Consider the following 288,358-nt stretch of genomic DNA (forward strand, 5'->3'; position numbering starts at 1 on the left):
AGAGCAGGCTGTCTACAGGGTGGGTGTGTGTGGGGAGTGGAGAGATTGAGCAAAAAGAAAAAGACCTGATGAACAAGGACAACAGTGTGGTGATTTGGGGGTGAGGGGTGTGGGTGGAGGTGGAAGAGGGTATAAGGAGGATAAATGGTATGAGAAAATATAGCCTTTTAAAAAATGAATATTATGTTACATTGGTAAATAATATTATTTAGGATTTCTATATTCTTAATGACTTTCTGTTCAGTCATTTACTAAGAATATAAGAAAATTTAACTTAAATCATTGATTTTATCTATTTTTCCTTAATGTTTTGTTTTTTTCTTCCTGTATTTTAAAGCTATTTTGGATACATTCACATTTAGGATATTGTGCATTCTTGGGAATTGACTATTTTATCATTAGGTAATATTTCCTTATTACTGTAAATATTTACTATTTTGAAATCTTTATTGTCCTGTGTTAATAGGTTAGCTTTCTCCCTTTGGTTCCTTTTATCCTGTGTGCTTATATTTAAAATTGGGTGTATTATAGACATCATATAATTGCTATGTTTACCATTAACTTATTATCTTGGCATTATGATATTTTAGTGTCTTCCCCAGGGCTTAAAATAACAAATTTTTAATTAATCAACATTAATATTTAAATAATATTATGGTACTTGAGTTACAGTGTAAAAAACTTAACTCTTTCCTCAAATCCTTTCTGCTATATATGTTATACATTTTAATTTTACATATGTTTTAAAAACGTGTTACTACTCTTTTGACTATAAATATGATGTTATATTTTGGAGCAATTAAAATCAAGAAACTAAAGTTTGTTTCTAGTGTCCTTCTAATTTTATGGAAATACAATATTCTGCTTGATATCATATTTATCTTATCTGAAAAATCAGAATTATTATTTCTTACAGTGTAGTTCAGTTGGTAATAATTTCTGTGTTTTCTTCTATAACAAAAAGTTTATTTTTTCTTTATTTTTAAAGATATATTTACTGATTTTGGAATTACTTGTTGATGGATATTTTATACCGGCACTTAAAAGCTATCAATCTGTTTTCTTTGTTTGTGAATGATGTCTGGCAAGAAGAAGGCTGTGATTATTTATTTCATTTCTTTGTATAAAATTCATGTCTTTTTATCTGTCTGTCTTCAAGATTTCCTTTGTCTGCTGTTTCCTATCTTTAGGAGAATGTGCATGTGTGTGTTTATCATGCTGGATGTCCTCTAAGTTCTTTGTTCTGTGCTTTGGTGACTGTCATTAATTTTGAAAAATTCTTGACTACAATTTCCTTAATGTGTATTAGAATGTTAGATATTATTTCTCAGCTCTTGAACTCTCATTCCATTTTTTCCCTTATATTTTGGTTTGGGAAAAGAAAAAAATATTTCTCTCCTAAAGTTTATTATTTTTTTTTGTATCTTAGTACATTCTATCTACCCCATGAAACTAAAATTCCTTCTTCCTATCCTTTCTCTCTCTACCTAGAGTTTACATTGTAGTTTCCATTTCTAGGCTGAAATTGCTTATCTTATCTTGTATATTGACTACCTATTCTGCTAGAGCTTTAAAATAGTAATCAATTTTAAATTCTCTGTTATATCTGAGTCTGTGTCTTCTGATCATTGTATCCTTTGGCATGTTTTCATTCCTTGATCTTTTGTGCACATTGTGTTTTGTTTTTAAAAAGGAAAGATTGTATAGGATAATAAAAACTGAAGAAAATGTCTGTGCTTTGAAATGAGCATAATTTCATATATTCATATATTCCTTCTAGACTTTTCATGTCAGTTTTAGATCAATTTATTGTCCAGATATTAATGTTATCAAGGTTATCCTTATGCTCACAGGCTTCAAATGCTGTTATAGGAATTTTGCATCAGCTTCCTCCCATCGTAAGCATGACATTTTTTTTTCTTTTCCCTGTATAATTCAGGCTTTTTTCTCTCTGTAATGCAGTAGTTAAGGAATTATTTCATATGTTTCCCGAGATAGTTGTAGTTGTTCTTCCCTTGGCTTTTGCTGCAGGGACGCTTTCTCAAAGTTTTCATATTTTTTTTTGATGCACTCCCAGTGAAGTTCATAGAGAAGAACATGCAAATGGTGCATTTACACCCTCCATGCTAGACCAGTTCTTTAACAATTTCCACTTTGCTAATAATTCTCATCGGTGTCAAGCTGCTTCTGCCCAGATAATCATGTCCTTTCTCTCCTTCAAGGTGTGCATTGAGTTCATAGATTTCAGTTTGCATCGATTTCAGGTTTGTTTTAGCCCTGCAAATTCAGGTCTCTGATGGGTTCAAGAAAAGTGATAAATCTTGCACTTTGTCCACCTATTTTGTTCATTTCTATAAAGGTGAAAATAATGCTCTTTCCAATTTTATTTACCTCAAGCAGAAATTAGAAGTCAGCCACTTGCCTGCATTTCTAAAAGATACTTTTTTGAATGTAGAGCTCCATATTAATAGTTTTTTGGTTTTTGTTCTTACATTATTTTTGGCATGCTGTTATCATTTGGCTTAGATAGTTCCTGACAAAAATTCTGCAGTAACTCTTTAATTTGTTCCTATGTAGGTAGTAAACCATTTTTCTCTTGCTGCTTTTCTCTCCAGCAGTTGTAGTAGAAAACTTAGTTATGCAGTCTTGTTATTCCTGAGTCTGATAATAGTTTTTTAAATTTGTAAGTCTGTAAGCTTGTAATTTTCATCTAATAAAAAAGTCATTATAATTTAAAATATTTTTGTCTGTCTATATCTGGAACTGTAATTACATGTATATTAGATTCCTTAATATTTTGCACACATTAAAACTGCTGTTTATTTTTTTCAGTTATTTTTTTCAATGTCCATCCTTTTCAATTTTCATCCTAATTATATTTATGCTTTCCTTTACATTTGTGTACATGTTGAGTATTTTTGTACTGTACAGATTTATATCCTTATATACTAAATCTGTCATCTCTGCCATGCTTTAATTTGCTTCTGTTGGCTTATTTTTCTTAGTTATTAGTTAAATGTTTCTATATCTTTGCATATATGATAATATTTCATTGCATGCCAGATTTTTCAAATTTACATTGTTGAATATTGATATTTTTTACTCTATTAAACAGCCTTACTCTTTTTTTTTCTGGCAGGCAGTTGAGTGACTTATGAATGAGTTTAATCATTTTGAAGTTTGTTATGATTTAATGGGGCACATGTAGAGTAACTTTAACCTAGGAATAGTTTAGACCCACTCCTAAGGTATAACCCCTCTGGCATATTCATTAAGATATTTAAGAATGAATTCAATTAGTGTGTCTCTACTATAGCTTTTTAGATTTCACATGACTTCCAACTCCATGTGATTTCTGAGAACTGACTTTCACATTATAAATATGCAGTTGGTATTTCACTAAAAATGCAATAGGAGCTATATGCATTTTTGTGAACATATTTCTGTTCATTGATCCGTCCTCTGTGAAATTCTTTCTTTTAAATAGCAAGCTGACTTGTTCAATCCAAATACAGTTTATGTATTTTTGACACCAATCATTGGGCTCTATTGGAATACTTCCTCTTTCTCATAGTCTGGAAAGTGAGCCCAAACAGAAAGCCAGGACTTCAGATGACTGCAGAGCTTATTTTATTTGTTTCTCTTCTTTTTCAGGATCACAGAACCTCACTGACTGTTTCATGATTGCCTGAAAACTATTGTGATATATATAATGAAAACTATTGATATATATGTGTGTGTGTGTGTGTGTGTGTGTGTGTGTGTGTATACGTGACATTTCCCTTTCACCACCAAGCTTGTCATTAATCCAAACACTAGAGTATTTTTGTGCTCCCATTTGGCTATTTGCAATGAGAGGCTAAACCCCAAGTTAAGGCGGATTTTCAAATACTGAAAATCTAAAAATCATAGGTGACCATGACAATGTTAACACCTATTTACTTTGTATCAGACAATGTATACACTGATATTATGCTATTAGTAATTTTAGGTGTCTGCAATCAAGTGGGGGATTAAAGATTACTTACTTTTATTACAGTTACATCACTACTACTTCTAATCCTTCTGCTGCTGGTCTTGTTTTTAGAGAAACACTCATATTTATATTTATAGATGTATAACCAGTACAATCTTTAGTTGGTACTTACTTTAAGAAATTATTTTCTATCATCTTTCCTCAAGTGTATAATTATTTCTTCTGTTAAGCTTCATCCACACACTTTCTATGACTAACATATTTTTTTACTTAAAAATAGGAAAGATGGTGCCTATTGAGATAATCTTTGAGATTAAAAAAGTATAGAATCTGCCCTGGCTGGTGTGGCTCAGTAGATTGAGTGCTTACCTATGAACCAAAGGGTCGTTGGTTCAATTCCCAGTCAGGGCATATGCCTGGGAGGTGGAGGATCATACTGCAGGCCAGGTCCCCAGTGGGGGGCGTGTGAGAGGCAACCACACATTGATGCTTCTCTTCCTCTCTTCCTCTCTCTAAAAAAATAAATAAATATTTTTTAAAAAGTATACAATCTAGTATTCTGTTCAAAGATATAAGAATCCCATATGTTAAAAATAAATTTAGATTATACAGATTTATTATACTTAAGATACTTTAAAAATATGGATTATAAAGTTTCCTATGGAATCTAGCAGTTCTAAAAGTTGTTTTTATTATATTACCAGCTGGCTGCATTCTACCTGGTTTAATAAGTTCAAATGAAATTAACTTTGTATAAGTAACAATCATGTCCTCTTTATTTTTAATTATTATTGCATAATTCTATTAGAAAGCATGGCACATAATTTTTCCATGTTTAAGAAATTAAGATCAAGTTATATAACCTTAAAGAATACCAACATTGTAATGAGTCTAGAGAAAATTTATTGTATTTTTCCTTTTATATTTCTTTTGTACATACTCTTTGCCCTATCCTATGTACCAAGTAAAATGTAGAATGTAGGCTCCATGAAGACAGGGGTCTACTTCTTTTGATTTGATGTATCACAACAGGCTAAAAAAATATCTTTGCTTACAATAGGTTCTTTTTGCTTTTTATTTCTCTTCTAATTATGCCAATGCTTTTCTTTACATTTGTGCACATATTGAGTATTTTCATTGTGTTATTATAGTGGTGATGGTGGAGGTTTTGTTTTATATGGTTTGCTTTTATTCAATTCTGAATATATTTTGTCTCATAATATATAGCAGAATCAAATATTATCACTTTAATTAGTAAATACCATTATTTGAGAAGATATGTAAAAAAGTCACTTTTTAGGTTTGGGGCAAATAAACAACAGTGATCATCTATATAAAAACCTTTTATTTCTTGGTGAAATAGGTGTTGACTAGAAAACATTTACAAATACAACTATTACTAATAATGATGATGAAGAGGAGGTGGAGGACCATATTGCAGTGTTTTGGGCAGCCCCTGTTTAGTTCTAGTGTGGGATTTCTTAGGAACTTGGGCAGAAAACCAGTGGCAAATCCTCTTCCTCCCATAGCTTGTCCTTTAAATTTGTACAATCTAGATAATGACACTGAATCCTAGGCAAAGTAGCTGAGGAAACTTTATAATTGTGAATGCTAAATAATGTATTTAAAAGTGAGGTTTATTTGAGGTTTATTCAAATTTTCATCTTGTAGAAACAGTCACAGTCTACTTTGCTTTTTGCCAACTAGAAAAGTCTACCCATGTTAAATAGCACATTAAGAAAATAAAATACTAACTTCAAATGGTAAAATTACAATTCATATATGCAGAAATTTAGTGCAGGAGAATAAACAGTTGAATTTCTTTATTATATAAGGACAGCTAAAGGTATGCAAGCTGGACCAACTCTCCAGGTCATCTAAACAATGAGTTTTGGATATAAACTTGTGTGTGGATTCCCCACTGCTTAAAACACTATGAGTGTGTCTTGTCAGCTGCTCTTTTCAATCTAAAGGAGCAATTTTCAACCTTTAAAAATATCAAGTGACTCTACTTGTATATAAGGATTTATATGACTATATATTTGTGGTTCAAGACAGGACATTCACACCAGATGGCTATTGTTGTGTTGGCTGTTGTCATTATTTATTTGACAATCTAAGGGAATAAAGGGCAGTGCCCCTGACTGAATAGTCAAGTACCGTGTGCTAAAATTTCTTGTGGCACACCTGTGTGCCATGGAATACCAGATGGAAAGCACTGATTTGAAACATAATTTTCAAATGTTATCATTTTTCTTGGCTATAACAATTTTTAAGAAATTCTGGAGACATGGAATCCTCTCCTTGTGATGAAGTTGTTTCTTATTGAAAATATATAATGATAGCTAATTGCCAAGCAAGTGAAATTCACTGATGTGTATTTTAGTTTATACCCAGATCATAATTCTTGGCCTGTGCTGTATCTTTTAATTCTGGAAATTTTGTGAATCACCAAAATAAGTGGATTTTGAGACATGGTCAACACTTCTTTTCTTTTCCTTGTATTAGACCAAGAAAGTCTGTAATTTGGAAACATTAAATATTTTTAATGATAAATCTTTGTGTCTTGAAAGAATTTAAAATATTTTTCTGTTTGACCATATTGGTGGGACCCAACAAATGGTATATAACAAAGAAAGCAGTTTTCAGAAAATAAATTATTTGATATTTAAAAAAATATTTTTAATGATAAAGATGATGATAAAGGACTGGAGATGGGACTAGAGATATGGCTTCATAAGACTTTGCATTAAAGTGAAGTATTCATAAGTACTTAATACTGTACTACAGACTACCAAAAAATGAAACCATATAGTATTTATGACTTAACAATATAAAATTAGATTTTATTCCCAACAAGGAGAACTGATTGCCCCTCTGACACACCTAATTTTTTCATAATGGAATTTTTCTAACATTGTTAATATGTTTCCAATTTTGTGTCACTGAGAAATATGTGATATAATACACTTTCCAAAGGGAGGGGAAAGAAGGTATGGAATGTTCAAGTGAAACAAAAGGAGGTCCAATTTTAAATACATTTATTTAGAAACTATGATGATTTACCAATTTTGAAAGTGTCTTTGAAGGTATAATTTAAAACTTACAAGAAGTGAGTGCTCAGCCAACCCAAAAATAATGCTCCAAGCTTCATTACATGGTCCTAGACAAGGGAAGATTATTTCTCCTATGCACGGAAACCATGAATTCCCTAGGCTATTTATCAACAAGGCATAAGTGAGATAAAACCCTTCAGCTACTGTATGCTCTAACTTGCTGACTACTGAAGTTGTACTAATAATGATTCTCCAGAAGCAGAGAACTGCCTAATGTTTTGACCAGCTAGTTAAGTTCTATATACCCAGAAAGAGGTCATAACAACAGAACTAATTACTAGTGATGTAATCAGGAGAAACAAAAAGGCCAATCCAAATACTCTATTCTCTAACATTTATATTATTTTTCTCTTCCTAAATACCTCTCAAGCCTCTAAATATTTCTCCCTTTCATGCATGATGATCTATATTGTTAGTTTAGAAATTAATCTGATGACTTTTAATTGTAATTTAAAAAAAAATTAAGTTAAGCCCTGATCCATATGACTCAATTGGTTGGACATAGCCCTGCAGGACAAAAGGTCGCTGGTTCAACTCTCATTTGGGGTGCATGCCTGGGTTTTAGGTTTGGTCCTCAGTTGGAGTGAGTGGGAGAGGCAACTAATCCATATTTCTTTCCATCCTTTTCCCCTTCCATTCCCTGTCTCTAAAAAATAAATAAAGTTTTAATAATTTAAGTTAAAATATGGTATTTAAGTTATTTATTTTTCATTTACTTTTGACTATGTCTAGCTAGATTAAAATCTCTTTCATTTATATATTAATATATTAAATGCCTCTGTACTTCCAAATGCAACCGAAAATTTTATCATAGATATTACATCATAATAGATAAATCATTACATAATTCAGTTATTATAATGCAATATGGAATATGAGATATACTCAGAGAAATATAAAAACAATGAAAATTTCAGCTCTCTCAATTACATTTCTCACTTTTCTAAATAACTCCCACATAGAGAGTTTTCTGAGCTTGAGACATCACTATTCTCTCTGTATTCTTTACTTGAGTGATGTATTTACTTTTGCTTTCTAATATTCACCCACAAAAAAAATTTGTTGCCATGACAATTTTGAGCTCCATTCTTGCTTTATAGATAATCTTTTTGTATATTTCATAGGTACATTGAAATACTCTGTGAAAGCTGAGTACAGATGGAGAGATGCTAGAGAATTAGCTGTAGCTGGAAAAATATATATATACACACACATGTGTATATATATACACACACACACATATAAATAGTGTTGAGGGAAACAAAAGGCAACTAATATATGCCTTAGATTTCTGTTAATTTTAAGTTCAGAAGTAGATAAAAAATCAATAGTATTCAAAGTTAGGAAGGTAGTTACCTCTGGCAAGGGGAATATAGTAAATGACAATGTGTATAAAGAGTCTTCTGAGATGCTAGTGATATTTATTCTTGACCTAGATAGGAGTTATGTAGATATGGTCAGTTTATGATAATTTATTAAGCTCTACACTCTATACTTTTCTCTATTAAATGTGAAGAAAAAGTTTCTTTGAAATGGAAGTTAATTGTATACATGGGTTATAGTTACTCAAATGCTTAGGACATAGTTAATCTCCAGAACTAAAAGTTTTTCAATGGTTACATAAAGTTTGGTTGATTGGGTAAGCTCCTGTAATCCTACAATGGCTATTGAGCTACTCCTCTACCCTCACGTAATTCCTTGCCATCAGAAGGAAGGTTCTGGAGCAGATTCAGTTCAGTGGGGCTGAAGGAAGAAGGACCAGACAAAACAGAAACATACTAGTTTTAATTGCTTTAGTCATGTTTTTCTTCCTTATTTAAAAAAAACAACTTCAATGAACTTATTGGGGTGACACTGGTTAATAAAATTATATAGGTTTCAAGTATATAATTCTATAATACATCATCTGTATAATGTATTGTGTGTTCACTTCCCAAAGTCAAGTCTCCTTCTGTCACCATTTATTCTTCCTTTATGCTCTTCTCCCTCCCCTGACCCCCTTTCCCTCTAGTAATCACACACCAATGATTATGTAGCCATTAAATGCATTTTTATGAAGAGTTTTTAATTGAGAAAATAAAGGCTTATGTGAAATTGATGACTACAAGATATTTTGTAATCTTCATTATGTTCTTTAAATGTTGTTTTAAAATGGTCTTTAACAAATATGTATTCATTTATGAGTGTAAGAAAATAGAAAATAAAAAAACAAATACAAATTCTCAGTGTTTAAAAAATATATTTTTCTGACTGGTGGTACTCAAATGTCCTATCATTTAGATAATATAATCTTTATTTTTACACTCTCCTCACTCACACATATACATTGGAGATATTCTTTTGGAAAATAGATCAGTTGTTACCACATTTCAAAGTGATTTGTTGAAATAGTTGATATTTCATGTTTCCATAAAAGGCAGGATTTTAATATTGTCCAGCTCTGAGAACACTTAATCTTTATGTACTATCAAGCAAGAAATGATTTGTTCACCTCCTAAATTATCTATTCAAAAAATGAAATGAAATGAAAACCAAAATCCCTGTCTCCTCATTTGATGGAAGTTAGTTCTGATATTACAGAAATATTTCAATGTTCATGTTTATTTGTGCAAAATGCTTGACATTATAAAATGCAGTCATTTTAAATTATTTTCACATTTAAGATTATATTCTAATTATAGAAACAGTATTTTACTACATTACACATTATATATAGGTCATAAGAAATTTTTTAAACAATGCAATGTTTCAGTATAATAAGGACAATTATATGACCAATATAAACATAACTGAATTAAAATAATTTTATTAAATGAATTTAAAATTTTGATCACTAATTTGATAAGACACAATTACATTTAAAAACATATTGTAAATAACTACAGAAATCTTAACAGTAAATACATGTATACAGTTAATTTTTTGTGCAGTGGATTATAAAATTCTATGACCAAATCATTTATTTATTTGTTTGTTTATGTATTTATTTATTGTTGTTGTTTGAGTGCAGTTGTCTCCATTTTCTGGCCACCACTCACCCCTGCCCCACCCACCCCCACCTCCCACCCTCAATCCTACCCTGCTTTGGCTTTGTCTGTGCATCCTTTATACATGTTCCTTGAGGACCCTTCTCCCTTTCCTCCATTATTCTCATCCCCTATCCCCTCTGGTTACTGTCAATTTCTTTATTTCAATGTCTCTGGTTATATTTTGCTTGCTTGTTTGTTTTGTTGATTAAGTTTCACTTGTAGGTGAGATCATATGGTATTTGTCTTTCACTGTGTGGCTTATTTCACTTAGCATAATGTTCTCCATATCCACCTATACTGTCACAAAGGGTAGGGGTTCCTTCTCTATTTATGCTGCATAGTATTCCATTATGTAGATGTACCATAGTTTTTTGATCCACTCATTTACTGATGGGCACTTAACTTGCTTCCAGTACTTTGCTATTATAAATTGTGCTGCTATGAACATTGGGGTACATGGTTCTTTTGAATTGGTGTTTCAGGATTTTTAGGATATAATCCCAGGAGTGGAATTGCTGGGTCAAAAGGCAGTTCAATTTTTAGTTTTCTGAGGAAATTTCATATTGTTTTCCCCAGTGGTTGTACCAGTTTGCATACCCACCAACAGTGCACTAGGTTTTCCTTCTCTCCACAACCTGGCCAGCACTTACTGTTTGTTGATTTGTTTATGATGGTGATTCTGACCAGTATGAAGTGGTATCTCATTGTGATTTTAATTTGCATCTTTCTGATGGCTATAACCAAATTATTTAGGTCAAGGCAGTATAGCCTTATGTATGTATGTATGCATGTTTGTATTTATTTATTTATAATTATGTATTATTTATTTACTCTCAATTGTACCTACTATTTGAACTATTTTCAAAGATCAATATAAGATATTGGCCTATTAAAAACAACTTTAAATTTTAAAAATATCCCCATTTCATAAAGAATGTTTTATGTCAGAATGTCAAAAATTATAATTGTTCTTATGATTATACTGGTACATGTTACCTTTTATTTCTCTGACTCTTAATTATGAATGAAATATTTCTCAATTAATAATGTGAAACATTTGTGAAATATTTTAATATTTCTGTTTGTAGAGGTTGTCTGTTAGTTTTAAGTTCATATATCTGTGCTTTTACAAAAACATATATGGAAAAAAACAGGTAACATCTTATGTTAGATTTTGTGCTCTATTTTTGGAAGTTAACAGAACTTAAAGTTTAGTTTTTATCTTATATGATCATGTAGAGAAAATATAATTCTATCACTTTTTCTCCATTTCCCTGGATTCTTACACTTTTTGCAACAATTCAATACCTATTTTAAAAATTCAGTGAACCATTTTTTGCTATCTCACTGAACGATCAATATTCTTTTTCTGTTTCAAGATCCATTTCTTTAATAAGCACATTCCAGCAAGTGTTTCCAAGATATAAATATTATTATTGTAGCACACTATTTGAATGTAGCCTATGGGAAGTATTTTCATGCTTCAACACAGTATAATATTCAAATTGGAAATAAAACCTTTAAAGCTTGAAAGCGACTAAGGAAACTTGGTTGGGTTGTGACTACCATCTTGAATTAGATATTTTAACCGAGTGCCCATTTCTTATTTTCAAGCTTCATTTTCCATTAAAACATATTCTGAACAATTTGAATGTGAACTGACTCAAACTTTCCAGAAATCCAGGGTTCCATTTGCTTCAAAGACTGAAACATATAAAGAGACACTGTCTGTATGGTTAGTATAGTAAGAACTTCAGAACAAGACAATATGTGAAATAGATAACTAAAGCAAAGTTTGATTATACTTCTTCAGTTATGTTCACCAAGCCAGTAGAATTGTTATTGCCAAGTGCTCTATTAAGATTACTTATGTTCTATATCTTGATGATGAAAGTAAATACAGTAATTGTTAAAGTAAGGATGTACAGGTGCAAAAAAATGTGGTGTATTGCTGCATTGTCGCTAGCGTTTCAATTTCTTAATTTACTATATTATGCATTTCCTTCATAATCAAAATTAACATAAGGATAGTAAAAATGATATTAAATAAAAGCAAAATCAACATATTTATTATGAACAACATAAAATATTTAATATGATTGTCATCTTTCTTTTCGTTTCATTAGTATTGCTTTTATATTTTTCAAAGTCCATGGAGCTGTTGAGAAATTCATAGATATTCATTTTTCCACAAACAACCCAGTGTTCAATTTGACTTGAATGAACACTCTCAGAACAAATTATTTTTGGTTTAAAATAAATTAGTATTTTGTTTATGCTCCTTAATTTATCTATTTATTTTTGCCCATGGATAAGCCAATGACTTTCTTAAGATGTACTGAAATCCCTCAAATATCTCCAGAGAAAGACAGGACAGTTAATGACATCCTAATTATGCTAACAATAATGAGATTAACCATGCCATATGTAGACTCATCTAGATGAGACCCCGTATATGCCATCATTTTACTCTCTGGTGTGACAGAATTCAATTATAGAGTATTAAAAGAGATTTAAAACAAAACTTTTCATGAAATATTTTCTTGGGATAGTCACTTTGCTCTCTAACATACTATATCCCTGCCTGGGTATATCCCACAATTTGGGGAATGTTTTGAGTGGGGGATGTTCATCTGTGAAATTGTATCTTAAGGAGCATGGTAGAAGAAAAGCTGTATATTAATTGCAATATGAATGGACTCTACTTATGGAGAAGAAAAGAAGATTGGTATGTCATAATGCTCTGTGATACAGGTACAGGGAGATAGATCTTTATGGTTAGAAGAGTACGCATTTTTTTCCCTAGATGATCACTGAGTTTGCAAATAACTATCTACTGAAAATAAGCTGTACAAAGCTTTAGATGTGCCATTTAAGCCATATATGTAGTGTTTACTACAGGCTAATTACAAATACAATTTAGGTTGAAACAATAAAACAAAATTTAACTACAAGGCAAATTAGAATGCATATTTAAATAGTGTTTTACATTTGCAAAATATATTTACTAGCCCTTATTTGTGATTATGCTATTACCTGCCATTTTCTTTTTTTAATTCTATTTTAATATGGAATTGAATTATGAAAAGATACTCCTATAAACCTCTGATTTTAAAAACAATATTAAATTTATTGTTTGTACCACATAGTCAGTAATGTTTTACTGAGGTTGAGAAATGAAGTTGTTCTATGTATTGTTATTTTGGATTGGTAGAAAGAGTATTTAGTAACCAAAACATTTTAAAGGTGACTTGTCTGTATTCAGGACATTATGTGTTCCTGAAAGTTTAACTTATATCTAAGATAATTTATAATGAAATTGTTAGAATTTGTGAAACATACAGTATAGGACACTTTAAAGACCATTCTTCTAGTTTGACAATAAAATGTCCTTAATAGACATGTATGGTTCTTTAACACTGATTCATTCAATGTTTTGCTTTATTATTTTGCCAAAAAACAATCTCCCTCCTGAGTGTAGCCAACCAGTCATCACTAAATTAAAATGGTAATCAGTATCAATATTTTGATTATCGCTTTAGGTCCGTTGGCTAAATGATTCAATGATTATTCGGCACCTAAAATATTTTTATGTATCATGTAGGCACTTGTCATCATTCCTCTCATATAACAAACAATCGAATACTGAGACAATACTGCCTATATATACAAAGCTGCAGTCTTAGAGATTATGTAGTTCTCTGATTTTACTGAGAGTGTATGACTGGCCTAAGGTTGTACTACCAAGAACCACTGAAGCCAGGACCAGTAGGAATTACCAAGTACAGTGTTCATTCCACTGTATCTCATTCTGCCCAATTCATAAGATAATATATTACATTAAAGTTCTACCAGTTATAGAGTAAACATATATCCCAGGATGATTAAAGCAGTCCTAGTTTATTTCTATTGCCATGGCTTAATTAATAACACCCTCTGTACTCTAAAAAGTGTCCATGTTTGGATAATAAATTATATACTTGCACTAATTAATACCATAATTAATACCATAATGTTGAATTCATGCTAATATTTACATATAAATATATACTAGGAGGAACTAGAATATAAATGAACAAAAGTATCCCTTTGTAAGGAGCACCTAATAGTAGGTGCATTTTGGAATCTCACCAAATTCAGTAGGCACATAGCACACATGGTGTCTGGGGTGAGATAACCTCTCGGTGACTCATTTTTATATCAATAAAATGTGTTTTGTAACACCTGCACTAATAGGTTACCATGAAGGTTATGTCAAGAAACATATCAATAAATATACAGTGACAACCAATAAATATTTCAACTTTTAATAACTATTATTATAAAAGAAATCTCTAGCATAATATTTTCAACTGTTTACAGCACTGCATAACTAACTGTTCAGCAGCTTAAATGAAAACACTACCTACAACTTTGGTAGAATCCATTTTGAGCTGAAATTAACAATTGCTCCTCTTATTCCAGTAAGGAATCCATTTCACTCAAAACAACAGAGAGGCATGCCATATTTCAAAACGTATATTGGTTCACTTGAAGTGTCTGCAATGGAAGAGTTGGTTAATTTCCTTCTTTCATTTCATCATAGGCCATTGTTTTCTCTTAAGGATTTTTAACCAAAGCCTTAGAGTTTCTTTACGAATACATTATCATTCTTGATAAAACATTCCACTGAGTCCCCATCAATTATTTTATAAAGAAAAACAAAATGAAAATATTTTACATAAAATATTTAATGTATTTTTAAGATTAAGATGCTTAACGATTTTATTTAGAGGATAATATAAATGCTATACATAAAAACAAATTCTAACAAAATGATATTTAATCTCAAAATTATTATATAACTAGTAAATATATTGAGATTATTATAAATTATTTTCATAACACATTGAAGTATTTAATCATGACTTTACTGCAAATCATCTTCCATTCTTTCAATAAATATTTATAGAAGTTGGCTATTTTTAGGGTGCGAACATCGACTAACAACATGCCTCCAGGGACAGTGACTCTATGCATGCCCTATTTTTGATACAAATGTTATTCTTATCTCTTCTTAAATTTCAAATTCTACAGATGTTCAACAGGTAATTGTATAACCACCTTTCCCCCACTCCCCACCCACACACAATGTGCGGGTTTGTGTATAAAGAACACAGGAGGTTCCTGAGTGTGTGAGTCTGGGGGTAAGTGGAGATTTCAAGATTTAGTGTACAAATTTTGAAATCATAGACATTTAAATTGTATTAAAGCCACACATTTGTAAGATTTTATTTAATCATTGACTATGGATTGACAAGAAAGAAAAAAATGTTAACTTTAGAACTTAACAGGGCAGTCTATTATGTATTTCCAGAAAAGGAAGAGCGCCAGAAAGGTGAATAAAAAGGCTTAGACTGTGCTTCCAATTTTAGTCATGATATGTAAAGAACTTAGGAATTCTTACTTCCATCCCTAAAGTAAGAAAAAATACATGGGCAAACTGAAAATAGTGCCTTATAGGCCCCATTTGAAATGAAGGTTGCGTGGCAAAGCATTACCCCTAAATTTAGAAACATAGGCTCATCCACAGAGCCACAGCCAAAGTCTACCTGTCTGAAGCAGAAGCCTCTGGATATATCAATAGAAACTTAAATGGAAGAAACAACCAGTGGTAATATTGATGAATAGCTGGAGGCAAAGTGCAGAATAGCATGAGAGAAGAAGCTGGAGATTGTAGACTTAGGGCAGCCCACTCTTCCATGGGCTTTGCTTCCAGGAACTCCAGTAGGTTTTCATGGTGGAGATATGAGAACTATTTCTCCTGGATCTGGCAAGGGAAAAAGAAGATCAATCTTGTAAAAATTTCCCAGAAGATACATCACAACAAAAGACAGAGGGAAAGACTCTTCTAAAAACTGACCCCATTTAGGGGCAGTGTTTTCCTTCACTCCAGCCTCCTATAATCTTTCTGTCTCATGTGGGCCAGGAACAAAGTAAGCAAGACTCAGGACTTCAGTGAAATCATGTGGGGATACTGCAGCCAGAGAAAGGATTAAGTGACAGAGAGAAAAAAGGCTGGACCACTGAGCAAACACTGGTGACGTGGCCTTAAGACATGCATCCACCAAAAGAAAAAAAAAAAAACGAAACAGCCAACAAACAAAAACCACAGTATGAAGACCAGACTTAGATATGACACAGGTATTAGAATTGTTAGGAGGGAAGCTAAAGATACTTATAATTAATATCTTAAGGGCTCCAAAGTACAAAATCAACAGTGTATAAAAAGAGATACAAGCAAAGCAATACCAACTCTAAGAATGAAAGGAACATCTAGAAACCAAAAGCACTGTAAATGAAATGAACAATGCCTTTGATGACTTCTTCAGTAGAACAGGTTAATGGAAACTACCAAACCTAAAACAGGAAGAAGAAAAGAAGGAAGGAAGGAAGGAAGGAAGGAAGGAAGGAAGGAAGGAAGGAAGGAAGGAAGGAAGGAAGGAAGGAAGGGAGGGTTTAAAATGATGTAACATATGAATGATTGGAATATCAGAAAGATAGAATGGAGCAAATGAAATATTTGAAGTAATAATAGCTGAAAACTTTCTAAAAGTAGTGAAAACATTAAGTAGATTTTAGTAGGAACATCAAGTTAACATACAAAAAGTAAATGACAAAAATTACATAGGCATATCATATTTGTATTGGACAAAAGGAAAACTGTCTTGATAGAATATACATTAGTCAAAGGTTACTATCTATACAAGATTTTAAAATATATAAAGCATAGCTAGTTCATCTGTAGTCATCAAATTCAACAAATATACATTCAATGCTAATAAATAAGACACTTTTCATGGTGCTAGATACATAGCATTAAAAAAAAAGTAACACAAAACTCTGCTTTCACATTACTAAACATTTACCCTAATAATCTGCCTGAGGCTAAATTACCAGAGTTGAGGAACAAGGAAAGAATCAAATAGACATTGACAAATTTGGTTGATACATTTGCAGAAACATTTATTTAAATTATCATATAAAAGCAGCCTTAAACAGTTATCACCATATTCCCCTAAGGCAGCCTTCATCATTTCTTTATTTGCTTCCTATATTATCAGTTAGGTGTGAATGGAAGTTGGATATATATTTAAGTTAATTAAGCAAAAATTACTTTGCTTTCTGGTTTTCTGCTCTGACATAGATAGATCTCATCAACTATTTAATATAGAAGTGCTTTAGCATTATCTCATATTGCTCTTAAAATCAACAGGGTTTATACGGGCAAGAAGGACATTTTCTACATACTTAAATATACAATTATCTATAATAACTGACTTCTTTATATTAATCCAAATCAGTAAAGAAGAAATATTCAGCAACTCCCCAGTAGACTCTTTAGTGTGATCTCAAGCAGAAAGATACACAGCTATTCTTCAGTATCCAGTTATTCTAAAGACTTTAGGAAAATGTTTTAACTCATTCAGCATCTTGTTTAAGCCTTTTCTACAATATGTGGTTTATTTTACCTTTCTGTATCTTACTGACCTTTTGTCCATTTTCACCATTTTCTTAAGTCCATTCTACTCCTGACTCTTGCAACATTCTCCATATGGCACCCCACATTTGTGTGTGGTATCCCACATTTCCCACCCTAACAAGAGCAATCCAGTGACAAACACTGCATTGCTCCCCTAAGGAAATCTCAGAGTTTTTGGTTTGTGTTACTACTCTACTCCCATTCCACTTTCATCTTAGAGGTGTAACTCACCCACTCAGGATTTTATTCTACATGTAAATGGAGACAATAAGGAAAGTAATTAGGCCATGTACAGTGGTACTACGAAAAGTATTCCCCAAAAGTTCTGAAATTCACTAGTTTTTATGAGTCAGATATATTTGACAAGAAAATAATTCTGATTTTCCAAATAATTATAATATATCATCACTTTAAGTAATTAAAAAACGAAATTAATTTATAATAGTTTGCATCAAGTTGTGTTTTATATTCCCTTTGATTTACAGTAAGGTGCCTATCTTTCAAACATGAGGTGTTCATCTCCAGTCTTGAAAAAAATGGGTTATAAAAAAGTACACTCAAATAGGATTGTGTAGCCATATGCTGTAGTAGGTTGAATGATATCCACCTGGAACTTCAGAATGTGACAGTATTTGGAAGCAGGATCTTTGAACATATAATTAGTTAAATTAAGATGCAGTCATACTGGATTAGTACGAATTAAATCCAGTGACTGGTGTCCTTAAAAGAAAAGAGGACATACAGTGGCCCTTCACAAAAAGAAGTCCTGTGAAGACAAAGGCAGAAATGGAGTTTTGCTGCCACAAACCAGAGAATGCCTGGGGCTTTCAGAAGCTACAATGGGCAGAGAAGGATTCTTCTCTAATCTTTGGGAGCGTGACCCTGACAATTTCTTGATTTTGGATTTCTATTCTCCAGAACTGTGAGAATAAATATTTGTTGTTGTTTTTTATTTTAATTGTTCAAGTACAGTTTTCTGCCTTTTGTTGTTTTAAGCCACTGAATTTGTTTTATTCATTTGTTATAGCAGCCCTAAGAAAGTAATAAACACCTTAAAGAGCCAAATAAATAAAAAGAAATGCAAAAGAGAGATATGTTTAGAAAGAGTTATTTATCAGTGACCTAGGTGATATATTTGGGAAGTAATGTTAAGACAGAGAAAGGTGACAATTTAGATAGGGATAATATTTGAAAGAAAGAAAAAGAATATGAATATAGTCTGAGGAATACCGATGCGAACCCTGGCTCGTGGGGTCCGCCACATTGTGGATGAGACATGAGACATGCACATGGACTACTGAGTCCTGTGGAGGAAAAGGGCGAGCTTGGCTTTTCTCTCAAGGGGACCAAAAGCTGTGGTCCTCACCATAATGGGTCTTTATTTCTTTTCTGGGCACATTACATAATGGTCCCCATTTACTATGCACAGGTTTGCTTTAGGTGGTTACTTTTTACAGAAAACAAAGGAGATGATGCTGCTAATCACATCACAGAAGAAGAATATTTGCAAATGCAAAGGGAAGAGTGGTTGAACCGGTTACACTCATCCTTGGAAGGTTTAGCATGGATTTTAGGAAGTTACTTTGCAGTAAATATTTGCTGCCTCAAATCAGGGTGAGGGAGTTTTAGAAAAAGTGAGTGTCAAAGTGACCTAGGTACATTGGAGGCCCGATTCCCCATGGGAGAACCTATCCATGGGCGTGGGTCCTGTGCATCTTTGAGTGGGAGATGGGCCCAAACCACGCAGAATGGTCTCCTACAGAATACAAGGTGAATTTGATTAGGAATAAGTACAGAATAATATTTCTTAATTTCTCTAAATTCTTAATCCAATTATTCAGTTAAATATCTTAATATATTTTATATATTTATAGTCTTTAGGAGACAGTGTTTTTCTCTGGATTTTAGATTTTTAAATTATTCCTATTATGATCTTAAGGTTTGATTGTTTAGTGGTATTACTATAATGTTCCAAAGTATAGTTTATTTGCTTTAATCTAGCTGGGGATTCTTAAGAGTATTGAACCCATTTATTGATATAATTTGTTACTATTGAAAATTCCTCACCAATATGTCTTCAAATATTTTCCTTCCTCTTCATCTTTTTTCTGATACTTCAGTTAAATACAAATTATACGAACTTTATTATGTCCCACATAAGCTTTCCACATTCCTCTTATGTCTTTTTTTTTTCTCTCTTCATACTTTGGTCTAGATAATTTCTACTGATCTGTCTTTCAGTTCACTTATTGTTTTTCATGTTTTTGCTAATGTAATGTTTATTTCAGATGTAGATTTATATTAGGGAATAAAAAGTTTGACAATTAATGAGCTAAATGTTGTATTAAGCAGTTTGAAAAACAAAAAATCATTAAACACAAAATTGGTGATTAAGTGACAAAATATTGAGAGTGAAATATGAATGGAATATAAACAAAGACAGCATTGTTTTTTTAATATATTTTGAAGATGTATATAAAATATATATATTTTGAAGATGGAAAACATATAGCCACCTCTGCTCTTGGTATGAATGAAATGTACTCTCTAATAGAGGATCTGAAGAGGAGTTGCTGCTGTAGAACCTACTCATTACTTCTATGATGAAAATTGTTTTCAATCATTAGAAACTGTAATTGAAGGAAAACCTAGTTTAACTCACAGTTTTTTTTAATATTAAAATAAAAGCTTATTTTGTTGCCTTGCTTTGTATTTGTATATTGGCCTTGAATTTGGTAGTCTAATTTTTACAAGACATTTGATTTCTTGTTCTGAAAGTCTTAAAGATTTTATTCTACCTTTGGAATTAAGTAGTTTTGTTATGATAGGCCTCAGCATTGATTTTGGGGGCTTAATTTTTGAAAGAACCTAATGAGATTTTTTAATGTATCTATTTAGACTTTTTCTATTTCTGGAGAACTGCCTCACATTATAGATTTACATATTATTCTGTTGCATTGTTTGTTTTTTGTTTGTTTATCAAGGATTCTGAAATAACAGAAATATTTGTGCTAGTCTTCTATTTCTACTACTTTTCTGACTTTTTAAAACATTTTCCTGTATTATTATAGTTATCTAGATTTACTTTCATTTGTTTCTATTAATATCTGTTTGATTGTAGGTTTTGATTTCTTTTTTTAAATTATTTTATTCTTGTTTGATTACAGTTGTTTGCATTTTGCCTCCAGCACTCCTCCCCAACCGCAACCAAACCCACCTCCCTCCCTTGGTTTTGTCCATGTGTCCTTTATTGTAGTTCCTGAAACACTTTCCCCCATGGTCCCCTCTCACCTCCCCTCTGGCTATTATTAGATTGTTGTTAACTTCAATGTCTCTGGTTATATTTTGTTTGCTTTTCTCTTTTGTGGATTATGTTCCAGTTAAAGGTGAGATCGTATGGTATTTTTTTCCCACTGCCTGACTTATTTCACTTAGCATAATGCTCTCCAGTTCCATCCATGCTGTCACAAAGGATATAAGCTCCTTCTTTCTCTCTGCTGTGTAGAATTCCATTGTGTAAATGTACCACAGCTTTTTGATACATTCATTTACTGATGGGCATCTAGGTTGCTTCCAACACTTGGCTATTGTAAATTGTGCTGTTACGAACATTGGGGTGCATAGGTTCTTTTGGATTGGTGTTTCAGAGTTCTTAGGGTATAATCCCAGCAGTGGAATTGCTGGGTCAAAAGGCAGTTCCATTTTTAGTTTTCTGAGGAAATTCCATATTTGTTTTCCACAGTGGCTGCATCAGTCTGCATTCTCACCAGTAGTGCACTAGGGTTCCCTTCTCTCCACATCCTCTCCAGCACTTGTTTGTTGATTTGTTTGTGATGGCCATTCTGACCAGTGTGAAGTGGTATCTCATTGTAGTCTTAATTTGCATCTCTCTGATGGCTAGTGATGCTGAGCATCCTTTCATATGTCTCTGGGCCCTCAGTATGTCCTCCTTGGAGAAGTCTGTTCAAGTCGTTTGCCCATTTTTTAATTTTTTTTTGTCTTCCTGGAGTGGAATCATGTGAGTTCTTTATATAGTTTGGAGATCAAACCCTTGTCCAAGGTATCATTGGAAAATATGTTTTCCCATATAGTTGGTTCTTTTTTCATTTTGATGCTGTTTTCTTTAGCCCTGCAGAAGCTTTTCAATTTGATGAGGTTCCATTTTTTCTGATCTAAAGTGGATTTCAAGTTTGTTGAAATATATTTAATTTTATTTGACATGTAGAATTACAGTTATCTCCTGCTTTCTACTTTTGTAATGGATGTTGAGTATATATAGATTTCAATTGATTTATGAATTTTAATTTCTCAATTTTCTGCAGTGGTCTTTATATTCTTATTGTTTATTTCTTTAAGGAGTTATTTCACCAGATTCCTAGCTTAACACCAGTTAGTTTTCATTGCTACTTCACTATTTACTCAACAGAAAACATTTCTTCCTTTATTTTGCCCTTTTTCTCCCTCAAAAGCTATATTTTGAAGAATATTCCTTTAAACCACACTTGCCTCTTTCAAGTGTATTTTACCTTTAAGTCAGACTGGTGCCTTATATAAAGTCTTTTAAATAACAAAATAGGCCATTTATATGAGGGTTTTGACCCTTTGAAAAAAATCCCCTATATACCATGTTCTGATTATCTTATCACATTTTAGAATTTTCAAGTTTAGGAAGGATTTAATCTTTATGTTGGTTCCTCCAATTGCTCCTCAAGTGCATTTGCTAGCATCCCTACCCTCTTCCCTTTAATTTTTTTTCCTCTGTTTTTGCTCACAAAATTAATTGAGGCAGTGTCAATGTGAAGCAGAAGAGTTTGGGACAACATCATTGTCATTTGGTGATCCTTCTCTTTACACTAATTTATTTTGCAGCTTTGGAAATTATAGGGGATTTGTTACTATATATCTACCATTGTCTACACATATCCAGAAACTCAAAAGTTGCTTTTGTAAAACTTATTATTGTAATTTTAACCTTTTAATTAAAGTGCTTATTATCAATATTAATGTAATTATTGATATGGTTGGATTTAAGTATAATATCTTATTAGTGGTTTTCTATTTATTTTTGCTCCATTGTACTTTCTATTCTGTATTCCTTTATATATTTTACATTTTAATAATTTTATTTTAATTTATCTATTTTATTTTAGCTGTGCCACTTTGCATTATTTTTCATTGATTGTTATAGGGATTATAGTATATATCCTTCAATTTTACTTTATGTTCATGGTCAAAATTATACCATTTCACATAATATGCCAAAACTTTGCAAACATATAGGTTTGATGAGTAACTCTATTATCTTTTATACAATTGTATTACATAGCATTCTAAATTTTGCTTTGAACAGCCACATGTGTTTTAAAATATAAGGAAGAAAATTATACATGCATAATTTTGGAAGTGTTCATATATTATGTCTTTAAATTATTTTTACATTCTATCTTTTCTCTAGGGCTTTGATAACTCATAAGCTAAATCCATTTATGTTGTCCCAGTGATTACCAAATTTAAGTATAGTTGGTATATAATATGATATATTAGTTTCAGGTATACAATATAGAGTCCCAATATTTTTATACCTTACAATGTGACCTCTCCACTAATTCTAGTATTCTGTCACCTTGCAAACTTATCACAATATTATTGACTGCATTCCTCCCCTTCGCCTTTTTCATTAACTCTGCCCACTTCCCTTTCCTCTGGCAGCCATCCCTTTGTTCTCTGTTTCTGAGTTTGTTTTTGTTTTTCTTCTGAAACCTTTGGTTTCTGTTTTCCTTCTGAAGCACTTTGGTTTCTGTTTCTGAGTTTGTTTTTGTTTCTGAGTTTGTGTTTCTCTTTGGTCTCTGTTTCTGAGTTTGTTTGTTTTTTTTATTTGTTTGTGGGTGTTTTTTTGTTTTATTATTTTTTTTAGATTTCACATGTAAGGGGAACCATGTGGTATTTGTCTGTCCAACTTATTTCATTTAGCATAAAACCCTCTAGGTATGTCAATGTTGTTTGCGATGACAAGATTCCATTTCTTTTCATTGATGAGTACTATTCCATTATGTGCATATACATCACACATTTTCATCCATCTCTTGGTGGACACCTGGGTTGTTTCTATATCTTGGCTATTGTAAATAATGCTGTGCCAAGGATTTGAATTTTTCTTTTCATATTGTTCTGTGGTTTATAATTTCCTATTTAGTATAATTTTAATCTGATTTACTTCTTTTTTTTTGCAATTCCTATTCTGCTATTAAATAAAATTTTTCATATACCTGATTTTATGGTTTTAAAATATTTATTTTATTTCTTTTGTAATTTATTTTTCTTATGTTACCTCTTTCTTCATTTATTATAAATACACTGTACTTTACTTCATTGATTATAGTTATAACATGTGCATTAAGGCTCTTTCTGACAATTCCATGATTAACTTATTCTCATGGTTAACACATGTTGGTTGGTTTTCTTTTCCCTTGAGAGGGGATGATATTTTCCTGGTTCTATATGTGTTCTGTAATTTTAGACTGTATCTGGACATTGCAGAAACTGTGAATTCTAATATGTTCTTCTGAAAAGTATCATTTTTCCTTTACGGGGAGAGAGGGTGAGAGAGATAGATCATAAATGATTGATAGATACATAGATGACAGGTGATTGATAGATAGATAGATATAGGGGAGAGAGAGAGATAGAGAAAGGGGAGAAGCATTGATTTTGCTGTTTCACATATTTATGAATTTATTAGCTGATTCTTGTATATACCCTGACTGGGGATTAAACCTTCAACTTGGTGTATTGGGAAAACACTCTAACTAACCTAGCTGTCCTAGCTATACAGTGCCCCCCCACCACCATTTTTTGTAAAAATTTGCTGGCATATTCTCAGACAGCAAACTCTGTTCTGCCTGCATTGAGTGTTGGTTCATATTGTTTTATTCTTCCTTTTGATGCCTGGATTTGGAGTCATTCAGATACCTGAATGATACCTGATTTGGCTTACTTTTCCCTAACTTTCTACTTTCCAAGTCATTCTTTGAGATGTCCAGATTTTGTTTTCCAGAAAGATACTGGTATCTCTACTAGGAATTTTAGCTACCCCCAATACCCATCTTGATTGTTGCTATCAGTAGAAAGACAGGAAAGAAGGGAGGAAGGAAGGAAGGAAGGAAGGAAGGAAGGAAGGAAGGAAGGAAGGAAGGAAGGAAAGAAGGAAGGAGGGAAGGAAGGAAGGAAGGAAGGAAGGAGGGAAGGAAGGAAGGAAGGAAGGAGGGAAGGAAGGGAAGAAATCTGGAATACTACTGCACACCTGGTTGCTTCCTTCAAGTTATCAACTTTCCTTTAAATCCTTTATGCTTTTTTTCATCCTCAAATATGTACTTTTTTCAAATCAGATTTACAGTTGATATCCTCAAGAGTATTTGTTAGTTGCTTTCTTTCTCTTCAATCATGGAAACAGTGTCTCTTCAGTTATTTTTTTACAGATTTTTTTTCCTCTTTTCTGAGTGGATAAGTTGTATTGATTATCTGCAAATTCACTGACATCTTGTAATTTTAATCTTTATGATTATTACATCTAATGGTTTTCATCTTAGATATTATATTTTTGGTTTTAAAAATTCTATTTGATTTTTTAGTCATTTTTCAAAGTATGACTAATGAAGTATGTCCCATCTATTCATTTATTAGGTGTTTTCTTTAAGTGCTTGACATATTTATTTGATTGTGTTAAGCCACTTTCCTACTACTAACAATGGGCCAAACTGAATTGTTATTATTTCTTTATAGATTGCTTATTTCTCTTCTTTTTTTTAGATCTATTTATTTTCCTGTTTATTTGCATGTCAAGCAACTTTTGATTAAGCACTAGAAATTATGGATGGCATATTTTAGATAATCCAAATACATTCTTTTCTGAAGTATGTCAGATTATTTTCACAACATGAAATTAAATAATAGCTGGTCATCTGGAATTTGAAGACTCTCTGTTATCTCTTTTGCTATTGAAAGTATACTCAGTTTTACCCATAGTATTAGGGAAAATGGTTTTGAACATGGACTTTACTCCAAAAGTCAATAAGTAAATAAAGGCTAAGTTGTTCACCAATTGCTTATGACTAGACAAGTCTCAAACTCTAATTTCAGTCTTTCTTGCACTATCAGCTTAAATCTCTGCTCAGCAATTCAGCTTTGCAGCTGATGCATTCTTTAGTCCTTGTAAGTTTCCTTAACACACACACACACACACACACACACACACACAGAGTCAAAGCCTCAATGAAGAATTGAAGAGTGCATTATATGCCAATTTTAGAGTTGCCAATATGTGCCATCTTCTTTTCTGGGACTTTTCCACTGAGTTTCAGCTAATTTGACAACTTTTAAATTCTTCCTCTATTCTTCAATAAAATAACACGAGGTCTTATTTGAGTTCTGCTTGCCTTGTACAACATTACACATGGAGTTCCCTCAGGAGAAATACCAGTGAACAAGAATATCATTCAGGGCAGTTTCCCTTCTCACATGTCTAGTTTTTCTGCATTTCATTTTTGGTCACTCTCCAGTGGCTTCAAGCAATACTTCATTTTTTTTTTCACAGAGTTTCAAATTTTCATTTGTAAGAGAGTTAATATAACACAAACTGCTTCACCATTTCTGGATTAAGAACTTTTAATTTTCTATTTAGTAATGTGTATCTGCAAAATTAATTAATATAAACTTAAGAAGCATAAACATTTGAGAATGTATTGCAATAAGGAATAATTAAAGTGGTAGAAAATATTGGAAAATTTTGTCATTATAAGTCTAAGTCCAAAGAAGTTTGTCAGTTAACTAAGTAAAATTTGTGTGTCAGTTTTATATCCTGTCATCTAGTAGAAATACTGAGCTCTTTCTTTAGATCCTTTTCTGAACTGGTGTTCAACAGAATAATCTCAAAATCTGATACCCTTTTGAAATGGCTCTACTTTGATATAGTTTGTTTTTTTCTTGCTAATAAGTAGTTCCTGCAATTGTAGAACATTTTTCTTTTTGGAAAATATTTTATTTATTTATTTTTTAGAGAAGGAAGGGAGGGAGAAAGAGAGAGAGAGAAACATCCATGTGCGGTTGCTGGGGATCATGGCCTGCAACACAGGCATGTACCCTGACTGGGAATCAAACCTACGACACTTTGGTTCACAGCCCGTGCTCAATCCACTGAGCTACACCAGCCAGGGCTAGAACTTTTTAAAATATGTTTTTTTTTTATTTTTCAGTTACAGTTAATGTACAATATTTTATTAGTTGCAGGTATACAACCCAGTGATTTGACCTTTTTATAACTTAAGTAATCACCTTGATAAATCTAGTACCCATCTAACATTATGCACAGTAATTACAACATTATTGACTACATTCCCTATGCTATACTTTATATCCTTTTTATTTATATTACTATTCTGTAGTTATCAATTTGTACTTCTTAATCCCTTCACCTTTTCCACCCATCACTCAACAGCCCTCTCATCAGAATGTTTTCTGTATGTATCTATGATCCTGTTTCTGGTCTGCATGTTTGTTTATTTTGTTTTTTAGACTCCACTTACAAGCAAAATCATCTGACATTTACATTGTCTGTCTTATTTCATTCAGCACAATAGCCTCCAGGTCTACCTATGTTGTTGCAAATGGCAAAATTCCATTTTTTTTTACAGCTGAGTCATATTTCATTATATTGGGCTAGCCAAAAAGTTCATTTTTTTTCTATAAGATAGCTCTAGTAGCACTTAGTTGTCTTTAACTTCATGTGAAACAAATTTGTTAGATTGTATTTTGATAGCTGTCATATCAGCATGCATTTATAAACTTATCAAAATTGCTTGATCTGCCTCTTGACCAGCAATTCCACTGCTAGGATTATATCCTAAGAACCTTGAAACACCAATCCAAAAGAACCTATGCACCCCAATGTTCATAGCAACACAATTTATAATAGCCAAGTGTTGGAAGCAACATAGGTGTTGAGCAGTAAATGAATGGATCAAAAAACTATGGTACATTTACACAATGGAATTCTATGTAGCAGAAAGAAAGAAGGAGCTCCTACCCTTTGTGACAGCATGGATGGAACTCGAAAGCATTATGCTAAGCGAAATAAGCCAGGAAGTGAAAGACAAATAACATATGATCTCACCTTTAACAGGAACCTAAATAACAAAACAAACAAACAAGCAAAATATAACCAAAGACACTGAAATAGGGAACAGGCTAACAGTGACCAGAGGGGAGAGGGGAGGGAATTTCAGGGGAAAAGGGAAAGGGTTTACAGGAACAAGTATAAAGGACTCATGGACAAAAACTAGTGGGGAAGTGGAAATGGGAAGGAGGTGGGGAGGACTGGGGGGTGGGCTGGGATGGGAGTAAAAACAGAAAAATCTACTGGAACAACAATTAAAATAAAAAAATTAAATAAATTATCATTAAAAATAAAAACATCAAAATTGGCGAATTTTTGTGTAGCCACTTTGATACTGAAGATGGAAGAAAATAGACAATCATTTTGGCATATTATGCTTTATTATTTGGATAAAGGCAAGACACAACTGAAATGCAAAAAAAAAAAAGATTTGTGCAGTGTGTTGAGAAGGTGCTATGACTGATGGCATGTGTCAAAAGGGGTTTGCAAAGTTTCGTACTGCAAATTTCTCACTGGGCATTGCTCCCCAGTCAGGTAGACCAGATGAGGTTAATAGCAATCAAATCAAAACATTAACTGAGAACAATCAATGGCACACCCTGTGGGAGATAGCTGACATACTAAAATATCCAAACCAATAGTTATTGGTGAAAATGAAAAAAAAATGTGTCTTTTGTTTTACAGAAAAAAACTAAGTGAATTTTTTGGTCAACCAAATGTATATGCACCACTTCTTGAAATTAGGAGGAACCACTGTATCACCTATAATTCAGCCTCCTATCCAGAGCAGGAATTCCTTCTCAATCTTAACAAATGATCGTGCAAATTCAGCTTGAACACTATCAGCAATTGGATGTTCATTGTTCTGCTTTCAGAAACAGATGTAAACTCCATGTTTTACTGTGAAGGACACACAAAAGAATTGATTCTTTATTATCCAAAATCCCACAGAATTAAAAAGACTGGTAACTTACTTTCATTTCCTGGCTAATCAGAGATCATCTAAAAAGCCCATGACTGATGCTGGCCTTGCCCTAAAAACTCTGAGAAAACAAGCTTGAGAGAAGGTTTGGGATAAAATAAATCCCATTATTAATCTATTCATAGTGAAATTTATATCTAAAACAGACCAAACAAAATAGAAAGTTTGCTTTCTAAGCCAACATTTTTCCTCTCAGAGACTTGTAGCAAATAAAACTGCATCTACTACTTCTCAAAGTATCTCTCTATAACAACATCCTGGTTCTGCCTCAGGTTGTAAGGCACAGTGGTATAATGTCACTGAAGAGTTTAGGTTTCTACAACTAACAGAGACAGAATCAAAACATGCTTCCACTAGAAATTGATGACACTAGCTTTGAACCTTGGAAAACGTGTTACTCTTTAAATAAGCTAACATGGGTGGAATAGGTACGCATTTATTCTATTACTTAGAAGTAGGCTTATATATAAATTTATTTTCACACATTGACTATGTGGGTATATATATATGTATATATGTATACGTGTGTGTATAAATGCTAAAAAAATAACAGTTGAGTGAGCTTTAAATACATCCTTCAGTGGTATAAGTTATTGATGACTGTCTCACCCGAGGTTTTGCTGTCAAGAGACACATAAACCTTTGAGATGACTAGTTAAATGTGAGGTTCAACTTTTTGCCACAGTTTCACATGTCCATGAATGCATGACATAACATAATTGCAAATGCTATTATTAATATGCTGACTAAAGACATGCATATTAAGGTCAAATAATAAAAGCAAATTTCTGTTCAGGATCCCCTAAAGTTAGCCCTTTGTCTGTAATTAAATCAAATCAGAGGACCATTGACAATTCACAGGTTAAAACATCAAAAGAAAGAGAGCTATTTAAGGATCCCTAAATTTTTGGTTCTAAGTGTTCACTTTTAAAAAATCTACAATTTTGTTTATGTAGTGTATTACATTTACTGATTTGTGAATATTATACCATCCTTGTATCCCTGGAATGAATCCCAGCTGATTGTGGTGTATGATCTTTTTAATGTATTTCTAGATGTGGTTTGCCAATATTTTGTTGAGGATTTTAGTATCAATGTTCATCAGTGATATTAGCCTGAAGTTTTCTTTCTTTGTTGTGTCTTTCCCTGGTTTGGGGATTAGGGTAATATTGGCCTCATAAAAAGAGTTTGGGAGTCTTCCCTCTTCTTGAATTTTTTGGAATAGTTTGAGAAGGACAAGAGTTAGCTCTTCCCTAAATGTCTGGTAAAATTCACCTGTGAAGCTGCTAGGATTATAGCCTACGAATCCTGAAACACCAATCCGAAGAACCTATGCATCCCAATGTTGATAGCAGCACAATTTACAATAGCCAAGTGCTGGAAGCAACCTAGGTGCCCATCAACAAATGAGTGGATCAAAAAACTATGGTACATTTATACAATGGAATACTACATAGCAGAAAGAAAGAAGGAACTCCTACCATTTGTGACAGAATGGACAGAACTGGATAGTATTATGCTAAGTGAAATAAGCCAGGCAGCAAAAGACAAATACCATATGACCTTCACCGTAAGAGGAACCTAATGAACAAAACAAACAAACAAGCAAATTAGAACCAGAGACACGTAAACAAGGAACAGATCGACAGTGGGCAGAGGGGTGGGAGGAGGAGGATGGCAGGGAAAAAAAGGGTAAGGGTCTAGTTAAGGAACAGGTATAAATGATCCATAGTCATGGACAACAGGAACAACAGGATTGACTGAAGGGGTGAGAGGAGAGCAATGGGGGAAAATTGGAACAACTGTGAAAGAACAATGATAAAAAAAAATTTAAAAAATGAATTAAATTAAAATATGCCAAAGCTCAGAGGTCTATTCTTTATTTGGGACATGTATTGTAACCTGTGGGATATTGGTAAAAAATATTCTATTGCTATTTAGAGGCAATTCTTTGACAATAGACAAAAACTTCTACTTTTATGGTATAACAAAATAGGAAATTGTGTGGTGATTAAATGGCTAAAAAAAATTCTTTTGATTTGATTCAATAGTGAATAGTAAATAGGGAAGCTATCAGTTTGGCAGCAATTTGCTAAGACACAGGTGGCAAACACAAGGCCCGAGGGCCAAATCCAGCCCTCCACCTTGTTTCTACCCTGTGGCAATGCCAAGCTCCTTGCCTCTAGTTAAGGAGTAGTTACATTTATACAGTCTGAAAATTACATTTGGCCCTTTGAAGGCAACTGCAAGGCTGATGTGGCCCCCAGTGAAAATGAGTTTGACAGCCCTGTGCTAAGAGAATTAGTTGAAATTATTTTAAGAGGAAGTCATAAAGAACTGTACTTTTATGTGACATTTCAAACTTAACCAAGAGACACTGAAGCTGGGAAACTGTTTATTGCTTTTAATTATGTTTTTGTTTTTTAAGTATAGTAGGTATATAATCTTATCTTGATTATATTAATTTTAGGTGGACAATATAGGGAGTCAATAATTTTATACTTTATGATGTGATCACCCTTCTAATTATAGTAAACATATGTCATCATGTCAACTTATCACAGTATTATTGGCTATATTCCCCCTTCTCTTTCCTCCATCCCTCTCCCTTCTGGTAATCATCCCTTCTGTGTTCAGTTTTTCATAACTGGCTTCTTAGAATTCTTGCTCTGAGAAGCTTTCTTAAATTAATTCCCTTACCCAATCTCCCTCACTACTTTGTTAGTTCCCTTTGCAGAACTTAGTACTATTTTTATGTAATTGTCTGTAATTTGTATAATCACTCACTGGAAAGCCAGGAATTATAACAGAAATCATATGTCTTTGTTTCACCACTGCTAATCACACAAGTACCAGTCCCTAATAAATGAGAATTATTTATTGAGTAAAGGAAAAATAATGCTGCTAGTTCTGCCTAGTAAGTAGAAAAAAATATAATTGACATGGCTCACATGTCTATTTGCTACTTAAAAAATACAGTAATAAAGAAAATAGTCTTTACCTCATAACCTTCCCTCCACCCCTGATTAGATTTGGTCAGTGGTATCTGCAGAAATCGGAGTTCAGGAGAAGATATCTGTCACATTTAGCAACCCCCAACATGTCTTGTTTCAGTTTGGATAACAGCAGTGCTCTATGAATGGAATTCTCGTTGGGCATTCTGCTTCTGTTGCTTCAAACACTGTGAGGATTCAGTAACATCATTCACCTTTAACTAGAAGGTCTGTCTCTAGTGCCGCAGTATATAACCATACCTTGCTGTGTCCCTTAATCCAGGTCACACCTATGTAAAGAATTTCCTCATAAAATCTTGTTAAATGCTGAGTGTCCTGACAGTACCCTACGGTGTGCAAATCAATGGCCCTAGCATTGTTAATCATCAAAACATTCAATGACAAAATAATTCAGCCTTGTTCTAGCGTCATGTAAAACTTTTCATTTGTTGTGTACAGATGTGTTCTCAATGATTCAGCTTAGTCAGTGTCACAGTTTTATAAAGCAGCTAGAAACAGGAAGCAATTTACTTTGCCATTACAATGTTCCATTGCCACTCAGAAAAGAAAAATGTGCTAAACACAGAATGCTGTATTTCATTGTTCCTTTCTGAAAGAATGTTTCCATAATTCTTCTGAAATCAAAATATATCTCTTTTGAGTTAATGTCAGAGATTGAATGTTAAGAATTCACTTCCTCCTACACAATTTTGGAAAAGATGAATAAAAAGAAAGAAAAAGTTGCTTTCATATAAGTACATTTGACTTAAAGCACACAGGTCAGGCTGGAAATGTTATAAAATATTTTTATAAGAAATAAGTAGACTTTAGAATGTGACTATGCATTTCCACTTAAACTAGCCCTGGATTTTAGTGGATACAAAGGGCAACATTATTCAATTAAACATAAAGATCTATGCATATATATATATAATGATAGAGAAAATGTATACACATAAAAACACACATATAAATATATTATCTTATTTTGTATATATTTTATGAATTTTATAAAAATATCTTCTATTACCAATACTTGGAGAATACACACTGGCATTCTTTTGAAAAACATGAGTAGCAGGAAATAGCACATATTATTTCAAAAATCTAGATTATTTAAAAAAATTAAATATATTAAAACACCGATCACAATAATAAGGTTCATAAGGCAAAAATAAATAAACACTTTTTTGAGATTAAGTAGAACAGATATTTCATGGAACTTCATTTCTATAGAATGAATGGAATAAAATGATTTTATCTTGACTTAACTCTTTCTGAATGACTCTACTTCTTCCTTAAGCCTTTTTGAGAATTTTATGCTGCCTTTTTGGTATTAATATCATGAAGTTTCATTTATTTATCATATGCGGTAGAGCCTTGGTTCTTGAACTTAATTTGTTCTGGAAAACTGAGGAGTGATTTGCTCAAAATCGAGTCTCCTTTGCTTGTCCCTTGAGAGGTGCGTGACTGATCATACAAGTGTCAGCATGAAAGGGTTTCTGGGTCAAGAATTGAGAATCAAAGTTTTGTTACACTGCCAAGATATTTTTTTTTCTTGAACAACTTGGTCAAGAACTGAATTATTTGAGAACCAAGATGTTCAAGAGTTGAGGTTTGATTGTACTTATCAAAAGCCTACAGTGCACTCGTAGAGTCTGAAATCAACTGCGAGAAAATTACTGCATAGGCGTTTGTCCCCAAGGAACATTCACACTGATAGGGAATGTATCAATACAGGTTATCCAGAGGAACAGAACCTATAGAAGATAGAAAATAGATAGATAGGTAGATAGATAGATAGATAGATAGATAGATAGATAGATAGATAGATAGAGGTATTTTGCCATGTGTAATGTGCTCCCATGCATAATGCACACCCACATTTTTGGCCCAAACTTACAAGAAAAAATATTTTAATTCAATTTTTATTTATTATATTTATAAATATAACCAATTATCATATTCCAGGGTATTATTTTGCATAGAGGTATCACTATTGCTCTCCATAGTTACACTTTTTATACATAAGCATAAATAAAAGAATTAAAACCATTTATATAGATATGGAATTAGTATTACCCATGTATAATGCGCATCCTTCTTTTCTTTCAAAAATTCGGGCAAAAAAAAATTGCACATTATACACAGCAAAATATGGTAGCTATACTGATTTCAAGGAATTGGCTTATTCACTTTTAAGGACTAGAAAGTCTAAAATCCATAGGGCAGGCTTGGAGGCGTAGCAGTTGGGCAGGAGCTCAAGCTGTAGTCCTGAAGCAGTATTTCTTCTTGAAAAATCTAAGTTTTGTTCTTAAGGACTCTCAAATGATTAGATGATGTCCAACCCTGTTATCAACTAAAATCCTCCTCTACTAAGCTCCTACCCTTTGCGACAGCACGGATGGACCTGGAGAGCATTATGCTAAGTGAAATAAGCCTGGCGGTGAAACACAGATACCGCGTGATCTCGCCTATAAGTGAGACCTAATCAACAAAACAAACAAGCAAGTAAAATATAACCAGAGACACTGAAATAAAGAACAAGCTGACAGTAACCAGAGGGGAGGGGGAAGAGAGATAAAATGGGAAAGAAGGGAAAAGGTCATTGTGTTGCAGCCAATCAAACCTGATAGGTCTACTGTAGCTTCAGGAGATGTAAGAAAATGTGTGGAGCCTTGGGGATGCTTGACATACCTTTACTCACCAGTGGGCGAGCCACACATGCTGCAAGCTGCATGTCTCTAGTGAAAAGGCCCTACTTGTTTAAGAAGTAAAGATGAACAAAGCCAGCAAAATGCCAGAAAATTACATAACAGAACAGAATTCTGTGCATATGAGCCCACTTCGTGTTATGGGAACAATTTATCGGACCCAGTCTCAAGGCTATGAGAACACTACTTATTAGGACCCTCCAAGGCTATGGGAACACTGCTTCCCTTAGTTACACAGACACCTGGGTGAGGAAGCCAGACTGCCTCCACTTATCCTACAGTCATCGGGGAATAAAAAAAAGAAAAACAAAGAAACACAAAGCCTCCTTTACTAAAAGTCAACTGACTATAGATGTTAACCATATGTGCATAGTACCCTTACCAAGCATCAAGATTCATGTTTTATTGAATACAGTCAAGTTGACACGTAACACTGATAAAAGCTCTGGTGTGATAACAAATGATACTTTGCATCAGTTTGTGTCAAAGGTGTTAATGTTAACAGCCATATATACTATGTATAATATATGTTATATTATACATAATATATATATAATGTTAACAGCCAAATATATATATATGTGGCTGTTAATATTTACATATATATGGTTATATATGTTTGTGTGTGTGTTTGTGTATTATGTGAGGCATATGGAGTCAAAATAGTAAGTGCAGACCAAGTAGAATGAAGACAGTCTGGGGTAGGGAGAGGTTTAAAGATTATAAATGTCTCAGGGAAACCCTTAAAGAGAAAAGACACTACAAAAATATTTTAAATTATAGCAACTTATTTGCAAATATTTTAAAGAAGTCAGTCAGGTTGAAAACATTGGTTCTCAGGTCAGAAAGAGGTATTTATTTATTTATTCATTCATTCTTTTCTCTATTCACTTTATTTGGCTTTTCATATCTCAATTTTCTTATCTATAAAATGCATATAAATGTAGAACTACCTCTTAGGGGTGTTTAGAAGAATAATTAGGCAACCCCATGTAACATGCTGAATGCAGAACTGGATAGATGTTAAGCATTCATTATTTGTTAATTATGGTTACCTTTATGGAAATAATCTATAAGCCAAACTCTTGACTAGGTCAGTCCCTTCTATACAGAGAGAATTGTGTATAAAAATACTGTTAGACTCTTCTCAAAAAGCTGGATATAGCAGTTTTAACTTATGGTTAGGCAGTACCCCTTCCTGCCTTGGAAGTTTTCCATGGCATGATATTAAGCATCAGTGATTTGGTTGTAGTTTTACTTCTGAGTTCCAAATGAATAAATGATTAGGAGGATTATTAGCAAGAATTTGTTAAGGGAAATGTACCTGTCCTGTTCCAGAATTGATCCATTTCCTTTTGCTGCATTAAATAATCCTCTTGTTCTGATGTAGACAATTTAGAAGTCTCATTGTTTGACTGTAAGGGTCAGTTCCTTAGTTCATATATTTTACCATCAGTCGCAGAAATTCATGACTCTTCATCACTGGTATTTTTTAGCAATAACTATTTAATATACTTATGCAATGTTGAAGTATAAAATGAATTGAATTTATTTTAATTCATTCCTAAGTGCTTTAGCTATTTATTGTTCCAAAAACAACATGTCTCTGAAATATTTCATGCTCTTTCTACACTCCTCACTTAATCTGAAAAGAATCTAGAGTTCATGCTCAATTATTATCTGTGGTCAAGGTTTAAAACAGACCTTATGAAAACTTACATTAACCTTTGGAACTGAGTAAAACACAAATGGTAAAATTGGTTATTTTTTCCTTGACCCTTCTTTGGCGTCTTGCTATGGAGTAAAAATATAACCCTTTAAAAATATAACTAAGATTATGTTCCTGAAGTACATTAAAAGGACAAGAAAAAAGGCTTAAGGCATAAAATAAAATTTAGAGAAAATGTTCTTAGAGTTAAGAATATAAAAGCTGATGCATCACTTATATTTTTAGCATTGATAAAATAAAAATTGACATAAACTGACAACCAATGAGAGAAAACCTTCTAAAATAATTTGGCAAACAATATAAACATTTTTCACAGGAAAATTATCAATATATAATAATAAACATAAAAATGTTTAAAATCACTGGCAGTAAAAATTGGAAATTAAATAATATTAAAATACTATGCCCTTCCCATTAAAATGGAGGATTTGGCCCTATTTTTGGATCTGTCCCTTTATCTGCCAGCGTAATAGGCACATAAAGACCTGAGATAACACTGCTGGGAGGAGTTTAAAATGGTACAAGCATCTGGAAATGAAGTGAAAATGGGAATGAAAAACTCTAAAAATAATGTATATCCTTTAAAACAGAAAATCCTCATGTAGAAATTTATAGCTGTAAAAAGAATAGAAAAATTCAAACTATTTATAAAGATATGCATCACGATATGAATTACAACAATACAAAATTAGATACTAAGTTTCTTTAAATATGATATTGCATATGTAAATTACATTCTTTGAAATTATTCAAAGTCAGGTTGTAGAATACTATTTCTGACTAGAGAGCACAAGTTTAGAAAGCAAACCCAAAAGCAGAATGTGTGGTAATTACAGCATGTATGTTTATGCAAAAGAGATAAAAGTATTTTATTCAAGGACATGGAATTGTAATCAGAAAGACCAAGTCAGAGAGATCCCTGCCTCTCCTCAGTTCTTGTTTTGCTTGCAAGAAATTAATTCAAGCAAGAGGCAACACAAATAATGGAAATGAGAGAGCAAGTTTATTTATGAGACACACCAGCACAAAATTATAGGCAGGTGCCCAGATAGTCTAAGCATCCCATGTACAGAGGAAAAAATTTCTCAGTAAATTCATTCTATACACTTCAGCCAAAACTACAAGTGGTCACTCAGGTAATCTGAGTGCACCAACTATTGGGTTCAGGGGTTAGATACTTTAGTCAGCTTCTAGGTACCCCTCCTTTCCCTTCTAAACCTTGGGAATAATGTACAGCTACAAAGCCTTTCTTTCTCAGCTAGTAAAGGCTCTTTTGTCTTAGTTAATAAAATTGCTACAGAAGATGCCTTTCCCAGTACACAATCAATAGACAAAGTTCAAGGATTCCCTTCCTCCTACATTATCTTTACTTGTGATGTTCAGAATGCCTGACAATCTTATCTGACTAGGCTCAGGACTGCTGAATCAATGGGTGAGACTGGTCTTCCTCCTTTTTAGTTTACTAACTATCCTACCTAACAGAATTAGGAGTGAAATAGTTTCATGTCAACCAATTTCTTTTGAATGAATATGAACTAGTTTTCTATTCAATGATAACAAATTATGACAATGAATAAAAATATACCAAACTTTGTTGGAGGAAGTACATTGTCAAGCCTCAAAAACAAATTATTTACATCTAGTAAATGACAATCAAAATCAGAAATGAATAAATATATTTGTTCACTTCCTCTAGTAACCTTAAAATAGAGAGAAAATCTGAAACAAACTGATTTCTAATTAGGTTTAATTTTGAGGCTTGATGTAGGTCTTCATTAAGCTTTTTTGAAAGGCACAGAAAAATTGCATAATAAATAACATTTATTTAATTATGACAGGAAGTAGAAGGAAAAATAACCATCTGATTATGGAAACAGAAGATGGACTTCATGCAATAACATCAGTTTATTGAGAATTGTATATAAATAAGCCCATGGTTTCTTTCGGAATTGTAACCGTTCACCCATAACTTCTAATGAAGTCTATTGAACTGTACACTAGGGATAATGTATCTGTTTAAAAATGAACTTCTGAGCTTCAAGTTTTTTTGATCTAAAGAAATTGCAGATTCAAATTCAGTATGCATGTTTGACCTCTGTCACACACAACTGCGTTTTCTCCTGTCAAATGAAATAAAACTGTCATTCTGAACATTAATAAGAACTTTGTCTATTGATTTATTCTTTAGCTAAGTGTTATAGATTTCCCCTTTTGTTTTTGTCACTTGGCTGTAAAAATTTTCGACATTTTATTGATTAGGGAATGAAATTTCAATGGTTTTATTCACTATGGCCAACATGAGAATTTAATGTATCTTCATAATCAGACATATAAAAGCAAGATGAGCCTAAACATTACTTTATAAGTTTATTATTAGAATTATTATGAAAAATACTTTTAATAGAGAAATATATGCATATAAGCATACAAAGATAATTTGCATTTATTGCTCAGATTAATGAGCTCATGAAAATCCTAGTTAGCATAGTGTAATGATGTATTTTGTACCCATAAATTGACATTTGATTTGCTATATATAATATCTTATTACAGTTTTTTTGAATATAAGAAAAAAAATGTAAACTGGTCTAACACCACAAAAAGAGACTATAAAATACTGTAAGAAAGAGAGAGGAAGGAAGGAAGGAAGGAAGGAAGGAAGGGAGGGAGGGAGGAAAGAAGGAGCAGCTGCAAACTGAAATACTTGTAGAAGTGAAAATTTTCAACCTTTTCCATTTTACCTTAGCTTTTTACTCTATCATGCTATTTAATCTTCAATCTGGATCAGTGCTTACAAGTCCATTTTGAAGGTCTCTTTGCCATACTAGATGCTCTTTGATTTAAAGGCATTCTTAGGTCATTAGCTACATAAGTAACAATTTTTTTAGGTCACTAAGTTCTTAGAGTTCCTTTTTTATGATACATTTTACTTGATATTTCTGTACATGGTCTTCTGATAGGCTCCTCTGAGTAAAAGAGCAAATAAGAATAAAGGGCAAACTATGAAGGCAGTAACCCAAATATCAGTTTCAAGATGTATTAAACTATTTGAGTAAAGTACATAGGTCAGTTCAATTGTGGTGAGGGGGAAGTTTTTACATGTGTGTACCTGTGCATTTGTGTGAGTATGCATGTTTTTTATTAATTTAAAATATCTCTTTACTTTAACCTGAGTCATAGTTATGAAGAAGCAAAAATTATTGAAAAACACAATGAAGGTATAATTTCATATCCTTAACTATTGGATGTGTACCCTGAACTTTGAATGTATAAATGAAAAGAAAATATACTACCCTGTGTTATAGCACATGTTGATATAAATATATACAGGAATATGAACAACATTTATACTGTCTTTTCTAGAGAACATGAAATAAAGCAATAAATTGTTGAGAAAAGACTTGTATCCTCAATTTGCTTAAATACATATGGACATATAGAAACCAGTATTTGTTTCCCACCTTCTTTAACCCCAGGGATTGGTAAGAATCCCTGTGATTCTGAGGGAACAGATCGGCACTCTGGGAATTTAGGAACAGCAGTTAGTGTGAAAAGAGAAAGCAGTTGGTAGGAGAAAGCTAAAGTGATGGAAGTAACAAAAATCATTTTGGAAGTGTGAAGAACCAAGTGGCAGGAACAACCTAGCAATGGAGGAGAAATCCAGAGATTGTGAGATAAGAGCTGATGGAAAAGAGACAGAGTTCAGAGTTGTCCAGAAAGAGGGTCCGAGTGGGTACATGTAAAACCAGTGGTGAAGGTCCAGGACAATGGCTGAAGGGGGTTGTAATCAGGTTCCCAGTGTGGTGATGACACATTGTGTTTGTATGGCTCAAGCGTCAGAGACGGGATAAAATTGGTGTTCTACCCAAAGTGTGGATAATAAAAATATCAAGTAAATAAAAATTAGTTGATGTATGGGAATTTTCTGGGTGAGTTAAACCCTTTCATATTTACCTGTTGTATATGCATAACATTGCAAAATTTAGGGGTTCCACAATATTTAAGTATAACTAGTAGTACACAGTATTTAAGTATAACTATTAAAATTGTCCATTGATGAAATAAATTGTAATGTTTTTGAAGTATTTGTTTAGGTTGTTTTTAGTATAGACTAAAAACAACTATTGTGTGTACCCTTAACTAAGGAAATAACTGGAATAGCCTAGTGGTTTCTTTCAATGCTGAATTTTATTTTATTTTTTTTACTGCAGACCAACTATTTAGTGAAAGTTAATATATGGTGGGTAGACCTATTATCTTAAAATTTCAAAACCTAAACAGTAATCTGCCTGAAACAAAAATTGAACCATCTTTGTCCTAAGTTGGAGTTGCTGTAAGCAAGAGTAGAGGAATTCTGACTCTGTTCCAACATATAAGTGCATATTTATATTAGCTGTTTACTTGATTATTCAACATTTTACTTATACTCACTTCAAGAGTGGTACACACAGTCAGGAGCCTGAACACATCACCTTTGTACTTCTCATGAATTTCTCATGAATTCATGTACATTACATGAATTTCTTCTGCAATATCTGAAATTCCCTTCATAAGAGATGCTAGGGAGTTAATACCCCAGGTTTAACTTACAACCAGTAACAAGTAGGGATCAATGAATAAAATAACACGTTTTCCTTGTTGTGGGGCTGGAAAAGTCTGATAAGGTTTTTTATGACTTCCAAGAGGTCCATTGATTTAGTCCCAGCTGCCCAAAGTACAAACTTTCAGAGCAATGTTTACTCCATTTATTCTCCTTTTAATCATATTTCACTTTTCTGTCTTTTCTAGTCTTTAATAGAAATATCTCCCACAAGAACCAAACCTAAGGTAACCTCTATTTTTTCACAAACACTTTGATAGTTATAAGTAAACAAATAATGTAATGAAATAGAGAGTAAAATATTAATTTCTTAATGTTACAATACATACAATATAACTGAACTTGAAATTTTAAAGCAGGTATTAAAATTACTTATTATATAGAAAAAAAGTAAGGTTAAAATTTTATTAACATATTAAAATCATAATATGAGAGGGACCCCCAAAATGGAATTTATTTATTAAAAAATGTGTATTTATTCTTACATGTTTAAACTTCAGTCACCTTCAAAGTACTCTCCATTTGATGCAAAACACCCAAGACACTTTTTTTCCACTGCTCAAAACAGGTTTTGAACTTGTCGATTTTGCTACCTTTTAGCACTTCTGCCATTTTTTGTTTCACCTCTTCTACATTGGCAATACGTTTCCTTTGAGGACATTTTTCACCCAGGGACACACAAAAAAAGTTGTCTGGGGCTAGATCGGGTGAGTAGGAATGGTGAGCCATGGGGATCACGCCATTTTTGGTCAAAAACTGCTGAACACTCAGCACAGCGTGGGCAAGTATGCATTTAAGTCACCCATCATGAAATGGACAAACACACTGAAAGAGTTTTCAAGAAAAATTCACTAAAGCAAAATGCAGCTGCTCACAACAATGCCAGCTGGCACACTCATGCAGATGGGTTCCTAGAAGACTCACCTGGTGGGGAAAGCCTGTACTATAAGAGCCTGCCCTCCAAAAGATATTCTGGGGCTGTTTTGATACCTTTTGTAATATATGTTTTGAAAATTATTACCTTGAGAATGATCTTCTGAATATCACTTTTGAATATGATCCATTTAAATATTGATTTCATAGATAAAGTAGTTTAGAATTGTATATACAGCAATGTTTCTGGTAAGGTAAAACATTTGTTCAAACAAAACTATGTAATCTATATTTAAGAGGGCCTTGTCTTTTCATATATTATGGAAAATGGGACATAAGTCACATAATCAAAAAATCTGTAGTTTACATGTAAGTTATATAAAAGGATATAAATATATAGAAATTACATCTTTTGTGTATATGTGAAGAAATTATTTATGTAGTCTTTGATTCTCAAAATAGTTTTAAAAGTCAATATTTTCAACAAGATGGAATAGATGCACTTTTCCCTATTTCTCCTATCATGTAAATCAAAAACAGTGCCCATAGATGATCGTATACAACAAGCATAAGAATATTCTGAAATATGGAGAAAAGACTGCAGACAGTCTAGCATCTTCAGTTCAAGGAATTACATGCAGTGTGTTCCCTGGGCTTTCGTCGTTGCTGTCATAGTTGTTCTCTTCTATCATTAATTCAGTGGTAGAGAAGCAGGAGACCCAAAACACTAAGAGGTAAAGACAAGAAATGCCTCAACAAAAACTTGTTTTCTCTAATCAAAGAATCAGGAAAAGACAGCTCACTAAGACAGAAAACATTAGGTAATAACTGACCTAATCTGACTCCAAATCACAGAATAAGCAGGGGCTCCTGCTCTCATGCTCAAAGTTCCCGAGAGGGCCAAGCCTTCCATGCTCAGCTGGTGGTGATGAGGCACCCCTGCCCTGCTGCCATGGTTGTACTACAGAAGGCTGAATGAAGAACTGGGGCTGTCATCACCACTGGACAATAATAATAACCTCTGTCTCCTTCCCCACCCCATGTTGTCCATGGACACCATATAAGAATTTAGATTACATCCGTATGTAACAAGGATCTCTTTCCCTAAGATCTGCTAGAATAGTATCAGCAATGGCTTTGTGGAAAGTCAGGGCCTTCACCATTGCCTACAGTTAGTGAGCCATGCCTCTCACCTATGGGAGGAGGGGGTCATGTGGCACATTAATGAACACTCCTGACATTCCCTGTCTGTGAAAACCTAGTGGGGAGCCTCTCTACACCCTGCACAGTGATAGGGAGATCCTGCCAATTCCTGTGGTGTGCGTGGAGGGAGAGTGGGGCATCTGGACTTTTACCCTGTCTGGGAGTAAAAAGATGCTGCTCCCCTTGCCTTGCTGGCATAGTGTCAGAAAAGTCCTTTTAACACAGATAATTTAAATAAAATTTAGTTTTATTACTAATAACTAAAATGTTCAGGGCTTAATAAAAATCACTTATCACACTAAGAACCTTGAAAACCTGAACTTGAATTACAAAAAGGAATCAACAAATGGCAATACCAAGAATTATATGATAAGGATATTAAAGCAGCAATCATCAAAATAAACATACTTGACACAAATGAAAAAATAGACCTTCTCAGCAAAGAAACAGAAGATATGAAGAACCAAATGGAAATTTTAGAGTTGATCAATGCAGTGAACGAATGAAGAGAGAGAAAGGAATGAATGAACTTGAAGGTAGAACAATAGATGCATCCAATCTGAATAATAGATAGAAAATAGATTTAAAAAATGAATAGAGCTTTAGAACCTGTGAGATTATAACAAAAGACTTGATATTTATGTCATCAGAGTCCCAGAAGGAGAGGAGAAAGAGGGTAGATCTGAAAAAAATATTTGAAGAAATAACGGCTGAAAATTTCCCAAATTTGCCATCATCTACAGATTCCAGAAGCTGAGTAAAGTCTAACAAGACATTTACTCTACTCAGCTATAATGGGGGGAAATAAAGACTTTCTCAAATGAAGTAAAATTAAGAGAAACTGTTGCTAGGAGACCTCATTTTTAAGGGACTAAAGGAAGATTTAGAAACAGAAAATGAGTTTTAAAAGTAGTATGAGAGAAAATACCCAATTATAAAAGCAAGTGAAAAAGTAGAGCACCTCTCTCCTACTCTAGGGCAACAAGGCCAACTCCTTCTTCCCTCTCTGGCTCCGGCTTCTGTCATCTTCCCCTTGCCTGCTATGCTCAGGGCTCACTGGCCCTTTTCACATCCTCAAAACTGCCAAGCTCTTTGCTGACTCCAGCCTTTCTAAGCAAGCTGTCCTTTCCATCTTAATTGTTCCTCCAGTTTTGCTCCTCCTCCTCAGCCATCCATGCTCATGCTCAGAGACTAACTTTCCAACCTCAAAGGTAAGTAGCACCTGCAAATTCTTTTCATTGAATTCTGTGCTTTTGTCTTCTAGTACTTATCAAAAGTTGTAATTACATGTCTGTGTTTTATGTTTATTGGCCTTGTAGACCACGTCCTTCATTGACATTGCAACACTCTCACTGCTTCACCACTGTAGACCTGAGACACAATACATGGTAAACATTCAGTAGACACTCCACTATTTAAAAAAAAAATGTTAATGGCTGTATTTAAGAGTTTGGGTGTATGGGTGTTCAATACAAGTTTTTTTCTATAAACTTGTAACTGCTCAAAATAAAATGAAAAAGAGCAAATTAAATATTTAAGTGAGCATTAATAACAGAGTCAGTAGTATATTCATTTTAATAGAGAATTAAATGTTTCAAAGAATAGATTCAAAGAATAGATTCAAAACTTTCTGTTTTGCTGACAGAATATTCTTCAAGACAATAGAGTATCACAGTGGTTGATAATGGAATCATTTGCCTGCATCCTTGTTTCCTTTCATATTTTGTAGGCTAAACAAGAGAGAACTTAGCTGGCAATTTATTAGAAGCTCTAACAGATAGTTATAGGTTGGGCTATCTAACCATATAATAGAATGTGGACAATAGAAATGTAAGTCAAATTATAAGTTAAAATGTATAATTTTATATATTCCAGTAGCCACATTCAAAAGAATAAAGAGAAGCAGGTTAAATAGATGTTTTTATAGCAGGTTAATATTCTTTGAAGCAGGTTAATATTTTTATTTAATAAAATATACCAATATAATAATTTCAACCTATGATAAGGCTTCAAAAGTACATTATGTGTTTTACATTTGCAAGATATCTTAATTCAGGCCTTCTACATTTCAAGTACACAAAAGCCATATGAGGCTAGTGGCTACTCTACTGGACAGTGTAGGTATAGATAAAATGTTCAGTGCATTTAAACTAAAACACGAAATATTCATAGAATGGCTAGTAATCATAAATATATTCAGAGTTGTCCCATTTGAATAGACTTTCAATAGTTATAATAGCTAAAGCATTCACTGAGTGTTGTTAAACCAAGAGTAGACTCATGAGACACTAGGCACCAGGAAACCAGAGGCTTTATTCCAAATGCTATAAACTCTAAAGGTAAGCATCCTGAACAATATCTGATGTCATTGTTTATCTACACCCTTTTGAGTGCCAAAACTTAAAAATCTATGCTCATAATCCACATTTATTGTCAGTTCTAAAAGTTAGACCTGGGGCTCACCAAAATGATTTGATTTATTAGGCTTATGCTTTTGTGGTGCAATAAGACATTTATAGTAAGTTTAACATTTTATAGGATCCTAAAAAGCTTCTTCAGCATTTGATTTCATATCCTGCTAGGTCAACCTTGCCAAAGGCTCATGTTTTCTGTCTTTTTTTTTTTTCCTCACCATATAGTCTGTCAAAGTCGAAACTAAGAGGATGAGACCTGCATTCCCAATTATTGACCAAGAGGAATTCTCAATTTCACTTACTATAGCTTGTCTTTGATCCTCAGTTGCATAATCTAAACAAGGAAAGAGTACTATTATTAATTTCTCAAAATCATTATTCACATAAGGGGAGTTTATATGCTGAATACAAAAATTATTGTTGGGGACATGAAAGGCTAGCACAAATCTAGAAAACAAATTGCAATTTAACATAGCATATCTGTATTCTTACCAAGATTGGACACACCTGCAGAGAGAAATTTCTCTCGGGCTAACTCTTTCAGTTTGAGCTGAGCTCTGATCATGCTGTTGGTGGAAAATACAAAAGTCAAAGCAAAGAATTTGTGTTTTGTTTGTTTGTTTTTTAGAAATGACAAGAATATAGCCCTAGCTGGCATAGCTCAGTGGATTGAGTGCGGGCTACGAACCAAAGTGCCGCAGGTTCAATTCCCAGTCAGGGTACATGCCTGGGTTGCAGGCCATGACCCCCAGCAACCACACATTGATGTTTCTCTCTCTCTCTCTATCTCCCTCTCTTCCCTCTCTAAAAATAAATAAATAAAATCTTAAAAAAAAAGAAATGACAAGAATATGAGAGGGGTATGTAATTTGTTATTTAAGTAGACTGGTGCCAGATCCCTGACAATCTTACAGGCTATGCAGAGTGTTGGAGTCCAAGTCCCTCAATACACAGACCCTGATGTGAAATTAGAAGTGCAAGTGGTTTTGGGGGGATAATACCTGTGAAGATAATGAGGAATAAAGTAGGAATGAGTGTGAAATAAAGTAGAATGAAAGGAGTAATAGATAATTCCCTAGATTTTAACAAGAGCTACTGGATTAATGACCATGCCATTTGATAAGAGGAGGAACACTGAGAAAGCAGCAGGTTTCAGAGAAAGAAGAAAAAATTAGCATTGTCATGTAGAGTGAGGTGCCACTTCTGTATCCAAGGAGACCTTGAATTGGCAATTAGGTACAGATGTTTGAATCTCAAAGTGCTCTAAACTGGATATATTTATTTTGGAAGTCATAGCTTATCAATTCCATTTAAAGCCACATGGTACATAATCAATCAATTAATTAAGCATAGTTGAAGAGTTAACTTTTGGGATAATTTAATATTCAGAGTCTTGAAAGGACAGAACAACACAGAGAAAAAAGTTAAAAAGAATTAATCAGTAATGTAAGAAGGAAAACAGTGTCATGTGCTGTTTAAGAAATGGAGACAGAGATAGAGATAGAGGAAAAGGTATATAAGAGGACCCCCAAAGTCTCAGAGCAGGACAAATGGCTATGTCTCAGCCCAAGAAGAGAGAGAGAATTTGCTCTTCCTACACCTTTATGCTCTAGTTGGGCCCTCATGGGATTGGATAATGCCTGCCAACATTGTTGAGGTTAGATATTCTTTATTTGGTTTACTGAGTCAAATATTAATCTCTTCCAGAAAGACTCTCACAGACATACCCAGAAACAATGTTTTATTTATTTTTTAAAATATTTTATTTATTTTTACATTTAGAGAAAGGGGAGAGGAAGAAGAAAGAGAGGGGGAAAAACATAAGTGTGTGGTTGCCTCATGCACACCTCCAAATGGGGACCTGGCTCGCAGTCCAGGCATGTGCTCTGACTGGGAATCGAACCTGTGACCCTTTGGTTTGCAGGTTGGCACTCAATCCACTGAGCCACACCATCCAGGGCACAATATTTTCTTTTTTTCTGGGAATCCCTTAGCCCAATGAAATTGACACATAATATTAGCCATCATACCAAGTGAAAAGTATAGTTTTAAAGGAAGAAGTAATCAGTGATGACAAATGTTGTTAGAGGCTTTTGTTGTTGTTTTATTTTAATGTTTTTACAATTTGATAATATGTAATCTGTGTATTGTATAGTGTGTTCACCACCCCAAGTCAAGTCTCCTTCCTTCATTATTTCCCCTCCTTTTACCCATTTCTACCTCTCCTCAATCCCCTTTTCCCCTTTTCCTTTGATAATCACCATACTATTGTTTGTGTCTATTAATTTTGTTTTGCTTTGTTTTTCTTAATCCCTTCACCTTTTTCAGGCCCCAACCTCCTCCCCTCTGACAGCTGTCAGTCTATTCTCTTGTGTGCATGAGTGTGTTTCTATTTTGTTTGCTGTTTTGTTCATTTGATTCTACATATAAGTGAAATCATATATTTATCTTTCTCTGACTTGCTTATTTCAGTAAAAATAATACTCTCCACATAATTCCATGCTGTCACAGATGGTAAGATTGCCTTCTTTTTTATGGTTGGGTATATTTCATTGTGTAAAAGTATTACCACTCTTTTATCTATTCATTTATTGATGGACACTTGGGCTGCTTCCAGATTGTGGCTTTTGTAAATAATGCTGCAATGAACATAGAGGTGTATATGACAAGGACTGTGCATAAGATATCCAGCCATGTAATATGAAAAAGATATATTTATTGAAGAAGATAAAAAATACAAGAAACATTGTACATGGGACAATGATGCCTCAGTCACCTTCAAAGAAGGTATCTTGGGATCTCACACAGTTCTCCTAGTCACCATGAGCTGCCCTGTATTATTTTCCTGAATCTTATTGACAATCTGAAAACTCTTCCCTTTTAAAGGTGATTTTAGTTTTGGGAAAAGCCAAAAGTTGCAGGGCACCAAATCTTGGCTACAAGACAGTACCTCCTACAGTATTGAGTCACCTGGTGATTTGATGTTTCATCAAAAATCTCTGCAAAGGATGTGATGCATGAGCGGGCACATTGTCATGATGAAGCTGCCAATCACCAGTTGCCTGTATCTGTGGCCTTCTGAGTCATCTGAATAGATTCTGTGCAGCAATGATCAAGCTTAATGCAACATTTTATATAGATTTGTTGCTCTGTATGTTCAGTCATTTTGAATGCAATGCCCACTCAGTACACATGCTCACTCAACAACATCTACCACCCGCACTGACTAATAGAGTGAAGTTATCATTGTTCATGCATGTGCATTCCAGCCCACTCTCCTTGCCTGCCAGGTTACATTGATGTTGTTCAAACAATCCCTGTTATATTCAAAATGGCTGGCTTTTTCTGTACAGACCTTGTATATACTTTCAAGTTAGTGTTTCGGGTTTCTTCAGATATATTCTTAGAAGTGGAATTGCTGTCATAAGAGTTCCATTTTTATTTTCGTCTCATCCAATTTATTGGGATGACAATGGTTAACAAAATAATACAGATTTCAGATGCTCAGTTGTATCATACCTCATCTGTACACTGCATTGTTTGTTTATCACCATAAGTCAGGTCTCTGTCCATCACTATTTATGCCTCCTATATTTCCTTCCACCATCCCCCAGTAGTCACCACACAGTTGTCCGTGTCTATGTCTTCTTTATACCACCATCCCCCAGTAGTCACCACACAGTTGTCTGTGTCTATGAGTTTTTTCCTCTTGTTTTCTATTTTTTGCTCCATTCCTCCATCCCTGCCCCATGCACCTCATGATAGCTGCCATCCTGCTCTCTCTGAGTCTGTCACTATTTTGCTTGTTAGTTCATTTTGTTCATTTTATTTTACACATGAGTGAAATCATGTGGTACTTGTCTTTTTCTAACTGGCTTATTTCATTTAGCATATTACTCTCCAAGTCCATCCATGCTGTCACAAAAAGTAAGATTTCCTTCTTTAATATGGCTGAGTAGTATTTTGTTGTGTAAATGTACCACAGCTTTTTTATCTACTCATCTATGGATGAACACTTGAGCTGCTTCCAAATCTTGTCTATGGCGAATAATGTTGCAGTAAACATAGGGGTGCATATTTTTTTCAAATAAGTGCTTTGGGTTTCTTTGGATAAATTTCCAGAAATAGAATCACTGGGTTATAAGTTCCATTTTAAATATTTTGAAGTAATGCCTTACTGCTTTGCACAGTGGCTATACCATCTGCATTCTAACCTATAGTGCATGAGGGTTCTTCTCCATGTCTTCCCCAACACTTGCTGTGTGTTGATTTATTGATGATAGCCATTCTGACAGCTGTGTGGTGATATGTCATTGGGTTTTAATTTGCATTTCTCTGATGATTAGTGACACTGAACCCATTGCTCATTTTTTCATATGTCCATTGGCCATCTGTATGTCCTGTTTGGAGAAGACTCTATTCAGCTCTTTGCCCATTTTTTAATTGGATGTTTTTGTTGTTGTTGTTGTTGTTGAGACTTGTAAGTTCTTTATAAATTTTGGATATTAATTCTTTATTAGGTGTATCAGCAAACATGTTTTACCATTCAGTGCATTGCTTTTCATTTTGTTGATGCTATCCTTTGATGTGCAAAATCTTGTTAGTTGGATGCAGTTCCATTTATTAATTCTTCTTTTCCTTCTCTCACCCAAGGAAATATATTTTAAGAAACACTGCTATGAGAAATGTTCAAAATTTTACTTCCTCTGATTTTTTTTCTAGAATTTTTATGGTTTTTGAATTAAGGCTTTGAGGCTAAAATTTAAGTTTTTACTCTATTTTTAGTTTATTCTTGTGTTTTGGTATAGGAACATGATCTATCTCATTTTTTGCACATATCTGTCCAGTATTTCTAACACCTATTTATTGAATAGACTATCTTTACTACATTGCATGATTTTGCCTTCCTTGTCAATTTTTTAAAAGATTTTATTTATTTACTTTTTAGAGAGGGAAGGGAGGGTGGGGGAGAGAGAGAGAGAGAGAGAGAGAGAGAGAGAGAGAGAGAGAGAGAGAGAGATCAATGTGTGGTTGCTGGGGGCTGTGGCCTGCAACCCAGGCATGTGCTCTGGCTGGGAATCGAACCTGCGATGCTTTGGTTCACAGCCCACACTTAATCCACTGAGCTATGCCAGCCAGGGCTCTTGTCAAATATTAATTGACTATAAAGTCATGACTTTATTTCTAGACTCTCTCTCCTGTTCCACTGATTTCTTTGTCTTTTTTTCCTCCCAGTAAGAGGCTGTTTTGATTAGTATGGCTTTGTAGTATATTTTGATATTAGGTATATCGGGTAGTGTGGTTCCTCCAACATAGTTCTTCTTTTTCAAGATCACAGTTGCTTTTTGGGGTATTTTGTGGTTCCATATGAATTTTTGGAATATTAGCTAATGTTCTGTGAAACATTATAGGAATTTGGTTGAATGTGTAGGTCACTTTGGGTAATATGGACATTTTAATGTTAATTCTTCATATTCATGAACATAGTATATGCTTCTACTTATTTGTATCCTCTTCAATTCTTTCTTTAGTGTCATACATTTACATGTTCAGGTCTTTTATATCCTTGGTTAAATTTATTCCTAGGTATTTATTCTGTTTTAATCAATTATGAATAAGATTGTTTTATTTGTTTCCCTTCTTGACAGTTCATTATTGGTGTATAAAAATGCAACTGATTTCTGGAGATTTATTTTGCACCATGCTACTTTACTGAATTCATGTAGAAGTTTTAGTAATATTTTTGGTAGAATCTTCAGGGTTCTCTCTGTATAATATCATGTCTTCTGCAAAAAAATTGTAGTTTTATATCTTCCTTTGCAATTTGTAAGCCTTTTATTTCTTGTTCTTGATTGATTCTTATGAGTTGGACTTTGAGTACTATGTTGAATAAGTGTGGTGAAAGTGAACATCCCTGTCTTTTTTCTGATCTTAAGGGAAACACTTGTAATTTTCCCCATTGAGTATGATGTGAGCTGTGGGTTTGTTAAATATAGACTTCATTATATCGAGATATTTTCCCTGTATTCCCACCTTGCTGAGAGTTTTTATCATAAACCTGTGCTGGATTGCATAAAAAGCTTTTTCTGCACCTACTGATATAATTATGTGTTTTTATCCTTTATTTTCTAAGTGTGTTATGTTTATTAATTTGCAGTTATTATAAACCTTGCATTCCAAGATAGATCATACTTGAACACAGTGCATGATATTTTTAATGTATTGCTTTATTTGGTTTGCTAATATTTTGTTAAGGTTTTTAGCACCTTTGTTCATCAGAGATATTGAACTATAATTTTCTTTTTTTGTAGTGTGTTTATCAGGTATTTGAATTAAGATAATGCTGGTCTCAGAAAGTGAGCTTGTGTGTCTTCCATCCTCTTGAATTTTTTATGATATTTTAAGGAATGAATCTGACAGTAACCGGAAGGGAGGTAGGAGGGGATAATGGGGGTGGGGAAGGGTTTTCAGGAACAACTATAAAGGACACATGGACAAAACCAAGGTGGAGTGAAATCAGGGGAGGGACATGGAGATGGCTGGAGGGGGAATGGTGGGGGGTAAATGCAGACAACTGTACTTGAACAACAATAAAATATATTTTTAAAAGAATATTTTGAGGAGTGATGCTAGTTCTTCCTTGAATGTTTGGTAAAATTTATCTGTGAAACAAACTGATCCAGAACTATGGTTTGTTGGGAGTTTATTATTTTTTTATTAGTGCTTCAATTTCACTAGATTTAATCTGTCTATTCGTTCTCTTATTCTTGACTCAATTTTGGAAGATAGATTCCTATTTTTAGGAATTTATCTATTACAATATAGTATTACATTGTAATATTTTCTTACAATCTTTCATATTTGTTTTGTATCAGTTGCTTTTCTTTCATTTCTGATTTCATTTACTTGGATTCTCTTTCTTTTTTACTTGATGCATTCAGTAAAAAGCTTAAGAAATTTGTCTCTTTTAAAATAACTAGCTCTTATATTTGTTGATCTTTTATATTGTTTTTATAGACTCTACTTTGCTTATTTCTGGTATGATCTTTATTATTTCTTTACTTTGACTCACTTTGGGCTTTGTTCTTTTTCATGTTCCTTTAAGTGTAAAGTTAGATTATTTATTTATTTCTCTTGGTTCTTGACATAGGCTTGTAATGCTATGAATTTCCCTCTTCAGACTGTTTTTGCTGTGTTCAGTAGATTTTGTGTTGTTGTGTTCTCATTTTCGTTTGATTTATTCCTTGATCTCATTGTTATGTCATTCACTGTTTAGTAACATGTTATTTAACTACTTTATGTGTTTTTCATTTTTCTTGTGATTGATTTCTATTTTTTATACCATTATAATCAGAGCACATGCTTGACATGATTTCAGTCTTATTAAATTTCCTGAGACTTGTTTTGTGCTCTAACTTGTGGTCTATCCTAGAAAATCTTCCTTGTATATATGAAAAGTTGTGTATTATACTGCTTTGGGGTGAAATGCTCAGAAGATATCAATTAAATCCATATGATATAGAGTGTCATTTAAGGCCACTCTGTTCTTGTTGATTTTTTGTCTGGAAGATCTATCCATTGATGTCATTGGGTGCTTAAATCTCCTACTATGACATTAATACTGTTAATTTTTCCCTTTATATCCATCAAGATTTATGTTACATCTTTAGGTGCTACTATGTTTGGTGCATAAATGTTTACTAGGGTTATATCCTCTTGTTGGATTGCTCCCTTTATCATTATGTAGTGTCTTTTTTTTCCCCCTCTTACTATAGGTTTTATTTTAAAAACTGTTTTGTGAGATATACGAGTAAGTATTGCTACCACGCGTTTTTTTCTCATTTTCCTTCACATAAAATAACTTTTTCCTTCCCTTTACTTTTAGTCTATGCATATCTTTCATTCTGAGGTAGGTCTTTCATAAGCTGATTTTGTATATACGTGTATATGTATATATACACACACGCATAACATGTATATATTGCTATTATTTTTTTAAATATCTTATTTATTCATTTTTAGAGAAAGTGAAGAGTAGGAGAAAGAAAGGGAGGAAACATCAATCTGTGGTTGCCTCTTGTGAACCCCATACTGGGGACGTAGCCTACAACCCACACATGTGCCCTGACTAGGAATTGAACTGGTGACCCTTTGCTTCACGGCCTGCACTCAATCCACTGAGCTACACCAGGCAGGGCTATTTTCTTATTCATTTAACTATCCTGACATGGCTGGAGTATTTAAGCCATTTCACTTAAAATGACTATTGATAAGACATATATATATTACCATTTTATTTTTTAACAGTGTTCCTCTGTTGTCATCGCCGTGTTCTCCCTCTCCTTCTCCCTCTCCCTCTCTTTCTCCTCCTCCCCCTCCTTCTTCTTTCCTCCTCCTCCTCCATCACCCCTCCTCATTCTTCTTCTCTGTCTTCACCTGTCTCTTCTTCTTCTAAAAGGAGGACATTTAACATTTATTTTTTTGTAATGCTGGTTTAGTGGTGACTCCTTTAACTGTGTCTTGTCTGGAAAGCTCATTATTTCTCCTTCAATATTTGTTTGTTTGTTTGTTTTATTTTAGAGAGAGAGAAAGGAAGTGAGGGGTCAGAGAGTAAAAGAATGAGAGAGAGGAAGAGAGAGAGAGAGAGAGAGAGAGAGAAACAGAGAAACAGAGAGAGAGAGAGAGGGAGAGGGAGAGAGAGAGGGGAAATCATTGACTTGTTGTTCCACTTTTTCATTCAATCATTAGTTGATTCTTATATATGCCCTGACCAGGGATCAGACCCATAACCTTGGTATTTTGGGGCAATACTCTAACCAACTAAGCTATGCAGCCAAGGCCTTTTCTTCAATTTAATAGCCTCACTGGGTTAAGTAGTGTTGGGTATAGGTCTTTGCTTTTCCTTACTTTTCTTTCTGAACCTCCTGCCCTTAAATGTTTCTGTTATGAAATCAGTTGACAATCTTGTGGGAACTCCTTTTTAGGTAAGTAGCTGTCTTTCTCCTGCAGCTTTTAAAATTCACTCTTTGTCTTTAACCTTTGCCATTTTAATTATGATGTGTCTTGGTGTAGGCCTTTTGGGTCCATCTTCTTTTGGACTCTGTACTTAGACTGATATATTTTTCCTTTACTAGGTTAGGGAAATTTTAAGGTAATTATTTCTTCAAATAGGTTCTTGATACCTTGCTCTCCCTCCCCTCTTTTTTGTACCCTTACCATGTGGAAATTGTTATACTTCATATTGTTCCAAATGTCCCTTACATTATTCTCACTTTTGTCTTTTTTCTTTTCCTGCTCTGATTGGGAGTTTTTTCTACCTTGTCTTCAGAATTGCTGGTTTGATCCTCTGCTTTATTGAACATATTGTTTATTCTTCATTTCTGATATTGTATTCTTCTTTTCTGATTGGTCTTTTTTATAGTTTCTACGCCCTTTTTCATGCTGTTGAGCATCCTTATAACCATTTTTGAACTCTATATTTAGTAAATTGCTTGTCTCCATTTCATTTAACTCTCCTTCCAGAGATTTCTCCTTTTCTTTCATTTGGGACAATTTCTTTGTCTCCTCATTTTAGATGCCCCTTTTGTTTGTTTCTACATATTATGTAGATCTGCTATGACTCCTATTCTTGGTAAATTTGCTTTATATAGTAGGTGTCCTGTGGAGTCCAGTGGCCCAATGGTGTAGTTTCCTTGATTACCTGAGCTGGGTGCTCCAGAAATGTTCCTTGTGTGAGTTATGTGGGCTCTCCTGTTATAATTGAGTCTTGGCCACTATTGGTCTATTCGTGTGTGGGATTAACCCTCAGTTTGACTGTCTATGAGGTTCCATCCTGACCATGGCATGCAAACTACTGTTCAGGTACTGACCACATGAAGTGGAATTCATCTCATCAAGATTAGGTGCCTGCTTAGATTGCTCTCTGTATATACTGCTTGTGAAATTTATTGGATTCAGCTCTGATGCTGTCTGAAGCTGGCCAGTAGGTGTATTGGTTCTGGGCCTCTTGGTTGGGACTCTGATATTAACTAATATCAGTCACTGCCTGTGACTGGCTCTGGACAACCTGTTTATAGCTACAAGTGATCTACAGTGTTTGGCTGCCTCTGGTGGGCCTTACTGTGTGAAGGAAGGACCAAGATGCACACTAACTAAGCCTGGCTTTTACCATCGCTGGGCCCAGGGGTAGATCAGCAAAAGTTCCAAGGAATCCCAATGAGATCTGCCTACTCCTGTCTCCGCCTGCTGGCTGCCTGTTAGACTCAGTCACTGAAATAGCCTTTGGCTGTACTCCTCAGCTTGGTTAAGCTCCACAGCTTGGGGCAATAAGGAGTCCAGAGCATGGAGCTATTGCTTTCCTCCAGGATGATGCCACATGGAGGAGAGTGCTGTACCCAAGAAAGATGACTTCTGCAGTATAGGAGAAATACTCAGCATAGGGATTCTGATGGTGGTCCTGTCACCTCCATTCCAGAGCCACAAACCCCTGACTCTCCTCACATGATGCTATTTTGCTCCACAAAAGCCCAGAGTGAGTTGCTGTGAATGAAATCTGTATGTTGGCACTTTAAGAGGATGCCTATGTCTCCAACAGACTCCTGAATCTTTGTGGCAGAGAGAAATACTGCTGCATTTCACAGTCACATGTTATATGGTCACCTTTTCCTGGCTCTGGTTTCCTGGGCTTGTGAGCCCAGCTTGGGGTTTAGACCCCATGCTTCTTAGGTAACCCTCTCCTACTGCCAGAGCTGAGATAGCCCTTTGGAACCTCAGCTGCCATCTTAGTTAAGTACAGGGCAGGCCTTTTCACATCTCTGTCCTTCCTACCAGTCTCCATGTGGCTTTTCTATATATTCTAGTTATGAGACTTCTCTTCAGCTAGTCTTTAGTTGGTAATTCAGGATAGATATTCCATAATTTAGTTATAATTCCATAATTTAGTTATAATTCCATAATTTAGTTGTGGTCCTGAGAGGAGAAGGTGTTAGCTTCCACCTACTCAGTTGCCATCTTAGACCTCCCATTTTTAATTTTTCGAGGTAAATCTGTACTGCTTTCCACTGTGACTTTACCAATCTAGTGTTTGAAAAGGCTCTGTTTCTCTCTCTCTTTTTTTTAGGACTGCCTTCAAAACTCAATTTTTCTCAGAGGTTCAGGAAATAAATTTGGATTTTCACCTTTGAAACTGCATTGTTTCAGACAAAAAAAAACGCACATTAAGTTACTCTGAATAGGAGTTTATTTATAAGGTTATCAATCTTTAAGACCACAAAAACAAACCTTTAGTCTCGTATAATTTTATCCTCCCCTTTCTCTCCACTGAACTTTGGGATCATGAAGGAGTTATAAAAATTTATGTTTTTGAGGAAGAAATATACCATTTAGAAGATAGGAAATGTTACAATGAAATGTGTTTTTACTATGTAAAGCAACATTTTTTTACTCTTCTTGCGTTTTTTGAGGACAAAATGATATTGTAATGCATGTGAGACTGAGTGCAGACATGTCTCCTGGTTGTGCAGTGGTTTAAAAGTATCCAGGTTACACTGATAGTCCTGCTTTCCCCTAAGCCTTGCTCAAGTGGAGTCTAGGCTTTAAAGTTGATGAGTGCACCATTTCCCATGACAACAAGTTTCTATTGTTTCATTTTTCTTTGTCTCAGTTATGACCGAACCACAATAAATGCAATTCTAACTTTATAACCCCAGAATTTCTCCAAACCAAAGGATCTTAGCTTTTGATATTAGCAAACATGTTGTTTTTTTTTAATATTTGTCAGCTTTATAATTTCTTTGACACAATTTAAACACCTAAAACTGAGATCCCTACCTGGGAGCATGTGAAAATCAGAGCCATTTTTTCTTGTCACTGCCATCTCCCCCTTCCCTTTGTCCTGATCTCTTTATCTTCATTTATATTGCTTAAGAAGCCCTTTGTTTAGGCAAACTCTGCTACTTCTGGTGTCAAGCTATATGTGAGTGACAAGGTGCTAATAAATAAACATGGCATATGTTTATTTATTAGCACTTTACTTTAATGTAACAATTATTCACTAGCTCAAACCCAATTTCATTAAGGCAATAGCATCTTGTCTTCTTAAGGTAAAGTAACGCTCCAAAATTTCAAGACACTCAGTTTTGTCTGGGGAAGAAATAGTGATTTTTACTCTGTGATTACATATGTTAGAGCAGTATGAAGTTGGAGTGTGTGTGTATGTGTGTGTTACTGGTTCTTAATTTCCCACAGGGCCCTATAATCCAGAGAAATGCAAAAATCAAGTGCTCAAGGGGAGTGAAGTTGGGATTGATTGTGAAAGACAGGACTCCTTCCAAGTGTATGCTCACTTCAACAAAATTGAGAGATAGGGAGCAGTTAAAAAATTTTTATAATATATTTTCCAATGACATAAAGAGAGTTCATTCAATGATTTGTTTAATATGCAATGCAACTTCTCAGATTCTAATGTTTAAAAATTTTCTATGGCTCTTCACTTTGTTCTTAAGGAAACCTAATTTAACCATTGAACATAAAGTGTATAAAAATTTAATATATTACCAAAGAGTATCTTGCAAACTGTTACAAATATATTTTCAACTCTGATCATGTTGCTCATCAGTTGCATAGTTAGAGGTGCCTGCAGCCAGCTGAAGGGCATAGGATATTGGGCTTCGGAGACATGTCCCACAGGGGATGTCAAAGAAAACTGTGAGGCAAGGATGCGTGCAGGATACACTGCAAAACCCACACATTTACCCAAGAGGACCAGCATTTGTACTCAGCCTACAAAAAATCTCTGTTCTTCAGTGTTGTGCAGAGAAACTTTTAAAAAGTTATAACTACACTCCAGCACATGTCTCTCTGAGCATTCTTCACTGCTCAATAAATAAGAGGGGCTGGATCTTGAAGATAAAGAGATAACTATCTCAGAACCAGACTAGGCTGTATTTTTATTCCTTGTAGTCCAGAATCCCCACTTCAGTCAGCCCTGAGGGTGCCAGAGGTGATGAAGTTTTATGTAAACTACAAAAGTGAAGCTTTATATTGCTGTTGATAATAGAAATAAAATCTAAGAAAATTATTAAAGAAAAAGAAATGTATGACAATTTTTATAATACAAATGATGAGACATTTTGAAAAAACTAGATACTTAACCAATCATTAGTCTGAAATTACAAAGGTAGACTACACACAACACACACACAGAAACACACAGATAGAATCTGTCTGGAAAAAGTCCACGCATTGTTAACATAAGGAGAATGGTTTGCATATCAATGTAATCTGGTAGCCAAGGAGAGTAGACTGGAATATGCATGCATGAACCATGATGACTTTACTGTACTAGTCAGTGGGGGTGGTAGATGCCATCAAGGGAGCATGTGTACTGTGTGGCTGTTGCATTCAAAATAACTAAGTAGAGCAATGAACCTGCATCAAATTTTTCATTAAGCTTGAGCATTCCTTTGTAGAAACTATTTGGATGATTCAGAAGGCTGTTGCATGGGTCCCCGGCCAGCAGTGACCACAGAACGCTGTGGATGGCTCGACGAAAAACATGCGAGAAAAAACAACATGCACAAAGACAAACTAGTTTCTGTGGGGAAGTAGGGACGAAATGGCCACCCCCCCTAGTGGGAAGAGTGCTGATTTACTGTCTATACCTGCTTTTATTAGGCTCATTTTGCATAATAATTCAGGTAAAGTACAGTACTCATTAGGGGGAAGTAAGGAACTATAGAAAACAAGGAACTCTGCCAGTGTATTGAGTCGGGGTCAAAGAGCTGTTAGACTGAGGAACAAACTAACTTCCTCCTTGGACCCCTCTCATTCAACTGAGAGCACTCTAAACAAAGAAGGTTTTACAGTAATTTACATATTCTTTCTTAGGCCTGATCACCCGGGGAACCTGCCCTTTTCAGCAGAGAGCTGCACCACCCTGTCATTGTTTCAGGCTTAGATGGAGCACGGGAACCAAGGCAACCAAGAGCTAAGGAGATTTTCTCCCAGACGACAAGAACTCAGGCTATGTCAAAGCCGAGGAGCGAGGGTCCATCACCCCCTTTTGCTGCAGCCCCCAAAGTCCTTCTTTTGGGGGGCCTCCCAAAGTGATCGTGCCTGTCTTAGGTCATTCCCCCCTTGGGGAATCTTACCCATCTTTGGCTAACCGACCAAGCTTTGGGGGGTTCAGTTATGAATAAAGCAGCAGAAGCAGCATTCCTGCCAGGGAGATAAGCTTTTGTCTCCTTGCTGGCTTATGGTTCCAAGGGCATTCCCTTAGCCTTAGCCTAGGTGGGGGTTTCAGCTTCTGATACCAATCAGGGCGGTTCCCAACAGAAGGCTATAGCTATGGGCACCTGGTGATTGGCAGCTTCATCACAGCAACATGCCCACTGATGCATCATGTCTCATGCAGAGTTTTTTGGTGAAACATCAAATCATCCAGGTGACTCAGTGCCCATACAGCACAGATTTGGTGCCCTGTGACTTCTGGCTTTTCCCAAAACTAAAATCACCTGTGAAAGAGAAGACATGTCAGCTCTCCAATGAGTTTTAGGAAAATAGGACAGGGTAGGGGAAGGTGTTTAGAACTGTGTGAGGTCCCAATGTGCCTACTTTGAAGGGAACAGAGAGGTATCATTGTCCTTTATGTAATGTTTCTTGTGTCCTGTATTTTCTCCAATACATGTCTTTATTTTTCATATTGCATTGCTGAATACCTTCTGGACAGACATTTATATCACACACACACACATGGATAAGTTACAAAAAACATACATTCTTATTATGTGTTTTTTAATGTAGTATATATTGTTTATGTAAAATGGATAACAGCATTAAGATTTTTTCTTTAAAACATTTCATTTTTTAATTATTCTAAGTTCTATAAATTTTTGAAAGTACTGAAAAATAGAAGCATCGTTACCTTTTAAAAACTTCTATTTTTCACAAATATTAAGGTATTTTAAAGTTTATGGATTTTTATAACAAGCAAGAAATACCTTTTTCTTTTATTGGCCAGCATGACTCATGTAGAGAAACATGGCCCCACTTGTACAGAGCTTATAAACTCTTTACAATGCTCATTAAACCCTGTAGACCTCCAATCACTGATACATGGATTTCAGCTCTTTTTCTGGTTAATGTCATTACATTTATTGTGTTGCCCAAATGTCCTTTTAGAGTAATAGATAATTCTTCTCCCACTCTCTGACCCTTGTTTTCAATATGGTGCATGTAACAGATAAAGTGAGATAAATGAGATCTTTATTTGCCTCTTAACTTTGTATGGTGTATTACATTTGGCATTACGTCCTGGGAAACCATTAGCTATTCAATTCAGAGATGAAGTCAGAAACCTCTTCAAGTTAAATCTGTGGGAATTGCTGTAATCAAATTTTACCAGTACTTTTTATTTAGAATTACAGTTTTATAGAACATTTCATATAAGAGAAGTACCTCAATGAATGCTATAGGAAAACTTTAAAGCAGTTAGTTTGAGATAAAAGTGACTTTTTAATTAGGGTGTGTTTGTAAAGCTAGTTATACCTTTTAAAATTGCAGATATCTTCATAAGAAGCCAAAATTAGTATTACCATTTTAGGTAACCCTTTGTTATATATCTCCTTTATATGTATTAAAATATACTCAGGTATATATTTATTTTCAAAAGTAACTATATATACTTCATCACATAAAACTTCATCACATAAAATTTCCTAAATAATATGAAAGTTATAACTATAAGGTATAGTTTAAGTTTTGAAAACCAAAATTTTAGAGATTTTAAATAGCCACACCTTCTACTCTATTTAAGTGTATCTCCAATAAAGCAGGGTGACTTCATCTTTATTGTCAATTAAATGTATAATTTTTTCCTGCTTTATTTTTAATGAATGGTCTTTCAAGTGTGTAATACATTCTTGACTAAATGGACTTATTAAATTTAAATATATTAGTTAATGAAAAGTACACACAATCTTGCACTATAAGATTACAGAAAGAATGTTACAGAGGTTTATTATATAGTATTATCAGTTTAGGAAAAACAGTGTGGTGGCAATAAAGAAGTAATGGATTTTATTATGGTAAGAGGATTAATTTGAAGTGAAAAAAAAGCAAGAATGTAAACTGGATATTCAGAGCTGGAGTTTAAGCATGATCCATTTCATTTTATAATATGGACTCTTTAGTCTAAGTTTTCTGAAAGTCTTCATGAAAGAGTTGAGATGACAATCATATGTTTCTTGGCTTACCTTTTCATAAACCCTTCTTTCAAACATTGAATATCAGTTGTCTCTAAAAATTTGCCTACCCATTTGGTAACCACTTTCTTTTCAAAAATTATTACTAGAATGTTCAATTATCAGCTGTTAAATATCTGAACAATATCCTTTGTCTGGCCAGCTGCTAAAATGTCCAGTGTATGGGCTTATTTCATCTCAAATACATAGGCAGCCTGCCAATACCATGGCATCTCAGCACCCTTCCACCGGTCCTGATACAGTCCTTTCACTGGCCAGCTGTTGCATTTATAGTTAAATGGCTGCCAAACCAAAGGCCACACACACAACAAATGCCCTGTTTCTTTGGGGGGAAACTTTTAACTTGCACAAGCTTCATCATCAATGTCATATTGCTCTGAGCTATTGCCAGCATCCTACAGATATTCAGAAATGTTTTACAACTTATTCTGTATTCATCATAGATGGCAAATAATTGAGGCAATCCACCTGCTCTGGGACTTTTCTGTCAACTTTGATCTCATTGCAGCATCAGTGACATTGCCTATTTTTGTAAATTTGGACACTGGATTCTCCGACAATGCAAGAAATATATGTTTTATGATAGATCTCTGCAGTTCCTTTTGCTCTTGAAAAGTACATCTGTTAACAGTTTTTACTACTCATAACTATTACTATTTTACCCATAAATACTTATTTTTAAAATAAAAATAGGTTCTATTTATAAAACAAATGATAGCTAAGTGTATAAAAATATTTATTAGAGAAAAATGTATAAAGGAGTAAATTATCTATATCCTAGACAACATAACTATTTTAAATATTAGGTTTTGTTTCTAATTTTTCCTCTGGAAATTACATATAGATGTGTATGGACATATATATGAATTAAAATTTGGGAGGGTGCTATCTTTTACTTCAAACACAAATTAGGAATGCAACTATTATTCTATGTTTTAAAAGCAATATATAATTATTAGGGAATTGACAACAACATTAGAAAGGAAAAAACTAATCAATAATTTATATTCTTGGAAAACTATGTTTTTTCTATTTATGTATATTTGTGTGTATATTTATTACAGTTTTAAAAATTGGGAGAATTTTATTCATACTTTCCTTAAAACATGCTTTTAAAATATAACAATATAAATAGATATATCATGAAAATTATTATACCTTCTCTTTAATATACCATTTGTGGTAAAAATAACTTTCTGTTACCCTTTCACACTGTGTCTATGTTTCTACAAACATACAAGAATGTGTATAGAATGAGATAAATACTATTCAGGAATCTATTCTTATAATACTATGTTGTGCACATTATTCTATAATGGGCAGGTGACATTTAACTAACATGTGTATTATTTTGTTCAGAGTTATTGTCTCATATATGATGTTAAAAAATCTGCCCATGTGAGTAAATATATTTGAAAACAATTCTAATGAAATATAAGGTGCTATTTTCTTCATTATCTTCTTTGATTGATAAACACTTTGAAATATAGGTTATTTATATTTTTAATAAACACAGATATGGTGTACAAGTGTTCGTAGTTGGTTTTGATTATTTATTAGGATAGGTCTCTGGAACTAATATTAATGATATAAAAGCATACAGTTTGAAAAATATCTTGATTTACATTGTCTCTTGGTTAACAGAAAGAGAATTTATACACAATCAGTATTGAATAAAACTACACTTCCATTTTGATATAACTTAATGGCTTATACTACTATTTTATGTTAAGTTTAAATTTTTATTTCCTTTAAGAAATAATCATTCCTTTTATAACTATTATTTTAAAGTACCTATATAGAATAACCTTTAAAAATAATTTCTGAGAATAGTTTCATATATTTCTTGCCATTTGTATGTCCTCTTAGGAAAAGTGTTCAGGTCTTCTGCTCATTCTTTAATTGGATTGTTTGTTTGGTGTTGGGTTTTATGAGTTCTTTATATATTTTAATATTAACCCCTTATAAGAGTTATTATTTGAAAGTATCTTCTTCCATTACATTGATTGCCTTTTAATTTGGTTGCAGTTTCTTTTGCTGTTTAGCAGCTTTGTAGTTTGATACTGTCCCACGCATTTATTTTTGCATTCCCTTGTCTTTGGGGTAAAATCCATAAAATCTGCTCTAAGGCCAAGGTCCATGAGTTTAGTACCTGTGTTTTCTTCTTTGCAATTTATTCTTTTAGGTTTTATAGTTATTTCTTTGATCCACTCCGAGTAAATTTTTGTATATGGAAACAAACCATAGTCTCATTTCATTCTTCTGCATGTGGCTTTCCAATTTTGTCATCACCATTTATTGAAGAGGCTTTCCTTTCCCTGTTGTATGTTTTTGGCTCTTTCATCAAAAGTGATTGGCCAAATACATGTGGGTTTGTTTCTGGACTGTCAATTCTGTTTCACTTTACTATCTATTAGGGAAATGCAAGTCAAGACTACAATGAGATACCACCTCACAGCTGTTAGAATGGCCATTACCAACAAGATGAGTAATAGCCAGTGTTGATAAGGTTGCAGAACCCACATTCACTATTCTTAGGAATATAAACTGGTACAGCCACTATGGGAAGCAGTATGGAAATTCCCCCCAAAAATTAAGAATAGTGCTACTATGTAACCCAGCAACCCCTCTTCTGGATATCTACTCCTCCAAATTGAAAACATTTACTCATAAAGATATATGCATCCCTGGGTTCATTGCAGCATGATTCACAGGGGGTCAGATATGGAAACAACTTAAGCTATATGAGAATTGAAATGAAGTTTTATTCAATACTGGTTGTATATAAATTTTCTTTCTGTTAACCAAGAGATAATATCAATCAATGTATTATTCATACTGTAAGCTTTTATAACATTAATTTTAGTTCTAGAGACCTATCCTAATAATTTTTGGATGATTGGATAAAGGAAATGTGGCATGCATATTCAGTGACATGCTACTCAGCCATAAGAAAACATGAAATACTATCATTTGAAATGATGTGGATAGATCTTGAAAATATTATACCAAGCACAATAAGTTAGAAAGAAAAAGTCAAGCACCATATGATTTCACTCATATGTGGGGTATAAAACTGAAAGCAACAAATGAACAAACAAGAGAAACAAACAAAAACTCATAGGCACAGACAACAGTATGATGGTTACCACAGAGAAAGGAATCAGAGGAGTAGTACAGGGTAAATAGGGTCAAATATGGTGACAGAGGAAGATTTGACTTTGGGTAGTGGGCACACAATGAGCTATACAGGTGATGTATCATAGCATTATACTCTTAAAACCTATATAATATTTTTAATCTATGTCACCTCAATAAATTTAATTAAAATTAATATAAAGTAAAATATTAAAAAGGTAAATGAAAAGCAAAAAAGGAAAAAGAGAAAAAAACTCATGGACAAGAACAACATTGTAGTGAGAGCCAGCAGTTTGGGCTCTGGTGGGAGGAGGTGGACGAGGTGATGGGAGGAGACTTGATTCAGGTGTGGAACACACAACACAATGTACAGATGATGTGTTGTGGAATTGTGTACCTGAAACCTAAATAAACTTGTTAACTAGTATCACTCCCATAAACTTAATAAAAAGGAAAGGTAAAAAGAAATAGTAATGTGTGCAGCTACAGTAAAATTTAAAATTTAGATTTGATTAAAAATTCCACTTGAAATTATGAAATGAGTTGCTGGAAAGGTTATCAAAAACTGCATATTTATTCATTGCTATGGGAGTACAAATTACTGTAACCAATTTGGAATACAACTAAACAGTACCTAGTACAATTTATCAGACACATACTCTAAGACCTGCTTAGGAATTCTGTTAATTCTAAGAATTGCACTTTTAATATCTGTTAGGGAATTACCCACAGTACACGTAGGGAGTAATATAAAACATGACAAGCATTTTGTGTGAAAATAGTAAAAGTCAGTAAGATGAAAAACATGAATCATGGGATGAAGTAGTACAGCAATTTCATTTTCATCTCCCTGTGGCCCTCTGTCTTTTATTTTGAAAATTGTTGTAGGTCTTATTACTCTCTTCTGAATATTCTGATACAAAATATATTATTAGTTTAAAAAATAAACAGTAGCAATAGAAAGCCCTGTCTTATATGATTAAAAACATCCTCTAGCCCTGGCTGGCGTAGCTCAGTGGATTGAGCGTGGGCTGCGAACCAAAGCATCGCAGGTTCGATTCCCAATCAGGGCACATGCCTGGGTTGCAGGCCATGGCCCCCAGCAACCTCACATTGATGTTTCTCTCTCTCTTTTTTTCCCTCCCTGCCCTCTCTAAAAATAAATAAATAAAATCTTAAAAAAAAGATTGATAAACCTTAAAAAAAATCCTCTAGTTGCATTCTTTTCCAAACCCAAGTTATACCCTACAACACTAGAGTAAGTGGGGAGCCTCTACCCTGGGAATAAAAATATAGTCAGATTATTATTTTTCCTTCTCTTTTCCTCATTATTGCTCATGTTTACACTTTCTTATCCCCTTTTTCTCCAAAGCTGGATGACTAAGGATGGATGAAAGGTGGGGAATCGAAGGGCAACAGGCATAAGTCTCCATTGTCTGGGAATACATTTTAAGAAAACATTTTCTTTTCCTAGATTACATATTAAAAGCAGATCTCATTGGGCTGCTTTTGTGGTTCATCAGAATAACTAACTCCCTCACCACTGGGGACACCTCACAGCAATGCTCTCTCTGAGGGTCATGCTCTTTTCCTCTCTGACTGGCCACATTGAGTGATTTGTTACCTGCTTTATGCTGCTGAACTTTATTTTCATTGTCAGATTCATTTTATGGAAAGGCATAGCATTAACATCCTCTTCTTGCCTCTCAGCCACCTACCAATCTATGAAAAACACTGATATTTTTATCCTTTACCCTAATAAAATCTAGTTCAAGTAGATCCCACTGAAGCAAAAAGACCTACTTTGGCTTGTCCCTCAGCAGCTAGCTAGCCCATCTCAAGACCCGGTAGAGCTGTCAAGCAGGAATTTGACACCAGTCCCTTGTATCATCTGGCCACAGGAAATGCATACTGAAACTTTCCACATGGATTTCATGAGTCCTTTTCATAGATTGCAAATATGAAACAAGTACCCTTTACCTTGTGAACTAATTGAAAACCAACAGCAAGTCTCCAAAAATCCTTTTCTAAACCTACCCCTGTATAAATCTTCGAAGATGCATTCATTGTTAGTGTAGGGTTAAGGTATCAAAGAGAATGGCTAGAAATAAAATATAGTGTATTTGTTCATTACCTGTTAATGAAATAGAATTACTTAATTTAAAAGAATCAATAAAACTAGCTTCCAAAACCCAATTTTCAATGAAAACAAATACATTTTAAAATATTTTTGCAATGCTAAAATGAATGATTAAAAATAATCATAGATACAGAGAGATATAACTATATGAAATTATAAAATAAATTTGAGGAATGAACTAAAATGACTACATTTTAGTAACTACCACAGGGTAATAAATGAAAGGATTTAAGATAGTAATGCAATAAATGACTAATATAAGCATATATTGATTCTCACTTTTCTGCTTTTCCTCAAAAGTAAACTTTAAAAAATTTGTTACATATATGAATGCTTTTTATAAAATATGTTTGCAAAATTATGCTTTCCATATAAAATTTCAATTTTTATTTTTGCATTCTTGTTATATTTTAAAGATGTGTATTGAAAAAGAGCAAGTAAGCCCTGGCTGGCGTAGCTCAGTGGATTGAGCATGGGCTGGGAACCAAAGTGTCCCAGGTTCGATTCCCAGACAGGGTACATTCCTGGGTTGCAGGCCAGAATCCCCAGCAACCACACATTGATGTTTCTCTCTCTCTCTCTCTCTCTCTCTTTCTCCCTCCCTTCCCTCTCTAAAAATAAATAAATAAAATCTTTTAAAAAAATACCTGTTGTACACAACATTTAAAGAAAAAAGAAAAAGAGCAAGTAAAGAGCGGCTTAGTTATACTGAAGGGAAAGAATAAAGGAAGCAGAAAAAAATGTGAAAATAAGGAAGAGAATGCAATTCACATCAAAAGCATGGAAGTGGTTTTTTTTCTTTGTCAAGAGCAGGGACTTCTCTGCCTCCATCTCTTATGTGGGTCACACCAAGGAAAGTTGCATGTAAATATTATTTATTGTAAACATGCAATTAATAGAGATGTTATTTAATTAAATGATTCTTGCTTTTTAATTTTTAATGCATTTTTCTACAATTCTCATTGCATTATATCTGTTTCAGATCACTGGGGAAGAATGAGTTAAGTAGTAGCAGACCATCTTTGTGAAAAATAATAATCATTTTTTGCCTATGGAACAAAATTAAATGTATATAATTTTTAGGGTAGTTGCATTATTCATAATTTAAAATGCACTTTTGTGTATACATTGGAGAAAAAAGGAAAAATTTTTTGAAATGGTCATTTTTTTGGCCAGTGTTTTTCCAAGTTAATGGGGTAAATAGTGATTGCCACAATCCTAATAAACTGTAATTCTCAAAGATTGTACAATAATATTTTGCCCATTCATTTTGTTCATTTGCATAAAAACTACATGTTCCTTTCACATATTTTTATGCTTTCTTTTCACCTAAGTATAAAAATAATATGTTTTATTTCAAAAACCAATGAGTCTTTTCCTTGTTCATTCAGAAACTCCCAAAAAACTGGTTTGGAGAAAGAATTATATGCAAATATTTTAATGTAATTTATTTATTACCTATCATACATTGACAAACTTTCAAAATGTTCTTATTTGTAATTTCAGTTTATGCATATCGTATTTATTTTTCTATTTATTATTTACTGTACTTTGTAAACTTAAACTCTTTATGCATTTTAAAATGTATTTTATTGATTATGCTATTACAGCTGTCCCATTATTTTTTTCCTTTTATTCCCCTGTGCCTTGCAACCCCTCTCACCAACATTCCTCCCCCTTAGTTTATGTCCATGAGTCGTACATATAAGTTCTTTGGCTTCTCCATTTTCTATACTGTTCTTAACTTCCCCTTGTCTATTTTGTACCTACCATTTATGCTTCCTATTCCCTGTACCTTTTCCCCCATTCTACCTCCTCCCCCTACTGCTGATAACTCACCATGTGATCTCCATTTCTGTGATTCTGTTCCTGTTCTATTCATTTGCTTAGTGTGTTTTCATTTTTGTCTTTGAGGTTCACTTGATAGTTGTGTTTGTTGTTATTTTACTGTTCATAGTTTTTTATCTTCTTTTCCTTAGATAAGTCCTTTAATATTTTATATAATAAGGGCTTGATAATGCTGAACTCCTTTAACTTGACCTTATCTGGGAAGCACTTTATCTGTCCTTCCATTCTAAATGATAGCTTTGCTGGGTGGAATATTCTTGGATATAGGTCCTTGACTTTCATGACTTTGAATACTTCTTTCCAGCCCCTTCTTGCCTGCAAGGTTTCTTTTGAGAAATCAGCTGATAGTCTTATGGGAACTCCTTTATAGGTAACTGTCCTCTTTTCTCTTGCTGCTTTTAAGATTCTCTCCTTATCTTTAAACTTGGGTAATGTAATTATGATGTGCCTTGGTATATCTTCCTTGGGTCCAACTTCTTTGGGACTCTATGAGCGTCCTGGACTTCCTGGAAGTCTATTTCTTTTGCCAGATTGGGGAAGTTCTCCTTCATTATTTTTTCAAATAAATTTTCAATTTCTTGCTTTTCCCCTTCTCCTTCTGGCACCCCTATGATTCAGATGTTGGGATGTTTAAAGTTGTCTTGGAGGTTCTTAAGCCTCTCCTTGTTTGTTTGTTTGTTTGTTTTTTTTTTGAATTCTTATTTCTTCATTCTGTTCCAGTTGGATGATTATTTCTTCCTTCTGCTCCAAATCATTGATTTGAGTCCTGGTTTTGTTCCCTTTACTGTTGGTTTCCTGTATATTTTTCTTCATTTCACTTTGCATAGCCTTCACATTTTCCTCTATTTTGTGACCATATTCAACCAATTCTGTGAGCATCCTGATTACCAGTATTTTGAACTCTATATGTGATAGGTTGGCTATCTCTTCATTGCTTAGTTCTATTTTTGGAGCTTTGATTTGTTCTTTCATTTGGGCAATATTTCTTTGTGTCAACACACCTGTTACATTATTAGGGGTGGAGCCTTAGGTATTCACCAGGGTGGGGCCACCTAGGTTGCTGTGTTGTGATGCTATATGTGGTGGAGGGGTCTGAGAGGGAACAATGTTTCTTTCCCAACTGCCAGCTAGATGGCTTTCAGTTACTTCCTCTGCAACCCTCAAGCAAATTGGTCTCTTCTGGCAGTGATTCCCAGGTGGGTGGGCTTGTGTATGTTCTAGGACTCTGTGGGTCTCTCCAAGGAACTCCCCTGTGAGGCTGGGAGTTTCTCTTGCCACCATAACCACCACAAGTTTTTACAGCCAGAGGTACTGAGGCTTTATTTTCCTGCACCCGAACCCTGGGTTGTGAGGTCTTTCTTGCTCTCCACTAGTTCCTTCTGGTTCATCTGCATGCAAATGTGAGACCACCCGGTCCTCCAGCTGCTGCCTTGCTGAACATCCTCTCCATCCTGGCTGTCTGTCTCTGCTCCTCCTACCTGAAAGACTGTTTCTTCTTTAACTCCTTAGTTGTCAGACTTCCATACAGTTTGATTTTCTGGCAGTTCTGGTTATTTTTTTGTTTTCAAATTTGTTATCGTCCATCTGTTGGTTGTGTGAGGAGGCAAATCTATCTACCAACACCTCCATCTTGGCTAGAAACCTCCTTATGCATTTAAGAGGATGAAATAAATGTTATCAACCTTTTTAATCTTATTTCTTTAGAATAAGAAATATGGATCTTAGGATCCATATATTTCTATGGCTTATGGATGATTGTACAAGAGCTTTGTCAATATTGGAAAAGCTTTTTGGATTCCCTCTATAAACAGTATTTTGATAACAATAAAATCTAAATCAGATATTGATTTTAAGCAACTGACTTTATTTGTAGACCTATTGAATGACCTTAGATAATCTATTTATTTTTTCTGACCATAAAATAATTCTAATAACCTCAAAAATGCAGTAATTTATAACCAAAATGTAATGATGACACTAATTGCAAAGACCCTACAAATATCCATAAGGCTAAGAACAAAGAAAAAGAGGTGGTACTGAGAATAGGAAGAAGAGAAGAAGGGGTTCAGAAAGAGAAAGAGAGAGAGTGAAGGGAATAAACTTTTTTGTAATCAGCCAAGAATTGAAGACACTATATATGAAAGTTTTCTTTTATAGCATGGCTGATATAATATGCAGTACTTGGAATCTGACACTGTCCTAAAGCAAGTGAAAGCTTCATGATATTTTTGGAGTTCATATTAAAAAGTAGGAAACATCATCTGGGTCTACCTCTCAAAATACCAAGTTACAGTGCTCTACAGGCCCTTGGCATATTCTTATTGACTTATAGACCATGAAATTATGACAAAAAGAAAAAGAGTCTGCATGAGATTTGATATTTATTGTGGATCTTGACAGTTGTCTCATGATTTGACTATCAAACTGAGCTTTGGAGTCTGTTTGTAGTGAAGCTGTGGGTGGGGGAGAAGCAAAACCACTGGGTTTTAAGCCACTGGAAACTTTAGTAGCATTGAACTTCTAGTGCATTAAGTCATCTCTACCCAAAATTTTCAGTTTACTAAACAAGATGATAGTGTGGATTCAAGTAAGATCAAAATAATAAATCCAAGTGATTCCTTTCTATTTCTAGAGGATTCTTGATAGTTCTTTGCACAGAATAGAATTTCTAAAAAGCTGCAAATGTAATAAGGCTTCCGTATAAAACTGAGTTCATAGTCATCTAATACTGAATATTAAGTAAATTTGTCTGTAAAATACCAAGGACAAATGTTCCATGTCACATAGTAATAATAATGATATAAATAGTAATCATAATAATTCTCACATTTATGGGGTCATCGTATAAATATTGTACACAATGCTTTATAAAAATTTTATCATATTTTCCATACAACAACTGTTAGCTAGATTTAGTGATTACCCTCCTTCATAGATTATAAAACTTAGCCACAAAAAGATTAAGTATCTTGAAGAACAGACTCAGTAAACATTGCATCTGGCATTTGAATCCAGAAATTTTAACTATTAGAGCCCATTTCTTTGAAATAGTACTCTTATTCAAATTAAATAAGCCACAGATTCATTTAGAAATATTACATTGGACATTATCACAAAGGAGTATTTCATTTTGGAAATGTTCTTTGTGACTTTCCATCCATGCTTTCTAATTCACTGCCTTTTTCCTGTCTTTTACAACTTTAACTTTTGCCTCATCAATGGTAACTGTTATTCTGCTAGTTCTCAAGCCAATTCTGGACATGTAAATAGTTTACTCTGTAATATTCAGGTTAACTAGATAACCAAGACAATGGAGTAGAAAATACTCATATTGCATGATACAGTATTCAATATAAATAGAGTGTAAAACAGCCCCTAATAAATTATTATTTTAAAAGAAACATTAGTATCAAAGGACAGGCATGATGCCACACATTCTATTTTTTTTCTAGACATTGTTGTCAGTCCAAACAATTAACAATATATTGGCTATCCAAGTGGAGCTTCAGTGGAAAGATAGGGGAAACAGGGATATGGAGAAGGAAATATAACTGTTATTACTGCTTGGTAATGAAAGATTTACTTGGATTGATGGTGGCCGCAGTGGCTTGTTCAGACTTTGCCCATTAATAAGGGTCTTTTCTATCCACAGACACTGGTGGAGCTAAAAGCATAGAGGACTTGTGCCCAGTACAGGGCAGGGCCATCCCTTTGAGCTCACTGCATGTCTCTGGTCACATGGCACTCAGACTTGGAAAAAAGAGAGAGCAAAAGAAGTCAAGAAGGGTGAGGGACTGAGGAAAACTTCATATATAGCCTGTTCTCCAAAAGTACCAATCAAATGATTTACTATTTCCTTGGGAGAATGAGGAGTGGGTATAATTTGGCATAGAGGGTCAATGGAGTAGGACAAAAGCCAACTACTGCCACTCTGATCTGACAAGGAGAATTAAGAAATTATATTCCTCTGTATCATTATTTGTGTGTTTTTTACTTTAGAAAGCTGCTAAATATAATCATACAAAAACTCTCATCTTAAAATAATTAAAACATATGCCCTAGCAGGTGCAGCTCAGTGGATTGAGCATAGACTGCAAACCAAAGGGCCAGAGGTTCGATTACCAGTCAAGGCACATGCATGGGTTGGAGGCCAGGCTCCCAGTAGGGGGTGCTTGAGCGGCAACCACACATTGATGTTTCTCTCTCTCTCCTTCCCTTTCCCTCTCTCTAAAAATAAATAAATAAAATATTTTAAAAATTTAAACATATGTGCAAAAAATAAAGTATCTCTGTTTTACTTCTATGATATCTATTTTTATTATTTTAACAGAAAAAATAACTTTTTAATATTATCTTGTATTTTCTATTATTTTTTAAATGTCAAATCATTATGTGTATTATTCTTATTCATCTTTTTTACTTCATTTCTCTCTCAGTCTCTGTCTCTCACACAGTCACATGTCATGACAAATGTTTTAATGATATTATACTTAAGCTCCAGGGCTTTCTTCATTGATGCATTCATAAACCATTACATGGGTCTTGCTTAAACTCTTTTGTGAGGACATTTGATTCCTTCCTAGTTTTCACTCCCATCCTCACCACTTGGAACTGTAAATACTATTACATTTTAAAGATCCTGCTGAGTATCACCTTACAGTTAAATTGCTTTCAATAATTACATGGCCATTTGGATATCCTTCTTGCACAGTGCCTGTTTAAATCCCTTGCTCATTTTCCTTTTGACTTGTCTGCAATTTCTTATTATATGTAGTTCTTTATATAATTTTATGTAAAATAGAATTATGTAATCATGTAATCTTTTTTCTGTTAATATGGAAATTATATTGATTGGTTTTTCAAAAATGTTAAACCAACCTGATAATTTTGGGAAAATCTAATTTGATAATAATATATTATCCTTTTTATAGACCTTATCAGTTTGCTAATATGTTTTGAATCTGTGTTTGCATGTACGGGTTCAAATTTTTGATAACCTTACTAATTCTTTGTTGTTTCATCAGTTCCTACAAAAACAGTGCTAGTATTTACCATTATGGTTTTGAATTTTCTCTCTCTTATATTTGTCCAGTTTTGCTTTAAATTTTGAGGCTATATTATTAAAAATATACAAAATTATTATAGTTATACCTCCCTTGTAAGATTCATTTTTTAATCATTATATATTTTTTCTCTCTAGTAATATTTTGTGATAGTATTATACTCCCAAACAGCAAATATTGTTGGTTCTATTATTTGCTAAAACACTTCAATATGCATACATGGTTAAGACTGCAGGATCTTTCTAATTTTAAGGCAAAAATATTTTTAAAATCTCTGTGAAATTATGGATAAATTCCATGACATGGCATTCCAAAACCTTTCATTGCCTTTCACAAAACTAGCACTCTAACCTCATCTTTTCATCGTGCCCCTCTGACATTGTATGGCAAGTCATTCTGAATCAATAGTATGTTATGACTATTGAAGAGTTCAGTTATTAGCTAAAAATTTACCTGCAAATTTTCAAGCCCAGCCATAGGTGATTACTAAGGATTTACTTGATAGGTCTTATAGAGGAAAGCTGCCTTTTCCACACCAGACTGGAGCAGAACCAACATGTTGCAGGCTCTGAAGTGCGTTTCAATCAAGACCTCAGGTCCCCTGACAGTCATACTGATACCCATATCTCCATTTGTAGCCTAGATGCCATCATTTGCTCCTTTCTTTTGCTGTTAAAATGACCAGAATGTCCATCTCCTAAATTACTTAGTCTACATATTTTATCTTTTAAGACTCAGCTCAAATACCAAATCACCTATAAAGACATTGTTGTTTGCAATCGACTACACCTATTCCCTATATAGAAATAGTATATAATAATACAATATTATAAAGTAAATTTATAATATATATATAGCATTCTAATTTACATAGGCAATTACATAGTGGCAAATATAGTGTCTAATACAATGTAGAAACTTCTTAAAAGCGTGAAGAAATTATGAATGAAATATGTTCAAATGAATTAAAAGTAAAAGGCATCCATTAGAGTATATTTTAAAGTATTTTTGTGGAATATTAAATGTCAACTTAAAAGAAAAAGCACCTCATTATATACCATAAATGTAGAGAATTTAAAATGAATAAACAAAGATAATTTGTTTTGGTCAAATCTATTTTATAGCTAATTGGGTTATTCTTTGAAACAAAGGTTTTAAGTAAAAGTTGTAATGCATTTGGAAATAACACCTTTAAAAGACAGAATTACTCTACAATCAGAAAAGAGTTGAAAAAACAAGAGGATTTTTAAATCCTCTTTCTAAAATAAGTACAACAGTTCCTTTTTAGGATGGATGATGAAATTTCCAGTAAACTGTGGCCAATGTATTTTTTACCTTCAGAAGTTACACATACATGAACATATATTACACACACATTGTTATATTTTACATTTTAACTTTAGCCAACTTGATACTAAGAAGAAAATTATGACAGAAATACATTTTTCTCCATTTCAGAAAAATGCCAATAAAATAGATGATTCTTCTTTCCATGTCGATGTGTCTGCATATATTCCACTGACCAAAAACATAGTTTGAAGAAAGTGGAACACACTTCAGGACCAAAGCATAAGTAATCGTTCTTCCAGATTTCTCATTTTGTGTGATAACATTCATATTATGTAAAGTACATTTGTTTCAAGATTCTGTAATTTATATACAAAATCATCTTGTCAGGCAGATTATCTACTGAATTTCTTTAGTAGAATTTTTTTAAGAAAAAAATTCTGAATTTAGTACAGAAGCCAATACTGCTGTCACAAATCCTATTTGTGTGAGGATTTTAGTGGGTAAGCAAAATAGTTGGTATGGTTGATTTTTATTTCCCATATAACTAGTGATGTTGAGCATCTTTTTATGTATCTACTGGCCATCTGTATATCATCTTTGGAAAAGTTTCTATTCAAACCTCCCTTTTTAAATTAGTTTTTGTTGTTATTGTTACTGTTGTTGTTGTTGCTTTTAAGTTGTCTGACTTCTTTATATATTTTGGATGTTAACCTCTTATGAGAGGTGTATTTGTAAGTATCTTCTCCCATTCGATTGGTTGTGGTTTTGTTCTGTTGAAAGTTTATTTTGCTATGCAAAACATTTGTAGTTTCATGTAGTTTCACTTATTCATTTATTTATGCTTTTTATACTTTAATTACCTTTGAGGTCAAGTTCACAAAAACTCCTTTGAGGCCAAGGAGGTACATAACTTTAATGCCTATGTTTTCTTCTATGTATTTTATTGCTTTGGATCTTATACTCAGGTTTTAATCCATTTTTAGTTAATTTTTGTGTATAATGTCAGATAGAAATTGAAAACACAAAGAGATGGAAAGATAGTTCATATTTATGGATTGGAAGAATAGGCAACTTTAAAATGTTCATGTTATCTAAAGCAACCTGCAGATTCAATGCAATTTATGTCAAAATCTCAATGATATTTTTCACCAAAATAGAACAAAAAATTCTCAAATTTGTATGGAACTACAAAGGATGCCAAATAGGCAAAGCAATCCTGAGAAAAAAGAACAAAGGCAGAGGTTTTGTACTCCCTGACCTCAAACTATATGGTAAGGTTCCAATAATCCAACACTATGGTACTGGCATAAAACAGAATCACAAACTGATGGAACAGAATTGAGAGTCCATAGTTAAACCCACACACAAATGGGCAACTAATTTTTGTCAAAGATGCCAAAACCATGCAATGGGGAAAGTAAAGTCTCTTCCCCATGCAATGGGGAAAGTAAAGTCCAGTTTTAGAAAACTGGAAAGCCACAAGCAGAAGAATGAAACTTTTTCTTAATGATCATATTCAAAGGAATGAATCTTAGGTCCTTGAAACACACATTTCTGGGTTGTAGAAAATTTGCATCACAAAAAAGGCAGAGAAAGGATTTATAATTGCAGGTTTTCTAAAGTAAATTCTCCAAGAAACTGTTGATGAGATGCCTATTGTCAGGAAGAAACTAGTCCAGAATTTCATCAAACTGAGAACTTCAAGGCCATAATGATCACTATCTTGATCAGAATCTCAAAATTAGTTTTTCCAAAACGTTACCAAATAATCTTTATATATGGCCACTTTAGATACAACAATATAGATGTGATCTTTTGGAACGCTATCATTCAAGCTCATGACTAAACATAAAATGAGGTTGTTTCTCCAAGCATGCACTTTGTTCTCACTTTGTAATAGAAATTTGCTTTGCTTTCCACTCCACCCACAAATAATTCTACTAATTGTTTTAGCAAATGATTGATTATTTTTATATTTACCATGTTGCAGATTAAAGTAATGCCAGAAAGTATTTTGTAAACTTATAAAAATCAGTAACACAAAAGTCACACCAAGAAAACGCCAAAGGGTAATCCCCATGTGCCACATCAGTGGCTTAGTTAATCTTGTTTTGTTAATATAAAATTAAGATATTTTGTCATGGTTTGTCAAAACCCATGACATGGTTTTGTCATGGGTTATTAATTTTAAGCCCTTAATCAAATAAGTAGGTAAAAAAAAACCCTTCTTATGCTTCAAGGATTATAGTAGTGAGCCCTCAGAGCATCTAAGGTCCTTTCCTGTTTCCCAGAATTTATGGTCCTCTCACAGATTGCGGGAAGGGAAGGTGACTGGTCCCTATAATGCAATGAGACCTGTGCATCTTTACATGAAATGTGAGTGTGTCGCCCACTTAAGCGGAAGTGGAAGGACACTGACAGCTATTTTACAGCCCTGCTGTCCTTCCAGGGATCTTGCCTGTTCACTGTCACTTGAACAGTCTCAAGAACTCTGCTCTGTGGCACCTTCAGCCCCAGACTCTGCAGCTGCATTGCTAAATGCTGGATACTCTCAGGGCTCTGAATTCAAGGACTCTTTTCCCTGCCTCTGGCACTTCAGCTAAGTCAATGGATCTCACCTGCTTTACAATGCTCCTGAGGCTAGCCTAAAGGTTTTAATCGAATTTCATGAGAAACCTTGAGCTTTTACAATTTTTAGTTGTGATGACTCCTCAGATGGCCATGATCAAATATGGATGATTTGTGTGAACTTCACTGAGATCAGCATTGCTAACATAGGCAGAAAAAAATGTGGCTGAAAACTTTGTTCATCACCTGTTCACAGATCTGGGCTCTTGTATTTCTATAGCACACAGTTAACTGCTGATAAAGTCATTTAGATTAAAATTAAGCCAATTGATATTAAAATTAGACATTTTCTTCTATTTTAAACTTGTTAATACTTTCTCCTTTAATAGGATTTTTTCACTTATGTTATAATTATCTTTTGTTAATATAATAGTTTATCAAGTTGTTTATTCTGGCTCATAATTCTGGAATACTAATATATTTTGTTTCCTCAAAATATTATTTTTAAAAATATGAGTTTTGCACAAAAAGCACAGGATGAAGTTTATCCAAAGAATATCTCCCCTCAAAATCAGTGGCATCTGATTTTTTTAATACTATTTTTAATATATTGTGATATATTTTTAATATATTGTGAAACTATTTTTAATATATTGTGAAAATATATAGTGCATATAGGTTAATATCTCATAAAAATCACTACTCTGATTTAAAAGGGATATTGATATATTTTAAAATTACTACTCTAGCTTAAAAGAGAGTAAATGTAATTTAATCCACCAAAGACACATTTAAAATTCCTTTCCTGCACCCCTAGTAGAGTGTCCAGGAGCCACGTATGACTAGGGAGTATTCATTAGTCAGTGCAAACTGAGATGTTTGTTAATTATAAAATACTACTGGATTTTGAAGGCGTGGTAAAAACATAAGTAAAATACCTAATAATTTTTGTATTAATGGCATAATAAACAGATAATATAAATATAATATACAGGGGTGGGCAAGTGTAGGTTTATAGGTGTCCATATGGAAAAAGATGTAGAGGTTATGATTATTACAATGGCTTTAATAACTTGATGGAATGTCACAATGGCACAGTGCCATTAGGTACAGTCTCATAAGTGCCCAAACTACTGCTTCATTATTTACACATTGTTGTGGTCTCCTTGCTGTACTCAAGCGCACTTTGGCACAGAGTTCTTTACTGTCATTAGTAAACCTACTTTTGCCCAATCCTGTTTTACTAAAATTAATTACAGTATTTGTTTTTACTTATAAATGTGGCCACCAGAAACTTTAAAATTACATGTGACTTGTATCATATTTAGTAGGAAAGTATTGTTTTAATGCCTTGGAACATTGAATTTTGCCTTTAATGTTGATGTTCTCATTTCTTAAATGATAAATACTTGAAATAGAGGTTAGAAATAAGCAAAATCATGATCTCAGGATCATTTTCCATGATTGAAATCAAGAGAAATAGTACTGAATTGCCAATATTCAGCTACTTTTAACTTACAAAAACAGCTAGTTTGTTTAAATTAACTTCTCCATTCCTCATCTTTTCCCTTTGGTGTTCCCACTGGGGGGATTTTCTTTTGCAATATCAAACGAGCATGACTATCTCCTCACCTCATAACCTTCAATCTAATTCTCTTTGTATCAGTGGTCAAAATTTTAATAACCACACTGGGTCAGAACTTTTCTACATTTATTTTGAGAAATTATTCAGTAATGCCTGCATGTTTCTCTGTGGGTTCTCTGAAGCCCGCTTTCATGAATAGCATAAAGTTTAGGGTTTATCTTAATAGTCTCAGAATGTCTCAAATATTGAAATGTATACAGTGATGCCTTTTGATTTTGGTGGTGGTGGTGGGGCAGGGGGTTAATCTCAATTCACCATGACAGTTCTAATTCAAATAAATCTGTCGGATAGACTGGGTGCCCCAGAAGCTGGAAATAAGGAGAGATAATGGGAATTATAAGGAAAAAAAATCATAGGAATTAAGTAGTAGGCTGTGTGAGTCATAAAGGAAGACAGGGACTGAATGTAAGAGTAAGTAATATTTCTACTACAATGTGCATCTATGTCCAACTGCTGTTTGATGTGAAGCCCCTTAATGTTCTGATATAAATGAAGGAAATAGACCGTTATTGGCGCAAGGACTCTGCTATGGATAACTTCTCTGAAAGAGTTGACTTGAGGAGACATGGAATAGGTTCCATGCTGGAGTTGGGGAGAGAAAAGACCACAGAGGTTGACAGGTTGGACAAGCCCAGAAGGGGTAGAACTTTTGACATTGATCAGAATGGGAGGCCAGCCAATGAAGTAAACATAAGAGTGGAAAAAAAATTAAAAAGTTAAAAACAGCATGCCTGCTTATAAATGACAATTCCCCAGTCTCAGAGTTGGCTAGAAAAACCCTTTAATAAAGAGAATTGCAGAAATAGCCGGAATTTCCAGAGGACTCGAGAAACATCATGAAATTTCATCAAGTCAGGAGGCACAGAGTTTTGGGAATTTGATATAAATTGTGCTCCCTGGTGCTTCAGTTGAGACATCAGACAGAAAATATATTAAGAACTTCCATGCTTATTCACCTCTCACTACACACACACACACACACACACACACACACACACACATATATACTCTCTTCTGAAAATATATTTCATGGTGTCCATATTTTGAGGTTGAAGCATTCTCTTCAAATTTAGGACCTATCATAGGTGACTTTTGGTTATAATAATTTATATGGAAGGCCTCCCTGAATCTGCAGTGGTGAATAGTTTGTCATATCATCTTTGAGCTGTTTCCAAGTTCATTTTTTATATGTAAATGCTTTCTCTATATACTTTAGATTTTAAGATGATTCATCTGTTACTGTTTAGTGCCAGTGTTGAAAAATTAACCTAGTTCAGTTGGTAATGTCTCTTTCCCAGAGGTGTCTCCCTCCCTCCCTCCCTCCCTCCCTCCCTCCCTCCCTCCCTCCCTTCCTTCCTTCCTTCTTTCCTTCCTTCCTTTCTTCTTTTCTTAATTTAATCATTATTGTGTGGCTTTTCCATTACTGTTTGGTCCCTGTATGCCCTCCTCCCTCCAGAAATCACCACACTTTTTGTACACATCCATGAGTCCTTTGTCTTTTTTGCCCAATCCCTCCATCACCTCACTCCCCAGCCCCCACCACTGACAACTGATTTGATTTAATACCTTCAAGAAACAGTGATAAAGCAGCCCAGTAGAGCCCATCAGGGAAGCAATTGTCCTAGGTAAAGAATTCCACTGAAATCACTTTTGGTCTCATATCTTGGCTTGTCTTCACACGCATATCAATATACTTATGCAGACTCTTTATCCTCCTTGACCACCTGAATGAGTGTTGAGAGCATATGTTCACAATACAGTCTTTCCTATAAGTAAGCTTTCATAACCACTCAGATCCTCTGACCTGGGTCTTAAGAACTGAAAGCACAGAGCTGCCTATATGATCACCAGTCCTATAGGTGACACCACCGGCACCAAGAATTAACAGAAAGCCAACACAGATGACTATGGTATTCACTCAATTTATTAATGCAGATTTTATTAAAATTATTAATAAATTTTATTAATATTTTATTCATCCAAATCCAAGTAACCAAATAACAATACTAATCACTCAGAAACAATCATAATAACATCACACAAGAGAGATTTTGGGGAATAACAAACTCGAGTCCCAGAGTCTCAGTCTGTGGGTTCAAGAGACAGCATGGTAGGCAAGGGGGCTGTCAGTGTCTTGCAGGAGGAACTTCTAGAACCAGATGGGCAGCAGGGCAGTTGAAGTCCTCAATCCAGCAGGGCAGAGCATCCAGTGACCAATGCCAAGGGAGACCAGCATGGCAGGGAGCAACACTCTGATGTGGGGAGCTCGGTTGTCTCAACAGTTATCTAGAGCCTGCCTCAGTTATACCCTGGAGAATGGTGTACTCTACCCTTCTGGGTCTCTTCATAAGTGTCTTGGCAGCACTAATGGCAAGTGTGGAATTTCCCTAGGACCCTATCTATGGGTAGTCCTGCTCTGCAGGCAAGGATGTTCTGATCACATGTGCAGATATCTTAGGTGTGTTTCCTTGACAGTAGTGTCCATTGTAATTTAAGTAGTTTTCCTCTTAAATCAAAGTGTTATGGCTAACTTAGAGCTATTTTGGTTGACACAAGTAACTCCATTTTGTTTTATAACTTTATTTATATTTCCTGGAACAATGCCATTTTATTGGTCCTTCTATTCACAATGAGGCCCTGCTATTGGATTGGCCAAAAAGTCCATATATGTTTTTCATAAAGCAAAAGACACATTTTTTATTTTCACAAATAACTTTATTGATTTCAAAATTTTGAGTATGTCAGCTATCTCCCACTATTGACTTCTTGTGGGGAAAGACCAAAGGTGCTGCTAAACATCTTCCAGTGAGTAAGATAACCCCACAGCAAAGAATAATTTGGCCAAAATGTCAATAGCACCAAGAGACTTGGCAAACCACTTTTGACACATGCAATCATTCACAAGACCTTCTCTATACACTGCACAAATATGGTGTTGTTTTTTTTTTTTGCATTTCAGTTGCATTTTACCTTTCTTGAAATAAAAAAGCATAATATACTGAAAATGTTGCATATGTTTCCATCTGCAATATTAAAATGGCTACATAAATTTCACCAATTTTGCTAATCTTTTTTAATGCACGCTGATACGACAGCTGTCATAATACAGTCTAACAAAATTGCTTTGAATGAAGTTAAAGATAACTAAGCACTACTAGAGCCATCATACAGAAACAAACAAAATGAGTGTTTTGGCCAACACAACAGTCTGATATTTTGAGGGTAAAGGTTAAATAGAATTTTAACATGAGATGCATTAAAATAAAATTAACTCACAAGAGTAATTAGTAGTGAAACTTTGCCTGGAACCATAGAGATTAACGACACAACCATTTTTGAATGCTTTTATTTTTCTTGATTAAGCAGCTAAACTTCAGTTTCCAATGAATGTATGTCAAGATGATTATGTAATACTTAATATGTAGCTAAGACATGCTAACATAAGAATTGTGTCTCTACATCTCTTTCTGTTCTTCACTGATAGTGGCTAATTTGAAGTGTTTTGTTTAAGAAAAAATAACAATAAAACATGTAATACTATACCTACTTATTCTTTCATTGAATAAAAAAATTAGAAGAATGACAACTTAAATTTAATAGTCATTAATTGTAACTAACTGTGACATGGCTAGTTAATAGAGCCATTTTGAACCTCTTTCTGTTCTCAAAATAAATTCTATTGTTATGAGTTCCTTAATATTTTGACACTTATTTCTCTTTCTAGTAATACTGTATAGAGTGCATGGTTCCTGCCCTAGTATGCTTTCTCCTGGGGTACTGGGATATTTGTTTAGAAGTAACACTGCAATAGAGTGGTGAAAAGTGTAGACATCAAGAAGATATTAAACTGAAGGAAGTGACTGTTGATCCATGGTATTGGGAGTAGACTTGGGGAAAATGTTGAAAATATTTAGAACATAGAATTAGGAAGATTAGTTGTTTGAAATGATATATAGACTGAGGAAAGTGAATTTAGGAGTCCTGGATAGTTTGTTAATGTGTAAGTGCTTTGTAAATATCTTTTCCTGAAAAAAAATTTTCTAAATGATATTTTGCACAGCCATCTGTGAAGTGCTATTGGATTGGCTACAAGTTTGTGAGATTGTTCAGATAGTTGTGGACCAAAAGAAATATAACACAATTATTGGCTGAAAAAATAAAATAGTTAGGAAAGAAATGTCTAAATTCCCAGTACAGAAATTTCACACAAATTGATATTACATACCAATAAAACATTTTTAGTGGAAGCTAATTATTTCTAACAGAATGTGACACAAGTAAAGTTTTGAATTTTGATAACTTCATATCAAAATAATTAGAAGAATTTGCAGAATAATTTTCTTGAAGTGTTTATTCCCAAAGTCATTTTTAAATTGTACCATCATTTTCAAGTGTGATCAGTCTACGTTATTTCCAGACAGAGGCAATTTTAAGACAGAGTTTGTAATCACAAAAATTCTTGTCATAATTTTTTTACTGACAGAAAACAATAATACTAAAGTGAATATAAAGAAATATTTTCAAGTATTCAGTTATATTTGACTTCAGAAACAAAATGAAGAAAACTATAATTCTCTGTAGTGCCTTAAGGAATTACATATTTTAAAAACATTAAGAAGGCACTTCAGATTTTAAATGTGTTCTAGTATATTGCTTTTCAAACCTTAGCTTTCATCAGAACCATCTGGAGGACTTGTTAAAGTGCTGATTCCTGGGCCCCGACTCCACAAATTCTTGATTCCAGTGCTTCTGGGATTGAGCCTAAGACTTTGCCTGTGTGATAGGCCTCCAGGTGGTGCTGATATTACTATTCCATTGCCCCCACTTCAAGGAGTGCTTTTGTAGTCCACATTTAAGACTACTAAGGTATCATTGTGAAATTACATAAAAACAATTCAGTTCATCAAAATGTAAAAGAGAGCTAGAACTGTCCCTAGTTTAAATGCTTCTTGTTTATGTATTTATTGGTTTGTTAACTTTCCAAGTTGGAAGTAGTCTACCTGGAAAACAGAAACCAACAAAACAAACCCTGAAGTATTTCTTGTGCAGTCTCTGAATAGTAAAAGACAAGCTCCATAAGTGTCTCTGATGATGACTACATTTGATCAGCTTTTAGACATAAACTAATCTAACCCATGTGGATTACCTTTTAAACTTTGTCCTTTCTGGCCATCCATTTCTCATTAGGTCCAAAACACACTAATAGCATACACTAAAATTAGAAGCTTTAATAGAAAAATGGCTAAGACAGGCCATGAGAATCAGCAATCTTAAAATTGTAATTTACATTCCAGGGGGAGCCATCTATGAAAAGACTTACTTTAATTTAATCCTCAGTTAGGGGTCCTATTTTAAGAACAAAAAAGAAACACTGAAATTGGTTCTCTATGTATAATATAGATTTTTAATATAGTTAGATTATAAGGTAGTAATATTATGCAATTCTCTCAAAACATATGGTCCCACATAGGTTTAATTGCCACAAGCCATTTGTTGAGAGTATTTTCATGAGAAATATATATTAAACAAAAATGTGAATAGAAAGCAACTGTTTCAAATATCTTAAACAATGGAATGCCATGTAAAATATTTTTTCTTCTATGAAAAGAACATAAAGATTATGCTTCAATGTAAGTTTAGAATTTCCCAAGTTGCTCATCGAAAAAAATGTGTCATAACAAACTGTTTTAGAAATGAAAGAGAAGGGTTTTTCCAAATTTATTTTTTGTATGTTATTTTTAGGAAACCAGGTTAACCAATATAACATGATAAAAGTTTAAAACACACTCAAGTCTAATAGGTCTGCTGTTTTTTTTTTTCTTGATTTACTCACCCCAGCTGTATTTTCTACCCTTTTCTATGTTACTCGTATCCCAGGAGGCTGACCCCTGACCAAGGTATCTCTAAGATTACCTTGATACCTTTCTTTACATGGACTTGGATAATTGTAGTGTGGGCTGTTAAAGTTGGAAACTGAAGTAAAGTATTTGTCCCTCACCAGATGATTCTGATGCAGACTAAGTTTTGAAAATCACTATATTAGAGAACTTATTTAATATTAGCACCAGAAGCACTTTCTTGTCATGTTTTTAAAATGCATAATTCCTCAAAGCATTACAGAGATCTATAGTTATCTTCATTTTCATTTTAACTTCATGCTGTCATATTTGATTCTAGCAGTCATAGCACCCTTTTGTTATAACTTCCACTATCAGGTCCACTTTTCCAAGATTCTAACATTGACTGAGCACCAGAAATCATTTCTTCCTTTTCTTCTGAGACCATTGAACTGGCATTTGTCTCCCTCAGTAGCTGTCTTCTGGATGTTCCACTATCTGGTTTGATCTTTTAAGCCATGATTTTCTACCTTTACACCACGGACATTCAGACCAATGGTTTTTTGTTTTGCAGAGTTATCCTGTGCATTGTAGGATGTTTAACATTATTTCTGGCCCTCACCCACCAGAAGCAAGTAGTACCCCTCCCAGTAATGACAATCAAAATTATCTCTAGACTTTGTCAAATGTCCCTTGGAGGACATAAACAATACCTCCACCATCACACATGCTAGCTAAGAATCACTGCCATAAACAATCTCCTGGTTCTGTAAATATTCTTTCCTTTAAGTTCTCCTTATTTGAACCATTGGTAAAGAGTCCTGACTCATATAACAGAAAATGATCAACTACAAAATATAGGAAAAATGGATTTATTAACCAATGCCAATTATGTAGGAAAAATAAATCATGATTAATTAAATCTATATGGTAAGATATTAGTCTATAGAAAATCTTTAATCTTTTAAAATCTATGGGAGGAGGGGATCCAAGGTGGCAGAGGAGTAAGTGCAAGCTACACTAACCTCCTCCCAGGACAAATCTGTAACTATAAGTAAATTGTTGAGAAATCATCCTGAATAACCAACCGAACCCTAGATGGAGAGAAGCTTTATAACCAAGCAGAGACAGTAGGTACCACCTCACTATAAGGAGACTGGTAGGGAATGTGGAGGAGTTACAAGAGGGCTAATGGGGCTGCCACATGTGGCAGCTGAAGTTCCAGAGGTATATTCCATGGCTGAGGGGCTCCCCCTGAGAAGAGTGGAGTCTAGACTCCAAGCTGGGCTACCTAGCCTACAGCACCAGAGCCAGGAAGGGACACAGATAATATGCAGCTGAAAAGCATCAGGGTTTCTGTCTGCCAGGGAGAGACCAGTGGAAACACACAGAGCCTCTTAAAGGGCTAACACAAAGTTTTATTTGCAGCCTACTTGGGACTCTTGCAGAGGAAGGGCAGATTGTACTAGAGATGTTTAAGGAAAGTCTAGGGTTGGTGGATCTGGGGAGAAAACTGACTCATTCCCCATTCTGCAGAAGCCATCTTTCTCAGACAGCACTTACCCTCCAAGTGACATCAGCCTGAGGTTAGCAATAGCACCTCTGCAGGAATTACTCTGGCCCACCCTGTACTGCTTAAGCTAGGGCCACTGATTGCAGCTTGAGGCTATATCACTGACCCATTTAACAACTAAGGGGGGAAATACAACAAAGCAGACCTGAAATGAAAGAACAAGAGAATTTTCCAGAAGAAGAACTAGATGAAATGGAGGCAAGCAATTTATTAGATGGAGAGTTTAGAGTAATGATTATAAGGATACTCAACAGCACAAAAAAAAACCCCATAGAAACCATAAAAAAAAGACTAGTCAGAAATAAAGAATGAACTATCTGCAATAAACATACACTGGAAGGAATAAACAGTAAGTAAGATGAAGCAGCAGATTGAATCAGTGATTTGGAAGACAAGGTAGAAAAAAACACCCAGGATGAGCACCAAAAGGAAAAAAGAATTCCTAAAATGGAGAATACCTTAAGAAAAACTTTGGACAATGTGAAAAGTAACAATATCTACTTTATTGCAATACCAGAAGGAGAAGAGAGTGAGCAAGGGTTTGAGAACCTATTTGAAGAAATAATAACAGAAAGCTTTCCTAATCTGGTGAAGGAAAAAAACATTTGGAAGCACAAAGAGTACCAAACAAGTTGGACCCAAAGAGGACTACACCAAGACACATCATAATTAAAATGATAAGGCTTAAAGACAAGAAGAGAACCCTAAAAGGCACAAGAGAAAAAGCATTTAGTTACTTACAAGAGAGCACCAACTAGACTGTTATCTGATTATTCAACAAAACACATAAGACGAGAAAGGAGTGGCATGAAGTGTACAAGGTAAAGAAAGCAAGAACCTACAACCAAGGCTACTTTCCCTAGCAAAGCTATCATTTAAAATGGAAGGAGAAATAAGGAGCCTCCAAGATAAGAAAGAGCTAAAGGAGTTTGCTGACACCAAACCAAGAACTGCTACAAATGTTAAAGTGCTTGGTTTAAGATGAAGAAGAAAAAGAGGAAGGAAATAAACAAAGGAAAATAGTCTAACAATAAAATGACACTAAGTGTGTATTATCAATCATCACCTTAAATGTAAATGTCATGAATGATCCGACCAAAAGATACAGGATAGCTGAATGGATAAGAAAACAAGACCCACATATATATGCCTCCTCCAAGATAACCAGCTCAGATCAAAAGGTATACACAGACTAAAAGTAAAGGGATGGAAAAAGGTAGTTCATGCAAATGGAAAGGAAAAAAAAAGCTGAGGTAGCAGTACTTATATAACACCCCATTAACTTCAATGGAGATCTTCCAGACAGAAAATCATCAAGGAGACAGCAGGTTTAAATAACACAGTAGATCAAATGGATTTAATTGACATATCAGAGCATTTCACCCCAAAGCAGCAGAAATACATACTTTTCAAGTGCACATGGAATGTTTTCTAGGATAGAATATATACTGGGACACAAAACAAGTCTCGATAAATATAAGAAGATTAAAATCATATCAAGCATCAATTACAAGAAGAACACTGAAAAATACACAATGACATGGAATCTAAATAACATATTAGACAAGGAATGGGTCAACAATGAGATCAATCAAGAAATCAAAGATACCTTAAAACAAATGAAAATGAGGACATGACAATCAAAAATCTGTGGGACACTGGGAAAGCAGTCCTAAGAGGGAAATTCATAGCATTACAGAGCCACCTCAAATAACAACAGAAAGCTCAAACAAACAATCTAACTCTATACTTAAAGACATTTGAAAAGGAACAACAAAGGGCAAAGTGAGTAGAAATAAATAATAAAAATTAGGGCAGAAATAAATGAAATAGAGTTAAAAAAGATAAAAAAGATCAATGAATCCAAGAGCTTGTTCTTTGAAAAGATAAAAATGATTGAAAAATCTCTAAGCAGACTCATCAAGAAAAAAGACAAAAGACCCAAATAAATGAAAATGGAAATAAAAGAGAAGATGTGGGGCTCCAACAGTTGTCACAGATGAGAATGAGTCTACCAAGACATGATCTGCTTGGGGAGGAAAGGTAGCTGATCTTCCAAAGGAGAAGGGCCAAGAGACTTTTCCTCAGTGGATTTTATTGGGTTCATTTGCATAGAAATATAGGGAATATACATAAAGCTCATCAGTCATTGTCAGGCAGTAAGGATCAAACAATAGATAGCATTCAAAGAACTATGGGGGTTTATTCTGAGTCAGGGTCAGATAGATAAAGGGCCATAAAACTTTGGGGAAACAAACTCTTTTCATGCTTGGACCCTTATCATTTAAATTGAGGATATTAGCAAATCAGGTTTCACAGGATTTTATGCATTCTTTCTTAGGCCTGATCGCCTTGGGAAACCCATCCTTTCCAGCACAGGGCTGCACCTGCCTCCTGCATTGTTTCAGGCTTAAGTCAGGCAAGGAAAGTGAGGCAGCCAAGAGATTAGGAGACTTCCTTCAGACAGAATGAGGACTCAGGCTATGTCAAAGCCAACTGGCAAAAGGGACCGCCTTTTTCTACAGCCCCCCAAGTCCTTCCCTGGGGGCCCCTTCATAACCATGCCTGTCTTAGGGTGTCCCTCCTTTGAGGAATCTTACCTGTCATTGGCTAACCAGTCATCCACCCAGGACCAAGCAGGGTGAAGTAAGGGGACAGAGGTGGCACCCTGCCAGGAAGATAAGCTTTGTCTCCTTAGTGGCTTATGGTCCTAAGGTCTTTTTACTCAACCTTAGCCATGGGGGATTACAGCTTCTGAAACCAGACAAGGCAGTTCCCAATAAGAAAGAAAAACTGACACCAAAGAAATACAAAAGATCATAAGGAAATATTATGAGCAATAATATGCTAAAAAAAACTGGAAAACCTGGAGGAAATGGATAAATTTCTAGAAACATACAATCTTCCAAAACTAAATAAGGAAGGATCAGAGAAATCTGAATAGGCAGATTACAACTAGTGAAATTGAAGCAGTAATAATAATAATAAAAAAAAACCTCCCAACAAACAAAAGCTCTGGACTGGATGGCTTCACAGATGAATTTTACCAAACATTCTGAGAACTAACACTTTTCTTTTTCAAACAATTTTTAAAAATTCAAGAGGAGGGAAGGCTCCCAAACTCATTTAAAAAGTTCAGCATTATTGTAACTCCAAAACCAGATAAAGACACTACAAAGAAAGGACATTACAAGCCTCAACTAAATATTAGCAAACCAAATACAGAAATGCATCAAAAAGGTCATCCACCTTAATCAAGTGATTTATTCTGGGAATGCCAGGTTGGTACAATATTCACAAATCAATAAATGTGATTCACCACATAAACAAAATGAAGGACAAACACCACATGATCATATCAATAGATGCAGAAAAAGCATTTGATAAAATCTAGCACCCATTTACGATAAAACTCTCAGCAAAGGGGAATTAGAGGGAACATATGTAACAAAATAAAGGCCATATATGATAAAACCATTGCCAGCATCATACTCAATGGGTAAAAACTACCAGTGTTCCCCTTAAGATTTGGAACAAGAGAGGGATGTCCACTTTCACCTCTCTTATTCAATATAGCCCTGGAATCTTAGCCACAATAATCACACAGAAAAGAAATAAAATGCATCCAAACGGGAAAGAAAAAATAAAACTGTCATTTTTTGCAGATGACATCATACTGTACATAGAGAACCACAACAATTCCACCAAGGAACTACTAAAACTGATAAATTAATTCAACAAAGTAGTGGGATTCAGAAATCAGCTGCATTTTTATATACCAATAATAAATTAACAGAAAGGGTGATTAAGAAAACAATCCCATTCACAATTGCTGCAAAAAGAGTAAAATACCTCAGAATAAACCTAACTAAGCATGTAAAAGAGCTGTATTTGGAAATTTATAAGACACTGCAAAAAGAAATAGGAAAAAATACAAATAAGTTAATGCACATATCATTTTAATGGATAGGAATCATTAAAATCATTAAAATGTCCATAGTACCCAAAGCAATCTATGGATTCAATGCAATTCCTATCAAGATTCCAGTGATATATTTTACAGAACAAGAACAAATATTTCAAAAAGTTATATGGAACCACAAAAGTCCCCACATAGCAACAGCAATGCTGAGAAATAAAAACAAAGTTGGAGAAATCATACTACCTAATATGAAATTATAGTACAAGGCCACAGTAATCAAAACAGCATGGCATAAAAATGAACACAAGTTAAATGAAAAGGAATAGAAAGCCCAGAAATAAACACACAGCTTTAGCCAATTAATATTCAACTTAGGAAACAAGTACATAAAATAGGTTAAAGATAGTTTATTCAACAAACGGTGCTGGGAAAATTGAACAAGTAGGTGCAGAAAAATGAAAACTAGACTGCCTTTTTATACCACACATAATAATAATTAAAATGGGTCAAGGACATAAATATTAGATCTGAAACCGTAAACGTCATGTAAGAAAACAGCAAAATCTTGGTCATGGCTTATAGCTGTATTTTATCTGATATATCACCTTAGGCAAGGGAAACAAAAGAAACAAATAAACAAATGGGACTACATCAAACTAAAAGGTTTTTGCTCACCAAGGGGATCTTCAACAAAATAAAAATTCAACCTACAAAATGGGAGAACATATTAGCTGATATATCAGATAAGTGGTTAATATCTAAAATGTATAAAGAACTTACAAAAGTCAACCCTAAAAACACAAACAATGCAATTTTTAAAAGGCCAAAGATCTGAATAGACACTTCTCCAAAGAGGATGTGCAGATAGCTGATAGACATGTGAAAAGATGTTCAGCAACACTAATTATCAGAGAAACGCAAATTAAAAGCACAATGAGATATCACCGCACACCTGTCAGAATGGCTATCATCAATAAATCAACAAACATGTGCTGGTGAGGATGTGGAGAAAGGGAAACCCTTTGGCACTATTGGTGGGAATGCAGACTAGTGCAGCCACTGAAAAAAGCAGTATGGAGGTACCTCCAGAAATTTGAAAAATGGATCTGCCTGTTGACCAAGCAACCTCACATCTGGGAATATATCCAAAGGAACCTAAAACACTAATTTGGAAAAACATAAGTTCACCTGTGCTCATTACCATATTATTTACACTTGCCAAGATATAGAAGTAACCCAAGTGTCCACCATAAGATGAATGGATAAAACAACTATGGAACATTTACACATTGGAAAAATACTTGGCTATAAGAAAGAAGAAAGTTTTTCCCTTTGCAACAGTATGGATGGACCTGGAGAAAATTATACTGAATGAAATAAGCCAATCAGAGAAAGATACATATCATATGATTTCACTCATTTGTGGAACCTAATGAGCAAACTGAATTAATAAGGAGAATGGGGACAAATTCATAGATGGAGAGCAGGATGAGAGCTAGCTGCGGGAAAGTCAGAGGTTGGAGTGATTGAGCAAAATGGAAAAAGGACTCATGGACATGGAAACAGTGTGGTGATTGGTGTGGGGGGAGAAGTATAAGGGGACTAAATGGTAATGGAAAAAATATACAATAGCTATTTATTAAAATTTAAAAAAGTATGGGATAGTTCTAAATAGTATAGCTATGGAATATACATAATAAATTATTATTTTCCAAATTAGAACTTTGTTTAAATAGTTACATTTAATGTTAACAAATTACATATGACATTAAAAATTGTCAGAATTGTGTTATATGAAATAATATATACTATTAACAATTTTAGGAACCATTAACTCAATGCTTTTAAAATATATAAATGTTCTTCAAAATGGTGCAAAATAGTCACTAAAATTAGGAGATCATTGTATAAAATACATAATAAACTCAGTGTTAAAAAATAGTGAGCATCTTTTAAGGGTACTGTAAATGTGGCCTATTAATGCTGTTCGACCATATCCAGCTCTCTGCTTGCTGAGATTAAGGTAAGATTGCATTTCATTGCCCCACTGAAGTTAGGTCTACCCATGTGCCCTTTTTTACACAAGTATATGCAAAAGTAAATTATATTTATTTTATCTTTTGGAATTTATCTCTGTAATTGGTTCTATTTAAGCACAATGATGGTAAATATTAGTTAATCTAATATAATAATGAATAGCATATCATCAGTTAGCCACAATGATTACTTACCTTATTAGTTCTAGCCGAGTTTGTGCCTTATGCCCAACCTAAAATTTCAAGTTATTAAAAACAAAGTTAATTTTCCATTAATTCATTGTTCATGGTGAAGGTAAGAATGAAACACTGAATATAATATAAACATTTTAAATTAGATTTAATATCATATTAATTCACAGGGAAATATATTTAATCACTTAAATGAAAAGCTAATGTTTGTATCACATAATTCTTAGTACTTTAAGAAGAGTAAACTACTTTGCAATTAATTATCTCTGAAATTATAAAATAATCCTTCAATTACTAGCTCATCTTCTCTCAGCCCCTGAGAATTGTGGAATCTGAAAGTCTGTTAATTGTAGCATATCTAAATATTAACCTCATATCGTTTAAAAACTCTTTCAATGATTTTTCTATTATATCTTTTTTTTTTTTTACTTTCCTATGCCATTAGGGTATGGTAAACAAATGTAGGCCACCATGTAATGTGTCCTCTTATTGATAGAGGTAATATAAGAAACTACATATTTAAAAGTAACTACAGTGTGCCAGGAAACATGAAGGGGATATTCATATGCAAATTTATTTGATCCTTACAAGTACACTTGTAGAGGTTTATTGTTATCATTGTGTGATATTTAAAAATATAGATGAACAAAGTCAATTGTATTGCTATATTTTCTAAATAATCACTCCAGTATATAACTGTGATGTACCCGAGGTGGCTAAGAAAGGACCTGGAGCCAGAAAAATCCAATTAAGGGTTTTTATTCAAGGCGGGACACTGTAATCAGGTGGGCCGGGTCCAAAAGGAGGGCAGCCCCAAGGGAAAGAGCAGAAGGGTTTTTAAAATGTGTAGCAGACCCTGGGGAGGGTGAGTCACCCTGCTGGTCTGCTCCAGGTGTCCTGGGTATGTGATCAGGGATGGCTGATTTTGCAGAAAGCTCCAGGGACAAGGGAGGGAGCTAGCAAGGATTCAACTGGTTTTCAGCTGGATGCCAGCAGCTATGCCTCAGTTGCTTCTGATATGGGGAATCTTGTGGCTGGTGACTTGTACCTTCATTGTTCCAGCATAGGTGGTGGCTTAGGCCCATGCCCTAGTACATTTCTAACATCAAGCAGCAGATACTCTCAAAGCAGCAACTTTACCCCATAGAAAGACCATTGCAATAGCAAAAATTACAGTCTTTTAACAGAGGTATCAATTTCAAAACGTAGGAAGAAGCAAGCAAACTGAAAAGATGGAAGGTTAAGTTGTCTTTTGACTGTAATTTGTCAAGATACAGGATATTTCTGTTGTAAATATGCATGCTGATGAATCTGATTCTAGTTTAGTGATTCTTTATTGCATTTGCATATCACTAGAAAGAAGAATGATAATATGACTCACAAGGATATTTATGGTAGACTATAAACCCCATGAAGGCAGAAGTTTATAATAGGGGAATTTGCTTGGACAAATCTGAGTTTTTCTTGTTCAAAGTTGCATCACCAAAATATTGACTACAGTTTAGCAGATAGTAGATATTTCACAAATTTTGTATTTGAGACATCAGTAAATTAACTGATCCACATTTGGATAACAAAATGAGGATTTGAAAAGGAAAGTCAGAGTAAAGATACTGGAAGAAGTCACAAAGCATATGAAATCATTATAACTGTGCCTTTACCTAAATAGTGGCCTATATTTTTATCTAATAAAAATGATTTCATAAGGTTCCCATAATGATATGATAGCCTAAGGATACAATGCACATCTCCTGAAAGAAACTTGTGCAGGCCTATTTCAGGCACTGCTGTATTGTAACACTTTGTCATTGTATAAAATGTACATTGTAATAACGGTGATGCCAATTTCCATGCTAGCGGTAGTCCAGCAGCCCTGTTGTGAATATAGCCAATCTTCAGTACATTAGCACTTCAGAAAACTAGGTTTCTAGGATATATTTTGTGAATCTTACTTCTTTCATCATTTGTATATAGTGTATATAATTAGACCAGATGCTAAAGTCTCTTTAAACTTCAAAATGGATATTTGATTTATTATGGTTTATCCTCTTCTGAGCCTTACTATTATTAATCTTCTTTTGAGTCATTATATCATATTTGTGTTTGAAAATTGGCCAGGATTGGAAAAGGATCATGCTTATGATTGAAAATTAATTATTCTGTTTCAATTTTCATTACTATTCCCCACCCCTATTGACTTCAGTCACGAATCTTTTTAAATCACTCTCCCACATAATAGCCTGGTGAGTGAGGAGCTAGGAGCAGTACCAGAAACCATTAAACCTTATACAAATGATGCCAGTAAGGTTTGGCACAACAGCAGTACTGCATTCAACTATAAATAACATAATAACATAACTACAAGTGCATGCTCTGGGCTTTCAGCTGATTAAATATCTTAACTGCACAGGCTCCAGTTCAGAGACATGAAAGAAAGATTTCTAGTTTTTACCTAGAAACTGAAACTTTATTACTTATGTGCTAATTGGTGTTACATTGAGTAACAATGCTATGAACTGTAAGAGGCAAGACAAGGGCTTCCTGCTGTAATGTTAAAATGGAATGCATCCATTATCAGCTTTCTAAATTACCAATAGTGTGTACAGTACCTCGTCTAGTTGAAATAATGCAGAAGAACAGTAGGGGGTGAATGGGACAAACCTACAAAATGATAACTAGATTCAGCTCATGGATATCTGAATTATATTTCACTACTCTGCATTTTCTAGTATAAATGATTAAAAAGGAAGCCACTTCAGTGAGATTTGGTCATGTATTTTAGAGGTAATATCATATAGATGTGAATTTTTATAATTAAGATATCTATGTAATGTTTTGTGCTATGCATATAATATACACAAAAAATAAAAGTAAACATTGACGTTGTCAATGTTTATATTGAGTTGTAATTTCAGAATCCTGGGGCTTATTTTGAACTAAACAAAAAAGAAATCATAATCTTTGAAATATGTCTAGTTCCTTTGCACTATCGGCAACTCTGTGAGGTGGATCAGTGGTGTCTCCAATTCACCTAAGAAGACAACATCGCTCGAAGAACTGAGGCTCAAGACAGCTCCACAAGAAGTCACTCCATTGTTTCTAACTTCCAATTTGATCTCTTTATATTGGATTATGAAATTATTTACAAATATTTTGAAAGTGAGTACAGGGATAAAATAAGTATATCCCTTTATTTCAAGTAATCATACTTTATAAATTCATATGCATTTCAAAATGTAGAAGAATAAACCCCATAATAACCCAAAGTTCCAGGGATTCTTTATTTTAGGAATAATACAGATAACTAAAGTATCAGATTTTCTGAACCTTTGTACATTTTGTCTATCTTTATTATGAAAAATTAGTTTGTCAGTGGTCATCAATGTTTTTAGATATAGACATGAGAGATTATTGCTTATGCTTGACCATGTCTTAGTTGTGAAGGTATCTAGGCTGACACTTTACATGATGTGTTGATTAAAAGCTTTGTAACATTTTCTTTATGCACAGTGAACCAATTTGTGCTGATTTAAAGTTTCTTTAATTGAAAATAATAAGAATATGTTTAGATTTTATAAATTCTAAAATCATAATAGTATGTAGACACCAGCTCAATGTAGCTATTTAACTTTAATTAAAATTAAATAAAATTTAAAATTTAGCTTGTCAGTTACACTAGCCACATTTCAAATGCTGTCCAAGTGTAAGTGGCGACTAATACACAAACTACCCATTTTTGTTATAATGGGTATAACATTTTTGTTATAATGTTGAAATTCTACTTCACAATGTCATTTTAGAACATAAAGAGTGGCACTATACATTTGAGGGTTTGTTTAATTTTTCATGTTAATTGTATCAGAAACATTGAATATATCACTTTATACATTTGAAATATATATTATGTTCAGTTATCACACAAGAGCATTAAAATAACTTTAGTTATTATGACAGCTATCCAGAAAGTAATCAGCCATGTGATATGAAAAATAGAGACATTTATTGAAGAGGATACTAAATACAAGAAACATTGTACATAGGACAATGACCCTGCAGTCCCCTTCAGACTGGGCACCTTGGGACCTCACATAGTTCTCCCAGTGGCCATCAGCTGCCCCATCATATTTTTCCTGAAATCTCTTCCCTTTCCAAGGTGATTTTAGTTTTGGAAGAAGCCAGAATTCAGAGGGCACCAAATCTGAGCTGTAGGGGGTCTGAGTCACCTGGATGATTTGATGTTTCACCAAAAATCTCTGCACGAGATGTAATGCATCAGCAGACACATTGTTGTGATGAAGCTGCCAGTTAGCAGATGCTTATGTCAGTGGCATTCTGAATTATCCAAATACTTTCCATGAAGGAATGTTCAAGCTTACAGCAAAATTTGGTGCAGATCCATTGCTCTACTCAGTCATTTTGAATGTGAGGGCTACAAGGTACACATGTTAATTCAATGGCTTCTACCACCACCACTGACTAGTACAGTGATGCATGGGTCACCAGCCAGCAGTGATCACGGAATGCTCCAGATGGCTCATCAAAAAACACACGAGAAAAAACATGCACAGACTAGTTTCTGTGGAGAAGTAGGCACAGAATGGCCACCCCCTCTAGTGGGGAGCATGCCAATTTACCATCCAAACATGCTTTTATTGGGCTCATTTTGCATAATAATTCAAGTAAAGTACAGGATGGTCCCGAGGAATTAAGGGACCATAGAAAACAAGGAAGTCTGAGGGTCTATTTTGAGTCAGGGTCAAAGAGCTGTAAGACTTTGAGGAATAAACTAACTTCCTCCTTGGACCCTTCTCATTCAACTGAGAGCATTCTAAACAAAGAAGGTTTCACAGTAATTTACATGTTCTTTCTTAGGCCTGATCACCTTGGGAATCTGCCCTTTTCAGCACAGAGCTGCACCACCCTGTCATTGTTTCAGGCCTAGGTGGAGGAAGAGAATTAAGGCAACCAAGAGATAAGGAGATTTTCTCCCAGATGATGAGAACTCAGGCTATGTCAAAGCCGAGGAGCGAGGGTCCATCACCCCCCTTTGCTGTGGCCCCCAAAGTCCTTCTTTTGGGGGCCTTCCACGTGATCGTGCCTGTCTTAGGTCATTCCCCCCTTGGGGAATCTTACCCATCTTTGGCTAACCGACCAAGCTTTGGAGTTCAGTTATGGATGAAGCAGCAGAAGCAGCATTCCTGCCAGGGAGATAAGCTTTTGTCTCCTTGCTGGCTTATGGTTCCAAGGGCATTCCCTTAACCTTAGCCTAGGTGGGGGTTACAGCTTCTGATACCAGGCAGGGCAGTTCTCAACAGTACAGTGAAGTTGCCTTTGTTCATGCATGCACGTTTCAGTGCACTCCCCTTGGCTGCCAGGTTACATGGATGTTGCACAATCCATTATTATTGTATTAACAATAGTTGGAATTTTTCCAAACAGATCTTGTATACTAAGAGATTAAGTGGTAAAAACATAAACAAAACTGTGATATAAGATGTGCATGAGGAATTTCTCTGACAGGTGAACAGCTGTAAGAATGCAGCTGAGGGATGAATCAGTAAATTTGGAGATACATCCATATGTATTACTTAAATTGAAACAAAAGGAGGAAAAAAAGTGAAAATTACCATCAATCATTATCATAATATTTAATATAATCATGAAGATGATATAAGGTGATATTAAATACCTTAATATAAAAGTAATTGGAATCCTAGAAATAAAAGAGAATATAAAGAGTCAGAGGAAATATTTGAAGAAATAGCTGAAAATATTTCAATAATAAAATATGGTAATCCACAGTTTAAGAAATTCAGAGAACTCTAAATGACAAACAAACAAATGCATGAATAAAGCAGGACACAGCTTTGAAAGAAAGAACTCCAGAGATCTATAGAGGGGCTCTCCTGAGTGTTCTGAAGAATATTGATTAGTGCATGCATGTGAGGAAATTACCCAAAATTAGGGAAATATCATTTGAAAAATTAATAGATAACAAGAGCCCAACACTTACAAAGTGGAATAGTGCCTGTTCCCACCAAGAAGACTAGAAAAAATAGTTTAATAATTCATGGGGTAATGAGTAAAGAGAAAGATCTGGTTTCTATGGTAGGGGATATTTTATCCTAGGATAAACACTGCTCCTACCCTGATGATGAAACTTTAAAGAAAGACATGAAGGGATTAAAGTACTCTCAAATAAGTTAACTACATCAGAGAATAGAGAAATATTCAGCACCCAAAATGACAATATTCACAATGTATGCCATTCAGTCAAAAATCACAGGCATGCAAAGAAGTAGGTACACATGACCCATGAGTAGGAAAAGAAAATTAGTCTATCAAAACATACCTAAAATTGACATGGAAGTTAGAAAAATGACATCAAAATTATATTACATATGTTCAGAAAGTTCTGTGGACATATAAAATATGAAAAAAAAACACAAAAATATAATATCTACAGATGACCACACTACCTGGGATGAAATATGTACCAGTTAAACACTGAAGATAAAAAGTATTAGAAAGCCTGAAGATCTAGTAGTAGAAACCCTTCAAAATAAAACATAGAAACTACTAAAATAATACATGGAATACAAAACAATGAAAAAGAAACAGTGAGCTATGGTACAATTTCCAAATTGTTAAAACATATGTAAGTGAAGTTTTTATTTTTTTTATTTTTTTATTTTATTTTAATAATTGTTCAAATACAGTTTTCTCCTTTTTACTCCCAATCCAGCCACCCCCACCCCTCCTCAGTTCCCTCCCATTACCACCCTCCCCTTAGTTTATGACCATGTGTCCTTTAAGTTTGTTCCCGTGAACCCTTCCCACTGTCCCCCTGAAATTCCCTCTACTCTCTTCTGTGGGCACTGTCAGCCTGACCTCTATTTCAGTGTCTTTGGTTATATTTTGCTTGTTTCTTTGTTTTGTTGTTTAGGTTCCTGTTAAAGGTGAGATCATATGGTATTTGTCTTTCACTGCCTGGCTTGTTTCGCTTAGCATAATGTTTTCCAGCTCCATCCATGCTGTTGCAAAGGGTAGGAGCTCCTTCTTTCTTTCTGCTGCATAGAATTCCATTGTGTAAATGTACCATAGTTTTTTGATCCATTCATTTACTGATGGGCATCTTGGTTGCTTCCAGCATCTAGCTATTGTAAATTGTGCTGCTATGAACATTGGGATGCATAGGTTCTTTTGAATTGGTGTTTTAGTATTCTTAGGATAGAGTCCCAGCAGTGGAATCACTGGGTCAAAAGGCAGATCCATTTTTACTTTTCTGAGGAAGTTCCATACTGCTTTCCATAGTGGTTGTACCAGTCTGCAGTCCCACCAACAGTGCACTAGGGATTCCCTTTTCTCCACAACCTCTCCAACACTTGTTGTTTGTTGCTTTGTTTATGATGGCCATTCTGTCTGGTGTGAAGTGGTATCTCATTGTGGTTTTAATTTGCATCTCTCTGATAGCTAGCAATATTGAACATCGTTTCATGTGTCTTTGGATTTTCTGTATGTCCTCCTTGGAGAAGTGTCTGTTCAAGTCCTTTGCCCACTTTTTAATTGGATTCCTTGTCTTCTTAGAGTGTAGTCATGTAAGTTCTTTATATATTTTGGAGATTAAACCCTTGTCTGAGGTATCATTGGCAAATATGTTTTCCCATACAGTTGGTTCTCTTTTAATTTTGATACTGTTTTCTTTAGCTGTGCAGAAGCTTTTAATTTTGATGAGATCCCATTTGTTTATTCTTTCCTTTATGTCCCTTGCTCTAGGGGACAAGTCAGTAAAAAACTTTCTGGGTGAAATATCTGAGATTTTCCTACCTATGTTCTCCTCTAGGACTTTAATGGTGTCACATTTTATATTTAAGTCTTTTATCCACCTTGAATTTATTTTTGTATATGGTGTAAGTTGGTGCTCAAGTTTCATTTTTTTGCACATGGCTGTCCAGTTTTTCCAACACCATTTGTTGAAGAGGCTATTTTTACTCCATTTTATGTTGCTGCCTCCTTTGTCAAATATTAATTGACCATAGAGACTTGGGTTTATTTCTGGGCTCTCTGTTCTGTTCCATTGGTCTATGTGCCTGTTTTTATGCCAGTACCAGGCTGTTTTGATTACAGTGGCCTTGTAGTATAGTTTAGTGTCGGGTATTGTGATCCCTCCTACTTTACTCTTCTTTCTCAAAAATTGCAGCAGCTATTCAGGGGTCATTTATAATTCCATATAAATTTTTTGAAGTGTTTGTTCTATGTCTGTGAAATATGCCATTGGTACTTTAATGGGAATTGCATTGAATGTGTAAATTGCTTTGGGTAGTATGGACATTTTGATGATATTAATTTTTCTAATCCATGAACACGGTATATGTTTCCATTTGTTTGTGTCTTCCTTGATTTCTTTCCTGAGTGTTATATAGTTTTCTGAATACAGGTCTTTTACCTCTTTGGTTAGGTTTATTCCTAGATATTTTATTTTTTCTTTTTGCTATTTCAAATGGGATTTTTTTCCTTGATCTCTGCTTCTGCTGTTTCATTGTTGGTGTACAGAAATGCCTTTGATTTCTGGATATTGACTTTGTATCCCGCTGTTTTGCCAAATTCATTTATTAGGTCAAGCAGTTTTTTGGTAGAGTCTATAGGATTTTCTATGTATACTATCATGTCATCTGCAAACAGTGACAGTTTTGTTTCCTCCTTTCTGATTTGGATGCCTTTTATTTCTTTTTTCTTGTCTGATTACTGTGGCTAAAACTTCCAGTACTATATTGAATAGAAGTGGTGAAAGTGGACAGCCTTGTCTTGTTCCTGATCTTAGTGGAAAAGATTTTAATTTTTGCCCATTGAGTATGATGTTGGCTGTAGGTCTCTCATATATGGCCTTTATTATGTTGAAAAATGCTCCCTCTAGTCCCATTTTGCTGAGTGTTTTTATCATGAATGGGTGCTGTACCTTATCAAATGCTTTTTTTGCATCAATTGATATAATCATGTGGTTTTTGTCTTTGCTTTTGTTTATGTGATGTATTACATTTACTGACTTGCGAATATTGAACCATCCTTGCATCCCTGGAATGAATCCCACTTGGTCATGGTGTATGATTTTTTTAATGTACTGTTGGATGCGGTTTTCCAGTATTTTGTTGAGGATTTTAGCGTCAAGGTTCATCAGTGATATTGGCCTGAAGTTTTCTTTCTTTGTTGTGTCTTTATCTGGTTTTGGAATAGGATGATGTTGGCCTCATAAAAAGAGTTTGGGAGACTCCCATCTTTTTGGATTTTTTGGAAACGTCTGTGAAGGATAAGGGTTAGCTCTTCCTTAAATGCTTGGTAGAATTCTCTTGTGAAACCATCTGGTCCAGGGCTTTTATGTGTTGGAAGTTTTTTGATTACTGCTTCAATTTCTTTTGTTGTTATTGGTTTGTTCAGGATTTCTGCTTCTTTTTTCATTGAGTTTTGGAAGATTATATTTTTTCTAGAAATTTGTCCATTTCACCTAGGTTTTCAAATTCCTTGGCATACAGTTCTTTGTAGTAATTTCTTAAAATCCTTTGTATTTCTGTGGTATCTGTTGTAATCTCTCCTCTTTCATTTCTGATTGTGTTTATTTGGGTCCTCTCTCTTTTTTTCTTGATGAGTCTGCTTAAAGGCTTGTCGATTTTGTTTATTTTTTCAAAGAATCAGCTCTTGGATTCATTGATCCTTAGAATTGTGCTTTTAGTCTCTATGTCATTTAATTCTGCTCTGATCTTGGTTATTTCCTTCCTTCTGCTTGCTCTGGGCTGCCTTTGTTGTTGTTCCTCTAGTTCTTGTAGATGTAGGGTTAGGTTGTTTGTTTGGAATGTTTCTAACCTTTTTAGGTGGGCCTGTATCGCTATGAACTTCCCTCTCAGGACTGCCTTGGCTGTGTTCCCATAAGTTTTGGGTTGTTGTGAGTTCGTTTTCATTTGTTTCCAGAAACCTTTTGATTTCTTCCCTAATATCATTCTTGACCCATTCATTGTTTAATAGCATGCTATTTAATCTCCATGATTTTGAGTGTTTTGGGGTTTTTTTCCTTTGGGGTTGGTTTCTAGCTTCAGTCCCTTGTGGTCTGAGAAAATGCTTGGTATGATTTCAATTTTCTTGAAATTGTTGAGGCTTGTTTTAGTGTCCTATCATGTGGTCTATCTTTGAGAATTTTCCATGTACACTTGAAAAGAATGTATATTTAGCTTCTTTTGGATGGAGGGCTCCGTATATATCAGTAAAGCCCATTTCATCAAGGGTATTGTTCAATGCCACAATATCTTTGTTGATATTTTGTTTGGAAGATCTGTCCATTTTTGATAGTGGGGTGTTAAAATCTCCCACTATAATTGTGTTGCTGTCCATATCTTTCTTGAAGTCCTCTAAGATTTTCTTTATGTATTTGGGTGCTCCTATGTTGGGTGCATATATATTTACAATATTTATGTCTTCTTGATGGATTCTTCCCTTGAGTATTATGAAATGACCCTTCTGGGTCTCTCTTTATGGACCTTTTTTGGAAGTCTATTTTGTCTGATATGAGTATTGCTACCCCCGGCTTTTTTTTTCCTGTCCATTTGCTTGGAAGATTTGTTTCCAGCCCTTCACTTTCAGCCTGTGTATGTCTTTTTATCCTGAGGTGGGTCTCTTGTAGACAGCAGATATGTGGGTCATTTTTTCTTATCCATTCAGCTATTCTATGTCTTTTGATTGGAGCATTTAATCCATTTACGTTTAAGGTTATTATTGATAGGTACTTATTCATTGTCTTTTATGTACGTGTGTTCCTCTCTCTCTCTCTTTTCCTTCCCTTCCTTAAAGCAGTCCCTTTAGAATCTCTTGCAGAGCTGGTTTGGTGGAGGTGTATTCTTTTAGACTTCTTTTGTCTGGGAAGCTTCTTATTTGGCCTTCTATCTTGATTGAGAGCCTTGCTGGATATAGTAGCCTTGGTTGCAGACCTCTGGTTCTCATTACCTGGAGTATTTCTTGCCATTCTCTTCTGGCTTGAAGTGTTTCCATTGAGAAGTCAGCTGTTAGCCTTATTGGGGCTCCCTTGTATGTTACTTCCTTCTTCTCCCTTGCTGCCTTTAAGATTCTCTCTTTGTCTTGAAATTTTGCCATTTTAACTATGATGTGTCTTGAGGTGGGCCTCTTTGGGTTCCTCTTGATTGGGACTCTCTGTGTTTCTTGGATTTGTGTGACTTTTTCTCTCATCAAATTAGGGAAGTTCTCCTTCATTACTTTACTTTTTCAACTAGGTTTTCGATCCCTTGCTCTTCTTCTTCTCCTTCTGGTATCCCTATTATATGGATATTATTACATTTCATATTGTCTTGCATTTCTCTTAATCCCTCTTCATTCTTTCTGAGCCTCTTTTCCTTTTCTTGCTCTTTCTGGATGCTGTTTTCTATTTTGTCCTCCAGCTCGCTAATCCAATCTTCTGCTTCATTGATCCTGCTTTTCATTCCTTCTACTGTGTTCTTCAGTTCAGAAATTGTATTCTTCATTTCCTCTTGACCTTTGTTGAGAGTTTCTATTTCCTTTTTCATGTTTATATAGTTTGCAGTGAGATTGATGTAGTTTCCCTCTAAGTTCTGAAAGCTCATTGTGAGTTCTTTGAACTTCCTGGTAATCATTGTTTTGAACTCACTATCTGATAGTTGAGTTGCCTCTATTTCATTTAGCATTTTTCCTGAGGCTTCCTCGTTTCCCTTCAATTGGGGGTTGTTTCTTTGTTTTCTCATTGTTCATGGGTTTCTTCTTTTTTTCTTCTTGTTTCTTAAATTGATCTGTTCTGATTCCCTGTAATTATGGTGTGAACTTCTGTGGTAGAATATTTGTGAGATTCAGTGGTGCAATCTCCTTCGTGTGTCCTGTTGTTCACAGCTTCCCCCTACTCTTTTTTTGTGATCAGTTGGAGAGTAAGGCGAAATGGTTTAAGGCAGCAAGACAATCTACTATGATAATTACATTAGCAGCCTGTAGAGAAGAGATGGGTTGTCCTTTGGCTCCTTATAGTGTTAACTGTGATCCTCCACCCCACTATCCACGTTTTAGAAAGGATGGAAAGAGGGTAAGACTCTTATTGGGGACGAGAGGATTATTAGCTGTATCTAGAAAGCTATGAGGCTGTGGGAGGTCAGATTCTAAGGTAGGGTTGGATTAAAGATTAGTATATTAGAGTAGTGTATAAAAGAATAGAGACAACCCCCACAATAGTATAATTCAGAAAATTGCAAGGTGGGCTGAGATCAGGTAGGGGTATTGAGTAGTATTTACAATTGTATGGACTAGGTCTTATTAACAGTAATAGTAAAGTGACGGTCTCATGGCAGAATTGATGAGATCTAGATAACAAGAATAAAGAGTATAGAACCTTGAGAGGTGTATTACTGGAACACAGATGAAGAATAGTAAATTATCAACACATTGTGACTGAGATACCAGGAGGAACCCTATCAAATGACAGTATAACCAGCCAAGCAAAGAAGATTATACAGAAAGAAAAAAGAATACTAAAATATTATTAAAATAAAAAAATGTCAGAAAAGGTGAGAAAAAGATAATACAAATTTACAGTAACTTGCAAGATTAAAAAAAAAGGAAAGAAAAGCAGAAGATGGAGTGCAGGAGAGATAAATTTGGAGTGGAAAGAATAATATTAGGATGAATGGAAGAGAAACATTAGGGATTGTGAGGTATAAAAATAATAAGAATTGAAAAATAAAATGTCACATAAAACACAAGATAAAATCTATCAACCAACAACAGCCACAAAAAACAAAACAAAACCAAAACCAAACCAAAACAAAATAAGAAAAAACCTCTTGTTGGTTTCTAACTGGCCAGACCAGTTTTTCTGATCTTGCTGGCTTCAGCTGGCTGAGGGACCTTTGAAATGCTTCTCTCTCTTCCCAGCCAGATCTCAGCAAGACTGTCAGGTACTCTGGGTGCTCCCGAGCACACTCGCTCTCTAGAGCTCACTGCCGAGTTCTTCTGGACTCCGGGGTCCTGCAGGGTTCCAGCTCTATGATCTCAGAAAGCACCCGCGACATTTTGGGATTCACTGTGTCTTCCCTGGGAATCGTAAAAGCTAGTGGCCCTTCTGGGTTCACAGCGCGCAGGAGTCAGGCTTCCCGATGGGGTGCGAGCAGAGCTCTTCCCAGCTCTTTGTTTTCCACCGATCCCCACCCCGAGCCGGGCTAGGGGTGTTGACGCCTTTCCCGACCAGGGGCAGTTGTGTTGGCTGGAGGCTCTCACTTCTCCCAGGTCTCTGGGTGGGTGTTCATAGTCCCTGGGCAATTTTTTCCCAGACCAACTGGCCAATCTGTTCCTTCAAGCAACACGTTCTCCCCTGGAGTTGCTCAACCCCCGTATTTGGGGGAGGGAGCAGCGACTCCCCTCTCCCGGGAGCCCTGTGGCAGAGCCGGGAGCACTGGGCCTGGGAACTGCACATCCCTAGACCCTGTGCTGATCCCTGGGTCTCTTTTGGCCTGAAGCAGTCTCCTTACCGTCTGGTTTTTCAGTAATTGCAATAATTTTTGATGTCCTGCTTTCAAAAGTGATTTGATAACCTAGTCCACTTGCTCTGTTTCTCCACCGATCCACGAGTTTCCCCCTCTTCACAGAAGCCGAGAAAAATGCTGCCTAGAGTAAAGCCGCCATCTTCCCAGTCCATAAGTGAAGTTTTTAAAGTGGGGGTAATGTAGAAAAATATGTGAGGAAACAATGACGGAAAGTTTTTCAAAGATTTTCAGTGAACCCCAAGAACAAGAATCCTGAAGAATATGACATCACAGCATATTATAATTAAATCATTCAAAGCCAGGGGTAAAGAAAAAATTTTAAAAGCAGGCAGTGAAAAAAAAGACACATCATATACACATTAAAGAAAAAGATAAGATTGATAATAAATTGTTCATTGAAAACAAGCAAGGAATCTGTGTCTTTTCGTATACTAAAAAGAAAAATAAAGGCTACTCAGAATTTCACATCAAACAAAAGTATCTTTCAAAAAGAAAGGCAGCCTTGGCTGGTTAGCTCAGTGAATTGAGCACGGGCCTGCAAACCAGAGTTGCCAGTTCAATTCCCAGTCAGGGCATATGGCTGGGTTGCAGGCCAGGTTCCCAGTTGGGGGCATGTGAGAGGCAACCACACAGTGATGTTTCTCTCTCTCTCTTTCTTTTTCCCTTTCCCTTTCTCTAAAAATAGGTAAGTAAATTCTTTTTTAAAAAAAGACAAAATAAAGACTTCTACAGATAAACAAAAACAAAGAAATTCTCCCCAACAGTTCCGCACTAAAGGAATTATTGAATAAATTTCTTCAGGAAGAAAGGAAATAATAGCAGTGGGAAATGTGTATGTATAAAAAGCAAAAAAGTATACCAGAAAAGAAAATAATATACCAAAAATGAACCTGTTTCATATCTTTTTTTCACCCTGTAAAAAAATAAAGAACTTGACAAAGATTAGAGATTGAAATAAAGAGGAAAATGATAAGTCTTTTAGAAGAAATCATAGGAAATAATATTCATGTCTGGGGATTTGACAGTATTCTTGGATATGACCCCTCCAGAATAAAACAAAACAAAGGAAAACAAACAAACAAAATCCTTGGGCTTCATTAATTTTTTAAACAGTTCTGCAAAAGTCATGAGATTATAATAATAAATAATAAATACTGTCTAATAAAAATATTTGCAAATAACATATCTAGTAGAGGACTTTTGTATACAATGAAAAAACCCTCAAAACTCACAATGCAATAAGCAAGCCCAATGGTGTGGGAGAAGGAAAGGCAATGGGGTATGATTTCCATTTCAGTTCCAATGTGTCAGTATATTGGAAGTCATCACTCCCATTCTTACAATAAGAAAAATCTGGACAAAATAAAAATATATTAATTTTATTGAGCTCTTCAGACAGCTAATGTTGCAGAAAAACCACCAATCTGAAATCTGGACAGATGTATCCTCAGAGTAATAGTTGAGATTTTCCAAAAGCAAAAGCCCTGTAGCTATAAACTGATAAGAACACTTAAATGGTAATGTTGATGAACAGCTGAACACTGAGTGTGGAATAATGTGGAAATGAGACACTCCCGCAGCTCATGTTCATAAAGGGGCTGCACGCTTCTTGGGTTTTATCTTCAGAAACCCTGCCATGTTTTTCTCTCTTCTTTCTCTCACTCTCTCTCTCTCTCTCTCTCTCTCTCTCTCTCTCTCTTTTTCTTGTTTCTTTCTTTCTTTCTCCTTCCTTCCTTCCTTCCTTCCTTCCTTCCTTCCTTCCTTCCTTCCTTCCTCTCTCTCCCCCCCCTTTCTCCCTTTCTCCTTTTCTTCTTTCTTCTTACCAGAAGATGTTTACTGATTTAAAGAGAAAGAAAGGGAAAGAAAGAGAGAGAAGCATTGATGTGAGAGAGAAACTTTGACTGGTTGCCTCTTGTACCTACCCAGACCTAAGATTATACCTGCAACCCAGCTATGTGCCCTGACTAGGAATGGGACCTGCAGACTTTTGCTGTACAGGATGATATTTCAACTAGCTGAGCCAGCTGGCCAAGACAACTCCATCATTTTCTTAAAGTGAATATCTGAGAAAGATGACCTCATGACTCTGGCAGTTGGAGGGGAAAAATAATTGTTATTTTTCAGATATATTCCTAGAGACTTCTTCATAAAAAAGGTCTACTGTCCATTGAAAAGACATATCCCAGCTGGAGGAAATTATTCCTCCTAGAGTATCTACTAGCATTCCTGTTTCACTTAAGGGGGGGGAAGTAAATGTAATTAAGAGGGGTCAGGGCCTCAGAGAAATGGATTGGAAATGCTGAGATGAAAGGGCAGGATAGAAAGCTACACTCCTGGAGAAACACATGTAAAGATCACAGCCCAGAGAAACAGATCCACCAAACTATGGATATGCAATTTTAAGATTATAGAATACTCTCCCTCCTCCACACCTCATTATTACAATAGCCATGCTCCAGTATAACAGTACATTACAACTGGAAAAGCTGTAGGCATAGACTCTGTCTGAGAAGTACTTAGGGCAGATCAAAATCCAGAGGGTTGACAAAATCAAGGATACTATAGGAATCAGAAGCTTTTGTCACATACTAAAGATTAAACTCAGCCACAAGAAATATTAAACACAGTTTCAAATTACATTTAGGCATATCATATTGAAACAGCAGAAAAACAAAGATAAGAAAAATCTTGAAGAAGTCAGAGGGCAAGAAAAAACAATATATCTTACCTATAGTTGAATTACAATGAATGTCTCATCAGAAGCCAGATGAACAAGAGTAGAATGATATATTTAAAGAGATGAAAGAAGACTGCTAACCTAGAATTTCATATCTGGAAAAATTTTCCTTCAAAAGTGAGGGACAATTACTTTCTCAAAGGAATAAAAACATGTAAATTATCACCAGTACAATTGTCCTGCAAAACATATTAAGAAAAGTTCAGTTAAAAGGAAAATGTTATAGGTCATAAAATTGGTTCTACGTAGAAAAAGAAAGAAAATTGTCGAGGAAAAATACATAAAGGTAAAACAAAACATTTCATTTTTCTTATATTTCAGATTGAATTTCAATTGACCTGAATAATAAATGTTTAAAGAAATAATAGTAAGAAAGTATTGGGTCATAACAGCACATGCATAAGTGAAATGAATAACAGTAATGGCACAAGTGACCTGAAAAAGAAGTTGGACATGCACTCTTAGAGGTACTCACATAACATGTGATATTATACACTGTTGATGGCGACTGGAGGTTAGTTAAAAGTATATATGGGAACTTTCAGGCAACTGCTAAAAGCATTTTTTAAAGATTTTCTTTATTTATTTCCAGAGAGAGAGGAAGGGAAGAAGAAAGAGAGGGGGAAAAACATCAGTATGTGGTTGCCTCTCTCATGCCCCCAAGTGGTCCCCTGGCTCACAACCCAGGCATGTGCCCTGACTGAGAATCAAACTGGTGACCCTTTAGTTCATAGGCTGGCACTCAAACACTGAGCAACACCAATTATGGTGTTATGGCAACACCATAATGCTTTTATGGGCTGCTAAAAGCATTTTTAAAGTATGTAATTGAGAATCTAAGAGAGGAGATAAAATGAAATAATATTAAATGCTCAGTGAAACCTGGATAAGGCAGGAGAAGCTTCCAACATTGGAAATTAGAGGAAGAAGAGTAATTTAAGTTAATGCAAGCAATATAAATAATAAAATAGATGAATTTAAAAACAGGCCAACAATAAGAAAAATATCAATGAATCTAAAACCTGGTGTCCTTAAAAGATCAATAAAACTGATAAACCTTTACACAGGCTAATCAAAATAAAATAGGGAAGACACAAATTACTAATATTATAAATGAAAGCCCATGTGTCCACCATCACTGGTTTAGGTGGACATTTAAAAGATAATAATGAAATCTGCAAACAAATCTATGTCCTCAACTTTGAGATCAAATCACTAAAAGATATAAACCTGGTTAACTATATAAAATACCAAGGATTCTGGAACTAACAGACAAATATAAGGTTAATATATAAAGTCAATATCTTTATTATATTTCATCAATAAATATTGGAATTTGAAGTTAAAATTGCTGCCATTTATGAAAAATAAATTCTTAGGTGTAAATCTAACAAAATATGTATTAGATGCATGCAAATAATTACAAAACAATGATAAAAATAATAAAAGAAGATCCAAATAAATCGAAACATATTTCATGATCATAGATTGGAAGGCTCAATATGTTTAAGATGATAATTCTTACCAACTTAATCTACAGATTCAAAGTAATGCCTACAAAATCTTGGGAAGCTATTTACCCAACTAATTTGAATGCTTATTTCATCATAGAAACCTGCATAAGGATATATATCACCTTTATTCACAGGTGACAAAATTCAGAGGCAATCAAGATGCCTTTCCATAGGTAAATGTATAAACAAATCATAGTACATTCATATTAGAGAACACTATTCAGCAAGTAATAGGAATAGGCTATAAAACCATGCAAAGGCATTGAGTGAATTTTAAATGCTTATTGCACAGTGAGCAAAGCTATTTGGAAAAGGGCAACATTCTAGTTCACTGGAAAAGGCAAACCTATAGAGACTCTGAACAGAGCAATATTTGATATGGAATCGGGGAGGGGGGAGGTTAAAGGAATTGAATAGCTGATATACGTGATAAATTTTAGGAAATATTTTACTTTTCTTTTTTTAATTGTAATGATAGGTATATGAAAATTTTGTCAAAACCCATAGAAACTGGTATCACAAAAACTTAGTGTATGCACATTTAAAAATAAATCAATTAGATAGAGAATCCCAGAGAATTCAGACTGTGGTGAAATTCTGTATGTGTTAATAAATGTAGGAAAAAACCTCACTAATGGGTTTAGAGCAAAGAATTGACCTATGTAGTTTTGGAAATGGGTGGAATGATTAAAACAAAATGCAAAAGAACTGTACATAAACATTATGCTTTAGTTGATAAAATTGTCTCTTTTGGGGGTACCAGTAAACAATTCTGAAAGTACTCTACCTGTATACTGGCTTGAACAATCAAGTAACGGACATTGGATTATGGGAGCCAGGTTTTCCACAGTTGCACTGGGAAGTTACAGATATGCAAGGGAAGGAGGCTACAATTATTTATGTAATAATGATTTATTATTGGAGATATGATAATGAGTTATTATTGAAGACATTAGTATGAACTCATATTTAACTCAATATAAACAGATGGTTGTTTATAGATGTGTTTATAGATATGTTTATTTACATAGATTAGTGGATCCACATATATCTCCTTGCTGTGTCAATAGAGAGGACCAAGAATGGACATTGCAATAAAAATGAACACACCTTGCATCCAGATCTTGATTTCTATTTCTCTTCTCCATAAATGGAATGAAGTTCCATGGGAAAATTGCTGCTTCTAGAACTGGGGCAAGAAATCCAATATAGTTATGTTTTTTCTTGGTATTTCTTCAGTAGAAATAATAATATACAACCACAAAAAAGCCTACATAAGTACATGTTTATAGCAAATTCATTCATAATTGCAAAAAAACTTGACATAAAGAAGCTTTATCACATAATTAGTGAGTAATCTCTGCTATATCTATTCATATAATTCAATATTATTTAAGAATAAAAGGGAATATAGGTAGATTAATTATGGGAAATAAATAAGATTTAGAGAGCTGCATGCTGAATGAGTCTCCATGACTTTCTGTGAAGTTATAGATATGACAGAAAACAGATAAATAATTGCAAGGTGTTAGAGGTGGGGTTGGAATTGATTACAGGGGTACATGAGGAAACTTTTGTGGTGAATAAAATGTTCTGTAATTTTATTGAAATTATGCTTCTATGGCAGTGTACTTTATTAGTGATGGGACAATTGTACCCAAAACATAAACAAACAAACAAACAAACACATACATACATACATACATATTTCTTATAAAGCTATATTTTGGAATGCTGCTCCTTTGGTGAATGCACCATCAATTTTTAAGATTTCAGTTTCCAAGAGCAGTTTTAGGTTCACATAAAGATCAAGAGAAAGATACAAAAATTCTCACATATGTTTTTCTCCCATACATACATAGCCTCCTTCTTTATCAACATCCCTCACTAGCATGGTATATATATATATTTTTTTTGAAGTAGCTCAAATTAAAAAAAAATAAAGATTTTGTTTATTTATTTTTAGAGAGGGGAAGGGAGGGAGAGAGAAAGAGAGAGAAACATCAATGTGTGGTTGCCTCTCCTGTGGCCCTTACTGGGGACGTGGCCCACAACCCAGATATGTGCCCTGACTGGGAATTGAACCTGCGATGCTTTGTTTCACAGCCTGCACTCAATCTACTGAGCTATGCCAGCCAGGACTGCATGGTGTATTTTTTAAAATTACAGTAGAATTGACATACAATAGTATATTACTTTTAGTTATAATATATACTGATTTGATATTTGTATGCATTGTGAAATAGCAACCACAGTAAGTTTAATTAACAGAATGATATTTCTCTTAAACCAAGATGAACTTATATTGACACACCATAAGTACCCAAAATCCATCATTTACCTTAGGGTTCACTGTTGGTATTATACATTTGGACAATGTATAATGACGGACATATATTTATACATTTGGACAATATGTAATTGTGGACATATATCCATGGTTATATCATGCACAGTATTTTCATTGCTGTAAAATTCCTCTGTGCTCTGCCTGTTCATTTCCTCCTCATTCCACCTGGGGCAAACAATAATCTTATTCTTCCATAGTTTTGCCTTTTCCAGAATGTCATATAGTTGGAATCCTACTATATATGCGTAGCTTTCTCAAATTGACTTCTTTCATTTCGTAATATACACTTTTAGCTTTCTCTATGTCTCATGGCTTCATAGCACATTTCTTTTAAACAGTGGTTGTATGCCACTATCTGGATGTATTTACCATGCTTTAATTGCTAATTCACCTACTGAAGGACATCTTGGTTGCTTCCACATTTTGCAATTATGAATAATGCTACTGTAATAAGTTATATATGGGTTTTAGCATGGCCATACATTTTCAACTCCTTTGGGTAAATACTTAGGAGTATGATTGCTGGATCATAAGTCAAGACTATGTTTAATTTTATATGAAACTTCAAATTGTCTTCCAAAGTGGCTATAACATTATGCATTCCCAACAGCTATGAATGAGATTTTCTATTACTCCACATACTCGTCAGTATTTGATATTGTCAGTCTTCTGAACTTTGGCCATTTTAATAGGGGTGCAGTGGTATTTCATTGTAATTTGCATTTCCCTGATGACATATGATGTGGAGCTTCTTATCATATGATTATTTGTCATCTGCATATTTTCTACTGTGAGGTAGCTGTTAAGGTTTTTGTGCCATTTTTAATCAGGTTGTTTGTATGTTTTTATTGTTGAGTTTTAAGAGTTCTTTGTGTATTTTGAATAATAGTCCTGTGTCAGATGTGTCTTTGAAAATATTTTCTCCCAGTCTCTGGCTTGTTTTCAAATTCCCTTAATACTGTCTTTTGCAGAGCAGAAGCATTCAGTCATATTGAAGTCCACCTGATAGTTATTTATTTCATGGATTGTGTCTTTGATGTCATTGCTAATAAGATATTACCATACCTGGGTCATCTAGCTTTACATATATATTATATTTCTAGGAGTTTTATAGTTTTGCATTTTACATTTAGATAGATCCACTTTGAGTTAATTTTTGTGAAATGTGTGTGTGTGTGTCTGAATTAATTTTTTGCATGTGATTTTCAGTTGTTCAAGCAACAATTGTTGAGGAACTATCTTTGCTCTTTTTTGTTGGCATTGCTCCTTTGTCAAATATCAGTAGACAATTTGTATGGGCTCTCTGTTCTGTTTCATTAATCTGTTTGTCTATTTTCACACCAAGGCTTGATTACTGCAGCTTTAAGGATAGTTCTGAACTAGGGTGGTATCAGTTCTCCAAATTTGTTCTTCTCCTTCAATATTGTGTTAGCTATTCTGGGTCTTTTCACTCCCTATTCTACATAATATATTTGCCATGCATAATGTGCTCCCATGTTTTTGTGTGCATTATATGGGGGATTATTATATCCATTATTATACTCATGGTTTGTAATCATTATAGCCATATATAATGTGCTTTCTTATTTTTCCCTAACAAGTTTGGGCAAAAAAGTGTACATCATGCATGCCAAAATATGATACTTAAGAATCAGTTTATTGATATATACAACATAACTTTCTGGGATTTTGTTGGGATTGTATTGAATTTACAGGCTGATTTTAGAAAAAACTGACCTATTGAAAATATTGAGACTTTCTGTTCATGAATATGGAGTATATCTCCATTTATTTCATTCTTTCATGTCATTCATCAGATTTTTATAGTTTTTCTCATATAGGTCTTATATATATTATTTTAGAATTATATTTAAATATTTAATTTTGAGGAAGTGCCAACATCAATGGTGTTTTTAATTTCAACTTCAGCTTGTTTACTGTCAGTATATTGGAAAGCAATTGACTTCTGTATTTTAACATTGTGTCCTCCAACCTTGCTCTAATCACTTTTTTCAGTCTAGGCACTTTTTTGTCAATTCTTTAGGAGTTTTTATGTAGACAATCATATAATTTGTTAAGAAAGATGGTTTTATGTCATTCTTCCTATTGTACATATTTTGATATTTTTTATTTCTGTCTTACCGAATTAGCAAGAACTTCTTGTATTATGTTGGAAAGAGAGGTGAGAAAAGACACGTTACATGGTACCTGATCTTAGTAGGAAAGCCTCAAGTTTCTCGCCGTTAGATATAATGTCAGCTGTAGTATTACACACACTCACACAAACACATCTAACTCCCAGGAAAAAATCCCATGAGGAACAACTTGAGTGATTTATACAACTAGTTGGAGGGGGAAATGAGGTTTGGGAATGGGGGGATTGATCAAAATGGAAAAAGGACTCAGGGGCTTGGACAACAGTGTGGTGATTGCTGGAGGGAGGAGAATTTACAGGACTCAAAGGTAATGGCAAAAAGACAATAAAGATTAAATTTAAATAATAAAATTTAAAAAATAAAAAGCAAAAAAAAACCCTTCATCCTTCTAACATCAAGTGTGTGTGTTTTTATTCACATTAGCCAATTCTTCAACTCTCTAGACACTATTTGGAGTTAGTGCAGATCCCACAGGTGAAGGCCTCAGTCTCACAAGACTGCTCTCACTTAAGATAACAGTTGCCAAGTCTGGGCCTCCCATACTGATGAAAGTTCTCATGGCCCCCTTTTTGGGTTCTATAATTTGATAGAATGGCTCACAGAACTCAGGAAAGCACTTTAGTTACTATTACTATTATTAGTTTATTATAAAGGACCAAGTAAGGAACAGCCAAATGGAAGAGATTTATAGAACAAGAGATATGAGATGGGCTGCAGAGCTTTTATGGCCTCTTTGGGCACACCACCCTCCCTCTCAAGACCTGTGTTTGTTCACGAGTCCCACAGCTCTCTACACTCTTGGAGTTAGGGGTTTTATAAAGATCCTATTATGTAGGTCTGATTGATTAAATTACTGCCTATTTGTGACTGAACACAATCCTCAGATCTTCTTTCCTCCCTGGAGGTCTGGGGTTGGTGCTGAAAGTTCCAATGCTCTAATCATACAGGTGGTTCTTCTGGCAACCAGCTTCCCTCCTGAAGCTATGGAACGGCCCACCAAGAGTGATCTAATTAGCATACAGTTGGAAATGGCGGAAGGAGCTTGTCATGAATAACAAAAGATGATCCCCTCATCGTTATCAGGAAATTACAAGGGTTCTAGGAACTCTGTACAAGTTATTGGGATGAAGACCAAATATACATTTCTTACTATATTACAATATCACAATACTTTAATATTATACTGAAGAAGCATTAGTGTAATGATCAATACCTTAGGCTTCAGAGAAAATATTAATGTGGATATTTGATCTGCTAGTAGATAAAGCATGATGTAGAACCTCTTTGAGCTTCAGTTTCCTCTCCATTTTATTACCTATGTTTCTGTGACAGTCAGAAGAGGTTACACCTGTACACAGTCAGGAAGTGCTTTGGACACAATGACTTCAACACATGACACACAGTGTTGCTGGCTCAGCTGCCACCACTTCCACTGTGACAGCTATTAGGTCCACTATTAATGTTTATAAAGCACTATACTTGATTAAGCTTCAAAGTACACATAGCTTAAAGACTTTTTTTTAACATAAAGAGTGAGACAAATCTTGATTGATACATAAAATAGAAGCTGGTTTTAGGAATTTGGGGAGAGGTAGGTCAGGACTCACTTGGGGCAGGGGGCAAAATGAAAAGCCTGGATTAATTTCCAGGAGAGTTTGAGTCTCACCTACAAGCTTTCATATCATTTTATGCTCACCTCCATTAAACTGTCTTTAAAGTCAGTGTCATGATGATTTACATCTGTGTCTGTATAGACCATTGATGTTTTGTAGAGTTACCACTCAATAGGTACTCAAGAAATACAAGTTAGGCAAATAAAAATCCATATCTAAGATTTTTTTTTGCTATATGGCTGTTTTAGTAAGTTTTTACAATATCCCTAAAACACAAACATATCATGTGGAGGTGTTTCAACACATGTTTGTCTTCCTCAAAATCAATGCTACAAATCACAACAGAATCTCAATATACTAATTCGTGGGTCCGAATACTCATCATTTTTTTTTATTCCTCACTTTTTGTTTAATTATGCCTCTTCATTTTATCGAGCTATAGAGGCTTGTATGTTTTTAAAATTTATTTTGTTCTATACAAAATATTGATTAATTGTTTTAATATATAATATATTTTTTAAATATGTTAAATTTTTACTTTATTATTTTACAAATAATCTTTTCCAGAAAATTAATTTTCCTGGCAATTAACCATAGCAGGTAGTCATTATATGTATAATAGCAATCAGAATCAGTAAGTCACACTCTAAAATAATGTTTTCACATTGCTAAACCTATATTAGTTGACAACACTTAAATGCATTACATATTATAAGGAAATAAAGATAATATTGACTAGTTCAAAAGTAATATGTTATTCATCTAGACTTGGCCTACAACCTAAGTGTCCATGTTTAAAAACCCTATATTTCTATTAATCTGCTTTTAAAAATTATAAATATGTTTAGGGAAAGAAGAGCATTATGAATATAAATACATATATGGAGTAAAAGATTAGCTATAGTCCATATTACCCCTATGAGGTCTGTCTGCAGAAGTCCAGACAATGTTAATATAATGAGAATGGCTTGCACCACATCAATATAAACTGGCAGCCAAGGAGAGTGCACTGGAATGCATGAACAATGACAACTTCACTGTACTAGTAATTGGGGGCAGTAGATGCTGTTGAGTGAGCATGTGTACTGTGTGGCCTTCACATTAAAAATAACTAAGTGAGTAGAGCAAGGAATCTGCATCAGATTTTGTGTTAAGCTTGAATATTCCTCCATGGAAGCTATTCAGATGATTCAGAGGGCTGCAGCCTGATGATTGGCAGCTTCATCACAACAAAGTGGCTGCTTATGCATCCCATCTCCTGAAGAGTTTCTTGGCAAAACATTAAATCATGCAGGTGACTCAGCCCCCCTATAGCATAGATTGATGACTTGTGACTTCTGGCTTTTTCCTAAATTAAAATCACCTTTGAAAGGGAAGTAATTTCAGACCATCTATGAGATTTAGGTAAATACAGTGGGGTAGTTGGTGGTATTTGGGAGAACTGTGTAGGTCTCAAGGTGCCTACTTTGAAGGGAGCTGGGGCATCAGTGTCCTATGTACAGTATTTCTTGTATCTTCTTCAATAAATGTCTTTATATTTCATATTGCTTGGCTGGATACCTCTGGACAGACCTTGTATATGTTTGAAAAAAAATGTAGACTCTCCTAAAACAAGCAATAAGCAAAATGCTATCATTAAACAAGGAAAATCAAACCTTTGTGCCCATTCACATTGAGAACTACACGAACACCTGGAAACTTTACCTCCAGTTCACTATATGTCAGCTTGTTGCCATATTTCAGCTGTTACTTTACATTATAATGATATGGTAAGGAAGAGACAAAACTGTTGTGTCCCCGCTGACGATGTAATCAATACACACCTGTTTTCTGCTGGGAAAACTGCAGCAGTAGATGTGGTGGCATTTTAACCTGTAAGATGGTGACAAAGTATCATGCTGAAAACACATGAATTTGACAAACTTTCACATACTGTTTGCAAATTGAACACAAGCAGTGGGATGCTGGCATATGTTACCATTTCCATGATGACAGATTATGATGCCTCAGGTAAAGGTTAGAATCATTCATGGAAAAGAAGAGAAAACCAGTCATGAGACAAAGCTGTAAGGTACATGCGTCATGTTTTATGTTATCTTCCAAATAGAATTTATTTTGATATGAAGTTTATTTTAAAACTGGTGAAGCCAACAATATTTATAAAAGTGGAGATGTTGGAGAATATAGTAGATATTTTGAATTTTCTGTATTGATATATTTCAGACAAAATTAAAAGATCTGAATATGATTTTTATGAATTATTTTAATTTTGCTTCAAATTAGTTATTTTTGTAAAGCATATGTGAAGATAAGCTGTGTCCAAATGTAAGCATACCAATTGTTATTTTTCCTCCAAATTATCTACATTGTTACTTATTTCATGCAACTTGAACAAATTAGCCACATGATCAAATGCTTGCTTTCTTAGACAAAATAATCAAAAACAAAACAATTTTGAGTTTTTGATCAATATTAGTAATTTGTTGAGTATACTTTAAAGAATGTTATTATTTTACTTTTCTGGTGGAGGGAAATTCAATAACATTTTAAAAATTGTGTAAAAATTAGTAGTTTTATTGGTAATTTTTGTAAGTATCCCTATCCATTAATTGTAAATAAAATTTATATTTGCACACTTATCAATATTTTTATTAATACATTAGTTATTTTTCTTCATATGTGGAAAATATATTTGTCTTTTAGCTGTAATTTAAAAAATTAATCTGAAGGCAATCCCTAACCAAAGCCATAGCATTTTATTTTTTATTTTTATTTTTTTCTAAAGACTTTATTTATTTATTTTTAGAGAGGGAAGGGAGGGAGGGAGAGAGAGAGAGAAACATCAATGTGCGGTTGCTGCAACCCAGGTATGTGGCCTGACTGGGAATCTACCTGCGATGCTTTGGTTCTCAGCCTGCGCTCAATCCACCGAGCTACGCCAGCCAGGGCTGCATTTTAAAAGAATTGCATTATAACCTGGAATCATTTGAAATTATGATTTAAACCATATTTTTCAGGATAAAAGAGCAGAGGTTTTATAGTTACTTTTATTTATCTTGTTTATTTTGTGATATTTAATTTAGTTGTTACATGTACAATTTGTATGGAGTTATTTTCATCCAATATTAAATAATAAAATGACTTAGAATATGACACTAAAGATTATAATTACACATAGTTCTGTTTATAACAGGAAATAGACCATGCTACTATAACAAAAAAACAGAGTAAATAAAGCTGAGATAACAAAAAGTATTATATTTCCCTTTAAAGATTTACTTTGTATATGAAAACTTGATGATGATAAACAATCATTCACCCAGTGAAGGTTAAAGGACATATGGTTCTGAACACTTCTTTTGTTTCAATTAGTGAACAGACTCCTCCATCATTTACAACTCCTAATATGCTATTTACTAAGAGACCGAATAATTATGCAGTTCAGTTACTCCTCATGCCTCATGTGTATACACCAAGTTTACCTCCTGGGATGACACCATCCCTGATTCACTCCTATTTGTTCAAGCATTTTATTTTTATTTAAAACTGCTTATTTATTCATTTGCCTTTGGTTTTGTTGGATTAGTTTTCTGAACTCCTAAAGATAAAATGTAAGAATCCTTAAAGAAGGTACCCTTAGCTATCTGATTCATTGCTGTTTCCAAGATGTCAAGAATAGTGCATGATGCATAACAAATAAATAAAGGTTAATGGAATATAAGAATAAATAAATGAACAAATGAAATTTCTAAAATAATAATAAAGTGTTTAAGAGCTTGATCCACATTGTCTACACTGTGCACCTTTTATTTTGACAACTATGTGGACTGTTTACTGCAGCCCTCTGTCAACAATAAAGATCTTGTCAAAATCTAGGCTAAACCTCTAGGGCCAATAAGATGTTTTAGTCAATCTTGCTGACAAGACAGATATTTATGTTCTGCATTTCTTTTTCCCACTGGATTTTATTTAGAGACCTGGAATATAAAACACTATTTCAGACTGGCTATTCATCTATTTATGTTTATGATTGTTCTCCTTGAATACCTTATATTATTAGAATATAGGGTGGGAGTTATAAATTCTTAATTTAATATAGAAGAAAATCTCACACCACAGTTATTCTTGAATAGTTTATGAATCCATAACCTTGAACTCCTATAATAAATCCATCCCACAATAAGTTTAACCCAGTTGGTTTCCCTTCTAGTTTGAAGCAGATTATTATTTCTTTAGTTAAGAATTAGAAGGCTTAATTGGCTTACTTTGAGGGCCATTTTGGTTAAAATTTGTGCCTTAAACATAAGGATTGCACTCAGCATTTTGTCATATTTACACTATTAGAGATCTTAAAGGTACAAATCACAGCCTGAAATCTTATGCTCACTTCTAAGCATATGTTAATTGAGTGAAAAATTGGACACAAATACCTGCACAAGTAAACTTACTGTTTCTCTTGCTCTTGAAGTAGAATTCAATTCCACTATAATACCAAGATCTCTTTAAGCCTACCCTTCCAAGATGTAAAGGCAAGAACTTTGTCTTGAATGTAGAGAATTATTATGAGACTGAACGAAAAATAGCAGTCCCCACAGAACTGGTCTTAATGCCCACATCATCTATATTCATTCTGATACCTTAGACTGGCCACCCTGAGCTTGACTTGTGACTGGTCTGTCTCTACATTCTGAAATTAAACTGTCTTGGGTTCTGACTCCCAAGACAGGAGTCTGTCCACACCATCTGCTAGTAGTGACTGCCAGGATTCCCTGTTGCCCTGAAAAACCTAGAGAGACATTTTGATTTGGGTCACTCCCGTGAATATTTGTGGCTTGCAAATAAGTGACTCTCAGATAAGTATAATATTAAGCAGTGTCTCAATCATTGACAGTAATACTTCCTTTCCATTGGCATTTGAAGTGACTTCTAGCTGTAAAAATATTCAACACCTAAAGTATGATACTTTATTTTAGGTGACAAAATTGACAAAAAATCTTTGGCAAACTGAAGCATATGCATAGTGGACCAGCACAATAATGCTAATTTTTGCAACTATATTTGAAAGTACTATCTAAAAATCTCACATGTATGTCTATAAAAAAGAATGTTAAGAATAGCATGCTAGTAATGACTTTATCTTAAAATGAGGAAACACAATTTTAGGAATGAGTAGGTTCTTTTAAAGAGTCTCTAGCCTTTTACAGGATGTTCATCCTTGAAAAACTCTGCCATGTCAGCTCATTTTAGTAAATGCTTACAGAACTGCAAACATTGGGCTGATCCCAGAGCTTGGAGTCTCAGCACTCAAGATGATCAGGGCCTGACTTTCAAGAATTGTTCAAACCAGGAAGCTAGACAATCCAATTAAAAAATGGGCAAAGGGCCTGAACAAACACTTCTCCAAGGAGGACATACAGAGGTCCCAGAGGCATAGGGGAAGGATGCTCAGCATCACGAACCATCAGAGAGATATTAATTAAAACCACAATGAGATACCACTTCACACCCATCAGAGTGGCCACTGTAAGCAGATCAACAAACAAGTGCTGGCCAGGTTGTGGAGAAAGGGGAACCCTAATACACTGTTTGTAGGAATGCAGACTGGTGCAGTCACTATGAAAAACAATATGGAATTTCCTCAAAAAACTAAACACAGAACTGCCTTTTGACCTGGCAATTCCACTTCTGGGATTATTCCCTGAGAATCTGGAAACACTGCCCTAGCTGCTGTAGCTCAGTGGACTGAGCATGGGCTGCAAACCACAGGGTCGCCAGTTTAATTCCCAGTCAGGGGCACATGCCTGAGTTGCAGTCCAGGTCCCAGTATGGGGAGCACAAGGAGCAGCCACACATTGATAGTTCTCCCTTCCTTTTTCTCCTCTCTTCCTCTCTCTCTAAAAATAATAAATACAATCTTAAAAAAATAAAGAAAGGCTGTAAAAAAAGAACCCTGAAACACCAATTCAAAAGAACCTATTTACCCCAGATGTTGATAGCAATGCTATTTATAATAGCCAAGTGTTGGAAACAGCCTAAGTGCCCATCTGTAAATGAATGGATGAAAAAAACATGGTACATTTACACAATGGAATATACACAGCAGAAAGAAAAAAGGAGGTCTTACCCTTTGTAACAGCATGGATAGAACTGGAAAGCATTATGCTAAGTGAAATAAACCAGGTGGTGAAAGACAAATATCATATGATCTCACCTATAAGTGGAACCCAATCAACAAAACAAACAAGTGAGCAAAATAGAAACAGAGATATGGACATAAAGAACAAAGTGACAATAAATAGGGGAAAGGGGGAGAAGATACTGGGGCAAAGAAGGAGAAGGTCAAGACAAGGAATGGATAAAGGACCCCAGGACAGAGATGATGGGGTGGGGGGAGTAGACTGAATGTGGGAGGTGGGAGTGGGTATAGGAGAGTAATGGAGGAAAAATGGGGACAACTGTAATTGAACAACCATAAAATAAATAAATAAAGCACATACACAAAAGAAGTGTTGAAATGCATAACATAATTGTTACTACAAAAACCCTGAACATTCTAAACACATTAAAATTCTAACTAATTACAGATTATTATGTTTTCTAACAATGCAAAATCAGGGAATTTTAAACCCATGATAAATACAAAGATAAGGAATGTGTTTCAAGTTCTTTGATTTTGAATTATTAGAGATATTAGTCTTTTGTTCCTTAGATTTATTATATAGGTTAGATTAATGGATTTGCGAAGAATATTTTGTGTTTGTTTTCAATCAGCTGCTCAAGTGTGATGTACTTTTATCACTGAAAAATTTGTTTTAAAGAATGAAATTAGTGAGATTTTTGCTCTGAGAACAGGATAGGATTATACTGACTGACTGCTGTGTGGTTTGTTCATTGGAATGAATACATAACAAGACATCCTGTTGATTATGTTTAAATACTCAGCAGCTTGGAAGTATATTTTTGTTAAACACAAATATAATCCATCATATTTTAACTGCATTTACAGAAGCTGTGAAATCACAATGCCCATAGTAATATAAAATGCAATATAATTGATACATATTATAGTTGTTTAAACTAGAATAAGTATTACTTCATTGAGTGTTTGTCATTTTTGTTTATTGTTTGCTTATGTTTAGTTATTGAGCAGTTTTACCAAACATTCTTAAGGCCAAATTTTAAAGAACATATACTTTAGGAAATATAAAACTATGCTCTGAATGGAAGGCTCTCTCTCTCTCCCTCTCTCTCTGATTGTCCCCAGTGGGAGGAATGAATGTGACTGAGACAGTTAATAGCACAGTTAATAAATGATATTTTACATCTTTCTTTGCAGCTAAGATAACCAAGAGAATGGAAGGAAGACTGAGTGAAACTTTTAAAAAGCAGTCTTAAAGGAATTGTCAGAACTGAATAGTGTGTGTTTTGACCCTTCATATATACTCTTTTCTCCCCTATGAAATAGCAATTTGAAATAGAAGATGAAAATTGCTCACTAAGGAAGGCAGAGAAGGAGTAAAAAACAAACAAACAAACAAATAAACAAACAAAACAACAACCCAGGAAGATTATGGATTGTTTCTACCCATGGAACATCAAAAACATCCTTGGGCTTCAACCATCAAAATCCTTTTAGGTAAGAGAAATTAAATCATTATCTTTACAACTACACAATTCTTTTGATTTTATTTATTTTTATTTTTTATTTATTGTATTTTTTATATTACCTTTTAGTCCCCTTTAGCATATATCCTAAATGATAGAGCATAAGAGGGACAAAAGAAGTGAAGAAATAGTTTATGCTAATATAGCCAGGGGAAAGTTAGGAATAGAGTGTATTTTTAAATAAGGACAAGTATCATCTTCTTTTACAATGTTATAAATGTCATTCAAGCAGTTAATTTTTACACAAATGACATAATTGAGGGATACACATTTTTGGCAACATCAGATTCTTTACCAAGAACCATTTTTTTCTGTTTATTTTTTACTTAACAAAAAGAAAAATATGGTGAGAAAGTACTTTGACAAATAGCGATAAAATTGTAGTAGATAAAAATTACTAACAACCTAAAGACAATAAAACAGTGATGATTTTTCTATATAAGAATTTAATATTTCAGATTAGGGGGAAAGGGAACACTTTTGCACTGCTGGTGATAGTGCAGATTGGTGAAGCCACTGTGGAAAGCAGTAGTTGTATGGAGATACCTCAGAACAGTAAAAATGCATCTGCCATTCGACCCAGTGATCCCATAATTGAGAATACATCTGAAGGAACCCAGCACACTAATTTGAAAGAACATAAGCACCCCCATGTTCATGGCAATATTATTTACAGTCACCAAGATATGTGATTTCTATTGTTCATTTCTTTTATCCATTTATCTATCTAATTTACACCCACTAAACTGAACTATTTTTGGTATACAGTACTAATGAGTTTTGATAAATACATAGAGACATATTATGCATCACACAGTCAAGATATAGAACAGTTCTGCAACCTCAACACATTCACAGGTGCCACCATTTTTTAATCAGTCTCTACACTCCCAACTACAGGGAATTGGTGATATTTATCTGCGTGGAATTATTTAGTAGGTAGCCTTCTGAGTCTGCTTGCTGTCACTTCTACTGCCTTGTAGATTAATATATGTTATATGTTTTAGCAGCTTGTTCTCTTTTGTTGTTAAACAGTAATCCACCGTATGATGTATCACAATTTTTATCTAACCATCAGTTAGAGTTTTCCCTCCTATTTTTTAGCAATTATAAATAAAGCTAATATAAACATGTGTGTACAGGTTTTTATATAGACAAAATGTTTTATTTTTTAATATAGTAGTTTGACTTCAAAAGAAATTGCCAAACTTTATTTTTTTTACCAAAGTGACCATACCATTTTGCATTCCCACCAGCAATGAGTGAAAGTTTCAGTAGCTCAGCACCTATGTCAGCACTTCGTCTTGTCTTTTAAAATTTGTAATTTAGCTCTCCTTTTAAAATAAATCATTGCCTAGTGAAAATAATAAAATCTGACATAGGGATTTAATCTGTCCTTCAAAACATACCTGTACCATGAGATTAAGTACATGAAACTAATTTTTTAGTATCATATTTATCTTTAGTATAACTGGCAATATCTTCAAACATGGCATGCTTATTTTCTAAAATCTTTTAAAAATATGCTCATTTTACCTCTGGGGTTTGAGTTTGTTTTTTCCTTTCACTTTTATTTAATCCCTCAAGAAATGCAAGCCCTATGTAATCATTATAAACAGCATGGCAAATTCAGTATATGCAATCTTGCACTTGGTCTTCACATGCAGTGATTCAAAGACAAGCATAAAGAGCATAGATTAAAAAATGTGATTAAACACATTACTAGATCAATTGTAATAATCCAAAAACATATTCAAACATGTAATTTGAGTTTAAATGCTGGATACATACATACAGACATAACACATATGTGTGTATACACATTTATGTATACATTTTAAAATTTCTATTTTAATAGCAACAATTTAACATTTTCTGTAGGTGTTTTGCATTTAAATATATTTACTCATTGATTTCTATCTATTATTATTGAAAAAATATTGAGTTGTGAAATTATAAAATAAATAAAATAATTACAAACCATGTTTTAATTAAAACCTGTGCATATGCATCTTAGATCATAATCTGTATATAGACAATATCTGATTTATAATTGGTACATATTCTATGAACAGTTCTCTAATATGGGTATTTAAAACACATATAGATTGTGGTTTGGAAGACTGTATCTCAAAGCTAATGTCAATTATCCACTAGACGGTAGAATTTTTTTTAAAAATGCCATCACATGGACTTTATAAATGAATAATTAAGTATAATGTACTTTAACTTTATTTAATCTTAAGAATTTTAAAAATATTCAATAATTTTAGAGCAGTTAAGTTGCATATACACATATCAAATAACCTCATAACAGCTATAAATGAGCATAAAATTAAACACAATACTGAGTATTTTCAAAAAGATTATACTTCAAATTGCTGATTAATTTTATAACTCACTGTCATTTTTGTAGTTCTGCAGTCTATGAGAAGAACATTTGTATATCATTCTTCAGTACTGAAAAAATAATTGAGTAAAATAATTACAATTTTTATGTTGCTTTCACATAATTATTTTCTATAGATATAAAAAGGCAGACTTAGTTTTAATTACTGATAAAAATAAAACAATCACTTGTTTGGTTTTGTAAAACTACTTTAAAATATTTGTTTCCAAGACATTATTTCACAAAAGTGAGTAAATATTTTTAAGTAACGAACAATTATTTGGCACAACAATGTTTTTCACTATAAGTTTCTCATAAATAAGCTCCATAGCATTACTTAGTATTATTATTTTACTTTGTATTTTGGTTTTAGTTTAGCCAACTCATTATTTAAACCTGTCTCTGAACTTTTATTAAAAGAGGTTTATTTTTTTTACTTCTCTTTACTTTTTTCTGAATTCCTGTATAGCATCCTAGGAAATACAGCAACACAGTAAGCTGCACCAACTCTCTGGGTGGCACTGCTTCCTCCTTCCACATTCATCTAAGTTATCCCCCCTCTAAGTTGCTTTTAACTCCCAAAATGTCTGTGCCACTCTTTCATTATGGTTGGGAAGTTATTTCAATGACAATTTTTTAATTGCTTAAAATGTCACTTTTTAAATTCTACTTTTTCTCTGTTAGGGTTGTAGTGATGAAGTAAAAAAGAAAATTCCACTTACTTTTGTTGATTTTATTTACTTGTTTTTTAAAGGGAAGGAGGGGAGAAAAGTAGGGAGGGAAACCTCGAGGCACTGCCTGTCAGGTTGCCTGTCATACAGGCCCTGAATCCCCACACCCCAACCAGGGACCTACCCCACAATCCAGTGTATGCCCTGACAAGGAATAAAACTGGTGATCTTTCAGTTTGTGGGTTGACACCCAACCAACTGAGCCACATCAGTTAAGGTTCCTCTTGCTTCTAAGATAACACTTCTACGAATCTGCTTTAGTATATTGCATATTTTTTCTCTGTCAAATTTGTGTCAACTTTTCATTCTTATTTGGTCCCATAGGATGTTAATTCTTGCTAATTTGAATCTCTTGTGTAACAGGACATTTGTTAAATAATGCATAATATTTAAAAGTACAACAGTATTTTATAGCTTCTGTTGTTGGGTACTCTGATCACAATTACTTATGGTAGACATCCACTAGATGCTGAATGCAGTGCATGCCACATTACTTGCTCATCATGGTTTTTGCCATACGTGTTTACCTCTAGAAATTTTATTTCAATATATTAGTCAAAAGATCACAACTATGTGTGGAAATTCAGAAGCACATATGCATTTTTCTGAGCCTCCCTGTTGTTGTTTCTGCTTAACCAGGTATCTGGATATTCATGGGGGAATGCTAAGTTTCTGCAGTTTTGAAGCAATCAAAACCTGCCTGAGCACCAGGTCCATAGTTCCAGTGGTCAGAACATGCTAGAGTATAAAACATTCCCCCAACAGCATTCTCCTAAGCAATAGTATCCTTAAAATTATTGTTTTCAAAAAATTATTGCTTTCATGTGCTATATTTTAATGTGTATATCTAGTAAGTATATAAAATAAAAATGTTCACCACTTTTTATGTAAAACTATCTCACATACCACCACTGGTAGTTTGGGGAACACTGGCCTAAAAGAATTATAGGTGGGGAGAATTTACAGAATTCTGTCATTGCCTCTTAACTTCCTTCAATGTGATTATATTACATCAGAACCAAATGTAGCTAGTGCATTCAAAAAAAAAATTGATCCCAAGGGATATAAATATTATAGCCCTAGGGATATATACTCTATAGACTTACATTTTTATGACTCATGTTTGGATATAAGTATAATAGCTTTATTATTGGATGGCATATTTATTTTTTGTTGAAAAGAATTCTATTTATTTCTCTGCTAACTACTCTTTATAGTGCTGAGACCTAGCTTATTGCCTGGATCATAATAGAAATTAAAGATATACTTGTTGAACTGAATTGTAAAATGAATTCAACTTTCAAGAAACAATAAAATATTTGTAATACTATAATATAGTAGTATATTTTGCTTATAGTGTATGTATGTATAGATAGATGACAGATTGATATCATGTAAGACCAATAGCATAAAAAAATCTATGAACTCACTTTAAAGTGTAAAATGAGCAACACCACCACCAACTACAATAATCGCAGGGGAGTAAATAAAAAGGATATCAATAATCTTTGCTACATGTTACATACGTAACAATGCATTCTTTGTATTACCATATAACTTTAACTTTCAGGTGAATTCGATTTTCTTCTGTTAGACACAATTCAAAGTCTGTCTGAATGTCTGAATGTGAGGGTTGCATTTGCCGAAGTCCACTCCGCAAGGTACTCTGTTGCTCAGGGGGTCCTACAAACTGGATGCAAATGTTCCAAGTTTACTGCCACTGCATGTGCTGTTAACAACAATTACAATATTCATTTTTTATAATACTATATTCATGTCTTCTTCATTGACTGACACAGTAAACGCTAATAGAGAAATTGATTAGTGACTCAGATGGCCTTTACATTCCCTTTAGCATGATGAATCTTCAGACTTTTTCCTAGACTTTTTTCTATAAGTCTCTGACTTACCTTTTCTTAGAGCATTTATTTCAGAAAACTTGCAATTGTATATTCTCTGTCTTTGAGAATGTACCCCTTTGAGATTTACCTTTTCTCCCAGCCTCTCTCAACTTTTACAGTCCAGGTATGTCTTTCTCAAGAACGTGGAAATTATCATTGTGAAACACAATCATGAAGAAAAGCATCACCATGGGCAGGCCACTGTGGGGAGATGGGAACCTCACTCCCACAGGCACCACTGACAAGTGGGTGGCCGAATCACATCCACGAAAGTCCTCCCTGATGTCTTCCAGTACTCTTCTACTCTTTTGCCCTCCTTGCCTTTTGTTTTGGAGAAATTGGACTCTATCTCTCCTCCTTATTGTCATGAATAAATTCTTCCTTGTCTTTTTAACTCTGTCCAGTGTATTTTTTGATATTAGCACTCATTTCTTTACCTTAATACCACAAGTAAAACTATTAAATCAACAAGAAAACCTAAATTAGAAACTTTCAGTATGTGATATGAGAAAATTCTTCAGCTGCAAGATATCTAGCTAATCGATTGCAGCCTAGATTTATAATTGCTAGTGACTCATCATAAATAGCAGTCGATATTGATGTATCATTTTAACTTGTCTCTGTAATACCAGAGTACTATGAGAATTCCCTCCCCCGGCTGGGGGGCTCTGTTGGTTGAAGCATAATCCCATACATCAAAAAGGTTGTGAGTGGGATTTCTGGTCAAGGCACATAGGTAGGTGGTGGGTTCTATCCTGGTCAGGGTGTGTAGAGGAGGCAACCCATGATGTTTCTTACATCAATGCTTCTCTCTCTCTCTCTCCCTTCCTCTTTCTCTAAAAGCAACAAATATATCTTTGGGTGAGGAAAAATATGCCCACCAATAGCTTTTTTATACAAGCTCCACAATTATATTATCATTGCTTCCTAATTCAAATAAAGCCATAAAAGACAGAAAAGTGATAGAAAATTTTTTGGAATAATGGACAGTCATTGTTCTGTACCAAGTCTCCATTTTCTTATCTGTAAATGCTCTTTCAAAGTATGAAGATAGAGGCAAACTACCCTATAAATTCTTCATATTATTTTAAAATATAATAAGAAAATCTATTTTAAAAATACTGACTATTCAAGAAAAAAAAAATATATATATATATAAGATGATTCATTCTACCAAAGGGATATGTATTCACAGTGCCCTAATTTTAAGGCATCGTTGATTTAATCATTCCATATTTTCTATATACTTGATTATAGTATTCTTAAGAGAAAAAAATGACCAGGATAAAATTTCTTAAATTAGCAATTTCTTCTCTGAGTATAAATTCTAGTGGTGGTGTTGGCAGTGAGAATATCACCAAGCATTAGACCAGTGGAGTCAGACTGAACGTTGGTTCAGCAAGCTACATGCTTGAATTCTCACTAAGAAAGAATTAAGAGTCAAGATTCAAACTATAAGAGAAAGTTTATTTAGAAAGTCACAGAGATAGAAGAGGTAACTTGTTGGCAAAAGAAGGGCACTTGAAGCTTAAGAGGAAGAGAGAGGCAAGGGAAACACACCTGAAGAAGGGAAAAGGGTAGGGGAAGAGGATGGAAAAGGTGTGGTGTTGCTCCATACACAGAACCACACTAGGTCCTTCATCTTGAGGGTATTTATCTGGAAGTCACAGGGGAGGATCCCAATAGAATATTCATGAACTTTCCAGGTGCGTCCTTTTAGGGTCATGCTCTCTATGGATTGGTCAGTACCAGGGAAAGGGTTCATTAGTCAATGCAGCTAGTTCTTTTTTTTAAAGATTTTATTTATTTATTTTTAGAGAAGGGAAGGGAGGGAGGACTAGAGGGAGAGACACATCATATGTGGTTACCTCTTGTGCACCCCCTACTGGGGACCTGGCCCTCAACCCAGGCATGACACTGGCTAGGAATCAAACTGGCAGCCCTTTGGTTCACAGACTGGCACTCAATCTACTGAGCCACATGAGCCAGGGCAGTTAGCTAGTTCTGATAGCAACCATGGTGTCACTTGTCTGATTTTGCTGCTTTTCTGGGCCTGCAGCTGAAACAGAACTGAGGCCTAGATGTTATTCCTAAGGGTTAATGCTTAAGGGAGTTGTCATGCTTAAGGGAGTGGTCATGCAAGGCCATTGTGGGAGTCACATGATGCCAGCCATGGGGCCCTTGCTTCTCCTCCAAGGGATGGGAGATCTACTACATGACATGGCAGGGGAGGAAAGGTCAGGGAGTCTAAACCACATGACCAACTATATTTTAGGGGAGGAAAGGTCACCATGAGGAGAATTTCTTCTTTTCCCAGTTTTGCATATTGCTAGGCACCCAGAGGTTTCCACCATGGTGACCTTCTGTACTTGGCCTATCTTCCTTTTTCTGACCATCTGTCTCACTGCCTACCCAGTATTGATATATTTGAAAATATTCAGATCATTACAAGACAATGGCAACCATAAGTTGGCATATAAATCACAATAGGATGGCAGTCATGATTTCATATGGGGGAGCAATTAAGTTCAATATGTGATGGAGTCCCTTAAAATTTAAGTTTTTTAAATAACTTCATTATATTAAAATTTAGCAATGTAGTTGAAGTACATATTTATAGCTTAAGGATTCCTTTACAATATATGGGAAAATTGCTTAATCTTTGAAAGTGGATTATGTAGCCATACTTTTATAAATTTTTCTTATGAGATTGCCTTTTTCTAACTTGAGATAATTTACCTCAAATATGTAATAATATTAAAACATGCATTTATTGCATGCAAACACTTAATAAAAGAACAAAACAAAATACTACTCTCCCTTTCATAATGTATACTACTTCTCTTAGCTTGTCTTAACTTCCTTTGGTACTGCTCCCAGGTAAGACTCAATATGTTTATCTAGTTCTTCTTAACATTTCTTGATTCTTAGCTTTAGTAATTAGAAGATGTGACTTTTTGAAGTTTCCAAGTTTGGAAATCCTAAAATATCAGCCCAATAGAGAATTGTTAAAATTCCTATTTAAGCAAATTCCTTATCACTACATCTAGAGCTGTTAAGATACAATCAACTGAAAACTAAAACAGGTCTATTGGATTGTTTTTGGAACCTACAATTCTCTGACAGTGGGTGACTGCCCAGGGAAGAAGCCTGAGAACCAAATGAAAAAAGGACTGATCCTGTGTTTCCAGTCTCTTAAGTAGAAAAATGTGACTGTATTCTTTTTCTGAAGAAAACATTTGTTCTGGTAAAATACTAGTCTTTTTTTACTTTTCAAAATATAACTGGTTTCATTTTCAAAATGTTTTAGAAACAATATTATTTAACAAAAACAACAGTTAATGACCATTAATGTCACATCTATGAATGTTAAAATTTTATATTAAGTTAATCTATTTTAAACTTTTTAAAATAGAGATAAAATAAAAATATATATACTTACTCTGTACATCTAGAAAAACCTTTCTGCATTCAACTTCAATAGAATTTATTTGATCCTCCACTTTTTAATGTTCTCAGACACTTAAATGGAAGTAATTTATTTCTCATATTTATGTTGTATAAAAGTACATACATGCTTGAAATGCATTCTCCTTTTCCAAATATTTATATTGAAATTGCTAAAGTATTAACATGTATAATTAAAACAGCACAAAATATTGAAAATTATTATATCAGGCTATCTACTTACTGAATTCATTCCCACAGTTCAATATAAAATAAGTTTGCAAAATCCAAACTTTAAATATTTGATCCTGTACCATTGTTTCCAATAATTAATTGGCTTCTTAAGTTACATATATAGATAAAATTATAAATTAATACAAGACATGCACAGCTATATAGGGGAAGAAGAATGTGGAATGGATATGGAGTGTGGTGATGATGAAGTGTAGGCACATAGACAAGTTCAATTATTTCCACCTTGAAAATAAAATTAAAAAAGATTCAATAATGATAAAAGTCCAGCAGTCTTTTTGGTCCATTGCTAATTCTATATCTAAAATGAGAGATGGAGTAACTATATTACTAATACTGATGATCATCATTTAATTACATTGGACATGCATTTTGATTTCCCTCTATTAAATATGGAAAATTGCTTTGGCTTAAAAATGTACATTTTTTTCTATTTTTAAAATGTAGCTTCTGTATTTTAATCTATAATCTACTAAGATATTGAATTATGTGGTTTGACTTTACACTACGTGAAGATTAAGTATTTCCTTTTGTTCCTTTCAAATTAACCTTCCATTAGTTTTGAGTGATCTCTCCTTATATTATGGAACAGCATATAAAAAGGATCTTATCTATTTTTACTATACCTTTCAAAATATTAAATAACTCAATTATATTCACTCTATCTCTTCATATTTCCAAGCTAAATAATCGTAGCTTCTCTACACTCCTTTGCAATATGTGTAAGTTTAATTCTACTTTAACCATTTTATGTGTCCCTTTGTGAATGCTGTCATCCTTATCTTCCTTCTGGGGAATGTACCCAAACTTAACACAGTGCTTCACATTGGAAGACTCAATATATAATTACAACATGCATTAATACCATTAATTTGCATTTATATACCATTTCATTTATTCAAAGTGCTTTTCCGTTTCTCTTTACAATATTGCTGGGAAATATTAGCATGATTTTGGAAACAGAAAGTACAAAGAGGTTGAAACTAACACAAATCACTTGAGGTACATCTAAATCATTTTTTCAAAGTTATTTTTATTAAAAATCTATTTAAAATGCTAATTTGATTGATAAGAACTTAATAAAAGAAGGCATTGTTAATATTCTAGCAATAAAAAGAACAGTGAACATAATGATAATTTTGATATAGTTATTCTTTTCAAACTAGAAAGACTACTTTTTAGTGTGTATGAGAGTGACTTAGAAAAGTATAACTTTGCCACTTTATTTTGAATTAATAACAATTTTGTTCAAAGAATAGTGAATTTCCAATATGTTAAAAACTAAAATTAATTGCACTCAAAATTAATTGAGGTGACTTGATCTAGCAAATACCCATCAGGCATATAGATTCCTGCTTTATATCCTAGGAATGCCCCCTCTCCATTTTTATGAATATTAAAGGAGACTGTTTTGATTACTTGAGTTATACAACCCTCTTTGGAACACTTGGCATGGCAGAAATTTGCCATATTCAGCCTTGGAATTTCTTTCTTTCACATTAGGTATGATGTCTAAAGTTAAGGACCAGTATTATGTGAAGCCTTGACTATTGAAATCAAAAAAGCCTCACACAGCCTAACCAAAAGTTTAATGTCTTCTGTCTGCCCCTGCACATAAGGTCCCCTGGCTAAATAAACCTCCTTATTAAATGGACAAGGGAAATTTGTTTATCATTGAGTAGGTATCAGTTCCATGCCAGGCCATAGAATGATTCAAGTGAGACCATCACATCCTCCCTGGATAACCAGGGAGCACCATACCTCCTTGTGTGTGTGCCTCCCACAACCCCTGGTTCTTCAGTCTACTCTAAATTGCCCCTTTTATGTGGCCCTGCTTGGAATACAGTGTCTTTCTATTTTGGGCTGTGAGTGCATATGACTCATAAACCACTATCTATCTTATTTGTCCAGTGCAGGGTATCATGTGTCTACCCATTTCTATAATTCCAGAGTGAGCATCACTACACCAAATGGGAGAAGAAGAAATTATAACATCACATAATGACAGTTCTTACATCAATGGACACCTGGTTTACCAATCAATATAGGACAGCCATCAAGAGTTTTTCATTTGTTGGCATGGTTATATTCGACATAGATTTATCTAAAAATTGTGAAAACATGGGCATTTAAAAATAAACATGAAGTCTTTCTAATATTGTTTTACTCCACAGTCTCCAAGGAAGTAGTGTTTGAAATCATTTTATCATGATAAATTCAAATAATTTATCTATAGTTTTTCTAGAGCATCCAAATTTCTTCATTTTTAATAACCTTGAAGACATGTAGCTAGTTTTAGTTGGCATGTAAAAATAACAAAAAGAGAAAACAAAGACTATCTTAGGAGTAGAGGCAAGAAAGGTCTATTAATAAATACAAAACTTATTGAGAAGATTCTATAAGAAAAATAGTAGGATATTATCTTACTTAATCTTCACAATAATTCTAAGGGACAGATGTTTTCTCATTTAGAACATGAGGAATCTGATTGTGAGAATATGTAAACTTTTCAAAATATATACAGCTGGTAAATAGCAAAACCCTTTTCAGTTGTTTTTTAAAAATCGACATTTATTTTTCATTGTATTAAAAGCAAAAACAACACAAAAAAGGAAAGAGAGGAGAGAGAAAGGGAGGAAGAAAATCAATTAGGGGAAATCAGTTTTGATAACTTTTTAAAAAGTATTCATATTTAAAACAGAAAATTCAAGTAACTCTGATATTCACTTAAAAATAAATCCTAATTTTTCCCTTCAATTAAATTACCATGGAGACTACTATTCCTCCTTACCTCTTTCTCATCATTTATGTGCTGAAAAATGTTTTAAGGAGCACTGTGTAAAGAAAAATAAATTCAAATTTGGGAATGGAATTAAGCTTTATAAAGTACCAGAGCCATAAACTTCTAAAACAATTGAAAATGCCCAGAAGCCCTCATGATAAATCTTCATCTTGCTTCTTATCCTCTTCTAAATAAAAGTGCTTTTCCCTAAGTATCAGTGTTCACCATAAAGGTAAAAACCTAGTTTATAGGCATGCTTTCAGTTTTATTTAAATTTTTATATTGAATATTTTAATAATGATTAGATCTATAATATTTTATGGAGTAGCCTAGAAAAGTTTAGACTCAATCTATATAAAATTACTTGTAGAGATAATGTATCCCTAATTCTAAATAATTTTATTTAGAATTTAGATTTATAATTTTATTATTCTATCTAAGGAAGTGAGTGGTGCTTTATTTAAAAGAAGAAGAAAAATTGCAAGTTTTCAAATGCAAAATTCCCATTTATTGGGAATGTATGTTTATTGCTTTTACTTTTTAAAAGAAAAAAAAGCATGGTGCCCTTTTCAAAAATCTTCACAAGTTTTGATTACTTCTCAATTAATCCTATGTGTTAAAGTGTTCAAAGTATATACTACACACACTACTGGTCTTGACTCATATTTATAATTAGTAGTGAATAAATACAATGTGACTTACACAAAATTATTCAGAGATTCTGTCTACCTTCCAACATGTAAAATATTTCACTCACTTCACCTGGCTTGGGAGAGAGAAAAATTATAACTTTGATTTCAAAGTTTGGAATAAAAATTTAATAAATGTTCATGATCCCTGATGTTATTTACTTTAAAAATATTAAATTTGGAAGTTAAGTGCTTTATTTTTTGAGATTGAAACTATCTACCTAGCAAGGAAACTTTATAGAGAAGTAAGGGGTTAATGGGTCTTTCTGTAACTGTCCCTACAGTCAAGTATATCAAACTGCTCTGATCATAGAAAGTCAACTGGGGAACTTTTTACAAGTAGAGAAGTACCCTGTACCTTCAAGTGCAGTGATGCTCAGGGAGGCCCCAGGGAACCTATATTGTTAAGGATGTTCTTTACACTGAATGTGAATAAATAATAATGACTTTACATATTGCATTAAAAACTGTAAACATCTTGTTCTCTATTACAGTGTCTGACAGTGACCAGAGGGGAGGGAATTTCAGGGGAGAATGAGAAGGGTTTACAGAAACAAATATAAAGGACACATGGACAAAAACTAGGAGGGGTGGAAATGGGAGGGAGGTGGGGAGGAATGGGTGGGTGGGCTGGGATATGAGTAAAGGACAGAAAACCATACTTGAACAACTATTAAAACAAAAACAGAAAACAAACTCTAGACATCCATAAAGCTACTACAGGTCTTATAACAGTAAATTTGTATTTTAGAGATCCTTTTATTTAACTTTGAAAAATATAATCTTTTATCAAAATTATCAACAGTTACTGAAAATGTGGCCACTCATAAAATATTATTATTTTTCAAATTCAAAGTCTTTATAATTTCAGAGGAATACTTCTCATATGTAACTCAATATTGTATTCCCTCATGTAGTTGAGTTAATGATAAGCAATTTGAGTTTAAATCCTCATTCTAATATTTTCCTAACCTGTGACATTTGCCTATTTTTTGCAGTGTTTTTCTTACCTGAGAGTATTAGTTGTTCTTTTTCTAATTTAACACTATCATTATTTTTTAGACTCTTTTTCCTGTGAACATCCAAGAAATCATAGGTTTTCTTAGTTTGTTTAGGCTGCCATAACAAAAGTACCATAAGCTGGGTGTATTAAGCAACAAACAAAGGTGATAGTTTAATATACTAGGCTGGATAAGACTACTAAAGGAAAAGATAAGATTGTGAATTTAAGAGTCTGAAGGGGAAGAAAAGATATGTAGGGAAGGATTAAAGGAAACTGAAATGTATTAAAACCAATACCAGAGTGTTTTAGGAAGAAGCTTGTCAAGGAACAGAGTCAAGTAAGACAGGGCCTGTGCAACAGTTAGTGAACTTCCTGAGAAGAAACAGAACTCAACAGACTGTATGTGTCAGTAGTTCAGTGTGTGCCCACTGCTATGCTATGTATATTACGTAGAGTAGGTCCTTTCATTCTCACATTAAAATCACAATGTAGGTGATATCACTGTTTGTTCACAGATGAGGAAACTGAGGCTGAGCAATAGATTAGTCTTTCCCTGTTCAGTTATCTAATAATTGCAGAGGGAGGAAACAGTGGTGCCTCATTTCCAAATGGCCTTTTCAGGAGTAGAAAGTAGATGTGAAATGATTCAAGAAGCAAGGTATGTGAACAAAAACATTAAAAAATATAAAGACATTGAGTATAAATTACTCTTTTGGAGAATGAAGAAGGAACAAAACATAGTGTAGAAGACAATTCTGTAGAACTACTAAGCTAAGAAAAAATAAACATTTTTAGACCAAAGAAATAGAAAAAATTTGTTATATATTTCAGCACTTAAAATAGGGAAGATAAGATCATTGATGGAAATTAATTCTTAAGAGATATAAAAAACAAAGAAATCAACATTTTAAGTAGAAGAATGAACCTTGGAAAGAAATATAGCAAATATAGGGCCTAGTCTTCCTGTCCTGGCCTATCACTACATCCTACTGTGTCAGATTCTCAACTGCCTGGCTTGCATATTATTTTTGCTACAGTTACAGATATTTGCACATATTGCTCCTTCAGCCTGAAATCCCCTTCTTCATATCATTTGCCCTATAAAATTCCACTCATAGACTAAAGGACTGCACATATGATTCTCATTCATGAAGTAGTATCAATTCCATCATAGAATTTTTTTTTATTTTCTCAGTTTGTACCTCTTTATAAATGGATTCATAGTGAGTCATAATACTATTATAATAACAGCTATGATATTATTATACATTATCCTTAAGTACCAGATACTATGCTATGTGCTTTTTGTACAGTGCCTCATTTAATCCTTGTATATCCCTATATTTTCATTTTATCAAAAAATAAACTGAGGTTAAATATCAATTCTAAAGTTTTCTTAATAGCACAGTTAGTAATGAGAAAAAGAAGAATCGACACTTTTTAATCTTTTGTCCTGGGACATCTCTGGTGGAAAGCAACAAAATTCCACAAAATAATTTATAAATTTTATATCTGAGTCTTAGGCAGATTAAAAACTGGGACAACTCTAAACATCTTGACAGGCTATCCATTCATGCACCACTACTAATATAAATCCATGACCAGTCAATAATTTCTGCTTTGGAGTGCTAGCTAAGAATAATAACACGAATCCTAAACTATATTATGAGACAAAAATTTAACAAAAATACATCAGAGTATCTTTTAATTAATTTATTAACAACTGATTATTTAATTAGGGTAAGTAATATTTATTCAGGGTCTTGCAAGAAACTATTCTGTTGTTTTCTTTTTAAGTAAAATGAGAAATAAATTGGAAGATGAGAATGCTATCTTACAAAACCCAGGCTCAGTTACAAAATCAAAAGCTCTCAAGGAGACGAGAAATTTGGAGTCCAGTTTACATTCCCAGAGAACATGGCTTTGTCTCTGCTTGTCACTGCTTCTCTGTTTGGGTTCATTTCACTCTTAGCTCTTTCTGTTTATGAATTTTCTTTACATAACAACCAGTTTTGCAAAGAAGACAATTTATAAAAATTGCCTTTTCTGTTAAAATTTCTGTCACAATTATATTACTTGAATATTAATTTTATAATTGAAAGAAATGGATAAGTCCAGTGGATTGGTTGTCTGCTCCATGTCCACTCAGCTAGAGTGAGGAGTTTGCTGTTCCCAAGGTCTAGGAGCAATTCAGCGAGAGCTGGGAGAGAATGTGAGGTAAGGGCACAACCATGGGGTGGTGGCTCTTCATAAAGAAGGCTTTCTGTGCCAGGAGTCTCCCCAAGAATTGTATTACTGTTCTCCTCCACTTCCAGGGACACTCATGCCCACTCTTATTTTTAGGTGTATTTATAACTAACAAATTAATTAATTTGAATTAATGATTTAACCAGTAAGGCTATATAATAAAAAATAAGGGTCCATATAGAATACAAGAAGGAAAAAATATCTTTCAATGCTTTTGTCCTTGTCTAACTTTTGAAATATGGCAAACCAATAATTTATATCAGTTTCTTTTCTTTTTTTTTAATTGAAAGGGCATGATTCAAAACTCCACACTGATATCCTTATGTGCATTTGTAAGCCTGGAAAAATATTTCAACATCATGATTGATGAATTTGCTGCCATCTCAAGTTTTAAAATTAATTGGAGAGGAAAGAAAATTATAATACACTGTGCTTTGCGACACAGCATGCCTTCTATGTAAATCAATGTGAACCCCATAGGGAATTAAATATTTTGCATTAGTATAAAAATAAATTTGAAGTAAATTTTGAAACGCTTTGGAATAAAATATACAAAGAATTTCTTAAGTCTATTGTAACTATTAAAATTTAAAATAGCAAGATGGATTGATTGGTCTGTAAAGATGATAGAAAAATAAGGTTAATTAGGTCAGGTTTTTACTCATTTTGTTTTACTCTTTAGAATTATGTTATATTTATATGACAGTTTAAATTTTTTCAAATCATATTTTTAATATCTAACATTTTGAGAAGTAGAAAATCATTCTACATAATTTCTCAAAGTACATTGGTCCCTTTACAAAATTGGGGCTTTAAACATCAGGTAAGGAAACAGGGTTGGAGCATTTCCTGGGCACAGACAACTCAGGATAATGTCAAGTTGATGATTTGCCTATATTAACTTCTGAAGCTGGCCTGCTTGTGTTCTGTTACAGGGATTTCTCTTTTGAATGAATAATCTGGATTGTTTTAGATTACAGATGTTAAAAAAGGCATACCTCGGAGATAAGTTTGGGTTCCATAGGTTCCAGACCACCACAATAAAAAGAATCACACAATTTTTTGGTTTCTCAGTGCATATGAAACATGTTTACATTATAGTGTAATCTATTAATAGTTCAATAGTATTATGTCTAAAATATAATGTGTACGCCTTAATTAAGCAATTCCTATCAAGATTCCAATGACATATTTCACAGAACTAGGATAAATATTTAAAAATTTATATGGAAACACAGAAAGCCCTACAAAGTAATAGTGATCCTGAAAGAAACAACAAAGCTGGAAAAATCATGCTATCTTATATGAAACTATACTATAGGGCCATAGTAATCAAAGCAGAATGGTACTGGCATAAAAATTATCTACTGACATAGATCAATGGAACAGAATAGAGAACCCAGAAATAAACCAACACCTTTATAGTCAATTAATAATCAACAGAGGAAACAAACACATACAATGAGCTAAAGATTGTCTATTCAGTAAATGGTATTGGGATAACTGGACAGACACGTGAAGAAAAATGAAACTAGAACACCTTCTTACAGAACACACTTGAACAAATTCAGAATGGTTCAAAGACAACAATATTTGACCCAAAACCATAAAAAATGTAGAACAAAACTTAGGCAGCTAAACTCGGACATTATTCATAGCAATATGTTATCTCATGTATCTCCCCAAGCAGGGGAAACAGAAGAAAAATAAACAAGTGGAACTATATCAAAATAAAAACTTTTTGGAAAACAAAGGAAACCAATTAACAAAATAAAAAGGAACCCAGGGAATGGAAGAACATATTTGCTAATACTCTGATAAGGGATTATACCCCAAAATTATAAAGAACTTACAAAACTCAATGCCAAAAAGCAATAAAAATGGGCAAAAGACCTGAATAGACACCTCTCCAAAGAGGACTTACAGATGGCTAATAGATACAGGAAAAGATGCTCAACATCACCAATTCATTAGAGACATGCAAATTAAAACCACAATGAGGTATCACCTCAAACCATTCAGAATAGGTACTAATAAATCAACTAACAAAAAATGCTGGTGAGGATGTGGAGATGGGTGACCCTTTTGCACTATTGGTGGGAATTCAGATTGTTGCAGCCACTGTGGAAAGCACTATGGAGATATCTCAAAAAACTAAAACTGAATCTGCCTTTTGACCCAGTAATCTTACTTCTGGGAATATACCCAAAGAAACCAGAACAGTAATTCAAAAGAACATAAGCACCCTATGTTCATTGCAGTGCTGTTTATAATTGTCAAGATCTGGAAGCAGCCCAAATGTCTGTCAGTAGGTGAGTGGATAAAACAACTGTGGGGCATTTACACAATGGAATACTATTGAGCCATAAACAAGAAGAAAACTTTACCCTTTGTGACTATATGGGTGGAGGTGAAGAACATTATACTAAGTGAAATAAGCAAATCAGAGAAAGACAAATACCATATGATTTCATTCATAAGTGGAATCTAATGAACAAACTGAACTAACGAAATAGAGACAGACTTATAGATGGAGAGTAGGATTACAGCTAAGCAGGGAAAGGGGTTGGGGCATGGAGGGTTTGAGCAAAAGGGAAAAATGACTCATAGACATGGACAACAGTGTGGTGATTGCAAGTGGGGTAAGATGGGTATAAGGGGACTAAATTGTAATGGAAAAATATAATAAAAAAGTTAAAAGATAAACTTTATTTCTAAAAAATACTAAACATCATCTGAGTCCATAATGAATGGTAACTTCTTGCTGGTGCAGGGTACCAGCTTCTTGCTGTGGTAATTTCTTAAAATAAAACACTTAAATCTTCTGCATCAATTGACTCTCTCACAGAAAATTTCTCTACAGCATATGATGCTGTTTGATAGCATTTTACCCTAAGTAAAGCATTTTCCATAATTAAACTCAATCCTGTCAAAATCTGCCATTACTTTATCAACTATGTTATGTAATATTCTGAATCCTCTGTTATCATTCCCACTGCTCTTGTCTAGGAATACCTCTAAGGGCTGTCTCCTTTAAAGCAACTCAGTTAAGTGCACAGCTCATGAAAATTTATTAAAGACAAACAATACATTTTGATTATGCTATATTTATAAAATTATTTTATATTTCTGTATTAAGTCAGAGGAATATGGAGGTGAAATTTTACTTGAAGTTTTGACACTACTTTCAAATATTTTGTAGTTAATAATTTGATAATTATTCACAACTCACAAGTGATCATTAAACATCTAAAAATTAAAGACAACTTACAATTTGATTTACCCTAGTCAAAGAATAGAAATGAAGTCAAAATGCAGGTAAAAGGTAAGACTTTGTATTTTATTTCATGTAACTGATGGTAGAATGTTACTGTTTTATGGACCAGCATATAGTCACTCAAAAATAGTTTCAATGCATCAGCCAAAGCAGTTCCCATCTACACCCACATGGTCCAATTCTCCTAAATTTTTCTCAAATTCTTCTATATGTTAGCTGCTTTCAGAACAGCAATGGTCTTGGGTAATTTTTAGCACATTTGCAATAAAAAATTATTTAACTTTGATTAACTGACAAAACTAATGTTTATTTTTTACATCAAATTAATTTTAGAGACTGTTTATGGCTCTGTGAACTACACATAACTGCCTCTGTGCTGAAGTTAGCAGTCATCCTGATTATGTATCAGAACTGAAATGCCAGTTCATTACCAACTTAGTAAGCTCTGAAGATACATATTTTGTTTTGCCAGTCTATCAGCAATAAAATAACCTTACAATGTTTAGCCACAAGTAAGTGTAGTACCATAACATATTCAAAAATTTGTTTTTAAATTTAATGGGAAAAAAGTTAGCTTCTGCCAAAGAAGTATTTTTGAGAAAATCTGCCAGTGTTGCAGGGCACCTCTCTCTACTAGTCCTAATTCATGAAACTTCTGCATTAACCTGGAGAGGAAAAAAATCAATATTTATACAGATTCCTAACCCCTGATTTAATATGAGTAACCTCGAATTGAAATAGGTGATGCAAGATTTTATATTCAACAGATTTAACATTTACATATAGACTATGCCTTTTCCACATTGCATTACTTTTCCTATCCTTTTCAGTTTGTTCTTATCCTTTTCAGCATAACCCACAGTAATCACAGAGTACTATAAAGATAGATGAGTGAGTGTAACCCTCCTCTTGGGATGCTTTCCTCCCTTTTGCAGTTGTCCCCCAAAACTCAGGAATCTTATTAAACATCTTACTTCTTATGGATTTATAGCTTCGGTCAACTTATCAAATCTCTTCATTCATTTCAGAAGAGTACTGAGTGCTAGCTAGGTAGGTGCCAGGTACTGTATTCAACACAGCATATAATGATGATCACAATATAATTGCATATCTACATGGAATGGAGAACTCTGTTAGTCCTAATAATTCCCAGATGGATCTGGCTGCTCCCAATAGCTCTGCCAAAGATGTTGATGAAATCAGCATCCACATATGGTAGATAATACCAATCCTCTGCTTACATAGATTGTATATATCAGACATGGGAAGAGGGAAGATTGTCAGTACTTCCATCTCCTTTATTCAAACATATACCAGTACAAAACCTTATCAAACACATAAAAACAAACACCTATAAAATAGTTCAATGAAAAAATAATAAATAGTAAAAAATAGTAAATAAAGTACTAAAAAGAAGTAGAAAGCAAATGGAATTTACTTACTAAAATGTGTATTTATTCTTATATGTTAAATTTCAGTAAGCTTCAAAATACTCTCCATTTGATGCAATACACTTATTGAGACTTTTTTGCATTGCTCAAAACAGTTTTTGAATTCATTGATTTTGATGCTTTTTAATACATATGTCATTTTTTGTTTCATCTCTCCTACATCAGCAAAACATTTCCCTTTGAAGACTTTTTTCCTCCAGGGAAACAAACAATCAAACAAAAGAAGTCACTCAAGGCGAGATCAGTGAATAGGGAGGGTAAGGAATGTGGGTCAAAAACTGCCGAACACTCCGTGGTGTGGGCAGGTGTGCTCATATATAACCCATGAAGAAATAGGCAAACAGGCCCTGGCTGGCGTAGTTTAGTGGACTGAGCATGGGCTGCGAACCAAAGCATCACAGGTTCGATTCCCAGTAAGGGCACATGCCTGGGTTTCAGGCCATGGCCCCCAGCAACCGCACATTGATGTTTCTCTCTCTCTCTCTCCCTCCCTTCCCTCTCTAAAAATAAATAAAATCTTTTTAAAAATCTTTAAAAAAAAAGAAATGGGCAAACACATTGAGTTTTCAAAAACAGTTCACTGAAGCCAAACATAGCCTCTGACAGCAACACCAGCTGGTACAGAGATACAGATGTATTCCTAAAATACCCACCTAGTAGGAAGCCTGTACCACAAGGGGCCCATCTTTCAGAAGACAATTCCTTGTTTTTTCTGTGTTCCTCCTCATATTTGAATAATACCTAGTATAATGTAAACAATATTTACTCTTATTTACACATTTTAAATTTATTATAATGAAATATGACCAATTATATTTGTTTCTGAGGGCTGCCTTAACAAAGAACTATAAAGCATGTGGCTGAAAATGATAAAAATTTATTCTCTCAGAGTTCTGGAGACTAGAAGTCCATAATCAAGTTGTCGCCAAGGCCATGGTCTCTTTGAAAGTTCTTTTTTTTTTTAAATATTTTATTTATTTATTTTTTAGAGAGGGAAGGGAGGGAGATAGAGAGAGAGAGAGAAACATCAATGTGCGGTTGCTGGGGGTTATGGCCTGCAACCCAGGAATGTACCCTGGCTGGGAATCGAACCTGGGACACTTTGGTTCCCAGCCCGTGCTCAATCCACTGAGCTACGCCAGCCAGGGCTTCTTTGAAAGTTCTTAGGGAAGATTTTTCCTTGCCTCTTCCTTGCTTCTTGCTTTTGCAGGCAATACTTGGTGTTCCTTTGCTCATAGGCTCAGCACTTCAGCCTCTGCCTCCATCTTGACCTGGGATTCTCCCTATGTGTAATTCTTCTGCATCTCCATGGCCTCTCTTTTTTTTCACAAGAACACCAGTCCTATTGGATTAAAGGCCCTCCCTAGCCTGGTACGACCTCATCATAACTTTATTACACCTGCAAAATTATATTTCTAATTAAGGCCATTTTTACAGGTACCAGGGAGTTAGGAACAGAGCATGCTTTTTTGCAGGGGAGGAAGGGGTCACAATTCAATCTACAGCCATTCATTTTGACACTAATTCTTTTGGTTATTATGAAATATTTACTGAGTATATTTAATAATCTTAGCAATCTGCTCACTGTACCAAATGCAGTTCTAAAAATTATTTTAAAAACTGAAAGACATCAAAGGTGCTATCAGTGGTAACTCTCCTGTGTCAGTTAGCAAATGCTGAGAACTACTAGTGTGCTTAATGATCACTATCATTTCACTGAACATGAAACTCAGATACTCAAAAGTTACATACCTGTTAAGGGTCAGACAATAGGTAAATTGGAACTGGGTTCTAATATAGTTTATTCCACTGCCAGATGTCTTATGGTTATTGTATAGCACCTTTCTAAAATAAAATCTATAAATGATATTAAAAAGGAGAGATTAAATTATAATTTAGATTGGTCAGTAAGATACTGCTCTTCATTTCATTGTATCCTGGATTTTGTGTGTTTGTGTGTGATACCCATGTGTCACTGCACAGACATATGCTGCAAACAGATGTACAAGGTGTTTAATTTTCTTCAAGTTCTCAATAGTTTTTAAAAGTGAGCAAAAATTAATATGATATAAAACCAAGCATAGAATTATTTCTCAATAATTACTGACTAGAATTAGTGTTCTCTGTAGATGCTTATCATTCACAGTTTTATATAATTAGAAAACCTTAAGATGACAGACACTAACAATATTGTTTCTACCTGCCCAGCTATATGATATTTAATACATCTCCTTAGGGAAGAAAAATGTCAAATAATTTTTTAATGAAGTCGAGGCAATGTATTCAACTTGATATTTGGTATCCTTTAAATAAGTAAACTGTTATTTGAAATCATATTAATTGATTATTAATTGATTATGTATTGTTAGGAACCTCCCTGCCTGGTTTCAGAAGCTGTAACCCCCCATGGCTAAGGCTGAGTAAAAAGACCTTGGGACCATAAGCCACTCAGGAGACAAAACTTATCCTTCCAGAAGGGGTGCAGCTTCTGCCCACTTTACTTCACCTTTCTTGGCCTGGGGTGGATGACTAGCCAATGATGGGTAAAATTCCTCAAGGGAGGAACAACTTAAGACAGGCACGATCATGAAGGGGCCATCAGGGAAGGACTTAGGGGACTATAGAAAAGGGGTGATGGACCTTCACCACTCAACTTTGTTATAGCCTGAGTCCTCATTCTACCGTAAAATGTCTCCTAATATCTTGGCTGCCCACATCCCCCACCTAAAACAATGCCAGAGGTGGGTGCAGCCCTGTGCTAGAAAGGGTGGTTTCCAGGACAATCAGGACTAAGAAGGAATGCATAAAATCCTGTGAAACCTGTTTTGCTAAGAATATCCTCAATTTAAATGATAAGGGCCCAAGCATAAAATGAGTTTATTTCCCAAAGTTTTATGGCTCTTTGGCTATCTGACCCTGACTCAGAATGAGCCCTCATAGTTCTTTGTATATTATCTATTGTTTGATCATTACTGCCTGACAATGATTGATGAGTTTTACACATATGCCCTATATTCCTATGCAAATTAAACCCAATAAAAGCCCATTGAGGAACAGACTCAAGGCCCTTATTCTCTGAGAGACTGGCCATCTTTCCTCCCCAAGCAGATCATGTCTTGGTAGATTTATTCTCACCCAAGGTAGCCTGGGGGAGCTCTGCAGTCAAAGCCATCCCACAACGTATGAAATATTTAAAGTAACACTCAAAAATGGAATAATAAATATAATCCTGATTTTCATCGTTGCTTAATCAATGAAAATATGTGGGAAACAGGTCAAGGTAAAGGTGGTAACTACCTTTTATAATAATTGAGGATTGAGCAAACCCTTAAGAAAACAACTGACACAAAATGTAAGTATTAAATATTCAACTCTGTACATTCTCTTTTCTTTTATACCTATGGCCATTACAGGAAGTAAGGCAAATTTCAATCACTTATTGCAGATTTCTCACAATGTTTTGTTTAGTTTGAGGAGGAGGAAAGGTAAGGGACTCTTATTTCTGGATACAGCAGTAATATAAATATACCAAGGATTTAACCAAAACTCTTCCCAGACAAAAAGAATGGTTCATTTCCAAAGTTCTGACTTATTATCTTGGACATTGGAATGTACTTAGCTACCTTGACCTATAAGAATAATTATATATATATAATTATGTATTATATATAATTTTACTTTAGGTCCATCATTTCTGTTCCTCAGCTTTTGAAACCTGTAAGAATCATATAGTTTATTTAGTGGGTAAAACAAATCAGGGCCAAATTTGTGAGTGGCTAATCAAATGCTTTTGTTGTTGTTGCCTATAAAAAGTTGTTACTAGGAATATTTACACACTAATTATAAAATGTAACTAATATAATTGATCATTTTCAAATAGGTACCACCTTAAATATCTTTTCTTGATATGCCCATGGTATACTGAGAAACAAAATAGTTTAATAACAATGTTGTATAAGGTAAATTTCCATTAATTTGCTAATACTATTTTTATATTTTAAATACACCTGAAGATTTTATAATCCCAAACCTTTTATAAGTCACAAAAGTAATAAATACATATGACTGCTTATATTACAGGAAAATAAAAATGTAGCTCTTTACTTTCTTGAATGTTATGATCTTCTAAACATTCTGTACCTTTCCTTTTATATGCCCATGAAAAGAACACTTCTTAAAAGAAAAATACTTAATATGTCTTAAAAAATTATCCCTATGTTAGGATTTTATAATATAACCTTAAAATACATGAATGTATACCCTTAAATGGGAACAAGCCCATTACACAAAATTGTATATCATTTAAAATGATTTTTTTAAAAAAACCCTTTTTACTGGTGCTTGCAGTGAAGGTTGTAATTTGAATACCTAGGAAATCAATATCTGATTTAGTATGTGATTATAGCCAAGTAATTGAAGTATCAGACAAACAGTGAACCACAGGGTTTTTTTCTGTGCAAACAGCAAGGCATTCTTACTGTAAGCTCCTCTCAGTGTTAGTGGACCTCAGGTTGTAATTTCATAAAACTTCTAAATGCATTATTTTTTCAAATGCGCCTATTGGGGTAACCACTCAAGGAAAGAAAAAATTCTAAAAATACCAGAATCGACAATTCACACTGAGGCAAGAAAGAAGGAACTATTTAAAAGTAAATTGATAAGGAAGGTTCTGAAGGGCTCTCATTCACAACACTTTAACAATGCTATTCTCCTGGTCACTTGGAGCTTTTCATGCACAGCTTGGAGTCCTTAGAAGCATTCAGTTTCATTCTCCACTAGGTAATCAGGGGTTTACTTTTTCTTTATTTATTTCCAAAGCTTAAATATCTCTTACTGGTCGACTTTCATATCTTGTCTTGAAAATACTTTCTGATAGGGATATATTCTTTGCAGCCAAAGTCAGTGCACCATTGCAGCCTCCAGAGGACATGATCCTTACTAACCCCTCACCTAGCACCTTGTGCAACAAGGACACCAGTGCTTTCAAGGCTAGACAGGTGATGATGAAGCAAAGCAGATAATAAATGATGGAGCAAACAGATAATAAATGACAACTGACACCTAGCTTCAGAGTTGGATAGAGTGGGGTATGTCTTGGAAAATGATAAAGAGAATGCACTCTTTGTAGGAGGGGATGCTGTTATCCCACAATCCCACATCAGTGCATTAATTGACTTCATGTGTGTGAAAGAGAATGTGGGCCCATTTTTCCTGGTCTTAAAATTCTTCAAAAACAATTTGGAATTTCATGTATTTCTGAAAAATATTACAACTTGCAAATGCTGACAGCTATATTAAGAAAATTGGCTGTCAGGTGAAAGCCTTTTGTTGGAGGATAATTCCTCCATATTTATACACTATTTTGTGCAGTAGTCATTTAAAGCATAGGACGTGCTTTTATTCATTTATACATCTCTTGCTGTATATCATTGGGGACTTATTATGTTACTATGATTACCAAATATATTTTAATACCCATGGAATAGTACCACAAAATTAAAATATTGGACTATGTTTTCTAACTTCTTATTGAAATAAGACAATCCACTTTTCTTAAGAGAAAATGAGCTATAGACTCTCATCTTGGAGAATAGACACTATTAAAGTTTCTGTTTATTGTAACGTATTCAAAACATCAGGAAAATTTCTGATTTTGATGATGTCATTAATTGCAACCCTATGCATATTAAAATGAGGTCATCATTTTCCTTGTATAGCTCAACTGAAGATATAAAAGAAATAATTTAATATGTTATATGTCACATTGTGAATTTAATCAACACTAATTATTATTTCATTTTAAGGAACAACCATTAAAAGTCTAAGTTTTAATGTTTCACTGTAGTTAGTCATTTAAGATGCTATGTCATTTTTATGTATTAGATCTATTTCTTTGCAGCATGATGGAATTTTTTGAAAATAAATCAAAATAAAACCCCATTACATTTTAGGATTTTAACTAGAATGTTATTTAGTCCATGATAGAGGAAAAAGGGGATTGGAAAGTATTATAACTTTTATTTCATCATTGTCTAGGCTCCATAGACTAGTTTCTTTTGGTCTTTAAAGATGAGTAGGAATTGAATAATACTATGAGGAGTGTCACAAAATTGTGCTAAAGTTTACTACCATGTGGTATTTTAATATACGGACCATATTACTAAGTGGTTTTCATGAATCATGTTGGTTACATCAGCAGGGTTTTGATACTTGCCTGGTAGTGTTGGTTTCTTTCTCTGTTTATATCATTTGGGCCATTACCACTCCCTCCTAGGTGTTTGAATTCTGTACTTCCAAACAAGATCAGAAAAATCATGAATAACCAAATCTTTATACTTTTTTCTTGACATCAAGACCAGCCTAAAGTGTTTCCAATGTTATTCTTACCTATTTCTCAATATACCCAACACACTCAGTATACAGTCCATATATACTGAATATAAGCATGATCAACATATAAAGTACTCTATTAGATATCTCAAATATGCCTTTCACTCAAGTCCCTAAATTTATTCACTTTCTATTCTTTTTTTTCTGAACATTCTTCTCTCTACTCATTATGTTTAAAAACTTTACCTACTTAGAGAAGATATTTCATTGTTTTTTTTTTTTTTTTTGGCTCAACATCAGAAACCTCTGTTTATATTTGGTGGATTTTGGGGATAGCAGATGTTGTCTCACACTATTAATATCCATAGATCAAGACCTTTATGCAGTGAACACACAAGAATGACTTACACTTGGGAGGTTAGATATATCTGCCCTAGATTTTAAATTGGAAGCTAGAGATATGAAACAAAAAACAAACAAAAAACTGATGATATTACGCCTGTGGTGACAGAAGTGGTAACGGTGCTATCTATTCTCTACAGACTGAAGTAACAGTGATAGCAGAGGCAGTATTCATTGGTCTTTTCATGGCAAGCCCCCATAAAAAGTGTTTTTTTATAACGAATTGTTGCATTTGATGATTACTGGTTGCTATAATACTTTTTAAACTGATTAATCCAATGGTGAGATTTGCCTGAAGCTCTGAATACACAGATTTTTTTTTCTGTCTCTTTTTATAGACCGGCACTTCAATCACCTGAGTACTTCTGTGACCAATACATTTAGTTTCTATTTAAGAATAAGAATTTGTTTCTTACAACTATTAAAACTCAGAATAATATATATTTGTACAGGGCCGGGGTAGTAAAGGCAACTGATTTACAGCTATTTTCAAGAAAGTTCTTTATTTTCTCTGTCATTAAATAAAAAGATTATAGAATTTAAATTAAAAGTTTATAAACATTAGTACATCATTCTTTTTTTCCTTCAGATTGAGTGAATTTTTAAATTCTTTGCCATAATTTGGATTGTAAAGATTTTAATCATCTCATTTCATAAAACCTGACATCGTTCCATAAATTTAAAAATATTATATTGATATATAAAACATAAATTAATAGACAATGAAAATTTTAGGATAAGAGATATATTCTACAACATGCAGAGGTTTGACCACCCCCCACTTCAGTAAATCATCTGAGAAAGACAAAGTTTATGCAAGTTGTAATACCTTCTTCAAAATGGAGGGCAATTTTCTATAGCTAGGTCCTGCTGCTCAATATTTGGGACATTTCTTAGTGGACTTGTTTTATATTGAAATATATCATATGAATTATTTAGATGTACAAAAGTAACTTGCTATCTTTAGTAGTTCATGTTTTAATTAAAACATTTTTATATTACTGCAGTGCAGTTCTGATTGCTGACTACCACGAGTTAGGTCTAACTTCACAGGTCACAGGCACCTTCTCCCACAAAATTCCTCTACACCAGACACCAGCTATTTTTGGAAGTTCCCAGGTCACACACACTGCTGATCAACTGGCTGCAAATTGGGGGGTTCCAACTACCCACTCAAGTTTGTTAATTCACCAAAATGACTCACAGAATTTAGGAAAGCACTATACAATGATTATAGATTTTTTATATATATGGAACATAAAATGGGGGCAAGCCATTTTTAGACTCACACTTCAAGGTCTGAGAAGGCCCCAAATTTGGATCTTCTGTGTACTTTTCCCTTGGAATCAAGATATCAAGATGAAACCCCAAGAAGGAGCCAGGATGCCATTCTGGTATATCCATGTCTCTCCCCAACCAGGAAGCTCACCTGAGCTTTACATGTCCACAGTTTTGATTGTGCTTTATTACATAGGCATGATTAATTAAAAAATTGGGCATATTGCTGAATGGCAACTTCGGCCCCCATTTCTTTGCAGCAGATTAAGTTGATGCCATGTTACTCAAAATCCCAATCATCCTGTCACATGGCTAGCCTTTCTGTTATGGCCAGCCCCCATTTTAAATCAATCTGGGCCCCCACCTGAGTACTTCATTATCATAAATTCCAGTGTGATCCAAGAGGTCCACCGTAAATAACAAACACACGCCCTCCAAATGGGAAAATTCTTAGAATTAGGATGTTCTATCTCAGGAACTGAGGACAAGACCGCCAAATTCTATTAGCACAAGAATTACACTAAGAATTTGCTTTACTGTATTAAATAAATGTTATACTGAGCACAAGTCAATGGATCTTAACTATAATCTCAATTTCAATCAGACCAAATGAAAGTTCAATGGGTGTTTTAGAATAGCCTATTATAGCTATCACGTTAATGGGTAGATAACCCACTAATTCGTAAGAATGTCAATAACTTCTAACATTGGAGATATTCATGTGCGTGTGGTCTAATTGAGCATGGTCAAAAGATTAAATCACTCCGATTCACTGTGGCCCACTCCTGTAACCTTTTGACCATGAGGGAACCACAAATACCAATCTCATTATTCACAGAACCATTTAAAGAAGAAGAGCAACTCACTTTTATTTATACTGTCTAGTCCTAAAATTTAACCACCCAAGTATTATTTATAAAATTGTTATAACCCACCTTCTCTAAAGGCTAATCACTGAAGCTCGTTTTCATCTTTCTAATCTGAAATTAGACTTGTTCATGTAAAATGAGTACAAGGGAGAATTGATTTTTATAATCTAAAAATATTCTTCCATATTAAGTATTACTAAATTTTGAACATGAAAATATGTAAATACTTGTTGAATATAATTTTTGATGTTATAATGAGTTAACTATTCTGTGAAATTAATAATTTAGGATTTTAGACAATTACTTTTCCTTCTTAATTCTGCAAACCTTAGGGCCTATGGCAAAAGGTACATAATAAATAATTTTAATTAATCAATATAATGGAGACAAATAATCTTTAGATTTAATTTTATAGATCATTTTAATCTAAAAATTGGTAAAATAATTCTCTTGGTTTGAAATCATTTTGTTATTTGTATTAGAATATTTAAACTTTTAATAAACATCAACCTATAAAATCCAAAGTGGTGCACTACTGTTAAATATTTCATACATTACTGTCACCTGTACATAAATACTAGAATGATAAAAATCATGAGCTTAAAATCATTTTGAAATATATTTTATTATTCCTAGGGTATAAATTAAAAAGCTGAAAAGCAATAGGTGGCAGATGTAAAAATAATTTATTTTCCTTTTTAATGATAATGTTTGTCATTCATATTAATCTTAAGTTTTAAGAGTTTATAAAAATACATATTTTACTTTGTTTTCCATTAGAGTGATAGTAGTAATATTTTATAAATTGTTAACTTCTCGGGTAACACATAAATGTAACCTCAAAATGTAGCAATGATATGTTCAAGAAATTCAGTGAAAATAGTTTTGTAATTTCTATATTTCTTTTAGGGGTTATATGTTGCTCTGTCCTACATAGCATTCTTTCATTGGAAACCACCTCTGCATGTTCATGTTGCTGTGAGAAGACTGATAATCCACGGCAAGCTTCCATCCTGTAGAGAAGGTCCTGTGAGCCAAATTGACCAATAAGAGCACATTGTCTCTTGATGGCAGTAATGTGTATAAAGAAGAGAGGGAAAAAACATTATCCTGATTCCTCCCCTAGGATTAGAAAATAGATATTCTATATCTTCCTCTTTACTTTTTTAAAGTTAGACAATGCAATATGGCACTAAGAGTGGCCAAGTCTTACACCACTGTGGAAGAACCTACCTTTAGAATGAATATGAAACCAGTATGCAAAGTGAAAGGAAAAACAAATAAGAGATGGAGAAAGAAAATCAAGAACCCAGCTGACATTTTTGAACAACCTCACTATAAGACAAACAATGAACACAGTAAAAATTAATAATTCTTCTTAGATTCACCAGATAACTGAGATCACAGGGCAAACTTCTGTCTTCAAAATTTTATAGACAGGCAGACACGTAAAATTATAGCTAGCCTGGAAAAAAGCATTGGACCAGAAACCACTGCTGGAGTCAATATATAGGTAGGACAACTGAACCTGTAGTTATGAATAGCTAGCGGCACAGTGTGGACAAACTTGAGAATTAATAAGTCTGGAGGGGCCCAGTCATTGGGGTCTCTGGGCTTTTATGGGATTTACTCAGGAAACTTGCCACATTCTCAGAGTGAAATTTGGAGAAAAATCCTTCCATACTTCCAGCAAGAGAAGGGGAAAAGTAGCTATTTTGAAATATACCCAAATCATTCTCCTTTCCTTAATAAGATTTGCCCTCAATAAAACCTATTTTACCAGAGCCTAACAGATATGGGGAAAGGATATATCTGATTTAAAATATGATGTATTAAGAGAAAGTTTGAGATATATAGTAAGGCCAACAGAAGAAGAGACAGTTGTCATTTATTACCTAACATGTTGAAGTAGAGGAGGTGGATCATGCCAAAGGAATTTATATATAGAAGCAGGAGGTCATGCCCGAGGTTGAGGTTGAAGGGAGAGTCTATGGGCAAGAACCTTTATTATAGTTTCCAAGGAAGGAATCGTCCTGGCATGGTAGCAGGCAAATTTGATTAATATCAGTGGCCTTTGGGGCATAATAAGTTATTTGCAGCTGTTTGGTACCTAGCCCTGGGATGATTAGGTCAGGAGTCAGTGGCCTAGAGTATAAGAGTCCTATAAAGAAGATGGTTGGGATATGGGCTATGGATTGTTTAGTTTTTGTTTGAAAAGATGGTCACTTGCAAATTGTTTACTACCTTTAGGGATTAGCAAATCCTGGGAGATGCATTCTCTCTGGAGTTAGCAACACCCCAGATGTCAAAGCACAAGCATACAGAAAAAAAAACCCTGGCTGGTGTAGCTCAGTGGATTGAGCATGGGCTGCAAACCAAAGGGTCCCTGGTTTGATTCCCAGTCAGGGCACATGCCTGGGTTGTGGGCCAAGTCCCCAGTGGGAGCTAAGTGAGAGGCAACCACTTATTGATGTTTTTCTCCCTCCCTCCCTCCCTTTCTTCCCCTCTCTGAGAATAAATAAATAAAATCTAAAAAAAAAAAAAAAGAACACAGAAAAAAAACCACACAGTTAATAGAATAGTCAACTCTAGCCCCCTCTAACCTCATAATGACCAGAAGGCTAAAGCAACCTAAATGTCCAGCACCTGAAGAGTGGATAAACAGAATTTGGGATATCCATATAATGGAATCTTATTCAGCTATAAAAACAAGAAAGAAATAATTCATGCTATAATGTGGATAGAATTTGGAGACATTTTAAGTAAAGAAAGCCAGGCACATATAATTAGGTCATGGTGATATTTGTACCATATGTAAATATACTACAAAAACACTTTAGATAGATGAAATTATAGTTGGTAGAGTATGTTTCAATGACATTTTAAAAATATAATACACAAACAGTAAAATAATATTGGAAGAACAAAAACATCATATGCTATGCTGTATTTTAGTTATATAGTTTAGTTATAACTACTTGGAAATGAAAGTGGAAATAGTGTTGCATTTATGCTAACTTTAAAAAACATAAAATACTCTGGGATCATAATATCATAATGAGAAATTCTGTGTGAATAAAATTATGAAACAAATTATGAGCCATAGGAAGAGTTATTTAAATGAGAGAAAGTCCATTCTTATAGAAGTACTCAATATGATAAAGAAACTGATTTTCTTAAAATCATAAACCTAATTCAATGAAAATAGAGTATTTCTGGGTTTAGGAATGTTTAGATTTTAAATTTCTTCTAAAATTGCAAATATATTTGTATGTTTGAGACTGAAAAGAGCTTTTAAGCCATTAAAATGGGTCTGGGATTAGAATAGTTAGACTATTCTAACTATTCGAATAGTTAGAATAGTCCCTCACTCTCCTATTCTGTCTCCATATATGTTTTTATCATACAAATGCTAAAATGAATGTAGTCATGCAATTGTGCAAGTATACTTTTTTGTGGGAAAATAGCTAGAAGTTCCCTAGTTGAGTAAAATTTATACACAGTTTCAATAACAAGAAGTGTAATCAAATTGTTTAATTCTTTTTTTAAAGAATGTGAGATGACTTTATTTTTTTTAAAGATTTTATTTATTTATTTTTAGAGAAGGAAAGGAGGGAGAAGGAGAGAGAGAGAAACATCAATGTAAAGTTGCTAGGGGTCATGGCCTGCAACCAGGCATGTACCATGACTGGGAATTGAACCTGCGATGCTTTGGTTCACAGCTTGCGTTCAATCCACTGAGCTATGCCAGCCAGGGCCTAAATTATTTATTTCTTTATTTGCTCTTTTTATTGATTTCACACTAAATAAGATACAAATTACTGATCAAATGCTTTTTTGCCAACACTAAACACTATCAATATTTTATATAATCAGTATATAATGTATATATATATATATCAGCAATTTATGTTTTTGATGTGTGATTTAACTTTCAACAACTTTAGCACTTTTAGAAAAATAATTTGTATTATAATATTTTCAAACAATTAGGATATTATATTGCATACACTACACATAATCATTTGTTATACAGCTTATTAAGATGTCCCCTTAAATAATAACTTTTTCTTTATTCACGATGTCTTCTGTTATGTAAATGATTGTTTTGTTTAATGTCAAATTGTATGGCTTTGTCTGTCTAATTTTGAAATGCAGGAAACGCATTTTGTGATCATCAGATAAGGTTGGTAATTTATTGTTGTAAAAACTAAAGAGCTTCTGAACACAAAATAAAAATCAAGATAAGACAAAAGAAAAGTAGAAAAATAAAAGGAAAATGTTTTCAATCTAAGTGGAAAAAAGGTTATGTGCCCATAACATACAAAATTGTTATAAAATATTGATAAATAATTATGAAAGATGAATGATATTAAATATATGTGAAAATTTCACTGTTGAGGAGGTTATTAAGTAATAAGTAATCTGAAAGACTGCGAGAGAATCTGGTATTAAAGTGCTAGAAGACATTAGGTAAACATGCATAGTTATAATATGTGCATAATTATTGACCCAGCAATTTTACTTCTGGGAATTCATCCTGTAGAAAGAACTTAATAAGTCCCTGACATGCTCATACTATATATTAATTGCAACAATGTTTATAGAAGCCAAAAATTTTAATGTAGCCAAATATTAAATACATTTATATTCACAAAATGAAAAATTTAATTTGATATGTAAAAATAGATGACACATTTTACATGAATAACGAATTATATAGTATGTATTAATACTGTTTTAAATATGTATGCTTAAAATATCTATACAGTTTTAAAGTAAATTTGAAAAGTTAGTAGATATTCTTTTAATGTCAACAGCAATTTTCCCTGGATGGGGGCATAAAGAAACACTTTATATATTGTAGAGATTTTTTAACAACAACTGTTTAAGGTTTACTTTCAAGTAAAACAATTACAAAACCATTTACATTTTGGTGATAAACATATAAGAGAGTCTATGACTAATGCAAGTAAAAGTAAGCACAGGAGAAAGTTCTGAAGCAATAATCACAGATGAGAATTTTTAAGTAGTCAATATATTTAAATTAAACAATTTATCTTTTTGTTATTTACTATCCTTCTACCCCCACTCCCCACTAAAATATGCTGTTTTTTAACATTTCTTATCAGTTCCTGTTTGTCACTCAATGCTAATTTGCACTTTAAGTTGTTACTAAAACCACCCTTTTGTCATCTGTTTTCTTTTAAAGACATTACATGATTTTGCCTTTCTTTATTTCTCATTCTTCCCTTGCACTTGAATTCCAAACCAGATTTATGTAACTGGGAAACCTAGAAAACTGTCTGATTGGCTGCTCATTTTGTTAGAGTTCAAGAGTACACATTTGCAGGTGTTTTCTACCATGAGTCTATAGCCACCAATATAACTGGCCAATTCTGACAACTCTACTTTGAACTTAAAATTCAGGACTGAATTATTGAAAGACCCGCAGAATGAAATAATTATATTTGTTCTATCCATTTCTTTTTAAAGCACAAAAGACTCCCTGCCCTTTGGCCTTGTTTGCCATTCAGAAAAGGTCATAATATAGTAATTTAAACAGAGTTGTACAAAATTAAAATGTCAAAAAGAAACAAAGCATACATGAATTCTAATTTCTTTTCACACAGTAATAAGATTACATCAACCTAAAATTTTGTGTAGCTGAGCATTAAAGCTTAAAAATATCAAGTGATGTGAATGTAAACTGTAATTGAAAAATAAAATTAAAAAAATGAGTGAAAACATGAAAAAATATCACATGATATAGTGTCCAATATGTCTAGCCCAGGATGCACAAATATGTTGTAGTATGACATCAACTTAAAGATACAGGTTTTTCCCCCATATTTTCTCCCATCACCACAAAAGGAAGTAAAACTTTTCAGTGATAATTACCAAAGTTAATATATTTAGAAGATAATTAAAGAAAAAATCTAGCTTTATCCCTCTTTACCAAATGGTGTCCTGCTACAGGGATATTGTACATAATAAAGTAGGTGTTCTTTGAATATATGCTATAATAAAATGTGCTTTTTTGGAAATTCTGATTTAAACAAAGTTAAACCCACTTATTTACTGTAGGGATTTTTAAATGCTTAACATTTTTAATTAGTATTGAATTACCCATGGTGATGCTTTATGTTTCTGCAATTTATTTGATCATAAATCTTTCTACCGTGCATTGAATAGTGTTCTTATTTGCCACAAAATATAAGCATGCTAGTCTAACAAATTTTAATTTGCAAGCTATCTATTCTTTAAAAGTTATGCTATATTCTAAGTAATTTAAGGATTAGCTTATAGTTGAATCCCTTACACTTTTTCTTTGAGGCATGCATTACTATAAACTAATTAAAGTCAATTTTATGTAATTATCATTTATCTAATTCTAAAGTATAAAGAAATACATTCAGGTTATAAAGTAATAGCTACAAAACTCATTTTTTTGTAGTTTACTCTACTGACTTCTAACCTTTATTCTGTTAACAAAATACTTCCACCTCATAGGTGATAAAATTAGAAAACAGAAAATTAAACTCTGTAAAAGATCTAAAATCTGATTTCAAAGATTGGAGAGTTAACCCTGGATCAGTTTGTCAATTTGTTAAGATCTATTGTGAAACAGCAAGGCCAAGTCTGGCTATGTACTGATATAGTTTAACTTAAAACTTTCAGAATTTTCAACATGCTGCAAACAAATTAAAATTAATTCTTCAAATTTGTCAAGCTTGAGTCTTTATTAGAATTACTAATTATCTGTATCATTTGGTTGAGAGCACCTATGATTCTAGCACAGCAAGGGGTATGTAAAACGATTAACTGTCCCTACCTCCAGATATAACAAGTGATGTGTAGACCTCAACTCAGCAGGGACCATCTTTATAACCATGCCCTGAGGAGAAGTGAAACATGCTCCAGTGGAATACTGTTAAATGAGCCTAATATGACCCTCCTTTCTCTCCTCCTCCATATACTTATTATGTGTAGGCCTTGATGTTTGAAATGATAGCATGGACTTCCATGCCATCCATATAAGACATAACATGGAGCATTTTATAGTAAAATAGTAATTTAAAAAATTACTAATATTTTAGTAATATTTTACTATTTTAGTAATATTTTACTATTTTAGTAATATTTTACTATTACTAATAGTAATTTAAAAAATTACTATTTTTAAAACTAATGTAATAAAAGTAAACATTTAGCCATGAAGAATGTCAATGATACATCTTAGTTACCTTATGAATTGTATAAAGAGATTTGGTGTTTGAAATGTCATTTCATAGCACAAACTTTAATTTTATCAAGATATGGATTTGGGCTATCTGGAGGGAAATATGGTATTTGTTCAGTGCCTTCTATCATAACATGTCATATGCCAATTATCACAGAGAAAAGAAGGAAATTAAATTGACCCTCACCTCCGGGAGCGCTTCTTCACATGACATCATGCAAAACACTAGTTAGTGCAAGTTTCCTAACCCTGAAAAATTAATGTTTTTTTTTTACACTAAAACAAGACGTATTCTCAATCTACAGTTCCATTGCTCCCCACAAGAGAAGTCTGATTAGGACAAAAAAGAGAGCATCTTCCAAATCTGAAATAATTCCAGGTAAAGTAATTCTTAGTAGGCAGGTAATGATAAACAGTCAAAATTCGGTGATACTTGCTTTTTTAAAATTATTATTATTAAGGTACAGTTGAATAAAATATTATAATAATTTTAGCTATAAAAGTGTAGTGATTTGCATTTGCTCTTTTACACAAAGTAGATGGACTGTCTCTCATGATTATGAGATAAATGAATTAAACAAGGGTCTAGGCCAAATAATTATCTGGGAGAAAATCATTTCAAACCTAGAGTGTGATACAAGAAGTCCAGTGTGACTAAAGAAGAATAGGGTATTGCAGAGGGAAAGCATTAGGTAGGCCCGACTATGTAGTACCTTTAAGGCCACATTAGGATGCCAGTTTTTAGTTATTACTTTGAATTTAAGATGAAATGCAATGATAGGATATGCAATGGAGAAGTAACTTGATCTGACATATTTATATATACATATACACATATTTGTATATGCATTTTGATCTGACATATTTGTATATATAGTTGATCCTTCAACAACTTGGTGTTTAGGGACCCAACTCATGCTCAGTTGAAAATCTGGGTGTAACTTTTGACTCCCCAAAAGGTTAGAGTCTGCTTTTTGCATCTGCAGATTCAACTAACCACATATTAGAAATAGTATTCTCCATCTGCAGTTAGGAATCTGCATCTAGGAATGCAAAAATACTGTTGAGTCTGTTGTTCAGAAAGCTGCACATGAAAAAGGGCCTACAGTATTTATTGAAAAAAAAAATCCTGTTGTTCAGGGGTCAACCACAATTGCTTTCAATGCCAACTGGAGACTTGTAGGTTAAAGATGGAAGCGGTAACACCAGAAAAATAGCAGTTATTCTGGTTAGATACAATAATGGTCCTTGGATGATAGTGTTGGATAATTAAACAGTGGTTGACTTCAGATGTGTAATGAATAAAAAATGATAGCTTTTGCACATGGATTAGATGTGGCGCATGAGAGAATGATTTGTCTTTGGGTTTTTGTCCCAAGCAAGTGGAAGAATAATATTGTGATTTATTAATATGGGGAAAACTCAAGAGATCAAGTGTGAAGGTGAACAAATGTTTATTTATGGACATATGAACTTTGAAATTCATTTTGGACAACAAAGGGGATAACTGAGTTAGGCATTTGGCTATATGAATTGGAGGTTTCAACAAGCTATCAGCCAGATATATAAATTAAGGGGTCATCAGCATGGAGATGATATTTAAAGGCAAGGGATGTGAGAACCTCTAAAGAGAGACTAGGTAGAGGAGAAAGATTGGCAGAATTTGAGATCTGGTTTATGCTGACCACAGTGATGAGGTGAGAAGAAGGCAGCAAAACTGGTTGAAGAGCTGGGGCAGCTGGAAATGTGGGAGTTCAGGGGTGTAGATTCAGGAAGAGGGAAATAATATCTGAGTTAAACATTGACTGATGGGAATTAAGAACTGGTCTTGGATTAGGTTAAATGGATCTGGCATTGATAAGACTTTGAGGATAGAATTTTTTTTTCAGCTGTGACAAAAATCACAACTGAAGTAATTTTTTTTTTAAATTGGAGAAGAGAAATTTGAAGAATGTACATATAGACAGTTTTTTTTTCTGTAAAGAGGACAAAATTAATAGATACTATATAATTGTAGGTCAATGAATTGTTTATTTTTGAGATAGGAAAACAGATGGTGAAGATATTCTGTATGACACAATTATCTACTAGAAATTAAAAGCATGCAATTTACTTTCAGTCATTAAAATGAGTTGAAGCAAATTTGTTTGATAATTTAAGAACCTGCATGTGGTTTGATCATGGCCCCTATAAATTGTTGAGCCTGAATATAGAGAGTTCAAAAACCATATTTCCAAAGATATAATTATTCTTTTGTGGCATAAAATAACTTAAAAATGAGCTTTATAAATACTTTCTGCTATACATAAGAACTATGCTATCCCTGGCTGGTGTAGCTCAATTGATTGAGCGCGGGCTGTGAACCAAAGTGTCGCAGGTTCGATTCCCAGTCAGGGTACATGCCTGGGTTGCAGGCCATGACCCCCAACAACCACACATTGATGTTTCTCTCTCTCTCTCTTTCTCCCTCCATTCCCTCTCTAAAAATAAATAAATAAAATCTTAAAAAAAAAAAGAACTATGCCATGTGAATTCAGAGTGCAAATTGTTTCCACTACACAATGTGGCTACTCAGTTCAAAATGTAAGTACAGTAATGTTTAAGATGTCTCCAAAAACTGAGAGGACAGAAAATATAATACAGAAGAGGTATGCTAATGAGAGACAAATAGAGAAAACACGAAACATCAATAAGCAATGTCCTAATTTCACAGTCTAGAAAAGGCCATTCATATAATTAATATGATTATAAGTTAATTAGCTAATAATTTATTATAAGATTTTGCTTTTTAAAAGACAATCATTTTAGCAATCCAGAGCTAGGTCTTTAAGGAGAGCTTAGATTAGAAACACGCACGAGCTGAGTCACCCCTAGGAAACCTAAATCTGACCAAAGGACACCTGGCACTTTTTGTGAGGCCTGATTCACTCCAAAGGTTGCAACACATTTCCAAATTCTAAATCAAAACATGGTGTGAGGCACTAATGTTGACTATCAAAGAAGAATAATTCCATCTCTCCAATCCTGGTAGACATGCCACCCCCCTTCAATTTAACAACATAAGTAAGTTTTGCCATGGAATATAGATAAACATTCTATCATTTATTTTTCAACTGTGGGAAAAAGTTTTTAAACTTTAAAACAAAATCAGAATAATGGTCTTAATAAGCCAGTAAAGATAATACTTTCAGTTTACTGATGAAGGATTTCTTGCCATATATCTGTTATTACGGAGATAAAACTGCATTTTATGTAATCAATAACATATTATTAAATGTATAATCAGAAAAAATGAACTGTCATGAGATTAACTGTCTCAACATTCTTCAATGCACAAGATTATGTTAAGCTAATTAAAGTAATGTGCTGTTAAAATGATGGTATAAATCTATTATACATAATCATGTCTTTAATGTACCACAGTAAATAATATTGCATGCTTTAATCCAGTTTGTGAAGGATTCATGATTTTCTTTTTTTTTTTGACTTTTTATAGAAATGATTTTATATATTGAAAGTTTAAATAGGAAAAAAGTGTCCAATTATTTGGGCTCAAGTATGAAGTAGATCCAGGGTGATTAACTGAGCCATTCTTTCTTTTTAAAAAGACATAAAGGCAATATTATAAAAAAAATAAAACATCAATTGATACTCATTTTGGAATGCATATGAGGGGAAATCAAGATATTTTCATAAGAAAAATAGGCAAAAGAAATGTTTGTAGGACATGGAGTGGTACACTGCAACATAATAAATGGCTGAATAAAAGGATTTTATAAGATAAAATTTATTTCAATAAGTCATGCAAATCTTTAAACTTTAAACATCTCATTTATATGAGGCTAAATTAGTTTATTAAACTGTGAAATGTGTATATGTATTGAAACATTACTTTGAAAATTATTTCATATAATACTCTACTTTTTAAACATTGCAGTTACCTAAATATAATTGAATCCTTTCATATACATTTTAAATATTGAAACTTCAAAATTTATTTCAATTGCATTTTTATATGTATTGGTTTAGTTTTAAAGTTATAATCAATTTTAGTTGTAAATTCAATGCTTCTGATATCTATTTGGTCTGCAGTCCATCAAGTTCTTTTTTTTCTTGGTTTCATGCTTTTCTTCCACATCCTCATACTGCAGGTCTCATCAGATTTGATCTTCATCTATACAAAATTATGGAATTTCAGCTTAATATTCAGACTGCACAGCAAGTCATTTATTGAAACTAGACTAGCTTTGATTTTTTTCTACTTAAATTTAGAGGACGTTCATTCTGTTCCTCAAATTTATAACCTGCCTTATAATCTGATTAGCTAGATCCCACTTTTGTTTCCTGTGTCTGACATCACTTCCTTTGGTAGCTTGCCAGTATCTTTGTCCCTGTAGGCTGAGGAGTCTGTTAAACTTGTAGTCATATTGAACTTATTCTGGTGGCTTTTTTCCTACTACAATAAAGCAGATTTTTATAATGTAAATTAATTGTCTACACAGCTATCAATTCTAGAATAGTCACATTCAATTTCTTAATGGATCCCAGTTTTATAATTACTATTGATGGATCCATCTCACCTCATGCTAGTTTTTAAATCTGTAATCCCTACTAATACCTATGGCTACCACATGTATTCCATTATCTATGATGCTGGTTATCATATTTTGAATGCTAGACTTAATTTTCCTCCATCATTGCTACTCCTAATGCCTCCCATTTTCTAGCAAGAATGCCCTTTTATATAGTTCCTTGCACAACTCTCTGATCATTCCTGAAAACTTACCATGCCAGACCTAGCCATGTGCTAACATATGACAAAGCTATGCCACGCGGACCACTTCCCAAATGATTAAATTACTGCTTCTTTTGGATGTTATGATATTATTATTTCAGAAGTTGCATTGTGTTACAATTTTTGCAATATTTTATCTTTATAAATATGATAGTTATGTGTATTTATATTTAATAGAAAATAATAGCAGTTTCTACATTTTAAGTACAATAGGTTAGAAAAAAATATAGAACATTTAAGTCCTTTTTTATTCAATAGGATTTGTATTGATAAGCATTTGATTTGTAGTTTTTCTAATAAATACTACTGGCTAGGTCCATAACATAGAACATGAGAGTAAAACACAAAGTAGTTAAACACAAAAATGGTATTGTTCTGGTTTTAGCTGACCTTGGCATAAGAAAGATGGCAAAAATACTTAGTAACATAATGAATCTCTTAAAAGAAAGCCAATTATTAATGGTGGCATACCAAATAGTTGATGATAAAAATGATAGCCATTGAACATTGTAGAGTAAGTCAGACAATGTCTGACTTATGATAATTTCATTTCTAGCTGAATTTGTGTACCTCCTGAATTTTTCAATAATATCAAATTCTATTGAGTTTATTGTAACAGGAAGGTACATGGAGTAATGATTTAAATATTTTCAGGAACCATGATATTATATATTATATTAATTACATGTTCTTTATGCAGTGTTTTCACAATTTAAACATCAAAATTAATAACTGGAAATATTCTTAAATATTCAAATAAGAATTTATGAACCCATGATGATTTTTAGAAGATATCATTTATTTATTTTTAGAGAGGAGAAGGGAGAGAGAGAGAGAGGGAGAGAAACATCAATGTGTGGTTGCTTCTCACACACACACCCCCACAGGGGTGATCTGGCCCACAACCCAGTCATGTGTCCTGATGTGGAATCAAACTGATGACCCTTTGGTTTGTAGGCTGGTGCTTAGTTCACTGAGGCACACAAGCCAGGACTCATGATGATATTTTTAAAAGATAGAGAAAAGCACAGAGAAAAACTCATTTGCCACCAAATTACCCCAACTTTATTATCAGAAACTCATTAACTAAAGAGGAAGAATTAAACATAAATGCTTCTTTTTAATCAAATACTATAAAACTTATATAATTCATCCTATGTTGATAATCAAAAGCTCTATTTTAGAGGGGCCAGATAAAAATGCAGGAAGAATGATATAATTAGAAAACCATTTCTTATTAAATTGATGATGCCATAAATAATCATTAGTGTATGCAAAAAATGTGGGTTTATTTGGGATCAGATATTTTAGAGTCAAAGTATTTTACAGATTTTTTGACTAATTATAAAAGGAGGAAGATATATGTCTATAATAGAGAGATATGGCGTGTTAGCATTTGAAGAAAGGAGATGAACATTGTAATCACTTATTTTGGGACAACATAATGCTGTGTGCTAACTTCTGGGATGCAATACATAACGGTACATAGCATTATTTTTGCCATATTTTTACCAAAATATTTCTAATGAATCATATCAGATGTTTTTAGACCTACTTCCAGTTTAGAGGTAATTCAGAGTGTACAAAATTGTTAAATGACATCATCAGAAATAATTAGGCAAATTCAGCATTTAGGGAATTCTAAAAGAAACTGACTTACTTTCTTAAAAAATATGTCTTAAGTAAATAAAAATTTAGGGGTTTAATATAGATTTTAAAACTAATAAAAAGATAAAATGCAATGTGTAAAACTTTTGGATCATGTTTGAAAATAAAATAGCTATAAAAGATATACTGGCAGACATTAGGGAATTTTGATCATGGTTTATATGTTAAGATATTAGGAAAATATGATTAACTTTTAGGTAGGATATTGGCCTTATGTTCATGTAGGAGTTTATCCTATTTAGGAAATGCATGCTGATTTATATGTAGGTAAAAATATTATTAGTACATAACCATCAATGGCTCAAAAAATATACATAAGTATCAATGAAAGGCCCAGGCAATTATGATAAAATGTTAAAGAATTTGTAATATAAGTAATGAATATGGTATGCTAGTGTTTTTATAATATTCTTTCATCTTTCTATATATTTCATATTTTCATAATAATAAAATAAAAATGAAATGTTTCTGAACATTTCTTGGAATAAGCAAAGTAAAATTATGGTGATGAGTAATTTTTAACCTTAGCATGCATATTTCCTTTGGTTTAATAACTCAGAATTTTAAAAATATATTTAATATCACCTTCCACTTGAAACATAAAAAGTCAAAATCTCAAAGGTCTAACATTAACAAAAGAATATTACTTAAGTGTTTACTAGATTAGTCTACATTCTCTTTCAAGCATTTCTAAATGTATAATGCTCTTCTCTAACCTATAAAACTGCCAAGGCCATTTTAATTTCCAGATTTTATGGATAAACTGCTTCAAGTTGAAGCAAGAGGTTTGTTTTCCCCCTGGGCCTTAAAGAAATGTTACTTCTGTTTTCCATTTACTTCACTCTTTTCTAATACAGCTCATTGAAAGTCATCCTGTGGGCTGTTGATATAGACTTTGTTAGACAATAAATCAGTAAAAGATTTTAAAAAATTAAACAAAAGGAAATCATGAATAATGGATAGTGCTTTTGTGAGCAAAAATAATCAACTTACTGCTTTTTTGAAACCAAAGGATGACTCTGTGCAGTAGTCATATTCCATTGTGCATTTGATATATTGTACCATCAAAAAATGTTGAAAACAAAATATATTTCACTGAAAATTAACAGGGTGTTCTAAGAGCATATTTACTTATGTAAAAATATCTATTGTGTTAAGAAACTTTAATGGATAAATATTTCCTGCAATTTTTAATTATGTTACTCCATTCAAAACAGAGAGTACAATGTGTATAAGATGGAAAGAGGCAGAAAAATGCCAAATGCTAGCATCCCAAATAGCTGATCCATGCAATGGCTCAAATTCAGCTGGGATAAATCCTTGTAATTTGGAAAAAGTTTAAATAAAAATGACTGGACATGATCTTAAATGTAATTAATGAAGGTATAACACAATAAGAGTAAAATGTGATAAAACAAAATCTATCAGTTATATTGGTGTTTACTAAGAAATTATTCAACAATACCTAATTTTATCTGGAAAAATCAATTCACAAGTTTTCTAAAAAAATTAAAAATTCCTTTCAAAAGCTCAGGATAGATAAATGACTTAAATATAAGTTGTGACACCATAAAAGTCCTAGAGGAGAACACAGGGAGGAAAAGCTCAGCTATTCCACACAACAATATTCTCACTGATATGTCCCCTAGAGCAAGAGACATAAAAGAAAGAACAAACAAATGGCATCTCATCAAAATAAAAAGTTTCTGATTGGTTAAAGAAAGCATCAGCAAAATGAAAAGGGAAACCACCATTTGGGAAAATATATTTGCAAATGATACCTTGAACAAGGGTTTGATCTCCAAAATATATAAAGAGCTCACATGATTCCACAGAATCCAATTAACAATCCAATTAAACAATTGGATTGAAAGACAAGCAATACAATAAAAAATAGGCAAGGGACCTGAACAGACATTTCTCCAAGGAGGACATGCAGAGGGCGCTGAAGACATATGAAAGGATGCTCCACATCACTAGCCATCAGAGAGATGCAAATTAAAACCATGATGAGATAACTAACACTTTACACCAGTGAGAATGGCCATCATAAGCAAATCTACAAACAACAAGTGCTGATGAGGATGTGGAGAAAAGGAAATCCTAGTGCACTGTTGGTGGGAATGCAGACTGGTACAACCACTGTGGAAAACAGTGTGGAATCTCCTCAGAAAACTAAAAATAGAACTACCTTTTGATCCAGCAATTCCACTGCTGGGATTATACCTTAAGAACCATGACACACCAATCCAAAAGAACCTGTGCACCCCAGTGTTCAAAACAGCACAATTTACAATAGCCAAGTGCTGGAAGAAACCTAAGTGTCCATCAGTAAATGAATGCATCAAAAATTGTGGTGTATTTAAACAATGAAGTACTAATCAACAGAAAGAAAGAGCTCCTACCCTTTGTGACACATGGATGGAACTGGAGAGCATAAGTGACATAAGCCAGGATGTGAAAGACAAATACCATATGATCTCACCTATAAGTGGAACCTTATCAATAAAACAAACAATGAAGCAAAATATAACCAGGGACATTGAAATAAAGAACAAACTTATAGTAACCAGAGGGGAAGTGGGAGGGGGGAATGGGGGGAAAGGAGGAAGGGTCCTCAAGGAACATGTATAAAAGACACATGGAGAAAGCCAAAGGGGGTTAGGATCAAGGGTAGGATGTGGAAATGGGTGGGGCAGGGGGAGGGGTGGGGGGGAAATGAAGGCAACTGTATTTGAACAACAATACAAAAAAGAGACAAAAGAGAAAAAATAACCTCAAATGTTTCTGTACTTTTATTTTTTCTCTTGAAGACCTTAAAGCATTTAGAACTAGAAAACCAAACTCTGAAAAACACCTTTGCTATTCCTATTGTAAAAACTGGATTTAATTTACTATTGAATAAAATTTCTGAAATATAGCTGAGAGTTGTCAGTAATACTGTTTTAATGTTTGGTTATTAAGAAGGAAATGGTAGGCACATTTGACATAGTTATGTAAAACTATAGATCTGAATATCAAAATCTTTTTGTCAATTAAAAAAAATTATATTTTCCTTGCCTGAGAAGATATATTAGAAAAATCTAACTAAGAGAAGCATTCAAGATTTTATTGCCTATGTTTTTTTCTTGATGAAATTTGTATTTATTTGATTTTATTTCTTTTTTAATTTTAATATTGTCTCTTTTGTTTTTTAGTATATTTTATTGATTATGTTATTACAGTCCCAATTTTTCTCCCTTTACTCCTCTCTGTCCGGTATCCCCCTTCCCTTCAACAAACTCTCATCACTTAGTTCATGACCATGGGTCTTGCATATAAGTTCTGTGGCTTCTCCATTTCCTCTACTATTCTTAACATTCCCCTGTCTATTTTATACCTACCAATTATGCTTTTTAATACCTGGACCTTTTCCCCCATTAAATTTATTTAATCTTTTTATTATTGTTGTTATTGTTCAGTTACAGTTTGTTCCACCTTTTCTCCACATTGCTCTCCCCTGCCCTCCCACAATCAATCCCTACCTCATCATCCATGTCCGTGAGTCCTCTATTCATGTTTCTTGACTTGCCCCTTCCCTTTCTTTCCCCTGTAACCCCCTTCCTCCCTCCCCTCTGATCATTGTCAGTTTGCTCTTTATTCCGTGTCTCTGGTTCTATTTTGCTTGTTTCTTTTATTGATTAGGTTGAACTTACAGATGAGATCATAGGTATTTGTCTTTTACCACCTGGCTTATTTCACTTAGCATGATGTTCTCCAGTTCCATCCATTCTGTCCTGAACAGTAGGAGCTCCTTCTTTCTTTCTGTTGCATAGTATTCCATTGTGTAAATGAACCATAGGCAGGAGAATTTCAGATACACAAAAATATTTTCACCCATACTTCCCCTAGGGCAAGAGATATAAAGGAGAGAATAAACTAATGGGATTGTATCAAATTAAAACAAATTATTTAATCTTTATTGTGTTTTTTCCATTACCATTTAGTTCCCTTTTACACCCTTCCCCCAGTAATCACCATGCTGTTGTCCATGAGTCCTTTTTCCTTTTTGTTCAATTTCTCCACCCCCTAACCCCCCTGTCCCACTGACTATGTTTTCTTCAAGGATTTTTAAAAGAAAAAATAAACAAATGGAACTACATCAAACTAAAAACTTTTTGCACAGTGGGTTGTCTTTTCAACAAAATGAAAAAGCAAACCACTGAATGGGAGAACATATTCACCAATGATATATCTGATAAGAGGTTAATATCCAAAATTTATAAGGAACTCATATAACTCATCACCAAAAAAATCAAACAATCCAGTTCAAAAATGGGCAAAGGACCTAAACAGACACTCCTCTAAAGATGGCATATAGATATCCAATAGAAAGAAGCTCAACATCACTAATCATCAGAAAGATGCAAATTTAAAACCACAATGAGATATTGCCTCACAGCTGTCACAATGGCTATCATCAATAAATCAGCAAACAGCAAGTGTTAGAGAGGGTATGGAGAAAAGAGAACCCTCATGTGCTGTTGGAGGGACTGTGGACTTGTGCAGCCACTGTGAAAAAAAGTATGGAGGTTCCTCAAAAAATTAAAAATGGAATGGCTTATTACCTGGTGATTCCAGTCCTGGGTATATACCCAAAGGAACCCAAACCACTAATTCAAAACAATCTATGCACTCTTGTACTCATTTCAGCTTATACAGCCAAACTATGTTAGCAACAGAAGGGCCCATCAATAGATGAGTGGATACAAAAGTGATGATATATATATTATATATTACATACATACAAAAGATATGTATATATTACATGCACACAAAAGATATAAGATATATATCTTATGTATATATTACATACATACAAAAGATATGATATATATATCATATATACCTGTGTGTGTATATATATGTATATATACACACATATCTTCTATATATATAATGAAATATTGTTCAATCATTAAAAAGAGTCAACCTTACCATTTGAAACAGCATGGATGCCCCTAGAGGTTATTATGCTAAGTAAAATAAGTCAGTCAGAGAAAGACAAATATATGATTTCACTTACATGTGGATGCTAAAGAAAAATATAAATGAACAAACAAAACAGAAACTGCTGTAAAGATATAGAGAACAAACCGATGTTTACCAAAGGAGAGGACCTTGGAGGGCTGGGTAAAAAAAGGTCTTGGGATTGAGAATTATAGATGGGTAGTTAAAATAGGTATGGTGATGTAAAGTATAAAAAGCATATAAAGTATAGGTATAGGGATGCAGCATAAAAAACATAGACAATAATATTGTAATAACTATGTAGGATATCTGCCACATACTCAAAATATCAAGGACAGTCCTTTGTAAAGCATATGATTGCCCAACCACTACACTATCCAACTGAAACTAATACAAAATAATATTAAATGTAAACTGTAATTTAAAATGTTAAAAATAAAAGAAATCGAAAGAATGAATATGTTTTCAGATTCAGTAAAAATACATTTATAGGTACACACTTTACTGGATTTTCCTTTATTGATTTCAATTTCTTCCTAAAAATTTATGTGATTAAAGATATAAATTCTGCTCATGGAACCCTGGTTGAGGATACTGAGTATGTTTGTGGTATCTTCCCAGCCTTCAGAGACAACAGTCCATATGGCTTAATGAAGCAGCACCTTTATCTTTTTTTAAGATTTTATTTACTTTTAGAGAGAGAAAAGGAGAGTAAGAAAGGACAGAACCATGCAAGAGATACATTGATAAGTTGCCTCTCACATGCCCCCACCTGGGGACTTACCACAACCCAAAGCATATGCCCTGACTGCGAAGGAACTGGCACTCAGTCCACTGAGCCACACCGGCCAGGGCAGCACCTTTTCTCTTACTCTCATGTCTTTGTATGCCTTTAAGGTATTTTATTTAAGTGAATCACTTTCTCATGGGACTACGAAGAAATTGAACTCTTTGGGTGGTGAATCATGCCTTATTCATCTTTAACTGCCTACATCCAGGCACAAGACCCTTCATATACCTGAATCTCAATATATTTGTGTTGAATGGAATTTGACAAGCTGGAGAGAGTTGTTGATTGTGCCTGGGGAGACTAGTTGTATACCTGCTTACCTACTTTAAGGCTCGATCTCTAAATGAACTTGAGAAAATAACAGATTCTCCATTGTATCAGATTCAAATTGTTAATAAGTTAGCCTACTAATGGGGTTGTTGTAAGGATCGATTGTAATGATGGTATCAGTAAGTAATCTTTAAGTAGTACCTTTGTTGTATGCCTACTATTTAATATGTGTGGTTCTGAGTATGATGTACAAAGTTCTGTTCAAAAATTTGTACATACATAATTTTGTTTAATTCTAAACAGCTCCATTAATTATGTATTATTATATCTCAATATTATAGATTAGAAGATGAAACAAATAGGGTTAAATAGGTTGTTTAAGTTCAATTAGAAAGTGGACTGGTAACAGAGGGGATTTTATTCCTGGGCCCTGTGGGCTATGTAAAATACCTTCGTATAATACACAGTCCATAAAGATTAATCTGTAAAACAAAACAAACAAAAACACTTCAATCGCTATTCATGAGATGCTTTTTATTTTTTTATTTTTTGAGAAAAATGCAAATCTTCCTTTGGTCTTCAGTAATTGCTAATGAGTCTGTCATTTTTATGAACGTATGAATACACTTAAGCTTTCAAAGATGCTCACTTCACCAAGCTGTTGAGCACTAAATGGATGTGACTAGCTGTAGGGAAATATTTTCTGCATAATAGGAGTGACTTCTCTATTAAAGAAAACCACGTGTGACTCAGCTGGATATGGCACTTCTCCGATATGATTTACAACAATGTATCTATTTCTTTAACTTCTAGCAATTTGAAGCCAACTTATGTATGTTTTTGGCTTAAATTGCCCTTGCCTTTCAATGGAGATTTGACATTTGAAAATTTGAAATAACAAGTGTTATTTCCATCTAATTCTTAAAAAGTTGGCTTCCATCTAGACAGGCACCTGATTTGGAGAAAGCAGAGGCTCTGGCCAGCTGGAAAGAACGAGAAAGTGAAAGAGTCAGGTTTCCAAAAATATGAGTTGCTCCCCATTTAAACTGTTCCAAACCACACTCACTTATATCATAGACCAGAAAAATCTTGACTTTTTCTCTGCAGAACCTTTTTAATCATCTATGGCAGGCCAAGGGCTACAGCTTGAGGCAGCCACATGGCCAGAATCTCCGTTCTCATGTCTTTGGTTATAAGAAAAGTCTGTAAACCAATTTCCAGACTGTGTTAAAAGGAGTTTAACTGTCAGAAGAAAAAAAAAGTGCCTTTGATGTTCAATATTTGAAATTAAACATTTGGTTTATATATCTATGTCCTTTTTAGGATTATTAAACATAACCAGTCACTTTTAGTTGAGAGTCATATTGCTATAGCTAACTATTATATTATTTTCAGCTGCCTCCAGTGTTAAGATTGCAAGTGCCTATTATAATTACAAGGAATTTTTGAAGAAAATTCACTACACAGTTGGTTTACAATGCTGCAAATATTTATTTCTCAGAATTCCCTACAGGTAAACTCAGCTAAACAGGTACAGTTCTTCTAAAAACTGCCCTCAAATTCTTTTTTTTTTTTCCCTCCAAATATGGACAGCTTTCAGAAAACTGTTTTTGGTTATTTTGTGACTTGCAGCTGCTACAGCATGTAGGAAAGACCCCTATTTTGAATGACTCAGTTCTAGGAGAATTCATATGTATTTTCCACAGTGTTGTAATGTTTTTTACTGTCATGATTATTTTTTTCATTACTACTAGAGTCAGGGCACAAATTTAAACAGGTAGAAATGAAATTTTTAGTATCTGAATAAAATGGAAACTAATCAGCTTGGTCCATCCCAGCACACCAGACGAGCTCTTTATGAAAAAGTTTGTTCTCTGTATTGCAAATCATCTTTTGGAAAGCATTCATATGTCTGTTTTTGCACATCACTGCTTTTACAGAATACTATTAAGTGGCAGCGATAAGGACGTTTGGGGGTTCATTATTTTACCTCTCCATCAGTTCCCCTAGGTAACATCATCTAAATACCACACTGAAGTAGTGTGCTTACTATTCAAATATATCCTCAAGACAGGTCCCCAACAGTCCCCTTCCAATTTGACTGGCTCCCTTAGACCTTCTTAAATGGGAATTCTGAAGCTGCCATTGGTAGTGTTCCTTTGGTTTTGAAACAGCTTAATCAAATAAATATCTAATTCCCATTTGGACAGCCTAAGCTAGAATAGTTATGTTTATTTTTCTTCTATGAAATTAGAAAAAAGGTTTTTAATTTTTGTAATAGTGATAAACTATAAATATAGCAAAAATTTGCATCAAGGTTCATCTTGACAGAATCATTTCTAAATTGATCAAAATATTCAAAATTGACATATGAATTTTATTAATAATCAGACTTTGTCAAAGCCCAAATTTATTAAATTATTTAAAAATGAGTTCTATAATAATATTTACTCCAATGATATTAACATATTTACTGTATTTTTATACACTAATATAGGATTTAAAATGAAAAAAAATGAGAGAATAATATGTAGTTATTCAGCAGGTATAAGGTAGTTACATATTCAATCTAGACAGTGATTCATATATTAGAGAAATATATTTATTTTTGTCTTGTAGACTTTTCCTTTATATCCAACTGAACAAAACTTTTATCTCTCAAGTTTCTACATAGAGGAAGTGTATTTTGTAATACACTTCTTTCCACAGATTTTTAAATATCCATTATTTGATTTTGGGGGGAGATACATATAGCACTAATTTCCCTTAGCTCTATTATCCATTAGCTTGTAAATATAGAATATGATTCAAGCGAGAAAGTTATCTTCAAGCGTATAAAGACAGTAATTTCATGAATTCAATATAAATTTTTGTTGCCAATAATACATGTGTAATGGATTGGTGGTTTAAAAAAACAATGATTTTTTTACTCTAACTTCTCAGTCTGTATAAATTATTGTAAAATTAAAATAACCATGTTAAAAGTATCCATTTACAAACTATCCAATGTGTTCTTGTATTTAATGTCGTCTTTATTTATAACCATGTGTATATACATAAAGGTAAGTGAACTTCAAATAAGACCACTCTAAGGGTTTTGAGTTTCTTTTGCTAAAATAAGAGCACCTATATAACCATTAAACAGTTAGAAATAGAACTATATCTATATCCTAGAAACCTCTAATAATCCTTCTTCTAGTTATAATCCACACAAAAGTAAAAATTTTTATTTCCATAGATTTAGTCACCTGGTTTATAATGTTAAAGGGTATAATCATGGAGTTTGTATCTTTTTGTGTCCAATATCTATCAGTCAAATATTTTGACTGTGAAATATTATCTGTGTCATTACCTGTTATAATGTTTTTTTTTCCATTGCTGAATTGTCTCCCATTGTACAAACAGAGCACAGTTTATTTACCTACTGACTGTCAGTGAACATTAAGTTGTTTGCACATTTGGACTCTTTTGAATAATATTGTGTAGTAATTTTTATACGTGTTCTTTAATGGGCATATGTACATGTGACTTGGGGAACATATACATATATGTAGAAAATATAAATAGGGTTTCTAAGCCACATGGCATTTGATGTTCAGCATCAGTGACACTGCCATTTTCTAAATGTATTTTACCAACATATACTCAGACCAGCAATGTATGGCAGTTCCAACTGCACCGCGTCTTTGGTCATTCTTAATATGGTGTTTTGTTTGTTTTTTTAAAGATTCGATTTATTTATTTTAGAGAGAAGGGAGGAGAGCCTGTAAAAGAGAGATAGAAACATCAATGTGTGGTTGCCTCTCACACACCCCCTGCTGGGGACCTGGCCTGAAACCCAGGCATGTGCCCTGACTGGGAATGGAACTAGTAACCCCTTAGTTTATAGGCCAGTACTTAATTCACTGATCCACACAAGCCAAGACTTGGTTTTGGCTTCAATATATGATGATATGAAAATTGCACCGGGATGATATGAAATTGCATCATATTTCAGTTTTAATTTACATAATGCTCATCTGAAACATGTAATCACACATTTACTATTTTTAATATGGTATTTGATAATTATTTGTTTTAAGTTGTTCTTTGTAATAAATCCATAAGCAATTTTAATCTACCATATTTTGCCATGTGTAATGTAAATTTTTTGGCCAAATTTTTGAGGAAAAAATTAGGCTGTGCATGAAACACAGATAGTACTAATTTGTTACAGGTACCTAAAATTTCTTCTACCTTGTATTTGTTTTTGTGTTGTGTAATTTTTTGTTACATAAAAATTATGTGTCATAATATGTTCAAAAATAAATGCTAAGATTCCTTTATAATACAAAACAAGTATCTAAATATAAATAGATAAAAATTGAATTAAAAATTTTAAATAAAATTTTTTTCTGAACAATTGAGCCAAAAATATGTGTGCTCATTATACATGAGAACTACAGTAATCTGGTTAAGTTTGTCAATCACATATTGAAGACATATTCTTCCATTTTATGGCTAGATATTTCACTCAATAATTCTTTATTATTTACAAATGTTTATATTAATGCAGTCCAAAGTATCAACTTTTAATTCACAATTAATGCTTTTTGTGTTTAAAATTGTATTGTGTATACCTATGGTTATAAAATGTTCTTTTATGTTATTTACTAGAAACTTAATTGGTTTAAAATTCACATTTCATTGTGAAAATTGTAAGGAATTAATTATCACAGGGTAATGTAGAAGCCAAGGTCTTTTTTTTTTTCTCATGAAAAACAAGTCACTCAGAAATATAATTGTTTTAAGATGTTGCATACACAAAATTCACCCTTTTAAAATGTACAATCAGCTGGTTTTCTACTATATTCACAAAGTATGGCAACCATCGCCACTACATTTTTATCATCTTTAAAAGAAATCTTGCCCTGACTGGTGTAGATCAGTGGATTGAATGTGGGCCTGCCAACCAAAAGTTCGCTGGTTCAATTCCCAGTCAGGACACGTGCCTGGGTTGCAGGCCAGGTCTCCAGCAGGGGGCACACAAGAGGCAACCACACATTGCCATTTCTCTCCCTTTCTTTCTCCCTTCCCCTCTCACTCAAAATAAATACAATCTTTTTTAAAAAAGAAAGAAATCCTGTATTTATTAGGAGTCATTCTCCTTTTTCCCCTTTCTTATGTACCTGGCAGCAAACAACTAATCTACTTTTTCTGTGAATTTGTCAGTCCTGGACATTGCATATAAACAGTATCATACAAAATGTAGCATTTTGTGTCTATTTCACAACATAATACCTTCAAGGTTCAAACATTTTATAGCATGTAATATGTGTCATTTCTTTTTATAGTTAAATAATGATCCATTCTAAGGGTAAATCATGAATATTCATATATCAGTGATGGGTATTTTAGTAGTTTCCAATTTTAGGTATCATTTAACAGTGCTGCTAGGAACATTGATGTACAAGTTGTATAATATAAGTTTTCCATCCTGTTGGGTACATACCTAGAAGTGAAATTGCTGGGTCATATGATAACTCTATGTATAAAGGTTTGAGGCAATGTCAAATTGTAATTCAAAGTGGATGTGCTATTTTACATTCACACTAACAAGGCATTAGTATTACAATTTAGTAGTGTCCTCCCAATTGTTATTGCTTATCTACCTTTTTGAAGAGTGGCCCTAGGGGTAAGTGGCATCTCATTGTGGTTTGCCGTACATTTCATTAATGATTCTTAATTTTGAACACCTTTTACTGTGCTTACTAGTCATATCAATAGTTTCTTTAGAGAAATATATTGAAATAAATATTTAGCCTTTCTTAAATTTGTTTTTTCTGTAATTTACTTGGAAGGGTTTTTTTATAGTGTGTTGACACTAGTCCCTTATGATTTCCAGATATTTTCTTGATCCTGAGTTGTTTTCTTTTTTCAAGTTTTTGATGGTGTCTTTGGAAGCAAAAGGTTTTTTTTAATTTTGAAAAAAATCTAATTTACCTAAGTATTTTTTCTTACTTTGCATTGGGGATAATATCTAAGAAACTATAACTTAATTCAATATCAGAAGGGTTTACACTATTGCTTTCATCATGAACCTTAGTTTTTTAGTGCTTACATTTGGCACTGTGATCCATTTTGTATTAATTTTTGCATATGTGTGAAGAAAAAATTCAACTTCACTCTTGCTTTTTGATATCCAGTTGTCCTGTTATTATTTGTTGAAGACAATATACTTTCTCCATTGATTTTCTTTACATCTTTGTTGAAAATCAATTGACCCTAATTTAAGCATTTATTTCTGGACTCAATTCTCTTGTGTTGACGTATATATTTATATTTATACCAAAACCACATTGTCCTGATTGCTGGAGGTTTATAGTGAGGTTAGAAACAAGGAGGGCTATGTCCTGCAATATTATCCAAATCTTCCCCTCAACCACAGGATATATTTTGGCTAATTTACATCCTTAAAATTCCATATAAATTTAAAAATAATCTTTCCAAATTCTGCAAAAAGGTACCTGGAAGTTTTAGTGATATTGCATTGACTCTGTAGAAGAATTTTTGGGAATATAGCCATCATAACAATACTAGTCTTCCCATTCAGATATTTTTATATTTATTTATTCTTCTTTAACTTTCATTAATAATCTTTTGCATTTTTCAATGTGCAAGTCTAAATATTTTATTCATTTTGATGCTACTGGAAGTGAATTGTTGATTTTTGGTGTTGTTTATTGCTTAAGTATCAAAATGCAATAGGTTTTTTACAGTTCTTGTGTCCTGAAAATTTGATGAACTTGTTTATTAAATATAATACATTGTTATATATTCCTTAAGTTTTTCTAAATATAAGGTTATGCAACATACAAATAGAGATAGTTTTCCTTCTTTTGCAAACTGGATGCTTTTCTTGTCCTTCTCCTTCTTCTTTTATTTTTATTTTTTGCCTGATTGCCTCACCTATAATCTCCTGTTCAAAATAAAAGGCAAGAATGGACATCCTTACAATGTTCTTGTTATTAGGATAAAATCACTCTGTCCTTCATCATTAGGTCTGATGTTAGCTAAGCTTTCACATATACATTTCCTTTCTCTGCTTGAGGAGGTTCCTTTCTATTCCTATTTTGTTGAGTGTTTTTATTATGAAAAGGTATTTTTGTCAAACTTTTTTTACTATACTTATTGAAGTGATCATAAGGTACTTATTATTTATCCTAGCAATGTAGGAAATTACACTGATTAGTTTTGATAGATTGAACCAACTTTGCCATCTTGGGAAAATCTTACTAGTTCATGTTGCTGGATACAATTTGCTAACATTTTATTGACAAGTTTTATTTTGCACTTCTATTTATTGTGCACTTCTATTTATTTTGCACTTATTTATTGTGATTCTAAATAAGGCTTTAATTTTAGGATGGTATTGACCTAATAGAATGAGTTTGGGACTAGTCTCTCTTATTGGGGAGAGTTTGTGAAGGATTCATGTTAAATCTTTATTTTTTTTAATTCACCAGTGAAGTTTTGTTATGTGCAGAGCTACAATTTGGAGTAAGTGTTTTGATCAAGAATTGAATCATTGTACTTGTTGAATAGGTATTCAGATTTTTATTTCTCCTAGAGTCATTTTCAGTAATGTGTGTCTTTCTAAGCATTTGTCGATTTCATCTATGTTATCTAATTTATTCTTATATATATTTTCTACAGTATTCTCTTAGGTATTCCTTTATAAACTTCTTTTAAATTTTACAGAAGGCCAAGAGTAATGTCTCATCTTTCATTCCTTGTACACTAATTTGGGTCTTCTCTGTGCTTTTTTTTTTTTTTTTTGCTGTCTGATTAACGATGTTTAAATTTTGTTGAACTTTGTAAAAAAAAACAACCTTCTGTTTCATTGATTTTCTCTATTTCATTTATCTGCTCTAATCTTTTTTTCTGTTTGTTTTGGCTTTATTCATCTACTTTAGTATATTCATTTGAGATGTTTATTCTTTATAAAATATGCATTACAGCTACAAATTTTCCTTTAAGCACTACTTGAGCAACATTCCAAATGCTTGAGTATGTTGTGTTTTCATTTTTATTCATAGCAAAGGATTTTTTAAAAGTTTTCTTTCAGCCCATAGATTAGATAGTAGTTTATTATTTACTTTGCACATGCTTTGTGAATTTGTCAAGTATTCTTTTGTTATTGGTGTCTATTTTTTTTATTGTGATTAAAGAACAAACTCTGATGATGATACCTTTTAAGGTTTTTGAGACTTGTTTTATGGTTTAATATGTAGTCTATCCTGACAATATGCTCATTTTCTTCATTCATTTTTTATTGTTTCTCAGAGTGAATATTATTAATTGCTATATTTCCAAGATTTTTATTTTCATCCTCTTAACTTTTACCTGTAAATATACTGTAACAGAGGAGAAGCCCCCAGAAACTCCATTTCAACACAAAATATCTGTTAGGAACTTTGCATGTCTTATGTACCCACATTCCAGAGTTGTCACTTAGTCATTCTGTGGGATATATAGGAGCTACCCTGCTGGTGACTTAGGCACTCCTTTCAAAACAAGAATTAGATCAATTATTCAAACTGAACTGGGAAACCTAAAGCTTACTGACTTAGGGTGAGACTGTATTGGAGGCATTCTCAATCCACACTCTCCCAATGAATACTAGTTCCACTTGCAAGACCCCACAATTTTGAATACTGATTTCTTTCTAGGGACCCTATGACTGTTTCTGGTATTGTATTGCTTATATGGTAATGGTGAACTAACTTACTTCCCTCCTAAAAACACAGTGAGTTATAACTTAGGGGTAGTTGTAAGTTATCCTCAGGGGGTTCATGAAACACTAATAGCAGATCATGCGGCCCACATATGACTGGATATCTTTTTCAGAATGAGGCCACTGTTGGTTGCTTGGGGAAACTTCCCAGAGGGATAACTGATTCATTATTTATGTATTTCTTGGAGACAGTTATCTCTATAATGAGTAAACAAATTAGAAACCTCGGTATCAAATTTATCCTTGACTTTAACTGAAGTTATCAATTATAATCAGTGGCCGTTAGAGGCATTTAGTTCAGCCTGGACTCACTGGACATGGTTATTATGGATGATTTCCTGAACTGTGTTCCTTACAGGCCAAGACAGAGTCTGTGTAATCACTGATGCATCTGCTATGCCTAAAGTAGTGCCCCAAGCCAAGTAGAAAGGTCAGTGCTGAAAATTATGGAGAAAGACACCAGGCTTTCTAAGTTAAAACCTGATTTGTTCATTCAGCTGTGTCTGGTAACTTGGACTGCATATTTTAGTCAATACTTGAGATTGTCTTCATTAGGCTTCTTGAATCTTATTGAGAATAGCCTTAACTAAATGTTGTAAGAAAACATTGAATGGATTTTGTCCCTAGCCTCTCTAGGTCAGATTATTCAGAGTGGCCAATGAAGTGGTATATTTGGGAAATGCCCCAAAATGCAACACAGTGTAGAAATGAGATGTAAATAATATCATGAGACAATTCTTAGATCTCTCAAGTCTCTGAATGTCTTATGGGTGAGAACATGATGGCTCTTTTCTATGACATTTGCACAGAAGATCTCTTTAGAAGAGAGAAATAGTATCCCCCATAAGAGCAAGGTGAAGACATAGTATCCAGTGCAATAAAGGCAGTGTTTCCCTACAGAGCAATGGATAGGTGTAATTACTACTACAGAAAATGAAGGTTTCCTAAACTTATGTTTACTTTACTGTAGCACAGTGTATTATGTTTACTTTACTGTAGCACACATGTGGCACGTGTTACTAAATGTAAATGTGGGAAATTATACAGAACAAATTAGCTCATTTACTCAACTAATAAATGGCTGGAAAACAACAAGGAAGAAGGATGGATAATGCCCCGGAGTTAAAAAAAAAGACACACAGAGACACATTGAACACAATGTAGTGTTAGATCTTGTTTGATTTTTATTCACATGAATTAATGATAAAACTGTATTTTGAGCAATAGCTGTCTTTAGAATATCAGCTGTGTGGTAAGTGATATTAAAGAATTATTATTAATTGTTTTAATTTTGGTTACTAGATTAAGGTTATATATAAAAAGGTCTATTAGAAATACATACTATGTACTAACACAAAGCATATTTTGGAATTTGTTTTTTTAACTTTTTAAATAAAATATTTTGCAAAAGATTTAAGATTTAGTAAGGGAAACAAAATATGTGCAGATGCATATAATTAAGTATGATATATTTTTAAGTTGTCAAATTTCTAAATGATTTGGACATTATAGCTCACAATCTCTTTAAGAATGGTGTAGAGGCCCTGGTCTAATGGTCCAACATTTCTCCAGTGGTTCTCGAGGTGATGTGATATTTCTCTCAGAGGATATTTGGTAAAGTCTGGATATAATTTTGGTTGTCACGGTTGGGAGGTGCTACTGGCATCTAGTGGGTAGAAGCCTTGGTTGCTGTTAAACACTGCATAACACATGCCATCATCTCAAACAAAGAATTATTCATCTCAAAATATCAATAGTACCAGGTTTGAAAAATCCTAAATGAGATGATTAAAATAAGGTGGAATTATGCACTGTTGTCATGTTTTAATATCACCAAGAGTTAATGTAGGAAATGGTTTAATGTCTTTAATGTGTCAGATTTCTAAGTCATGTTCTGGATGCTTGGAAACCTCCTGAGCACACCACTGCAATTCTCAGTTGATTTCAGAGAAGTACTTAATTCGGTAGCTGCAGAGTAGATAGGGAAGGTTTAAAGTTCACATGCCCTTAATCTGCAGTATTTGTGAGCACATTTCAACTAGCCGTGTATGAGTGTATAAGAAGGAACTGCTGACTTTTCTGGATCTATGATGGTCTTAGCGCTTCTTACAACTTCTCTTCCAAGGATTAGCAAACCAGTTATCTGCCTGCTTTCTTTGTTTGCCATGCTACTGGGTCATGGCTGCAGTGTGAGTGGCCAAGGATTTTCACATTAGTTTTACCACTTTGATACAGAGAAAGATGGGTGGAGTCTTGCTTTTCTCTTCTTTTGAAAAAAGTATATTTTCAGTGGGTGCCCGAATTACCTTTAATAGCAAGAACTGCATTTCACATTTATTATCCACTTGTGTATTTTGGCACCTGTTATCTAGGGTAGATTTTAAAGAGGAGTCTACACATTCTTTTATATTTTCTTATGTTGAAGAGCTCAGCCACAAAGGAAGAGGCTCTCTCTCTCTTCCTTTTGCCCAGGTTTCATCTGGCTCTTTATTGCTCTTCACTCAGGGATCACCTGCCTGGGGAATAAAACTGCTAAATGTGATGTATATTCCCACTGGTTCAATATTTTTTCCATTACTTAATTCTGCCTTCTGCAAGTTTTCATGTAACTGTGATACTTTTTTGTTCTTAATTAAGGCAATAGTGAATGAATTTAATTTTATCTGGGTCTTCATGTATGTTCAGTGTTTTTTCCACCTGGTTTTCTTGGGTAGCAGCACCATATCTTGCTTCTTACAGTTTCTAAATCTAGGTTCCCCTTTATTTCAGCATCACTTTCTGTTGCCGAAAAGTTCAGGGCTGACAGTAACTGCATTTCCATAGCAGAATTGATTCTTTGTGCCTTCATTTTCCTTAGCTACTGAATCAAAAGGAAGGCACTTCTTTGAGGTATTCCTATCTTTCTAAGACAGTTCTTCTAATTCAATAAAGTCATCTTCTTCCCCTAAAAGGGAGTTTTCTTTGGCTCTAGATTCAAATGCACCATAAGTATTAGAAGGTCCTTGCTGACCTTAGTCACTTAGTCACTTCTATTCCATCAAAAATATTAAAAGTAAGTTTATGGGACAGTGCATAGTTGAAACAAAATTGGAAAAAATATGTGTTTCTAATTGTTGAAATGGGGTGATGGGTATATCAGGATTCATTTTGGAGAGGTAATGAACTCTCCAAACAAAGTAAAACGAAACAAGCATGCATTCTGGAGTGTCACTATTTGATTCAAATCCATGGTCCACTGCTAATAGCTGTGAGACTCCTGGAAACTTCCTTGACATTGCTTCTTCAGCTGAAGGTGGAAATAATATTAGTATCTATTTCACAGAGTTGTAAGGAGTTTTAAATGTGTTCATATGTTCATATGTGAATAATGACTTGCTATATGTATTACTTACATATAATAATTATAAAACAAGAAATTTTGCCACACAACCATATTGAAATAACTAATAATGCATATTGTAGAATAAATACATACAATATTAAGCACATAAATGTTAAACCTCTGTAAGGAACCAAATAACACAATGTATTTATAACCACTGATGCATTTTTGTATTTTTTTACCCATAAATGGTAATGGGAGCCTTTTAGAGAATTTGATTCTAATTCAGGATCTTCTAGTGTATGCACTAAATCTAGGAAGTAGTGTAAAATTTCCATTTTACTTACATCCAAATTGAAAAAAGTCATTTTACTGCCCCTCCAGGTCTGAATAAATATAGATAATTTTTGTGAGAAAAAAATCCCCAGGAAGCAAAGAAATATTTTCTTCAGTAAAAAAAAAATCAGTGTCATACTTTCAATGCCTAGCATATAGACAGCATTCCATTAATAACCAAATCATCAATCATTAATCAATCAGTATTTTAAAATGATTTATTTAATAGGTATCAAATATTTCCTGACTCTAGGTAGGAGCTAATAAAACCATCTGCTTCATAAAATCCCCCAGTGAATTCATAATAGAAAATAAAATTCACAGCACAAAATCACTTTATCTGTTTCCACTTCCTCAATAAGTTAAATAGTGGTTCTTATATCGACCTCTGCCAGAACTGCATTTCCCTCCCACTGCTGAATGCTCTTCCTCAAATACACTTCACAGAGGAATAATAATTTACCCTTCTCAGTAAGAAATACATGTTCAATGGTTTAGAGGAAAGAAAAGTCTCATCGCCTCGTCCTTTTCAACTGTTTGCACACACACACATCCCAGCTGTAGCAGCCTTCTCTGAAGACCCAAAGGCGAGTCCTGGAGCACAGGCCCCATTTCCCAAGCTCACTGATGCACATGGCGGGTGTGCAACTCGAGTAGCTGAGGTGTGTATTTCATTTCAATTTTTCTCAGTCAGGATAATACACTCTGGAACCAATGAATGGTTAAGAGCTACTAACAAAAATTAAATAAAAAAGAAAGAAAATATAAAGATATAAAGTTTAGACAGAACAAGTCCACTTAAATTACCAAATGCAATTAAATGAAACACTATGAAACACTTTTGGAGAGATTTTTATATTATATCAAATATAAATGACTGTAACTAATTAGTATGCTGAAAATAAATAAATTTTTTATAGAATTTGATGCAAAATTTAAAAACTCAATATTTGATCCCATGTTTTATTAATGATTAAGTCCTTTGTTTTAGGCATTTGTGTCTATATAAATTTAGAGAATGTTTCAAGATTTTCCTCCTGAATTTTGATAATTTAAAGTACAAATAATAATATTAAAATAAATGTTAAAAATTACCACATTTATATTTACTTTAAATTACAGCACTTAACAAGATCTAATTTGTGGTATTAAATTGTTTTACATATGGTTAATTTTCCAATGAGAGTGTGACCATTTCACAACAAGGTCTGTGAGGATATAAATCTGTATATTGTTTTAGAGAAATATTATTTAGAAATATGTCCTGGGTTCTAATCTGCTCCATCATTAAATAGCTGCAGAAACTTAAGAAACTGCTTAATCTTTCTGCAGTTTAGATTTTAAACTTCAAAGTAGTTCAACTAAAAGGCAAAGACCATCAGAAGGGATTAAAAATCAATAATAATAAAAACCCAAGCCCAACTAGTTTTCCATAAAGACATCTATACGGCTACTCAGGGCCATTTGGTCAAGTGAACTTTATTCCACCTTGAATTACCTTGAATGCATTTGTCCAACCTTGTTCTTTTCTAAGGTTGTTTTGGTTATTTTATGGTATCTGACTTTTATAAACATTTTTAAATGAGTCTGTTAATTATTTATCAAAAGGCAGGATGTTAATTGCAATCACATATTGATGTAAAGTTGCAATTGAAGGATATTAAATCACTCAATCCATTAACACTACATCTAATTTAAATTTTTTTCTTTAATTTTAAAGTATATTTTATTGGTTATGCTTTACAGTTGTGTTGGGGTCCACTCTGCCTGGTCTCAGGAAACTGTAATCGCCTGTGGCTAAGGCTGAGTAAGAGGCCTCCGAACCAGGAGACACTAAGGAGACAAAACTTATTTCTCTGGCATGAACACTGCCTGTTCTGTGCCGGCCCCCAGTGCTTGATCAGTTAACCAATGATGGGTAAGATTTCCCAAGGGGGGAGTCGCCTAAAACAGGCATGATCACATCGAGGCCTCAGGGAAGGACTTGGGAGGCTGTGGAAATGAAAGAGTGATCGACATCAACTCCTGCCCCCTCAGCTTTGTCAAAGCCTGAGTCCTTGAGAAATCCAAGTCTCCTGGCTGCCTTTGTCTCCTCTGCCTGACTCAGACCTGCGGAAATGACAGGGGTTGTGCAGTCCAGACCAGAGTAGGGGGACTCCTGGGGTAATCAGACCTGGGACATAGAAAATGAAAGATCCTGTGAGATCTGCTTGCTGGAGGATGTTCTTTAATTAGAATATGAAAGCACAGGCAGGAAATGAAACTAGCCTTTTAGATCCTGTAGTCTTTTTAAATGATAGAACCCCAAAATCTCAACCCAGAGTCCCAGCGAGAGATCTGCCACTCCCTTTGAAAGCTAAACTACTTGTTTTATCTTCCTTGTCAGACTGTAATTCAAAAACTGTATCGTTATTCTTAATAATAAAAGCCTGCTCGGTGGGAGAACAAGGTGCTCTCTGCAAGAAAGAGTGGCTATTCAGTACTTATTTCTCCACAGGACTTGGTTGTCCATGTGTATGTTTTTCTTGTGTTTTGGCGAGCATCTGCAGCGATGGATACTACTGGCTGGTATCTGTCACACAATTGTCCCATTTTTCCCTTCCCTTTGTTCCCCTCCACCCTATACCCCTCCTCCCACCAGCATTCACCCTACCTTAGTTCATGTCCTTGGGTCATACATATAAGTTCTTCAGCTTCTCCATTTCCTATACTGTTCTTAACCTCCCCCTGTCTAAAACTTTGAACCTACTATTGATGCTTCTTATTCCCTGTACCTTTCCCCCATTCTCTCCTCTCCCCCTCCCTGCTGATAACTCTCCATATGATCTCCATTTCTGTGATTCTGTTCCTCTTCTAGTTGTTTGTTTAATTTGTTTTTGTTTTTATTTTTAGGTTCAGTTGATGGTAGTTGTGAGTTTGTTGTCATTTTACTGTTCGTATTTTTGATCATCTTCTTTTTCTTAGATAAGTCTCTTTAACATTTCTTATAATAAGGGCTTGGTGATGACGAGTTTTCTTTAATATCTCTTTGTCATGCTTTGTAGTGCCTGGCCTTAAGTATATATCACTAAACATAGTTTTAGTATTTTATTTTGATGCTATTTTAATTCTTTCATTGCCAGTATTCTGAATTGCAAATGGCATTTGCATATTGATCTATTGTCCTTTGGCATTGCTAAAAGTACTTGCAAAATCAATTATTCTAATGCCTTTTATCTATATTTTAGTGCCTCTACAATATTGACACAATACAGTTACTATAATAAAATTTTATTTCCATTCTAATTTTCATTATTTATTTTTCTTCCCTTATTGCACTAGTCATTATGACAGTTAAATATTATAGTGAGCTATAATAATACAAAAACTATTATATTTTAAACACTATATTGTAGATTATAAAATATGTATATTATTTGTAATATAAGTATATTTAAAATATATTTACATAAAATACAAAAATATTTAAAATAATCAACACACTCAAAGAGATACTTTTAAAAGGAAAATGTATGAATGGACAAGGAACATATGAAAAAGCACTCAACAATATTTACTGGAAGAAATGCAAGTTTTACCATGGTGCAACATAGTAGAATGGCTATGAATGAAAACACTGAATCCCAAAATGTACATCACAGTTTCTCACATTATTGGTGAAAGTATAAAAATTACACAATCCACTTTGTAAAAATTATTTGATAATTTTTATAACCATTCATTTATCTTGTGAATTAACAGTTTCTTTCACATATTTTTCCAAGTGAAATAAAAACAGATTTACAAATGACTTCTGAAATCACGTTCATAGAAGCTTTCTTCATAATGGACAAAGAAAAAGAAAATAGTGTTATAAAAACGATGAGTAGACAAGTAGATTTTGAAATAGCCATGCAATTGAATGCTTGCAACAATTAAAAAGAGTGAAAACCCATTGTAGGCAATGAAAGATTGAATCTCACAAATTCATACTACGTTTATATAAAGAGTATTTATCTTCTAATACAACTAACACAAAACTCCAAAACAGGCAAAACATAACTAGGGTAACAGATTTTTGAAGAATATCTGCCTGTTGCAAGATCTACTGTGCAGAGGCATGAAGGGACTTTTTAAGGTGAAGAATTTGTATATCTTAATATGGATATAAATTATATGAATATATTCATTAGTCAAAACTCAGACTGTGTACTTAAAATGTACTTTTTTCTGTAGTTATTTTTAAGTACAAAAAGGAGATACAAAAAACTGAAAGGGATGGAAACTGTCATATTATCTAACAATTTACTGTTAGTAAACTGAAACAAAGCTGTTGTACTTGAGAAATAAACCAAAAACTTTTTTTTGTAAAAAAAGGTACAAATCTCATGTTATACTCATTTTAGATGAAACTAAGAAATTCTTGGTAAATTTTGTAGGCCTAAAAATAATACTGAATTTATACTAATAAAATGTATTTCTAGAAGTACACACAAATGTTTTCTTAGGTAAGTTATAGATCTTAATTTGAACAAGAAAAGGAAAATGGTGTTGGTGTGTGAATATAAAGGAAAAAAAGATCAGCAAATTAGTGATAACTTTTGAAATGTTACATGGTGGTTCATTTTTAATTTATCTTTTAGGTACATTTGAAATTTGCCCAATGAAAAGGTTAATTTTATTGTTTTTAAATGTATTTGTTTTTTTACATTTTTAATTTAGAATTTATGTCATAAGAAAAATTTCTCCACTCTAAGATTTCAAATGTCTCTCATTATTTATTCTAGTTAAATGCTTTTAAAAAATATCATTCTTTTTCATCAATAAATATCAATTGTAGATAAATTAATCTGCTAACACGCAAATGGACCAGAGGAAGAGGATAAGCATGCATGGTCAAACTACATAGGGAGAAGCACAAAGTTGTTGCTTTTTAATTATATAAGTAATATGTCTTCTTCATTGGAGAAATAACATAAAAAATTCTAAAAAATATCTTATGTTACATGCTATGGTATATTCCATAAAGGACACTGATTAACTTTACTCAATTATTAGTGTATTGCAGTGTGTGTGTATTGGTATTTGTGTCTGTGATGTGAAGTGTATGCACACCCAAATATATCTGCAGAAGTGTTAGATAAACCTTTTGTTAGAATTCCTTACAACTCAGTATCAGATACCATCCACTCATATTTTAATGTAAATATAATTTTAGCTCTAGACATAATAAAATGACTTTCTATCAATCATTTTGGCAATTTTTTTTCATAAGTGATTCTTAAAGTACATCAAATGACATTTTGCTATATAATAAAGTGATTGTAGTGCAATATTATTATGAGCAATTTTAATCGAACTGAATAATCAGATAAGAAAGTGAAATATTAGCAAATTACGCAGAACTAAAGAAAGGAGTCAGAGAGATGTAACACTAAAAATTTATAATATCATTTAAATATAACTGATTAAAAACAATTTTAGTAGCTATTTTATTTTTTAATAATAGCAATCATAGAAAATGTAAGTTAGCATTTTACAATTGCAAAAATGAATATAAGACAGTAATAATTTAGAAAAAGTCAAAAATGCAGTTCATTGAACAATCTACAGCACTGCACTTAACAAACACAATAAAACTCTGGATTTGAGGGTAGCTTTTGTTACAGTCTTGTTTGTGTGATTTTTGTGCTTATTTATGTTATGCATAGAGATTTTGGCCCATAAAATTGATTGAGATTGTCTTTGAATAAATATTTAAGAGGTAAATATCCCACTGGTATGAAAAATATAAACAAGGTACAAAAATGCAAAGTATATTATTCCTTCAATAAACCAACTACATTATTTATATCATTAAATATATTCTACCTTTGTAGTTTGCCAAGTTAATCTGCTAAAGATACAGAACATAAAAATGTCATATTGCTTTATATTTGTCATTCACTTTTGCAATTCCCAAAAGTTTTTATACTATATAGTCGTGAATTTGCAAAATTTTTCATTACAATTATATTTTGATTATGGGTTGTACCCTTTAATACCAGGTGTAATCTTCATTATCTCAAGTTCTATTTTATCGAATATTATATAGATTTTGAGGGGCTCTTTACATTAGTTAGACATGGCTGTGCTCAACATTTTGTTTTTAATATTTCTTGCCTCTTTTTCTTGAAATCTAACTATTTCTTTTACATAGGCTATATCATACATTTTAAAACTTAGGAAACATTTCTTAGTAGAAGACTTTGATCTGTTTAATTTATTTTTATAAGCTATATTAGTTTATATTTTATCTTGTTCAAAATCTTATATCTTTGACTCTCATAGAATTGTTATATGAAATATATATTTAATGCCTTCATTTTTAATTTTGTTATGTTTTATCATCTTGTTCAAAATTTTATATCTCTGACCTTCATAGAATTATTATATGAAATATATATTTTGTGTTTTTATTTTTGACTCTATGCATTCTATCATTTAGATGTAAATGTTTACACTTGTTTACAAATGTTTAGATGTTTTCCTAATTGCCAGATAAAAGATTGAACTGCATCTTTAAAGGTAGCCTTCCCTTTAAAGGAGAACTTAGATAAGCTCTTTCCTAGATTTCTCTCAGTTCTGTTCACTTTTCAGTAATTGTTGATATTATCTGGCCTTTAAGTTAGAGTTCACTTTCATACATGTCTTAAACTTTCAAAAAAGCTTATATTTATATTGCTAATAATAAGATGACCATAAATTGTTTTACTTTTTATATATTTAATTTTATATATTTAATTTATATATATAATTCATATATTTAATTTAATTTTATATATTTAATTTAGCTTAAAATTTTATTACAAAATTGCTTTTACTTTTTTTGTCTATTAATATTGAAGTGTTTGTCACTTGGAATCTACCTTCAAATAATTTTCTGAAAAATAAATATATCAAATGTTTTGTGAAATCTTACTTATCTAAAGCTCTTTCTCTGTGACTTTTGTGTATGAATACTCATTTGGGTATGAAAATAATCTGGGATAGACATTTTGTCAACACTACGCATGTGCTGACACGGTAACAGTCTTCATTTAAATTTACAGAAGGGGTTTTTGACCATGTCTGAATTTGGTGTCTTTATAGGTGTTTGTATTTAGTAGATGTTTGTTTATTCTTCTAATGCAACCAAAATGTGCATTAAAACTCCAAATGATTTCTTCTGGAATATCATTTGGTGTTTTTGAGTTTATTTTTTACTTTATTTATTTCATTTCCTTTATTTGCCCTGTCCTATTGTTCTGGAATATCAATGAACAATTAATTTTCACTCCACTTCCTGACTTACACATATGAACATAGGGTGCTTATCTTCTTTCAAGCTGTGTTTTGGCTTTCTTTGGATATATTCCCTGAGCTCTCTGGGTCAAAAGGCAGTTCGATTTTTAAGTTTTTGAGGTATCTCAATACTGATTTGCACAGTGTTTGTGCCAGTCTGCATTCCTACCAAAAGTTTAAAAGTGTTCCCCTTTTCTCCACATTCTTGCCAGCACTTGTTTGTTGATTTCTGACAGGTGTGAAGTGGTATCTCACTGTGGTTTTAATTTGCATTTCTCTGATGATTAGTGATGTTGAGCATCTTTGCACAAAACTAATGTTTGTGCACAGTTAATAAACTAGTTGAAAGTAAAACATGCTTCATTAACCAATGGACAAATTAGCTGTTGAACATTGAGTGTGAACTTGAGATATAATATTACAAATATCTGACCTCTCAATGTTGACAAAATAAGCCTCATGAGCTTTGGTAACTGGGTAGGAACGCATTTATTAAACACATCTCCTTTCATTCCTCTTAGTCTTTTCCTACTTTTCACCCACTGAAATTCATCCAGCACCCTCGGATCACTTCCCGTAAATCCACCAACTGTTCCCCATTCTGCTCCTGTGGACACCGCAGGGCCTCTGAGAATGCATATCACTCAGTGTCTGAGTGGTTGATTTGAGGTTTTCTTTCTCTGCAAAAATCTTTCTAAAAGGCAATGTTTTCTTTTACATGGAAAAAATTATTGGAAATCAGAACTGACATGGTGGTTTTTGTGGAAAATACTATTACAAGTATGGCAATGTGCAAAGTTTATTAAATGGAACTCATTTAAAGTTCAAATGATAATAGGGGGTGGATTTTTACAAAGCAAAGTAGAGGCCCTATTGGAGTCCTGGATTTTATTCAAGGTCATACATCTGATTTGTTGAGCAATCTTCAACAAAGTCACTTTTGTGACCTTAACCTAAATCTACTGGGCTTTCCTCCATCTGTAAAAAATTAGGTTAATAACACATGTTTATTTGTAAAGTGCTTTGGTATGCTCAGAGTAAAAAAAAAAAACGGAACTGGTGCAAATATTGTCAGTATTGTATTTATTAATTGCTGAGGATGGCTTCGGTGCACCTTTCCTATTTCAAAATCCTGCTTGCAGCTGTGAAAACATTATGCTTAACACTAGCAATTATCAATGGGGATTGGTGCAGAACTCACAGTGAAGGCAGCTGAGGGAGGGGCCATTTATTAAGAGTAGAGTGAGAAAGGAAAATAAACTGCGGGTATTATTTAACAAGTGAGTTGTAATAGTATATCTATATGTTATAAAATTATGTTACATATACATTATATATTTATGTTATGTGTATTACTTGTTATATATTAATTACACACATATATAGAGAGTGAAAGATATGCAGAAATACAAACCAAACACCTCTATATGTACAATTAAACTCTGATTAAATCAGATTAAAATTCTTTGTTTTGTTATGGTCAACCTTTTGCTTTTACCATTTTCCTCTAGGTCTATCACTTCCCTTGCCTTCTACAGTTTGCTGTTTAAAAAATACAATGTATTATTGCATTTTTTATTCTCAGTAAGGATAAACATATTAAATATTATAATTAAATAAAAAGAAAGAAAAACCTAGACAGAGATTATTGGAAAGACCTTCCTTGGTGAAAGTTGCATTTTCTCTTATTTTATTGCTCTAAGTCCAATAATATTTGTTCACTTTTTCACCAGACAGATTTAAACTATTTGTTTCTCTTTTCCTGTAATATTTATTTTACTGACCTTCTCTGTTGATGTGTTATCTTATTTACTTTACCCAATTTTACTTACAGTCAAGAACTTGTATTGTAAATTTTCCTAGGTGGTGTATGTGAACACTTCAAGCTTTAAACTTCCTGACATTAGTTGTTGCCGCTCATGAAAATGTGTGGACTGACAGAAGATAAGCCCCTGGCATGAGAGTTAAAGAAGTGTAGCTCAAGCGACCTCTTAAGCCACCTGCTTCCCGTTCATCATCCAGCCGAATTAAAACTTGTCTATAAAATTCCCTTTAGTGGAAGCAAAGTAAAATTTTATATGCAGGGGGGGATATTATTCATAAAACAAATTCTCCCTTTACAGAAAGAAAAGAGATAAGGAGAAATGGACGAAGAGCAACCTAGAAGGGATGGAACTATACAATACCCATCTCGTCGGTGACGTGTCTGCTGTTTCTTCTCCCCTACATCTGCCCCCTACATCTCTCATTTTTTCCTTCCTCTAGTTTTTCCACTCGTCTTCTTTCTTCTCTGTCTAGACTGTGGAGTTTTACCTGTGGCCTCTGATAAGAAAAAAGAAGTTATCTGAGCCATGTGTCAGCCACTAGGCTACAATGAAATCATGACAAATTGAAGCGACTCTACAGATGATTCATGTAAGTTAAAAACAAGTCGTTATGCAACACAAGTGACACACATTGATAGTTTACATAACCAAATGAAACACTGTTCACCATGTGTTCTGCTTTGGTTTTGTGGGCCTTAGCTAATAGATACCCTTGCAAACATGGTAATGTTCAGCATTTATTTTTAATCTCGTTTAGGGTGGGATGGGTTAAAAATACTGTGTTCTAATTTTAGGGTCACAGTATCATTCTTGGTCAATAGAAAGACTTTCTTATTTCATGTATACTTCCTTCTATTCACATACTTCACACTTCTCCCTACCCAATCCCCATCTGCTGTGGTCTTTCTATACTATAGTTTCTGTTATTTGTTTCTATATATGTGCATTCTGTAGTGCATTGTTTATAAAAATGTACTGTTGTATGATGTTATTAAACTTATGTTGCTTATGATTGATTTGTTGAGCATTATGATGATTGAGATTCATTTGTGGGCTGAAGTGAACTTTTGATATAATACTGTTAGTAACAGGATTCCTTAAAGTGAAGTTTTTAGGAAGCAGTCAAGCTATGTGAGGACCAGTTTGATACTTTCAAATTTTGTTAGAGTAGCATAATGTCCTCTTTACTCTAGGGTTAATTAAGCCTTACTATATAAGGTATAACCCTCCTGGGGTTTCTATTAAATATTATAGTTGTTCAATTAATTTTCTCTTATCTGGCTGATTGAAACTTGAACACTATACTGCCCTGCTTGAATTTGAGGAACACTTAATCTTAAATCATCCAAATTGTTCTTGCCCTTGACTTTGTTCTTTGCCAGGTCTTATGAAGTGTTACCCTATTCATGTGCTCCGAAGTATGTACTCCAAGACTCGATACTACCCCTGCTCTGATTTTTATTCTGGTGCTCTTTCTTTCTTTTTTTTTTTTTTATCGTTGTTCAAGTACACTTGTCTGCATGCTCTTTCTTTGTGTAGCTTTCTCCTCTTTTCAGTACTCTGTTTCACAAGTTCCAGCTGCTGAGCTCCCTAAACTCTGACACCTGTCTCTTTGGCGCCGCCTATTGTCCAATATCTGAAAACGGTTTCATACATTTTCTAAATTTTCTACAAGAGATGGTAATTTCAGTAACATTTTTCCACTTATCTAAAAGCAGAAGAAATTTGAGTAGCATATCCTTTCTGCTGAATTAGTATGATCTTAATTATCAAAACTTTAACTTTTCATATAGAAAAAATGTTCAAATATAAAATACTTTGCTGGATGCTGAAAAATGCAAACTAGTACAAATTATAGGCAAATTAGTTAATGTTGTATTATTTGCCTAATATTAACTAAATAAATTTGTACTAGTGCATCCCTAGTTGCTTGATTTCTTCCAAGAGCACCATGTGATTGCTATACACAGAATATTTCTTTGCCCACAGCAAAGTTACATTACAAATTCAGAACAGAAATTTGTCCGGAAAATCCCCAAGTCATTTGATATGAAACAATACTTTGAACTGAGGGGTTAATAAACAACATATCAAATATTGTATGATAAAGCAAAAATAGCGTTTTGTATAAGTTGTGGTAGTGTAGGTAAAAATTGAAGGAATCTAAAAGTACTGTAACTAACAAATCAATATAGAAAAGACACCAACATTATGTCAATATAAAAATCAAGTATGTTTCTACATACTAGTAGTAAATAACTGAACATAAATTTAAAAGACAATGTAATTTACACTAACATGAAAATATGAATTGCTCAGGGTAGATTTACAGTATTGGAGCAAAATATATTCTGAAAACAAAGTACTCATTGATTTGAAGAATCAACATGTTTACATGTAAGTTATCACTAAATTTGCCTATAGACTCAATGCAGTTCCAATTACATTCTTAAAAGAATTTCTTTCTTATTTTTCCATTAATAGAGATTACTCTAAAATACAGATGGAAATTCAAAGGATTTATAGGAAGCAAATTTTTTTGAAAATAAAATATACAGAGCATTTACTTTCTCAAGTGTTACTATAAAAACACTGGAATAAAAATAATGTAAAATTGATTTTAAGATAGGCTTGTATACCAACAAGACAAAATGGAGACCCTATAAATAGAATGACATGTATAAGGTTAATTGATTTTCAATGAAGATGTAAGATTAAATTAAACAGAAAAAGATGAGTTTTTTTAACAAATGATGTTAGTCAAAATGTATATACTATTATAAGATGAGCTAAACACTTCAACCCTTACTTCTTACCATTGCAAAAATTAATTCAAAATATGCCATACACCTAAATTTAAAAACTCAAACTATAAAATATAAGGAATAAAGCTAAGGAGAGATCTCGTAGTACTTCAGGTAGGTAAATATTTCTCTGACAAATCACAAAAGGGCACTGACTATGAAATAAATAATAGATTGAGCTTCAAAAATTAAACGGAAAAAATTTGTTCTTTGCCAGACATTGATAAGAAAATAATAATGTGGCCTGGCTGGTGTGGCTCAGTGGGTTGAGTTCCGACATGCGAACCAAAAGGTAGCTGGTTCGATTCCTAACCAGGGCACATGGCTAGGTTGCAGGCCAGGCCCACAGTAGGGGGCTCTTGATGTTCCTCTCTCTCTCTTTCTCCTCCCCTACCCCTCTCTAAAAGTATATTAAAAAATGAACAAAATTAAAAGAAAAATGCAAGTCACTGACTTGGCAAAACTATGCACAACACAGGACTAACATCCAGAATGTATAGTGAAAAAGATTTGCAATTTAGAAGTCAGTAAAAAAATCTTTTACAACTAGATTGAATGAATATGTATCTAAAAGGAGCAAAAATATGAATGGACTTCTCAAAGGAAAACATGTATCTTACATTCCCTATAACACATGCAAACATGCTTAAACTATTTGGTCACAAGGAGAATCCAGATTAGAACCCCAGAAGTTCCCCTATAGACCTTCTGAAAAAATTATACAAATTAAGAATACCAGGTATTGGTGAGTTTCAGGAACAACTTGAACACTCACACATTGTTAGTTGGATAAGCAATGGTATATACTTTTGAAGCAGTTTAGCACTTAAAAAAAATAAAAAACATTATATAACCCAAACATTTTATTCCAAGGTAGTTACCCAAAATAAATGAAAACATGAATTTACACAGAGACCTGAAGGTCATATTCACAACAATTTTGTTCACAATAACCAGAAAGTCAAAGATATTCACCAAAAAATGAAAAAAATATTGCCTTTTTTCATACCACAGCATTACTCAATACTTTTTAGAGACAAATTACTGATGCACAAAAAATGCAGACTTAAAATAGAGCCATAATGCACACAGGATACCTAAAAGTTCACCCTAAGCACATTTTAAAATGCCAGGGCAAAAATGTATAACAAAACAAAACAGATACCACAACCAAACACATTTTTAAAATGAAATTCTGGAACCAGTAAAACCAATCTATATTGTCAAAATATTTTATTGATGGCTGGGGCCAGAAATTGGGGGAAATGGGGAATTGACTGACAACAGGTTATCATGAGGGAATATTTCTTTGTTGATAGAAATAACCTGTCTTGATTGTTGGGGTAGTAATTATATGAGAATAAGCATTTGTTCTACCTCAAAAAAGCTGAATTTAAAGAAGTGGGATCCAAACTAGGGTTATTATGCTGCTGCAAATTGCCAGAGAAAACACAGTTACTTCATAAATTATTGGACTAGAAAAAGTATATACAGATATTAGATCTAGTTTCTCCCATTTTAAAATTACTTTCGTATTATAAAAATTTCATTAAAAATGAGAAATAGTTCTACCTTATAAAGGTTTAAAAATAAGGCATCCAATGTGACTTAAACATTTTGATCATGTATACATTAAAATTAAGAAAAAATGCTGATTGGTAAAACATATGTTTTGAAAATGAATAAAACATAAATATTTGAAATTAAGCTATATAATATGGCATAGAAAGGCTTGCTCATTTATAACTAACAAAAGTGCTTACTATTTATTTGTATGTTTATTTATTTATCTGTTTGTTTGTTTGTTTATTTATTTATTTATTTATTTATAGAGACAGGGTAAGAGAGGGAGAACAGAGGAAGAGAAACATTGGTGTGTGAGAGACACATCAATTGGTTGCTGGACCTGGCCCAGAACCCAGGCATATACCCTGACTGGGAATTGAACCAGCACCCCATTTACAGGCTGGCACTCAACCCACTTACCCACACCAGCCAAGGCAAAGTGGTTGTTTTCTTATTATGCATTGAAGTTTTATTTAAAACATAAACTCCTTATAATTAGAAAGGCATTGTAATTAATTGATAGGCTTTAGGTTATCACAGTCAAAATTAAACCATCCTGATAGCTAACTGAGTGCCTGAATCAGTGCCATACAACAGGGAGATTCTTATATAGTTAAACTGTGCTGGAGTAAAATTTCAAAAGCTCATAGTTATAAGCTAACACTTTAAGCTGTATCACATTGATAGGAAAGCCCCCTGCCCCCAAAAGAGGCTATCTTAACCCTTCTAAAATACATTATATTATTTTTAAAAAATAAAATCTAATTATGTTGCTAAAATTACAGTAATATTATTTATTTGGTAAATTTTTGTACCACACTATTAAGATCTATTTTATCTTTATTTAGCAATATAATCAAAGATTAAACAAAAGAAAATATGCCAATATCAGTTATACATGTATATAAGTATATATACAATTTTGCCTTGCACATATTTCTCCAACCTATATAACCTTCATCAAATGACCACCTGGGTGATTGGGCCACACAGGTGGAAGACCTAGACCTGCCCACAGTTGTGTGTATCTGGTATGGCAGTGCAGTCTTGGCAGCTTGCCAGAATTCATGTTCTTGCAGGGCTGTTTGTAGGCAGGTGGTGACACACAGATGTTTACTGAGAACAGAAAGTATCACCTGGGCCTTATCCAAAGATGTAACTCAATGCACTGCAACACTAGATGTAAGAATACAGACGAGAGAGATTGAAATAAATTTCTGTTGCCAGGATACACATTTCTCAAAACAGCTAAAAGAAGATTTAAATAATTTTAGTCAAATTATATGATTCACACAGTAGGCAATTTATTATATTGTGGGGAAGAGAATTGTGAAAAATTTTGTTTGGGGTTATTTCTAACAAGAGTTGCATTTATATTTGCATGATGAGTGGCCAAGTACAATCCCAGATATTCCTGTTACAGATCAGTTAGAACAGTTTCACAAATATCATATGTGATTTTAGCAACCCTTCATGACAATTATATGAGGATATATTCATGAAAAATTGAGTTTATTATTTTTCACTGATAGAAAATAACTTGAAATTTGAGTCTTATATTAACAAGCATAGTCACTAATGTTATGTTTATAAAGTGACATGACTTTGAATTAAAATCAAACGCTATATTCTTGATGATCTAGAGAGCTGGGACATCTGTAGCACTCTCACTTTGTCCAGAATGTCCTTATATGCTAATTTTCTAGACTGGACTAGACTAGACTAGTCCAGACTAGACTAGTCTAGACTAGACTGGAAGCTGGGGATTTTTGTGCACATCCACACAAAACCATTTCACATACATAATATATGCTTTACACAAGAGCTACAATGGACCACATACTAGTGATAAAATATAAGAGCAGGAGCAAGAAAGTCAAACTCTTTTTATTTTGATACTGTTTTCTTTAGCTGTGCAAAAACTTCTTATTTTGATGAGGTCCTATTTGTTTATTCTTTCCTTTATATCCCTTGCTCTAGGAGACATGTCAGTAAAAAAGTTTCTGCGTGAAATATCTGAGATTTTCCTACCTACGTTCTCCTCTAGGACTTTAATGGTATCACGGTTTATATTTAAGTCTTTTATCCACCTGGAATTTATTTTTGTATAAGGTGTAAGTTGGTGCTCGAGTTTCATTTTTTTTGCACGTAGCTGTCCAGTTCTCCCAACACCATTTGATGAAGAGGCTATTTTTATTCCGTTTTATGTTGCTGCTTCCTTTGTCAAATATTAATTGACCGTAGAGACTTGGGTTTATTTCTGGGCTCTCTGTTTTGTTCCATTGGTCCATGTGCCTGTTTTTACGCCAGTACCAGGCTGTTTTCATTACAGTGGCCTTGTAGTATAGTTTAGTGTGGGGTATTGTGATCCCTCCTACTTTACTCTTCTTTCTCAAAATTGCAGCAGCTATTCGGGGTGGTTTATGGTTCCATATAAATTTTTGAAGTGTTTGTTCTATGTCTGTGAAATAAGCCATTGGTACTTTAATAGGTATTGCATTGAATGTGTAAATTGCTTTTGGTAGTATGGATATTTTGATGATATTGATTCTTCCAATCCATGAACACGGCATATGTTTCCATTTGTTTGTGTCTTCCTTGATTTCTTTCCTCAGTATTATGTAGTTTTCTGAATACAGGTCTTTCACCTCTTTGGTTAGGTTTATTTCTAGGTATTTCATTTTTCTTTTTGCTATTTCAAATGGGATTTGTTCCTTGATTTCTGCTTCTACTGTTTCATTGTTGTTATACAGAAATGCCTTTGATTTCTGGATATTGACTTTGTATCCCGCAGTTTTGCCAAATTCATTTATTAGGTCAAGCAGTTTTTTGGTAGAGTCTATAGGGTTTTCTATGTATACTATCATGTCATCTGCAAACAGTGACAGTTTTGTTTCCTCCTTTCCGATTTGGATGCCTTTTATTTCTTTTTCTTGCCTGATCGCTGCGGCTAAAACTTCCAGTACTATATTGAATAGAAGTGGTGAAAGTGGACATCCTTGTCTTGTTCCTGATCTTAGTGGAAAATATTTTAATTTTTGCCCATTGAGTATGATGTTGGCTGTAGTTCTCTCATATATGGCCTTTATTATGTTGAGGAATGCTCCCTCTATTCCCACTTTGCTGAGTGTTTTTATCATAAATGGGTGCTGTACCTTATCAAATGCTCTTTCTGCATCTATTGATATGATTGTGTGGTTTTTGTCTTTGCTTTTGTTTATGTGATGTATTACATTTACTGATTTGCGAATATTGTGCCATCCTTGCATCCCTGGGATGAATCCCACTTGGTCATGGTGTATGATCTTTTTAATGTACATTAAAAGGAGAACCAACTGTATGGGAAAACATATTTGCTAATGATACCTCAGACAAGGGTTTAATCTCCAAAATATATAAAGAACTTACACGACTCCACTCTAAGAAGACAAGCAACCCAATTAAAGAATGGGCAAAGGACTTGAACAGACACTTCTCCAAGGAGGACATACAGAAGATCCAAAGACACATGAAACAATGTTCAATATCGCTAGCTATCAGAGAGATGCGAATTAAAACCACAATGAGATACCACTTCATACCAGTCAGAATGGCCATCATAAACAAAGCAACAAACAAGTGTTGCAGAGGTTGTGGAGAAAATTGGACCCTAGTGCACTGTTGGTGGGACTGCAGACTGGTACAACCACTATGGAAAGCGGTATAGAACTTCCTCAGAAAACTAAAAATGGATCTGCCTTTTGACCCTGCAATTCCACTGCTGGGACTATATCCTAAGAACACTAAAACACCAATACAAAAGAACCTTTGCACCCCAATGTTCATAGCAGCACAATTTACAATAGCATGTGTTGGAAGCAACCTAGATGCCCATCAGTAAATGAATGGATCAAAAAACTATGGTACATTTACACAATGGAATTCTATGCAGCAGAAAGAAAGAAGGAGCTCCTACCCTTTGCAACAGCTTGGATGGAGCCAGAAAGCATTATGCTAAGTGAAACAAGCCAGTCAGTGAAAGACAAATACCATATGATCTCACCTTTAACAGGAACCTAAACAACAAAACAAACAAGCAAAATATAACCAAAGACACTGAAAAAGAGGACAGGCTGACAGTGACCAGAGGGGAGAGAAGAGAGAATTTCAGTGGAGAATGGGAAGGGTTTACAGGAACAAATTTAAAGGACACATGGACAAAAACTAGGGGGAGGGTGGTAATGGGAGGGAAGTGGGGAGGGTTGGGTGGGTGGGCTGGAATGGGAGTAAAAGGGAGAAAACTGTACTTGAACAATGATTAAAATAAAATTAAATTAAAATTAAAATTAAAAAAAAGTCAAACTCCTCTACTGATTGACAGGTCTTTCCAGGGATACATTGAATGAGAGAGCAGACTTATTTTGTGATGAGAGTGAAGAATATATTTAAAAAAAAACACTTTTTCTACAGTTTTTAAAAATTCTCTTTGAAGAAAAATGTCATACATGTCTACTACACATCATTTATAAAGTACAGGAAAATAAATTTACATTTAAAAATTACTGGTACTCTGTATATCTGTGACAATATGGTTGAACAGTTTGATGGAATACTCCACAACTTTGGTATGGAAATGTAAATTTAATCATAACATCTATTACATATATTGGAGGGAACCAAAGTATAAAAAATAAGCTGTGATTTTCTATAATTTATATTGGACAAATTTGTGTTCAATACAAAATCAATAGTAAATGACACCTCATACCTAATGAATGTCAATTTATAGTAATTTTATATATACACTTGCTCTGAAATTAAATTTGGGTTTCTTCCAACACTTTAAGACATCAGTCAACAAGATTATCATTTCCTTGTTCTAAATTTTGTGTGATGTATTTTTTTGGTCCAAATATGACATGTGAAAAACAATTTTCTTCTTTTTACTTTTAATTCATGAAAACCAAAAATAAAATGCATTTAAGATGTTAGCCATGTATTTCACACTGTAAAAGTATATAATATTATTTTACCGATGTTCTCATGATTTATTCTTTCTTTATATGTACCTATGTGAAAAATGACATAAACTGGACATTTTATATACATATTCATAAGAATTTAGTATTAGAGGTATTATATAGTCATATACATATGCATATTTAATAACTTATTAATGCTTGGTTAAGATATTCAAGAATTTAGATAGAATCATCAGTTGGATGTCAGGGAAATATTAGAACAGACATAAATGACAGACAAAAACATAGAAATAAAATTTTAAAAAGCAACGACAACTTTAGGAGGATACATAAAATGAAAGTTGGAACAGATTAGGCAACCCATTATGCAATGTTAGTGAATTTTCTCTATTTCTAACTTGGTCTTAGAGTGATTTTAAAGTTTGTATTGGGATTTGTCTTAAGTTTCTGAATATAACTCATTGTTGTTTATACCCCAATATTGTCTCTCCAGTATTGTAAACTATGCCTCTCTGTAGATAATCCTGATTAGTACTATTCTTTTGATTTTTCTGAGCTGTAGAGGCATAACATAGCTTTGGAAGTTAAAGAAGTTGAGAAAATAAAGGTTGTTTTGTAACAGGCACTAAAGGATTTGTTCTGTCCTTTGAAAGGCAATTAGGTGAGGGAATTTTAGTTTGAATAAATAATAAAGATATGCAGGAATACATATTCTTCCTTTCTTGCTGTTATAAATTTCCCCAAACTTATTCATCTTAGGCATTATAGATTTATTTCATGAAAAGGATCCCTTATGTATTCTGAAAGATACTTAAACTGGTTCAGATCTAATTGGATCCTACAGAATTAACTGAAATACCTGTTCCATATTTCAAACAAGTACTGGTAAGTTTTGGACTAGAAGGATAAAGGCAAAAGACAGATTCATGACCTAGGATGACCTCATCATATGTAGTATTTAATTTCAAATCATCTGCAGTTAAGCTATTGAGATAAGTTTACACTCTATAATAAACTTATTACAGAATAACTAATATTTACTTTTGAAACACCTCAGGCATTATTGAACTATATACACATATACTTCAGCTTCCAAAACTATGTTATACTTCTACGGCTCATAAAAATCAAAAGAATAGTACTAATTAGAATTATCTACAAAGAGGCATAGTTTACAGTCTTGGAGAGAATAGTAGCAGAAAACTTATAACACTTAGACAAGCAGAATCTTGTATAATTGAAGGAAGATATCTTCCATCTCTGCAAACAAATACTAAATTATACATTAAAGTAAATAGATATTGAGATCAGGTGTAATACTTTCTCATATTTTCCTATGTTGTAAGCCAAATATTCTGACATTCAGGATTTAAGTTTACACATTGTAGTTTTTCCTTTTTAGTTTTGGGTGTTTATTACATCTTCAAATGTCAATCACCTAAGATTAAAATAAAATCAATTGTCTTTTTATTCTCTTTCACTTCAGATGTAACAAAGTTTAAGTAAAAATTAAAAATATAACAAATGAAACTTGAATCAAATAGATTCTTTTTTCTTTTAAGCACTAAGACATATAATCCTAGCTACTCTTATTACACATGATCCAAAGGATAATTTTCTCCTTAGCCTCTTTGATATTACACTAGCCTCTTACAAGCTTTATATACAAGTCATACTGAAGATTATCCCCAGAATTGGTCAACAACTAAATTTTAATTTATAGGCAATATAGTGGTTAGGCTAGTGAAAGAACTTTTAATGCTTTGAAAGAAATTACTATAGACACAAATATTATGCAAAGTAAGCAAAATGAGCATTATTTTTGATAATGTATAGACAGGCTTGAAAGCTAAATTCAATGTCAACATACGCAAATTATTAACAACTTTTTTATCAGGAATGACAATGTTTTAGTGACACAAAAACATATATTTTAGTTATGTACTAAGAAATGAGCAAACAGAACCTGATTCACGCCAATCAGACATATGTTAATAGGTAGACTTGACATAACACCCTTCTCAATAGATTTAATTTTTTGTAATATTTAATTACTTTAGCTCAGTGAACAAATCTATTTTTATTGAAAATGAGTACATTTAGTGCACAAGACTGAGTTCTGCATAAGATACAGCACTTTGGGAGCCACTACTCTTGAGAGAATCACCGATGTAATTCAATTGAGTATTAAAGAAAGGAGAAATACTACAAAAGAGAAGGCAATACTACAAAAGAGGGGCAAGCCAAAGGTAAACAGTAGAGGAAGGTGTGATTCACTCTGCCAGGAGCACTAAGAATTTTTGTGAAGAGAAGTTGAATAAAAGTAGCAGCATTTCAGTAAGTAAAGGTTGGCAGAGGAGTTGGAACATACAAAGAAAGGGAATAAACATGGAATAGTTGGTTACCAGGTGACAGGCACATGGCTATGCACTTTATATACACTGTCATTTAATCCCTATGCATATTATCTGAGGTGAACAGTAATATCTCCATTTAAGGGGTAAATTACACCACTTACAACTACCTTTGGGTTATGCCAGAGTCCAGTTCTTTAAGGATTTAAGCAACCTACTCTTTTTTTTTTTTTAAAGATTTTATTTATTTATTTTTAGAGAGAGAGAGAGAGAGAGAGAGAGAGACATCAATGTGCGGTTGCTGGGGGTTATGGCCTGCAACTTAGGCATGTACCCTGACTGGGAATCGAACCTGCCACACTTTGGTTCACAGCCCTTGCTCAATCCACTGAGCTACGCCAGCCAGGGCTGCAACCTACTCTTTATGAAGAGAAGAAAGCAGCATTTCTGGATCTTGTGCTGACAGGCTCACCTTGACCATCGTGTCAGAGCCAGTCGGTCTTTCTATGAAGTTAGGTCTGCAGTCATCTGTGTACATCCATTTTCATACCTTTCACTTTTTTTCTACGTGTTTGACATCCTATTTGAACTTCATGGAGTTCATGATCTATTCATAAACTCTAGTGACTTGTCATCAAAATAGAAAGTGAAAATAAATCTAAGAACAGAACCAAATTCAATATAATGGAATATTTCTAGCTCAAAATCTGACCCCCGTACTTATTTCATTAGTGTGTTGTGTGGCATATTTAGATTATACTAGGGTCTATAAATACAAAAGGAAACATTATTTTTAAATGAACACCAAAGTAAAAAAGATAACAGATGATTCAATTATCAGTGTTTAAATCTGATCCTTCATTCTGAGAATAGTAGAAAAGGCTCCAGTGCCCACTTGTCTTACAGGATCTCCATTTTTTTAGCACTGCTGTAGAATAAGGACGGCCCTTTCCATTGGAAATCAACAGAGACCATCTTAAATGTTCCTCTTTACCGATGCCAATGTGTGAACCAAATAATAAAATATTTTAAAGATTTGTAAAAAAAAATGAAAGATTCAAATTTAAAGCACATGGTGGGGGTAAGTACATTCTAACTTTCTCCTCACTGGTATAAATATTACATTTTCTTGAGGCTGTGTGTAAAGAACTCTGTTCCATCTTTAGTTATTTTTTGGAATGTAACCAATTCAGCTTCTAACTAGGTATATACGCCCTTGGGAAAATAATTAAAACCCTCATTTCTTTCATATGGAAACTGAAAGGATTGAAATATATGTTTCCTTAAAGCCCAATCAACTTCAACATTTTGCTGGAAGTATTTTTTTTTTTACTTACAACTATTACAGCATAGAAGGAAAGATGCACAGTGAAGGTTGACTGGTTAGAGTATGACTAACTGAAATTAGTAAATAGGTATATATTGGTCTTTTTTAATCTACCCTGTTTTTTATTTTTTCCTATATATTTCACTCTGCATAATTTCTTTAGATTTCTCGGTTTATCAATTTTTTCATATGCTGTAGGCAATATTCTAATTAATCCACATGTAGTTTTATATCAATGATTAATTTTATGTTTGAAATTTCAGTATGTCTCCTTTTCAATTCAGCATATGTAGTAGACTTTTTTGTTCATGTTCTTATCCTTTCAATTTTAAAAATATTTTAATCATTTAACCCTGGCTGGTGTAGCTCAGTGGATTGAGCACGGGCTGTGAACCAAAGTGTGGCAGGTTCGATTTCTAGTCAGGGTACATGCCTAAGTTGCAGGTCATGACCCCCAGCAACCTCACATTGATGTTTCTGTCTCTCTATCTCCCTCCCTTCCCTCTCTAAAAATAAATAAATAAAATCTTAAAAAAACAGGCAATCATTTAAAAATATTTTAATCATTTAAATATATTTATTTTCTATTATCTTTCAGATTACCTTATTACCTTTTAGCCTTGGAATTACAGTACTCCTATTTGATTAATCTGCTATCTCTCTGATAGCAAATTGCTTCTTTGTGCAGGTTGAACTCATTCTCCGTGGGAGATTATATGAGATTTCAATATTTTCCCAAAATAAGGAAGTATCTCTAGAGAGTGATTTTTCCCTTTTTCTCCCCCAGGAATTTTACTAGTGTTTATGGCATGACCTCATCTCCCGGATCCCAGCACCTGTGGACTGTGGAAAGTCTGTCTGTGTATCCATGCATGGTTTAGGCATGGAGTTTCTCTTACTTAGTGGAGGCATGTTTCCCTATTTACAGTTTCATTCAGAGTCAAGGTTTCCTGAGCCACCAAACAGATTATATATTTTTTATATTTGCTTATTTAGTTGTGGGATTTCAGTTGGAGTCTGGACTCTGTGAATATGTTATAATGTTACCACTCCAATCTCTAGCCTCTAAAGCCTTTATCTGAATACAATATTTCTCCAAATCTCCAGAGTATTAATTCACACAAATGATTGCTCAGATCATGACTCCCCATGTCAAAAATTGCTAAAGATTAGAGATTTACCTATCTTCAGCCTATTAAGTCATCCTGCCAGTTTCATGGGTACTGGAAGAAGACATGAGACTTTTGGATCCTAGGTGAAAGATAGTTTATTTCTCACAGCAGCAGTCTTAAACCCAGTATGGGTATTTTCCCGTGCTAGTTTACCGAGCCCCAAATTCTACAGGGTTGCTAGTTTAGCATCTGAAGGTACACAGGATTTTCCCTGCAATAGTAATTACAGTAATTTTGTAGATCATACTAACATGTTAGAGAAGTTTTGTCCTCATTGAGCTTCAAAATAATACAAAGTAGTCAAAATGTTTGGGGCCAGGAAGTATATGGAAATCACCTTATTTCTCCAGTTATCTTTATAAAACTCTGTTAAATTGTCTTTTTTTACTGTCTATTTTCTTTAGATATTATATAATATTATTTTCTTCTTTGTAATATTTCTATACTTGCAAATAACATTCATGTCTTTAGACCCATTAATATACCAATTGAGTATAATTATTAACTGTACACTTTATCTTCAGGACCAAATAATATTCCTTTGTCTGGATTTACAAAGTTTATTTATTTACTCACATACTGAAGAACATGTTGGTTGCTTCCAAATTTTGACAATTACAAATAAAGCTGATATTAACATCCATGTACAGGTTTTCGTATGGACATAAGTTTTCAACTCACTGAGTAAATACCAAGGAGTACCACTGGTACTCCTTGTATGTATGGCCACAGAATGTTTAATTCTGTAAGAAACTATCTTCCAAAGTGGTGGGACCATTTTGCATTCCCAACAACGATGAATGAGAGTTTTTTTTATTTTATTGTCCATAATATCATCTGTATTTGATATTGTATGTTAGAGTGTAGTCATTCTAGTAACTGTGGAGTGGTATCTCATTGTTTTGTTTTTAAATTTATGCAATAGTTTATTTATATTATTATTGTATTTTTTCCATCATCATTTATCTCCCTTCCACTTCCGCCCTTGCCCCGCAGTTACCACACTATTGTCCATGCATTATAGTACACTCTTGGTGTTCCATATTCTGTGGGTTTGGACAAATAAATAATGACATGTATCCATTATTATAGTATACAGCATGTTTCCACTGCCCTAAGATTTCTCCGTCCTTTGCCTATTAGCCTCCCCCTCAACCCCTGGCAACTACTGACCATTTTACTATTTCCATAACTACATTTTTTCAGAATGTTATTTGCCTGGAATCATAAAGAATGTAGACTTTGTAGATTGGTTTCTTTCATTTGGCAATATGCATTTACAATTAATATTTTTTCCCAATGTCATTCAGTTGTTTCAGTACTATTTGTTTAAAGGACATCCTTTCTCCAGTGAGTTGTTTTTGATACTTAGTCAAAGATGGTTCACTCTCTTTGTGTGGGTCTATTTTTCTGTTTTCTATCCATTTACATTGATCTGTCTGTTCTTTCCTGCATTAAATTTTATTTTCTAAAGTTCTTTCTATAAAATATCATTTTGTTATCAATTTCTAGAATAATAATATCTTATGTCAACACATGTATGGAATGCATTCAATATGCCAGTTTTAGATTTCTTCATATAGAATTTAAATAAATATATTGAGAAAGTAAACACAAAAAGTAATTTTTATTGAATGCATTGGTATTGTACACATTTAAAAATTTAAAATTGTGTTATTTGCAATAAGTCTTAATCATGACACCTTTGTTTTAGTTCTAAAAGATAAATACCATGTCATTAAATTCATACATGTTGGTTATCTATTTAAAAAAGACAAGTTAGATTCTTACCTTATATCTTCTGAAATAAATTCCAGTTAGATGAAATATAATAGGTTAAACCAAAATATTATTTTTAAAATGTATAGGAAAATATATGTTTTATATCACTGGGGAAGTTCTTCCTAAATATTTAAGCAAAGGAAATGCGTAATTATCCTGAAGTAGAATGAAAAAGATGTCATAAGCTATGGCAAATTTTAGCCATACATGTTAATTAAAAGCCTTATGATTTTATTGTATAAAAGTTTTAAGAAATCAAAAAGCAAGGGATAAAAACTCTATTAGAAAATTAAAAGGAGACCTAAGCAATCAACTTAAATACTGATAATCAGTAAAACTATAGAGAATGTGTTTAATGACAAAAATGCACATTAAAACAAATGTAAAATACTTTATTTTTGTCTTCACATTGAAATTTTTTATTTTATTATTAAATGTTGGCAAGATTGCATAGAAGTTAATAAAAAGAATTGATATTTACTGAGCATTAACTCTGAACCAGGAAATTTCACGTATGTCTGGCAGTACTATTACCAAGTACAAAAAAGCAAAGCAAAAAAAGTCAAAATAAAAGAACAAAACTCATACAGTGTAATTTCTTTCATCACCCAATATTATTTTATAAAATTATATATTTAGAATGTTGTCTGCATTTTTAACCCTAGATTTAAGGTTCTTTGATTAGGCATGAACAGTATGCATTTAATGCCATACCTTAGTCCTTAGTAAAAGTTAACTTAGTTACAAAGTTAACTTTTACTTTGTAAAGTAACAATATTAAATTTAACTTCTACACTGCTGTTTGTTTAGTTTCTCCACCTGCACAACACAGTAGGTAGATGAAAAATTTATCATGGTTCTGTATTTCCCTAATTCTTAGTGTTCTAATTAACTCACTGTTGTGCTTTCTTCCCAACTTGTTCCAGAATCTGTATAGTTACAGCAGATAGGACACTGTGATATAATCATACAATAAAAATTGAGACAAGGTTGGGTAAGAGAAAAATAGAAAGCTGTAATCTGAAACTTGCTAAATACTTTTATAAGAGGGACAAGAAAATGGGCTGTGGACACATTTTTACTGTAAATGACTTCCACAGGGGGCCTATAGTTTCTGTCTTCAGTAAGAAGCATTGTGAATCAGTCTCTATATGGTTTTTAGAACAAATGTCACTTCTATCTGAGACCCTACATATGCCTAGGTCATGACCAACAGTGTTTTCAAAACCTATGTCATACCAGGAAGGGTTTTATCCTGCTGGTTCACCCTGGAACATGAAATATGCTTATATTAAGAAAAACATAGGAGCAGTACAGTCATGACCATGAACCATGTATGTATATAAGAATGCTTTGTCTTCTTCTATAGAAAATTTGGGGGAATTACATTCATTATTCATAAAATTAATATTTATTGAGCACTGGTTATGTGCAAACTTATTGTTCTAGGTGCTTGGGAACATCAGTGAAACAATAAACAAAAATGCTTTTGCTGACTTTAAATTATAGTGAAGGAATAACGACTCTCTGTACAGAAAATTAAATAGTATGTTAGAAGGTGATTAGTAATGCAGAGACAAGTGTGCCAGGCATGCTTCAGGCTCATAGGAAACAGAGTGGCTGGAGCAGATGTGTGGACAGGGGAGTAGCAGAAAACAGGATCAGAGAGATAATGAGGGTATGGGGTATGTAAACCATGTGCTGGGTTTTGTAGGCCTTTCTAAAGATTTCGGAATTTACTTACTGAAATGCAGAGCCACTGGAGAGTTCTGAGTGAAAGATTTAAATACAATTTTAAAAAGCAATTTCATCTTGTGTTGCAAATAAACTGTAGATGGGTGAGGTAAAAGGAGGAAAACTGTAGTAATCCAGGTAAAAAGTAGTGGAGTATAGGGTCAACCCTAGAAATACGGAGAAAGTGTTAGATTCTAGATATATGTTTAAGGTAGAGCTAACATTTTCTGATGGATTGGAACTGAGGTATAAGAGGGAGAACATTTATGAATAACCTGTTTCCTGCTTAGGAGAGAGACATTAACTTTATATTCCAAGGCTATTCATTATATAAACATTCCTGAAAACATGCCTAGAAATAGCAGTCAGTGCCTTGCTCCCAAGATATGCAAAAATGTGACCCATGGACAATTATTTCTCATCAACCAATTTTCCCCTCATAAAATTAGCTTTATTTGGCAAAGACAGTACTGCTGTATTATTTTGCCATACACATTGCTTCAGTCAGATACTTAAGAGTCATTTTTAAGCCCTTCATTTTGCTGGGAATATTGCAATAAAGCTAAGCGTCCTTCCTGCTGTAGCTAGCTCACCATAAAAGATCCTTGCACCCGTAGTGGGAGCTGGAGTGAATTCAGCCTTAGGATGAAGCCATTTCTAAGAGGACACAGTAGAGAGATGCAGAGTAACTAAACTTTGATGACAGTGTTCAACAGGACTTCCAAGTCTCACCTGAAGCCATACTAATCTTTAAACTTTTTAGTTCCTATACTGCTGGTAGATTTGAGTTGGATTTTCAGTTTTTTTGATAATCAAAAGTATATTCTTTTTATTCTTCAAAATAAAAATTAAATGATACTTTCTTGTGCTGTATTTTCCTAATCATTAAAATCTATTTTATCTCCTTTAACCCATAATTACTGTTTTTAGCATATAATAACTTTGACCTACTTGCTTTTCAGTTTTCTGAAAATTTGGTGTTATTTTATTTGCATTTAAATGTTTATAAACTCCATGATGATGTCATAAACCATTTAACATTTTAGGCAGAAAATATATCTCTGCTCTGAGATAGTGCAAGTCATTATAACTGATAATAACATTTGGTCATCATAGATATGCTTTATCCAGTAATACTACTTATTAAAACTAAATCTGCTAGAGTGACACCTCCAGAATAGCAGAGAAGGAGATCACAGTCTCCATTCCCCCACAAAGATTACAGCCCACAAAATAGTTGATTTAGACAGCTAGGAAGGGGGTAATGGGAAAGAAGGGGAAGGGTCAAGTCAAGGAACTTAAATATAGGACCCATGGACAAAGACCATGGGAGGAGGGAAGATTGTATGTGGAAGGTGGTGGTATGGGTAGGGCAGGGGAGAGTAATGGGGGAAAAACGGGGACAACTGAAATTGAACAAAAACAAAAAAAATGAAAAAAGAAAGAGAAAGAAAAAGAAAAGAAGAAAGAAAGCTATCCATAAACAAAAAGAGCCCTGGGATTGCTCAGAATTCTACTTAAGAAGCTTCAGCAGCACAGTGGAACAAAAACCAACTAAACAAAAAGAAAGGAAGTATAGCTGAATTCTGCCTGTGTCGTTCCATGCACCAGGCCAGCACTGCTCAGCTCTAGGAAGAAACTCCTCAGGAAGAAAGAGCCTTTCTCACCTGGACATGGAGAAGGGGGTGATTGACCAGCTTCCCCACCCTTTTGGGGAACCACTTGAAGGAGTTGCCCAGAGTTGGGCAAAGCTAAAACAGAGAGATGGTTAGGAACAAAGGAGAGCACAGGCTATTTGAGTTAGCCTCATATTGGGAATGAGCGTGGTACCAAGTGACCTGTCTGTAGAAGACCCCACTGCTTTTACCACTGAAAACACCAATGGACAGCACAGCTACTATAGACCACCCCCAGTTTTCACCCCCCCCATAGGTATTCTCAGTTGTTTGCAGACACAAGCCTTCTGAGCCACTCCCTGTTCCCTCTTCCTTCCAGGATGCTGGAGCCAGCCCAGGATCTACAGAAGCAGATAACCCAGGTTACTATGGCTGTGTGAGTGCAAGGAACCAACCTAGACCCCTATGGCTGGCCCCCATTGCTCTGTCTGCACTCAGGTCTAGACTTTCCAGCTATGCACCTATATACTATAACTCTGACTGTTGTCACTGGGCCCACTGCCATGGGTACACCTGTGGTGAGATTCTATAGCCATGAAAGTACATGCTGTCAGCCAACGCTCCCAGAGCTAGCTGTATGTATACAGGCCTGAATTTGGTCTTTTCTCATGTCACAGGCCTACATCATTGAGTTGCCTGAAGCTAGTCCCCTGCATGTCATTGGCCTATTTGCCATCATCAGCCTCCACTGCCATGTGCACACCTGTGGGGACATACTGCAGCCACAGCACTTCACAGCGACAGCCAAGGTCCCTCAAGCTGCTTGTGGGCACAGAATAGATCCTGTTTCCGCTACTGGTCTGTACCACTGCCTTACCTGCAGCTAGCTCCACCCGATGTTTACTTGAACACACCTGTCCAACTGCCTTCACTACCTGTCACTTCATGAGCATGCCTACAGGGAGATCTGACAGGAAGGCATACTTATAGCTAGGGCCTCAAAAGTTTCCCATGGATCCTGCTCTGGCACTGTCTCCCATCACTGGCCTGTGCTTCTGGACTTGCTTGCAGCTAGACCCTGTGGCTATGTACCTTCTCCTTGCTGGCCCAACTTTCAGAGTCAACCTTCACTGCCATGCACATGACTGTGGTAAAACCCTGTCCTACACAAGTGCATGCTGACAGCCAGGGCCTCTGCAGTTGCCAGTGTGCCCATACTTGGCCCTTACTTTAACTACTGGCCTGATCCTCAACCAACCATTATGGGAAAATATATTTGCCAGTGATAACAAGGACAAGGGTTTGATCTCCAAAATATATAAAGAACATACATGACTCCACTCCAGGAAGAAATCAACCCAATTAAAAAATAGCCAATGGATCTGAACAGACACTTCTCCAAAGAGGAAATACAGAGGACCCAAAGACATATAAAAGGATTCTCAGCATCACTAGCCATCAGAGAGATGCAAATTAAAACCACAGTGAGATTCCATCTTACACCAGTCAAAATGGGCATCATAAAGAGATTAAGAAACAACAAGTGCTGGTGAGGTTGTGGAGAAAAGGGAACCTTAGTACACTGTCTGTGGGAATGCAAACTGGTGCAGCCACTATGGAAAACAGTATGGAATTTCCTCAGAAAACTAAAAATGGAACTGCCTTTTGACCCAGCAATTCTACTGCTGGGATTATACCCTAAGAACTCTGAAACAACAACTCAAAAGAACCTATGCACCCCAATGTTCACAGCAGCACAATTTTAAATAGCCAAGTGCTGGAAGCAACCTAAGTGCCCATCAGTAAATGAGTGGATCAAAAAGTTATGGTACATTTACACAATGGAATTCTACACAGCAGGGAGAGAGAAGGAGCTCCTACCCTTTGCGACAGCTTGGATGGATCTTATACTTGGAGGGTATTATACTAAGTGAAAGAAGCCAGGCAGTGAAAGATAAATACCATATAATCTCACTTAGAAGTGGAACCTAATCAACAAAACAAACAAGGAAGCAAAATATAAGCAGGGACATTGAAATTAGGAACAACCTGACAGTAACCAGAAGGGAGGTGGGGGGTATAACACAGGGGAAAGGGGGAAGGATGATCAAGGAACATGTACAAAGGACTCATGTACAAAGCCAAAAGGGGGTAGGATCAAGGGTGGGAGAAAGGAATGGGTGGGGATAGGGGGAGAGCGGTGGGAGGAAAATGGAGACAACTGTACTTGAACAACAATAAAAAAGAGAGAGGAAAACAAAAGAAAAATACTCAGTGGAGAAAAAACAACCTCTATAGTAAATAGTGTTTATTTAAAACTGGATATTCATGTGCAAAAGAATGAAATTGAACTCCCACCATACACTACTCATAAAAACTAACTCAAAATTAACTAAAGGATTAAACATAGACCTGAAACTGTAAAACTCCTAGAAGAAATCATAAGGAAAAAGCTTCTAGACATCAATTTTGGCAATCATTTTTTGCATGTGAGACAAAAAGCACAAGTAATAAAAGCAAAAGTCAATCGTGGTACTACTACAGAGCTTCTGCATGGCAAATAATAATCAACAGAATGAAAAGACAGCCTACAAAATGGAAGAAGATATTTGAAAAACATGTTTGAAAAAGTGTTATTATCCTAAATATACAGGAAACTCATACATCTCTAAAAAAAAAAGCATAAATACCCCAATTAAAAATAAGCTAAAAACTTAGACATTTTTTCCCACAGGACTGGCAAAGGCCAAGTACATGAAAAGGAGCTCCACATCACTAATCCTCAGAGAAAGGCTAATCATAACCACGTGAGTTGTCACCCCATGCATGTTAGAATGGTTGTTATCAAAAAGGCAAGTTTCCCAGAGGGAGTGAGTGTACTTTAAATCCTAAGTCTATTGAGGGCCCTTTAAGAAGAGGCTCCTGAGAATCCCACAATTTCTTCAAGCCCCACTGGTGCTTACAGCCAAAAGCTATGAGGGCTTATCTTCCTGGTGCTTGAGCTCTGGGCTGGGTGGTATGGTGTGGGGTTGGGATCCCTCACTCCCAAGGTATCCCTTATGATTTTTATCCACCACATGTGGGTATGGGAGCATCTGCTTGGTGTCCCCACACCTCTCTGCACCTCTCCATGTCTCTGCCCCTCTTCCCCATCTGGATGAATGTGGCATCTCTAATTCCTGCTTGTCAGACTTCCATACAGCTTGGTTTTCTGATTATTCTGGGCGATATTTCTTTTATAGTCTAGATTTAATTGTTTGCAGGGCAACAGCTGGGAGGGCACCAGTAGCATACAGGGAGAAAGTGAAATGCCCGGCAGGAAGGTGTCAGGAGACTGCTTCCTCCAAGACAAAAATGCAGAAGCCAAGCAGTGGCATTGTTCCCTCTCTGAGCACTCTACCACACAGAGCCACAGAGTGGCCACATGGGTTGCCCCACCCTAGTGATTACCTAAGGCTCTGCTCCATGCAACTTACCTGTGGACTTATCTAAAGTAGTCTGCCCTGCTAAAATGTGGAGTCAAAACAGCTCTACCTAACACACAGAACCAAACACGGGGAGATTGCCAAAATGAGTAGACCTAGAAATATGCCCTAAATGAAAGAAGAGAAAAAAACTCCAGAAAAAGGACTAAACAAACAGGAGATAATCAATCTATCCAGTGCAGAGTTCAAAATGCTGGTTGTTAGGAAACTCAAAAAGCTTAAAAAAATACCCAGGCAGAAATGAAGGTGACACTAAAGTGAAATAAAGAAAAAAATTATAGGGAACCAACAGTGAACTGGATGAAGCCGAGAATCAAATCAATGATTTGGAACACAAGGAAGAAAAAAACATTCAATCAGAACAACAAGAAGTAAAAACAATAAAAAAAAAATGAGGATAGGCTAAGTAGCCTCTTGGACATCTTTGAAGGTACCAACATTCAAATCATTGGGGTGCTGGAAGGAGAAAACAAAGAGTCAGAAATTGAACACTTATTTGAAAAAATAATGAAAGAAAATTTTCCTAATTTTGTGAAGGAAATAGACATACAAGTCCAGGAAGTACAGAAAGTCCCAAATAAGATGGACCCAAAGAAGAACACACCAAGACACATCATAATTAAAATGCCAAAAGTTAAAGATAAAGAGAGGATCTTAAAAGCTGCAAGGGAAAAGCAGAGTTACCTACAAAGGAGTTCCCATAAGACTATCAGCTGATTTCTCAAAAGAAACTTTGCAGGCTAGAAGGGATTGGCAGGAGATCTTCAGTGGTGAAAAACAAGGACCTACAACCTAGATTACACTATCCAGCAAAGTTATCATTTAGAATTGAATGGCAGATAAAATGCCCCCCAGACAAAGTAAAGCTAAAGCAGTTCATCATCACCAAACCATTATTACATGCAATGCTAAAGGGACTTGTTTAAGAAAAAGAAGATCAAAACTATGAACATTAAAATGGCAATAAATTCACAACTATTAACAACTTAATCTAAAAAACAAAGTAAACAAACAAGCATAACAGAAACAGAATCATATATAATGAACATCATTGAGAGGGTTGTCAGTTGGGGGTGGGGAGAATGGGGGAAAAGGAGCAGGAATTAAGAAGCACAAATTGGTAGGTACAAAATAGGCATGGGGACATTAAGAACCGTATAGGAAATGGAGTAGCCAAAGAACTTATCTGCATGACCCATGGACATGAATTAAGGGGGGAATTAATTGCTGGAGGGAAGGGGGGGTAACCAGGTAGAGTGGGTCAAAAGGGAAAAGTGAGACAACTGTAATAGCATAAACAATAAAATATATTTTATTTTTAAATATATTTTTAAAAGTTTTTTTAAAAAGGTTAGAAGTAAATACTGGGACTATATATATATATATATTTTTTTTAAAGGAGCCCTTTTGAGCTATTGATGGTATTGTAAATTTGTGCAGCCACTATGAAAAACAGTATGGATATTCCTCAAAAATGAAATCTAGATCTACTGAATGATCCACCAGTTGGAATATATCCAGCTTCTGGATATATATTCAAAGAGAACAAAACTACTATGTTAGAGAGTTGTCTGCACCCCCATATTCTTTGCAGCACTGGTTACAATGAGCATGATATGGAAACAACCTAAGAGTTCATCAATGGATAAATGGATAAATAGATAAATAGATATGCACAACCAATAAAAAAGAAAGAATTTATGCTATTTAAAACCACATGGATTTCACTTGAGGGCAATGTACTAAGTGAAATAAGCCAAATAAAGAAAATGCAATATGGAGACAAAATGCAGAGACAGAAAGACAAAAACTGAATAATCTCACTTATATGTGGGATCTAAAAATATTGAATCCAGAAAAACTGAATGTAGAGTGGTGGTTGCCAGAAATTGTGAGAAAAATGGGGTGATACTGGTCAAAGGCTACAAAATTTCAGTTATAAGATGAGTAAGTTCTAGGGATTTAATATACACCATGGTGACTATATTTCACTCATACTGCATCATATATGTGAAAGTTTTATCAGAAGAAAGCTTTAATTTTCTCACTATATCAACAACAACAAAATAATAATTGTGTAAGGTGAAGAATGTCTTAACTAACCTTACTGTGGTAATGTTTCACAATTTATATGTGTGTCAAATCATCACTTTGTAAATCTTAAACTTGCATGATGTTATATACCAATTATATCTCAATAAATCTCAGTTCTTAGCACTAAGTAACACACACTATGTACATACCTGAACAAAAACAAAAACTGTTTTTCTATTAATGCCTGACAGTTTAGGGGTTTAGAATATAAGAATAAAACTATCAACCACCACTACTCCTCCCCCCAAAAATTAAATCTGCAATGTATTCAGTGGCAGAAAAATTTTATTTAGTGTAAATATGTTTAAAAGTGCAAGTTATACTTGAATTACTAAATTTAGGGAGGAGGGAAACAGGAAGTAGTAGAGGGCAGGACACTGCATTCTCTCTCTCTCTTTTAAGATTTTATTTATTTATTTTTGGAGAGAGGGGAAGGGAGGGAGGAAGAGAGGGAAAGAAACATCAATGTTGGTTGCCTCTCACATGCCCCCTACTGGGGACCTGGCCTGCATCCTAGGCATGTGCCTGACTGGGAACTGAACCAGCGACTCACTAGTTCACAGGCCAACACTTAATCCATTGAGTCACACCAGCCGGGGCTGCATTCTTTCTTTAATAAAGGAAGGGTCAGCTTGTAATTTTCAGGCCGGAAAACTATCAAGAAATGGTAGCTTATTTTAATAGCGTGTTTCCAAATGTCCACCACTGCCCCCCTTAAAAATATGAACTCACTTAATTCTTATTACACTCAGCATCATGAGTTAAAAAGCATGTTTGTTATCACTGGGGCCTTAAGACACAAACAAGAACTCAGTCAGGGCTGTACAGAATTCACGCCTGAGGTCCCTGCTTCAACTACTCTATGTATTGTTTGTTATCTGTTATGGTTCATTCTGCTTCTTCTAATTTCATAATCTAGCTTGAGAGTATTATATTTTTGAATACTCCCTTTGAATTGTTTTTTATCACTTTTCATTGCTTTTAATTTGTTATATTTTATGTGTAATTGTAATGTAAGAAATACATATATAAGGGATGAAACGCAAATTTTCATATTAAAGGAAAACTGAAAGTTTACCGTATTTGAGCCTGAACTTTTGATGTACACAGAGGTATTTTGCCAGAAAGTTTCAATACAGAAATAAGTATAAGAATGAAGATGAAAATCACAATAAGTCTAATAATTTTTGTACACTAGCAGGCTATTCTATCAGGAGAGTAACACTGAAAATCCTCACAGGAAACTAATGTTTTTGTGCCTGCCAAATGAATGGGTGCCTTAGAACACCCCCAAAAAATGGAATCACAGAGTGATAAGAAAATTCTGACAATGTGTGTTCATCATTGGTGTGAAACTATGAGTAAAGCAATGAATGATACTCCCTTATCTGTCCACTCAATGTTGACTATATCATTACAATAAATATATATTAGTGATTGAAAATACCTGAAGAGTAGACTCAAGAATAATTGATGATGCTGTGTTGCCAGCTCTTGGTACAGCCAGAATTAACAGCAAGCACATGAACCTTATACATGTATTTCTAGAACTTCTCACTTAAGGGAAATAATAGTATTTTGCAGATTACAACTCTTTTTTTATCTTTTAACTATCCTGTCTCAGTTGTGATGTTGTCATTATATCATAGTGTTGTATCTACCTTAACGACCTAGTTCCTGGCATTACTTGGAGAAACAGAAATAGCTATATAATTATTTGATTTGGAAGACAAAAGCCCTCAAGGGAATTTTATTAAGAATTTTAAGTTGAAGATGTGCAGAAATATTATTATCTTATTATAAATGAGTTGAAGTGTGGTTAAAGAGCAATACAAAACACTTAAATTAACACAGGCAAAAAGGTTAATGAAATCACTACACAAAAGCAGATAGAAGAGGTGCAGTGCTGATCCTGAATCAGTACTGAGGTGTGGGGCAAACAGCCTCCTTTACCTACCTGGTTTAGGTCTCTGCTTACCTTGTTTATGCTGTATCTCACAGGCTGAGATACAACATAAACCTACAGCAGGCCTCAATTCGCTATTAGAGTTTGGGACTTGTGTGTGTGTTTATGTAAAACTAAAATCATGAATCTTGACCCTGTGATGGCATATACATATATATTCTAATTTAGATAAATTAGAATACGTATACATGTGCATATATGTATGTTGCAGGGCCAAATTCAGCAGTTAGAGTTTGGGACATGTGTATGTTCATAAAATGGAAATGATGAACTTTCACCCTGTGGTAATACATACATATATATTTCTAATTTATATATATTACAATATATATATAAAGATTCTAATTTACACCCTATTTCTTTTTCTTATCTTAAAAGTTCTGATACTTGGAAAATAAAGCAAAGCAATAACAACAAAAGAAATTTAGTTTTCCCTCAACCACCTGTTTATAGATGCTATGGATTTTTTAGAGAGATACAGCTAAATAACCTGATTCATTGGCACAAAGGCTATTTATTTGATTCTAGAATATAAATTAAACTTCTCTTGAGAGTGGCAATAATTTGAGGGAGTTGCAAACTCCTTTGAACTTTTGAAAATAAGGTCTGTGGCAGCGTGCTTAATTCACCATTACCATTTTTCTGAACTTTACTATTATTCCTTTTGTCTCTAAAAGCTTAAAGCAAAGGGGATAAAAGGGAGGGAAGGTCTTCCCTTCAAATGGGGCTCCTCTGGCCTCTTATTATAACAACCAGTCCTCTACAAAAAAAATCAAGGGGCTCACTTTCAGAAACAGAATAAGAAATGTCCTGTGTATCATATTTTGCACTTAATGCATACAGTTCTCACTAAATTTGTAAAGTATAGATTAAAACTAACTGTATTACCTCAAAAGACTACTCATATATTTGAACAACAAATTTAGGACATTGTATTACATTTCTTACCACAGAAGAATTTGCTTTGGTATGTAAACTATAAAATGCATGAATAAATGAGTATAAGCCAAAATATTAATCAATAAAATACAACCAGGTGCAATTTTCATAATTACAAGCTGCACTAAGCAGTACAACAAGATTTAAGGTAGTCTTGATTGTTATTTTATGATGAATGCATGCCTGTCTGTTGTCCTTTATGAAACATAAATACAATTATTCAAGGAAAATTTTTTGTTTAAGGTTTTTGTAGAGAAAATAAAACTGGACATTTTGCTTCTCAGGCAATATTTGAGAAAAGACTTAGGATTATTATTTTCTTCTGTACAATCATTACTATCTGTGCTTTTGGTTAAATCATTCTGCCAATGAGCAGAGGTGGATTAGAGACACAGTGGTGCCAGGGAGACCTGTCTGAAAATTTTTGAGAAGGTTTATGAGGGAGTGGGTGAGAGTCTGAACCAAGGCACTGACAGTGATGAGTATATTGCAGTGATGGTTTTGGATTAGACAAATCTCCCTGAGTGGGGACTGTATACCACTGGAATGTATGAGGGAACCTGGTACACAACTCTATCCCAGAAGAAATGCAGTGATTCCTTCACCAGTGAACTTTTCGTGGTGATAAAAATTTATTTATTTTTTTCTGTAGTACTGTATAGCAATGACAACACAAACTATATAGACTCATTCAACCAGCAATCCCCCTCTAGGAATTTATTCAAAGAAATAAACTGAGGAAGTAGAAATAAAGAGAACTCCAAAACATGTGATAGACCCCACCCAGGACAGGAGTTCTCAGTTCCTCTTCCATCTTATAGAATAACTGCTCTTATCTACAACCTGATCACCATTTCATTACTGTTACAAAATAGTGCATGTGTGATGCCTCATCAGTTTTTAAATAAATTGCACAAAAGAAGTGAGATGCTGCCTGTGTCATAGTAAGAAATTATATTCAAAATCCAAATGTTAGAATCAGTTAGCATGGGTTGCTAAAAGTATTATAAAAGTTCCCTGGCTGGCGTAGCTCAGTGGATTGAGCCCGGGCTGGGAACCAATGCACTGCAGGTTCGATTCCCAGGTAGGGCACATGCCTGGGTTGCCAGGTAGGGCACATGCTGGGTTACCCTCAGCAACCGCACATTGATGTTTCTCTCTCTCTCTCTCTCTCTCTCTCTCTCTCTCTCTCCCTCCCTCCCTTCCCTCTCTAAAAATAAATAAATAAAATCTTTTAAAAAAAGTATTATAAAAGTTTCAGCATTGCTTGGTTGGACATTGAGACTTTGGAAGACCACACTCAAGATTGCCCACAACCTTGCAGAAAGTCAACCTAAGTCAGTTGATGCTAAGCACCACTGACTTATGCTTCTCTCTCATGAGGATCTTGAAAAACAGAAATCCTGATTGATGAACTCAAGTCTGTTGTCTTTTGATTGCAATGAATCTTTCTAGCTATTGCATATAACTATTATTTATAAAAGAAAACACTGTATAGCACAGTGTTTATATTTTTCCAAAGGTAAACATAAACCTCTGTGGTACCCATATGAGGTATACATGAAATGGTAAAAACACAAACATACTTAAGTACTATCAATTAACATTGCTTAAAATATTACAATTATAGTCACAATAGACAAAAAAATAACAATCGCAGTTAACATTTACTGAAACTCAAGAGCATGCAAACATACTACTTTAAGGTTTTACATACAATAACATATTGAACTATTATGAAAAGTCCTTGAGGTTAGTCCTATAATATTTTAGAGTATTTGAGACCAGATTTGATTCCATATAACTTGAGTTTAAATCCAGGACTTCATGTGACATCACTCCACTCATTATTAAAGTTCACGCTGGACATTCAGCTCTCTAAGCACTGCTTTGCACCTATGTTAGGCCACTTACTGTGCTCTCTTTCTAAGTGTTCATTTTGTATTTCTCTTAGATTGTACTGCCTGCTTTCCAAAGGCAAATGCATCATCTAACTTGTTTTCACTTCTCCCTGGCTCTAGGAGCCAGGGGCTTCATTAGGCCTTTCATTCTGCTCACCCTAAGTGACAGTACATTCACTACAGCACTGAGTCTGTTCTGGAGAAACCATTTACAGTGATTCATTTGTGCCACATATATGCAGTGCCTTGTTTTGGTTAAATAGAGAATAGTGACTTACATTCTTGAGTAAAATTATGACATTGACTTGGTGAAATAGTGTTATATTCAGTGTCACATTTGTGTTTAGTACTAAAAATGCTTCTCATAGAAATGCTGAGGTACAATAGAAATAACATTAGAACAGAGTCATAAGTTGGCTATGCGACATCAGTGTTACACAGCCTGCATTTCTAAAAATGGGGATATAATACCTTAGGGATCAAATAAGATGACATGTTGGAAATGTTTTCCCCAAAATAAGGTTTTAGTAAATAAAAGTTAATTTTAAATTTATCATCCCTGAAATGCAAATAACCACTACCAAAGTATTCTGTTATTTTTAATGACTTGGGTTTTGGAAATCAAATATCATCATAACTGTAATTAACATTATCATTTTTAGTATCCCAATGATAACAATAATGGCAACTATATGCATTTTATAAGGGTTTTCCAGTACTTATAATAATATCCCTAATATTTTTAAAATCCTCACCTGAGAATATGTTTTATTGATTTTAGAGAGAGAGGGAAAGATGAAGGGGGCAGGGGGAAAGAGAGAGAGAGACAGAGAGAGACCGAGAGAGAGAAACAGAGAGAAACATTGATTGGTTGCCTCCCATAGATGCCCTGAGCAGGGATTGAATCCGCAACCTTTCAGTGTATGGGAGGATGCTCCAACCAACTGAGCCACCCAGCCAGGGCAATCTGTAATCTTTTTCATTTGCAACATTGGTATTATTCTCTCCATTTAACAGATGAGGAAATAGGCTCAAATAAGGCGGCTTTAAGCAGCATGACATACAGGGTATGACAGAGATTAAAATAGAATTGCAAACCCATATGTCCTCATCTTGATTCACCAGGTGACTGGAATGATCAGAACATAGAGACATTAGCTTTTCTTACAAATATAGTACTTAGATCAAAACATATGTGAATAAAGGGCAAGCAATTGGAGAGTACTTCTTGATCTGCTATTTGGGATTCTGCATGCACCAGCTGTCCACCCACCCTCTGAAGAATTTCTCATGCCCCTGCCAGAGTCTCAGCTTGTGTACTGGGGAAGATGAGTTGCTTGGCACAGGAGTTACCCAGCTGGTCTTGGAGGGACTGACCATGCTTAAGCACACCAGTTACTCTGAATAACCTTCTCCATTGACTTACAGCTTACTATTATCAATGGAATTAAATTGAAATAGGATTTTATCATTTGATTTCTGAACACAAGAAGACTTCTTTAATGTTTTAACCATCTACATTTAGTTTGACTATGGGCAATATTGGAACCTGTAGTTGGTATAAATTCGTGTACATGTTCTTCCATTCATGTGATAGTTATGAAAAATTGCCTTCACAATCTCCAGAACAATCCCCATAGTTTTATAACACCATTACTTCAGGGAAAATGTAATCTTCCTAAATGTTATGCCTCATTGTATAACACACAAGAAGTGTTATTAATGTACTAGCTTCATGGTTCACATGTATAAAGTTTAGAAAACATTACTGCTCAGAAACTTTTAAAAATTAAATAATATCTGCAAGTACTTAGCATCATGCTTCATACATATATTCCTGCTTGTTAAATTATAATTATCTTCCCATTTTCCCCCACATAGATTGCATCAACTTCTGGAGAAGATAAGGGCAATAAAAGATTTGATTTCAGGATGTATATATGCATGATTTTCTTGAAGTACAGTAATTTTATGCTAAATATATCAATCTAATAGAAGCGTATTTCTTAAGGAAATTTAAAAATATTTTGCATTTAACATGAGGTGAGGTTTTACATAAAGAAATGTCCTTAAGCGTGAATGAAGGCTTATTACAACTAGGTCCTACTTAAGCCCTCTCTTGAGATTTGGGTACTAACATACCGGCAGCTTCACTTCATCCCTTTTAACCACATCCACTTAACTTCTCTATTAAGTAGTTCTGCCTCATTTGACCCAGAGACTCTTAACCCTATTTCACTTCTCTCCACTTTAAGTGGAGAATAATAATAACACCTGTCTTACCCCACAGAGGGTTGTCATAAGAAGCAAAATGAGACTTAGTGAAAGTAAAAGAACATTAACAAGCTGAAAATGTTGAGATAAATATGTTAGGATTATTCTTAGGAATTGCCTTGAGTACATAGCTCCCTTAATCACAGATTTCAGGGTCTAAAAAGCTGAGGCAGAGATTGCTAAATACATCACACAAATCTATATTTGCCTCTTTTTCTGGGAAATTTTTTAGAATACATTTTTAGGTCTTCCTTTATTTGCATTCCAGTGACTACTTCATAATCAGCAGGGAGTGAGGAGAATGATGTATTTTACCCCTAAATCTGGTCCATTGAAACCTCCCATGTAGACTCCTCTATGCTTCCTATTTTTTATATATACCACTGTTTTTTCTTCAAAGTCACAGAATGGAGATAAACTGCAGGGTGACCCTGGGCACTCTGTTCCAAGTGTCAAAGTTTCTGCATGGGTTCATGAATGACTCCAAGAAAGAGAGAAGCATCATGGACATGTGAGGAAAAAATAAACTTCTATTGTATGTAAGCCATTACACAGATTTGGGTCAATGTGAGTGCAGCCAGAATAAACCTAACCAAGACAGGAATCAAGTCTAATTGTGTTGAGAAGAACCCGCTTTCAGAAATTTTGTTTCGATTAAGTCCTAATGAAAACTTAAAAATAAAAAAACCCTCTGAGGTCAATATGAAAAATTTGCGGCCAGCAACAAAGCATACAAATGTTTCTGAATACTCCTATGTGGAAACTGTAGTTTCAAATAATGCCTATTGTACTCATAAAATTTTACAATGTTATGAGAATCATTTTTCATATTTTATGCAAAGTGATTATGTTATGAGGCTTACAGTTATAAGTCATTAAATAGTGGCTAAAAGTTAAAGGGAATCATTGGGTATTAACCTTTCATGGAGGTAATAATAATAATAATGAGCATAGGTAATATAACAATAAGTATTATATGCTTGGAATATTAAACTTTTACATGCATTTTTTCATTTAACTCACATAACAACCCTCACAGTAAATACTATTATCACTCTCATTCTACAGACTAGGAAACTGAAGGGCTAAGTGTTTAGGCAACATGCTGGAGGTCACATGTAAGGTCAGCACAAGCCAGGTTATGCTGCAATGAACACAAATTTCAGGGACTTGAAAAAACAAAAGTTCATTCCTAAAACTAAATGTTAGTATATTTACTGGGGTTTACACTCACTATTGTTGCTCAGGGACCGAAGATGACCAGGTACCCATTTGGACAGCAGCTCTCCCTCTTGCTTTAACAAGAGAAAACAAATATGACTAAGCATACACTGGATCTTAAAGCTTCTTCCTGTAAGTAACACATGTTCTGTTCAAATTTCTTGTCAAAGCATGTCCTAGGGTCACACCAGCTTTCCAAAGGGAAAATGTAGTTCTACCACATTCCTGAAAGACATGTTCTTATGAGCAGCCTTATCATCCTAAGGTTATACAGATCATAAGTGGTGGAGGCAGGATATAAAACCAGGAAGTCAGGACTTTTGACCACTGATCTCTACTCAGATAACAGGGGTCTTGAGTTTGAGTGTAATGGGATGAAATTTAAGCAAAGAGCCAGTAAGTATTTTCCTCCTGACAGGAAACTGGTCATTTCCTTGTGACTGGGTACCACGGACCAGTGACCTCAGCTCACGGGATTTCAGATTGTTCCGCACACCTTGTGGAGTTAGAGCTGGAGGAATCCAGGGTGCCTTTCTGTTCCTGTCAAATATCTTCTCAAGACACAAGCATAAAATGTAGCCTCTGTTCCAGGAATCCTTCTACAACTGGTTGTGTAGAATGTTCTCATTGAATCACACCATAAAATCCCTTTACTGATTCATATTCTTCTTTTAGTTAACTGAGTGAGAATGTCACTTAGCATTTGTATAGTAGTGTGCCATCTCCAAGACTTTTTCATGGTCCCACCTCCTACCATGTCCATAAGTGTTGAAGGTGTGGGAGAAAGTAATTTATAGGCTATGAGCAAACAACTTTTCATCAGTTTTCCCATTGAATTGTATAGCATTTCTCACTAATAGATAGGCTACAGTACATGAGCTGTTGCTGATATAATGGAAATTAACTATTTTGTCATTTTAAAACTTTTTTGGATAGAACTTAACACAGTGCTATTATTTAATGAAGTCTCAATTTAAAATAAAATAAACTAGGCTTGACTAATGTGGCTTAGTCGATTGGAGATCCTCCCACAAAGCAAAAAGCTGCTGGTTCGATTCTTGGCCAGGACACATGTGCGTGTGTTATGGGTTTGGTTCCCCAATCAGGGCACCAACGAAGGCAACTGATCAATGTTTCTCTCTCACACTGATGTTCCTCGCCTTCTCTTTCTCCCTCCTTTCCCCACTTTCTAAAAATAAATAAACAAAATCTTTAAAAATTAAATAAAATAGAAAACAAAATTATTTTTTGCCTGTGGTTAAAAAGTGGCTGAATATATGTGTTTATTTCAACTCAGCTTTCCCTTTCACCTCTCCCTTCCCTCCCCTAAATCACTAAAATGATGGAATATTTTTAATTCTAAATAGTATTATTTATTTATTTTTTACTTTAAATATTTTTATATGTTTAAATTACAGATGACATACAATATTATATTAGTTTCAGGAAGTCAACTCAGTGATTAGACATTATACAATTTATTAATTGATTATCCCAATACATTTTGTACCCTTCCAACACCATGCATAGTTATAATATTATTGACTGTATTCCCTAAGGTAATGAGGCTGTACTTTACATCCTCATTATTATTCTGTATCTACCAATTGGTGCTTCTTAATCTTATCACCATTTTCACTCATCCTCCCAACCATCAAAATATTCTCTGTATCTATGAGCCTACTTCTGTCCTGCTTGTTCATTTACTTTGTTTTTTAAATTCAGTTATTGATAGACATGTGTTTATTGCCATTTTATTACTCATTTTTTAATCTTTTTTCTTCTTCTTCTTAAAGAAGACCCTTTAACATTTTACACAATACTGGTTTGGTGCTGATGAACTCCTTTAGCTTTTTCTTATCTGGGAAGTGATTTATCATTTATCTAAATGATAGCTTTGCTGGGTAGAGTAATCTTGGTTGTAGGTCCTTGCTTTTCATCACTTTGACTATTTCTTGCCAATCCCTTCTGGCCCATAGAGTTTTTGTTGAGAAATCAACAGACAGTCCTGTGGGAGCTCCCTTGTAAATAACTAACTGCTTTTCCCTTGCTGCTTTTAAGATGCTTTCTTTGTCTTTCCCTTAGGCAGTTTAATTATGATGTGTCTTGGTGTGGGCCTCTTTGGATTCATCTTGCTTGGGACTCACTGTGCTTCCTGGACTTGTATGTTTATCCTTCACCAAGTTAAGGAAGTTTCCCATATCATTTTTTTTACATAGATTTTTAATTCCTTGCTCTCACTCATCTCCTTCCAGCACCCCATGGTACAAATGTTAGTACCCTTGAAGTTGTCCTAGGGGCTACTTATACTACCCTTATTTTGTTGTATTCTTTTGTTGTTGTTGCTGTTCTAATTAGATGTTTTCTGTTTCCTTATCTTCCAAATCTATGATTTGATATTCTGCTGCATCTACTCTACTGTTGATTCCCTGTAATGTATTTTTTTTTTCATTTCAGTTCATGTGTCCTTTATTTCTGACTCTTTTTTATGTTTTCTAGTTCTGTTTTTATGTTTTATCTCTCTTTTTTGAAGTCCTCAATAAGTTCACCTACTCCACTAAATTCATTTATTATCGTTTTAACTAGTGTTTTGAACTCTGCATCTCATAGACTGCTTCTCTCCATTTGTTGAGTTTTTTTTCTGGAGTTTTGTTCTCTCATCTGGGACACAAATTTTGTCTCTTCATTTTGGCTCCTTCCCTGTGTTTGTTTCTATGTATTAGGTAGAGCTGCTATGTCCCCTAGGAGAGTGGCCTTATATAGTAGGTGACCCATATGGTACACTGGTACAGCCTCCCTATTCACTTGAGCTTGGAAATCCAGGTACATCTCCCATGTGGGCTGTGTACACCCTCCTGTTGTAGTTGAGCTTTGATTGCTAATGACACATAAATGGGAAGGATTTAACCCCCAGGCTGATCAATTGGAAGGGTTGTCTGTGACAACTTTGGGGGATCAGCTGTGCAGGAACTGTCCCCAAAGAGCACTACTTAATTCAGCAGGGGCTGATTTCCTCTGAGTCCACCACTTGAGCATGTGGCTTGTGCAGGTGGTTTTGTGGTGCCTCGATGTGGTCTGAAGCTTTCACCAGGTGTACTGGCTATGGTGCTTCCCTGGAGGTGCTTGCTAAGCTCAGCTGTCACCTGTATTCTGCACAGGGCTACTTGGCATGAGCTATAAAACAATCTTCAGATGACTACTGTGCTGCACTTGGAGGTGCCTGGGAAAAGGCAAACTGTGAACCAAGGCCAGCTGCTACTAATGCAGGGCCTGGGGCAACTTGATAAGAGGTATGGGGCACACTGAGGCCAAATGCTGCTTGTATGAGAGATTTTAGAAAAGTCTGAAGCCTGAACCAAGACAGGCTGTTCATATGGTAAAGACACTGAGTGGCTTCAGTGGGTCTATGAGTTGGGTGGGGCAGGGTCTCAGATAATTCCCAGGTGGGACGGACAATAATAACCAAGTTAATGGAGACTGAGATATGGTTGAAGGAGGGCTCAGAAAAAGGAACAATGGCCTCTGCCAGCACTTCTCTCTGGGAGATAGCTCCCTCTCGAGCTCTCACCCTGATGCCAAATAAATTAGTTTCTACCTGTATGTCCCTGGTGCCTTTTGAGATGCTGCATTAGTGCTAGAACTCAGAGAGCTAGAGCTCAGAGAAAGTGAGTGCAAGTAACTCCATGCCCTGACCCTCTAAGAGGAAAGGGTAGGACTCCAGAAGCCCTGGGTCTTATTCAACCACAATCCCCACAGGCTTGCACAGTCAGAAGTTTTAGGGACTTCTCTTCCCAGCATTGCAATTCTGAGCTGGGATCCCTGCTTCTCAGGGGAGTCTCTGCAGCCCTGATATCCCTCCCAATGTTTATCTTCCTTTTTGGGTCTCCATCACTCCAACATGTCTCAGTGTGGCTTCTTCTGTATATGCTTAGTTATTGAACTTCAGTTTAGCGAGATGTCTTGCAGACTGAATGATGCTTTCTCTATAGTTTAGTTGTAATTATGATGTGGTTGTGGGAGGATGTGTGTATCCCATTTACTTACACCACCATCTTAATCAGAAGCCCCTAAAATGATGGAATTTTTAAATAGCAATGTTTTCCTTTTTTATAAATACTTATTGTATTTTTGCCATTACCATTTAGTCCCATTGTATTCACTCCTCCAAGCAATCACCACACTGTTGTCCATGTTCATGTGTCCTTTTTCCATTTTGCTTAATCTCTCCGGCCCCTAACCTCCCCTCACCACTACCTGTCATCCTGCTCTCCATCTGTAAGTCTGTTCCTATCCTTGTTAGTTCAGTTTGTTCATTAGACTCCACATGAGTGAAATCATATGGTATTTGTCTTTCTCTAACTGGCTTATTTCACTTGGTATAATGTTCTCCAGGTTCATCCATACTGTTTCAAAGGGTAAAATTTTCTTCTTTACGACTAAGTAGTGTTTCATTGTATAAGTGTCTCATAGTTGTTTTATCCACTCATCTACTAATGGACACTTGGGCTACTTCCACATCTTGCAGATTGTAAATATTGCTGCAATGAACACAGGAGTGCTAATGTTCTTTAGAGTTAGTGTCTTGGGTTCCTTCAGATATAATCCCAGGAGTGGGATCACTGGATCAAAAGGCAGATCCATTTTTAATTTTTATAGGTCTCTATAAGGCTTTCCACAGTACCTACACCAGTTTGCATTCCTGCCAACAATGTAAAAGTGTTCCCCTTTCTCCACATCCTATCCAGCACTTGTTGTTTACTGATTTATTAATAATAGCCATTCTGACAGGTGCGAGATGGAATCTCATTATGATTTTAATATGCATTTCTCTGATGACTGGTGATGTTGAGCACCTTTTCATATGTCTATTGGCCATCTATATGTTCTCTTTAGAGAAACGTCTATTCAGATCTTTTGCCCTTATTTTAATTGGGTTCTTGTTTTGGGAAGGGGTTTGGTGTTGAGATTTATAAGTACTTTATAAATTTTGGATATTAAACCCTTATCAGGTGTGTCTGTGAATATGTTCACCCATTCTATGGATTGTGTTTTTATTATGTTGATGATTTCCTTTGCTATGCACAAACTATTTATTTTAAAGTAGCCCCATTTATTTATTTTTTATTTTGCTTTCCTTGTCTGGGGAGATATATCTCATACAAATTGCTATGAACAATGTCTGATTTTGCTGCCTATGTTTTCTTCTAGTATTTTTATTGTTTTGGGTCTAACATTTAAGTCTTTGATCCATTTTGAATTTATTCTTGTGTGTGGTATAAGAAGGTGGTCTCATTCATTTTCTTGCACATATATGTTCAATTTTTCTAACACCATTCACTGAATGAACTTTTTTTAGCCCATTGTATGTTCTTGTTTCCTTTGTCATATATTATTGACTATAAACTTGTGGGTTTATTTCTGGGCTCTCTATTCTGTTTAGTTGATGTATGTGTGTTTTTATACCAGTACCAGGCTGTTTTGATTACTATGGCCTTGTACTATAGTTTCATATTAGGTAGCTTTTTCTCTCCATTTTGTTCTTTCTCAGGATCATTGTTACTATGTGGGACCTTTTGTGGTTCCATATAAATTTTTGAAATATTTTTCCAGTTATGTAAAATATGTCATTTGAATCTTGATAGGAATTGTGTTGAATATATAGTTTGCTTTGGGTAGTATGGACATTTTAATGATGTTAATTCTTCCTATCTATGAACACAGTATGTGCTTCCACTTATTTGTATCTTCTATTTTTTTCTTCAGTGTCATATAATTTTCCAAGTACAGATCTTTTAAATCCTTGATTAGATTTATTCCTAGGTATTTTGTCCTTTTTGAGGCAATTGTGAATGAGATTGTTTTCTTAATTTCCCTTTCAGTTAGCTCATTATTTGTATATAAAAATGCTACTGATTTCTGGATATTCATTTTGTATCATGCTACTTTGCTGAAATTACTTATCAGTTCTTATAGTTTCCTGGTGGAATCTTTAGGGTTCTTTATGTACAATATCATGTCATCTGCAAATAAAGACAATTTTACTACTTCCTTTCTAGTTTGGGTACCTTTTATTTCTTCTTCTTCTCTGATTGCTATGGCTAGGTACTTCTGGTACTATGTTGAATAAGAAAGGTAAAAGCAGATATTCCTGTCTTGTTCACAGTCTTAAGGGGAAAACTTGTAGTTTTTGCCTGTTGAGTATGATGCTGGCAGTGGGTTTGTCATATATGGCCTTTATTACGTTTAGTTATATTCCCTCTATTCCCACTTTGAAACAGCAATGTTTTATAAATACAAAGAGAACAGGAGAGAAGATACTTTTTTTCTTAATTTTGTTGACTTGGTTAGCACTGTGTATACAATTTGAAATATTTTGACATCTGTGTACATTAAGGATTATCATCATTATCTAGATAGTGAATTTATACATCACTGAAAAGGTTCTTTGTGTTCCTTTGCAATCTTTCTGCCCCTAACCTTCCTGCTCCCACTTTAGGCAAACCTATGTTTTTGCTGTATGTTCATTTTTTAATTGCTAAATTATGTTACAATTAATGGATATACCAATTTAACCATTGACTACTGGTGGATATTTAATTTTTGTCCAAATTTGGGATTTTATAAATTAAGTAGCCTAGGAGCATTGATATATGAGTTTTGGTATAGACACATGCTTTCATTTCCATTGAATAGATATCAGAAATAAAATGGTGAGGTTATCTGGCAGATGAATGCTTATCAATGTAAGAAAATGCTAAATCCTTTTCTAAAGTGATTGTACCATTTTCATTTTTCTTAACAACTAGGTATATACTTTTATTTTACCCATTCTTATAAGAACATCATAGTATCTAGTTGTGATTTTAATTTCATATGTATCGAGTCTCATTTCATATATTTTATGCCTTCTTGGCTCAAGTGTTGGTTCAAAATCTTCCAGTTTTCTGTATTGGATTTTCATAGCTTGTTTTGCAATGATTGAGTATTGAGAGATCCCTTTCTCCCTGTTTCTTTCTCTCCATATATATCTATATCTATAGATATGTAGATATACATATCTATATCTATATAGAGTATTATACATTATAGATTACATAGATTATATCTATATAGATTATTTATATACCTATCATATATGATATATTATATATAAACTTATATATAATATATATGCACTTAAGTTTATATATATGAAGTTTTTAATTTCAACTAAAGACCATTTTATCAATTTTTATTTTATGGACCAGACTTTTAGTGTTATATCCAAGAATGCTTTGTTTAATCCAAGTTCCTTATGTTACCTTCAGTAATTTTTATAGTTTTACATTTTATTTTTAGGTCTATGTTGTATTTTAAATTTTGACATTGTACCAAGTTAGGATGAAAGTTGATTTTTGTGTATGTATTTTTAAATTCATCATCATTAAATGTTGAAAACATTTTTCTCTCTCTACTGATTATCTTTGTAATAGTACCAAAAATTAATTGTATATATGTGTCTGGGGGCCGATTTCCACACTCTCTATTCTTCCATTAACCTGTATTTATTCTTTTGTCAGTACCATGATATTTTTATTGTCTGTAGCTCTATATTAAAGTTTATAAATCAATTATTGTTGGCCTTTCAACTTTTATTTTTCAAGTATCTTCTGGCATTTATCAACCTTTTGCATATCTATGTAAGTTTAGAATCAGCTTATCAATTTCTACCAAAACAAAAACAAAAAAATATCATATGGAATTGTAACTCATGATATATATTTAAGGTATAGATCAGTTTGGGAGATTTTATTTCTTGGCAATATTAGGTCTTCTGATCAGGAATAAGGTAAAGCCCTTCATTTCTTTAGATGTTTTTAAATTCAGTAGTTTTCAGTGTACTGTTTTTTCATATCATTGTCAGTTTTATCTGTAAGCTTTTCATATTTTTATTCTATTATACATGCATTATCATTTTATTTTCAATTTTTATTTGATTTTTGGTTGTATAAAGAAACGTGAGATTGATTTGTTATTAATTTCTCATCTCTGTATAGCTCTCTCTATTACCTTCTTCTAAGTCTAGCCAATTTGGTCCCCTTGGACTCTCAGCTGTGTCTCCTCAACTCAGAGAACTACCAGACTCATCTGTTTTTTTCACTCTCTCTGGTGTGGAAATATATATCTGCATGTATATACTTTACCAAAGACAGAAAGCTGAAATCTATGTTTGTGAGAATGGGAACTGGTGTGAGATAGAATGAAAGTTATCATTATTTGTTTACATCATTGTCTCTTGTGAGGCTGGAAATTCAGTGGTACCAGATGCTTTTGAAGGTGGGATACTTTTGAAAGTGTTGTCTGAAACTGAAGAATTCATTGAAAGTTTTCATAAAGATAATGATCAAACCCAAAGAGGAGACAGCCATTCAGAATCATAGTGAAAGTACTCCTTGGGCAGGTGACCATTCAGTTCAAATCAGTATAGGAAAGCAGAGGATGCCAATGTGTGGAGGTCTCCAGAGACAGGAAGTAAAAGTGCTTAACAGATTAACTATGTGTTTTACTGTGTTGCAAGGAAATTTATAATTTGTCAGGATACCTGGGAATGAATTAGTGATAAGCACTTAGAAATCTAAAGGAATAAAATAAAGCAATTAGCAACTTCAGGAAAAACAGGTTCTACAACATGAAAATGTAGTATCTGTGGCCACTTAACCATGTCCAAAGTTGACATTGTATGAAGTCATTATGAGTAATTACTTAACAAATAGATTAAACACCACCATTGGTGGGATGACAGGAGTAGACATGTTGGAAAAGCAATGACTCTCATCTTTTTGTTGCAGGTAGAAAATGGCATGCACCTAAAAATCAAGAAAAATAGTATAAGCAGGATTTGTTTTGTTTTTAGAATCACATAGATAAATGACAAAAAATGCAAAACATAGAAGTGGTCTCTGTGAGTCAATAGAAATAGGATGAGTAGTAGTAAGTGGGACGCTGCTGGTTACTGGTTATGATTATTTAGCTTATAGCTCTGTACATGTATGACTTAGAATAAATAAATATATCATAAAAATCACAATATCAGCTTTACCACAGATTGTTATATTTGAAACTGTTACTTCACCTATTGATGTTTAATTTCCTAATGTGCAAAATGGAAATGGCATTTGTATCTGCCTCATAAAATAGTTAAGAAAACCAAAGAGGTAATATTTGTGAAGTGCTTAGTATTGGGGCTGGCAGGTAATAAGTACTATCTTGCAGACTATTATAGTTTTTTCTTTCTTAAAGGACATCACAGTCAAGAATGTTACTTTGGATTTATTTTTGAATCTGTACTGAAGAATCAATGCCAAGAATATACAGAAACATTACCTAAACATCTTTATTAACTGTCCCTAGATTTAAAATATTCAAGCATACTTTCAAAAGTTGGTGCTTCTATATCTCCTTAAAGAAATGTTTTCTAGCATCTTAGTGAGATTCTGATTGCCCACTTTATTCAAACTCTGTATATTCAAGAATTTTCCCCAAAGCACTCAAATTCTGCAATATGATTTTTCAAAAGCAGCAGTGTGGAGAAACAGCTGGCCTGGCCGTGCTTCCTGGCCTCATGTGAGCCTGAGTCTGAGATAGATTACCAGAAGAGAAGTTGGCCTACTTCGAATCTTTAGAGAGGAGGAATTTGTTAAAGCAAAAATGACCCTGAAGGTCGTTACTGGTGTAAAAAAAAAATAGTTTATTCCAGTTTCCACTTATTTGTCAGGCACTAGGGAAAATACAAACTATGTTAGCCTCAAGGCAATCAGTTTATCCTATGGAATCCCAGCAAAATTATTCCAAAGTATGGATTAAAACTAGCAACAAACTAAAATCAAACTTTTCCTATCTTTTCCTTCTTTTAGTAATCTTTTTGGGGGATATTTTAGTTGTGAATATATATTGCCATGTGAAATTCAGTATTGTAAAAGGAACATTATTGCCTTGAGGGAAATATACATCATTAACTCAGGAAAAAAGAGAAAAGAGAAATTTAAAGAACAATATAACAATAAACATTTCAGACTACATATTTTTTAAATACTTGGTATATCATCAGCTCCTCAATGGCAGTGACTTTAACTTTTGTGTGGTTTTCTCACTCTGTGCAATATCCAAGACATATTTAATGTTCAGTAAATGTTTATTTCATTGAGTTAAATGTTGGTTACATTTTTTTTTCCTGGGGACATTTTATTTTCATTGTGACTCTGAGGGTGTCTAGATGAATGTGCATTTTATTCATAGTATTATACTGTAAAGGTCACCATGACAGGACAGTAGAAAAAATATGAATATAGGAACTTGAAGATCAGTTGATTCATTTCACAAAGGTAAACACCAAATGCCTGCTTTTAATTAGCTTGTCAAAAGATTTTGACAAAGGCCTCCAGTGGATTTGCTAAACAAACCCAGATGCAGATTACTTCTATTGAATCATTTATTGTCTTTCGTAGCTTTTAATAGAACTGATGTAAGCATGTGCATTATGTTCTCTTACCAGTTTTACATTCCTCTTTTGTTTAAATTTGTAACTATCAGGTTTTTCAGAGATAATTTTGTCCTCTACTCTGATGTAAAGTTTGTCATGTTGAACACATGCTTTAGATTTCTCCTGATATTTCTTCTTGGGTCTCCATATGATGTCTTTAGTAGTATTTATATTTTTATTTCTCTCCCTTGGTTTTTGACCAACATTTTTACAGGAGTCATTTCCTTTTTCAATTTGCTATTTTAACAAATAAAAATATGGTATTTTGTAAATTCAGGAATATAATGCCTTTAGTATAGTATTTAATCTCCTTGCTCTTCTCTTTCTCATAAATCTTTTCTATCTCTTTCTGTCTCATTACAAAAAAAAATGAAATATTCTGAATTTAGCAAGTTATCTACAGAATAAGATGATCTGATACAAATCAATTTTCATCTTCACAGTATTAAATGAATTAATTCACCAAAGTAACTTGCAAGATAATGAAAGCAAAATGCAAGCAAAGAAATTGAATGACCTTTAACAAGCCTCAAATAGATTAAATGTCTGTGTCCCAAGAAAGAGTTCCCTCTGTTTATTTCTGACAACTACACATTTGAGCCTAGCCACCGGATGATGGGGGCTTGCTGGATGATTCTAATAATTTGGAATTTGTTTATGGTGAAATTTTACCATTTCTTGCAGGACCACAAATTATTATTTTTTTTTAGAGAGGGAAGGGAGGGGAAGAGAGAGAGAGATAGAGATAGAGAGAGAGAGAGAAACATCAATGTGCGGTTGCTGGGGGTCATGGCCTGCAACCCAGGCATGTACCCTGACTGGGAATCGAACCTGCGACACTTTGGTTCACAGCCCGAGCTCAATCCACTGAGCTATGCCAGCCAGGGCTCACAAATTATTTTTATTTGAACTGTTTTTTCTCTTGAACCCTTATCAATATTATATACTTTCTGAAAAAATAATTGCTTTGTTAGGTGGTTCCTTTTACTTGGCATATTAAAACTATATACTTAAGTCAATGTTGGTAATAGTGTGTGATACAGGTATTTCAATATGTCAGAAATATTAGAGTAATTTTTGTGATCAAAAATCAAGAGTGGACAAGTGCTAAGCAAATAAACTACAATTGTCCACATCAAGATGAGAAATCTTAAAAAATTCAGCCCTTAGAAATTATATCAAGAGGTTGGGGTAAGAACAGAAATGAACAAGAAGCATGAGTAATAATTATGACCTGGACATTATATTCAATGAATAAAATGAAATCCGATTCTAACATCAAATTATTAATACTCCTCCAGCATATTATAACTGATTGCATACTATATAGTATGTGAATAGTTGCTTAGATTTCCATCAATCAGTTTTATTATGCATTTGGAAATTTATGTGTCATCTTTCACTGGTGCTTCATTTTCAATTATAAAGAGGTAAGACTAAAAAAAGTAGGAGAAACTCTAGATAGTATTTCACAAAATCATGCAATGTAAGAAGCAGTGCTTATGTACTGTTGATCTAAATACATAGATATAACAACTTCCCTCAGTAACTTATATCATCAAAGGAAAGCACTTAAGCCATTATCCTGATCCACATTTGAGAGCACAAGGTACTGCACACAGCACTGTAACAACCAACTGTTTTCAGCATAAACAAGTAAGAATAGAGTAAGAATAAAACTGGACAATCGGGCATTAAGCCACTGACTATCAAGAGCAAAGTGTTATGCCTACCAATGCATGGACAGTTACAGTTATGTTTTTCCCCAATATCTAAAGCACCTGTTCTTACACAGCTGTATTAGAAATTAAAAAAAAGTGTCGTGGATAAACACTAAAACTACAATACATGGGTAATTCAGCCTTTTGTTACCTACCTTGGTAACTGAATTACGGAAATTTATTTCATTTCATTATGCTTAAAAATATGACATTAGGGTAGATGATATGCTGGCTTAAACCCCAGAGAAAATATAATTGACAGTGTAGGCATATATAAGCCAATGTGTGTGGGGAGGCTGTTGTTTATTTAATTATATTCCTAATTTAGCAAGATACTTACCTAAATTAACTTTTGATATCTCTTTGATTTAAAAAATAAAATATAAATATACAGGGTCCTGCAGAAGTCATGCCTACTTGAGTATGATTTGGTAAGGTAATAATATAGGTTTAATAATTTATAGCTTTAATTTGAACATTCACCTAAAATGACATATGGTGTTCTCGAGCGTGATATTGTTATGTTACAGAATTGCATGCTTATGATTTTGTAACAAAACATTTTGTAATGAAAAAGGGGCATTATTTGTGCTGGACACTGTATATTGAGAGCTTTCTATATAAAACTCAATGTGCAAATGCATAAGGAATACAATTAAATACAGGACATAGTCCTCTTTTCCAAGAATTTAATATATATAATATGCACATAAAAAGCAAGTATAATAATGTATAACATTACATTCCTATATTAACTTAGCAAATACGTGCTGATCCCCTGCTCTTTCAAATTGTGTAAAAATCCAGTGGAGAATACTACCTCTAAAAGTTCCTACCATAGTAACTATTATAGATTTTTGGTGTAATTAGACAAATGAGCATAGTGTAGTAAGTATAATGGGATAAATATTGTAACAATTATCCATGAAAGAGGCATATCTTTTCATTGCCTTGGCTCAAGGTCTTTTACCTTCTCCTCCTCAACCGACTTCCTTATCAAAATTTGATTCCATTACCACATTCTAAGAGCTGATGGCTTAAGAAGAATATGTTCATCAACCAGAACTTGAATATTTGTACTAACATTTTGACAGATTCAGTAGCATAAATTACTCAATATAGTTTTCAGTTCTGCAAGTTCTAACATTTGTATGTCAAGATTACTTTTGCACATAAAAATACACATATATTGCCAACACATGCCTTAGAATATAAAAATATTTGAGAGAATGATGCCCTGTCAATAAGTATTTGAAATAAAGCTGGTCAATTATACATTCCTTTTTACTTCTAAAATTATAGCTTCTCTACCCAGGGCTGATGTTTGGAGACAGGAGAATGTACTGTACTGTTCTACAGACTGAGAGAAAATGGATTTTTTTTTTACCAAACTCAATAATTTCAGGAGTAGGCACCTAATCTGGATATTACATTTTTGCATGAAGGTGTCTTTTCTGTTTCTCATGCAGTGGGTATTTAGTCCTGATGGATGCTATTTGCAGACACTGCCTCACCATAAGTAACTGTTTCAAGGAGGTCAAGGCCCTTTGTGTTCAACTTGTAGTCAGTGTTCTTGTGAATGGCATTTGTGCTTACATCCTGCTTCAGGGAAAAAACACACACATAAAAGAAGTTTCAACTGTTTCACAAACCACATCTCCATTCTACACATCATTATTTGTATCAAGGAAGCTTTGGTCAGAATGAAGCCAGGTAAATTGAAGATGACAAAATTCCTATGTTTTCTAGTCAACAATCAAAATGTATTGTGCTCTTCTGTATATCTGCTTGCATCCATCCTACATATTTTATTTATTTTCTCATTTATTTCTAAATAACCAGACCTACATTTCAATTTATAGATATAGAGTATGGAGACTCTGGACACATTTAAAATACAAGAAAATAAATAAGCATTCTTACAAAAATGCTATAAAAATCACAATGGAGCTCAATTTCTTTGTATAGCAAGAAAAGAGAGAAAAAAGACACCTGAACCTGAATAGACCAACTAAAGATTTAACCATATTGAAATACAATTGTGGTTTCATGAAATAGCCTGTGTTACAAACCAGGGGAATGGCTGTGTGGTGGAATAGTGTGAAGAAAGACATGGTTTGAGAATGACATCAGATTTGTTTCCCACATAGTAAATGTGCCAATGATTGTCATTGTTACTATTTCTGCTATTATAATTGTTTTAATTGCTAATATGAGTCATTGAAATCCTTATGTAGTTAATTATCTTTGAAGGAGTCATTAATATCTCTTCAATCTACTTCATATAATAATTATTGAGTGATATTGTCATAATTGAATCATAATTGGACAAGCATCATAATTGGCAAAACAAATGCAATAGATCTTATTCCAAGGTAACATACTATTAAAACCCCTGTATGACTATGAATATTGAACCTCAAAATGTTTCTAGGAAGAAGAAAGTTTTCAAAGAACAATTTGCCTAAGTAAATTAATTGTACCAGTGGTATATCAGTTAAGAAGAAAACAATGATACCACAAACCTGTAGTGAGGAGCAGAATAGTTTTGCACACAATAAATGTTGTTTTTATTATTTTAATTTTTAATCTGGCTCATTAAAATTATTGCAGAGTTTAATAATTCCTCTAATAACTATTAACATCTCTTTTGCATGTAGTACTTTTAAAAATCTTGCCATAATTGAATAAAAATATAACATTAATTCTCACTAGTTACTATGAATAATGGACCTCCGGATGTTTGCAGTAAAAAGGAACTTTTACCAAAAAAAATCATAATTTTATTAATTATAATCTAAGCAGAATTGAAGGCAACTTTAATTTTTTTTCTAATTTTATTTTAATCCTTGTTCAAGTACAGTTTTCTGTCCTTTACTCCCATCCCAATCCACCCACTCAGCAACTTTAAATATGAAAAGACTTCTAAGATTTTTTTAAGTGTGGTATCTTTGGTTGGGTTCAAACGGAATGGGGAAAATAGATACACTTAGCCGTGATGGTTTTGCTTTTTAACCAAAATACACATTGTGGTAAATTTTAAATTGTATCTTTATGAAAAATAAACTACAGACAACTAAAAGTAAAAAATATATAAATTTAAATGTATATTCCTTCTGACAAAAAATGATTGGGAGACTTCTGGGACTTTTGTTTCTAGTGAAAATAACTAATATATATATATATTTTTAATCCTCACTTGAGGATATTTTTTATTGAGCTGAGAGAGAGAGGAGGAAAGGGAGGGGGGAGAGAGAGAGAAAGAAAGAGAGAGAGAGAGAGAACAACACCCATAAGAAAGAGAAACACCAATCAATTGCCTCCTGCACACACCCTGATTGGGGCTTGAACCCCAGGACTTCTTCGGTGGATGCTCCAAGCCCGCTGCTCCAACCCACCAGGGCACTGATGCTTCTTTTGAAGTTTAAGTAATTTTTTCTTTTGTACTCATTCTAGGTAAGACTTATTAAATATTTACAGTTTGCATTACTTATTTTCTTGACTTAAATTAAAATTGTCATGTATGATCATCTTGACGTTTTATCTTTAATTACCTTTTCCTATGTAAGAGAAAAGTGTACAACAGAACACAGAGAAACCTTTTCTATGGTTTAAATAGTTTAAATGTCAGAATTCTATAGAAGCTAATTGTCAGTATTTCAAAATTTTTCAGTTCCAAAGGAAAAGAGCACCCAGGTTATAATGAAGAGGAAAAAAATGTAAAAGCCAGATAATTTTAACAGTAATTTAGAAAACAGAGTTCTATGCTAAAAACAGTAGGTATTTATCTTTAATTATCCTAGGCAATTTGCTTTCCTTAACTGCAGGAAACTAGTTTTCAGTAATTAATAATGCTTTAAAGTTTATCTGGCTCTCCTTCTTAAGGTGTTCTTCTAAATGACATAGAATTTAAAAATTAATGACCCAATATAAGAAATATAGCATATTCAAATCCTTAATTTAGATAATTGTTGGAGTTAACTCAGAGGAAACATACAGAGCAAACAAGAAAACATTACAATAAGAATGAAATAAAATAATTTAAATATATTTGTATGTGTGTGCATTTTTATATGTACATGTATATTTTTTGTGAATGGAGTGTTAACAGTGACTGCCCATTCCTTTCATTCTATTGAGAATTTAACTGACTTCATAAGGAAATAGTGTTTTATAAAAAAATGATTGACATGACAAAGAATTGAAAATATCTCATAATATTCACAGCTCTGATTCTGGTTTTGTCATTTCCCTTCCTTGATGGTTTAAGAAGGGTGTTTATCGGTAATCTAGTTCCTTATTCATCAAAGTGCAATTCATGAATAAGCAATATTGTGTAATCTAAAAGTCAGAATCCCAAGTCCTATTCCAAACCTACTGTATCAAATATGGCATTCTAGCAAGACCCCAGATAATTAGAATGCACACCTTTGTGTGCGAACCAATTTAGTTTAAACCCTAATCTCCAAAAGTAGAGGCCACAAGAGCTAAGGTTAAAAAGTGGGAGCAGATTAGGGAAGGTCTTGCCTGGCATGTGTAAAGAGGCAGGTGAGAGAAACCCACACTTGGTGAATTTTAATAATAAAGACATTTGCTCAAAGTCCAGAATTAAGGTGTCCTACAGTCTTGGTAATTTTATGGTCTGGGCTAAGTCTTACTGCAATTTAGGTTGGCCTTATTCTCCAACTGATAGTATAATGGGTATAGCTTTTCCAGGTGCGACATCAAGAGGTATCATCCCATATATCTTTCTTAAGAGTAAAGACAATTTTTCCAAATTTTCCTTCAAAAGAAACTTGTTTCTCACTTGCCAGAACTGGACCACATGCCTATCCTTAAAACCATTAGTGGCAATGGAATAACAGGTTGCCTTTATTCTCTCAGATAGTTAACATCACTTCTAAGGGCTCAACTTGGGGTCATCTTCCCTGCAGTCCCATAGAATTAGGTTGAAAACTTGAAAATGGTGTTGTGTAGAGAGAAAGAACGAAAGAGATGTGATTTGTATATAACTTTCTCCTGTAGTCAAAGTAGAAACACTGAGAGATTTTTAAACAGGAATTCATATGATTAAATCTGTTTATAAAAAAATAAGAAAATATCTTGCATTTTTTTACATTATAATTACTTCAATGAAACTGACCTGGGTTGTTTTTTTTTTTGAACAGATAAACAAAATTGATAAACCTTTAGATAAATCCTCCAAGAAAGAAAAGAGAGAGGACACACATTTTTATTAAAAAAATTGAAAGTGAAAAAGGAGATATTACAATTGATAACACAGAAATACAAAAAAAAATTAGAGACTAATATGAATAATTATATGCTAACAAATTCATCAACCTAGAAGACATGGATAATGCCTAGAATCATACAACAAATCAAGACTGAGTCATGATGAAACAGAAAATCTGAATAGATGAATTAAAATTGACTCAGTTATTAAAAATATCTCAACAAAAGTAAGTTCAGGATCAAATACCAATCTTTCTCAAACTCTTCCAAAATAAAGAAGAGTGAACTCATCTTACAAGGCCTGCATTATGCTGATACCAAAACCAAACAAGGATACCACTAGAAAAGAAAATCATAGGTCAATATCCCTGATAAGCATAATTGCAAAAATCCCCAACAAAATATTAGCAAACCAAATTCAACAATACATTAAAGCTATCACACAAGAATATGGAATGGGATTTATTCCCAAGGATGCAAGGATTGTTCAGCATCTGCAAATCAGTCAATGTGATATACATTAACAGAATGAAGGATACAAATCATATGATCAATTCAATAAGTACAAAAATTTTGACAAATTCAATATTTATAACATGATAAAATCTCTCAACACAATGTGTATACAGGTAACTCACCTATAATAAATGCCATACAGGACAAGCCATAGCTAACATCATATTCAATGTTGAAAAGTTAAAAGCATTTTCTCTAAGATCTGGAATAAGACAAGAATGAGCACTACTTGTCTTATTGAATAAAAATGAAACATTTTGCCCTGGCTGGCATAGCTCAGTGGATTGAGCGCGGGCTGGGAACCAAAGTGTCCCAGGTTCGATTCCCAGCCAGGATACATTCCTGGGTTGCAGGCCATAACCCCCAGCAACCGCACATTGATGTTTCTCTCTCTCTCTCTCTCTCTCTCCCTCCCTCCCTTCCCTCTCTAAAAATAAATAAATAAAATCTTTAAAAAAAATGAAACATTTTTATTCAGTATAACATTGGACATCTTTGTCAAAGTAATTAGTCAAGAAACAAAAAAGCATACAGACTGGAAAGACAATAAAACTATCACTATTTCAGATGACATGATATTAATAGTATATCTAGTAAACCTTCAAGACTCCATCAAAAACTATCAGAAATAATAAACAAATTCAGTAAAGTTGCAGGACACAAAATAAATATTCAAAATTATGTTTCATTTGTATACACTAATAACAAACTATTAAGGAGAGAAATAAAACAATTCCATTTACCACTGCATAAAAATACTTAGGAATGCATTTAGCAAAGGAACTAAAAGACCTCTATATTGAAAACTCAAAGACATTAATCAATATCATGAATGATATTGCAGAACACACAAATAAATGGAAAGAATAGTTTGTGTTCATGGATGAGAAGAACTAGTATTGTTAAAATGTCCATAATACCCAAAGCAAAACACAGATTCAGTACAATCCCTATTAAAATTATAATGGTATTTCTCATGGGAAAGAACAAGCAATTTTGAAATTTTTATGGATCCTAAATGGCCAAAAGACTATAAATAGGCAAACCAATCTGGAGGGGAAAAAAGGCATAGACATCATACTTTTGATATAAAACTATATTACAATGCTAAGGTAATGAAAACAGTATGGTATTGGCATAAAAACAAACATAGATCAATGAAACAGAACAGAGACACATGAAATAAACTCATACATGTGATGAGTTTAATTAATTGACTAAATAGTAGCCAAGAATACACAAGAGGGAAAGGACAGTCTCTTCAATAAGTGGTGTTGGAATAATTAAATAGCCAAATGCAAAGGAATGAAATTGAACCCCTACCTTAAACTATACACAAAAATTAACTCAAAATGTATTGAAGACTCAAAAGTAAGACCTGAAACCATAAAATTTGTAGAAGAAAATATAGGCATTGAAATACTTGATGTAGGTCTTGGCAATGCTGTTGTGAATCAGAAGCAAAAACAACAAAAGAAAAATAAACAGGTGGGATTACATCAAACCAAAACAATTTTGCACAGCAAAGGAAGCCATCAAAAAATAAAAAGGAAGCTAATGAAAGGAAAAATATTTGCAAACCATACACGAGGTCTGTCCAGAAGGTATCTATCCATGTAATATGAAGTATAGAAATATTTATTGAAAAATTTACAAGATACAAGAAACATTATGTAGGACAATGATGCCTCAGTCCCCTTCAAAGCAGGCACCTTGGGACCTCACACAGTTCTCACTGCTGCCATCAGCTGCCCCAGTGTATTTTCCTGAATCTCATCAAAGGTCTGAAATCTCTTCATTATGTTAACAATGGCTGGACTTTTTCTTGACAAACCTCACAGGCATTTTAGCTACTATCCAAAATATATAAGGATTGTATACAATTCATAGCAAAAGAAAAAACAAATACTTTGATTTTAATATGGGCAAAAGATATAAATAGACATTTTTTTCCAAAAAAAGACATACAATTGGCCAATAGGCACATCAGGGAAATGAAAATCAGAACCAAAATAAAGTAACAATTTGAATAGATATTAATAAAAAACTAGAAATAACAAGTGCTGACAATCATGTGAAGGAAAGAAAACTATTAGTGGGAATGGAAACTGGTGCAGACACTATAGAAAAACAGTATGGAGGTTTCTCAAATGATTAAAAATAGAACTTCCATATGATCCAGCAATTCCACTTCTGGATAGGATATTTATCCAAAGAAAATTAAAGCATGAATTTGAAATGGTATATGCACCCCCACATTTATTGCAGCATTATTTACAATAGCCAAGATATGGAAACAAACCAAGCATCCACTTACGGGTGAATGGATAAACTCTGGTATCCACACAAAGGGATATTGTTCAACCTTTGAAAAGAAGGAATCTTACCATTTGAGACAGTATGGATAGATCTAGAGAGCATTGTGCTAAGAGAAATACGTCAGGCAGGGAAAGATAAATACCATAAGATCTCGTTTATATGTGAAATCTAGAAATAAATAAATAAGTATCAAGCTCATAGATGCAAAGAACAGATGGCCAGTTGCCAGAGGCAGGAGTTGTAGTAAGAGGAAAATGGGTGAACAGTTTTTTTTGTTAGTTTAAATAATATATAAATAAGTAAAATAAGAGCCCTTAGTATCTGGGATAACAAACCATACAGCCCAGCAGCTAGCATGAGAATTCCTTCCCAGAAGTTATGCTTTGATTTGCTCGCCCAGGGTGGAGGATGGCCCTTCAAGCCTCAGGAGATAAGATCTAGGGCCAAAGAAGCATGCCTGTCACAAAATTTCCAGCACAATGCCATGTCCTCCTCTGTCTGACCCCTGTCTATGTTCTTGCAAAACTTCAGGAAACTTATAAAAACCATGACATGATTAGTCAGATTAACTTTTTTGTGGAAACTAGGGATGGAGTTGATTCAGCATTAATATTAGATTAGGGCTGAGATTGTCCAAGAAAGTCACAGATAATGAGTGTGGGTGAAAGCATTTTGTAAACTGTAAAGTGCCCTCCACCTGCTGGTAGTTAATCCTTTATCTTTACTTTTATTTGTAATAATGGAGTCTCAGGTTATATTAAAATGCTGTGGAAGATATGTATTGAGTATAAGGCAAAGAAACCATTGTTAAGAAGTTGTACATTGCAATTCAAGTAAAAATAGAGCCTAAGGTTTCAAACCAAAATAATTGTAGAAGTAGAGAAGAGATAGACTTGAAGGACATAATATTTAGGGAATAGAATAGAAAAGGACTAGTGCCATAGTATTTGAGTGGATGTGAAAAATGCAATGATAAGGGGCCTAGGAAGGTGCTTGGGCCACAGAGATTATTTTCTCAAATTAGATATTATGTGTATGTATTTTGTGCACTAGAATATACCCAATACCTCACACAGTAAAATATGTAATCTAGCTAAATAATAATATTTATGAAGGTAAAAAATAAATGTATCATTAACTAAAAATATTAATGCAGATAAAGGAAAAAATTTAAGAGTGCACAAAAATGCCTGTGGATTTATGGAACAATGTTGTTCAGTAAGCAATTAAAAATTTAAGTCTTGGGGAAAATGTTTAAACTCAAGGTATTATAGATTCTTAGATAATTTCTAGCTGTTTTAAATTTATATTCCCTGTTTTTCTTTTTTATTTTCTTTACATCTTGGTCTTTACAATGGGTGTACTTCCCCACGCCAATGAAGTAAGAAATCAGGATATTGAAGGCCCGCCAGTGGAAACCATGGTCTCTAAGTTCCTGAGCCAGACTTGCACAGCTTTTCAATGCAGGTATGATTTTCCATGTGAGAACAAGACAAACTTGGCAAATTTTCAGAAATGAAACTCATTTCTGAGTCACGTTATTGGAAGATCTAACACTATATCATCTCACAACTTTTTCCACACTTTTCCACATTCTGTTTCTTCTTTCTGGAATATTCTGTCTACCTTTATCTACCTAATTAAATTTAACTCATCCTTGAAGTTTCAAGTAAGTGTTACCTGAATTCAATTTTGAAACTTCTATTAGGTATCCACTATGTAACCTCAAACTGTGCTAGTTGCTGAAGTCACAAAGATAATGAGGTATAATCTTTGTGTTCAAGGAGCTTACCATGTAGTGAGGAAGACAATTTTAACACAAAGCACAATGTTCAAACGATCTTAATACAAGCATCAGTGTTCATCGGATTTTACAAGAGATGAATGGCTGTTAACCAGACTTTAGATTAGGATCTAAATTTGATCAAGAAAATATAAAATAAAATGACTGAAAATCATGCCTAAATTCTAAGACAGTACTTGAAGAGTAGAATCAATCCTCTCCTGGGAAATGGCATGAGCCAATGCAAACAAGTGATAGATAACAACCTGTGCAGAAAGGAGTGTGAAGGTTGGTGGCATGTCATTGAGTTTTGGATAGATTCTTTTTTACTGTACATGCACATCAGGATGAGGCATGTGACTGACATTAGCTGAGGCTGGAAAATTAAGCATAGGCTAGTTTTTGGAGGCCTTTAGTGGCAGATCAATTTCTTGGAATTTATCAGACAGGTAATGAGATTTGTATTTCAATTTTCCACTTCCCCTCCAATCCCACCAGATCATCAGAATGATTTACAAATCCTTATTATCTTTTACTATAAGACCACATGCATAGTACTGTTAGAATACTAATTTTTGTTTTTACTATGTACTCATTTTTCTTTACTATGTGTGACTGGTTTGTCCTAATTATTTCAATCTTTTTATGGTAAAATCACTATGCATATTGGACCTTCAATAAATGTTTCTTAAGTATATAGATAAGTATACCTCTATAAAACCAAAGTGTTGTGCCAAATATCTATTTTACAATTCACCAGATTGTTAGACTCTTGAAGTCAAGACCTGTAGTGTCTTTATTATTGACCTAAATTATTCAGTTATTACACACACATATATCCAATATATTTATAGTTTGCACAAAAGATAAATGGAATAGGAGATTAATTCTATTTTTTAAAGATTATTATGTCAGGAGAAAAGCTTCATTTTTAGTATTTTATATACTCATAATATAAATATTACATATTCCCTTTTCACTGGGGGATAAAAGAGAAGATGAACTGGTGCAATAACTCCTAGGTTTCAACCTTCTCTATTAATATTTTTATATATGCTTTCAAGATCTTCCCCATACTCCAAGGAAATTAAGGTAAAATAAATTACCACTATCGTTTGGTTGAGTAGTTTTCATATCATTTAATAGCCCATCTGCATAGATTTCTGCTACAGAATCTATTGACCTAATACAGACATTAGATTAACCTTCAGATAGGTTCAATAGAAAATGCTATTAAGCATGCCTGGATGGTTAAAACAGGTATACAAGCAAAGTTTATAAAGCAGAATGAATGAGAAACACCTGACTTATTTAACAGAACTGTTTTGCCATCCCATCAAGATAGCAAACACTTAATAGATTATATTCTGTATTTTAAAATACTTCACTCAATGATTGTGCAGTACATTGCACAAGCAATAGCCCTGTCAGACTGAGAAGTTCCTGGAAAGTGTTAATCAACAGGCATCTAATGGAGTACAGACTTTAATATTGCACAGATTAGTTCTTCAACTAGCACTACACAGACTGGAGCAGGGCAAAATATCAAATTATCTTAAAAACAGATTATGTCTGGCAGGTGAGGTCACTATGGATTTTTAAATACATTTAAAAAATCTTTGTGAAGTTATGTTCTTTCTAATCCTGTTTTACAAATGTTATATACAGAATGATGTAGTAGAAAAGGTACGATTTTGGATAAAGATGGTCCTTAGATTGAATCTCTGTTCACCTACCTACTGTTGGCTAACCTTAGGTAAAGTACATCTTTATAACTTCTCTCTTATTTAAGGTGGGTTGATAATTCCTATCTTGCAGTGTTGTGGGGATTAAAACAGCAAATAACAAGAGTAACACAGAGACAAATATAGGCATGGTGTCTAGCATAGTGCACTTAAACAATGGAAGCTTTACTATTATTGCCAAATATATATGAACTTAGTATCTCACTTCACCTTGGATACTAGATCTTTTGAGTAGGATGCATTAGCATATAACATAAATGGAGTCCTTGGTTCTATTATGCTTTGAGTGGTCTTGAAGAAAGACATTTAATTTCTTCATAACTTTGATTTCTATATGAAAATCTGTAAAAATGAAAATGAGAGAAAAATACAGTTTTGTCAAAATAGTTTACTAGGATTTGTTGTTTTTCTTTTAACAGCTTAACAATAAAAGGGGCAAACTACCAGGGTACTTATTAGATAGTAGGCAGTCACTTCCTAAGTATTTTACATATAACTAATCAATTTAATCATCAAAAACCTCTATGACAGAGTTAGTGTTACTATTCCCTTTTTGGATTTGGGGAAATTGAGCCATAAAGTTAAGTAATTGGCCATGATAACACAGTTAGTAAGCGATGGAACCATCACTCATTGTCATTTCCAAAGTCCCTGCTTTAGCAATTACCCAGTACTGCCTTTCAAGTGTGTTTTTTTTCTATAAATTTACAGTTGGCGTTTATGGGTTTGTTGTTTTTTTTTTTCAATGTAAATACCCCGATTGGTAATTATAATTCCTGTCAATATATTCATGTTTAAAATTTTTATATACATTCATTTTACTAGAGTAATTTCAGTATTTATATGATTCATTACATTTATCTGGGATAATCTTAGATTGGTCTCAAAACGAATATATCATCTCATATTTATATATATTCTTTTAAATTTGATATCTCATTAACTTTAATTTTATAAAGATTTCAGGGACTGGATTCTTAAAAATAATTGGGAAATCTTTCATCATTTTGGAAAAGACCATTTATGGAACAAAGTTCATTTATCTCAGAAAACATTTTATACTGGTAAAATTATTTATTTTTAATGTAACAGCTAGACAGCTAACTCCAAATTTGTCTTATGTATGAAAGTAAGCAATTTAGTTACTTACGAAACATAGAAAAATGGGGTAGCAATTTTCTTTGTTAAATTGTTTATTGCCTTAGCAAAAAACATTATAATTGAATTATTTTATATTTATAATAGGAATCAAAATGTATTTAATAGTAAATTAAATTATAAAATATTTCTGCTTTAAAAGCAGCAAATCTTTTGAATGATGCTATGGTAATAAAAGTGCTAAAATTTCTGATGGGTATAAGATGAACTTGAGATGTGTGTTCTCCAAGGCTACAAACTTCCCCTTTGTCATTCTACTGTAAGTACCTGTAAATACATTTTTTTTTCCTTTAATATATGTCCTGTTCCCAGAAATGGGTAGGATGTTTGTTGAAGCCTTGTTCACGTTGCTATTCAACTTCTAGGAGATTGAAACCAATACTATGAACTATCTCTGTGTCAACCCAGTGGAATAAAGTCATTCTAAACAAAGTAATGACCTGAAATGAGTGCAGTGCCATCCATCTGAATTCTCGTGTCACTTATGCCTAGAATGTTCTGTTCTCTTGTTTCACTGACACACTAGATTCCCTTGAACTCTGGCATGCACCATATTAAACTGTGTCACTGGTCTGTACAGGTCTAGATTCCTAGCCAAATCCTTATTACCTAATGACACAAAATTCTCAGTATGCATTAAATCCAGATCAGAATTGGCTGTAGTAGGATATATACCAACAAATATTTAAATTTCATAAATGTAAAATAAACATCTACCATTTCAATCACTCTTACAAGCTATGGATATTTAGTTCACAGGCTGGCGCTCAATATACTGACCTACACCAGCCAGGGCTCAACTATAGATATTAATAAGGCCATTAAAATACATACATATAATTTGAATCTGGAAACACTCCTGAAAATTCATACTTTCACATTTGTACATAGATAATTATTATAATTATACTTTTTCTTATAGGTTTAACAATATTTGAGTAGTTTTTTCAACATTTCATTTTTTCCATATGCTTTTGTACAATCCTTTTATAAATACACTCTAAAAATATATGTATTTTTTTGAAATTGACTTTGTTCATTTTAGTGAAATTTATATATATATATATATATATATATATATATAGAGAGAGAGAGAGAGAGAGAGAGAGGCATCTCAAATTAGCCAGCTTGGGCTTGCTTACAACAGTCATCATAAAAAAAAATTTAAGAAATCAAATGAAAGTGACGTGGACACTGGCCCTCAGTGTCCACAGCACTATGGATGAGGCAAAAGAAATTCACATGCACTACCAAGTCCTGTGGAGGTAAAGGGATGGCATGACTTCTCTTTCAAGAGGAGAGCTCCTGGACTCTTGCCTTGACAAGCTTTTACTGGATTCAATTTGCATAGGAATACAGGGTATATAAGTAAAGCCCATCAATCATTGTCAGGCAGAAATTATTAAACAATAGATAACATTCAAAGAACTCTGAGGGCTTATTCTGAGTCAGGGTCAGAGAATTAAAGGGCCATAAAACTTTGGGGAACAAACTCACTTCCTGCTTGGACCCTTATCATTTAAATCGAGGGCATTAACAAAGATTTCATAGGATTTTATGGATTCTTCTTAAGCCTGATTGCCCTAGGGAATCCGCCCTTTCTAGCACAGGGCTGCACCCACCACCAGCATTGTTTCAGGCTTAAGTCAGGCAGAGAAAGAAAGGCAGCCAGGAGATTAGGAAACTTCTTGCAGACAGAATGAAACTCAGGCTATGTCAAAGCCAAGGGGCGAGGGTCCATCACCCCTTTTCTGTAGCCCCCAAGTCCTTCCCTGGGGGGCCCCCATGATTGTACCTGTCTTAGGTTGTCCCTCCCTTGAGGAATCTGACTCATCATTGGCTAACAGATCAAGCATTGGGGACCAGGCAGGGTGACGTAAAAGGAGCAGAGGTGGCACCCCTGCCAGGGAGATAAGCTTTGTCTCCTTAGTGGCTTTTGGTCTGTAGGTCCTTCACTCAGCCTTAGCCATGGGGGGGTTACAGATTCTGAAACCAGGCAGGGCAGTTCCCAGCATGAAGGGTTAATGTAATAAAGCCTTTGACTTTAGAAATGGAATAAAAATATGCAGATGAGAATAAGAGAATATTGCAAAGATAGTTCATTCTAAGAATATAAAAAATGTATGGAATTAATGGAAAGAATCACATGGGTATTGTAGGAGAACTGCCATGTGGTTATATTTCCCTGACAATGAAACTTCCTTATTTATATATTATATATTTCATTAAAATTTTAATACTATTGAAGTATGACAAGTATTGATTTAAAGTATAGCACAAGATTTTTCAACATATAATAATCTGTCACTTAAGGTAAATTTGTTGTCCATTGCACTTTATATTTTTGCTCAGAAAAGATCTCTTCCCTCAAATTTCACAGGGAAAAGAAGTTTATGTTTCTGAGTTTTAAATTGGCAGTATTATTAAACCACATAAAAATTAAGAATGAGAAATTGTCCTGGATGTATAACTTTTCCATCCCACATTCAGCTGAAAGAAGGCCATGTCAGCAGTAGAACTATTCTACTTGTGGTGATGAATAACTTTTGCTAACAGCAGCTATAGAGGCAGAACCATTAGAGAGATGGATGAATGTATCAGTAAATAGAGGCACACATATCTGCTGATGGGAAGGTCACAAAGCAAACATTAACAATTAAGAACATTAATACCTTTCCCCACACCAAAGCTTTCTCAATAGTGACTTTTGACAGGTACAATCTGGCTCCCATATGTCTCCTGCTAAACCTCAGGGACAATTTTAGTTTAGTACACAAACATGTCCACAAATCTACCTTTCAAGATGATAGAACAGCAGAGACAAAATATTTAGCTTTTTTGTGTTTTGTATACTGGTAACATTGAAACTAGTCCCTTTCCTGAGTAGACAAATGAGGAGTGTAGTCTTTGGAAATACTATGTCATAAAGCATGTATTTAAAAAAATCACATTTTTCAGTAATTACGTATATTTTTGCCTATTGGCATTACATAGATAGATAGCGTGATTTCAGATTTTTTGAAGTGAAGTGATCATGATTACTAAATAGGAAAGCCATTCTTGTACTTTTGGGGACAAGGAGAAAAAAATGGACAAAGAAAATGAAGATATTATAATCAGCTCCCAGCAATTATAGTTTGCCTTACTGCTTTATTTATGGGCTCTGAGCAGGTCATAAACTAGGAATAAACACAGATTTCAGGACAAATGACACACAATTACCAATGAGTATGAAAAAATAAGCATAGGCACTGATTAGTATGAAAAATAAAAAGGTCATTGCATTGCAAACAGCAAAGGACTCTGCAAAGAGAATGGCTCAGGTTGTCCATAGTGAAACAAGAAAAATGGAGTTGGGTGACTGATTTTTATTTTGGCTAGGAAATGGTGCTGGCTTTTTGTTTTTATGTACTTTGATTGTTATTCTTTAGTATTTATTTAGTATTTAGTATGTTATTATTTTATTTAATTTTTAAAATTTAATTGTTGTTAATATACAGTTGTCTCCATTTTACCCCCTCACTTTCCCCCACCCCAACCCTCCTTGCCACACTTCCCACACTTGATCCTACCCCCATTTGGTTTTGTCCACGTGTCTTTTATACATATTCCTGAGAATGCTTCCCTCCTTCCCCCCCATTATACCCTCCCAACTACCCTCTGGTTATTGTCAGTTTGTTCTTAATTTCAATGTCTCTGGTTATATTTTGTTTGCTTGTTCATTTTGTTGATTAAGTTCCACTTATAGGTGAGATCATATGGTATTTGTTTTTCACTGCCTGGCTTATTTTACTTAACATAATGTTCTCCAGTTCCATCCATGCTGTTGGGAAGGGTAGGAGCTCTTTCTTTCTTTCTGCTGATTAGCATTTTATTGTGTAAATGTACCGTAGTTTTTTGATCCATTCATTTACTGATGGGCACTTAGGTTACTTCCAGCACTTGGCTATTGTAAATTGTGCTGCTATGAACATTGGGGTGCATTGGTTCTTTTGGATTGGTGTTTCAGGGTTCTTAGGGTATAATCCCAGCAGTCGAATTGCAGGGTCAAAAGGCAGTTTCATTTTTAGTTTTCTGAGGAAATTCCATGCTGTTTTCCACAGTGGCTGCACCAGTCTGCATTCCCACCAACTATGTTCTAAGGTTCACTTTTCTCCATAACCTCTCCAGTGCTTGTTTGTTGATTTGTTTATGATGGACTGGTGTGAAGTGGTATGTCATTGTGGTTTTAGTTTGCATCTCTGATGGCTAGTGATGCTGAGTATCTTTTCATACGTCTCTAGACCCTCTGTATGTCCTCCTTGGAGAAATGTCTGTTCAAGTCCTTTGCCAATTTTTAATTTTTTTTTTGTCTTCCTAGAGTGGAGTTCTGTGAGTTGTTTATATATTTTGGAGATCAAACCCTTGTCTGAGGTATCATTGGCAAATATGTTTTCCCATATGGTTGGTTCTCTTCATTTTAATGCTGTTTTCTTTAGCTGTGTGAAGCTTTTTATTTTGAAAAGATCCCCTTCGTTTATTCTTTCCTTTATGTCCCTTGCTCTAGGGGACATATTGGTGAAAATATTGCTGTGTGGAATATCTGAGATTTTCCTGCCTATATTCTCCTCTGGTACTTTTATGGCATCAAAACTTATATTTAAGCCTTTTATCCACCTTGAATTTATTTTTGTATATGGTGTAAGTTGGTGATCAAGTTTCTTTTTTTTTTGTATGTAGCTGTCCAGATCTCCCAACACCATTTATTGAAGAGGCTATTTTTACTCCATTTTATGCTCCTGCCCTCTTTGTAGAATATTAATTGACCATAGAGACTTGGGTTTATTTCTGAGCTCTCTATTCTGTTCCATTGATCTATGTATCTGTTCTTATGCCAGTACCAGGCTGTTTTGATTACAGTGAACTTGTAATATAGTTTGATATTGTGATTCCTCCTATTTTGTTCTTCTTCCTCAAAATTGCTGAGGCTATTCAGGATCATTTGTGGTTTCATAAAAATTTGTGAAATGTTTGTTCTATATATATCTGTGAAATATGTCATTGGTATTTTAACAGGGATTATGCTGAATCTATAAATTGCTTTGGGTGGTATGGCCATTTTGATGATGTTAATTCTCCCAATCCATGAACACAGTATGTGCTTTCATTTACTTGTGTCTTCCTTAATTTCTTTCTTCAGTGTTGGGTAGTTTTCTGAGATAGGACTTTTAACTCCTTGGTTAGGTTTATTCCTAGGTACTTTATTTTTCTTGTTGCTATAGCAAATGGGATTTTTTTCCTAATTTCTATTTGTCATATTTTGTTGTTGGTGTACAAAAAAATGCCTTTGATTTTTGAATATTGACTTCATATCCTACTGCTTTATCAAATTCACTTATTAGGTACATTTGGTTTTCTACGTACACTATCATGTCTTCTGCAAACAATTACAGCTTTACTTCCTCCTTTCCAATTTCAATGCTTTTTATTTGTTTTTCTTGTCTGATCACTGTGACTTCCAATACTACGTTGAGTAGAAGTGGTGAAAACAGATATCCTTGTCTTTTTCCTGATCTTAGTGGGAAAGCTTTTAGTTTTTGCCCAATGAGTATGATGTTGGCTGTAGGTTTTTCATATATGGCCTTTTTTATGTTGAGGTATGCTCCCTCCACTTCCACTTTGCTGAGTGTTTTTATCATAAATGGGTGCTATACCTTATCAAATGCTTTTTCTATTGATATATCTGCATCTATTGATATATCCTAATTAGAATAGTAATACTTATATCTATACTTTTGTTTCTATGTTGTTTACTAGTTTATTTTGTTTATTAGACTCCATATATAAGTGAGATCATATGGTATTCATCTTTCACTGACTGGCTTATTTCACTTAGCATAATGGTCTCCAGGTCCATCCATGCTGTTGCAAGAGGTAAGATTTTCTTCTTTTTAATTTTTACCTAGTATCCCATTGTGTAAATATATCACAGCTTTTCTATTCACTCATCTACCGATAGGCATTTAGACTGTTTTCCAGAGCTGGCTATTGTAAATAACACTGAAGTGAATATAGGTGTGCATATATCCTTCTGTATTGGTGTTTCAGAATTCTTAGGGTATATTTCCAGACCTGGAATCACTGGGCCAAAACAGAGTTCCCTTTTTTAAAATGTTGAGGAGACTCTATACTATTTTCCAGAGTGGCTGCACAAGTCTGCACTTCTACCAACAATGCACAAGGGTTCTCTTTAATCCACATACTTGCCAATGGTTCTGACAGGTATAAAGTGATATTTCATTGTGTCTTTAATTTGCATATCTCTGATGGCAAAGGGGGAAATTGCAGGGACAACTGTAATATTATAAACAATAAACATAATTAAAAGTAAAATGTAAATAAAGATAATAAAATTTTTAAAATATTTTTGCTTCTTCATAACAATTCTAAGATACATGAGGGGGCTCCCCCTAAAAAGGAATTACATTTTGGACAGCAGACCCTTGTAGTACAGGCTTCTCGTGCTAGGTGAGTGTTCTAGGAACCCATCTGTATGAGTGTACCAGCTGGCATTATTGTGAGAGGCTATATTTGGCTTCATGAATTTCTTTGAAGACTCTTTCAATGCATTTGCTCATTTTATGATGGGTGATTTAAAGATGGACCTGCCAATACTGTGCTGAGAGTTCATCAGTTTTTTATGAAAAATGGCATGACCACAATGCCCCACCCTCATTATTCACCTGATCTCGACCTGAATAAATTTTTTTGGTTCTTAGGATTTAAAAAAATAATAATAAGTCCTCAAAGGAAAATGTTCAGCTGATGCAGAAGAGATGAAACAAACACCCCCCCTCAAGAAAAGAAAAACAAAGTAGAAGCACTAAAAGGCATCAAAATCAATGAGTTCAAGAACTGTTTTGAGCAGTAGAAAAAATGTCTCGCTGTATCACATCAAATGGATAGTACTCTGAATTTGATGGAAGTTTAAACATGTAAGAATAAATAGATACTTTTTAATAAATAAATTCTGAGTTTTGGGGATCCTCCTCATATTTTGCCATCATTTTAACCATCCTCATTTTAACCTCCTCATTTTAACCATCACAAAATCTAAGGAAGACTTAGACCCAAATTATTGTTCTCATCAATTAACATTTTCCTAATATCAATGCAAATTTCCAGTTTAGAAAAAAACTTTTGCAATCATCATTCTCTTCAACAAGAATTTATTTTTAAATGAACATTGCTGTTTTTAAGGCATTAACCATTGAAATTCTTTGCACTTATAGAAACTAGGGTTAGACCTTATAACAAACACTTTTCACAGCAAATGATAGAGATATTTTGAGGAAATAGGTGCAAAATATGCAAATCATAGTAGTAATTGTAAAGAGTAGGTATATTAGCATTTTTAATGTGGGGTGAAGGGAATAGAGAGAAAAGAGACCTGATATCCAGTAAGTGCCATGTTGTATCAGACACCACCAGATTTTCCCCCTGTTTTTCACATCTCTTTCATATTAGGAGAAGGTCATGTTTCACAATCTATCTTTGATGAAAATAGGATGCAGAAGATTAAGAAATCTCAAGGCTGCTCATGTACAAAGTTAAAACTAGGACCCACACACCATATTCTTAATGTTTTTTATGTTTGTTATGCCAAACTGTATTAACAAACAACCTGTGAAATGATATTTCAATAAAAGCCATAGGACAATCACATGCAAATACACACACACACAATTTTTTATCATTATACTATGCCTTATGTAATCTGTTTTAATCTCAGTTTAATTGCAAACATCTGAAATTTCATAACAGGGTCTACATTATTTTTTGAGTTTTTTAATTGTATTTTTTCATTACCATTTATCTGCCTTTATCCTCTTCCAACTCAACACACCTCCTCCCACCACAATCACCACACTGTTTTTTATTCTTAATATAACCCCATGCTGTTTTTAGATCTTTGTTCTCTGTTTTATAACACTACATTATTCTAGAAATATCATAACAAATTCACTCAAGTTATCATGCTCAATTATTTTCTTCCTCTCACCAGAACATTACATTAAATCACTTCAACAATTCTATCAGTGCCTATATCTTAAATTTTGTGAGATTCACCAATTAATCTGATATTTCCTATTGTATTAATTTTTTCCATTGTTATAACAAATTTGCACAAATTTAGTGGTTTAAAACACAAATGTATTCTCTTATATTTCTTCAGATTAGAAATCTGAAATTCATGGTCACATGACTGTATTTCTTCTGGGAGCTCTAGCTTTTTGTTTCTGTTTTTGTTTTTGTTTTCTTGCATTTTTCAGCACCTAGAGGCCACCTGGATTCCTTTGCTCATAGTCTTTTTCTCTATCTTCAAAACCTGCAGTTATATCATTCTAACTTATAACTTCCTCATTAGGTCTCTTTTAACTCTCCTCATTTCTTCTGTCATTTATAAGGACCCTTTTGATTATGCTGGGCATACCCAGATTATTCAGGAAAATCTTACCATATCAGAGCCTTTAACTTAATCACATCTATAACACCTCTTTTGCCATAACAAAACAATATGTGTACTGGACATTATTGGGGTGAGGGAAAGGATATTATTCTCTTACTATATAAGGTAAGTACTTAATATATTTTGGATGTATTAATTTTAGATACATAAAATTGAAGTATTGCCTAAGATGTTGATATATTTACCAATACATCCCATGATATTAAAAGTAGTGTTTTAAATCTTTACTGTCCAATATAAGACAGATGAGTTTGTGAAAGTGTGCTAGACTGGAAGGTGAGCATACCTTGATTGTTATCTAAGAGCTTATACTGACTCCTTTTGTCTAGAATAGTGAATTCCAGGGAGTTTTAGTTTACCTATAGATTAAAGTAGGCCAGAAATCCTTTCCCAGTAACATTTTTTAAAATCTAAAAATTTAATGTTTTCTATGTTTTTCATTCTCCCATCACCAAGAACTTAGAATAGTTATTCCATATATCTGGCACTTACATTCTGTCTTCAGTTGGCTTAATAAAAATGGAATTTAGATCTCATGGCCTTAAATTAAATCAACATTTTACAAAGTTTATTAAAATATTTGCCATAGTTCAGGTTGCCATGGTGAACAGACAGGGTGTCTTAACACAAATTTATGTCTCACAGTTCTTGAGGCTGGGAAGTTAAAGTTCAAAGTTATGACAGGTCTTCCATCTGGTGAGAGCCCAATTCTTGGTTTGCAGACAGCCAACCTCCCTTTGTATCCTCACTTGGACAAGGGCACAAAGAGAGGAAGTAAGCTAGTGTTTCTTCTAATACTGACATTAACTTATTCATGAGGGTTCCAAAGGCCCCACCAACTAATATCATCACATTGGTATGGTTTTAAAAAATAAATATTTTTGTGATTTTCATATTGAAGTCATTAATTACATTAGCACCTTTTATGAATTAAATCATTCCTATAACATTAGTCTTCATCAACACTTAGGTCATGTAAAAATTATGCATATATGAAGTCTGTCCAGAAACTATCCATTGTAAAAAATAGAGACATTTATTGAAGAGGATACAAGATACAAGAAACATTGTACATAGGACAATAATGCTTCAGCCTCCTTCGCAGTAGGCACCTTGGGACCTCACATAGTTCTTCCAGCCACCATCAGCTGCCCTGTCATATTTTCCTGAATCTCATCAATGGTCTGAAGACTCTTCCCTTTCAAAGGTGATTTTAGTTTTGGGAAAAGCCAGAGGTCTCAGGGCACCAAATCTTGGCAGTACAAGGGCTGAGTCACCAGGCTGATTTGCCAAAAAGCTCTGCATAAGGCATGATGTACAAACAGATGCTTTGTTGTGATCATGCTGCCAATCACCAGGTGCCCATAGTTATGGCCTTCTCAGTCATCCTAATAGTTTCTGGGGATGAATGCTCAAGCTTAACATAAAATTTGATGCAGATTTGTTGCTCTACTTGCTCAGTCATTTTGAATGTGATGGCCACACAGTACACATGCTCACTCAATAGCACCTACCTCCCTCACTGACTAATACAGTGAAGTCATCATTGTTCACACATGCACATTCCAGTCCACATTCCTTGGCTGCCAGTTTACATCAATGTCGTGCAAACCACTCTTAATATGTTAATGATTGTTGGGCTTTCTCTGGACAGAACTTGTATACATGAATCTGTATCTGGACCTTATTTTGTTCTGTCAATTTGGATTCCAATTTCCTCACCAATATTGCACTTTTTAAAAAACTATATTTATAAAATCATGTAGATATAGATATAACTTCTCCAACTCAAAAACTCATTCACTAAGTATCACTAGAGGGTCTCAGAATTTGCCAGATGTAAAACATTACTTGCCTTTTAAATTTTTATGTATTTCATTTTTATCTATTTATTTTAATTTTTGATTTTAGAGAAAGAGAAGAAGGGAGAGAAAAATATTATTTGTTGTTCCACTTTATGCATTCATTGGTGATTCTTGTGGTATCGAACTCACAACCATAAACTTTTAGGAACAATTCTCTCCAAAAATGAGCTATCTGGCCAGGGCCTTGCTTTTTTATTTCCAAGTTTGGGATTAGGCTTTCATGACTATTAGACTATCTAATATTAATTTTAGTGTTTTAGATTCCTGGGCAGGAGATGGCGTATCAACAGGTGAGGCAGCAGCAATTTCTTCAGTGCAGATTTGTTGTTCCCATATGGAACATCCTTGTAGATGAGAAGGTTTATGATAAAGAGTGAGATTTTGTTGAAACATATTTAGAGGTGATAAAATCTTTCTGTGGATTCTCATAGTGATTGTGAAGATACAGAGAACAGGTAGAGAAGACATGGAGTTTATGATCTTTATACTTACAGTGATTCATTCACCAGCTTCTGGCATAGTGGGGTGCCTCTCACATGGATATTACTTCCTACTCAACCTCTTCTGGGTGTAAATGCTTGGAGCCCCATGGTATCTTTGTGGGTCTATGGGCATCATCTAGACTCTGTAGCTGTTTTATATGCTTAGATGTTGACAACTGTGAGGGATCAGAGGTTGATGGGAGAGTAACTGCAAAGGGAATGTATTAGCCTTAAGATTGTGTTCCTGAATGAAAAAGCACAGTGAGGATTATCTTGCTCTAAGTGTAGCTTTGGTGCTAAGTCACATGTATTAGCTCAGTTCACCAGAGTTATACAGTGACATTTCTGGCACAAAAACAAATAACTGCTAACAACAAAAGAGAACATTTTATTCTATTATTCATTGTCTATTTTGACCCAGAATATATGGGGGCTGGATGGTGATTCTGCCAAGACAAGATTAAAATATTCCTACACCATGGCATAATCCCATCAAAATGCCAGTCAGTGACATTCCAATTTTTTTCCCTAATTTTTAACTTCTAAGAAAAATAACCAGCTGGACTTACTGACCAACGGAATCTGGAAGGTGGGGTGAGAGAGGAGTCTGAGATAACCTCCACATGTTAGATGTGAAAGGGAGAGCTGATGGCAGTGCTCCCATATACTGTATTGTGAAGACATATAGCCTTGGTGGACTAAGAAGAAAATTATTTTTTGCGGTATAGGAACTGCTCCGTTCTACAGAGCTGTAAATGTGCATTTACCGTTACTGACAATGTATGTTCACTACCAGTTTCAGTGATAGTATATACTATTTTATCTGTGCTCTCAGGGACAGAAACAAAGTTCTCCTTATTTCACAATTCAATATGTAGGATATTTTGAAGTACAATATATATGACTTCTGTCACAGCTGAGTATCAATTTAGTTTATCATCGCACTCAGAGCATTAGAGTTTGTATACAGTAGACAAGTAGTAGATGAAACTGACTGACCTGAGAATGATCGCAGGAGGACAAATTGTAATTGGATATACTGAAAGGTGAAAGTTGAAAAAAAATATTGTTTTAAATGCATTACAAGTTAAAACTGGCTGTGTTCCCACTTACAGGATGCTTCTTTCCACAAATAATTATTAACAATTATTATTTAATTCTTATAACTTTGAATGGATCACTATATTTCCAACATTTATCTTTATCACATATATATTTTAAATTTAATGAAACTTTAAACAAAATTCATTTTTAATAAAACTAGCTATACATATGCATGTAGATTCTAATATAAACTAAAGAAAAAACTTCATTTTAGTTGTGTATTTTTAGCATTTGAATTGTCTAATGTAATTTACAGATTATAAATGCTAAACTGTTAGTGTTTTATTAGCATTTCAATTAGTAGTTGTCCATCATTAGAAACAGATAGCTTTATTCTCCTGTTATTTGTAAAACAAACACTAAAAATAAAATATATATGATCCAAATATTTTTGAACTAAATTTAAGTACATATCAATGAAGTATTGGCAAAAGCTTCTTCCAAATTCCTGGAACAAAATTGTACCCATATTGTCATCTGAAAACCACAGCTTGTGAGCATTTAAGAATCAACAGTTGGTCTAATCTGCTGAAAAATTTATTCTAGTTAGGTACAATATCTTCTTGTGCTATTAAAGACAGTTACTCACTGTCTACTCTCATCTTCTCACCATTCCCCATGCTGTAATATTTTTACAATTTTATAAATACTTTTTGCAATTTAGAGTGGTTTGTTTACTTATAGAAAATTGCAAAGATAGTGCATAGACTTACCACATATCCTTTATCCAAATTCCCTCTGTGAACTTCTAACACTGTTGTGGGAAACTTGTCACAATGGACCACATCAATAACATTTTTATTAATGAGATCTGCACTTTATTCAGATTTTCTCAGTTTTCCCAAATTATATTCTCTCTCAGGATATTATCCAGGCTAGCATATTACATAGTCATAATAGTCTCCTCTTAGATTCAACAGTTTATTACTTTTTTTATTTTTGATGACCTTGAGAATTTTGAAGAAGACTGGTCAGATATTCTGTAGAATGGCCATTAATTGGGAAATATCTATTACTTTCTTCATGATAAGATTGGGACCATGTGCTTTCTGGGAGGACAACCACAGGTGTAGTGTCATTTTCATCACATCATACCAAAGGTACATATCAACATAACTTTTTCATTGTTGGTGTTGGCTTTGCTCAATTGGCTTTAGTAATGTTCATGAAGTTCTCCACTATAAAGTTACTTTTTTTAACCCTTTTCATAGAAGATTCTTTGGAAGGAAGTCACCACACTGATGGAGCTAAGGGTCATCCCCTTCCTCCTTGGTTGTGGAGTGTTTAGAGTCTTCTGCATAAGACAATGATCTACTTCCCTCCATTTATTTATTCAATCAATAATTTATATCAGTATGGATAATGGATTTTTCTTTTATGCTTTGAGCATAATCCAGTGCATTTGTTGCCTAAACTTTCAGTTTAGTACATCAAGGGCTCTGTCAGTAGGCTCTGGTGTCCACTCGGCTTACCTCATCATTGTTTCTTTTGTTTTCCCTTGTTTGTCCTTTCATCTGTTTGTTTTTAGTGCCTTAATTTTGACAATATAAGATGCTTTAAGTCCTCTTGCATATTGCCTGTACCAATTCTAGAATCAGCCATTTCTTTTACCAACTATATTTTTTGGATTGGAGAATGATAATAGAAACCAACACTTGGGTGTTAGTGGGATCATTCTATTAGTAGTAAATATTTTTTCTAAAAAAACAGAAAATAGTTTCTTTTCTCTGTATGCATCTATTCCTGTATGAATATATAACATAAAGACTCACAGAACATCTTTAATTCTGTTTTTTCATGGAATTATTTAATTCAAATTAATTACAATTGTTTTATGCCTCATTCAAAGACTCTTAAAGTTATAGTCCTTTTATTTCTATGAGGGAGGAACAGCAGTTATATCATTCTATGATAATGAAATGATAATTGGAAGAAAAACAAAGGAGGGACATTTAACCCAGGCTTTGTATGGAGAGAAGGTCTCTTGAGAAATGATACTGAATTTTTTATTAGTTTTCTACTGCTATATAAAATTAATCATACATATCATGGTTCAAAAAAATCATTCATTTATCATCTCTCAGTGTCTCCAGATCAGAAACTGAGTCACAACTGAACTGGTCCTCTGTTCGGGGTCTCACAACATTAACATAAAGGTGTTTGACAGACTGTGTCCTTATCTGAAGTTTGGGATTCTTAGGCTTATGTGGTTGGTAAAACTCAGTTCTTGAAGTTGTAGGGCTGTCATCCAGGCATCACTCTTAGCATTTAGAGGTCACTCATATTCCTCACCATGTTGTCCCTCCAACTTCAAAGTCAGCAAAGAAGAATCTCCCTCATGTTGAATTCCTCTCATGCTTTGAGTCCCTTATTTTTGAGAAAAGTCTAGTCACTTTTAAGTCTTAACCTAATTAGATCCTGCCCACTAAAAGTTAAGTTCCCTTTATTAATTTCCCTTTATTAATGATAATTATACCACATCACAAACATAATCATAGGGATAAAATCCATCATATTCACAATCCCCTGGATTTTACAGGATGTGTAGACTGTGGGCGGAAATCTTGGAGACCATCTTAGAATTCTGCCTGCCACAGCTTTGTATTTTGAAGAGTAAATAGAACTTTCTCCAGTTGCAGAAATAGAGACAGCAGGCACTAGGCAGAGAAGAGATAACAATAGCAAGAAATGTAAACTAAAATGGTATGTAACTCGAGATTAAATACAGTAGGAGATTTGCAGGGCATTTTGGAACCTGAGACTGTACATTATGTGTTGGCTAGGATTATGAATGACTTCATTTCACAATAAGCAGTCTGCAATTTTTCTGTTGTAGGTGGAGCATTTTAATTAAGGTAGCAACATGTTAACATCTGTTATACTGATAACATACCTAGGCAACAGCAAAACTGATAGTTCTGCATAATACCATGCTATAGTCGGGATCAGTAAATAGGACCAAGCAAGAGTTGACAAAGGCCTCAAGTACGGAAACTGTAGTAGGAAAAAAGAAACTTGAGCAATCAGCCTTGAAAATTGTTGTCTGCAATACCTTCAGTGGTGTAGGCCATGAAAACGTTGTCCAGGCGAGGTAGGACTAAAGTCACAGGGGAGGGAGACCGTGGGGTCTGTTGGGAGAATTTAGAGTTATTGATTATGAATAACAGGATGTATGTGAAGGTTTGTAGTAAGTAAGACTAGAAAGCTGGAACCAATCATTCTGTAAAGTGTCTTGAATGAAAACATTCTGCAAAATAAACATTCATGTGCATTGGTGACTATTGACATGTTCTAGTATTTTTTTTAAGGAGAAATCATGTGGACACCAAAATACAAAAGACTAGAAAGTAAAAAGAAATGTATCAACAATTACAGAATTGAAACATTCATTTTATTTAGGCTTCTGTGACCAGGATTGAAGTGTTTAATCTTCCACTTAGTTACTAGGTAATCTTGTTCAAATTATTTAAGAAAAATAGTCCATATCATGAAGTTTCCCTTACATTATCTTTAATTCTGGAAATAAATAATATTAAATAGGTACTATTTTGTCTTTGAAAGTTAATTGAACCTCCCCCACCACGCTCACACCTCAACACACTCTTCCTTCGTGCCTAACTCAAGGGAAGATAACTGGGGACAAAAGAAGGCTATAAAGAGTTACATCGTGGAGGGAAACACACTACCATCCTTTATGTTTCCTCAGCCAGGGATTATGAAGACTTGCAACAAAGACTTCTCAGTTTTATAAATGACAGGTTTCTATTTGACAACCGTCATGTCAAAACTAAAATAAATTTTGTCACTAATTAGAATGTTATATGCACCCATATAGAAAATACATTTATATTGTATTTTTATTTTTGGAACTAAAGTTTCTGTGAGTGTACAAGCATCTTTAGGTTTAGTCAAACTCAGAGATGCTTATACATTGCAGTGAAATTGGGAATAAATAAACCTCAGGTACACAGAGTGGAAAAAGAGGTGGGCATATGGCAATTATCCATTTTATTTGATCAGACTAGGTAATATTATTTTCTTTGTTTTGACATTGTTTGGCTATCTAGATGGATCTCTGTATCCAATAATAGTCAAATTTCTATATTTCTTTGTGTTTATTTCATCTGAGCCAAGGAAATATGTTTGTATTCTTTTAAGATACCTGCTTAGGAACCTGGGTGAAGAGAGAATTGCTATGAACAGGCATAGCAGAGTAGACAGTGGAAAAGGAAGCTGTATGGACATTTCTAAGTTGATTTTAGAATGTATCAACAGGGTGAGAATAAAAACCTGCCCAAGACAAAGTGTATAGACCACTTAGTGAGGACCTACGATCATTGAGAGCACTAGGACTGTGTATGTAAAGAGAACATCTTTCCTCAGTGCACAACTGTCTATGGCTATTTCCTAATCCCCCCACCCAAGCATTAGAGATAATACAAGTGTGAAATTTTTATTTTCCAGAACATCCTATGTTGACTTTATGTTTAATTTTACTTTATAAAGTACTGTATGTAAACCAGTATGTTACCTAAAATTTTAATAAGTTGAGGAAAATGTGGTATGGGTGAAAAATGAAGTGAAATCTTTAAGACTTTAAGGTTATGTTAAAAATTTACTTACACTGTGCAGTTCATAAAGTATATTCAGAAGCCTAATTTGATTTGGTCTTGATAATTGTCATGGAAATAGAGAGAATCTCCACCGTTACTATTTATTTGCTGAGACTTTTATAAGACTGAAGGAACATCTTCAGAATCTTGCTCCTCTTCAGAATAAATAGATACATAACTGAGATAGTTTTGGTTCATCACACTTCCAGAACCTTTTATTAGCTTTCCAATGTAATTTGTCCTTAGGTAGCATCCTAAGGTGGTGGTCCCTTCTTTGAATTCCACCCACTTGTACCTCTTTCTCTTTTTCTTTCTTGTAGTCCTTATCTAATCTCCTAAAACTGATGTGAGGAATTCTAAATTTTAAGCCTGAAATTTTTAGCTTTGCTTTAGGTTTAGAAAGAGTTTCTCTATTTCATAAATCACACCCTTACAAAGTGAAAGGCTTGCATTTCAAAATTCTTCTCTGTGTCATGATCTCAAAATTCTCTCAGACATAGAGGAGGTTGGATTAAAGTCAACCTGACCAATTTTAATCTTGCTTGATTACATGGGTTTCTCTGACTAATCAGGGAGAGGGTCACATACAAGTGAGGGCAGGACAACAAAACGTATTTTTCAAGATACTATTTGATTACAATGACTTTACAGATAAGGAAAGTAAGAATCACAATAATTATCTTACATATGATTATAGAGATAGCTTGAGCTTCCTTTGCTTGAATCTCATGGAAAGATCTTTTAATACAACAACCTGATTTATCTCAGAGAGGAATGTGGAATTTGTGCTCTTCTTTTGTAAACTAAATTTTGATTAGATGGAGCATGGCAGATATTGATAGAACAGTGACTGGAGTAGAGTAGGTATGGGGACACTGAGAAGGGTGTAACACAACAACTTGAACATTGGGGATTTCTGAAGAGCAAGTGGTATTTTGAGAGAATGGCAAAATAGAAAACTGGATAAATGGAGTTTCATATACAATGATATTCATATACTAGACATTGTAAGTAATTTGATCATAGGTTACATTTAGGGTGGGAAAATGCATAATTGGTAGAAGTTATGGAAATGAAGCTTGCATGTAGGTCAGGAATAATCTTATATATTATGCATTTCAAAGTCAAATGATTTATAATTTCAAGAGACACACTAAAAACTATGATTAAATCTGTGAATTGGAAAGAAAATTAGTGATGGTAGAATGTTGGAGTAAAAATTCTTGGCAGGTGGAGAAGTTAGGAAATAATCTGAGTAGTATCCCAAGAAGAAGTGATGGTTAATACCTGAAATAATTTAAGGGCAAGTAGTGTTATGAAGAAAAAAGGGCAGGTTAAGATACGTTTAGTAGGAAGAACCGACAGAGTGTGATGACTGATAGTATGAGAGATTGTGTGTGAAACATCTGGTATCTGGCACATTCAGTTCTCAATAAATGCCCAATCTCCCCTTTCCTGTGACCTATGTTGAATCGCCTCTAATATGATTGATGACTCAGACAAGTCTGCCGTAGAAATTATGTCAACCTAGCACCGAAAGCAACTGGAATACTATTTGAAGAGGTCCCGTTAGGCACAAAGCTGATAAAAAGGAGAGTATCCATATACACATTTGACTGGTTTACCCACAAATGTTGAATTTCCTACACTTCCACAAATAAATGTGTTATACTAGAGTACTCAGAATGTGGATGTTATATCTGTAAATTTAGAATGTCAGAAAATCATTATGGCTTCAAACTAGTGTGAAATTAATGTTTGCAAAACAAAATACTGGTAAATGTTGCTATTCTCTGTAGATTTTCATTTTGCATGTTAAAAGAAGAATAGGATTTGTAGTAATAAACTATAATAGTATCCAACAACCAAAATCACACAGTTTCCTTTGTTATTTCTCACACCACTCTGAAGTTTCTACACTTGTTTATTTTTTCCAATCTGGATTGTTAAAAGTTTTAATGGATTAAGTTGATAAGTGCTATCAAGAAGATTAAAGCAATTTAGATAAGAAAGGAAATAGTAATAAAAAAAGGAAGGGAATATTATTCCACTCAGAGTTAAATGTGAACCATAAATTTTCCTCACTCCCTTCTTTGTATTTATTAGTTATAGTTATTTTGTAGTTATTTATAGTTATTTTATTCTTAAAGTTATTTTATTCTTTGTAGTTATTTATTCTTAATTTCATTTCAAATGTTCTCTGCTTCTCAGTCAATACTGTTGGTAATCCCACTTCGCTTAGGTTCTTACTCTCTGCTCACAATATTAATACAGTTGGGAAATTCTTTTATATTACCTTAATAAAAATAAAACTCAAAATGGCATGGCAACACCTCTCAGAATGATGTATCCTGCTTTCTAGTGGTGAGACTATAAATAAATTATATCAGGATATTCGGTTGCATTACTATTAAGTGATTTGCATACTACCATATAATTTGCTTGCTAAGTATGGGAGGTCCAACAGCTTTGTTAGCCTAATTACTTCCAGTTTCAGTACACACTGTGCTTTCTTATAAATTAGATAGGGGAAATCATGTAGAGAACTTCAGGATGAGAACTGGAGTCCCAAGAAAATTAAACCAAAACACACATAGAATTTAAGAGTTATAAACTCATACCAGATAATATAGTAATATACACAATTATCTGTTTAGTAATATACAGATCATAGTAATAAATATACACAATGATGCTAATAAAATAATAAAAAATGATATATTAGGCTTAAATAAAAGTTTATATTTTAAAACAGTGGTTCTCATTACTAAACACTGGTTTTGATGGTGTATCAAAACCATCTATGGAATATTTTAAAATACAGGTTGGTGGAATTTCCAGAGACTACATATAAGTAAGTAATGCACAGGCAGGAGCACTGATAGTGGGATTTATGATTTCCTAGATCACAGGAAATCACAGCCAACTTTGAGTATTACTGTTTTTAGAGAGAGGTTGCTTCCACTGTTAGGTCAGAAACTGTTAGATTTGCCTTCACATTTGGATGCTTGGGGAAGTCTAAACATACCGATATCCAGTGACTCAAAACCAACTAGAACTGATACCAGTATATGGTACTATCAGAGTTGCAATTAAAATCTCTGGGTGTGGAATCCAGAACTGGTATTTTTAAGCTCCCAGGTGATTCTAAGATGCAACCAAGACTTAGAACTATAGGGCATAATTTTATTAAATTAAATTACAGTGGAAAGAAATGCAGTGAAATGTAGCTATTTGAACACTTTTTATTGAATTATATAAATATAAACGACTTTGCCTAGGAATAAATCTTTGAATTTATGTTAGAGATCACTGATAAAATTTGTTATATGACTAATGTAAAATTTGAAAGATATATATTCAATATTTGTTGCTCTAGACAATTTCATTGATCTCTAATTACCCCATCATTCATGACAAAATTATTGCTGATATGGTCATAATTTTTAAAATGTACTTCGTCATTTACTTTGGTTTCTGGTCACCAATAAAATCTATATCAGTTTGAATATAAGGAATTTAAAAGATAGTGTTTCAAATTAATTTCAATGAACTTTGAATAAGATTCCATATTTATTATGATCTTGAAAAATGTGACTTTGAGTGACAATTTGATTTTAAAGTAGTCCCTAGAATATTGTATTCACTTTTTTTTTTTTTTTTTTTGAGAAATAGATGATGAAAGTCTTAATGTTTTCAGTAGTGGTTAGGTATACCTTTCAGCTGAACTGGGACAATTCTGTGTTTATGTCCACCAAAATGAATGTCCCATATACTCTCCCAATCCCATTAATAACTGGGGCTAAAGCTTCCAGAAATAGTGAATTACATCCATGATTATACTCACCAAAAGCAGAAACAAAATAATTCTATTAACTATGGAAGCAAATGTGTTTATTAGTGTGCATAATTTTTCATTTTTGTTGTTGTATTTTGGTTTAATATTTGTTGTATTTTTCCATTACCAGTTAGTCTCCCTATACCCTCCCCCCAAGCAATCACCACTCTGTTCTCCATGTCCTTGAGTCCTCTTTCCTTTTTGCTCAATCCCTCCACCCTCTACACCCACCCCCCAGCTGTCATCCTGCTCTCCATCTATGCCTCTGTCCCTATTTTCCTAAAGGAAAATATCAACAAAATTAAAAAGATAACCCACAGAATTGGAGAAAATATTCATCAATGCATCTGATAAAGGGTTAGTATCCAAAATATGTAAAGTACTTACAAATCTCAGTACCAAAAAAAAAACAAAAACAAAAACAAAAACAAAAACAACTCAATAAAAAATTTGTGGGCAAAAGACCTGAATAGACACTTCAGCAAAGAAGGACATACAGATGGCCAGTAGACGTATGAAAAGATGCTTAATGTCACTAATTATCAGAGAAATTCAAATTAAAACCACAATGAGGTATCTCACACATGGCTATTATCAGAATGGCTACCATCGATAAATAAACAAGTGCTGGCATGGATGTGGAGAAAGGGGAACACTTTTTCACTGTTGGTGGGAATGTAGACTGGGGCAGCCACTGTGGAAAACAGTATGGAGATATCTCAAAACATTAAAAATGGATCTGCCTTTTGACCCAGGTATCCCACTTCTGGGAATATATCTGAAGGAACCCCAAATACTCATTCCAAACAACATAAGCACCCTTGCATTTATTGCAGCATTATGTATAATTGCCAAGATATGGAAGTGGCCCAAGTACCCATAAGTAAATGAGTAGATAAAACAAATATAGGACATTTACATAAAGGAATACTACTCAGTTGTAAAAGAGAATAAAATTTTACATTTTGTGACAGTATGGATGGACCTGGACAATATTATGCTAAGTGAAATAAGCCAGTTAGAGAACAACAAATACCATATAATTTCACTTATGTGTAGAATTTAATTAATTTTATTCTTTTTTTTAAGATGTCACTGTTTAGGCCCAAAATAAAAGCATCAATTATTTCATTTAGCTTGTAAAAAATACAGTTAAATATGGATAATTAAGCACGTTTTGCTTGATGTTCTCTTCTATGTGATTTCATTAGTTTGATTAGTATTAACTTGGAAAATATCTAATATTATACAGAAACTGAATCAGCAAAATAATAAAAAAACTTGGTTTTGGACTGAACTTTTTAAGACTATATAATAGCTTACTTTTATAAGGTAGCTTTTTATTAGAGGTATTTGAATACAAGAATTATATGAATAAAAATATTTGTTCAATTACCATTTATAATTTCCCAGACACTTCTAAAAATTTAAACAGTGAAGATATTACACAGCATTCAAGTTTAAGGCATGGCCTCTATTGTGATAATTACATTTACTAGACAAATTTTAAAATGAAGTCCTATAGCAGCCAAGGTGAGTCAAAGCACAACCATTTTGATGTTTCACATGAAAGACAGATTTTTAAAAATTGGCTGAGTTGAATCATTTTAGATTGCCTACCGCCTGTCACTGCTTTGTCGAATTAAAAGCATTCATTATGTTATATGTGAAATTTCTGCTATTCAAATCAAACTTCTTTTCCAAGTGGCTATGAGGCCCATTAGCTCACAGTGCAATGGTTCATGTGTTGAGGATCCATGAAGTCTGTAAAGAAGATGGAGATTTGGTGTTCAAGTTGGATGAAACTGGGGGAAATTATGTGGATTGAAGATAGATGGTTTGTTATGGGCCACTACAGCATTCTCATTGCTCTGTTTATCTTTATTTCAAGCTAGCCCTAAATCAAGATAACTAACAGACAAATATAACAGAAAATATAAAGAAAGAACATTGACTTACAGTATTAGCTTCAGATGAGTATCAATCCTTGGCCTACATTCTGAGATAAATGGGGATCAAAAAAGTAAACTTCTTTTCTTTGGGGAATCATTTTAGATAAACACCTTGGTGTTTGGTGTCAGCCAGGAATACTTCTGAACTACAGAACCTGAAGGGCATTTATGTCTAAGTCCTGGCTTCACTTGACTAGCCTTTTGTCTTCATACATTTATTCCTCTAAGTGACAGATATGTTCAATTTTGATTTTTTTCCAAAATTACTTTTATGTTTTTGTCTTCAAGTTTCACCTTCTGTTTCTTAAAATGGAAAATTTACTGTGAATTTCTCAAACTTTAGGTTTTTACTTTTTAATTATAAAATGCATCTGAACCTAAATTTTCAAACAATACAAAATCAGTATGAGTCTTGCTCTTCTTTAATTATTGCTCTTTACAGAGGTAATGACTATTAACAGTTTAGTGTGCATCCTTCCACATTTTTTTTCTTAATGATATGCAAACCCAGCTTATGGGATCTTATATCTGTAAGCTTTGTTTTATGGCTAGGATAATGAAAACTAAATGCTTTCATTTAAATCATTTTTTGGCTAAATGAACTCTGTAAAAATTGTTTTCTTCTAAGAAATTCTAGAAGGACTTGTAGAAATATCTTAGATACCATAACTGGGGACAAGTTTACTAAGATTGTAGCCATCAGAAAGTGTTTTTCAGTAGAGGATGAAATAAGGCAAGAGGGATTATTTACCTCTCAGTGTGAGGTACAAGTAAGACAATAATGACTTTTTTAAAATTTAAAAAAAAGTCACTTATCACTTGCATACAACTTCTAAAAAGCACCTGCCTGGCATGGCTCAGCAGACTGAGTGCCTGCCTATGAACCAAAGGTTGCTGGTTTCATTCCCAGTCAGGGCACATGCCTGGGTTTCAGGCAAGGTCCCCAATTGGGGTTACATGAGAGGCAACCACCCACTGATATCTCTCTCTCTCTCTGTCTTTCTCTTTCCCTTCCCTTCTCTCTAAAAATAAATAAAAAATATATTGAAAAAAAACTTCTAAAAATCTGCTGTAGTTTTTTCTACTATGTTTTATTTTAATTACATTTTATTTTATGCTATTTTGGTTGTCTTTACTTTTTCACCTTTTGTCCACCTCCACCCAGCCCTTCCCCAACTCCCTCAGTCAATACTCAAACTGTTTTCCACATCCATGAGTCATCTTTTATCCAATCCTCCTGTACCCCATCCTTCTGACAGCTGTCAGTTTGTTCCATATATCCATGCCTCTTTTTTCTATTTTGCTCATTAGTTCATTTTGTTCATTAGATTCCACTAATAAGTGAGATTGTGTAGTATTTGTCTTTTACTGATTGGCTTATTTCACTTAGCATAATAGTTTCATCAGGTCCATCCATGATTATGCAAGAAGTGAGAGTTCCTTCTTTTTTTAACTGTTGTGTAGTATTCTGTTGTGTAAATGTACCACAGCTTATCCACTGGTGACCACTTACACTGTTTCAAAATCAGCAAAATGGATAAACTTCTAGATAAATAAAATATCCCAGAACAGAATCAGAAAGAATCAGAAAACCTGAATAGATTGATAACAACTAATGAAATTGAAACAGTAATCAAAAAACTCCTGGTAAGCAAAATTCCTGGATTGAATGGCTTCAGGAGTGAATTTTACCAACCATTCAAAGAAGAACTAACAACTATCCTTCTCAAAGTATTCCAAAAAATTTGAGAAGATGGAAGATTTACAAGCCCTTTGACAATACAAGGCCAATTCCAAAACCAGATAAGGACACAATAAAGAAATAAAAATTAAGCCAATATTTCTAAACATAGATGCTAAAATCCTCAACAAAATATTAACCAACCAGGTCCAGCAATACATTGAAAAGATTACCTACCATAATCAAGCAGGATTTATTCTGGGGATGCAAAGTTTGCACAATTTTTGCAAATCAGTAAGTGTGATACATGACATAAACAAAATTAAAGATAAAAGGAAGAAAAAGCATTTGATAAAATCCAACACCCATTTATGATGTAAACTCTCAGCAAAGTGGGAATGGAAGGATCATGCCTCAACATAAAAAGGTCATACATGCAAAACCTACAGCCAGCATCATATGCAATGAGCAAAAACTAAAACTTTTCCTCTAACATCAGGAAAAAGACAGGATGTCTGCTTTCATCACTCTTATTCAACATGTTATCGGATGTCTAGCCACAATGATCAGACAGAAAGAAGAAATGAATATCATTCAAAATGGAAAAGAGGAAGTAAAACTGTCATTATTCCCAGACAACATGATATTGTACATAGAAAACCTTACAGACTTCATCAAAAACCTAAAACTAAATAAATGAATTCTGCAAGGTAACAAGATACAAAATCAATACTCAGAAATCAATGGCATTTTTATACACCAATAATGAACTATTAGAAAGAGAAACTAAGAAAACAATACCATTTACTATTGCAACAATAACAACAATAATGAACAACAACCACAACAAAAAGGTACCTAGGGGAAAAGATTAACCAAGGAGATAAAAGACCTGCACTCAAAAAACTATGGGACGTTGAAGAAAGTAATTGAGGAAGATACAAGCAAGTGGAGGCATATATCATGTTCATAGATAGGAAGAATTAACACCATTAAAATGCCCATAGCAATCTATAGATTTGATGTAATTCCTATTAAAATGCCAATGGTATATTTCACAGATCTACAACAAATATTCCAGAAATTTGTATGGAACCCCAAAAGACCCCTAATAGCCTCAGCAATCTTGAGAAGGAAGAATAAAGTTGGAGGTATCACGATACCTGATATCAAAATATACTATAAAGTTATTGTAATCAAAATGACCTGGTACTGGCATAGGAATAGGTGTATAGATCAATGTGACAGAACAGAGAACCCAAAAATGAATCCAGAATTATGGCTAATTTTTTATATTAATTTTATGGTTAATATTTAACAAAAGAAGCAAGAGTAAACAATGGAGTCAAAATAGTCTCTTTAATAAATGGCACTTAGAAAACTGGGCTATTGTAGTTTTTCTGATGAATAAGAGACATTCAGAGGAAATTCTAAATGGATCCATGCATCTTGCATACATATACAGACACCCATACCTACACACACAAATAAAGACTGAAAGTTCTGCTCTTATTTATGCATGATACATGCCATAGGGAGAACCAGAATCTCATAAGAATGGTACCTGACTAAATTTTTCAACAGTTGGTATTAAGCTTTCTTGTTTCCTGGGTTATTTCCTCATCCCTGGAAATTTAAATCTTTCATTCTAACTCAATTTTCTAACTCCTGAAATATTTCTGTACTTTTGGAAAAACATATTAGGTCTAAATTTTCCAAATGTTTGAATGTTTGTGCTCTGATTATTCTTTTTTAGAAACTATCTTATTGATTTATTTTTAGGGAGAGTGGAATGGAGGGAGAGAGGGATAGAAACATCAATGTGTAGTTGTCTCTCACATGCCCCCTAATGGGGACCTGGCCAGCAACCCAAGCCCGTGCCCTGACTGGGAATCAAACCAGCAACCCTTTAGTTCTCAAGCCAGCACTCAATCCACTGAGCTACACCAGCCAGGGATTATTATCATTCTACCTTCATTCTCAGCTGAGAACACTTCCTTCCTACAATCTTCTTCAGCAGTGCATATTTTTATTTCTCACCTCCTGTTCCACTGTCCTGGAGGTTGAGTAGCTCCTTGTTCTTAATGGCCAAATTGTCCAGCTCAGTGATGCTGTTTACTCCCTAAAACCCACATGCCACACCAAATCTAATGATTCTGGTCTGTCAACTTTCAACCATATGCTACATTTCCTGTCATGGTCCATCATTATTTAAGCTGCCAAGTATCTGGTGCTTTTCCCCGCTCTTCATATACCCTTGGCAATATCCTATCCTAGCTAAAACAATTCTGACTACTCTCTGCCTAAAACAATGCATCTAAATTTTTGGAATGGAAAAATAAGCCTAATTATCACTTCTACAACATTAAATCAATATGTTGAAAATCATCACTCAATTTTCATGTGTTTAAGCTTTGTTTTTCATATTTTCCACCTTTTTTGATTCATTCTTTAGGTCTCACGGTTACTTCACTAATTTTCACATCAGTTCTTACAGTGCTATTTAGCCCATCCACTGGGTTTTAAATTCTAGTGAATGAATATACGTACGATGGGGGAACCCTCAAAATGGAATTATCTTCTGGAAGGCAGACCCTTTATAGTACAGGCTTCCTCCATAAGTGAGTTCTAGGAACCCATCTGTATCAGTGTACCACCTGGTGTTATTGTGAGAGGATGCCTTCAGCTTCAGTGAATACTTTTTGAAGCCTCTTTCAATGCTTTTGCCCATTTCCTGATGGGTGATTTATGAGCATGCCTGCCCACGCCACACTTAGTGTTCAGCAGCTTTTGACCAAAAACAATAGGACCCCTATGCTCCACCCTTCCCATTCACCCAATTTTCCTCCAAGCAACTTTTGCTTCCACAGATAAAAAAAGTCTCAAAAGGAAATGTTTTGCCGATGTGGAAGAGGTGAAACAAAAAATGGCAGAAACACTGAAAGTCATCAAAATCAACAAGTTCAAAAATTTCTTTGAGCAGTAGGAAAAAGTTTCAATAGGTGTATTGCATCAAATGGAGAGTACTTTGAAGGTGACTGAAGTTTAAACATGTGAGAATAAATACACATGTATGCATGTGTACATGTATACACTCTCACATCCATGTGCATACATTACACACATATGTTGTCATTGACAATGCAATACAGACATATTTATGTGTGTGTGTGTATTATAGAAGTGTTATTTATCAGTTTCTTAAATCTGCTTTGTCTTATGATTGGATTTAATACCATCTCTTTAATCTCTCATTTAATCTCTTTTTAAGCAGGTTGTTTTCCTTTACATTTTTCTCATTTTAAACATTCTACATAATAATTTTTTGTTGACAAAAATGTATCCTTTAAATTTGTTTGTGCTTACTTTAGCTCATAATAGCTTATTTTATACTTTTAACATTGAACAAAATTAAATCATGACCTCTCTAGGTTTATTTCAGGATATGAAGTTGATTTAATATGAGAACATGCTCGATGCAAGAAGCAAACTTACCAATCTCATTAAAGGTGTATAACAAAATCTCATGATACATATAATTAATGAAAAGAAATTGTGGAAACTTTTAAAAAAATTAATGTCAAGTAAATCTGCTTTATTAATATCCAATTTTCAATATTTTGACAGAGGTAGCTAGTCAACACAGTGAAATTAGGATAAATATTATCACAAAAATTGGAATGGAAAAAAGCTAACTTGTTTTCAAATAATTACATAAACTGAGAGCCCAAATTATAAGAAATAATTGAAGCAGTTAATAAGTTGTTTCATTTTATAATTATCTCAAAATCAGTTGATTTCCAATCCCAAACACAAACCAAAAATGATGTGAATGATACTTACAAACATAGTGCTCAGTTAAAACAAGCAAGTCATACAATTTTGAATACAGTGGATTTGGGGGAATATTTATTAAAAAGTTAATTTAATAAAAATGCACACAAGGATATTTAACACAAATTCCAGAAGACTTTTCATTATGTAGAGGAAGAGGCCCCCAGGGGGATTATCAATGATTCTGGAATATTCTATTTTTTATCTGAGTGGCAGGCACACTAATATTTATGTTATTTTATCTTCTAAGCAATGCACAATAATTTTACATTACATATAATGTATTATATATAATACGTTTCAGCACTTAAACTTACAGGAAACAACACAGAGCTAAGAATGGCCATGAAACTCTTAAAGAAGGTTTGGCCTACCAGATATGAAATCTCATTTTAACCATATTGAATTAAACACAATCTTGTGTGAAGAATAAAGAAACAGAAAAAAGTAAAAAAAAAAAACCAGCAACAACAAAACACTGATGGAAGAATAGTATCAATAATATAAAAAAAATAACCTCTACAAAGTTAATAGCATATATCAGGAAACTGTGTAGCAATGGGAGCTGCTGAGAGAAAAAAAATGGTATAGCCACTTGAGATACTAACTTTTCATTTACTATAAAGATAAAAATTTGAAAATTGTAATGTGAAATTCCACTCCCAGCTGTATAAACTAAAGGAGTTTTTGAGAATTAGCACCAAGCACCATATAGATGCTGTTCTTAATATTCTTAATTACATTGTTCTCATGGGCAAAAGTAAAAACACAGTAAAAAAACATTTTTTGTTTATGGAAACATTACAAATGTTCAATGAAGGAAAATTGGATAATAGATTGTAGCTGATTCATACATACAATGGCATATTTAACTCTAAAGCCATGAATATATCTTGAATGCATAACATTATGTTTAAAACACAGGTTTGATAAAATTCTCCATTAGTTTCTTATGTCTACTATAATAAATTTTCACAAATTAGTAGCTCGTAACAACACAAATTAATTATCTTACAGTTCTGGAGATTAGAAGTCCCAAATGCATCTCACTGGGCTAAAATCGAAGTTAACAGGCCTGAATCCTTGCAGAGATTCTGAGAGGGAGTACATCGCCTTGCCTTTCTAGGTTCTAGAGGCTGCCATTCACCTTGGCTCATAATTCCCTTCTTCCTTCCCAGCCAGCATTTACATCACTCCAGCCTCTGGTACTATCATCACATCTCCTTCACTGAATCTGATTCTCCTGCCTCCTTCTTTCACTTATAAAGACCCTTGTGATTGCACTGGGTCCTCACTGGGTAGTCCAGAAAAACTTCCCTATATCAAGGGTCTTAAATTAGTTATATCTGCAAAGTCTCTTTTGCCACAGGTTCCAGTGATTAGGAAGTGGACATCCCCTGCCAATCACAAAGTAGATAGAGTGTTGCAAAATGTTTATAAAGTCCAGAAACAAGCAAAAATGTATATATGCTGTTTTGGTTGAAATAACTTCTATAGTACAGTTCTATATTTAAATACAAGGGAGTGATGAAGACAAAACCCTATCTGTGGATATGGGAAAAGGCTAGGAGGAAGGAGCACAGGAGCACATGACTAGATAGAAGGGATTGGCAGTGTTACAATTCATAAGTCTGGCAGTATGATCATGGCTTTTAAATTTTCCTTGCTAGCCTAATGTATTGTTACCTAAATGATTTGTAATACATTACGCTGTATTACCTATTACATTAAGATAGTTTAACAAAAATCAAATACAGAAATTGAGAAATCTGTACATTATTTTCAGAGTGTAAATATTTGTTTGTAGCACTATACATACAATGCATTATGTACTTTGGCATGCATAAACAGAAGCAAACTAAATTATAAAGGAGGCACTATGAGATTACATTGTGAGTCTCTCTGCTGTTAAAACACTCATAACAATCATTAATTCATGTTTTATTTGTGTAACTCATCTCAAATATTTAATACCTAAATTACCCAGCATATGCAAAATAGTTTATTAATCAATATGGTTTTATGACTTGGGGGTAGGTGTATAGTCAAACATTGCATTTATAATCTTACTGTCATAACAAAATGCCATGAACTGGGAGCCTTAAATGATGGGAGCCTTAAACAACAAAAAAGTCTTTTCTCACAATTCTAGAGACAGGAAGCCTGAGATCAGAGTGCCAGCATAATTGGATATGTGGTGAGAGCTCTCTTTCTGGCTTTTAGATGACCTCCTTTACTCTGAGTTCTCATGTGGCGGGGGTGGGGAGGTGGTGTTGGGAGAGAAGAGAGAGAGAAAGAGAGGGAGAGAGAGAGACCAGTTGTTGTTTCACCCCTCACTCATTCCTTGGCTGACTCCTGTATGTGACCTGACTGGGGATTGAATTGCAACCTTAGGGTATCAGGTCGAAGTTCTAACCAACTAAGCTACTTGTCCAGGACCCATAGTTTCAATTTTAAAGCACCATATCAAATGAAGTGCCTTAGTCTGTGAGAGCTGCTGTAACACAAATACCAGAGGCTGGGTGGCTTATAAGGAACACAGTTTATTTTTCATAGTTATGGAGGCTGGAAGTCCAAAATCAGAGTGTCAGCATCGTTGAGTTCTGGTTGTAATAGTAGAAAATTGTAACAGTGGGAAACTGTAACTCACCCCACCATTCTTTTGACATTGTTTCTCTAAGTGCTGACTCTGACTAATATGTAGATGAGCAGCATGTTTGTGTAAGAATCCTAGGAACCAGTTTCAAAAGACATGGACTCCAACCTTCAAGTATCCCAGCTCCAGGAGGTTTGCTGACTTCATCCATGGAGCCAGGATGGTGTGAAACCAGGATGACCTGAAGCCAGGATGACTAAACCAGAATGATGCACACCGGACCATCACTTGCCTTATCTGAATGGACTGTGCTCATCCCCAGGTAGAGAACTTTGCAACCCCTTCCTTTGATCTCTTTCTTCTGTTCCTGTCTCCCTCTTTATAAAAACCTCTGCCTCCACTGAGAGGTGAGGAAGGGCTTTGAGACATGACACCCTCATCTTCCTAATGACCAGCAGCTGCCCATGAACCACTTTCCCTTACCTGCCTCTGGAGTATTGGCTTTCATAGCAGCAGGCAGCCAGGGCTGCATTCAGCTACATGATGAGGTCCCTCTTCTGAGTAGTAGACAGATGGCTGCTGGTTTTATCCTCACAGACAGTGAGAGGAAGCATGAGCTCTGGACACTTACAAGTGCACTGATCCCATTCAAGAGGCTCCATCCTCATGAGGGCATCTAAGCCCTAATTACTTCCCAAAGATCCCCAACTCCCAATACCATCACTCAGCAGTACAGGTATGGTTTCAATGTACGGATTTTGGAGGGACATGAACATTCAGCTTGTGACAGAAAATATTCTCTAAAAAGTCCCTATAGTATTGAGTGATATGAAACTCTTTATTCTTAGAGGTCACTGTCAAAATCCCAAGATTGTCTACCAAATGATTATTGATTATTACGAAATAAAACCTGAAACAAGTTTTGTTTACCATTTGTGTTTTGTTTGTCCTAGCAATATGGTGCATATAAAGGAAATAAGCCTATTTATAGTACAGACAGATTTACTGATGATTTTTTCAGCTAATGTAACTTTGGAAGAAGGTGAAGGAAGAAAGCAGAGCAAAATAGGAAGGATACATCTTCAGGTGAGAGCAATTATGAACATACAACTCATAACATGTCAGGCAATATTAACCAATAAAATTATTTTATAGAATTATTTTCTTCCTGCACTAACAAATCTCTTGATGTATGTTTTAAATTTTAAGATGTATTTTCTCAATTTAAATCTCATATCAATCTGGTGTTGTAAGAAATATGCAGAAATTGACCTCAAACTATAAGCATTTCAAATTTTAATTCTGGAAATGAATAACGAAAACCATGTCTGAGTGTGAACTATCCTGCTGCAGCACTAAATTATTGAACAGCAACAGCAAGATCAAATTACTGTTTGACCCAAATAGACAGAGACAGATCTAGATTTACTCACAGTAGATCAGTCAAACAAGCTCTCTCCATGACCCATGCCTCACTTTTACTCAGTCTGTACCCAGACACACTCATGCCCATATTGGTCCCCCAATTTGATTTGTTTTAATTAGGACAGAAAAAGGGGATTAAAAGCCATTACTTAAGTAGTAAAGAATCTTCATATAACAGCTACTAGCAATTCTCCCTTCAACAATAAATTCAAGTAACTATCAGTGTCTGTGTTTATGTCTTCTGTGTGCCATTTACTTATCAATCTCTGACATCCTTTCAGTTTAGAATATTTAAACAATCCACACAGAAAAAAAATTGTAAAAAGACTGATCATCATGAAAACAGGCATCCTAGAAAAATGTGCATATATGTTAAATTGTTACAAATCTGAGGCACACTGATCAAATGCAAAGGGATTCCACTAAGTGTTAAACAGTTGGAAAAGTTCTCCCCACCCCCAAGTCCTACTTTTAAGTTCCTTTGATACAAGGTGGCACAAAGTCAAGAGAGAACTTAAAACAAGCTTCACATTAATATTTGAAAAAGGGCACCCACTGTGTTTGATGTAGCGCCCTTCATGCAAATCATGTAGTCCAAGAGAAATCCCAGTAGGAAAGATACTGCTTTCTTCTTAGCATGCTCTTTTTTTTTCCTGCTGGATAATAATGAACTTCTCACACTCCCTTTGCAAACCCCCTGAGCTATACAGAAATTAAGTTATTACTTGCTAGCTGAAGACTCTTTTGGCAAATTACAGGGACATATTTTTATTATTATTATTGATTTTTTGGTTAAGAGGATAAGACTTAAATTCTAAACTTTGTCAGGAAGAAAAAAATATATTTTTCTAGTAATGAGCAACATAAGGTCTGAGGAAATTTTGTCAAAACAGGGTCTATTCATTTCAATTGTTTCAATACATGACTGATACGTATAAAAAGCATTCCTTGATGTAGCGGCAGCATGCAGGGACATCGATTTAGCTGGCAGAAGAGAATTAGTAAGAGAGAACCAAGGTGCAGGGAACATGCCACTAGCTGACTAAGGACTCTTCATAAAGCTCTCCTGTCCGGAATGGAGGTGTGGAGCTGAAGGGGCAGGATATAGAAACTAAATACCAAAGTTAGCGTCGCTGCCGTATGGACAGTGCCCACTTTGTTGTGTAGTAGGAAGCTCTAAATTTTTGGTGACTATTTACATGTCTTCAGGACTACTTAGAGAACTGGATAAAAGATAACCCTAACCATTTCCTCCTTTAATAACAATATGGCAATATTTAACGCTCTCTCCCTACCACCACACCCACACCAAATTCATCTAGGGGAATCCTCAGTAATTTTTCTTTGGTGTCTGTAAAATGGCAATCATGTTTTGTTGTATCTTAACCTGGAATTTCAAGTTCATGTTATTAATACAACAAAGAAATTATAGAAGGTACTTCACTAAATAGTTTATCAAACACTTGTATTTTTCCCCCCATGGGAGCCTCACCATAACTTGTTGAGGAAATTACTCTTACTTTTCAGTAAATTCTATAAATAAAGAAACTGATTTTTAGAGAGATTATGTAAATTACCTCCATAATTCTTAACGTATAGTTAGTACTATTGTCTTCTTACTCAAGATCATTTGAATTTCTTAGAACAAGATAATTTCCTTGGAGTTAAATAGGAATCAAGAATTAAGATCAATTCCTTTGCCTCAAAGGAATCTTGCTTGGAATCTCCATAGGACACTGAGTGAATGAGTTCTCCCTATGTACATCAGCTCCATCACTGGAATCTCAACACTTATGGGACTGCAGGCTACATGGCAACATCTAGAGCAAAATGGTGAGTCTTAATTTACTTCAAGTGAAGTCACCTAAAAGTTTTATCGTGCGGCTCATTTTAAAAACGTCCCTCTACCTCCATCGTGGTCCTTCTCCCACTGTCCTTCCACACTTTTACTCTAGTGAATATGAGTATTGGATAGAATGTGAAACTGATCACTTCAGCTTTTATATTATTATTTTTTGTCTCCTTTACTATTTGCTTAAGAATCCTCTCTTAATAATGGTGTCTCATTTCTATGATGACGCTTACTTGTAGTATACACAGCTTTGCAATACCTGAATTTTTTATCTGGTTTATTAGCATAACTGTCTGACAAAATAGGAAAGTAGGTCTCATATCATAGATATTTTTAAATATTGTTTTTATAATGATCATTCTGGCTGCAAACAATTTCAGAAGCTACTGACATATGTTATGGTCAAAATAATTGCTTTACTATATAAAATATAAATATTTCTGGATCTTTTATTTCTATACAAATAATTAGATTCTCAATAAATGTCCTGATAACGAAAACAACAATGACCTCATTTGTTTCTTTTGCAGCACATCTACACAATTTCTCATGAGCTCTTGAGTTTGCTGATTTTGACTGTGCTATTTCTTCATATGCCTTATTGTTGCTGTTTCTAATATGATATTTTAGAAATTATTTTGGCTCTTAAGCTATTTCCTGTATAGAATACCACCACATCATCATTTTTTTCGAAAAGAGGACACTGGATTCCAATTTAAAATTAAGATCCAGGGAAATTAAAAGGTCTACTTTAACATTTCACTCTACATTCTGCAAAAAATATTACAGAAAAGCTACAAAAACACATCAGTAGCACTGACTTTGAATTTTGGAAAACCTTGGACAAAGGATTTAGTTTCCTCCCTGAATAAAATTAACATATCTACTAACAAAGAAAAATAAACCCAAAGAAGTAAATAGATGTTAATAATGATGAAAAGGATAAATTTCTCAAAACATGGGCTCTAATGATTGTTTTATACAATTACCTTCACTTTGATATCCTTTAAATAATTATTTCTCATCATCTCTTCAAATAAGACCATGAATTTTAATATAATGGATCAGACAATTAGTGCATCTGAGCTAAAACCTCCATGTGGTAGGTGCCAGTGGGCTGTTTGAGGGAAAGGCTAAACAAATTGCACCTATGCTCCGCTCTACACAGCGTGTGATACTGTTCCTGACTTAAACAGATGATAAGGCATATGCCTAGCAGCTTCTAATTACTGTTTTAATTATCTTATCTTTTATAGCTAGCACACAGTAGCCATTGAAAGACTGGGGAAATAGATAGGCTTTATAATCATGTGTCTGCACAGTTTGCTACCAATATTTAAGATTTCTTTCTTAGACGTTTACTTTTAAAAAAATCATATACATCTACTGTTGATTTGGCTTAGAAAATGAGAGCATCTTGGAGCACAAGACAAAAATTACAGTTACCATAGACTAATGAAGGTGCTGGTGAGTTACCGAGTGAAATGGTTTGTGTTGTTTTCCTTACCCCTCCCTGAGTGACAGAGTGAGCACATGTGTGTGGAATAAAGAATGTGCTCTACAGTTCTGTTTGTTTTTTTTTGTTTGTTTTATTCTTTTAGAAAACATTAAGGATGCTTGCTT

This window comes from Phyllostomus hastatus, unplaced genomic scaffold (assembly GCF_019186645.2).
Source record: "Phyllostomus hastatus isolate PE091 unplaced genomic scaffold, TTU_PhHast_1.1 phas_contig_40, whole genome shotgun sequence".
In the NCBI taxonomy this organism is placed as follows: domain Eukaryota; kingdom Metazoa; phylum Chordata; class Mammalia; order Chiroptera; family Phyllostomidae; genus Phyllostomus; species Phyllostomus hastatus.